The sequence below is a fragment of the Lissotriton helveticus genome, chromosome 1_1 (genome assembly GCF_964261635.1).
Source record: "Lissotriton helveticus chromosome 1_1, aLisHel1.1, whole genome shotgun sequence".
NCBI lineage: Eukaryota > Metazoa > Chordata > Amphibia > Caudata > Salamandridae > Lissotriton > Lissotriton helveticus.
In genome coordinates, this window is record NC_136057.1 from 1,868,805,338 (window position 1) to 1,869,093,695 (window position 288,358).

At 44.4% G+C, this 288,358-nt stretch overlaps 1 protein-coding gene across 2 annotated transcripts; it reads right to left on the minus strand.

Annotated features, from left to right (window-relative positions):
* Window positions 1-36,291: 36,291 nt before the first annotated feature.
* Window positions 36,292-195,024, minus strand: KIAA0040 (KIAA0040 ortholog). Of its 2 annotated transcripts, none has more exons than XM_078641987.1 (2): window positions 194,596-195,024; window positions 36,292-37,451 (listed from the first exon to the last, which is right to left on the minus strand). In XM_078641987.1, exon 2 carries the CDS (start codon window positions 37,317-37,319, stop codon window positions 37,017-37,019), a length of 303 nt encoding a protein of 100 aa, XP_078498113.1. In that variant the 5' UTR covers window positions 37,320-37,451; window positions 194,596-195,024; the 3' UTR covers window positions 36,292-37,016. The 2 variants fall into 2 exon arrangements, with proteins under 2 accessions (XP_078498113.1, XP_078498118.1); XM_078641992.1 differs by lacking the exon at window positions 194,596-195,024 and adding an exon at window positions 113,304-113,420.
* Window positions 195,025-288,358: the final 93,334 nt, after the last annotated feature.

Below are 288,358 nucleotides of genomic sequence, written 5' to 3' on the forward strand. Positions count from 1 at the left end.
CTTCTTCCTGATTTACACTCTCTCAATGTTACCCACACCCTTCCAGCCTCGACACTGGAGTGGGAATATGATCATTTTTAATTATTGCACAGGGGAAAACTATTTAATAATCATATCTTGAAATGAAACTTAATTCAGCTTTTTAGGTCTGACTACTGATTGATGTGGCTGATTGAACAGACCTCTTGGGACTACTAAACACCCCACACAATATACAACAAATAACTCCCAAAAAGCACATACACATATAAGTAACATATACATGGAGACATTGACTATTGTTAAGCCACCTTCAGTCGCTCACTAGTTTTGGCAAGCCCCTTTTTAACAATATTTACAAAATCCCCAACAACCTCTCGGCTTGCATCAGCCAATGTGATTCTGAACTTTCTGTTAGCAGGTGTAAAAATGTGGTCTTCAAAAGATGGTCTTGTTTTACAATTTGTGGATGCAACTCTGTCGCAATATCAGGAAGTGAACAAAGGTTTCCTTATTTTAAAATGGCTGTGCAAGACCTTGGGCCCACCTAACCAGTTATCTGCAGTATCAATGGTCTTGATAGCAGCTTGAGAGGTAAAAGGGAGAAAACAATCACAGTTAAATCTCAATACAGTGTAACCAATTTGGTCACACAATAATCCACCCATCAACTAAATCGGAGATTAGTAGGGTTTAATTATGAGTTTAGAAACAATAGAACAGTCTCAACATTATCATCTAGAAATACAGAACAAGCAAAATGAGTCCAAATCTCCTGAAGAGATTCACCATATATAATACAAAGCAGACGACTAACTCTATGATGACAATGCAAATAATCAGGAAAAAGAATTGACTATTAAACTGCATCAAATGATTCTCCAAGGTAAGCATGAGCAAACTACGTATCCCTACACTACTTAAAGGGGAAACCCTAAACTAAAAGCATTCAGAAAAGGTGAAATTAGAAAGGTGTCAGCTGTTGGAGTATCCAGTAGGAGCAATCCAACCATGGGTCATGTGGTATAAAGCCACACCTGCAGATGCATTGATCTGCTCCCTGTGAAGCCCTAACATGTCTTTCCTGTCCCTCACTGAATTACAGCATAAAATATCAATTGTATTCCAGGTAGACAATCCTAGTATTTATCCAGGACTCTGACACAAATGGTTGCTTGCACCACCTTTCCCATATTGATAAGTTGAAACTTCATTCATCCTTGATCATTCTTCCCCTCCTCTTTGAGAACTTGCCTCCCTTCTCGTTACCCTGTTTATCCTTGCCTTCACCTTCTCATACCTTGCATCTAACAAAACAAAACCCTCTATGCTAACTAACGAGACGTTGTCCACACCTGCAGTGGAAACAAAATACAAGCAAATACATTCTACGTTGAAGGTTAAATATAAATTACATGTTGGACTTTAAACATGAGCTTGAACTGAACAGTTTCTCAAGGCCTACTCTTGTCAACTTAGCAGTGCACACGGTTACAGAATGCGTGCACATTTGTACACAATAATAAATGCAGCTTCTTAATACATGTATAAATTGTAAAGGATTAAAAAAAATTCATTTCAAATGCATCTGCATGAAAAAAAGTTATCGCTACACGCATAAATGTTTAAACATTAGTCCACACATACACATTCTAATTTATTAATCTCACAATGGAAACCTTTTACATTAACTTCTCCTGTCACATTAATATGTAAATATTACATAGACCTTCATTAGTCATGTTCTATACACATACATCTTCCCATGGAATACTTTATGTGCAATACTCCATTTCTTTAGTAGCATTAATCACACAGAATGTATTCGAGTGCTGACTATGCATAATTATGATGCACTCCGACAGTATCACAGATGGGATCAAAATTACACTTCTCCATCTCTCATTATCAGCTATGCTCTACCTCTTAATTAGAATCTATTATGCTGCTTGTGGAGTTTTCTCAATTCAGCCAGCTGTGCCTCGATGCACGACACACAGTGATTTTGGAGAAAGGCCGGCTGTGGTGTCTGAATGTAGGGACAGCTACATACCTCTAAAATTGCAACACCCAGCAGGGTATTCTCAGGAATCTGATGTTCGAGGAGGTTGGCATCATGGCTGCTAAATCGAAAACCTGACTCTGCCGAAAACACCATAGATGGTCTTTTTTTGCAGCAGTCACAAGGAGTTACCTGAAAGTTGACATTGATTTTCTTTGCTCCAGTGCAAACATAGATTCGGACACAGGACTTCATTTCTACTTATAATTATAGGATATGTCTTGTGGGAGTTCCAGGCACAGCATCCTCCCCCTCTTTGCTGCTCGCGCTCTAACCATCCTGTCCTCCCTTCACACGTCTCTCCTTAACTCACGCAGAACAGGAAATACGTCTGCCGGAAAAAGAAGATGATGCGACGGAAGACAGGGAAGAACAAGACACTACAGATGATAAGTCATCTACAAGAAGTCAGCTCCCCACTGAATGTGCAATTGTGGTGCTGTTTGGGGGAAAGCTATCCTTTACTGTTGCTAACGCGGGATTACTGGTTACTAATTATCTTACCAAATCCCATTTCCTGTCGACTGAATCGTTGGTACCTGTCTTGAGTAAAAGGTAATCTCGCAGTAAACAATCAATTTAAGAACTTACACCACTCTAAATGACCACTGACCAAAATTAAGTTTTAAAGATTTAATATAAAGTCAAGGATAACTGAAGATACAAACTTCTCAAAATGAGATTCAAAAGGTATATCGGTATCACTATGAACATGAACTTTTTGAATAATCTGAGTCTAAAGAACAGAATAATAAGTACAAGTTCGAAAACCATCAGGGTTGCTAAAATGGATACAAGTTGCAACCTCAAAGTCATTACAGAAAAGAAAATTAAGGTTAGTCTGTCCCTACACTATACTAAATGACATCCCTACTTAGCAAGATCTTAACCCTCTAGGTGTCAGCCGTGGTGACTTCCTAAGAAGATCACGCACTTCTCTTTGTCTCTTCTCTGATAATGGGTCTCTCCTGATCAGCCTATCTGCCTACCCATCCGCTTCCTTAGGCTCCCAAAATCATCTGCTCTCCTCTCCTCCCGGGTCACTTTCCCTAATACCAAATCACATTTCCAATAGAAACGCCCCTTGGGACGCCCCTCACGTGGTACATCTTTCCGCGGCAAACTCCATGATGGTACTCTTGAAGACCCTCGTTAAAGTTGGCCTTGGTTCCCAGGCGGCTTCTTCAGTGCGCTGATACCCCCTGAAATTCCTGGAAACTCCTACAGGCCTGCGCAAGGCGCCACTGAACAAAGTCCCTTTCATTCGAGCTGATTAGGACCCTCGCACCTGCATACAGCTCGTCCTGCAGTGGGCCTCAAATTCCAGACTTCACCATATCTTAGGCCATAAAACACTCTCAGAGCTCCATACTGGACACCTCACGACCTCTCCTCTAACGAGCACATGACGATTTAAACTACATGACATTATCTGTTCTGGCCTACTTGATTTACATGCAGCAGGTTCCTGTACTCTTAAAACGTTAACTTGATTTAAACAGCAAACATTCTTAACTAGCATACGTTTCTAAAATAACACATCTATAAAGCATATACTTTTAACCCTAAGTTCAATAGTACATTTTGAAAGAACCATGTCAACTTTATCTCACATTAGTTTAGCAGCACGTTCAGGTTTGCTGTGAATTGCCCTAAGGCCTACACATAATACTGGATTTTCAAAGTTACATTCAACTCTTACATTATTCCTTTAACATGAGAACGTGAGGTTTTCATATTCATCCCAAACATTTCTACATTAGTCTCACACAGTTATGATTATTGTTACTCTACTTAAACATTCTATGCATTTCACCACTGAATATAAAACACTCGTGTGCAAAACATGTTTAACTAACTACGTGCTTGTAAATATGGCGTACTTATACATTTTTTCCAAATTTGTGCTCTCTCAGTCCCCCCTTTGATGACCTTCAGGGGTCATCATCACCATGACACTAAAATGTAGAACCTTTAAAGTGAAGACAGGGTAGTACCACTTCTTTTCATACTCTCTAATGCTTTCAGACTCTTATATTGAGTGTCCTGCATCGCTGTCAACTCTTCTTCCTGTTTCTTCATAGCTCTCTGTAACCTATTTGCTCTATACCATTGATACAAACGCACCAATCCCCACAAAGTGATTACACAAATCACTACTATGATGATGGGTTTCAATATGTACCAAACGATACCCTTTCCTAAGTTGGCAAACCAACTTCCAACTTTACCCATTCCATGGCCTACTTTTTCCCACACATTTACCTTTGCCAGGTCCTCAATTTCGTAGTGTATGGCAGTGATGTTTTGTATATACTTCTCTAGAGGCTTTGAATTGTCTGGAATGTAAGTACAGCATTCCTGTACCTTCAAGGCCCTACAGACTCCTCCCTCTTTTGCTAACAGAACATCTAAAGCAAGTCGGTTCTGAAGAACCATTGCCCTAATCGATTGCATCTCCCCCTCTATCAGCATCAAGGATCTTGCAGTACTGGCAGACAGTCTATCTACGACTGTAGCTAACCTCCTGATCTTAATGTCATTCATTATCAATCCTAAGAAAGGGAATGCAGCACCTATTACATCTCCAACTACTTCTGCTGCACCCAGCCCTCGCTTCCATCTAGTTGATATTTCTTTCTTAGGCGTGTCTAAATTCTCAACATGATATATTTTAGGGAAGACAACAGCCAGATAGCATGATCCGTACCAATTATCTGGTAACTTCACATAGGCATATCTTCCACATACAAAATATACATTTGGTATTGCTTGCATCCCTTTCATGAAGTTCTTAGAGTAGTACTCCAATTGAAAGGCATGTTCACAATTTACTTGTCCTACATAAACGTTTTCATAATAGGAGTAACTCCTGTGAATGCACAGTTTCCCCCGTTTCTCCTTATCCAAAGCAATTGGACCAATACTACCTTTTCGTTGTTGTGCCCTTTCCTCCTTGGTCCAATCTGTTTCCCCTTGTCCTGATGCCTTCAATATCTTCTGCTTCCTGTATCTAGTATCTACCTGTGCTATAAACTTTTTCTCAACTTCTGATATTTGACAAGTCAGATTGTTTATTCGAGCATGTGAAGTATCTAACGTTCTCCATGGAATAAACCATTTGTGTAATCTGTCTTCGCTTTTGTAGTAGTCCCATTTGTTCAAATGCTTGAAATTCGGAACCTCTGGCAATGTCGAGTCGAAATTCGAGAAGTAATACTCAAATCCGTCTCGTCCATAAAACATACTTAACAATAAACTGCACGTTATTCCATATGTCAACGGGAGATGATGGTATTTGATACCCTCCTCCACCGAAATTGGTAATTGCATACAGACATAACAATCCTTTACCTCCATGGCATCAACATATTCATAAAGCAATTTAGCATAAGCATTTGACTTGTAATTCCCCTGCGACTCATCCATGTGTAACCTTTTTACTTCTGCATCTAACAACGCTTTGTCTTTCTCATTGATGTTTCCCTTCTCCTTAATAATGGTAGTTCTCGGTGTTGACACTCCCTTATCCTCCTTAACTGTGGTTCCATCCCCTTCGTGTCCCGCTAGGAATGAAACAGTTACCACTAAAATTATAAGAGAAACCACTACTCCTAAAAATGTAACAGCTATACATTTTGCCCTGCGGTTCGGGTTGCCAGCCTCCATGTTCTCAAACAGTGTAGTTTTCGACTATCTTCCAGCATTCACTTCCTCTTCTTTTCAAACAAAGTCTTTCTCTCTTGCAATGTCTTTCTTGGAACACTTGGAAGCTTGACAATTTATTTCCGCAAAACAGTTCAAAGTCCAGTAATATAGACAACCCTAGCCCTTCTCCATCCGCTAAAAGGAAACCCCTATCACTTTTCTTCTTCCACTCGGCGCTAGGTTATCTTGCAACAAGTTTTTACAATTTCTTTTCAACAGTCTTATTTTCGTCTGAAGTTATGTATGGTTCAAGGAGTGATACTACGTCTTCATAAATGTCCATTCGAAGTATCATTCCCTCAGGTTCTGGACAGTTCGTACCACACCATGGAAAGTCAACTTTTTCTAGGATTATTCTCCTTATTTCGCTCAAGACAAGTGGACGGACAAAATTGAGAGTTAGCGTTTTTTCAATTTCCAATCCTGGTACTATCAGTTCTATATCCACAATTACAAAGGGGTCCGTTCTAATCAAGATCACTTTCTTCACTTTTCCAGATCTGCACCCCCTTGAAGACATTCGCAATATGATATTAGTCCACAACAATAAGTGCTCCTAGCATTTCTACTACTCGCTCAAGCATTTCCAAACGAAGAAGAGTTCCCTCCAATATTGGATATCGTGAACAGCAAACTGGAAACTCAACTGTCTCTAAAAGCAATTTTCTTATTCCACTCAGGAGAGCAGGATGAACGATGTTGAGTGTCAGCAACCTTTCGGTCTCCGCTCCTGGCAGTAGAAACTTTATTTGTACTGTGATGATCGGGTCAGTTCTGATCAGTTCCACTTCCCTGATCCTCCCTGTTCTGTGTCTCCCAGACATCTGCAACGAGGTAGGTCCAATCGGGAGTAGAGTATCTTCTGCTAGGCACTCGCACCCTACTTGATCTTCTAAGACCCTCCTCGGCTTGATCCTGGATATCTTCTTCTGGATCTGAGTCTTCGGATATAGGAGTAAGCGTTTCTTCCTGGGCCGACCTCAAACTTAGCCTTCTTCTCCTTGTTGGCCAAGTGGCAGCTCCAAGCCTTATTCTCCTATTCCTTGTCCTCCCACTTGGTTCTTGGTCGCTCCGATACGGATCTGAGTCTGAGTCGTATTCACTTCTGCTCTCTCCTTCAGTTGCGTCTTCTGTCTCACTGCCGTCCTGCCTTCGGTCTTCTTCTGAATCCGATGCGTTCCCAACCTCTCCCGACACCTCCTCAGCTGCCTCAATCCCTTCTTGCGACTCTCCTTCCACTTCCGGGCTTTCGTCTGGGATGGGAGCTGTTCCTTCTAGAGGTGCTGGAACTCTTCTAGTATGGGATGCATGGATCCAATTTGGCAGCCCCCCGCACTTCACCGCGGTGTTCGTTATCAGGATTACCTGAAAGGGCCCACGCCAGCGAACATCTAGGCAGTTCTTCCGGACGTGTTTTTTAACCAGGACCCAGTCCCCTGGGTTCAGGTCATGACACAGGTTCCTCGCTGCTGGAACTTCAGCCGCATGCACCTGAAGGGACACAGAATGGATGGCGTCAGACAGTCCTTTACAATAATCCAAGATCAGATCATCTGTAATATTCAATAGAGCAGTAGTTGGAACTGTAGGAAGTCTCATGGCCCTCCCCATCAGGATCTCGTGGGGAGAGAGACCTGTCCTCCTATCAGGTGTGCTGCGCATGCTCATGAGCACCAATGGAAGAGCATCTGGCCAACTCAAGGATGTGGATGCCACTACTTTAGCCAATCTATTCTTCAAAGTGCCATTCACTTGTTCCACAATTCCTGAAGCTTCTGGTCGATAACTACAATGCAGCTTTTGATCGATATTCAGTGTGGAGCACAACATCTTCACTATTTCGCTGTTAAAATGTTTTCCTCTGTCCGATTCCAAAGAGGCAGGCACCCCGAAGCGCGGTATCAACTCCCTGAGCAACAATTTAGCCACTGTGAGTGTATCGCACCTACGTGTAGGGTACGCTTCAACCCATCTGGAAAATACGCATACAATCACCAACACATACCGAAGGCGATTGACTCTTGGCATTTCAATGAAATCTAGTTGCATTCTATTGAAAGGCCCCCCCGACCTCCCAATGTGACTCAGTGTGACTGGTGTTCGTTTGCCTACGTTCAGTTGTTGGCAGTTAACACATCGCTTACATACTGATTCTGCTGCTATTCTGAATTTCGGGCAATACCAAGTCTGCCTAAAAACTCTCATCATAGCATCCCTTCCTAAATGTACTGGACCATGTATTTCTCTCGCCATGGGATTAGCTAATTCTTCAGGTAACACAGCTCTCCCATCTGCTGAAACCCAAAAATCCATTTCACTTCGCACACAGCCTGCTATTTCCCATGCCTTTTTCTCTGTTTCAGGTGCGTTCTCCTGCATTATTCTTAAATCCTCCCAAGTGTCTACAGTTTCTAACATCATACTTAATTCAGTCTTTTCTTCTGCACCTTCTATTTCCACCTTTGAGAACGAATAACTTTGTTCCGCACAATAGCGTGCGACTTCATCAGCATATCTATTACCTTGTGACACAAAATCTGTATTCTTAGTATGAGCTACACACTTCACTACTGCAATGTCAACAGGACCTTGTAATGCTTCTATCAGCAATCACACAAATTCTCCATTTCGAATGGGCGAACCAGAGGAAGTCATGTAACCCCTCTGAGACCACAACTGCCCGAAATCATGAACCACACCGAAACCATATTGGCTGTCCGTGTAGATGGTGACTCTCTTTCCGTTTCCTGCTATGCAGGCACGAGTTAGGGCAATAATCTCTGCTACCTGTGCGGAATGTACTCCTTCCAGGCAAGCGGCTTCCACAACTCCAGTAATGGTACAAACAGCATAAGCTGCTCTCAACCGACCAGTATCGTCTCTTAAACATGAGCCATCAACAAAATAAATTTCATCGGGGTCAGACAATGGCTCATCCACAATATCTGGTCTGGGTTTCGTGCATAGTTCAGTCACATCAAGGCAATCGTGGTCTTCACATCCTTCGCCTTCTATTACGGTAGGTAATGGCATCAAAGTAGCAGGATTCAAGACAGAGCATCTCCTGAGAGTCACGTTTTCTGCGGCAAGTATAACTTGCTCGTAGCGCGTGAGCCTACTATTGGTCAGATGCTGCGTCTTCGTCCTGGTCATTAACAATTCAACTGAATGCGGTACATACACCACCACTGGATGTCCCATTACAATACTTTCGCTCCTTTCAATGCTGACACCCGTTGCAGCAACGGATTTGAGACATCCGGGCAACGCTGCGGCTACTGGATCTAATGTAGCCGAAAAGTATGCAACTGGTCTACGGGCATTACCGTGGGTCTGTGCCAAGACTGACAAAGCACATCCCTCTCTCTCACAGCAATAGAGTGAAAATGACTTTTCGTAATCTGGCATTCCCAGAGCCGGAGCCCGACATAAATCGTCTCTCAGCTGTAAAAACGCCACCAGACATTCTTCATCCCATGGTACCGGATCACTCACCTCCTTGTGCGTCAGTTTCTGTAAGGGCTTTGCTTTCAGTGAAAAGTTAACTATCCACTGTCGGCAGTAACCCACCATTCCTAGGAACATTCTAACTTCTCTCTGTGTTGTAGGCGCATTCATTTTCATTATTGCCTCAATCCTCTCTGGGGACACCTTACGTTTCCCTTTTTCTAACCTGTGCCCTAGATACTGTACTTCTGTCAGACAATACTGTAACTTGCTCGGAGATACCTTATGTCCATTTTCAGCTAAATGATTCAGTAAGGCAATTGAATCTACTTTACAAGCTTCCTCTGTTTCTGACGCAACAAGTAGGTCATCTATGTACTGTACCAGAACCGAGTTCTGTGGCAGTACTAGATTCTCAAGATTCTTTTTCAGCAACTGATTAAAGATGGATGGACTGTCTGTGAATCCTTGTGGAATTCGACACCATGTTAAAACGCGATCTTCCATTTTAAACGCAAAAAGGTACCTGCTCTCTTCATCCAATGGGATTGAAAAGAAAGCCTGGCAAAGATCTATCACTGTGAACCATTCTGCTTGACATGGTATTTGAAACAATATTACTGATGGATTCGGTACCACGGGACAACATGAAACGACTATGTTGTTAATCTTTCGTAAATCCTGAACTATCCTAAACTTCCCACTAGGTTTCTGCAAACCCATAATCGGGGAGTTACAAGGACTGCCCACGATTTCCTTCAGTATTCCCTGCTGTATCATTGACTCGATCACAGGCTTTATTCCCGCAATCGTTTCCTGGGACAATTTGTATTGAGGCGTTCTTGGAAACTCAACATTGGGTTTTACCAGAATTTTTACCGGTTCTACCCCTTTAATCAATCCTATATCTTCTCCTGTGAAATCCCACACCTCTGACGCCACTGCATCTCTTAAGTCTTGTGGAAGATCTTCTACAGTCAGAGTAGGATATAGTTCTACACAGAATTTTGAATTGGCCACCTTAAAGGTAGCATCATCGTCGGTAGTCTGTACCTCCACTCCTTGTGGGGTGCAGTATATGGTGCAATTCAATTTGCATAACAAATCCCTACCTAACAGACATACCGGACTCGAGTCACAAACCACAAACTGATGTTCGTTCATGTGGTTTCCAATTTTCACAGACACTGGTTCTGTCAAGGGACTAGTCATTCTTTTATTTGCGACTCCTACCACTTGAATTGTTTCCCCTGACATTGGCAAGTCTGGAACTACCGCTGATCTCAGAGTCGAACGAGTAGCCCCAGTGTCCACTAAGAACGTAGTGGGACACCCTGCCACTTCTGCCTCAACAAATGGCCCTCTCTGATCCACTTCTAGAACTGCCCCGAGGGTACAGTCTTCTTCACTGCTCACCCGTTGTCCTGTCAATGGATCAATGTAATAACATTTTTCTTCCTCAATAAACAGAGGCATTTGTTTAAAGACCTTTCCTCCAGCTGCTATCTTCGGTGGCTGTGGGAATTGGGCCCGTGGAGCCGAAGTCCCCCCTTTGGCCACCTTATTACTTGGGACTGTCACCTTTTGCACTGAGTCTTCTTGGACCTGCTCTTCTACTTCTAGCTCTCCATTTTCAGGGTTAAAGGGACACTCGCGTCGCCAATGCCCCACCTGATGACACAGATGACACTTTGTCGTTTTCTTTAAAGTGGCAAAGTCTATCCTAGGTCTCTGCCCTTCTTCATTATCCTTATTCTGACCATTTGGTTTTCGTCCCATCCCCTGCTTCTGCTGGCCACCCTTCCCAGCGGACTGCATTTGCACCACCATCAATTTCTCCTTTAGATTCTTGGCTTTAGAATCTATCTCGTCACTGCAGTACCTCGCATATCGTAAAATCTCATCTAGTGGTTTGTTCTGCCAACAGATTAAATGTTGCTGTATCATCAAACAAATATCAGGTCTCAACCCCAAGACAAACTTTGACACGAACTGCCCTATGTCTTTAGGATCCATTACATCTAGTCCACTGTATTGCTTGAATGTTTTCAACAATCTTTCATAAAACTCGTGAACTGTCTCCTTGGGTTCCTGCCTTGTTCGGTCTATTTTTACCCAATCTATATCCTGTGGTGGTACCTTATCTTTCAGCCATGCTATTACCCTTTCATACTTTCGCATGACTATCTCAGATGGTCCATTAGTTCGAACATCCCTCAATGGTTCAGCATTTGGCCATTCGACACTAGTCTTGCACGGGGTCCACAAATCAGATGGGACCACGATGTCAAACAACGTGTTCAAATCTATCCACAATACTTTCGAAATTTTAACAAACCTCTCTACCTGCTTATACCACTCGACTGGATTGTCCCGCAACTTCGGAAATGAGTTGGTAAATGCGGCTAAGTCTCCTCTACTCCAGGGCACATGTACATAATTTCCATTTGATATTTCTCGCAAAGGGAATGCCTCCATCTGCATTACCCTTCCCTCAGGGGTCATCACATTTGTACTTCGCCTAACTGTGCCCTTTTTCGACCACCTTTCTTCCCATTTATCCAGTTCTCTCCACACTCTTATCCCTGTTACCAACTCTCTTATGTGTGTTTTTAATCCAGTAGTTCTCTTCTCATCTAGATCTTGGTCTGCGTACTGTAATCTGTGGTTACTCTGCAATGCCCTTGTCCTAGACAAATCCACGGCATACTTGTCTGCCAAATCAGTCAGTTTTTCATGAAACGCTCTAGCTTTCCTAGTAATATCCTTTGCCATGAACAATAACTCATCCTGTTCATACAATTCTATCCTTTCCAAAGGCAATGTTCCATCTATTATCTCATCAACATCTGATTTTAAACTGGTAACATCAAGCCTTTTTGCCTTTATTTCAGCTTTCAAGACACTCAATTTAGCTCCTCCATCCGCATCTCTCCCATCCCAGCTCCGAGATCTACGTTTAGGTATGGGTGAATTATAAGGAGTCCTCCCCTGTTCCCATCTCTCTAGATCCCATGCCTTTCCGTCTTCTCGGGGTGGGTGGTGAAACACTCCTTCATGCCTCATAGCCCCTCTCTCCCCCTCCGGGCTAGTTTCACGGGATGCAGGGTAAGATGTTCCCTTACTCCCTCTTTCTTCCCTACTTCCCTGTGATTCTTGATTACTTGAAGCATGACGGGACCTGTCACTATTCTCCTTCCTCCAATGTTGGACATCTTCCCCGAGTGTATGGTGAAGGCACCTAAACCTATTTTGAAAAGCCCGTACCGCCTCATCTCCTCCTTTCCCCCAGAGACGGGACATTTCCTCACATTCTACAATCCTAGTATTTTGTTCCGGCTGTTCTCTCTGATTTGTAGGACATGCATCCCCTCTATTCTCTTGACTTTGGCCTTCCCGGCCCTGACTACTCTCGCTGGCCCCACAATGAGATACAGTCCCGTTACCCCTGCTTTCCCACTCTGGTTCCGTTCTTGTCCTGTTACTCGGAGATACTATGGACCCGTCCCATTCCCTCAAATCAGCTCTTAACTCTGAAAAAGATCTTGGCCGCGGTCCCCTTAGATCCATTGGTCCTCTCGGACCTCCCTGTTCTGAATTGGGACCGACAGTTGTGTCTAATGGGGTGTTCCACGTTACCGAACCTGGTAATTGTTTCCATGCATTCGTCACATTATTCCTCCTTTCCATCTCAATCCTTTCCCTATCCAATTGCCTTTGTTGTTCCCCTCTATCTCTCTCAGAATTATAGATCGAAACTATGGGTCCTATGGTAACAGGCACTTGAAGAGCGTCTGGCAATCCCACAGACTCAACCCTTTCTGTGGTTGGCGTTTTCTGCACCACAAACCTTCCCACTACACTCTGTACAGTGTTGTTTGGAGGTGTTTCTCCGCCTTTGCTAGGTGTCCATTCCGATATAGGGAGTGGTGTATATCCCTCTATCTCATTCCCATCTTCCCTTGCGAGCCCTCTATCTTCTATCAATCCCACTCTCGGAGGTGGTCTATCCATTAACAATCTGTTTATCAGATTGTCCTCCGACTCGCTTTCCTCGTCTTCTTCCATGAGGTTTCCTCCTCCTGACACCTCCCTCATCGGATACATTTTCTCCACCTCAATAGTCTGTACCCTCCAACGCTTTTCCTCCTCATCCCATTTGGAATCTCGCACTGCCCTTACCGATCGCGTCAGCCTTTGTTGACGCCTGTTCAAATTTCGGTCGTGTGCAGCCTTAATCCATGCATTAAGAGCCTCAAACTGTGTTGGTCTAGGTGAGGGTTTCAATGAGGACATGGTTGCTTTTAGCCGATGTAACACCTCTAACTTAAACGTTCCATACTTCGGGAACTGCATTTCCTCATTTCCTTCCGTAAGCTTATTCCAAGCCCCAATCCACAATATCGTATGCAGCCCCACATTCGTTGCCATATAATGAGCTGGAGTACCCTCTGGGGGAGCCTCTTCCCCGTAATAATGTTCACTTCGTTTACGTTTAAATATCCCTTTCAAACACTTAAAACACTTCATGATTTCTCTTTTCTCCGCGTTTGTTTACTTCCTGATGATATTCCACCAATCTCAGCGCCGTTCTCACTAACTGGCCTATCCGTACGCGGCTTTCCTCCGACGTCACTCTAGCCGCCCAACCAGAGCGCGGCTCTAGCTAACGTCACACCAACCGCTCAATCACAGCGCGGCTCTAGCCGACGTCACCCGTCCCCCTTCGCAGCAGTTCCCCTCCTTTCTCAGCTCGTCTCCTCGGTCATGCACGCATCCCATTCATACTCTGAAAAATGATTACTTCCGTCCAAGCGATCACCTTTCTTTGACTGTACGCCCACAGTCTTTCTGTAGTTGTCACCCTAACTTGGCAAAATGTCTTTCCGTTTACTTCCAGACAATCGCCTTCTCCGATAGGTTACTCGCACGCAGTAACTTTCGACCAGCGTCCGTTACTCATACACTCACTCTTACACTCCCCCTATCTTGGATCCACGGCGGTCAATGGTACCTCGTGACCTCCGTACTATGGTCGACAACTACTCTGGATGTTCGATACACCCAAAACCACTTAAGCTCTGGCCTGAACTTAAGATTTCACCAGTTCACCCGTTTACCAGGTTACCAGTTTACCAGGTTGCGCGCGCTCACAACCGTCTCTCATTCACACTACAGGCATTCAACTCCGCAAGACATTACAATACAAATACAACACAAAACACCGCAATCTGTTCACGCATGACCCTTTTTATACTCACTCTCCGATACTGCTGCTTTTCTCGCACCGTCTGCACCTTTCGGCACACGATTCTTCCGCTGCTCGTCTCTCGACGTCTCGGGCCTTGGGGTAAACTAACCTCTCTAGATTACCTTCCTCAAGAAGATAACCATCCTCACTCTGCTACCAACTGCTAACGCGGGATTACTGGTTACTAATTATCTTACCAAATCCCATTTCCTGTCGACTGAATCGTTGGTACCTGTCTTGAGTAAAAGGTAATCTCGCAGTAAACAATCAATTTAAGAACTTACACCACTCTAAATGACCACTGACCAAAATTAAGTTTTAAAGATTTAATATAAAGTCAAGGATAACTGAAGATACAAACTTCTCAAAATGAGATTCAAAAGGTATATCGGTATCACTATGAACATGAACTTTTTGAATAATCTGAGTCTAAAGAACAGAATAATAAGTACAAGTTCGAAAACCATCAGGGTTGCTAAAATGGATACAAGTTGCAACCTCAAAGTCATTACAGAAAAGAAAATTAAGGTTAGTCTGTCCCTACACTATACTAAATGACATCCCTACTTAGCAAGATCTTAACCCTCTAGGTGTCAGCCGTGGTGACTTCCTAAGAAGATCACGCACTTCTCTTTGTCTCTTCTCTGATAATGGGTCTCTCCTGATCAGCCTATCTGCCTACCCATCCGCTTCCTTAGGCTCCCAAAATCATCTGCTCTCCTCTCCTCCCGGGTCACTTTCCCTAATACCAAATCACATTTCCAATAGAAACACCCCTTGGGACGCCCCTCACGTGGTACATCTTTCCGCGGCAAACTCCATGATGGTACTCTTGAAGACCCTCGTTAAAGTTGGCCTTGGTTCCCAGGCGGCTTCTTCAGTGCGCTGATACCTCCTGAAATTCCTGGAAACTCCTACAGGCCTGCGCAAGGCGCCACTGAACAAAGTCCCTTTCATTCGAGCTGATTAGGACCCTCGCACCTGCATACAGCTCGTCCTGCAGTGGGCCTCAAATTCCAGACTTCACCATATCTTAGGCCATAAAACACTCTCAGAGCTCCATACTGGACACCTCACGACCTCTCCTCTAACGAGCACATGACGATTTAAACTACATGACATTATCTGTTCTGGCCTACTTGATTTACATGCAGCAGGTTCCTGTACTCTTAAAACGTTAACTTGATTTAAACAGCAAACATTCTTAACTAGCATACGTTTCTAAAATAACACATCTATAAAGCATATACTTTTAACCCTAAGTTCAATAGTACATTTTGAAAGAACCATGTCAACTTTATCTCACATTAGTTTAGCAGCACGTTCAGGTTTGCTGTGAATTGCCCTAAGGCCTACACATAATACTGGATTTTCAAAGTTACATTCAACTCTTACATTATTCCTTTAACATGAGAACGTGAGGTTTTCATATTCATCCCAAACATTTCTACATTAGTCTCACACAGTTATGATTATTGTTACTCTACTTAAACATTCTATGCATTTCACCACTGAATATAAAACACTCGTGTGCAAAACATGTTTAACTAACTGCAAGGAGAAGACTTTAATTACGCGTGTTTTACATGAAAGTGACAACTCTGTTCACAGCTCTGCAATGACCTGCTTCATACCTCTTTTGCATTATTTTGCACATTAGACATAAGCTAGAGTGGGAGCCAAGGCTGTAATGTCAGTAGCTTTGATAAACAAACATTGGCAAAACCAAGAGGTATTGCCTTTATAATGAGATTGTAAAGCTGTTGGCTTTGCCAGTGCTTGTTTGTAAAGTATTTTTTTAAGTAAAAGAAAACAAATCCAAAATATTTGAGCAAAAGCAAACATACATCTTATTCATTGATTTTAATTTTTATAAATTCTGTGGTTTATTTTTCAAATACTTTTCAATCAGGAAACTGAACAGAATTAAAAAAGAATAAATATTGTTTAAAAAAAGTACAAGAAAAACAACAAAAAAATATTTGAGCAAAAGCAAACACATCTTATTCTATTTCAAAAGTGTCCATTGAATTCATAGTTTTTATTCTTTATAAATGTATTGGTTTATTTTTCAAATACTTTTCAAGCATTTGAGGGAACAGAATTAAAAAAGAATAAGGAAGTGTCAGAATTTAGTGAGAAACTCTTGCCAAGGCTTAATTTACATTTCACAGGGTTCAGCCATTTGATCTTCTGCAGTAGCCTAAGAGCACATTTATGGCCCTCCAGGAGAAGTGTCATGGTAAGTACTTACCTCAGGTACAAACTGAGTGAGTGCATCAGATGGACCTTCCCTCTGCACAGTAAAAGCCTCTGTGTGCCAAAGCCTGTGCTTTCAGGTAATATGTGGAATACAGAAGATCAAACAAAAACAATCCTTCAAGTATGCTTATCAGCCATATCCCAGCAAACATATCCCTGTTGCTGTACGTTTACAGTCAAGCTGGCATGGGTGAGGAGTAACACTGCACAGTGGAGGTGGGCCGATATTTGACGGGGTGAAGCAGCACACAAGGGGGAGAGCTAGAAAACACATACACTTTTTTGAAATTCTGAATGAAAGTTAAAAAAATTTACCCTAAATGTGATAAGTGGAAGGTTACAAGTCAGCTGTTCAAAAGGACCGCAAAGAGACTATGCTCCAGGGACAAGCAGAAGAAAATCAAGCCAAGTCACTGACTAAGAAGCTAGCAAATGAGAGTGACTGCAAGAGTAACCAATGGGCAGGATGTAAGCCCCTGTAAGTTTACAATAGGTTTATAACAACCAGACAGCTGGTGCTGTGTGGTAGCTGAGACCTAATGATCCCAATGACAATAATTAAATCTCAAAGTTGTGGATGGCTGTGGTGGGACTTGAGGATATAATGAATATGTATGTATGAGGTACATTTGACTAGGGAAAAGGGAAGGTTAAGAGACAGTACATTGTGAATACATTATGTCACATTTCCTCCCCATAAACTGCCATGCATTCATTTAACATTTGCAAGCATACTGTGAACAGAACTATTCAGCAATATTTCTGTCTACAAACTTTAACACGGTGTAATGGCAATATGCCTCTAAAGGCCTATTGGGTTTAACATATGCTTTTAATTATAAATATTTCAAGCCTAATGCCTTTGATATAACCTTTCATAATAAACAGATCTGGCCCATAGCCTTGATCGATGGCTTGGCTCCATAACCAGCTCAGTCCTGCTGTATGAACCTATCTTTGCCACAAGGCAAAAAGTGAAATACACACACTCTTTTCAGTAGAAACACATCACTTGTGTGGATCAAAGTGTGAGTGCAAGAGAATCAACCTTTTGTGTTGAGCTAAACCCCCTTTTCAGTAGAGGTTGTTAAACCTCTTTTTATGTTGATCACATACGATCTGTGAACAGCAGTACTGTCAGGATGGACCTTAAAAGCCACAGGACGCCCTCAGAGACAGCTGCTTGCACTTTAAAAATCAGACCATTCATTCATGCATTCATTCAAAAGCAAGCCTCATACGTGGATAAGATAGCTGTGTTGAACTCACTTATATTATTTTTGTGCTGATATTTAAAGCTCTGAGTTTCCTTACTATGGTAGTTGTATTTGTCCAGTATTTAAGTATTTTTGTCTGCATGGGTGCGCTTGCATCTGTATGTGTGTCTGTGTGTGTGGCACCCTTTATAACTGGTATCCTCTTTGAGCAGAGAGCTGGCGTTTCCTTTCCAGCTCGTTAACAGTATACTGTTAAGGCTGATTTGTATTGGCATTTTGATCTGATCGCTACAATCTGCTCTTTTACCTGAGTGGGTGTAGGAACTGGGGTCACCAGTTCCCCCAGGGGTAGCCTGACACGAGCAGGTAGGCACCCGAAAGCTTAGGTGTCAAGTGAGTACACAACACACACAACCACTGAGACAGGGAATGCACACAATGACTGAGGCCACACCAGTGAGCTTAATTAAAACACTAGCTTTTATCTGGAACACGTTCTGTAAATCATCTAGAGCAAATCAATAATCACAGTAGCATTAACTAATTTCATTAGAACCATAAACGCTGCATCACTCAGCAATAAACATTTCCTGGCTGCAGGAATCAGCAGGTCATCAAATGAGAGAGAAACATTTCATTAATCAGAAGGAAACCTTGCAGCAATTACTTTGCATAGAACTATACACCTCCTTTATCAAGAGTAAACAGTTCCTCACAGGTCAGGCAATATCTCCTTAGGTAGGGCAACCAGTACATTAGGTCAGATTAATCAGTGCATAAGGCGGAGATAAACATTTCATAGAAACAGGTCATTAAGCAGGCTTAGTCAGCGGGGGTAACAATTGCATACAACCGGGCCACTTTAATAGGAAACACCATCAGGCCCTCTGGGGCTAGCCTCAACGTGGCCTAATCTGGAGCAAATGTGGCCAACGTGGCAGGTAAGCCCGGAATACCCAGCTCCTGCTTTGGCCCGGTTCAAACACAGGGGCCAACGGGGCCCAGTCACCAGTTTTCCCCAGGGAGGGGTGAGTCATGGCCTCCCAGGGCCTTCCGCCCTCCTCCCTGGGGGTTTGCTGACTCTTCGGCCAATAGTTAGAGCCAATGGGGCCCAGCAACAGTTCCCCCCCGAGGGGAGGGGTGATGTCGAGGCCTCCCTCCTCCCCCGGGGGTTACCTTTAATCTTCGTCCCTCCTGGGCCCTTGCGTAGGTGTGCAGCCATGTTGGAAGGGCTCCGGCCCTCAGGTAGGCCTCACGCGCTCTGGGGTTTCTCCCTTGGTCCCTTCGGGGCTTGGGCCGGCTGGTGGGGACTCTCACTCTTGACGAGCACTGACGCTGTAGTCTCCCTCGGTCCCGGGCCTCCCACTCGCTCCGGGGCCCAATCAGAATACGGCAATGGGAGGGCACACCCGTGGCCGCCAATGGCAACGCAGCCCGCGGGGCATGCCGGCCTCCCTTCTAATCTCAGGCCGCAATGACGGGGGCGTGGCCGGTGACGCGGCGGCGTTCCCCGTCACGTGATGGGGGATCTTCTCAGCCTCAGAGGCCTAGCGCGGCCTACACACCGTCGCGGCGGCCTACCTCAGGCTCCAGGGGCCGACGCGGGGATTCTTTGCTCTTGGGCCGGGCTGCGGCGGTGATATCGGCAGCGGCCCTCTCCTGCTACCGGGGGCCGCCGAGGGGGTTCCTCTCACTCTTAGGCCGGTCGCGGCCCTCAACGACATGGCGGCGGCCCTCTCCTGCTACCGGGGGCCGCCGAGGGGGTTCAGCAGTGCTGTGGTGAAGGGCGGCGCTCCCAGGACGCTCGCAACGCGTGGTGACACAACAAGGGGCTCTGGAGCCACCACAGGCCGCCGATTGGCAGTGCAGGTGAGCGCTTGGGGGGCACGTTAGGCAGTTTCACAGGTCGGCAGGCTACAGCGCTGTGGCAGGCAGCAATGTTCGGGGGCCCCGGGCTTAACACGGGCACCACAGTTCTGGGGATAACAACGCTTCTGGCAGTCCAGTAGGAGAGCGCTGGGGTGACAGGGTAGGTAGTCCAACCATTCAAGCAAGGCAGGACAGGTCACACGACCGTGGCAGGATAGCAAGGGATGATGCAGGACAGCACAGGGCCCAGGTTGAGGCAAAGGGGCGCAGAGTGGACACAGCCCTGTACCTGGTTGATCCCTAGTAGTCCTTGGGGGCACAGAAAGGGGGTCTTCTCGGCGCTTGTTGGTTCCTGCGCCCTTGTAAAGTAGATTAGTGGTTTCTTGAGGAGGGGGGTTTGAGTTGAAGGCTTGTCAGCAGATCACTTCAGGTGGTCCCTGGGTTCCCCTCCCGCCAGGCCACATCAGCGGGCTAGTTCAGGGTTCCTCACTCTACTTGGAAGGCAGCACCTAAGCCCTGTCACTCCCAGTGGCATAGGCCCCTGACTAGGCCCTACCGCCTAAGTCTCCTGCGTGGGTCCCCCAAGTCAGTGATGCCCCAACTGACTGGAAAGTTTCCCTCCCTTTCTTTATATAGGCCCAGGTCAGGTGACCACCCTCTAAGGCAGAAAAAATAGGCTCCGCCCCTATTCTAGAAGGTGCCACGAGCTTCCCTACTCTTACTGTGGGCAGGCAAGGCAGGCTGGAATGGCAACAATGTTTGGGGTCCCAGCCAGCTCCTGGCAACTAGAGTGCGCCTAGAAAGACCACGCCGCAGTAGCAGGGGCCAGTGGCAGCCATGTTTGAAGTAGAGAGCACCTGCACCTTAGCATTGATTAGCAATGGGAAGGTGCCCGGAGACTTATGGCCAACAAAAAATAAGGTGGGAAAAAATGAGGCAAAGGCGGGAAAAAAAATAGGGAAAGACCACCCTAGGGCTGACAGGTCTAACAGTGGGTTACTTTCCTGTCATTCTTTAAAGCAGTCCAAACAACAAATCTTCACATTCACTCTACACAAAATGTACACAGGCTGAGAAAGTAATGGCTTTGCTAAAATCGTTAGCATATTTCAAACTTGTACAGCTTGTCTTACCTACGCCTGGGAGTAATTTTAGTTCTGAGAGACTAGTTTTGATAAGTCTGTGTTACAGTCTGATGTGGAATTGTTGATAATAACATGATTACTCCTGCTCACATAGATAAGAGTTTGTGGATAAAAATCCTACCACAAGAGCACATTTAGCGAGCATGAGCGGCTGCACATGCTCCTGCTGCTTATGTTCTGTTGCATTTAGCGCTATTTTCTTAGCACAAAATGCATCCTCATGTTCATTTGTGCCAAGAAATTAGCTCAAAATGCTGGGAGTAAGTTGGGGAAAAGTCCTAGCCTGAGTGCACATTTATTGAATGAGAATGGCTGCTCCCACTCTCTATTCATGTTCTATTGCAATAGAGCTATTTCTTGGTGCAAAAAATGCATCCTCGCATCCATTTTAGAAGCGAGGAGGCATTTTTGTACCAAGAAAATAGCATTAAAAGTAGAATTACTCTTCTTGTGTAATAAAGCGCACTCTTGTAGTATTTTGAGGTCATTCTGCATGATTACACTACATGGAATTACATGAGTTACGCTCACCCGTAGCCTAATCGTGTGAGTTCATTGTGCAGTTGCACACACTGTAAGAGCAAACCATCTCTACCGAACGCAGCCCGGAAGATGCATCTAGCAGCAGACATTAACGTGATACAGCATCCATCGACTCTCTATAATTTATTTTCTATCTGATAACATTCACACACAAGTCCAGCTTGTGATACTACTGCAAATATTCCGCACTTCACAGTCGCAAGGTGAGCGTAACTGACTACAACACTTCAAAGCAAAAGGAACCTTTCAAACATGGCTTCTCAACTTCATTGTGACCCCTCTCTACAGATATAAAAGAAAGGAATAAATGGCCTATGTGTTCATCTGAAGGCACAGCAGCAGCAAAGGCAATGAAGAACAGTTCAGGAGAGAGTGGGACAGAAAGGTTTACACAAAATAATCAACAATAAAGGCCTCTGAAGAGATGATACAAGTGTGCTCTTAATGTTAGTGTCTGGAGCAGCAGCAGGGTCTAACTTTAATGTACTAGCACCTGCAGCCACAGGCAAGAACAAATGAGCACAACGTGTTACACGTGTCAATGCAAAGTGCCTTTCTCTACCTAAAAGGTCTGTCATGTTTTTTATTTCCCTAAGTATTCAGAGCTGTATTGTAACAACGTCACATGCTTTGGGAATAGAAAACAGTTGCTAAGAGACACAAGATAAGTAGACTGTGCGAATATGTGCATGCCTGGGTTTGTTTTCATTAGCACATTAAAGTGAGGCCTATTGGCTTGGTCAGTGCATGTTATTTTCTACTTGTCATGGGGCCCATACTCACAAAGCATACTGGCATCAAAGCACTGAAGTCCTGCCAACCCAGGGCCCGATTCACAAATGTAAACTGAGACGAAATTCTAACTTTATGACTTTCCTCTTCCTATGTGTGCTGCATTTCGCCGCTATCGCTGGATATTTTATCACAGTGGAGATACACGTTGCTAATAGCATGTTTTCTCCACTAAAATATTCAGCAATAGGCAGCGATAAAATTTCTTGCTAATATGCCCTTAAGGCTTTCTACCATCGAAATTCACGGAAATAAGGACAGTTAGCATTGGCCATCCATTACATTAATAAATGTTCCATGTGAAGCATCAACATAAAAGCACTGTGTAACTGACACATGTTTTCAGTATTACAGAAGAACAAGTCATTCACTGGCCTGTGATGCCTGTTTTTGTCAGTAGTGAAGTCTAGTCAATAAACTTTATTCTGCACTAAGCCCTAAAACAACACAATCATTTAAATAATAACATATTAAAATGCAAGAGTTAACATAAAAATCGATAACAAATAAAACCATCAAAAATCATTAACAAATAGATCGTGTATATGTTTTGTCAATACAATTTCTGAATACTAGAGCCATCCTGTTATACGTTTAAAACTATTTGACAAATTCTCTGATATTGGGGAAATCTACAAGAATTACAGTCTAAACTGGTGTTGCCTGACTTTAGGTGTTGTCTGACATTAGGCCTATACATAACAAGGACCCGGAAAATATACCTGGTATAAGAAGCAAAGTTATATGAAGTGGCTTGCGCTTTATTTTTGAGAAATTATAACAGTGACACAAAGGTAATTCAGACCTCCAGTCTTTTTACATAGGTTTAAACTGCTGCAAGGAAAAAAAAAACAATCTTCAGATGTATATCTGTACAATATTCAGATGTATATCTTTTTGTAGCGTTTCCTAATTGTTGACGCCATTTTAATGAAATTTACAACTGCATAGCAAATCTCTAATGTAGAAAGTCTCTGCAAAAAATCCAATCCGAATTGGTCAGTGGTGTTTGGGTGGGGGACGTCTTTTTGGAGGCGACAGACGTGAGCATGTCGTGTCTGTTGACTACCACCATTGCCTGCCCCTTGAGAACAAGTTGCCCATCAGCCTCCGACCCCACTCCCCAATCCCAGAACGTCATAAGCCGGCCGCCACCCCTCAACCCTCCCCCGCTCTTACCTGCACCTTGCGCAAATTTAGGGGATGCCCCCGGTGGCAGTAGGTCTAGCTACGCCACTGTAACCGATGCTCTCTGGTCTACGACCTGCACAATACAGGAACCAGGAAAGAGGAACGTGGCACCGAATATAATGGGCAAAACAATATAACGTGGCAAGTGCTTTGTTTTGAAACATTGTTGCAACGGCATGGAGGTAGTTCATATTGGCAACATTTTTGCATTGGGAAGGCCACTTTAAAAAGCACAGTGTTAAACCTAAAATGAGTAAAATCAAATCAATGGAATGGGTCAGCTAACCATGACATGGTTCGAAGCTCCTCGTAGTTAACACCAGTGAGTAGATCACAACTGTTAGTAGATCCTGCACCTTCCCTAAACTTACTTCCAAACAGAGCTCAAGAGAAACATTTTCTACAAACTCTTTTCATTAAATTTTAGCTTTGGTAGAGTAGCATATACTTCTGCCATGCCTAGTTTATCTAAAGTGCTCTTCAAATATACAAGTCAAGTGATTTGGTTGGCACCATCTAAGGCTAGACAATCAGCCATGCAGGATATAACTAAGGCTGCCTCCGGTTTCCCCAGCACTTAATCCACAATAATAGCGGTGCCAGCCCGATTTGGTCCTCAATATACGCGAATCCTAATTCTTCATGGGATGTGAAAGTGGCGGTGTTTCTTGGCACTGCCACCAGTCTGCGGGCAAAGCCATTTTCAATCCGCGGAAGGTGCCCCGCATTACAGTAGCCCCACAAACCCACATCGTATAATCCTGCTGAGAGGCTTTTACTTTTATATAAGTTGATCATCTTCTTAATGGGTTTGTGCTTTATTTTCTGATCAAATCTAAAGATGGCCTCCGTATTCCTTTCAAATTAATGCACTCTTGCAAAAAGGAGCGCTTTTCAGGAAAGTGATGACCTAAAAATGATGCCTAAATAATTAAACTATTTTACCTTCTCCAATCGAGTACCCTATTTTGAGAAGAGCTTTGTTTTCATATTAGGGTTCCCACATGACATAATGTATGTTTTGTAAAAATTTACTTTTAAATCTAAGTCTTCCATATAAGACAAAAATGTGTCCAGTGGCACCAGTAAACCATTTGCAGTGTGCGAGATCAAGAATGCGTCAGCGGCATACAGGAGAATGGGTATGCATTGTTTCCCCATCCTTGGCATATCCTTTCCTGCCCCTATTAAGTACATGCTGATCCCATTTAGGTAGAGCAGAAAAAGAAAGGGGACTAGGATGCGCCCCTGTTGCACACCCTGTAAGGATCTAATCTGTGAAGTCTTCTCCCCATGCAGGCCATATCGGACTGTCACTGCTAAGCCATGGTGGAGACGCTTTGTAAGGGGTCAGCAGCTCAATGTCAACTCCCATATTCTCCATTATCATCCATAGCTTTGCCCGGTTAACTAGATCGAAGCCATATGTAAAGATCCCTTTGCAGCCATGACATACTTCCTGCAATAAGATAGAGATTCAAAGATTGTTCCACTGTGCCAATACTTGGTCACTACATGCCAAAGATGGTGTGCCGGGAGGAAGGGAACCACAAACCACCCATGCAGGAGCTGAGGTAAACCATAGAGTGAGATGTCCTGACCACTCGATCGACAGCAACTGAAATTTCAAAGACGCCAAAGCAGCGCCGCAGCGTGCACACAGATCGAACTGGTTCCCGTGACACTGCACAAATTGTAGGAATTGGGGCTTCGCTGGTCCAGGCAACAGTTGTGAAAGATCACAGATAAACATACTGAATAGTCAACACACAATCCGAATTCGATCGCCAGCATCTTGCACACTTACTCCTATTACAAGAAAGAGTTCGACCGAGTCCTGATGAGAACCCTCCAATGACAATAGGGTTCTGAAACGCGTCGACCATCACAGCTAGACTAAATAATTAACATTGCACTGATTGATACAGTGGGCAAACAAGGGAGCACGCCTGTTTTACTCTCCTTATCGACTATCTGTATGTAGCAGGTGGCAGTAATGTAAATTGTAAATAATTCTGCACCATTACATTTCTTTTCTCAACTTGTCTGACTGGTCATTTTTGGTCATTTGTTGTTATTAATGTTCTTTGTCATGTAACCATCAAACGTTAAGTATCTTGTATTTATTCTTTGATGTATTGTTGAATGTACATGTCTGTCCTTTTCATACGGCATGAATTCAATGCCTTTTTGTATGTTAAAAACTAACAGTGAAAGTAAAAAGGTGAAATAAATACACCAAACCCTGCTTATTTGTCTAAAAGAAGGGTTTTTTCAGCAGGACATGGCTGGTCCCTGTGTCTGATCCACGCTCCATCGCAGTCAGCCTGAGCTTTTGGATTTACCTCAGTCAAGCGTAACCACATGTCCCAGGTTGTTTCTGTATGCTTTTCAGCACTATATTTCAAAATATTTGAAAATTCTGAACTCCGGTTCTGCTTATTGGTATTTTGTCATTTTGGTCTTGTTTTGTTCATTAAATTAAGCTCAATTTTCCTAAGATGGTGGTGATTCTTTTTGTGTGGTGTTTTCACTGTTTTACTGTTTCAAGTGTTGCACATGTGCTTTACACATTGCCTCTGAAGTTAAACCTGACTGCTCTGTGACAAGCTACCAGAGGGTGCGCACAGGCTAGTTTAGTTTGTGCACCCTACTTACCCAGATAAGGACTGTGGTCCCTACATGGACAGGGTGCATACCTCTGCCATCCAGAGACCCAATTTCTAACAATACTATTTATCCTACAAAAAGCAATGAATAAACATATGACTACCCATCATTTTGTGTGTAACAGCAGGTTAAAAGCCATTCGTATGTGTCTACAAGAACTATTTGTATTCTAGTTATAAAACAAATAAACATATTTTTTTCTATGAAGTCATGGGTTAGTCTCCAGAGCTTCCTCTCCACAGTCTACTATGTGCCAGATGTACATAGCAGTAGTCACACAGTGGCAGATTTACTATTACTGGCGCATCCCTGCATATCAGCAGGGATGCGCCAGTAATTGTGCCCCGCAGCTCCGCCACCCATGATGCACCGCATTTATAATGCGGTGCACCATGGGGCAAAAACTGCACAGATGCGTGACGCATCTATGCCGTAAAGGCGGCGCACTGCTGGAGTTGCGTCGCAAGCGCGAGGCAGCTCCAGCAATGCTCTGGGGTGCTTATTCTTCCAATGCTGTGTCAAGCCTTATGCCTGCTTCAAGCAGGCGCCGGGTTTTGATGCAGCACTGGCCTAAAAGTGACTGAGTGAAATCTTGTAGATTTCCCTCAGCCACTTTTAGGAGGCATTTCTGTGCCGGAACGCCCCCCCCCCCCGCACAGGAACGCCTATATGTGGCGCAGGGCTTTACAGCGTGACGCATCTCCCAGATGCGTCACATTGTAAGTACCCCGCACCATGGCGCAGGATTTGTGCCGCCGCTGCATCACAAAAGTGACGCGGCGTAAATGAGGCACAAGGAGCTTTTAAATCTGCCCCCCAGTGTTTTTGCAACTAAGGTGGTAAATTGTGAACAGACCTATGTGCTAATTGGTTGGTTCGCAAATTATCGATTCCTAATGGTCACAATTCGACCTTCCTCATGAGGTAGGTAGGCCATAGGTACCCACCATCATGAGGTAAGTAGGTTACTGAGGTAGGTCGCAAATTGCGACCCACTAGGAATTGCAGCCATGACAGGAATGATCACCTGCTGAGATCAGCAGACCACCGTGTCTGTGAATGCTTTCAAATAAAGTCTTTTTATTTATTTAAATGCAACAAGTTTTCGTTAAAGGACCATGGGACCGCTGCCCACTCTTAAAAAATGTTTTTGTCAGCATTCATCAGGAGAGAGGGGTCCCTTTGACATTTTTGACAAACACGTAAAAGTGATAAAGTTAGTGCTGTATAAAAATACATTGGCATTATTATTAGAAAGGATTATCTCATCTATCTTCCTTTTATTAATCAAATGTGCCTTTCTGCTCATTGGGCTCACTCCTTCTCACCCTAGAAAGAGTATAATCTCCTTAGTAGGTTAGCCGTCATGATCAAATCTTCTTTATTGCTTATGTTAACTTTTACTGTATTTTATATTACGTTTCTTTGTTTCTCACACTGTGCGCTGCTCGTCGACAGCGCGTTGCTTTCATCAAGAGGGGTTCGCCGCCGACGAATCTCAGACACCATGGTTTGGAAAACTTCTATTCACCTGTATCTAACACTGTTGGAAACATTTGAGCTTTTTTGTTTATTTTTTATAATCTTTTGCTTACGCAAGTATTACTATTGGCTATAAAGGCAGCTTCTTTAATCCAGGTGCATAGTACCTGAAAGAAATTAATTTAAAAAATGAAAACTGTGCCAAATCAAAGGACCACGGAATATTGCCCTGAAAATGGGGTTCACCAAATCCTAATTTCGTTATAAATCTCATGATATTATCATATCAAACAATATGTCTCATTGTCAAGTATGTTTCCTAATTGTATTGCAAGTTTCCATGCAGGCTCCAAATTTCCTTGTGATGTGTTTGATATCAGTGTTTTCATGCTTTTGTGGGCCCACTGTGTCCAGTGATTTAATCAAGTGCATCCTTAGTATAATCTAGTTACCACTTTGCTGTGTCTGAAATAAATCCCCAGGTAGGTGGTTAGTGATTCTGTTATGTTCCTGGCAGTTCGATCTGTAAACTGCTAAAGCCTCAGGGGTTTATGTTGAGATTTACAGGATGCCAAAAATCATCTACCAGAGAAGAATACAGTTATCCATACTGGAGAGTAATGCCTAGTATCAGACATCCCAGAGTTTGTAAGATTTTGTTTTTCTTTTCTTATAGTTTTGTAAGGAATTGAAAGCACTAAACTTAGTTATTGTACTGACAGCTTTCCACCTGATACACATCTGGCCTACATTTCAGCATGCACCTCTCATTTTCTGCGATGCAATCAAATTTATTAAGACCTGATGGCCTAGCACAAGGTTTTGTGTTACCTTGGGTCAGTGCCGGGATTGGTAAATATTGCACTCCTGGGCACCATAAAGTTGTGGTCAAGTTGTAGCAGAGGAAAGGGATGGAGTCATTGGAGGCAGAACTTGAAAAGCCGAGTCAGACACTCAACTTTTACATTTATTTTTAAAAAAAATAAAAAAAAACAAATCAGCTACAATGAAATTTGCAACAGACATATGAGACAGTAAATGTGGTCTAGCGTACTTAATTGGTCACAAAGAGTTGCATTTTAAAATATCTTAAGAAGTTAAGGGCACGTATAGATAATTGTGTGCCCAGCAATTTTGAGCAGATTATAATAGCAGTAAGATAACTCTAGAGGTTACCACAGTTCTGGGACAGTGACTATGGTTTACACAGTCACATGATTGACTCATAAAGTAGCATAGAGAGAGATCCTTATAGTTTTTTTTCTAAATCTCTTGTTATTCTAAGATTGCGAAGAAGGGTTCCTTTGAGGAGTAATAAAGTCTAATTAGTACAGACAATCACAATCACTGCTTTAAATTTTATATCCTAACATTGTGTTTTTCTTGACAATTGCTCTTAAAATGAAGGGGCTTATTACAATTTCGGTCAGAGATTCCACAGACCGACATTGTGGAGGAAACGGGACCTGATCCCCTAATTACGTTGCGACCGCACATGGTGCGGTCACATTCCCACATTTCCCCATGGGAGCAAATGTTACGACCATAGCACAGGCTCCCATAGGGTAATGGAAAGTCCAACATAGAAAGTCTGTCAGAAACCGAGCATCATAATCCAGAAGGCGGAAACGCCTTTCTATGGGATTTAGGGCCTGTTTCCGACTGGCCGGCGAAGAGAACCGGAATGACCAGTCGGTTTCAATTCTGACCGGCTGTATTGTAATCAGCCATTCAGAATTGAAACTGTTGATATCGGTCGTAAAGCTTCTGACCTCCAGTCGAAGGCTTTAAGACCGAGATCGTAATAGGCCCCATAACGTCTACAAGTATGGACAATATGTGAGTCTTATACCTTATAACTAGTGGTGGGTGTAATTCTCTCTAAAGTAATTACAGAACAAATTGCTCAATTATGCGCAATTGTGTGAGGAACATAATCCAGTATTTAGCACTATTTCCTTAGTGAAAAATACACCTGTGCGTCAAAATGGGCCAGAGGATGCATTTTGCAGTACAAAAATAGCATTAAATGCTCAAGAACATGAACAGCAGTGGACAGCAGCCGCTTACTCTCTCTTAGTCTGTTGTTCCTGTGCTCCTGTGGTAGTTTTGTTTGCTCCAAATTACTGCTAATTACTCAAACTGGAGTAAGAACACTATTTTGGTAATTTTGCATCATAATTAAAATGTTTACTACTTATAACATTCATTATCTTATGGAATATTTACTGTACATTGGTTTACATACTTGTATAATTTACTGTGCCTTTGTGTATGATTTAAAGCATTCTGACACCCTACACTGGGAAGAGTAAGGTTATAAAATAATGAAATTAAAAAAATGAGTAGGTGTCAATTAAACAATATTTGTGTAATTACTCATATAGATTACCGTGCATGCAAATCTTTTACCTATGGGGTTAAACAAAGTTAAAAACCTGCCTGTGAGTTTTCTAACGCACATGTGAAGTGATAACCTGTGCACTTTTGTTTCCTTCCATTGCATTGGCTTCGAGGTGTTAGGCTCAAGATGGATCCTACCTAAGTTAACACTCGAACAAAAGAAGGGCTGACGGACTTTAAATCAGCCTTTTGTTTTAGTAGTGGCTGGAAGTGAAAATAAGAAAGCGCTCCTTGCTGCCTGCAGGTTTCTGCTGAAAGTGGAATGCAGACAACGTGCTGGTGTCCCGGGGTCAGCTAGAAAAAGCTGTGCAAACCGGGAACCAGTGGGATACACCTACTTTCTAGCATTACCTTGGGTATAAAACTTAGGGGCATATTACCAACAACTAGCGATAATTTTTGTCTCTAACTAGTTTAGAGACAAAAATTATAGCCGCACATCGGCGATTTTTATCGCAGATAAACCTTGCTATTAGCAAGGTTTATCGCAAATGCGATAAAAAACGGCCGCAATGCATGAATATCGCTGAAAAGTCAGCGATATTCATGCATTATCGAGCAAATGCTCTTAGCCAAGTTATCCACCTCCCATTGGATAACATGGTGAAGAACTGCTCAGGGCAGGTGTTAGCTTTTGGAGATATTCGCGCTTAGCGCGAATATCTCCAAAAGTTGGTAATAGGAGATAGCGATGTTAGCGACTGTTTCCAGTCGCTAACATCTTGGCACGCCCACTTTGCATGTCATTAGTGATAAATATCACTGACATGCAAAGCGGGGCCCAAGATGGTCGCTATCTCCTATTAGCTGTCACTAACTGGTGTTAGCGACAGCTTGGTAATAGGGAGATAATTTTATCTCCGCTTTCTTGGCTTTTAAAGCCAAAAAAGCGGAGATAAACCCCCTTGATAATATACCCCTTAGAGAGATATTTCTATCTAATTGTGAAATGCATACTGGGCAGATGATTTTAATTGTTTTAGTGTATTATTTCATCCTGGATATTTTACCCTTTAATACTCTTCTGCACACAAATCCCATCCTCCAATTATCTTCTGCATATTATCACTGTCCCCAGCATCTTTTTTCATTAGCACATCTCCACAAAGCTGTTGGGGGTCCCACTGTCATGTGGTTCTCTGACTTTTTTTTTATCATCCTAAGTATGGTCTTAAGATCCAATTATACAAAGTGTTCTTGCCTAAGAAGCAAGGACTGGATGAAGGTGTTGCACATTGCATCAGGCCACTTGTCAGCCTTGGCTTTGTCACTGCCACCTCCATCTTCTCAGTTTTTTGCAGCAATTCCTTATTGCACCTCAAACCCATCCCCAGGCATTTTCCAAAATGCCTGACTGCACATGTTATGTCTCCCCACATCCAGACCTAAACATAAAGATTGTCATAGTCAATAAAAGCATGACCTCCTCTCTCCAATGTCCGAGAGTTGCTCAATGGCCCGGCCTTGTAGAGCTAGACCCGGCTATTTTAGTCGATTACACTTGAAACAGTAGGACTGGAAGTTTTGACTTACCCATGTTGGGTATGGACCAAACTGCACCAGCATGGCTAAGGAAGGGTGAGTGAAAATGACCCCTAGGAAAAAGGGGTTAGTTACCTATTTCTAGGCTCATTGATGCATGAACTCTTGCACTAAGCTGGTGAATGACAACATCTTTCACTGCAGTGCTTACACTAAACTCACACTTTAAGCAAGTCAGACCTACTGGCTTTGCCAATGCCCCTTACGTTTGAAGCTGCACTAATGTAAAAAATTGTTTAGATCACATCGATTAACTGTTGTTACTAGGTAAATGTAAAACTGTATGACAAACAGTTTACCCACCAGTATTTTCTCCAGTTTTAAAAAATATATCATTTTGTTGATCGTGCACAGGACCAGTTGTGTGAAATATATTTCCTGTGCCTGTGTACACCAGATACCTCTTTGCTTGTCAAGCTACATATTTACTAACAAATAAATGAACCGTGTGCCGATTCTCCAAAACCAGTAGAGGGCGCCATTTAACAAAAAACATTTTTCTAAAATAAACGACTCGCTTTAGTTTGTTCTCTGATCTCACTTAAAAAATATTCGTTCAAAATAGAAACAATTTATTGGGCATTGCATTTTCCACCGCACGCGTCTGTTCTGCAGAAACATATGTTGTCATTTCGGAGAAGTAATAAATAATTCCGTGTTGTTCTCTTTCTAAACGTGTAAAACAGCAAAATACGCCATAAGGCGCCATTCCTATAACAGAACATCATCTCTCAACAAAAGTTTTTTAAAAACATTTTATTGAAGAAAGCAGTTACAGCTCTGGCGTGTTTCCTGAATTCACTTGTGGAATTATTGAGAAATTAAAAACAATTACGCTGTTGGTATTTGAAACTGTAGAGAGCCATTGTACATATCCATGTTTAAGAAGATGCTCTGCGTAGTCCTGGAACGGATATATAGCGCCATCTTTTTTTCTCTATGAATTAAAAAAATATATGACAATCTTCAGCAGATTGAAATCTTTTTCGGAGTGGCAGTGCTGCAAACAACCGTTAACAAATATGATTCTATAACGTGTAATTATGCTTTATGACCAGTAGAGGATACTATTGCACAACAAAAAAATCGTTATTAAAGAAAACCACACCATCTAGTTTGCTGGGTCTCTATTGCGAAGCATTGTTGGAGCGAGAAAAGAATACGAATTTATGGCTTTTGGCATTGCACAGATCTCTGGTACAAACAAACCTGTGTGGTTCTGAAAACTAATATTTAAAAAAAATCTACCTTTTAAAAAAAAAAAATGTTTTGCCTGGTAGACGTTATCATGCCCTACGACATAAAGAATTAGAGCAATGGTGCCTGTGTTATGGTCAGGATAGTTTTCAAGCAGGCAGGCGTATTTACCTGTACAAAAAATATCCCTTGAGGATTTTTCCTCTTTGAATATGTGCTTGAACATACACGCACAAAGAGTAAACAACTAGGAGAAATAAAGATATTTCTTATTGTTACGCCAACCTCAGACAGGTGCACCATTTTGGCGCAAAAACATGTCTACAACTCTTTGGGGCAGATTACAATAACTGGCGCATCCCTGCATATCAGCAGGGATGCGCCAGTTATTGTGCGCCGCAGCTCCGCCACTCTGGATGCGCCGCATTTACAATGCGGCGCACCATTGGGTAAAAACGGCATAGATGCGGCGCTCATCTGTGCCGTAAAAGCGGCGCATTGCTGGAGTTGCGTCGCAAGCGTGACGCAGCTCCAGCAATGCTCTGGGGGGCCCTATCTCCACAATGCTGCGTCAATCCTTACGCCTGCTTCAAGCAGGCGCAGGGTTTTGACGCAGCATGGGCCCAAAAGTGACTGAGTGAAATCTTGTAGATTTCACTCAGCCACCCTTGTGATGGAACGCCTCCTTCTGGCGCAGGGCTTTACAACGTAACGAATCTGGGAGATGCATAACGTTGTAAATACCCCGCACCATGGCGCATCTTTTGCGCCACCGCTGCATCACAAAAGTGATGCAACGGCGGCGTAAAAGAGGCTCAGGGGTCTTGTAAATCTGCGCCTTTGTATGGGATCATGTAAAAATGAAGGATTGAAACACAATGTCCACGCAACATCCATGGAACGCCTCCCTGTCGCCAAGTAACTGCAAGGCAGTGCAATGCACTATATTATGTTACTTTTTTTTCATTTTTACAAAAATCGCAAATTGATATTTGAGTTGCATTGTAAATACCAAAATGGATTTTGTGTTGAGTTTGCATCAAAAACATGATGCAAACCAGACACAAAACTTTTGTAATCTGGACCCAAGAGTAAAACATTTAAACATGCAACTCCAGCTCTCCCTTTGCCTCAGACCCACATGGGACAACTTGTCCTGCATTTTGTGCACCCATTCGCTTAATTATGTTAGGAATTAAGGCAGTGCATTGTTTGTTCCTTTTCTACCCTTCTGAAGTGTGTTGAAAAAGTGACAGGGTCAGGGGAACGGAAAGGATAGTCATGAGGAAAGAGACAAGAGGCGAGCACTGGCGTCAGCAGTATGTAGAGACATTGGGGTACATTTACAAGTGCCACCAGAGCGTCACTTTTTAGGACGCTCCGGTAGCGCAATGCTCTGTTCCATATTAACAAAGCGCTGTTAAGACACTTTGCATGGCTTAACTCCGCTTTGTAGACATTGTACCCTTTCACGTAGGTATCTGCGTTAAAGGGGCGTGCAATGGGTGTTCTTGTGGGTGTTCCACCGCAACACCCATTGCTTTTTGATGCTGCCGCAGATTTACAAGGATGTGTGAATCTGAGGCAGCACCGAAAACTAATGCCACTGAATAACAGGCGTTAGGTTGGTGCAACAAGGAGAAATGCTATTATTTCTCCTAATTCTTTGCTCTTTCTATGTGAGCTGAATTCTGCAGCACACTTAGAAGGAGCAAATCATATTCAGAGATAGTTTATGTGCAGGTAGGTGTCCCTTCCTTCACATAAACAATCATCCCTGTAATACAGTCACCCTTACACCATAATACAAGGGTGAAGGCGTTGTTGGGATGACACAGGCACGCTTTCACCAGGGCGCAAAGGTGTCTGTGTCAGCACTAGGCAGCTTTTTTTAGCGTCAGCGCAAGGGAAAACACAGGGGATGCACTGTATTCTTGTAAATGCGGTGCATCCCTGCATTTTTAAATGACGCAGCACAGCTAAATTGCTAGCAGTGCTATTTCTTTGTAAATATACCCAAGTGTTTCTAAAAGCTTTTCATTGGAGGGAGACTTCTGTATGACTTGTATGCCAGTATCTCCTATCCCCTCTAAAGATCGGCACCCGGGGCATGGGCCCAGCTAACCCATGATTAGGATACGACCTGCCAGGCTACAAACTTTCTTCTATAAATAATTGGTTGAAAATGTGAGATTGTGCTCTATTACTACTCAGGGGCATCATTGCGCAACAAAGGCTCTTTATTAGAAATCAAATATATCTTTAGCTTGCACCGTGATGTCTCGATCAAAAATACTGATGTAAAAAAAAAGCAAAGAAAAATATATTATTGCACATTACTTTTAGGCACCTCACAGACCACATTTACAGATGTTCATTCACATCAGTTGAAACAAACTGCCTAAACTGGTTTGGTATGATGACAACTTATTAGTGCTTACAAAAATACACACCTCTATCTTTTATCAGCAAATAACATTTTAGATACAAATATCAGTAAAAAAGTATAGTTGTGCGTGAGGATCACTGGGGTGCCATTGTGGAGAGAAAGTCCTCAGCAGATACAAAGCATTTGACAGTTTCACAAAAGTGGTAGAGAAGTATGTCCCTTTCCTTCCTCTTGTGGTCCTTGTGTCTGTTGTGGTATGTTCTGAACAGTGGTACTGGAACAATTTTCAGAGTAGGGGTGCTGCCACCAATGTTACATCACAGAAGTTGTGAGGACTGTGAAAAATCCAAGCGTCACACAAAGAACAAGTATAGCAAATGAGCTACGCCCATTCAGCAGGTGTAGTATGTAGCTGGTGGTGCGTTTTGGAGAACACTGTTGAAAATATATCACAAAAGAATGGTGCTGAAGCTCACTGTCATTTACAGACAGCACATTTTGGATTGAAGTGGACACAACATTTGTACAGACATGCAGTTTTACTGATAAAGCTATACAGCACAAACGATTATGTATGGAAATCGGGCTGCAGCTAATTCATACCATTTAGACATGTTGTTTTGATCCTATTAGAATCTTTGTTTCTACCAAACTTCTGAATTACAAGAAAAATTTGCTTCATTTGTGCTTTCCTAAATGCTGATATATTTTGAAATATTTGAACATTTAATTTACAGGAATTTAACTGTTTAGAAAAAAAAATGGGCATCCTACACCCTTTTCTTTCACTCGTGTGACCAAAGCAAAAATATCAGGGGTCTCATTTATGAAAAGTAACGCATCGCTGCGTGAAAACAGCGATGCGTCACTTTTCACTGCGCCCTCCTTGCGAGACCAATGATGCGTCATATTTACACTATGACGCATCATGGCGCAAGGAGTTACAGATACGTCAGTATTTCTGACGTATCTGTAAGCGCAAAAGTCATGCATTGCTGGAATGTGTCACAAAAGTGACGCAACTCCAGCAATGCATCCTTTCACATGGGGCAAGCCCCATGTGAAAGGGCTTGTGTCAGTCTTACGCCTGCTGTGAGGCAGGCGCAAGATTTTGACACAACAGCGTCCTAAAAGTGACGCAGTGAAATCTCATAGATTTCACTGCGTCACTATTACGAGGCTTTTAGCGAGGGAACGCCCCCTTTGCATACATTATACCTGACGCAGGTATAATGTAGCACAGGGGTTTACAATAGATGCGTCACTTTGTAAATAGTGCGCAACAGGATGCATGTTTTACGCCGCCGATGCGTCACAAAAAGTGACGCATCGGAAGTGTAAAACTGACACAAGGCCTCATAAATGAGGCCCCAGCTACTTTACTGTACAAATTCCTCTAGCTTTGCAGTCAGAGAAAGAAAAGTAAATACCAATCTCTATATTAAAAGAATAAGCAGCAATTTGTCAGAAGACATAGCTTTAAGTGTGACCTCTGTAACAAGATAAAAACAACATTTTGCGATATCTTTATTGCTCAATCACCTCCTGAACTCCAGTATAGTTTTTTTGGGGGTGTTGCATCACCCCCACACCTACTTTTGGCAGCTTTGGTTCTGCCTGGTCAGTCAGGTGTTCAGTCATGTTTTTCTGTACCAATGTGAATTGGACATGCTTGAGAGATATGTTATTAATATCCCTTTGCAGTCACCATTGTCAAGGTTGAGCATTCCCATCAAGATTCCCAAACTCAGTAGTATATTATTCAGAAAGGATGACCCCTGCTTTCCCCAGCATGGCTGAGTGGCGAATGGCCTTCAGACAAGTCTCATCTGGTTGTGGGTAATCGCCAACCTCTCTGGCCTCTACACTATACAGGCGGAGGAGGTATCTTCTCCAGCAGCATGGACTTGGGGTGGGCAGAAATCCACAGATCTTCTTCCTCTTTCTTCTTTTTCTTCTTCTTCTTCTCCACCTGGGTATTGGTGGTGCCGGCAGTCTCCGTCTTGTGGCGGCAGCAGCAGCAGTGACAGCAGGTCACAGCAATGACGAGAAGGACGGTGAAGGGCAGAGCAATGATGACCGCCAGACATATGCTCTGGTACACGCCCTCTTGGTGCTTGGTCTCCACCAGGTTCCAGAACCAAGTGAAGAAGCCTGTGATTTTGTCCATGGTGGGGCAGCTTAGAGATGCCGAGTGGTTGGCTCTTTCTGGGAACTTTTATATCAACACGATGGAAATCATTGAAACTCGTCCTCTGGAATCTCTTCCAGCTCCAGTCCGGGTCAAAGCACAGATGGAAGTCTACAGAAAACAAAAACAAGTAAAGTCAGAGATGCTAATGCACATGAACTTTTCTGTATAGACAGAGAAGAAAAGAATGACACATAATGTACAGCAAGACAAAGCAGCATAGAAAGTGGGGCATATTTACGAACAAATGCACCGTATTCACAAGAATGCGGCACACCCTTGTGTTTTCCCAAGCACTGGTGCTAAATTTAGCTGCCTAGTACCAACGCAGGCACCCTTGCACTACTGTGCAAGGGTGCCTCCGTTGCAGGGAATGATTGTTTATGTGCAGGAAGGTGTCCTGGCATTTTGCTCTTTCTATGTGTGCTGAAAAATGCAGCACACATAGAAAAAGCAAAAACAAGAAGAAATAAAAGTATTTCTCCTTGTTTCTCCATTCTAACGCCTCCTCTTGCGCGGAATTAGTTTTTGGCGCTGCCTCAAATTTACACCTCGTTGTAAATCTGGGGCAGCGTCAAAAGCAGTGAATTTTGCAGTGGAATGTCCACAGCAACTCCCATTGCACGCCCCTTTCACGCTAAGTGATACGTGTAAAGTGGCTTAAAGCCTGTTTGTAAATATGGAGAAGGGCATAGAGAAACCAGAATGCCTTTAATAGTTGTAAATATGCCCCAGTCTCTCTTACTATTTCTCTCTAGCTCTTTCGCTCTATATTTATAGATAAAAAATTAGATAGATATAACTTAAAAACACAGTTAAAGACCTGTTATTGTTATGAAATGAAACTGAAAACATCTGAATTTCTTAAGTTATGGTTAGCATTGCAAATCATAGGTCAACACACCCTTCTATCAAACCATAACTCACAGACCAAATGCCATGACTGAAGAGACGCAAAGTCTCGAAAAGATCATGATGCAGCTCCTCTCTCCTCAACAATGGTAAAATAAGGACAGAATGCCGCACACATAGAAAGAGGAAAAACAAGGAGAAATAAAGATATTTTTCCTAGTTGTGCCTCCTTCACGTGACTTTACATGGCCTTATAAATATGCCAGTGGCATATTACGCCACCTAAATGTAAAAAAGTGAATTTGCGGCCACTCAAAAGTGCTGGTAGGGCCTCATGAATGAGGCACTACATTTGCACAAACATGTTGTTTTACTGATACAACTATGCAGCAAACAAATGATGTGTGGAAAATGGGTTTCAGTGAATATTTATCATTTGCACACCACCAAGTAAAGTGTCTTGATTTCTTTTGATCCTATTAACATAGTTTTTTCCATCATACTTCAGAAATACAAAATAAAGTGTCTCATTTGTTCTTTCCTAACTGCTGATATATTTTGAAATACTTGTACAGTTCAAGTTTTATTGTGTTGGGAAAAAATAACATCCTACAGCCATTCCTTTCACACTCAGCAAGCTTGTCACATAGTTCACTTAACAAATCCTTCTACTTTGCAGCCAGAGAAGGAAAAGTAAACAACACTCGGCATGTTAAAAGAATAAGCAGCAGTTTAATAGAAGACAAAACCTATCATTCGACCTCTTGACAAGATACAAACAACTCTTAAAGGTATCATTATTGCTCATTCACCTTCTGAACTCCAGCATGATTATTTTGGGGGTGCTACAGCACACCCCGCAACACTACTTCCCACACCTAAGTCAGAATGGGTGGAGCATGAACTACATGGCCAATCAGTACACAGCTTAGCTTTAATGACACAACGTGATTGCTCATGTTTTTTTGCCCTTCGGCTGGCTGGCCTTACTTCTTCAGACACTGCTGTAGGTGTGTGCAGAAGAGCGTGCGAGATGCCAGTGGGGATTCCTCATGGTGACTGATGACAGACTCAGGCTCTCTCTTGAACTTCTTAATCAATCTATTCTTCCTCTCCTTCTCTCCTCTCTCTTCTTCCTCTCTGACTGCTTTCTCTTTACCTCCCCTCTAACTCCTCCTCTTTCTCTCAAAAATGCCCTCCAAGGGTCCCAGCCCACCGGGGAAATGTCCAGTGGAATAAAAGACCTCTCCGGCCCTGCTTCAAGTTGAAAAAAAGTTGGAAAACTGAAGCCATACTTGCCTGGCAACAGTATTTAAAAATAGTAATTGGAAAATGTGCAGTTATGATCTAGGTCTTGCCATGTTGGGTGGGGTAGAAGAGGCAGTAAGAAACATATAAAAAGCTGCACACCATCTAATGAATAAAGCCTAGTGCCCTGGTATTGGTAATGTGCTTTATAGTGCAGAAAAAGGACAGAGATCCGAGAGTGAAGCGCAATTCCTGTCAGGCCAGAAGGAAAACATAGGTTTCTTTTTAGGGGGCTTATGTGAATTTGGGGACAGATTTATTAATTTTGGCACAGGACAGTGCAGCAAGGCACCTTGCTGCGCTGCCCTGCATCAAAGGGAAAGGGCAGGAAATGGCATGAATGCCCTGTATATATAGCATTTCTGTCCTTTCCCCCTGCACTGGTACTGTTTTGGCATCCTAGTCGCTTCTCAGGCACTCTTTCATCACGAAGCAAGAGTGTCTGCGTTGCATGCATGATTGTTTTTGTAAAGGAATTGGCATCTTCCTGCACAAAAACAATCCTGGGAGGCATGTTCCTCTTTCTATGTATGCTGCACACATAAAAAGGGGAAAGAATAGAGGAGCATATTATCAAGGGGGGTTATCTCCGCTTTTTTGGCTTTAAAAGCCAAGAAAGCGGAGATAAAATTATCTCCCTATTACCTAGCTGTCGCTAACACCAGTTAGCGACAGCTAGTAGGAGATAGCGACCATCTTGGGCCCCACTTTGCATGTCAGTGATATTTATCATTAATGACATGCAAAGTGGGCGTGCCAAGATGTTAGCGACTGGTAACAGTCGCTAACATCGCTATCTCCTATTACCAACTTTTGGAGATATTCGCGCTAAGCTAACACCTGCCCTGAGCAGTTCTTACGAAAAAGGAGGACAAGGGAAACCCTACTCACAACGGAACCGGGGTAATGCGTTTATACAGAAAACAATGGTTCCTGTGGCATATTACTTGTACAATACTCAATTAGTACAAAAGCTCAATGGCATTTCAATTGCTAGAGGGAGGGTGGCAAAAAGAGAAACACACTTGTACCAGTTTATAATAGTTTCTTTGTATTACAAACAAGACAGATAATACTGCAATTATATCTGCGACATACACACAATCTAGAAAAAAGTGCAATGTGTCCGAAGTGATATAGTGAGCGAAACAAAAATAACGTATAACAGTAAGTGATATGTACAAGTTTCAGCTGTGAATATTTACAAAGACAGGAAATTGAGCCAAAACGATATTATAAACAATTATTAATCAGTGGCTATATAGAATCATATAGGTTCATATGGTTCGTTTCCTATGGCGTCGACGGCGTTTCGACCCGTAAAATGGGGGTCTCGTCAGGACTGGACAGTGAGGGACATCTTGTAGTTTGTTATTCCATAACGCAACCCATGCGTGAAGAAGTAAAATGAATTTATTTACAGTGAACCCAGCCGGGCACACTGTGGATGTTAACGATCAGTGGTAGTCCTATATTGAATGTGACGGTCAGTGCCGTCAGCGCGAGAGATAGTCAGGAAGATGCCTGCTCGCCGAGTTTATAAGCTCAATCGTTTTGATATGGACGTCCCTAATAACAAACTACAAGATGTCCGTCACTGTCCAGTCCTGACGAGACCCCCATTTTACGGGTCGAAACGCCGTCGACGCCATAGGAAACGAACCATATGAACACAGTGTCTATGATTCTATATAGCCACTGATTAATAATTGTTTATAATATCGTTTTTGGTCAATTTCCTGTCTTTGTAAATATTCACAGCTGAAACTTGTACATATCACTTACTGTTATACGTTATTTTTGTTTCGCTCACAATATCACTTGGGACACATTGCACTTTTTTCTAGATTGTGTATATGTCGCAGATATAATTGCAGTATTATCTGTCTTGTTTGTAATACAAAGAAACTATTATAATCTGGTACAAGTGTGTTTCTCTTTTCACCTGAGCAGTTCTTAGCCATGTTATCCAATAGGAGGTGGATAACATGGCTAAGAGCATTAGCTCAGTAATGCATGAATATCGCTGACTTTTCAGCGATATTCATGCATTGCGGCCGTTTTTTATCGCATTTGCGATAAACCTTGGTAATACCAAGGTTTATCTGCGATAAAAATCGCCGCAGCTCAGCGGTAAATTTTTGTCTCTAACCAAGCAATAGCGATAATTATCGCTACTGCTTGGTAATATGCCCCAGGGTGAATAGTGATATCTTGCCTCGTTGAGCCTCCTCTGACGAGGCATAAGGTTTTGGCGCATCCCCAGGTTTACAAGGTCTTGTGGGAACACCCAACCTAATGCCCATGCACGCCTATCTTGGGGCAGAGTATGGCAATGCAGAGATTTACGCTTCCTTGCCTTATTCCATATTTATGAGGCGATTCAAAGCCATGCAAAGTGGCTTTGTGTGGCTTCATTAATATGATCTAGTAGTTTGCGCAGCAGTTTCGTCACAACTGGTGACGCAATGGTGGTGCAAGGGCCTCTTAAATATTGGCCATTCTCTTCTGAGAGAAGGTGCTGCATCGCAATCAATTCTTCCACCACCTCATCCACTCCACCTCATTCAACCCAGCATACTCTTCTCGTACCTGTTTCTTTTTCCATGCTAATTGCACAGTGTTTGTAACTGGAGGATTAGTTATGGTGAATGGAGAGTAGATTGAATAGTGGTGCATAAAAAGATGTGCTGCTGAACAGAGTCGTTCGTATACAATTCCCATGTCATAAAACCTGCATCTGTTCTCTGTTTTTGCTCTCCCCCACTCTTCATGTGACAGCTTCAGCAAGCCCGCCTTGATTCCTGACAAAATGCAAAACCTGCTCAAATACCACCATTCTGCTCTTCATTAGAGCGTTCAATCCCTCAGAACAGACATAAATGCACTTGTTATAATAATGATGCCTGCTGTTCATGACTTTTGGCATGATTCACAAATGTTCTGCAGCCTTGGAGTAAGTTTAGCACCACACATGGTCACACACAGGTACTGCAACACATTGCCATAGATAATAATTGTAGCAGGACTTAATATAACACTCAAGTGGAAATGATGTTGGTCATACTGATATATCATATCCCCTGTCTATTACCCTTTGCTGTTAAGGCTTCTTTTATACCCCTGTGTCAGAAATTCTCAGCACCTAGAAACCTTTGGGTAGTAGAGCGCTTTATAAGTGGCAATTTCATTTCATTTCAAATAATTAAATATTTGGACTTCTCAATTATTTTAGTCTTTAAAAGTATGAAAATTAATAATTATATATTTTATTAGTTTGAAAATTAACAGTTTGCATATTGAAAAACAAACTTTACTACATTTTTATTTTAATAAAAAACAAAATTGCTATGTAGTGTTTTTATGTTTTTATGTTATTTTGCTTAACATTCTATATTCATAAGATAACTGAATGTCTAAATTATGTAATTATTTAATAAACTTTTATTTTGTACAGATAATGTTCTCTAACAGCTTATTTTACTAGTTATTGGATATAAATAAGTATTTTAATTTAGTTTACATTTATATTTACCAAGAAATTAATAAAAAAAACATTTTTAATTGTGCTGAATCTGCTTGCACTCCATCCATGTATACTCCCTCGAGCTGTGCTTTATCTGCTTGCGTTGCTCCTCCCTGCGCTACACCATCTGCTTACATGCCTGTTTGTGCACCTACCAATTCACGGCCTGTGTTCGCCATGTGGGGTACAAATAACATGTCTCGAGTGTCAGATTTATCTTCCTTCATCTCTGTAACATGAGCAAAAGGGTATGGAGGCGGTGGGGTGGTTGGAGGACAGGTTCTACGCCTAGCCTTCATATGACTAATTCTGTATGCTATTTTTTCCTGGAACTCCTTAAGATCCCTAATATGGGTTTATGGTGGTACTTGATAGCTTCCTTATGCCAATTCATGAATCCCTGTCATTGACCATATGGTATGCTCCATTTGGGGGTTTCTAATTTCCATTTAATATTGTGTACTTTTTTCATAGCAAAGGTGCCTTCCAGAGTAAAAAACCTGTGCCAGTACTTCTTAGTTTACGTATCCAGTCTAAAAGAGGTAGCAGTGATAAAATGTACTACACAGTTTTCCTGGCGGTGATGAACAGTGAAAACTGACCTGTATGTCTGTCCGTCTAAAGTAGGTGGGCAGAAATCGAAGTCAATCTCTGACGGCTCTTACTCCGTAGGGCCATCAGAAGGGTGTGACCGTGGTGGACGTACAGTAGTCTCCGCGTCGTTACACTAAAGGTCTGCCCACATACAAAGCAGGTGGATCGACCATTATGTGTGCAGTCAGGACACTCAGTCGCCGCTGCAATAACGTATACTAACCTCCAACATATCAATCAGCCTCTTAAACTCGAAATTCGTGCTACACTCTTTCTCTTTCTATGTCAGGTGTCAAAGTCCTCAATTAAGGAAATTTGCAAAAAAGAAACTAAACAAAGAAAATAGAAAAAATAATGAGGCCTCCTCTGCTCTTCCAATATCCCTTTTATATTCTCCATAAGATGAATTAATAATTATATGCATTGAAGTGAAAGAACGTGAGCCAGGTAAAGGGTAAGAATTTAAATAATTGACTTCACTAACACTCAACTTTTAAAAGTAACATGAGCTGCCCAAAGCACAAAAGACCGTAACTATAAAAAAAAGGCAAATGATGCTTCTTGATCTCATTGTAACACCTACCTCTGAGAGTATCAAAAACGTTATCCATGCAGCCATATACTAGATGCTTCCAACATTTGCTATGAGTGTGTGTATTGCCTTTTCTCCGGGATCTCACCTCCTCGGTGGTTGCCAGACGAGACCCCTGCTCAAGCTTTTGTTGCTCTCTGCTTACTTTTAAAAGATACATTTTACTGATTTATCCCAAATGCAGAGTGCCAAAGTTTTCATTTACACATGTATAATGTTTGAAAACATCAAAATAGTAATCGACTGGGTGATGTCACAGTAGGCCTCCAAATCCAAGCAGACAACATCAAACAAATCAACATTGTTGAATGCATACTGTTGGCGATTGCTAGCAATGTGGGGCTAAGGTCAAGATAATTGATTTCTTCTCTACATTGGGAGCCCTTTTAAAAACGACAGAGACAAAGTAGAATATATAAATTCATCAGAGTATTTTAGGGTGAGTTGGTTGACCCAGTTATCGGTTCATTTTAAACTTTGGGCTAAGTGCATTTTGAAGGTGCAACCTCCGTTCAGGTTGAGTAATACTGTGGAAATGTTAAGGGTGTTACTTTGCTCATGTGAGGCCTAATATACTAACATGGGTAAAACCAGTTGCTTGTATTCCCATTAAGAGGGGACTATTATTGGCAATTGGCCTGGTTTATTTCTATTGGAAAAGGGTCCCAGATGATTTGCATAAGGTTGGTCCCTCTCTAAAGTGCCACGAAGAGAAAAGAAACGATGGGAAGGGATGAGTTCCCAAAGTCACTGCTAGCGTCGAGATTAACTCAAACATTCCACACATCACATTTTTCTTTTTCTTAGTGAGATGCCCTGAAATGTGATGGGTTTGTCCAGATGTGCGTCCGATGCTCACTGTTCAACATAACTCATGTTGCACCTCACTGTTGAGGCTGAAATCAGTGTAAGTTGGTTGTCTTCTCATTTAGAGGGGATGTGGTCAAGCAGGTTGGACTGGACTATTATTGTATGAACAGGATCAAAGCTGATTTGCAAATGGTAGATCCCTGTCTGAAGTAGAACTGTGAACAGAAAAATAGTGTGCTGGAATGACTCAAGAATTCCACCCATCAAGTTTTTTTTGCCCTGCATGTGCCTCTCGTTGCAGTGCTATTCGCCATTTTACTTCAGTAATTATAGTATTACCGGTAGTTGTAAGAAATTCAGCTCCTGAAATATTATACACAAAATTCTACTGAGCCTTCTGCAGTAAATGACATGGACATATCAGAAGACATTAATAGAGCTTTTCTGGAGCTGTGAACAATGTTTCTTCTTAGAAACTTGTCTCACCTTCATACAAAAATATTAAATTTCATATATACTAATTCACAATAAACCATCTTACTAAACATGAAAATAACCCTATTGAAAGGATGTTCTTAAATATTCATTGCAATACATTTAAATGCTGAACGCCTCTCTGATGCCTATGACTTCAAACATTACAAATACAGAGAAGGCACTCATTCAGAGTTGGGCAGACTGGGTGAATTGCCATAAATATCAGTTTATGGGGCCTCAGGTACCGCATCAAACTCGCCATTTGCCACCACATTCAGAGGTGGAGAACCGCGGGGCTGGCGAAGCTTCAGCTGGCTCCACAAATGGAAAACTTCGACCTGGCAGACTGACACAACTGGGCTGCCACTTCACAGGGATGATCAACCTGCCCCGTTGAGAGAGGGATGGCTGCTGCTAGATTTCTCTTCCCAGAACCCTGAGCAAAGGCCTGGGCCACAGGATGGATAATCACTCATTTTCACCCAGCTGAGGGGAAAAAGTTCCCTGAACATCAAGACTATTGATTATTTGGTTTTTAAGAATACATTTATGCTTTGGGAGATTTTTCTTGAAAAGCAAACACGTTTGCTGAGTGGGCACAACTAACATGGTGCCCACCAGGCACCCTCTTTAGCCTTGAGAGCAGGCAGGGCCGGCTTTAGCACCGGTGGCGCCCAGCGCGACAGTGTTTTTTGCCCCCACCCCCATGACCACCTGCGCAATGGATTCCCACACTACAACCACCCCTTAACAGTCTCCATAGCCACTCTCACTCAGATGCATTTCATTAGTTTTATAGCGTTACTCATAAAAGTGAAGGGTGTCGGAGCACTTTACATTGCACACACATTACTCAATCATATGTGTGCGAATCAATGTATAGGAAATGTTACATAAGACAGAGGTAGGATTTATATGTCATCCATACTGATAAGCAGTATAGTTTAGAGGGGCTTGGTCTGGAGAAGCACAAACTCAGAATTTAAAATGGATTATCTTTAATAATTGGAATTGATTTTTACCCAAATCAACACTTTGTACAACATTAGGATATTGAAAGTCTGGGGGGAAAATCAATACGCTCTAATCTATACTTGAAGTCTGCATTTCAGTTCTTTGATGACAGGTAATCATCAGTGGTTTTTTTATAGCATTTTAAATTATAAACCTCAAGTAGACAAAAGGAAGTCTCTGATGAAAGCAGTAACCCCCTGATCCATTTACGTTATGTTCACTTCGTGATTTGCATGGTACATATTCTTTGCAGCAGGCATATTAGCCCTCTGCACTACCTTAAGATGAATCAAAACATCCACAAGTGAAAACTTCCACTAGACAAAACTTCCTTCTCTCTCCAGGAAGAGCATCAATCACCTTAGGCTTGACATTTTTATTGTTGGCTGAAAATTGCTGGAGGTCAGGAACGCTGCAGCGGGTGCTTTTAAAAACAATATAAACGAGCAAACAGGTACCCCCATGCAAAGTCAGCACCCGGTGAGGTGGCACCGGTCGCACCGCCCTAGAGCCGGTCCTGAGAGCAGGCACTGCTGCAACACTAATTCTGAAGGTTTACAGATTCCCACCAGGTAGGGAGGGATCACTGAATCTGGCAGGTAGTCCTCTGCTGTGGAAGAAGAGGACCTAGCCCCTGCTAATCGTGTGGGCCACCTGACACACCCTCAGTGAGGGCTTGAGCCTCTTTATCTCTTGATGTTAATTTAAATTCCAGAGAAGAGAACATTACTTGCCTTATAGTTTTCAACAATAATTGTTTATTCGTTTTTTCCTGATGGCGAACCTAAAACTACAGAGATGAGTCAAATTTTCTGCAATCCTGATTTGATACAAACACAACCCTTGTGACTTCCTAAATAAATCACTCCACTAGCATGTTCTATTTATTTATTTGGAACACATTGAAAAAGATGGTTGGGACTTATTTCCTTAAAGGGCTACATTTCATACATCATAAATATTCCTCCTATAACAATGAACTCTTTTTATAGTACAGTTTTAAGGATATATGTTTTCTGAATCCATACCAATCCACCAACTTCACTAGGAAGCATCCTCATGTGTTGCCCATACTCTGTTACTTTGCATAGAATGTTCCTTATCTGCACTTTTGCTTCTCACTCATGCAGCACTGCCACAACAAAGTGTCTCCATAAACCACAACGCAGTAATCCAGTATGGTAGCAGAGTGTCTAGTTTCCTTCATCCCTGTTTTCATTTTTTGGCAGAGGTAGATGAGGATAAAGATAGCGGTGAAAGGATTTGCTGAGCGTGTAGCACCCCTGAAGAGTAACTGATGCTAGGCAAACATAACATGCAGAAATTCGCTCACAAGGACCTTTTGTTTGGCAGAAGTAATAAGGCATGCCATTAGGAGTTTGTGGCCGATGCAAAGAATGGATTGTGGGCGAAAGGTTAATGAGAAAGAATCCCAGGTATTCACTGAAAGGAAGAAGGAATGGAAACCTCAAATCATCAGACAAATCCTAATATGTTCAGGAGTTGTGCTGAACCTTATTGGAACTTAGAAGTATTGTTCAGATGAGTACTTAGAATGGAAACATTTCACAAAAGAATGCAGACAGCCTTTATGGGCAGCCCAGTGATGCTCTGATGAGATGAATTTAACCATTGGTAACCAGTAAAAAGTACCAACGTGATAAAAGACATCGGGTCTTATTTAGAATTTGGCAAATGTGGGGCATCTGCCAAAAAGTGGCAGGTGACCCTTCAGTCCTATTTAAATAGTATAGGGTCTCCATGTACCCTAAATAGAGTGAAAAGAACATCTACTACGAGGTTCTGTGTCCACCAAACTATGATTGATGCCCTTGGTATTTTGATTCAAAGCTCACTTTCTGCTGCATTCTGCATGGCCTTTAACTAAGGAATTAAGGGGGAGATTTACAAGCCCCTTGCGCCACTTTTGCGTCACTTTTCCCATGTTAAAAGTCATCCACTCAGCGGTTTGAATTAAGCTGTCATGGTAACCCTCTGAGCTGGTCACTACCACATGGGAAATATCCTTTACCACAAAACCATTACAACGCAGTATGGTTACATCATGGTTTTAACAACGCAAGTTGTTACATCGACTTGTACTGGAGGGCGCTCCAGACTAAGGAATAGTGTGAATTACTATTTCCAACACCTTCCACCTTACCTACTGTACGTAGACTGGAGTTGGAATAGTAATTCACACTATTCCTAAGTCCAGCGCCCTCCAGCGCAAGTCGATGTAACGACTTGCCTTGTCAAAACCGCAATGTAACATACCGCGTTGTGATGGTACGTGTTGTATCATCATACACCCCTATCAAATGGTCAAGTGAGATAAGAATTTGTCTATTGTTGGCAAAGGACAAACAAACAAAGTTGAAAGATCGGCTAAGGTTAGCAAGGGGGTGATGGAGTCATTGAAAAGCATCAGGCTCAAGTTGGAACCATGTGGGTCTCCACCAGGGAAGGACATGTATGCCAAGCAATAGGGAGGGCTGGACACATCCTGGGTGCATTCCTCTAAGAATGATTCAGACAACGAAGATCATTGCCCATCAACCAGATCTTGACAAGACTTTATAAATTAAAGGTGTGTTGAGGAATTCAAGGAGGACCAGAAGGCTGCAGATGTCAACATCATTAGCCTAGATGAGCATGAAGTGTCTTTCATGAACCGAGAGGAATTCAGCTTGGAGGAATCTGTTACAACAAGGAGAAAACTTCCCATCTGACCAAGTTTCCAATCACCTTGAAAGGAAAGGAGAGCAACGACACGGCTCAGTAGTTAGTGAAAACACCATTATCTACTGAGACGGTGAGTCCATGATGCTTCCTCCCAAGAAGAGGTTACCATAGCGGAAAGAAAACACCTTTTGGAATGTCAGAGCGAATCACAGCAACAATGCTGGTGGTTAGTTTAACAGACGTCCTACAGTTGGATGGTGAGAGGTTTGGACAGGGTGCATGCCATGGAGAGAGCTGAAATGCTCACCTGCTGGGATGGAGAAAGAGGAGACTAATCAGATCTACCTGAAGGGGTGGATGGTGGCATCAGGAATGTTGTGGGGTTGCAGCATGCTTCTTCCTACGGATTCAGCCATCGCCATTGTACACGCCGTGGTACGACGTCTATTACAGGTTGTACACCAGGAACCGTTTGCTGGGATACTACACAGCTCTGGCACCTCTAATATCGAGAATCGATTGCCGTGATTCCAAATAGCTCTGGCGCCGTAATCATCAGACGCTTTTAAAGTACCCTGGACGCTCTCCAAGTAACCTGGACAGCGTACCACAAAAAATTATTCGTACTATCGTACTTGGCACCCTTGAATGCTGCTTTGCATGATCATGCTTGACTTTATAAGGAATAACTCGAGTATGGTTCAAGGCAAGATGTTTTGTTAATAATAACAGAGCTGAATAAAAACGCTATACTCATCTGAATGATAGATTACAGAAATATGCTGATGTTGTCCTGATGAAGACACACTGGTTGTGTCGAAACGCGTCGACAGACAGGCATTGATTTTGATAATCAGCCGGGGAAATCATCAAAATTCACTTCTCCGTGTCAATTTGTAGAGAATACGATAATTAAATACTGCATTCTCTTTTTTATCTTTTTATCATTCGCTATCTGATTGAATGAGTTCATCAATTGTTATTACTGTTATTACATTTTGTGATATCATGGTTAACTAGTTGGTATTTTACTTTGCTTGTGTTTTTTGTGATATGTCTATTTTGTGCCAGTTGTCTACATTGTTGATGCCTGGCTATATTATTTTGCTTTCAATTACTTTGCCCTGATCCAGGATTCCGATCTCATTCAGGGGGTCCCTGTTCTAATGCCATCAGTTGCAGCATGCGGGAGCCATCTTACAAAATGAAGAATACCCTTGAAGGCGTTTGCTCTTTGTAGACCCCTCATCCCTATCTCCCGGCCCTTCCCCTCACTCATTCCGGCCATTTTTGAGCGAAGTTCATATTTTTGCGGTGGGTTGGAGGGGAGGGCTGGAAGGATTTGCCTGGAGAAGTAGGTGAGGGCTCACCTTGGGGTGGACTGAGAGGGGGCTCTGAGATAGTTAATGTTGGCCTCCACTTCTTTTCCTGACAGCTCCGCCTCTGTGGTGCTCACCTCAGATGGATCTGACAATGCATGGGGGAACATCTGGGTGGGGGGTTCAGGGGAACAGAGGGGGTTCAGCTCGGCCACGGTGGCCACTCTCTGATGCTGTGGTGCTTAAAACTGAGATGTGTTTTCTCTATGTCACAGTTTTTGAAATTGTATAAATTGTTTCATTATGTTCTATACATACCGATCTGATGCACAGTATACACCTATTATGTTTTTATTGTGTGCTTATGGTATATGATGAAAAATGTCTACGGTCTGTCTATCCCCATGGACGAGGTCAGCTGTTTATGTAAGTGCTGCATACCCACATGCTCAGTCTATAGTGTGTCTAGGTCAGGGCTTTAAGTGGGGTGAAAAAACAGGGGTGGGTCTCTCAAAGGGGCGTGTACAATCTAATTAAGGGCATGGCTTAAAAACACTTAAGCTAAAAAACTGTGCCTAGAATAGTGTGCCACCCGACTTGTATTTTGCTTCTTCTGTCACTGCATCCAGATATATATAATACAACAACTAACTAACAGTACACCTTCAACAAGTCAGCACTATTGGCTTTGTCAGTGGTTGTTAGTTGCATAAGATAAACAAACAACAACTATAGCTTGTTGTATATAACATTGAAAAAGCTTCCACTTAAAGCCCTGGTGACACCACGACAATGTTGCTGCTCTTGCGTTTCAAAAGGAGAAGGGAAATCCAGAGAGAAAATGACTCTTTAAAGGATTTCCCTTACCATACAATGCTCAACTGGCATGACGTCATGTCATAACTTCTCCACTAGTGAGAGGTGAGCAGTGTTAGCAGCGCACATCGGTGTGCCTGCTGTCACTGCAGTCCGGGGAAAAACTGCACGCCTGTGCCAGGGCACAAAACAGAGCCTGATAGAGACCTGTTTCGAGGTATCCTTCAAAAAACTGCCGGTGCTCAGCACTGGTGAGGCCCGGCCCACTTAAAGCACTGGCCTAGGCAGCAAGGGGCAGATTTACAAGCCCCTTGTGCCTCATTTATGCCGCCGTTGCGTCACTTTTGTGAATCAGCGGCTGCGCAAATCCTTCGTCATGGTGCGGGGTACTTACAACGTGACGCATCTAGGAGATGCGTCACGTTGTAAAGCCCTGCGCCACATGTACACGTTCCTGTGCAGTGGGGGGCGTTCCGGCGCAGGAACGCCTCCCAAAAGTGGCGGAGTGAAATCTACAAGATTTCACTCAGTCACTTTTGGGGCTATGCTGCGTCAAAACCCTGCGCCTGCTTGAAGCAGGCGTAAGGATTGACGCAGCATTAACAAGAAAGGGCCCCCCAGAGCATTGCTGGAGCTGCGTTGCACTTGCGACGCAACTCCAGCAATGCGCCACTTTTACGGCACAGATGCGCGAGGCATCTGTGCCATTTTTGCCCCATGGTGCGCCGCATTGTAAGTTATTGTAAATATGCCCCTAATAGTTTATAAATGGGCTCTATGCCAAGGGCAGGAGACATCTAGACCTGCGCAAAATTGTTTTTATGCTGTCGACATTTTACGTAATTACAGAATTTTACATAATACAAAATGAGCAAAATTGTTGCCAGTGTGCACACAACTCAACATTTTAGGTGGTATTTACCTGTGAGACATAGGTTCAAGTGGAAAATGCCCCTCTGAAAGACACGCCAACCTTTAACGAAACACTTTCTCTTCGGACATGTCTCCTGCCAGTATCTTGTGTTCGTTTTTTGTGAGAGGTGTGTGTACCTTAGCAGAAAAAAAGTTATTCGAGTATGCTTTTGACGGCTTTCCGCAGATATATTAAAGAACTTTCTGTTCTACTCTCAAATCTCCATAGAACGGAAAGCTATTTTTATCCCAGGTGCTTGATTAATTCTGCACAACTCTACACACAAGTCCACCTGTCTTTAATGTATCCAGGCTTGCACACCAGAAGCAGTGCTCCTTGCATTCAGGGGCCATATCATGATGGACTCCACTGGCTCTACACAGGATGGGACCTTGTTTTTTTTTCAATGTGGCTGAACAATGGAAAGTGAATTGATTGAACCAGACATTTCCATGTTTTAAGGCTTTTCTGGCAGTTAAGGTGGGTTGCCTCTTTGCTTTTCTCAGCCGTGCTATCTAAAATAATGCACTAACTCAGAGAAATATTGGGTTAGATTAATTCACTTTGCACACTGCAGGCGCGTAAAAAGATAGGGGCATATTATCAAGGACCGGTGTTAAAATTATCGCTGTTTTATCGGCAGGAAACTGCCGATAAAACGGCGATAATGGACTTGATAATACGTCCTTGTTAATTCCCATAGGAACCCATGTTCTGATGTTAACATGGGCATCTATGGGAATTAACAAGGGCGTATTATCAAGCCCATTATCGCCATTTTATCAGCAGTTTCCTGTCGATAAAACAGCAATAATTTTAACACTGGTCCTTGATAATATGGCCCGTATTGCGCTGAACCAGAGAGCCCATCATCTGTTTCTTTTACACGTGGTGTTTCCAGCAGGGTATGGCACAGGCTTCCTGCTAGAACAAGGAGCGTTTGTCCTCAAGCAGCACCTTATGTTAGGCTGGGTTTGGACCACACCCTTTACCACAACTTGCATAAACTCTTTCCTGAAGGATAAAATTGCTTTTTTTCCAGTTTCCAGGGAAACATCAAGGAACATGTGCATCACTAAACTCAAAATGTCTAGTTTTGGCTGTTGCCCCGGGTATGAAAAAGCACTTTTATTTGACTGTGGGACTGCATTACATAAAGTGCCTTGATGACATAATGCCATGTGCGCCCACTTTCTGCGCCCCCATGGCACCTTGGCATTACAGAAGGGTCTGCAGACACGTGATTGGTCCCTTTGGTGTTAGGGATTGGGCAGTGGGTGGAAATACCTTGCCTCGTCACTTGTGTCGTATTATAGGCGTGGACACAGAGTCAAATTTACCATGAGGCGGCGTGATAACTATGCACCACTGAGAGATGGCACACAGACAGCACTCCCCTGGAGAGCGACCTCTGCCAAGGTGCAGTAACTCACTAACCCACCTGCAGCATGATCTCTGTCCCCCTTTGTAAAACAGCCCAGCTGCTGACTGCTTCAAACTGACCTTCACTAAGGTGTTGACTCCAAGACAGGCGTAAGTCAGGCATAAGTTTGCAGATGCCCTGGCAGCACCACAGTATCTGTAATATGGCACGTATTGTCCCTTTTTTTGGTCTGCAGACCTAGTTAGAGTTGGGTCTTTGCACAATCAGAAGCAGTGCGCTCTTTTGTTATACGGCCTCAGCAGCGGTTAATTTGTGGGGAAAAAAATACATGCCGAGGCTCTCACTAGGAGGCAGCTTGCACCAGCCCATTTCTCCTGTTAAACCCACCTAAAACAGAACCAACTACTAACTGTAAAAGTGGGGAAAGGATGTGGGGTAATGGCAAGAGCTGCCAACTTCGGAGCTGGGAAACCAGGTTTGAGTCTCGGCGTTGGCTCAACATCTGTGATTCTGGGCAAATCACTTAATCTCCCTGTGCTTCTGTAAATTAATGTGTCCTTAACTGGTGCTCATGAAAAGCGCTGGTGTTGATGATTAAGTGCTGGTGCTGAGCACCAGAAACCACCGGCTCAAATTAAGCAATGGGCCCCTGATACCTAAAGATGTAGTTTGACCACCAAACAGCTGCAATGTCATTTGGGGCTTAATCCTAAGATTGGTATGACTGTGTGTTTAACAGTTCAAGAACCAAATTAGCTGAGTCTTAGCTTACCCTGAATACCTTTGCGTGCCACCTGACGTCCTGTCTTAATGGCCCAAAAAGAGTGTATTGCTAGCTCCACGACCATTTTCCAATTTTCTCAAAAGCCATTTTATTTTATAGTTATCTTTTTCAACTTTTATAGCTTATTAACTGCAGTGTCCACAAGAAAAACTTATGGCTTTCTGATAAGTTTCTTGGAGTAATCAATTACATTATCTTAATTCTATGTTGTGTTATCCTTCATGCAGCCCGCTTATGCCACTGAAGAGACCCCTTAGGGCCTCATTATGAGCGCCACAAAATTCCCAATGAGGCTGGTAAGAGAGTTACCTGACCCGGTGGGAATTAAAAGGCCCATGGAGACACTACAAACCCATGATGTTTCCAGTGGAGCTGTGTGGAAGAATGAGCAATTACCAGGGGAATTGGGCCTAGAATGATCAATTCTCTTGGTGATTCCTCATTGCCAGGGGACTCGCAGGAATCAACACAGAGGCGCAGTTAATTCTGCACCTTTGGAGGGAAGGGGAATCCCAGTATCCTTAACTTTGCACGTGAGACAGGAAAACCAGGCAGCACTGGGACACTCCTAATGAGGTGAGCTGAGGACAGGCAGGGTTGCTAGAGCTATGTGCTATAACCGCTCAGATATTTTGTAAACACATCAATTTCAAGGCCAAGTGAATAGGAAATGGCCAGCAGCTCTCTGTTTTTTAGTTGCAGTGTGCTTTCTTCACATGATCTGGATACGTTATTGAAAAGTCCCAAGGACCAGTCAGTGGTCTTAATCATATTGAATGAAGCCAATTTGTTTTGCAGTGGTTCTATATTTGCAGGAATAATGGACATTTTGGAAGTAAATGGCCTTTTGACCCATACACAAAGGCATGAAATGACTCCTCTTCCAGGAGTGCAGTGAGTGAAGGAATGCATGAGCTGTGTCACTGTCTCACCAGGTGGACCCTCATTCTGAGTGTGTGGTAAATCTCCTGGCTAGTCTGGCCCCTCTGCTACTGGAGGATTTCAGGTGGGATCCGGAGGGGCCTCTTAGAAATGAGTAATTCCAAAGGGAATCATTAATTCTGATTTGAATTCCCTCTGTAGTGATAAAGGGTGTAGTACTGTTACTAGTAGTGTCATTACTATTACAACTATCGCTTACGATCAGGGGTTCTCAGTTAATGGCACACCATGCCTTTTGGGTCAGTCACTGCTTTAGGTACAAATGCAAAGAAATATTGGGCCTGATTCACAAAGAAAGTTACGACTTGTAACTTTCCGACTGCGGAGTCCCCGCATTCGCGGCGTAGTCTCCGCTGCGGGGCAGAGTCTTCGTATGGAGTAAATAACATACGGATGCTCTGTCCGGGCTGCAGGGACTCCACCCTGACTGCGGAGGCTCCGCCTCGACTGCGGGGTCTCCGCAGTTGGAAAGGTACGAGTCGAAAGTTTCTTTGTGAATCAGGCCCCTAGTTTACAATAAACCAGGCAGCCTGCAATGAAACACAAGCATTTTTAGGCTTAGTTTTATGAACGCCACTTGCACACTAGCAAAACATGTTCCTGTCAATTCCTTTTGGACATTTAAGGGCATGCCACATGGCAGTCAACTTGGAATGACCACCCTTATGACAGTCAGAGCGCGAGAGGTATGCAAGTATCATGCTTCTCATTTGGAGATTAGCCTGTTCAGTGCCCTCATCCGGCATCAGGTGTGTTCATTGCTTATATTTTTAGAAAGAATCCCACTCTTCCCTGAAATTATTTCATTGGAGGCGTGCAGAGGCTCCAAAAGCTTATTTATTTTAGTGTCACTTCGCCCACTGTCTGCAAGTAACATGTTTGCCTCATTCCCCTTTGAACCTAGTTACCCAGTTACTCATGTTCCAAGGTCGGCACCTCTAGCCAATAAGCCACTTCTCCTCTGCATCAAGAAATACATTTGGCCACGAATCAAAGCACTAAATTAAGTTGCCAGATGTGACCTGGGTGACTTCCGGTGCAGTGGCCTCTTCCGCAGTTGTCCACGATCTTCAAATAAACACTTTCTAGACCCCTCCCACCTTTATCCCCCCACTATCCTTTTCAATCCAACTAACAGACTCACATGTCCACCACTCAAATTAATTTCATATTCCCTATACTAATTCACCGATAATCCTGTTCGGGTTCTGGAGTAGCGTGCTACTCGTCAAAGAGTGCTTTGATGCCTCTTCAGGGGTAGCAAGCGCTATATACATGCAAACCCCTCCCTCTTCTATCCCTCCACTATCCTTTTCAAACCAAATAACAGTCTCACACGCCCACCGCTCATATTAATTTCATATTTTCCTATACTCATTCACCACTAATCATTTAATACAATACAATGTGCACCTGTATGCGAGTCTCATGTGTCAGAAGAACATCCGCGTATTGTCTGCATACATATGTATCTGTATGTGTGCTGCTCTGTGCCTGATTAGAAGTGTGTAATGATCTGTTTGCATGTGTGAAAGCATGTGTCCATTTGTCCTCATATTTTTATCTGCTTTTTGTTTGCTTGCACTACACAAAAAGCACATTTATTGGCTTTCCTAATGCATGTTTCAGTACTGATTACTGCTGGAGGGAAACCGTGATGTGGATAAATGACTTCAGGGTTCAGTCCGATTCAGGAAACACAGTCGTGAACCTCTAGGTAATCTCTTTAGTTCACCTGTCTATCTTCCCTACCTCCATTATTACCTGCCTAACTACTACACTAACTTCCTTCACTCTTCCTTTGCTGCTCTTTCCCATCACCCCTCCTGTATTCCTCCCTCCATTCTTTCCTCATTTATTCCTCTTTTCTTCCTTTCTGTATGATTTTCATATTCTCCTTCATCAGTGTCATCTAAAGGAATTTGGGAGTCGCAGCATGACATGTTTTGGAGGCCCTGTGTTGAATACATTTGAATTTTATTACCCATTTCCTGCTAATTCAAGCCTTCGCGAAGCCAAAAAATACTAAATTATAAATTCAATTTTAACAGGGTTACAAAAAAACAGTTGAAATACATCTTGCTCAGCATACTGGGTAGAGAGGAGTCAGAGTTAGAGGTAGGTAGGGAGGGAGTGTAATTTAGATTGAAAAATAGAATAGACAGAGGTCATCAAATAGAAAGAAAGCTCACTCTCCCAGGGGCCCCGTGGAAGGTGGAGGCCCTAGGCAATTGACAACTTTGCCCATGCCTTAAAACGTCTCTGCCCTTCATCTATGTTTAATATACTCCCTTTTTGCTTTCTCCTCTCCATGTCCATGGCTGAACTAACTTAGATTTCAGGCAGCAGAGCAGGGGCCATATCCCACAAAGTGAGCACTGAAAGTACCAATTTCAAGCATGGATTCTGTCACACTTTTGTGCTGGCTGGTGTCTCAAATAGTTAAAAAGCGAGAGCAGCTGTGTATACGACCTTAGAGAGTAGCATATTTTTGCTTGTCATGGGAACTTCAAGGCTATGGTCTGCTGTCATCTGGAAATGTAACAGCATTTGGTGACACGTCCAAAGTAAACAACAGAACACAATAGCATACACAAAGCAACATAACCAAACATAACAAGGTACAACAACAAAAACTGTCAAAACAGAACACAACACAACAACTTCAGTTTATTTACCAGCTTTACTTCTGTTTTTTCCTGCTGGCTTGAGTTACTATAGCAACCCACCTGTTCATAAAGTGAATTATTTTTCTCGTTTTGAACAGGAGGTGATGCTGGTGTTTGTTCCTTCACCCTTTCTCCTGGGGAGATTCTGCTTTACATCATGAATTTGTGAAGGTGGGCGTTAATTTACTGGTCTCAGACGGCTTTCTTTTGTAATACTGCTTCCATTTTCATACGCTTTGCTGTGCTTATGTATGAGCTGCAGGCTTCCACACCCATTTAAAGTCACTTGGTTTGCTCTCTCATTTTCGTTGCATAGGTTAGGCATAGTTCCTCCCCTCTGGGGGTGCAAGTGCTTCCCACTTGAAGCTTGGCTCCCTCTAGGGTGGAGTCTCAGTGTGCTTTTCTTTAGCTTGTGTAGTCTTCAAAAAGTAATGCCTGGAATGAGAAAGTGGAGGAGGAGGCCATGCTTTATTTACTTAAAGGAATTTCGGGGCATATTATCAAGGACGGGCGATACATTATCGCCGCTTTTATCGGAAGGAAACTGCCGATAAAGCGGCGATAATGGGCTTGATAATATGCTCTATGAATTCCTATCGAAGCCCATGTTAGATGTGAAGACATCTAACATTGGGCTTCGATTGGAATTCATAGAGCATATTATCAAGCCCATTATTGCCGCTTTATCGGCAGTTTCCTGCCGATAAAAGCGGCGATAATGTATCGCCCGTCCTTGATAATATGCCCCTTCATTACTCCGAGTCCATTCTTTCTCGTTCCAGTCATTGCATCCTACCAACACTTCAAGATGGCTGCTGCGTCAGGTGGGTCTGGGGGCTTGGGAATGTTAAAGGCCTCGTGGTCTTTGTACATGCCTACTAGGAGACGTGTCTAATAAATGTTTTTTTTTTTATTTCAGTAATTTTTTATTGAAAATAAAGAGCATATTTACATGGTACTGGGTGGAACACATGGGGAAAAAGAAAGAAAGAAAAAGCGCCGGGGGGGGTTGTCAAGCATTTTATACATTGGCTTTAATTAGTTTGGCTCTTGACAGTCCATTCTACAGTTTGTTTCATCTTCTTCTCTCCTTTCTTGCACGTTCCAGTTTCCCCCCGTGTCCCTTTGCAAACGAGTATGGTTATCTTTCCGCCCCCCTGGTGATGTGAGGAGATAGAAGATCAAAAGAAGAAAGGTGTCCGAGTAGAGAGAGACGTAGGTACATTATGTTGTTGAGTAGGGTGCATGTGTGCGTTTTGTAGTATTGTCTGGTCTGGGTGTTTAGGGTGGCTTGTGAGAGGACAAGTAGTTGTCTAGTGACAGCCATATCTCGCTCTTTTTCCAGCAATGTATCTGTCTAGCGAGGCAGTAATGCAGCACAAAAACACAACAGTGAACAAAACAACAGACCATGTGACTACCACAGCAAATAGCCACACAGCAAATAAGCACAAATATTCTTATTACACACTAGCACTCCAGAAACGTACTTTCGTAATACAGTGGTAAGAGGTGTTGGCACCCAACACTGCCTTGAGTTACTAACAAGAGCACTAAAAAATGGCAAGCAAAAATGTTTTGTGACTTGGGCCAATGTGTTCTGGAAGTGGGCCAGTGCATTGTTTGCGTGGTATGACCACATACAGAGGGGCTGATAGTCACAGGCCCTCTCCATCTTGTACCTTCAATATGGATATTTGAGGAAGAGCTCTGGCCACATGATCGACCAGGTCTGACAACCACCACGTCCTATACTGTTCTTTTTGTATCCGCCTGAGAGCGACAGCTATTCCAGCAGGTTCACAGCACTGTGAGGCCGATAGTGTAAGAACGAATTCCATTGTTAACGTCAGATATCACGTCAAGCATATTCTAAATATCTCAGTTGGCTGACGAGCCTCGTTGTGACTCAGGTCATAGAATCGCTGAACAAAAACATGCTGAACTCGGTTTACTCCTGCGGCCTGCCCCCGCCTCTTCTCACGAGAGAGCCTCTATTTACAGCTGTGAGTGTCAGGAAGTCAAACATTTTCCAGTTCTCGGTATTTGGTAGACAAGAAAGAGCCCAAGGTCGTGACACTTTACTTCGACACTGGATTCAAAGTTTACCCTTGCAGCATGTCATTCTATGGCAAGAGTGTCAAAGAGGCTGGTTGCTCTGGTCTGGTCTCGAGCACGCCCTGTTTATTTATCTGTGTGTTTTTATAAAGCGCAAAGTTTACCCGAAGGTGTCAGAGCACTTTAAAATAGAACCAATTACATTACATAAGGACTTCAGAGTACATGAAAAACATAACAGATACACACAGAGAAACCATAATATCACATAAGAATGGTAGCAAGTACATAAATCTACTACAGATACTAGTGGTTAGAGTTACATGTATACAAGTTGAAAATGCACTCAAGATTACATTTTAATAAGAGTTGAAGCGATTAGGGATGGATTCGAATATATTACATATTTACCAGTGGCGGCCGGCATGGCTCGCAGGTGGCAGGGCAGGCGTGGAGAAGGGGTGGGGGGCGGGGTTCACACAACGGGGCATGGGTTGCAATGTGAAATAAATAAACATTTACCTTGTCGCCAGGTCCTGTGTCTCTGCTCCAGCTCTCCTGCGTCGGATTCCAGGACAGGAAGCACAGCCAGGCTCCCCTGACCAATCACAACGATGCAATGCTGTGTTGTGATTGGTCTAAGCGCAGAGATTCGGGGCTCAGCCAGGGATGGGGGACCTGGGCATGTTCTCCATGCAGGCTGTAATGCAGCCTGCATGGAGAATAGGGAAAGTGCGCATGACTGTTTTGGGCGGTCCGAGAGGGCCGGCCAAACAATCCTTGCACACTTAGGAGGGTTCTACCACTCCTACCCTGCTCTGCACCCCTGCCCCCTCACGCAAAGCTGCCACAGCAGGAGGATGAAATAAAATGATAATAGAATTACGCTATTATCATATAATTTTTTCCTTTCTTTTACTGCTTCAAGGCAGTGGGGCGAAGCTTGTCCGCTTTAGCGGAGAAGCCGCCCCTGATATTTACAGAGCATGATCTTCTTGCCATTGCTGGGGTTCTTGCAGTGCTCATTCAGCCAGGCCTTCAGGGAGCTGTTGCACTCACAGGTGGTGGGCACCAACCTTCACGTCAAACATAGGCGCCTCCTCCATCCCTTCACCTTGAGCTGCCAACACTCAGGGCAGGTAGATCAGTGCTACGAAGTCAGGCCGCCCACTGAGCTCAAACACCCACAGCGCCACTGGGTCCCGACATCCATGACGCATGGTCTGGCCTCGAGGTAACCCTGGGAGGGGCTCTCTCACTACTCAATTGGTCCTGTCACTAGTCTCAGGCTCTGGGCCTCTTTCACCAGCAGGCCTCCGGTGCCTATGGGTCTCGCTTATCCGGTAGTCACAGCCCTCCTCCGCCATCTTGAGAGCCACACGCATGTTTGTGGACATTGGCCAACGACTGCCAGAACCAGTACTGTTAGTTGCTCTGGACACAGCACTTATCGCCTGCAGGATGGCACTGGATGGGGGACTCTGGTGGGAGCTCACCCTGTGAACTTCCCGCTGAAGCGCCGGAAGCGGAAGCGGAATCTGTTTGGTTGTCATGCAACCCATTAGCGAGAAAAAGGAATGTTTTCAAAGAGTTAGTACACGCACCGTTGACTGAGGTATCTCGCACTGTATGAGCTTTGGTGCACTGAAGTAAGTTGCGGCCACTTTGCTTGCATGGCAATCGCTGAGTGATGGCACGGGCAGAGGGGGCATTCTAGGAAGTGCCATCACGGATACAATTTTTTTTGCCAAAAACCCAAATAGAGACAACATAGTCCAGGAGGGGAAAATTAAAACAAAAACAAACAATTCACCACAGTATGTCTATCAGTCTCAGAGTCAATCAGCAGGTTAGTGGCAGACAACAGGACAAACAGTGCAAAGCTTACTTTACGTTGCTTTTGTAGCTTGAGTTTCCAAAGTCTGCCTTTGAGGACTCAAGGTGAATGCAGAATCTGTTATCCTCCAATACAGCAGCACTGAGTCAACCTCTCGATTCTTATACATGTTGCCGCTGAACTGCATGTAAGCTGCATTGGGGCTGCATATGCACGTTTTAAGGCATGGGTAAAGTAGGCTCTGGCCCACGGTCTCTGCCTTTCAGGGGGCACCCTAATAGAGCCGGCTCTGTTCTGCAGAGAGTCTTGCCCTGATGACCTTGAATAATTCTTAAAAAGATTGTTCAAATAGAATTTTCCTTTCATTTATTTTTAATCCGGGTAACGTGTGAGAGTCTATTACAAACATTTTGCAGACAAATGTGTTTTTGTTTCATGCAGCATCCATTATTTATTTTTATTTTAGATCCAAACAGGACCTCAGATATGAGAAATGGGAGGGTCACACAGTGACTATTTGCAGTAGTATTAGTGAGCTTCTACTGTGTTACAGTATTGTAAACACAAATCACTATCCCTGAATATTAACTACAAACACATTTGGAATTCGAACCAGTGTGTCTGTGCACTGTTTGTGATTTGGCCAAAGAGGACATGAGACAGCTGAAATTGGATCATAAATTCAAAGCTGATCCGCACAGGGACCCCCAAAATACTTTTGGTTCAGGGCTTCTAAAATCCTGAAGATGTCCCCGAATATGCACCTTGTGTGCGTGCCATTTGTGGATAGAGGAATGTGTGCTGCACTCCCCCATCTAGCACTAACACAAGGAAAGAACAGGGGGAGCACTGAGCAGGACCTACTGGTCAGGGGTTCATAAAAGACTGGAGGAGCAGCATGGAAGCCCCGAATACTCCTCACCACACCAGGGGTGGCTCATGACGTCCAGCCCCTTGTCACCAGTGAACTGTCTCGGGCTGCGTAGGCTTTGCTGCAGAAAGCCACATACACTTAGGTATGTAGCAACTGGCATGCAGGCACAGGTGCCAAGCTCCCTTTCATTAGAACGTTCACCTGGCATAGTGGCAACTGTGGGGGTAGAAGGATGCTCGTGAGGATGTGTAAGAGACAGTCCTCTGGGAGAGGGGTCTATCCTAGGACGTGTCCTCGTGGACACTACAAAGACCACTCACACAGAAGCAGTGGGCGGCTTTTTAATCACTACTCTGTGTGCGTGCAGGTGGCCCCTGCCAGCTGCGCATGAGAATGCTGAGTATCTCTCCAGTCGCAGACTGCACCCAAGACTGTGGAGTCCTCAAGGCCATGGCAGGAGCTGGGGCAGGGTCTCTTTACACAGATTGGGACAGTGTGGGCAATAAGTGTCTGTGCAGGGAGACCTACAGCCTGCTTGTGGGGGGAGTCTCCTTGTAAAGGGACCCAGATTATCCCTCTGAGTTGCCTGTCACTGGGCAGTCAGGGGTCACACTAAGGGCCTGTTTCTGATGTGGTGAGGAAAGCATTCCCACCTAGGGCCTGATTCTGATGCGGTTAGGAAGGCCTCCTAATGACATTTGCTCTTTCCAAATCGGATCGGGAACATGTCTTCCCGACCCAGTGCCCAATTATGATGCAGTTAGGACATATGTTCCCATTGAAGTCAATGAGAGTTCAACCAAATCGTATCTGGAAGCATCCGGATGCATCGTACTCCTTCGGTCGGACTCTCCCGATCCGAGTGGGTCGGAAACCATTTGCAAACCGATTCGGTCTGGAAGCTTTCCAACCCACATCAGAATCAGGCCTTAAGTGTAACATTAAGCGCCTGATTCTGATGCGGGTTGGAAAGCTTCCCGACTGAATCGGTTTGGAAATGGTTTCCAACCCACTTGGATCGATAGAGCCCGACCGGCGGAGCTTATGCATCCGGATGCTTCCAGATGCAATTTGGTTGGACTCCCATTGACTTCAATGGGAGCATATGTTCCTAACTGCATCATAATTGGGCCCTGGGTCGTTCCCGATCCGATTTGGAAGGAGCAAATGCCATTAGGAAGCCTTCCTAATGGCATCAGAATCAGGCCCTTAGAGTGTCCCCAGGGGATTGTTATGTCTGTGGGCATGTATTAATATCATGCAGCATGCACAGAGGGACATGTATTTCCTTATTTTCTTGGGCCCTCACCACCACCACCATGCAAATAAGAACTCGTCTCTTTATCGTTCTTTGAGCACTATTATTGGTACCAATGCGTAAGCAATTATGGATACCCGAAAGAGTAACACAGACAAAAGGCCCATCCTCTGTAATCCTAAAGTTTTCTGAAATAGCAGAAGTAGAGGGGGAAAAACCCATTGTGCTGAATGAGTATTTTTAAGCTTGCCTAGATGCAACATTAGCTGTTCACCAGCCTTCTGTTTTCAAAAATATTGTGAAAAAAGACGTACTTACATTCACACATACAGGGGCTTTCGGTCAACCCGTTTAATCCAATGGTCTCTTCAAGCACCATTTACATATTGATTCTAAATGCCACACAACTTAGGGCGATGGATGAGCCCACTTCAACCATTAGCCGTCTTACACTCTGAGCGGGGCATTTTTTCTGATAACATGTAAATAGCCTCCAGGAAAGTGCACTTCAGTCACAGTACTAGACTTGGAGTGCCTTCTGACTCCTGCATTAATTTTTATAATTTTTATATGTTTGCAAATTGCATATTTATACTTAGAAAAGAAAGGAAAACTGCAGTACTGAGAAGGCCAGACCTATTGACTTTGCCAACGGTAGTTGTTAATGCAGACCAATATAATGTTCCACCTTAGGCTGTTGGCACTGTAGACTGAAACAAACAAGGTGATGGAAGGAATGCTTGGATTAATCTCACCCACTGGGGATTGCTGTGGGCAGTATTCCAGATCATTGTTTTTCACCTACCATGCCCCTTTAGACAGACATGCTATATGCAAATTGGTCTTGGTCCTGCTTCAATGGGAGCAGACCAAAATGCCAGGCTGGTCCCCTCTATGAAGGTCCACAAGCAACCTCAGCAACCCCTTACTTAGGTCTTGTCAGTGAGATATATCTTAAGTCCTGTGGCTTAGCAGGCACAGACCCATGTCAGGGCATAGCCGTCACACTTAGGGAGTCTCCTGCAACAAACAACAAGGTGATGGAAGGAATGTCTTACTTCATCTCAGCCACTGCAGATTGCTTCGGCTGCATTCCAGACCATTCTTTTTTCACCACCAGTTCCACTCTACATCGAGGCCTGCCTTATGCAAATCAGTTTTATTAAGGAAAGTCCAGCCCTAACTACCAGGCCAGAGTAATCATCAGTGGCTCACGATAATTCAAGAAATCCATCCATCATTTTTTTTTACTTTCCTCAATGCTCTGCACTTAGTGCAGTACCCTTAGTGCAGCAACAGGTATGTCCAGATGTTTATCCAGTGGTCACTGTGTCATAGAATTCAAGTTGCACTCTGATGTTGATATCACCCCAAATAGGCTGAAACTTGTCTGGGTTTGCTTGATTTCTCGTTCATAAGGGAACTGGCCTGGCCTGGAATTTTTTGGCTGGACTGTTCTTATTGGAGCTCAAAATAACATAGTTAGAGAAAAATCCCAGAAGAATACTCTTTTCATTATGAAAATATTTGACCATATTTGGCATGAAGGTTAGCTATGTGGAAAGACTATCCTATCCCTGTAACAAACAGACTAGAGATTGGATACAGGAAGTGTTGAAAGTTCACTCATGGTTCAGACTGAAGAGATGGCCACCTTCAAGAGCAAGGGAATTCAGATCACCACTGTGATTTGTTAAAAAAATAAAGCATTTAGGACCAGAGAGGCCGCATGGTTAGACTCATCAAATGTTGAACAAGATGGCGGCCTGGAGGTTTCCCTTCGGCATATAATGTTTGTTTCATTGTGGTTGTGGGAAGTCTCATACTAGATCATCAGTTCCTTCTTTTCTCCGTTCCAGACTTCGATACTCATAACACTCACACGTTAGAGCCAGCCAAGTGGACCTTCCCCTCATGACATACCAGCTTACAATATATGACCCCACAAAAATATATTTAAGAGTATTTCCACATCAACTAGGGTGATAAAATTAAACGTACGTTTTTTTTTTTAAATGTCCAAAAATGGCATAGAAGGTTTCTGTTATAAGAACTCGTCTGAACACATCATCCAATGATCCAATCAATATTTCCAGTTGCAAAAGACATAAAGGTGGCAAGGAGGTGAATTAATCCAAGCCGGTGCTGTAACCTGTAGATGAAGCGTGCTTCGGCCTGGGACTTTTGCCTCTACTAACTGATAAGAGCAATACGATGGCCTTTTGGGCCATACTGGTCTCTGGTGTTAAATATTCTAAGCTGGCTTATGTCATTCATCATCAGAGCAGGGCTCCATCAGTAGCGGCTGACACAAATTAAAAGTGGAAGGACGGTGGAGGGGTTCAGGGGGGCGTGGGAGGGAGAGCACAGGGCGGGGGAGCGCGACGTTAATAATAAAAATGAAAAAAGAAAGTACTTGAAGCTGCTGACCGCCTAGCACCTCGGAGTTCCTCTTCTTCCGGGTCCAGCTGACACTGGGACACATAAGAGACTCCCTGTGCAATCCTCTTGCTGTTCTCATGCTATGATAGCAGCGCAGGGATTGCCCTGAGCAGGCTGGATTAACGCTCGCTCAGGCACAGGGAGTCTGTGTCGTTTCTCTAACCTGGCTGCACAATACAGCTGTGTTGAAGAAACCTAACTGCGCATGTCTGTTTGGACAGGCTAAGAGGCCGGCCAAACAGACATGCACACTTAAAAGTGCACATGTACACCATTCCTCCTCCCTACTATGGCCCGGATCTCCCTGCACACGCTGGCTGAGCTAGCTGCTGAAAAAGAAAATATTGTTTTCTTTTTCATCTGCTGGCTCTGAGCTAGTGGGGCGTCACTCCTACGCCATTGGATGACCGGCTGCATAAAGCATCACTCTAGGCAGCCGGTGGATAGAGAAGCAGGGCCAGAGGAGACTCGATTACCCTGGACCACGACTGTCTTGGATTGAATGGCAAGAGGAAATTGTGTGTATCTCCCCCCGAAGTCTGACCCTCGCCATCTTTTTATAGGGTGGGTAGGTACCAACCTTGCAAGAACTTTGGGAAGTAGATCCAGAGGTAATTTCACAGTTTTATTATAGATACCAGTGCTGCATGGGATGTGATCTCAATTAAAGCAGACACCTGCACCTGTTTTAATAATAATTCAGAGATAACTATCTCCACGAACCACACTCGTGTGGCATAGAATGCAACGTAATAACACAATATTAGGAAAAACAAACACGTTGAAATAATTTGCATAAGGAAGGCTAGAAAGAGCATTCGGAAACAGTTAATTGTGAGTAATGTGTTTGATTACATTTTCTAAAGCACTTTAAGACTAGACTTGCATTTGGTAATGAATCACACATACAGAAATCCTTCTAAACTTCCACTCCCGCAAGCCAGCCCACAAGCATTCATTAACAAAGTTGCAATATTGCAACACAAGAATCAGCAGAGAGGGGACAGTGGTGTATTACAAATGTGTTTGTAATGCAGTCGAGAAGAACAACAGAAACCTGGTCAAGGTGAGTTACCTCACGGGTTTCTGCTGAAAAAAAGGATTACTTGTGCAAGGGATTTTCTGTTCATTATGCCAACTGAATAAAATATGCTATATTTTGAATCCCATTGAGATGTCTTAGCATATGCTGAAATGGTGTTGGGGCAGGCAGGGGGAAAGGGAATGGTGGGAGACTTCTGGAGATTATTGATGCGCGAGATAAATTGAAGAACCATCATTTCTCTCATCAAAGATGTAATAAAAAGGCAACTTTAGGTTGATCTTTCTTTTATGAGTAGAAGCAGGGATTGAATGGATAATCACCCAGTATCTCTTCTTTTACACTTAAATGCGGAAACTATTAAAAAGCCGGGAGGAAAGGGTCTAAGAGCTTATTACGAAAGAGAAAGAGGCCAAGGGAAACACCTGAGCAAATGCACCCAGTGCAGTTATCAAACCTGAAACACCTTTCCAGAGTTAAGAAGACTCCCCATGGCCCTAGTTGCAGCATCAGGCTCATCAAAAACCAAACCAGGCCTTTTGGATGTGATCAGTTTTAGACTGAGGACCCTTGGCCCTTTTATTGGGTAGAGATGTGCTGCTCGGACTGCCACTGCGCTAAATATACAGAATCACATACATTCAGCAGGAGTTGTGGCATAACAATGAAAGAAGTCAAGGCGTTCCCTTTGTGGGCAACAGTCGCACATGCACATTGCTAAATAAAATAAATAAATACAGGGACGTGGTGGTAAGTGAAGAGGGGGGCAATGGTAAGCCAGACATGAGAGAAATTACAAAAACATTTCAGGGCCACACCAACTTGTTTTTATTGAGCTTGACATTCTCCTCCCCGAGTACTAAAATGAATCAACCCCAAAATTATCCTCAATCTGTTGGCAAGTATTAGAGGCTGTATGCAGCGCTTACTTTCTAAAAGAATTTGGGGCATATTGTCAAGGGATTTATCTCCACTTTTTTGGCTTTAAAAGCCAAGAAAGCGGAGATAACATTATCTCCCTATCAGCAACAGGGTGCTAACACGCAAATTTGCATGTTAGCACTCTTTTTCTCTACGCTTCCCCTTGCATCTCTAATGAGATGCAAAGGGGGCGTTCCAGAGAAAAATAATCGGAGAAATGTTGTTAAGCGACATTTCTCCTATTATCAAGGATGTCGCTAACCCTGATCGTGATAAAAAAAGCAGCGCTAACCGCTGTTAGCGCTGCTTTTTTTACACCTGGTATTTTCCTGACTTAGCCATGATATCCTATGGAAGGTGGATATCATGGCTAAGTTTGTGAGCCCCTATTATCAAGCTAACGTCAAACTTAGAGAGATTATCGTTGGTTTTCCAGCAATAATCTCTCATTTGGCAGTTAGCGCGAGGATTTTTATCACTTCTGAGATAAACCTTGCCAATAGCAAGTTATCTCTGCGATAATTTCCGGCGATGCTTAGCGTTAAAGAATTCGTTGCTAAGCCTTGTTAGAGATAAATATCGCTAATTGTTGGTAATATGCCCCTGAGTCCTGGATTCCAAATTTTTGCTCAGAAGCTTGTGGCCAATACTATTGAATATCCATGAGCTGAATACCACAGCTGCATAGTCTTGATTTCACCCCATGCCTCTTTAAACCATCACCAAACAGTCATCTCTGTTTACTCCCTTTTATCACTGTTTTTGCATTTTTACCCTCCTACTTCTTTCGTCACTCTGTGTTTTTCTCGCTCTTGGATTGGATCAAAGTCTGTTGAGGAAAAATAAATACCGGTCCCCAAAAATGAGTACCGGTGAGCCCCAAATGCAACCACTGAATTTGAATTTGAATTTTAAAATATTTATATAGCGCGCGTTTACCTGGCGGTTTCATGGCGCTGCGGGGACAAAACAGCTATAACAGCTTTAGCAGGGGGAACCAATTTAGTTAGGATGAGAAAGCCTGTGAAAACAAATGAGTTTTCAGTCTCCTGCGGAACTCCATGTAAGATACAGAAGTTCGAATAGGGAGGGGCAGGGAGTTCCAAAAGGACGGGGCTAGGACAGAAAACTTGCGGCCTCCTGTCCTACATTTCTTGTAACGAGGTACAACTAGAAGAGAGAGGGAAGAAGAGCGCAGCTGTCTGCCCGGAATGTAATGATGGATGTTGGCTTTGATGAAGGCAGGGGCTGTCCCAGCGCGGGCCTGAAAAGTCAGGCATCCAAGTTTGAACAAGGCTCTTTCTTTTATCGGAAGCCAATGCAGGGAGCCGAGGGATGGGGTAATGTGCTCAAATCTGGGTAGACTGAGAACCAAGCGGGCAGCTTGATTCTGCACCAGCTGAAGCCGGCAGAGGGCATAGCTGGGAATACCGTTGTACAGTACATTGCCATAGTCAAGGCGGGAAAGAACCATCGCCATGACTATGAGCTTGAGGGCAGAGGTAGAGAAAAAACGAGATATCTTGCGGATAGACCGCAACATAAAAAAACAAGAAGACACCACCGTGCTAATATGTGAATGAAGGGTGAGATGTTGATTAAGCGTGATCCCCAAGGTTTTAACAGAAGAGGAAGGAGAAGGGGAGGGACCAAGTGAGGGGGGCCAAAAAGCAGAGGACCAAGGATTGAGTTTGCCTCCAGTCAGGACAAGTTCGGTTTTATCAGGGTTGAGTTTCAGGTGGTTCGAACTCATCCAATCCCTGATAAAGACCATCACTGACTGGAAGCTATGAATGGAGTGAGAGGAGTTAGACAGAGTGAAAATAAGTACTGCCCCAAGTTAAGCACCGAAAATGGGCAAGAAAAGAGAATAAAGTTGTTTTACGAAGTTTGACATGTGCAGGTTGATATTTTGTACCGCCCCTGAACTTGTTTTTATGCCACCTAAGGTGGAGGTCCTTGAAAACCAATGACCTGCTGAGTGGTATGGTATATTTTCACCACATTGTACTACTGCTTGCACTGGGATACTATTTTACAACATAAGGCTCTTAGGCAATGAACGGTTAAGGAAACAGATTGTGATATTGTTTGCCTGTAGGATCTAATGAAAGTTGAAATATGATGGAATCTGTGTGTGTGTGTGTAGTGCTGTACTTGATGGAAGGAGGGGACATGTAAAGTTTGGCCAGATTTGTCGAAATGGTAGACAAAATTTCAATAAGCACATGGCTGCGCTCCCCTATGCCAAAATTAAAGGGCAGGAATGGACCGTATTTAAGTAATATGGTGCATTCCTGTCCTTTCTGCCTGCACTGGCGTCGGTTGGCAGCCTAGCACCAATGTAGGCACCCTTGCACCACCGTTGCAGGCAAGATTGTTTATGTACAGGAGGAGACACCTTCCTGCACAAAAACAATCCTCCAAACCATTTTCCTCTTTCCTGCAGCACACATGGGAAGAGAAAGAAAAAGAGGAGAAATGAACATATTTCTCTTTGTTACGTCTCACCTCGGGAGGCTTACGGATTTGACGCTTTCCCAGGCTTATATAACTCTATTAATTCTGGTTCTCTTAATTCTGGGGCAGCGTCAAATCTCATGAGTGTTGCATGGGAAAACCCACTACAATGCAATGCTTCTGGCCCACCTACGGGGTGCAGAGTAAGGCGACACAGTGATTTGCGTTGCAGTGCCTTATGCAGGGTGGCTTTGCGCAACTTTATGAGAGCACTGGTCACACACGTACCTCACAAATAAGCCCCTAAGTCTTTAAAGGTAGAGTGAGGAAATCATCAAACATAACAGTTTTATTAACTGTATGATATCTCATCTGGGTATTTTATCACCACTTTCAAAAGGAACAGAGGGGCATATTACCAAGCAATAGCGATAATTATCGCTATTGCTTGGTTAGAGACAAAAATTTGCCGCTGAGCTGCGGCGATTTTTATCGCAAATAAACCTTGGTATTACCAAGGTTTATCGCAAATGCGATAAAAATCGGCCGCAATGCATGAATATCGCTGAAAAGTCAGCGATATTCATGCATTACCGAGCTAATGCTCTTAGCCATGTTATCCACCTCCCATTGGATAACATGGCTAAGAACTGCTCAGGGCAGGTGTTAGCTTTTGGAGATATTCGCGCTTAGCGCGAATATCTCCATAAGTTGGTAATAGGAGATAGCGATGTTAGCGACTGTTTCCAGTCGCTAACATCTTGGCACGCCCACTTTGCATGTCATTAGTGATAAATATCACTGACATGCAAAGTGGGGCCCAAGATGGTCGCTATCTCCTACTAGCTGTCGCTAACTGGTGTTAGCGACTGCTAGGTAATAGGGAGATAATTTTATTTCTGCTTTCTTGGCTTTTAAAGCCAAAAAAGCGGAGATAAACCCCCTTGATAATATGCCCCAGAATTTCTCAATCAGTCACTTTTATGCCTTATTCTTAGTACAATTTACTTTACACAACATAAGATCTGATTCACAAAGCATTTTGCACACCTTAGTAACACTTCGGTGTGTCCAAATGTAAATTTCAGCTTCTGATTCACAGAATTAGAGCTGTCCGCATTTTTACTTTCACAGTGTACATTTGTGAAATTACAAAAGACTGGTGAAATTTCTGGACTCACAAATTTAAGGACAGGAAAGATTATGGACATTCTCCTGTTCAACTCCTGTTCAAGGTGAGAGTTAGTACATTTCTAGGCTTAAAATGGATATATAAGGGAAAGGGAGTCTCCATAGAGAAGAATATGTTCGCCAATGGACAAACAAGAAAGCTAGAAAGAATTGCAAATGGACATTTGGAAAAAAATTATGCCTTACAAGTGTAAGGGAAGAAATTGAGCACACCTAAATGAAAAATCAATTGCAGCTGTATTAATGAATTTCAAATGTCCAAACGTAATGTGACTGAGTATTCAAAGTTTTATTCAGTCTTTGATTGGAGTCATATTACTTCATATGTTCCAAGTTAAATCCAAGAAATACACAAATCCAAAGTAGTTGTACAAATGCATTAATAAGAATTACTGCAGTAGCTTGATGTTCTGAGAGTCACCCGGATGCATTTCGAGACTGGGCTCTTCTTCTGGGGGAAGCGTCTACAGAGAAAATACAAATGGCGGTGTATAAGAACAAGAGCCCGTGAACAGTTCAGAAAAATATATCAAAAATAAAAATTGTCATATGGTGAATAACTACAGTGGTGGACCTAGCGGTTGGAGAACGTGAATTTTGAAAAAAACGGTGAAGCTGCTGATGCTGGCTGAAAGAGGGGTATAGAAGGAGTGCTAACAAATAAAGAATAGTGCTAGTGGTCTAAACAGAACGTGAAATGAATATGATTAAATGGTGCCGGAAAGTTGAGAGTGCGGCGTTAACCGCGAAAACTGAATCAGCATGCAAACCAAGACTTAGTGCGTGCATGGAAAATATGCACCGGTGTAAAGATTATCGTGAAATGGAGCGTGCTGTTAAGCGAAACTTACCATGCCTAAGTGAATCGAAAAACGCCGTAGTCAGCAGCGTGTGGCGTTCGAACTCTCCGGTAAGAAATGTTACCGGTGCGCGAGCATGTGTGTTAAATCTTAAGCTAATGAATATAGAAAGAGGACTACGGAGTGTAAATAAAGTGCAGTGTCGAAAAAAAAATTATGAAGGTTGTGCTCTTCTAGTTGGTGATCAGACACAAACATTAAAAAAATATAAGATGGTATCACATACAGGCATAGCGAGTAATGTAGATGAAATTCGTAACAAAATGAGGATTCAACTGACCAGAAAATGAACATGTGAGTGCGAGGAAACTAACATAGGAATAACAGCTAAACAAAAGCGAGAATCGTGCTAAAATTGAAGCGTGTGAATGCAAGGTAACTAAGCTAAAACCATGGGTCAAGTTCAAACTTATGAACTGCAGTTGTGAAAGAATAAAGCATAGGAAAGGCAGAAATTGGTAGGACAGGTATGTGTATGGTAGGTGGAGAACAAGGAGTAGGGCTAAAAATGTATAGAAAAAAGGAAAAAGAATGAGTGTAAGGATGAAGGATGAAGACAGTGAAACATGGAAAAAGAAGAGACCTAGGGAAATTGCATAAATAACAAAAAGAAAAAAGAAAAAATATTAATAAGAGAGATACAAAGAAGTCAGAGAGAGAGCAATAACGGAGCGATGTCAAATTATTGATATTCAATCAAAGAAAACTGCTGTATTCAAGTCTCTCATTGAGGCCCGTCGGATGAATGGAACGCAGTTTGTGCATCCAGTAAAGTTCTCGTTGCAACAAAAAATTTGGGATCTAATCCTCGTGATGCCTTTACCACCTCCAAGATCTGAAAGCGGATTTGACTTATGTTATGACTGTTGTTCACAAAATGTGCCGCAGTACATGATTTTAAGTTCTTGGTTCTAATGTTGCTGGGGTGTTCTGTGAGTCGGGTTTTCATTTTGCGCTCGGTTTTCCCAACGTATGGTAAACCGCAGGGACATTTCAAGAGATATACAAAGTTTGTTGTGTCACATGTTGCGTTCACTTTAAGATGAATGCGGGTGCCTTGAGTCGGATGTGTCACTACGGTGCATGGAATGATACAGTTACAATTTGCACAGTTGTGACATGGGATCGTTCCTTTATATATTGTCGGTTCAATGGGTCGTGATTTCAGCATCTGTTGTAAATTGCGTGAACGTTGATATGCAAATATAGGTTGAGTTTGAAAAATATGATTGAAATCTGTTTCCAATTGCAAAAGTTGTCAGTGTTTTATGATGGATTGTTTAATGCATTTGCTGTGTGTCGAATATTTGGAAACAAATACACTACGTGTCTCTGAAGAATCTCTTGGGGTTTTTTGATTGAGTAGTGTAGTGCGGTCCATTTCCTCAAATCTGTTTATGGCTGCATTGATGATATGGTTAGGGTAGCCTCTTTGTGTGAATTTGTTAATGATAATTTGGCTGTCAAATTTGTAAGCTGCTTGGGTTGAGGCAATTCGCTTGGCTCGTAGGAGCTGAGAAAATGGTAAATGGCGCTTCAGACTCATTTGGTGAAAACTTGAAAAATGTAAATAATTATTGCGATCGGTTGGCTTGGTGTAAATGGATGTTTCCAACTCAGATTGCACAATCTTGATGTCAACATCTAAGAACGAAATTCTTGATGCGTTGATAGTATAGGTGAACTGTATTCGTTCGTTGACTTCATTAAGGTGGCTGATAGCCGAGATTAATTCCTGTTCAGAGCCTGACCATATCAGAAATATGTCATTGATATATCGGTGGTATGTTTTGAGATGATGTTGCCATTCTGGGTTCATTAAGATGTGTTCTGTTTCGTATTCGTGCATGAATAGATTTGCATATGTCGGAGCGGCACAATTGCCCATCGCTACTCCTGATAATTGGATGAAAAATGTGTCTGAGTATTTGAAGTAACTGTGTAGTAAGGTGAATTGCATCAATTCCATTAGGAACATTTGGAGTTCTGTAGGTTTCTGAGTTTGTAAAAGAGCAGATTCTATGGCCTGAAGGCCAAGATTGTGTGGGATGGAGGTGTATAATGAATTAACATCGATGGTACAGAGAAGGATGGGTGACTGGTCATCAATAAGTGTGTCTTTAATTTTCAGCAGAAAATCAGTGGTATCTCTAACGTAACTGGACATGCTGGTAACACTGGCTTGCAGGTGTCTGTCAAGGTACGTGCCTATTGGCTCATGTATAGAGTTCCGTGTGCTCACAATGGGTCTGAATGGAGGTCTGAACGGGTGCTTATGGATTTTGGGAACCATATACAGATAAGGTATTGGAGGGTGTCCTTTGAGCAGGTATCTTTTGTCTCTTTCTGTGATCGTGCCCAGTTGAATTGCTTTATCAATGAGAGAATGGAGTACTGTGGTATATTCAAGAGTGGGGTCTGAATTAACTTCCATGTGCACGTTGGTGTCTTGTAGATGTGTAATAACACTGTCTTTCTAAAACTTAAGGGCATATTATCAAGGGGGTTTATCTCCGCTTTTTTGGCTTTAAAAGCCAGGAAAGCGGAGATAAAATTATCTCCCTATTACCTAGCTGTCGCTAACACCAGTTAGCGACAGCTAGTAGGAGATAGCGACCATCTTGAGCCCCACTTTGCATGTCAGTGATATTTATCACTAATGACATGCAAAGTGGGCGTGCCAAGATGTTAGCGACTGGAAACAGTCGCTAACATCGCTATCTCCTATTACCAACTTTTGGAGAAATTCACGCTAAGCGCGAATATCTCCAAAAGCTAACACCTGCCCCATAGCAGTTCTTAGCCATGTTATCCAATGGGAGGTGGATAACATGGCTAAGAGCATTAGCTCGATAATGCATGAATATCGCTGACTTTTCAGCGATATTCATGCATTGCGGCCGTTTTTTATCGCATTTGCGATAAACCTTGGTAATACCAAGGTTTATCTGCGATAAAAATCGCCGCAGTTCAGCGGTAACATTTTGTCTCTAACCAAGCAATAGCGATAATTATCGCTATTGCTTGGTAATATGCCCCACAGTGTCCAGGATGATAAGGGCGCCGCCCTTGTCCGCTTTGCAGATGGTGATGTCTTTGTTCATGGCTAAGCTGTGCTAGCGCTTGTCTGTCACTTTTGGTTAAGTTCATTTTCGCTCTGTGTGGAGTCTTAAATATGGTCTGGAGATCCTTTTGTACTAGAGCTTCAAACATGTCAAGTGTTTTATGACTTGTAGGAGCGAGGAAAGTGCTTTTAGGTCTCAAATACATTAAAGTGCTATTGTCTTCTCTTGTTTGCGGTTCACATACATTGGTGAAAAAATGTTTCAGTCTCAAAACTCGCATGAATTTGGAGAAACAGACTTGGGTGTCAAGTTCATTAGCGGTGTAGGTGGGAACAAAAGAGATGCCTTTTTGAAGAACTTTCGTCTGTGCGGTACTGATGGCGGTTTGTGAGATGTTAATAACTAAGTTTTGCGGCTCCGTGTTGATTTGGCGATGGACTGCTGTAGCTCTGTTAAACTTGGTCCTCCTGGATCGCCGGTTTGGGCCGTGCCTGCCCCTAAAAAAGGAATCGATGTTGAGGTTGATGTAGTAGGAATGTTTTCAGCAGAAACATTTGGTTGAAGAACCGATTGGCGGTGAGGTTGACGTTGATCTGGTCTATTCTGCTGGGTGCGAGATGAACCATCAGAAGAAGAGGTTTCACCATCTGTGGATTTGTTAAAGTGAGTGCGTTGTTGTCTCATTGTGGCGCAAATGTCTGCCCAGTTATAAACTTCGCCGAGTTTATAACCCACGGTGCCTCTTTTAAACGTTCTTAATTTACGTTCATTAATTTCTTTAGTATATTGTTCAAGTTGTGATTCAACATCTTCAAGTATTTTACTGAGCTCCTGGGTTATTTTTTTTCGACACTGCACTTTATTTACATACCGTAGTCCTCTTTCTATATTCATTAGCTTAAGATTTAACACGCATGCTCGCGCACCGGTAGCATTTCTTACCGGAACGTTCGAACGCCACACGCTGCTGACTACGGCGTTTTTCGATTCACTTAGGCATGGTAAGTTTTGCTTAACAGCACGCTCCATTTTATGATAATCTTTACACCGGTGCATATTTTCTATGCAAGCACTAAGTCTTGGTTTGCATGCTGATTCAGTTTTCGCGACTAACGCCGCACTCGCATCTATTCCGGCACCAGTTAATCGTATTCATTTCACGTTCCGTTTAGACCACTAGCACTATCCTATATTTGTTAGCACTCCTTCAATACCCCTCTTTCAGCCAGCATCAGCGGCTTCACCGTTTTTTTCAAAATTCACGTTCTCCAACCGCTAGGTCCACCACGGTAGTTATTCACCATGTGACAGTTTTTATTTTTGATACATTTTTCTGAACTGTTCTCGGGCTCCTGTTCTTATACACCGCCATTTGTATTTTCTCTGTAGACGCTTTCCCCCTGAAGAAGAGCCCAGGCTCAAAATGCATCGGGGTGACTCTCATAACGTCATGCTACTGCAGTAATTCTTAATAATGCATTTGTACAACTACTTTGGATTTGTGTATTTCCTGGATTTAACTTAGAACATATGAAGTAATATGACTCCAATCAAAGACTGAATAAAACTCTGAATACTCAGTCACATTACGTTTTGACATTTGAAATTCATTAACACAGCTGCAATTGATTTTGCATTTAGGTGTGCTCAAGTTTCTTCCCTTACACTTGTAAGGCATCATTTTTTTCCTATACATCCCTGTGCCTCCCTGAGCCGAAGGCGACCTTCTTGAGCACCCTCACCTTTGAAGTTTGATACATTTGTTGATTCACCTTCTCACTAAATTGGAGTGCAGCGGTTTTCACTAACTTTGAAATGGACATTTGGGCCACATTTCTGCAGGTGGAAATTATAATGTGGTGGAAATTCTATATATGTAAACATTACACTGTGGAGTACTTACAGAAATATATTTCTTTCATTGATTTCATGTACACTTGAGGAATCTTTTGTGAAACCTATAAACATCACATATTTTCTTCAAATGTAGGAACAGACCTACAGGAACACATTTCTGACTATTTCACTGTGCCCCTTGTGGATTAGGTTCTAAGTGAACGCATTGACAACCAATTTTCACATTTAAATATTGAGTTATTTCATGGTATTTTTGTGTTTGAAGTTTGATGGATTAGACAAACAAGCACATGAGTCTTTATACAACACACCCGCTTGCTCACCCACTAGCAATCGACGCAATTTGGATGTAGTCAGGGGTTGCAGCTGTGACCTCTACCTAGCTCCCTGCTACTACTGGCACTTCCTTTGCGACCCCTGTTTTCAGAGGTGGCAAAACATTTCCCTCTTCTGAGGTCAGGAGTAGCAAAGGAAGTGCCAGGAGTAGCAGAGAGCAAGATAATAAGGGGGTTACGCTTTTGAATGTACATCACACTCACAATAATGACAATTTATCTAAGGACAATAGAACAGTTCTACTCAATCTAAGTAAGAACAACTCGCTCATTGTACGCGAAACTGACAAGGGGGAGTGTTGTTGTGATGAACAGAAGGGATTATGAGAAAGAACAGTGGCGTAGCAAGGAGGGGCGGTCCGCCGCGAGCGGCATTAGATTTGGGGGAGGCGGACTCCCCCCGCTCAGTGCCTCAATCTCAGGAATCGCCAGCAACCCAACCCCCCCACTCTTCCATACAGCCACCGGGCAGCAAAGGCAGGGATCGCCACGGGAGGAAATGTGTCTAGCTATGCCACTGAGAAAGAAATCTTAAGAGACTTGATGATACATTTTGCTATAAGAAATTGAAGCACAACCCTTATACCACTGCTCAACCTTGGATCAATGGAAGACTAGCTCATTGGATGGAGGCTGGTTTGCTATCAAACATAGAGTACATATTTTTGAGAACTGACTGCCCAAGGTTCTCCTGCCTGTATTTATTGCCCAAAGTCCACAAGAAGAGTATATTACCTCGGGGGAGCATATTATTTCAGGGATTGGTTCCCTCACAGAAGATCTGTCACAATATGTTGACATTTTCCTTAAGCCTTTGGTAACAGGCCTTCCTTCTTTCATTAGAGACACCACTGATATCCTCAATAAATCTGAGGATTGGGTTTGGGAAGACTCTATGTGGTTGGTGACTCTGGATGTGGAGTCACTTTATACATTCATTTGGAAGGAATATGGACATAGTGCTGTGGATATTTTCCTCGCAAAAAGGAGAGCTAACTATTCCAAACGTAATGTGATGTTACTGGAGATGGCTGATCTGATTCTCTCCAACAACTACTTCCTCTATGACAATACATGGTACCAACAACTCCAGGGAACAGCCAGGGGTTCCAAAATTGCACCATCCTACACAAACCTCTTTATGGGATGGGTAGAACACATCCATGCATGGGCATCATCAGCGGCAGAATGGACAAAAGTACTCCACTATTTGGGGCAGTACATAGATGACATCATCATTATCTTGTCCAGTACAGAGTTGGACTTTAGGTCCTACTTTCAAGGTGGTGGAATGTTACTATGTAAGAGAATAGATTTGTGAAATGATTATGTTACAAGGGGGTTGGGAGCACACAGAAAGAAGCTGTTAGTGTCATGGCCTGCCAAGCACAGGATTTAATCTGTGAATAAACTTTAAGTGTCTTTACTAATGAAGTCTGCAGTCTTGTGGGGAAGGCGATTGACAACAGGCAGATTAGTGAGAATCACTGTGTATGAAGCGGCTTGGGGGGCAGATCTAGGGTACAGTCTTTGGCCAGCAAATTCAGGGCAGAGCTAGGAGAAGACTGACTGTTATTAACTAACAAAGACAAAGGCTGTAATCCACTAAACTCAGCAGAGTTATTAGTCTGTGGCATAATGGTCTGACCTCTACCTAAGACTCTCTCCCTCTTTCCTTGTTCCAAGAGATTAGGGCCAAGACTGGAACCTCTTAGGTGGCTCCTTGTAGGGGTAGGTACAACAGAACCTTCTGTCAGCACTGAAGCAGCTGATTGACCCCTGAATTGCGCCCCCAGATTACTTTGATTATCCAGGAACTTCTGAACTAGGGATTGCACCGTGGCGACATGCTCCACAGGTTTGTCCAACTGGCTGACAATTCTCCCTTACATGGCTTTTAACATTAATTCTACGTTGGAGGGAAGAGAGAGATTTCCCATTGATGTCATACACAGAATTAGTGCCAGATCCCTTACCGTTTATTAGCACCTTGCGGTTTATTTTAAGCTCATAAAGCATTATTGTGCTTCACAAAGAAGACTAGCATTTACAAAGCCAACACCCCAGCTTATCTTGCAGACAATCTCACCATCTCTGATGATTATTGGTTCACCCACAACCAGGACACCATCAGACTGCAGGGTAAGACGTGTAAAAAAGAAAAAAATAAGACCACAGGCCTTTTTCCATCTATGAACCCAGGATACAACATCACCGTATCCATCAGGTCCACGCTAACGCTACTCCAATTTAGCAAAGAGTTGAAGACTGACCTTTTTAATAAGCATTATATCACAATGCATCTACCGTCCACTACTCTGCTTCCTCCCCTATTACTCTCTGACTTCAAGTTGCTTTTGAACATGTACAGTGCTCTGCTACCTTTTGGCTAGATTTGCGCTTTAGAAATACCATATGCATATATACATACAGAGTTGGGATGGTTCCGTGGAGAAACATATGCAGCATAGATGTCTAATCCTATTATGTGAAGCAGTACACATCAAAACCCCGAAGTATCTGACTGATTTTTTTTCCTTCACTCAGCTTGCCAGACTTCTATGTTCCAAAGTGAGACTACAAATTCCCAACGGATGTCTCTTAGAAGTTGGTTGGAATCATTGAAAGCTTCAGACGCCAAAATATGAAAAAAAACTAGCAATATGTATCAGTCTGACAAAAGACATGGCTGCATTCCAACAATGATAAGCGTAAGGGCCACGGATGGATTTCCCTGCCCAAGACTATAGTACATCACATGACATCCAGGCAGGAAACTCTAATGATGGTTGCCCCACCCTAAATAAGGACGGGTGGCCATCAATGTGACCTGAAAGACCCTAAGGTCAAAGGATTCGGATGACCATGACAGCTGATGCCCTGCCATTGGAAACACTGCATCTTGACAGCTTCTAAATGAGGAAGACAAACCATATGTTTGGTAGCTGGGAGCCTTGATAATTTAAGTTCTAAATGAGCCTCTATACTTATTCAGGTTAGTGATGGATAAGGGGATTTTCAAAATCTGTTTGACTTTCGGGATTAGATAATATTTGATGAGCTATGGACACTATTTAGAGTTTGGCAGACTGGTTACTGCTTCACAAACATGGGAGATGCCCTGCCCAACCTATTACAAATTTATTATGGCCTACAGCACTTGTAATATGGCAGATGAGACATCAGTCACGTTTTGATGGAGTATCCCATCCACACAACTCTAAATAGGGTCCTATGTTTCTTATGTTGATAGTGGTCCTAAGGTCTTAATAACAATGCATTGGTTTTGAGAGTGTTTTTCTTTTTTAAATAATATTAGCAGACATCCTCTGTATCCATCTGGTGGATGGTGGTCTGAACTGAAATTAGAAGGTGGCAAAGGAGTGAACAATTTAATCCCTGCTGCAGACTGACAACTTTTTGCTAAGTGAGAGGGGTTTTGCAAAGCGGCCATCTTCCAATCCAGCCTGCGCCAGGTGTATAGGCCCTCCAAGACAATTGCTTCTCCCTACCTCCTTTCTTAGCTACAGATGCTCCAGTACCTCTTACTCAAGTGTTGCTGCATATGTCTTTTTGGTGCTAGAGGGATCTCACACTGAAAATTTTATTTGGCTCAGAGATGGCCGCAAGCGCAGTCCCTGCTGCCCATAATCTCCAGAGGTGCTCCTCTATGCCTGCAAACAGATCACACCACGTCATATCTGACTGCTGCCAGAGCCCTAAAAAGTTGTGTCACATTTAAAAACCATGGTAAATGTATTCATTGCTGCTTTGTTAATTCAATGCCAGCTCAGGGCTACTAGCCTGTGAAATATTCACGATCTCCTTGGAGATTACTTCTCTACTGCTCTCCCTCTGCTCTGACGAGGCCTACCCTCCTGTCTTTGTTCTCCTCAGTCAGGTTTTTAGCCTATGTTGCAGGGCCAACGCCGACCTGCCTTCTTTCAGCAGGGGGTAGGTGTTCATAGCCCAGGCCTTGTACTTCTGCCTGGTTGACTTGGCCCAGAGTCTTCTTTCAGAACCCTGCCAGAGCCCTCAAGGCAGGTTACCCTCACTGGCTCCACTCCCTGGGTCCAAAGGAATTGTGGACACTTGCAGGGCTCCTATGGGTCCAGCAGGAGAAAGTGACCCTCACCAGAGGTACCTTCCACAGCACCAATGATAAAAGTTCCAGAGTATTTTCTCCTCCAGTGTAACCATCAAATCACCCACTACTTTCTACTTACCCTCAGCAGGAAAGGGAAGCCAGTGCCACTGGTACTCAAGATAAATTCAAGTCCTTCGGCGCTCGCAGGCACCAGAAGTCCTTGAGCCCTCTCTTCCAGCGGCTTTCAGAAGTCCATGATTCTTTTTCATCCGCAGGCGTCTTTTTTCTCTAGGCAGACCTACTTTTTCTGGTGTAGTTTCTCCATGTTCCAAAACGATCTCAAAGTCTCATACAGTGTTTTTAAGTGGGTGTGGGAAGTTCCAGGATGGGGCAACCCAAAGATGACACATCACCACTTCAACCCTGTTCAATCTCTCCTTCAGAACATCTTGCGCTTTTCAAGAAGAAAATTTCAGGTGGACGGTGGTCCCAGCTCTCTAAGACCCTCAAGCCTGCCCCTCACTTCCACTGCTAAACTAGTTCCTTTCAATCAACACTCCAGAAGGGCCTCCTGGAGAGAATGGAAACAGATGTCTGGCTGTTCCCATATTATTCGTCTGGGAAATGCATGCTCATGCCAGCCAGTCAGCGTAAATGTAGTTAACCTATTCAGATTCTGCCTCCACCATCTTCCTTTCCCAGAAACAGGCTTAAGCCCCTGATTTACCTGACCTACCTGCTGGCCAGCAGAGTAAATAACTAGGCCCAGAAGGGTTGTTCAAAGCCTGAATTTATTTAGGAGTTGACTCACATAAATATCATCAAAACCCAGAGTATGGGAAGAGTGCAAATATGCTCAAATTAATATCTTAGGCCCAGATGCATCAAACAAAAATCCTCCAATTTGCGAGTCTCAATTAAGGAATTTTAAGAAATCGCAATTTTTTTAGCAATTTCTTGATGCATTGCATTTTGCGATTCCTTATTTGCGATTCCTTATTTTTCTCAAATAAGGAATCGCAAAATGTATGCTTGATGAATCTGGGGGTTAGTTGGCTCAGGACCTCGTCTAACCTAGACCACCGTATGTTAAACTTTACTCTAGGTTGGGTCAAAGCAAGGAGCACAGGACATTATCAATGAATTAAAGGTCCCATCTGCAACAGGCTACCTGTGTGCAGATACTGGGCGGAGTTAAGCAGTAGGCCCGCTCACTCAGTCCGGCAAGCAGGTGCAGACACATCTGCACATGTGATCAAATGTAAGCATCTGAGCCTCTTTTACCAGCTGCACAGTAGCTGACCTCAGTTGAAAAGGCACGCACTGATGGCGAGTAGCATTCAAAATCATTTCACCAGAGCTTTCAATATGTGCGACCCTGTGAGACTCACTCATAGCAGAGATGCAAAATCTTGGGGCTCCAAAGGCATAACATCTATGAGGATTAATTTGGGTCAGAACCCAAGTCATCACACACTAGACTCTGCACCTTTTAAAAATTGTTTCATTCATAGGCTCCCGACTTGACTATTGTAATGCGCTGTACGCAGGACTCAATAGGGGGTTGCTGCAGCGCCTACAAATGGTCCAAAACGCGGCGGCCAAGTTTGTGTTGGGTCTACCCAAACGTGCGTCAGCCACTTCCGCAAGGAAAGCGTTTCATTGGCTCCCCATTGAGGACAGGATTTCTTTTAAAATCTTGTGCCTGACCTTTGGCGCTTTAGCGAGAAATAGGTCAGCAGGTATTGGGGCTCTTTTGGCCCCCTACAGCCCTTCTAGGAATCTGCGCTCTGCCAACAAATCTCTACTATCTGTACCACGCATTCGCAGAGCTAAATGGGGTGGCAGAGCTTTTTCCACCATAGCACCAAAAATGTGGAATGCTCTTCCTGTGGAAACTAAGGTCCTTCCCACTCCGCAGTTCTTTAGGAAAGCCCTGAAGACACGGCTATTTGCCAAAGCATACCTGTAGGTTTGCTTCTGCCTCTTGTGATTCACTTTGATAGGCGCCTTGATGCCTTCGGGTTTTAGCCGCGCAATATAAATTTTCTTTCATTTCATTCATTTCACACAGTGAGATTCCATCTGGAGGAAATTGGTGGAAAACCTCTGTCAAGGAAATGATAAACATTCATTTTTGTGCTGCTCACTCTGGGCAAACATTATTTTTTAAGGAAATTGTTTCTGGGCTGGGCCCAGAATGATATTGTTCCAGGTAGCATAGGAAAAATAATTCAGTCTGGTGTAGAATTGCATAGGATATCTCCCTCACCCCCTATACAGGAATGTGACGTTCCCACCTATATTAAATCCACCATCCATATCCGTGTCCATAACACTTCCTCAAATATAATTGGTTAAGACTCTAAAATAGTAGAGCCAATCATGAAGTGGAATATTCTCTCCCTGTTTCACTACAGCTGTGCAAATTAAAGCTGTGCAAATTCCACCCACAGGATGGCTCAGTTTCCTGCCGCATATTTTGCACTTCGAATGCACAGATGGGAGGAGCTGCGTTCTTCCCTAAACATGTTGCCTCCTTTGTAATTTCAGAATACATATGTCTATATGCAACATTTGAATATCAGTTTGTTTTCTTTCTACCACACTAAGCACACTGCTCCAGGGTATGCTATGCTCAGATCCATCACAAACCTCTCCAGCTCTGAGAACCTCAGATATCCTGACTCTGTATGTCTGCTTATTTTTCCATGGATGGAAATGTTGCCCATCTAAATTGTTAACGGTCAGTGCCTCATTTAATCCTGTAACTTGTAATGCTTTGGGCAGCGTTTTCTGTAATTGTTCCACTCGATGGTTCTTTTAATCTTATTGCACGCTCTTTGTGCAGCGCTCTTAAATTGTACCTCCATATGCTTTCTCTGTTCGTGTTATTATTACCCTCAGTAGGTGCCCTGAAAGCAGCAGAGTGCGGTCCACTTGAAGAAAACATTAAAGGCATTTTTAAAAAATCACACAATGTGCTAAGCAGGAAGTGGGAGGAGGGCGGCCACATCTCACCATAGATTGTGAAACTACCTCTGTGATGGTTTTAGATTAGCATCTTGTAAACATAGAAACGAATGGCACTCTATTCCTAAATAAGCACTTTACTTATGGTGTCTTCTCTGAAATCGTCATCTCTGCTAGTGGGCATGGGGGAAGAGGCCTTCACTGTGTGCAAACTTGCATATGGCTGTGCAAAGTTTGCTTTTCATGCTAGCCTTCTATGGTGGAATATTACATTAGGTCTAACGTCGCCATGCGGCCTTCTGGCTGTGAGGGTGGCGGAGGCCATCTCCTCTGCCAACCCGGATGGACTGCCGCCCTCCAAGTGAATGGATCCTCTGTGGACTTGCAGGGGTCTCTGTGCTTTCACACCAGCTGCTTCCACGGCGACTCCCATGAAGGTGCAACAACGTTTGTTGCACGCCCGCCATGTTTCTGCATCCATGTTCCTGCACCAAACTTTTTTGTGTTTCTGAGGCAAGCTACTCAAGTGGAAATTTGTTTTTGAAAAACAAAAAATAATGCCCCCACACCGTGGAAGATTCTCAGCAAACAAGTACTGCAAGGCGGCGCAAATCACCTCACCCATTGTTTGGCTCTGTACGTCTTATTTAAGCCTTTGCGCATGCCTTGCGTCACCTTCCGCAAAACAGGGACAACGAAAAGGCTTAGGGGCATATCATCTAGGAAACATGATAAATATCGCATTTCCCGCTTTTAGCGATACTGTTTAACGCCGCGGATCGCTGGATTTAATTTCCGAGATATCGCTCTATTACCAAGGCATATCTCCACGGCGATTAAATCCTGCGATAGCGCCGTGAAACAGAATCGCGGAAAGTGGGAAATGTGATATGTATCACGTTTCCTATATGATATGCCCCTAAGACTTCAGTCGCACAATCCACCTGCCATAATAAGTATGGCTAAGTCAGTTAAAATGCAGGCGTAGCAAATCCGCGATAACCGCGGTTAGCGCCGTTTATTTTATTTTAACGTGGGTTTCCTCGTGGCTTGTTATTATTGCGCTGCTGTGTCTGCGCTGATTTCCTCGAAGAAATGTTAGGGAACGCCTACATTGCATGTCATTAGCGATATTCATCGCTGACATGCATAGTGGCGTTTAAAGGGCTGCTTGCTCAAGGTAACACGCGTTAGCGTGCCCTTGATGATTGAGCGTTAACAAAATCGCCACTTTTCGGCCGAAAAAGGCCGCTAAAGCGGCTGTATTCGGCTTGATGATATGCCCCTATGTAAGTCTGGAGCAGAGTGCCTAGTTCAAGCAGTCCCAGCAAACACCAATCACAGCCAATCAAAACGAGTACACATTTAACAGAAAGAGGGGCAGATAGAGGAGCGTTACAATAGTGGATCGGGCTGATTTGGTGAATGTGGCTACATTGAAGGAAGTTTTTGCAGTGATGGATGTGCAGTGAGGATGGTGGTTGCACTGGCAGTGGAGGCTGCAGTGTTAGAGGGGTTGCAGAGATGGAGCATGCTTCAGTAATGAATGGGGATGCAGTGATGGGTGGGCTGCATTGTACAATGGAGCTGTACTGGTGGAGGCGGCTGCAATGAGGAAGAGGTTGCGGTACGGAAGGGGCTACATTGATGGAGGCTAGCCAGCCATGGAGGGGGCTACACTGCCTGATGGTGGTAGAGTAATGGTGCTGCAGTGATGGTGAAGGATGCATTAGTTGAGGGGGCTGCATTGATTGGCGCACAGCAATGATGGCTGAACTGCATTGGAGGAAGAAAGTGCGGTGATGGTGGCGCAGTAAAGGAAGGGGTTGCATTGGTTAAACAGGGTACATTCCTGAGGAGTCGACTGTCATCAATATCATCTTTTGTTTTCCCCTTTTAGGGCCTGAATTCCTTTCCTGTCAGCATGCACTAGTTGATTCATCGAAAGTGAATGCGTGTAATGAAATCAAATGCATATAATTTTTCACATTGTTCTGTTCCAGAAAATATGATTATCAAGCGTAAATGAATATGTGTGGTATTTAATCACTGCTTTTGATCATCTTTATGTTTCAACATATACTGAAATGATAGAGTTTCTAAAAGTTTTACGTGTCACATTTGGTGTCTTTCCAAGACAACTCTGTCTAATAGAGTAGAAATAGTTGAAAGAGCACTGCACTATTCTTTGTTGAATATTTATTCGAAAATACTTCAACAAAGCCTGGAATAACCTATAAAAAACGGACATAAAGTGCTAAAAGCCTGAGAGGACTTCACCCCAGGTGACAGAAGGACAGAGACACAGTCAAGTTTTATCAAGTTTTATTGTTTGATTAGTTAAAATCATTACAAAACCCCCCTAGAAAAATAGAATAAATCTGCACAGCATTAACTGGTACAGAGACACAATCATGCACCCGCCTTAACTGAAACTGTGAAGTATTGTGCCCTCAATGGTTACTTGCCAATAAGCACTGTAGACTATGCTATTCACAATCACACAGGGGCACAGTGCGAGATGGCTTTGTGAGCTGAAAATAGAATGTTCACGTACCTAAAAACTCTACCAGATTCCGTGAGTGGGGGAATTGTGATCTGTCGCGCTGATTTTTTGTGCCGGGAGCTTGTCCTCTGCTGTAACATCAGAATGAACGGCACTATACAGTGCGTCTGAGGGTGCTAGTTCTTTCTGCCTCGAGTAGATTTTCTACTACATTGGCAGCTTTTGAAATACGAGTGGCAAATTTCTCAACCTGAGTGGTAGCGACCTACCGCTTCCGCCTGCATTGATAAATTTGCTGGACGGCTCCATCGCTCTTTTTTTCTTGCACGCTCGCCAACTTAGCGTTGACGAGCTGCGTGCAATTAAAACTCCACCACACAGCGGTTGGCAGAGTTTTTTGTAGAACTGATGCTCCAGGAGGAGTGTGGAGTGGGCAAAACTCTACAAACTCCATTGGTGGAGCAGAGTTTACCGCCCACCCCTAGTTTCTGATTTCGGTAGAATATTGACTGAGTCCTTAGTGCAGAGGGGTCAGATATCAGAACCTTCGGCTCTAGAAAGCTCTGGAGAACGAAGCATTATATTGATAGATGGGAATGTAGCACTAGTGGAAGGCACTGCACTTGTTGAAGGTGCTGCAGTAATGGTGGTGCAGCGATGCAGTAGGTCGCATTGGTGGTTGGGTCTGCAGTGTCTATAGAGGAGTTGAATTGATGGAATGTGCTCAAGCTATAGGGGCATGCAGTGATGGGGAACCTCATTGAAAGACTAGGATACTGTGATGAAAGGGCTGCTCTGGTAGAGGAGGTTGCATTACCGGAGGATGCTTCAGTAATGGGATGCAGTGATGCCTAGGGTTGCGCCAGTGGTGGTAGCTGCTTTGAAAGAGGAGGTGCTTGGTGTATTGGAAGTGCTGCAATGATGAGGGAATGCAGTGACTGAGTGGGTCACAACCAAGAAATAAGGATACATTTGTGCCAGGGGTTGCCTTAATGCATGGACTGCATTGTTATGAGAGCATGCAGCAGTGAAGGAATGTAGGTGGCTGCATTACTTGAGAAGAATCTATTGATGCACATGGCTGAACTGGCGGAGGGAGTGTTTTGTTGGAGGGCACTGCAGTGATGAGGTGTACAGTGATAAATAGGGCTGCATCAGTGCAGGTGGCTATTGTGATAGGGGAGGAGTTTCATCAATAGAGTGTGCTACAGTGCTGACAAGATGCAGTGATTGCGAGGGCTGCATTCTTGGAAGAGGATGTACTTCTGCAGGAGGCTACCTTGAGGGAGGCACCATATTGTTATGCGAGCATGCAGCGATGAAGGGAGATGAAGGAATGGAGGTGGCTAGGTTATTTAAGTAGGCTGTAGTAATGCACTTGGCGGTATTAACAGTGGGGCTGCAGTAACAGACCTTGTGGCAGTGATGGGGCAGGCAGTGATAGTGACTGAGGACTGCACCAATGAAGTACATTAAACTCATGGAGGCACAGTGATGGTTGGACCTGCACTGGTGCAGGCACACTGAGCCACTGGAACTAAGGGGCGTGCCTCCATACCAAAGGACAGAATCAAGAGCCTGGGTATCTGGCTGGATAAATCTCTCAACTTTAATTCCCAAGCAGCCAAACTGTCAGAGACCTGCTTTGGCCTACTTAGGCTTTTGCGGAAGATTCTTCCCCTACTGCCTTTTCGAGCCAGGCAGATTGGTTCAGGGGCTTGTTCTATCCCGGTTGGATTTTGGGAATGCCTTGTATTTGGGGGCCCCCCAAACCACTCTGAACAAGCTTCAGATCATACAAAATTGTGCGGCACGAACACTCCTTCAAATTCCCCACCGACTCTCTGTGAAATCTGGTTTGAAGAGCCTTCATTGGCTCCCTATCAGAGAAAGAATTGATTTTAAGACCCTTTGCATTACTCATCGAGCATATTGGAAAACTGGGGCTGTCATCAATCACTCACTCATCACTCCCTACAACCCTACCAGACAGCTTAGATCATCATCCTCTCTCCTGGTGACAGTACCCAGGATTAAGAGAGTCAGATGTGGGGGTCGGTCGTTTTCATATAATGCCTCATTACTCTGGAATTCCCTTCCTTATCATCTACGATCAGAGCTCAATCTACTCTCCTTTCGTAAACAATTAAAAACCCTGCTTTTTAATAAAATGGATTAATCTCCTAAATTGCTCTCCTGCCCGCGCAGTCTGCAGCGCTAGGGCGCCTCAGGGTAGCTATCGCGCTCTATAAATGGTCTTTTCATTTCATATTTACAAGGAGCTAGCACTGCCACAGTGTTATTTATTTAATGCAGAAGAGGCGCAATCACTGCTCCAAATTCACAAACCAACGAATTGGGCCCATTGCATCAGTTTGTAGAGGCCTGCATCACTTTATACCTTCACCTGGTATAATGTATGCAGGATAGGCATTCCCACGTTAAATGCATGTAAAAATTTACAACTATTCACTGCATCTCGCTACGACTGGACTGTGTCAAAATTCCTACGCCTCCTCAAACCAGGCGTAAGAATTGATGCAGGATTTTTAACATGGGACTCGCCTCTGTGTTATAACGCATTGCTGGAGTTGCATCAGTCTTACGACCAACTCCAGCAGTGTGTTACTTCAGCGTCAAAAGATGCATCAGAATTTCTGGCGCATCCTTGAATCCTTGTGGCATGGAACCTGGTATTGTATATACAGCACATCCATGGTGTTGTCAGGGCATTTGGAACAGGCGCAAGAATCTGATCGATGCCGATGCGTCAGTTTTTGTAAATATGCCCCCAAGTTTTACCCAACTGATGACCCCTGATAAGGGCAAAACCGGTCTTTGGTTGCTTGTGTTCTGGTTCAGAGAGGACCTGGCCTGGTAGTTCTGGCTGTACTGTTCCTATTATAGCAGGGTCAAGATTGCTTTGTTTATAGCTGGGTCCCGGGCCGGACTGGGAACGCAAACCGGCCCTGGCAATTGAGGGCTTGGAACCCAGGAAATAGAGGCACAAAGTCGTCAATGCCAAGTGGTATAATGAGTCATGTAAATCTGCACGCCAATACCTGAGTGTGGAATTAAGGACAACGAATCCCACCAGAGTGAGAGAGGCTAGAGATCTATATAGACATGCCCAGAAGGTGGCAAAAAGACAGTGGGATGAGGATAGGTGGCAGGACTTGAAACATGCTTGTGAGGCGAATGATTCCAAGCAATTTTGGAACATTATCAAATGGGATAGGGAAGGATTAGCAGAACCTCCACAAAATAATGTTGCTCAGTCCCAGTGGGTAGAATTTTTTAAGCCCCAATATGCTCGAAGTTTAGTAGAGGAGGAGTGCCCTCTACCTCCTGCCATCTTTTACCAAAGCTAGATTTTTACCACTAAAGATGTTAGTACAGCATTAGATTGTGTGTCCGGCGGTAGAGCTCCAGGCATGGATGGTATCCCGGCCGACGTCTTTTTAAGTGACAGATCGTCCTGGTGCCAGTATTTCGCGCTTTTAGCGAACTCAGTGGCCTGGGGTGCTCCCATTCCAGCTTCGTGGAAGGGAGCAGAAATCATTCCTGTTTTTAAGAAGGGTGATAAATCCCTCCCAAGTAATTACAGGCCCATTAGTCTTATTGACTTAGCACAAAAACTTATTGGGCAACTAGTACAAAACAAAGTCCAGACCTGGATAGAGGAATATAATATTTTATCCCCTTTTCAAGCCGGCTTCCGCCCCTGCACTAGCACTATAGACCAAGTCTTCTATTTTATTACACTATATTGGAGGAACGTGATCTTGACTGAAGGGTCACTTTACGCAGTTTTTGTCGACTTGAAATCGGCTTTCGATTTGATCCCTCGCTGTAAACTTTGGAAAGTTCTTGCTGAGTTGGGAATGGCCCTGGAGCTACTGACCATCCTCGTCCGCTTACATGAGAGCAACTTTGCAAGAATCAGATGGGGGGCACAGGGTGAGGTCACTGACACATTCCCAGGATAGCGTGGTGTTCGGCAGGGTTGTGTCTTGGCCCCTACCCTGTTTTCGCTATACACTAACGGAATAGTTGACCATCTTTATAGTTCCCCCACTGATGCCCCTGTAATAGCTGGGGTTCACGTTCCTGTTCTCATGTTCTCGGACGACACGCTGATAATCTCACGGACTCCGAGTGGGCTACAGAAGGCTGTTAACGCCTTTGGGGACTTTGCCAACTGCGTGGACTTGTGATTAATACAACAAAAACCAAGTTCATGTCCCTTAATCAGCATAAATCTTTTAAAGGTAGAATTTGTCTGAACAACACACCCCTAGAGCAGGTGGAGGCTTTCACCTACCTAGGTATTCTACTCCAGAATAACATGCATTGGAAACGTCACCCGGACATGGCCACTTTAAAATTTCACCAGCTTGCAGGTGCCCCATTGTCTAAACACAAATCCTCTCTCACAAAGCCAATCACACCAGCTTTGGAGATATACAACATGAAAGTGTTAAGTGCTACCCTGTATGGATCAGAGCTATGGGGTCTAACCAACCTGAGTCAATTAGCAAAAGCAGAGAATAAAACTTTACGTAGTTTAGTCGGTGTTCCCCAAAGCACCCCGACCGTTCCGCTTTTGCTTGACTTAGGCAGGAAAAATGTTGTAGACATAGCAAGGTTACGCCCACTTTTGTACTGGAGGCGAATCTGGACCACCCCTGAACTCACACACTATGTCCAGGCCCTGAAGGATGTGATCTCGGTAGATCATTTCCACAAAATCCACTGGCTCAAAGAGCTCAGGAAGCTTTTGATAAAGCTAGATCTAACCCCTTTATGGGATGAACCGGACACATCAACCTTCCCCTCAAAAGATCAATTGAAAGTCATATACTGGGAAACGGGTCTGACCTCATTCCATAGAGCTTGCATGAACACTAACTTAACTGGCCGTTTTCTAAACTATAAATTACGGCCTTTTTGTGAAGCTTACTGGGATATTATCGAGAGCCCACTAGATCGTAAACTGTTTTTTCAGTTTAGGGGAAGGATCACTTCCAGTTAAAGCTTTTACTTATAAATGGGCGCATCCCCCTGATGACAAATGTCATAAGTGTTTAGACATGGTTGAGACAACAGTCCACCTTTTCTTTGTATGCCCCCTATATGTTGTTCCACGACGTAAATGGCTGAAACCCACTTGCTCAAACCTGGGCACCCGGCGGCACATAGAAGCCTTAAGGATATTAGAGTCAGATTGTACCCCTTGCATAGTTGTTGCTGTAGCCAAATTTTTAAGGTGGGCCTGGATTATCTGTACACGTTCTTTACTGCCACCCGCTGCTTGCTAGTACGATGAATGATGCTAATAATGTTGTTCCTTTATTATGAATAATTTTTATTGGATCTTATATGTATTTTAACTTGATTTTTCTCAACAGTAATCATTGGAATTTAATAACTTTTTATCTTGTGTATGGTTATGTACTATTTATTCTGTTTTGTGACATATGTAGTGTGCGTGCTTTTATGACATACTGTCGAATAAAGATGTTGAAATTGAGGCGGACTCGCCGCGACGTGGGGGGGGGGGGACACTGCAGCTGCTTTTGTTATAAGGAGGCGATATACCGCAAAACCTGCCCCTGAGTAATAACCACTGACTGAGATTAATCCAAGCATTCCATCTATCATATTTTTGCATACTTCAGTGCGCTGGCGGAGGGGTTGCAGTGGCGGAGGGGGCTGCAGTGAAGGAGGGGGCTGCAGTGAAGGAGGGCGCTGCATTGATGGAGCGGCTCCAGCGGTGGACCTTGATAAAGTAATGATGACGCGTGGTGATCTAGAAGGCTGAATGAGTGACGGAGGGACACAGTGCTGCTAGAATATAGTCACTGCCACTGTGCAGTGAAGCCCATGGCGCATCTTGTTCCCAAGGTCTGATGTTTAGGTTATTAGCTTCCTTGTTCTTCTTCTCACAATTAAACAATTATCAACGGAGGCATTCACATGTCCTGGGGCCAGTTCCAATCCGTGCCCGGGCCTGAATCAAAGTAACAGAACGACTTTCCCATATTTCATCATGGCGTGCTCCTTTGTGCCCCGGTGAGGCTCCGTACACAGAGGTGGGCTTGAGAGATGTGTCAGCTTCCCAAGGCAAGTCTGAGCAGAGCCTGCTGCTTTGATATGGTGCGGAGGAAGAGGCCTTATGAGAGAGACGCCATAGACAGCGATATAGAGAGGGACAGAGGAGGGGTCAGGGGGCGAGGGACAGAGAGGCAGAGAGAAAGACCCCAGCAAGAGAGAGAGGTTAGAGCGATAGTGTGAGAGAGAGAGAGAGAGAATGGAAGTGAAAGGGGAGGAAATAATGGGAAAGGGTGCAAGAGTAAGTCAGAGGTAAGAGAGAAAGATAGAAAGAAATCTAGAGAAAGGCATAAGCTGAGAGAGGGAGGGAGGAGGAGGTTATGATGAAAGGATACAGAGAAGGAGAGAGAAAAAGGAAAGCCCAGGACAGGAATAAAGGAGAAGACAGAATGAAAGATGAAAATAAGGGAGAGAATTGGAGACGACAGTCTACAGGAGGGGAGGATTCAAAGAAGGGAGATAAAAAGGAGAGTGGGGTGGAGACAGAGAAGTGCATACAAAGGAACAGGAAGAAAGCGGTTAAGAAGAAGAAACGAATGGGAGGAATGATAGAGAAAGTGAAAGATGGTGAAAGTGACATTGAAAGAGAAATGGATGGGGAATATACATAAATACGAGAGGATAGCTAGAGGATGGATGAACGGAGACAGAAAGTCTAGATAGATAGAAAATGGATCGATGGAAAGTGCAGGTGGATGGATGAATGGACGGATGGATGGAAGTACTGTGCGTATTTTATTCCATGTGGCAATCCCTTGGCAATCCAATCCCTCAATGTAACTATTACAATATGTGGCGTCTCATTAAAACTATGGAATACAGAACAGTGATTGGAAATAATAGTACAACAAATTTGAAATGACAGTGATTGATACAATAAAGAAGAATTCATTCTTTTGAATCGAATCTACTGCCTAAGGACTGGTTTTTGGAAGATTATCTACATTTGATTGATATATGAATTGATATACTTTTTTGGTGCTCCTCCTGTTTGTATATATTGTTAACTATTACAATCGTCAATGTGTTGATCGTATAGACAATCAACACATTTTTTGGGGTAGGTTTGATGGCAAACAATTATTCTTATAATTTAATTTAGTCTATTAAAAAATAGTTAATTGAACTTAGAATGTTGTCCAAAAAAACAGAAAACATTATCCATACATTCCAGATTCACAAATGATAAAAAAAAAAATCGCAACAGTAGGATTAGACATTCAATATAACACATCCATTGACTGTGCAACCTTTCAATACATTATCGTTTTTTTTAAACCTGTTTTTTCTAAAATTGAAACAATGGACAGATCAAATAATAAAGAAGTGTGAGATTCCTAAACTGTATGATACAACCACATGCATAATGATGAATAGGATTCAGTTAAACACCCCAGGAAACGTTATGACAGATATAGAAAACCTACCATTTGGCCACATAACTCGAAATACTTGTTTGCTACTAAAGGCTCGATCACATTCATGATGGCCCCACATAAATCTAGTTCAAAATGAACACCCACAAATTTAGTGGCCGCTGCTACAGAATAGGGGTGATGGGGTGGAGTGCGGGATACCATGTTTTTAAAAAGAAACGTACCTGATAACGGCTGCAGCTTCTCCTCTGTCCTCTTCTTTTCCTGGCTCCTGGCAGCACACAGGTACCCCTAAGCCAATCTTGATGCTGCTGTCACCAGCATCACAGCAGCTTCGTGATTGGTCTGATCAGCCTGTATGGCCTCTCAGACAGTGCCCGGGAGCCTTGGGACTGTTCTCCACCTGTCTGTGAAACACAGCCAGGTGGGGAAATGCTAAGTGTGCCTGATTGTCTGGCCAGCCCAAGACGGCCGGCCAAATTGTCATGCGCACTTATGGTGCACAACCACTCCTCCTCCCTGTGACCCCAGTCCGCCCTTACTTAGCCCCATAGCTGGTACAAAAAAAAAATGATAATAACAGTGTTATTATCATTTTATTGTTCCTGTTCCACTGCTCTGAGAGCAGTGGGGCAACGCTCCTTCGCCTTAGCTAAAAAAACAATAAAGCAATGGGCGCAAATCTCAACTTCAGCCCATACTCTTTAATATATGATCTGGCCTACAAGTATTTCACAATTTGATAGCTTTTTTTAGGGCTACAAATGTTTGTAAGGTAATCACTACTATTTTCAGCCACAATCGTCCAACTTATTCTGGCATTCAGTAGCCTTTTCTTAAATTACTGTTGCCCTTCTGCTACCATAAACGTATTAGGCCTAGTGCCTTTTCTATAGTAGGTACATGCAAACACTTGTGCGGGGCAATTTTTCAATAGCGCAAAGCAATTTTGCACTGCTCTTGACATTTGCAAAGAACGTTATAAAATATGTTTTTTGCACTGGTCAGTAGGCACAAATGTTCTTTTACCACTTTCATCGGTGCAAACCCCACTACAAATTGGCCAGAAACTGGAGCAAAATTGCCAGATGCATTCCGCAATTTCCCAAACAAGTGCAATATATGAGATGTGGGCCCGGCTGGGATATCACAGAATCATCTACATCAGGCTCCAGTGCAACAAAGTAACCGATCTCTGTAAGGAAATTGCTTGGGATAGCATTCCAATCTATTGTTCCTTGCCCACGTGCCCTCCAGGTAGAGGCCACTCCTGACAGAGACCCTCCTTATGTGAATCAGTACTAACCCAGCTCCTCATGGGAACAGTCCATCCCAAATTGCCAGTCGAGGCACTATCCAGAATGCAGCACAAACAACCCCAGACCGGTTTCTTTTTTTTGCCTTTGAACCTCTCTCTAAAGTAGCACAGTGGGCAAAAAATGATGGATTGGAATACTACCCTGAGTTATTGACAGTTGTGAGACTGTTTGTAAACATTCCTTCCTTCACCTTTTTGGTAACGCCCTACGTGACCAAATGTATGCCGTGACATGGGTGCCTTGCTCTTTGTGTCACAGGATCCAAGCAATATTTCACCGATGAGGCCATAACTGGTCTGGGGTTGCTTTTCCTCTATTCTGGAGGGGGCCGTGCGTAGCACTTCAAGATGGACTGTTCCCAAGAGGAACGGGGTCAGTACTGATTTGCATAATGAGGGCCTATGCCTAGAGTGACACAGTGGGCAAAAAATTATGAGGGAGTGGTTGCCAATCGGTAGGCTATTTCCAATCATTCCTTCCATTGCCTTTTGTGTGTTTGAGGCTACACAGCATGTCAAGCAGACCAGTAATATGTGTACTGCCAATTTTTCCTCAATTTGGTGTTGCATTCCCAGTCTTCACATATGCTAGTGGTAACGCCACCATTAGCCGTATGCATGCTGCTATTTATGCCATTAGATTCTCTCCAAAATGTCCCACCATGGTGGAGGCAATCACCTATGTTTAGTAATATACACCGAGGGAGGCAGGTGTATGTAGTGGAGATTTCTGTTCCTTTTTATTACATTATTTGGGTGGTGGTGTATTTCTGAGGAGCACTACTGCTTTTTTCTTCTCAGAGCTATTTCTGATGTTGCCCTCTCTATATATAGTACATACTAGATTGTCGCAGCTCAACCATCACAGCAACTACTGCATCCACTGCTGAGTCAAATATAGCCTAAAGCACAGCTATTTCCTACATAATTTACCCTCTGCATTCCAACTACTGGTGAATCCAGTGTATCTCAGTAGCCACACCATAATTTGACCTCATATACCAGGGATCTTACAAGGCAGCTGGGAGTCCATCACAGACCAAACCTCCGGGGCCCCACCAATCACAGGGGCACTTTCACGTTTGGTGAATCACGCATGATGACAAGACTTTACAATCCTGCACTATCACAATATTAGTACACTTAATTCTGGGAGCTAATTGCTTCATGGCCTCACAACCTTTGTTGAATTGTAGGTCTGAACCGAAATACTGCCTACACATACCAGATCCTATACACACACGTACTCATCAGGCTGTGGGGAAATGCTCAACAGCGCATAGAGCAATGCACTACTTCCTTAACTATTTCTCAATATCCTAAAGCCGATTGTAAAGTGACTACATAACATGGCCTTCACGTCTCCTTAACCAGCAATACAGAATCCAGAGACAAAGAAACAAAGAAGACTAAAATGGGTCAAAAGAGGCCCAAACAAGACCCTCAATACCCGAATCATCATCAGAAGGAGAAACTGAAGGAGGCTCATTATTAGATATCATCATACAAAAACACAACTCCTTACACGACCTGGCCCAATCAACAGAAACAGGCACATATATCATGCAAATTCATTTTGCCAGTATAATGAAAGACTTATTTGATCTGGGGGGAAGAATGACTGAAGCTGAATCTCATGTAAGTGACTAGGAGATAATAAAAACAAAATGAATAACATGAACTCCAATCTCACAACTAGGATTACAACCCAAGAAAACATTGAATATGAAGCTCATAAGAGGAGGGGAAATCTTCAACTATTCAGGATCCCCGAAACAACAGAAGGCTCGGCTCGCACCTTCACAAAATTCTTGAAAACATGGATATCTCAAACACTTGGTATAAAATTTGAGAAAAACTTTGAAATAACAAGAGCCCACAGATTTCTCAGCTTCAAAGTGAAAAATCAGACGACCCCAAGTGCCATTATTTTCAGCCTACTGATGTGTCCATTCAGAATTAATTATTGCCTACACTAAAAAAGCATCAGTTCAACTGGAATGGACATAAAATCGTCATTTCTCAAGAATATTCAAAAGAAACAGTTAAAACAAGGAAGATGTTCTAATCTAATAGAAAGGTTCTCAAGGACCACTCCATCCAACTCACATTCATCGGTCCAGCGCGGGTAGAGATTAGACACAATGGAAAACAACATATCCTTGAAAATCCTGTAGATCTGGATGCATGCATAAACAACCTTAATGACCTTCAAATGATTACTTAACACATCAGAACTGTATGACCTCACACCACAAGGTACTAATATTAAGCTTATTATCACTCCCTACCTTACTATCGATGCTAATTGTCATCATATTGCACCTGCTTCTAGACCCTGCCTACACACGCTCTAAATGATCAGATGCCCTTTTCATTGATGTACATCACTCACATGCAAACTCATATCTTCAAAGGGTGCATTTGATATACATCTTAACTCCACTACAATCTACATACCTGCTATGTCCCAACATGGCACATCAAGACTCTCTGAATTTTCTCCAAGCGATTATCTGTTTGATTCTTTCACTGTCTCGGCTTGCACAGTTACACAAAGATTCATTAAACAGCTAACTATCTTACGCATACTTAAATGTTGCTATTTCCAACAGTTGCTCGCTGAGTAATACTTAATACTTACATGTTATTCACTGCATGTTGCTGGGTTTTACAAGATACTCATTATATCAGCAACCTCTTCAAGTGATCCTTAAAATCTGATATTTGTTATGACTCATTTAGTAAGCATTGTGAAATTTGGTAATTACCAACTGACATTATAACCTGTTATTACTTGTTGACAAAATGAAGTTGTTTATCTCAATGCATTTATGGTAATTTCTACCAGAGGCAGTGCCTCATCCATGGGAGAAACCGCTTCCTGTGGATCCCATTGCCTTTCTATGACTGTTGTGGTGGGAGGGTGGTATTGGGGTGAGGTTTTGGCTTTTTATGGGTGGGCCTTTGTTTATTTCTCTAATCTCTCTTCCTCTAATCTTTTACTTATCTCTCCCACACAGTCATCCAAGTTCAAGAAGTCTTTATTCGATTAGTTCATCATAAAAGACATTAAAATACAATATATACATATAAAAACAGTTAAAACAAATATTAAATCATTGACAAGCTAATCAGCTTCTTGTACAAATATACAAACTTTACAAATGGACACGTGGACAACCATACATCAACAGGTTACAGGATACTAGGCAGTCACCATTTAATTGTTTTTGATGAACCTGCTTCTAAGCACCCATGCCCACCCGAGAAATTTAGCAACCCCCACAACAATGAGGGGATCCAAGTTGGTTTTTAGCAGTCTAGTTGCTTCTACAGCCAATCTGGCTCCTAGCTGTCTACATACAGGTTTAAGCCATTTGGCTCTGGGGGCAGAGTATAAAGGGCACGCATACAACAAATGGTCCAGGCTTTCCCTAATACCTTGGCAGTTGGGACAAAAACCCGACCTTTCTATTCCCCATTTTTTAGTAAACTCACCGATGGGAAGTGAACCGCATCTAAATTGGAAAAATAGTTTGCGGTCTAAGGGTTTAGTTATAGTGTCCCAAAACCCCTCTAACTTTGGTATGTCCTTGTGTACAATGAATAGTCCAGTAAGGCTGCTCGGGTTTGTTTCCATATACATATTGTGGGCCACCCAGTCCCAATAACATTTTTTAAGATCCTTTTTGGAGGGAAAATTGGCTGACTCAGGCGAGGACCACAGATCACCATACCCCAAGGCTAATAGGGTAGTCTTGAGGTCTCTGAACCATCCAATATTTGAGGCTCCAGGGCTATTTTTAACCTCCAGACAGGCTTCTGCATAGTAATGGAGTTCTGGCGTTGTCCCCAGACGGCGCCAGAAGGTAAGAGGACGAAGTCTTGCTTGGTCTTCCACCGGGTGACACCCTAGGTCATAAAGGAGGGGAATTGTTGGAGTCGACTGTGGGAGACCTGTGGACAATCTTAGAAATTTGTTTTGGGCATGTTTTAATGAATCCAAATTACTGCCACCCCATAGTTCCGCACCATATAGGATCGCTGAAAGAACCTTACCACCATAGATCTTAATAAGCGGAGACATTGGCCTCGTAAATGACCCTTTGTGTTCTTTGATCAGTGCTCCGCCCAGCTGTTTCTGTTTCATGGTCATAAGCTCAATCTGGTGGGTCCAACTCAAGGTGTCGCTGAAGGTGACACCCAGGTAGGTGAAATGTTTTGTTTGCTCCAGGGGGATATCCCCCATGGTGACCCTGGCATTTATTTGCTTACGCCCCCTTAAAACCATACATTTGGTTTTGGAGACATTCACCTCCAGCTCATGATCGCTGCAGAAACTCTCGAACCTTGACAGTGCATTCTGCAAACCCTGCCTGGTTCGTGAAATCAGGAGAGTATCATCAGCGAACATGAGCAGGGGATTCTCATTCCAGCCAAACTTGGGGCATCCGTGGAAAAGTTGTCATAATACTTGGTAACTCTATTGATATATAGAGAAAACAAGGTAGGTGCCAAGACACAACCTTGCCTGACACCTTTTGCCACTGGAAAATTCTCTGTCACCTCACCCGGTTTGCCCCATCGCACAAATGCAAATGTCTGAGCATGAAGGTTCACTATAAGACGCACCAAAATGGGAGGCATGCCCATATCTAATAGGCAATTCCAAAGCCCGGCCCTCGGGACAAGGTCGAACGCAGACCGAAGATCCACGAAGGCGGCATATAAATTGCCTTTGCCCAAGGTAACCGCTGGGATGCAATCCGGACCGGGCGCTTTGCCCCTAGGGATGGCATTCAGGACAGACTCTACTTCTTTGGCCGAGAACACAAGTGTATCAGTAGTAATTGGCCAATTAATAGAGTCTTGCGTGCTGCCATGACAACTAAATTGTTCCTCAAAATATGACACCCATTTCTGTTGTTCAATGGATGCGGGACTAGGGCGGTCAACCTGAGACTGACCCCACCTAAGGAGGTGCCAAAAGTGTTGAAAATTCCTGGAGCCACAGGCCTTAGCTAAGAGGCACCAACGCTCGTCGTCCCATGCAGCTTTTGCCCGAAGTTTGGCTACTTTATACGCCTTCCTACAGGTTGTAATTAAGGCTGGGTTCTTTAATTTCAAGGCCTTAAACAGAGACGAATGGGACTCTCGACAAGCATCGTTAAACCAGTTTGCTGGTTTCTTACCCTTCCCCCTACCCTTGTTAACAACAAATTTAACAAACATAGTTTTTAGAGATATGAACAGGCTAGCGTGGATATCTGTGATTTTTAAGATCGTCATTTCCTGGTTTTCACATTTGTCTATTTCCGTTATGGAATTTGATACCAGGGTTCTGATCTTAGCACGTGCTTCCATATCTACAGAAACCTTTGGCCAACGCACCCTCCTCATGTCGTTAGTTAAAACCACAGCCTCTTGTACAGGATTAGGCTGGCGATCAATCGGCCCTGCAAAGCTGAGGTCCTTCAATTCCGCTAAGAGTGGTTCATGGTCGCTTTCTGGACGTGGCTTGACTAACATGTCCAGAACTAAGTGCCACATTTTAATATCAACTAAGATATAATCAATGCGGCTACTATGTCTGCCATTAAAGAAAGTGTAGTTACCCACCCTGTCAGAGCTTACGCGTCCATTTAGGGCACGCAGCCCCCAATTTAAGCAGAGACCTTTAATAAATGTGGCTGCTTGAGACCACTTAGTGATCGGGGGTAACTCGAGTTGGGGAATCCCCCAGGTCAAATCCTCATCCTCGGTTAATAATCCATCCTCATTACCTAGGGGTTCAAAACAAGTATTAAAGTCCCCCATAACGACCACATGACCAGTTAGCTGAGTGGAACCCAGGAAGTCATCCAAACAGGTAAGGGTGGATGACACACGGCCACCCGCAATACCTCTTGCATATACATTGATAAGCAGTATGTTCAGCCCACTACTTGTTTTCATACTGATTATCAATATATCGGGGCAGTCAATAAAGACTTCCTTCACAGAAACACCTGCTGCCTGGCGAACCCAAATAGTAAGACCACCCATGGCCCTACCTCTTTGGCCTCTAACTGCTAGTTTGTTAAAATTCAGGAAGCCTGGAAAATAAACTGATTGGGTCGCCCAGGTCTCCTGGAACGACCAGACATCACCTTGTCGAATAAAATCAGCCCAATCAGGAATACATACGCAAGAGTCAATTCCTGCAACGTTCCAACATCCCAAAGTGGTGCCCTTTCCATATGATTGATCACACATTTTTGTTACAACATTTGGATAGGGTTCATTAGACAGGAGAAAGGATTCAACATGCCCCACAGCATCTATAGCCGGACCATCCGTAATCAAACACATTGACCCAGCCAGACTAGCTGACCCGGAGCTTGCGCCTATAATATTAACATCATTGATAGACAGGGGGGTGGGTACCAAAGTTGGTATGTCTGACTCTCCTCTACAAACAATACAGCCCTCCACAGATTGATAAAATTGATCTTCCGGACTTTCAGCAACATTCGGAAGGATACCCAGGACATCTCCCCCCCTCAGACACTCAGAGTTAGGAACATCAACCCTAGATGAAAGTGCTGGTCAATCATTAGTCGACAGCCATGATAGTGGGTCATATAGATTTCTCAAAGGGATATTCCAAGGCTCTTGGGACTGAGTAGACCTGTTTGGAAAAGGGAGTGCTGGGAAGAAACCTGGGTACTGTTGTGTCTGTGTAAAGGCAGGTGTTATAGGAACCGATGGATACATGGGCTTGTTGGGGAATAATGGATCAAGTAAAACTGGAGGACCCTTGGGCTGGGTATTGATCTTAGCCCAACCTGGCGTCTGTACGGGACAAATATAGTTAGATTGAGTGTAGGAACGATACTGCGCCTCAGGATTGAACTGGAATCCATGAAAGTTAGGAGTAAAATTAGTCCATTTAAGGAGGCTTTTGGTATTTTTATTATTATTAGCAGGAGGTTGATCTGATGGATTGATCAGGGTCTCGGGGTAAAAATATGTAAGATTCCTCGTTGAGATCCCTCCCTCATTACTTCCTACATACCAATCAGAGAGATGGGATACTACTTTGTAGTCCCTAAAGTTAATAATAACTATATCCCCCTCTATGTCCTTAGGACAAACCCCTACCCACCGACATCTTCTGACTGTAACAATATCCCCATTAAGATGTGAGGGAAGGGGCCTATTTGTTTTCAGCCAAAAGATGACTTTGTTTTTTAAACTTTCGTTATTTTCCCTATCCCCTTCCGCAACTGGTGGCACACCCGTCATAACAATAACATAATTCGTAGAATCCGGGGGCAAATCAACATTTTTCTTGTGTGGAAGGGGTCTGTTAGTTTTGCCAGTGGGGTTAGCAGTTTTAGCCATCCCATTCCTTATCTGTGGCACAACACCCTTTTCAGATGGTTTATTGACTACCACCCTAGGATTTGCTTTAGCAGTACTTGCCGCTAAAGGGGGTTTGGCAGCTAGGACCAATGCTTTATTAGTTATAGTAACAGTATCTGTGTTGGCTACACTTTTGGTAGGTTTACTAATAGAACTAGTTGTAATGCCAACTCCCTGGGATGGACCGGAAGGTATGTTAGGTGGACCCTTGGCCTTGTCTACGCTAGGGGCATGTGTAGGCTCAATGTTCGCCAGCAGGCGGTCCAGTTTATCACCCAGTGTCCTAACACGCTCCAGCACAGGTAGCATGTATGATTTAATAAGCTTCTCTATGTTAGCATAGGACACCTCCTGAACCCCTTCACTAGGTAACTCAGGGGTTACCAACCCCTGTATATCTGAAACCAGTGGCGCTACAACAGATGGTAACACCAACTCGGTGTTTGGTTTGGATGGAGTTGGTATAGGTAGCCGGCCACTGTGACCTTTCCTTTTTACCCCCCCCCTTCCTCCTTCTTTTCCTCGGTGGGGAATGCACAACCCTTTTAGCCTCATCTGGCTTAGCTCTACTGTTACATTTACTCTTTGATGGTATACACTCGCCTGGGACTATACCAACCAAAGAGAGGTTGGGCAACATGGAACAGGGGTCCAAGTCAATAAGATTGTTAGAGGGGATATTTATTTCCACAAAACTAGAGTGATCAACCGGCGGGCAAACCAAGTGATCACCGCTAGTGGCATTAACACAAAGCGGGGAAATAATTGGAAATCTAAATATTCTTGGGGTTTGATTAATGTCAGTAGCATCGGCCTCAATTGAGCTCAACCCTTGGGCAGCCAAATCATGGGTAGAGTTTAAAACTGTTTGTGACTGCAGTGAGATTTTCTTTATCTGCTCAATTGATCGTCGACGCTCTGCTCTTCTCTCTGCTAGGAGTAGGTCCATATCTACCTCCTTGGTAGATTTTTAAAAAAATGTATCTAATGGACCTAGAACAGAGGTGCCTACACCAGGCAGGGCGGAATGGCTCAAGACAAAATCTGACCGGTTAGATTTTCACAACCCAATAACAAGAAAAAAAACAATAGGGTGATCAGAAACACAAAATGCCAGCATAAGATGTAAATAACCTGGCCCAGCCCGGCCTCCTTCGGCCCCGGACGGCCACAGACGGTCCCGCCCTTGTCCCGGGATTCTCCCGGCGCCCTCCCGCGCGCTCCCGCGAAGCGGGAACTATGATCAGTTTTAATCACTGTCAGTGCCTGGCATTGATTGGTGGACAGGGGGGCGTGGCCAGCGGGGAGAGCAGCCCAGGTGTGTGAAATGGGCGCGCAGGGGCTCCTGGAGACTGGAGTCCCTGCCTATGCTCGCAGCCCCGCCGGCTATGCTACCTGCCCGCTCCTCGATGCAAGCTCCCTGTGAATATGCAGATGCAGCCTCAAAGGACAAGAGGCGCTGCGGGACCCGCGAAGCGGGTCTGGCGAGGTAGGCAAAGTCCTGGGTCCTTGGCAGTAAAGAAAGGGTTCACAAATCCCTCAAGGGTGGTCGCCTCAGTTCGAAGAGTGTTGGCGTCAGGAAATAAATTAAAAATGGTCCGTCGATTCCTCGGAAACAGCCGGCTTAACACCAGTGAAGCGGGGGGCGTGGCCAGCGGGGAGAGCAGCCCAGGTGTGTGAAATGGGCGCGCAGGGGCTCCTGGAGACTGGAGTCCCTGCCTATGCTCGCAGCCCCGCCGGCTATGCTACCTGCCCGCTCCTCGATGCAAGCTCCCTGTGAATATGCAGATGCAGCCTCAAAGGACAAGAGGCGCTGCGGGACCCGCGAAGCGGGTCCGGCGAGGTAGGCAAAGTCCTGGGTCCTTGGCAGTAATGAAAGGGTTCACAAATCCCTCAAGGGTGGTCGCCTCAGTTCGAAGAGTGTTGGCGGCAGGAAATAAATTAAAAATGGTCCGTCGATTCCTCGGAAACAGCCGGCTTAACACCAGTGAAGCGGGGGGCGTGGCCAGCGGGGAGAGCAGCCCAGGTGTGTGAAATGGGCGCGCAGGGGCTCCTGGAGACTGGAGTCCCTGCCTATGCTCGCAGCCCTGCCGGCTATGCTACCTGCCCGCTCCTCGATGCAAGCTCCCTGTGAATATGCAGATGCAGCCTCAAAGGACAAGAGGCGCTGCGGGACCCGCGAAGCGGGTCCGGCGAGGTAGGCAAAGTCCTGGGTCCTTGGCAGTAAAGAAAGGGTTCACAAATCCCTCAAGGGTGGTCGCCTCAGTTCGAAGAGTGTTGGCGGCAGGAAATAAATTAAAAATGGTCCGTCGATTCCTCGGAAACAGCCGGCTTAACACCAGTGAAGCGGGGGGCGTGGCCAGCGGGGAGAGCAGCCCAGGTGTGTGAAATGGGCGCGCAGGGGCTCCTGGAGACTGGAGTCCCTGCCTATGCTCGCAGCCCCGCCGGCTATGCTACCTGCCCGCTCCTCGATGCAAGCTCCCTGTGAATATGCAGATGCAGCCTCAAAGGACAAGAGGCGCTGCGGGACCCGCGAAGCGGGTCCGGCGAGGTAGGCAAAGTCCTGGGTCCTTGGCAGTAAAGAAAGGGTTCACAAATCCCTCAAGGGTGGTCGCCTCAGTTCGAAGAGTGTTGGCGGCAGGAAATAAATTAAAAATGGTCCGTCGATTCCTCGGAAACAGCCGGCTTAACACCAGTGAAGCGGGGGGCGTGGCCAGCGGGGAGAGCAGCCCAGGTGTGTGAAATGGGCGCGCAGGGGCTCCTGGAGACTGGAGTCCCTGCCTATGCTCGCAGCCCCGCCGGCTATGCTACCTGCCCGCTCCTCGATGCAAGCTCCCTGTGAATATGCAGATGCAGCCTCAAAGGACAAGAGGCGCTGCGGGACCCGCGAAGCGGGTCCGGCGAGGTAGGCAAAGTCCTGGGTCCTTGGCAGTAAACAAAGGGTTCACAAATCCCTCAAGGGTGGTCGCCTCAGTTCGAAGAGTGTTGGCGGCAGGAAATAAATTAAAAATGGTCCGTCGATTCCTCGGAAACAGCCGGCTTAACACCAGTGAAGCGGGGGGCGTGGCCAGCGCGGAGAGCAGCCCAGGTGTGTGAAATGGGCGCGCAGGGGCTCCTGGAGACTGGAGTCCCTGCCTATGCTCGCAGCCCCGCCGGCTATGCTACCTGCCCGCTCCTCGATGCAAGCTCCCTGTGAATATGCAGATGCAGCCTCAAAGGACAAGAGGCGCTGCGGGACCCGCGAAGCGGGTCCGGCGAGGTAGGCAAAGTCCTGGCAGTAAAGAAAGGGTTCACAAATCCCTCAAGGGTGGTCGCCTCAGTTCGAAGAGTGTTGGCGGCAGGAAATAAATTAAAAATGGTCCCATCCTCACTTCCCTACTTTACGTCTGGGTAGGTCCATCTACAATTCCAAAGAAAACCATGTCACTTGCTTATTTTATTTACCTTTAACCCTAAACACTTTTGTCATACATTATTCCATTCTGTACACAAGAAAATATCCACCAAACGTAGGCCAAACATAATACCTCCACTACAGTTTCACAATGACTGATATTAAAATTGTATCTCTATTTACCAAAGGGATAAACCACACAGTGACGCGTTATTGGCTACTGTTATGAACCTAAAAGGGATGTAATCCTTTTACAAGAAACAAAAATTGGGTTTAATAAAGCTTTCCTACTTACTATACAAAGTCTGGATCGTAGACTTTGCCTGCTGCCCTCCTGTGAAAAAGAGAAAACGTCTTGTAAAACTAATTTAAAAACTATCAGGTCTTAAACTTTTGACAGTGGAATCTGACAGCATGGGGAGGTGGCTCATTACGAGACTCCAAAAATGAGACACTGAGCTATACATTATTACCATCTAAGCTCCTACCAGTAATGATCCAGAGTTTTAGATCAATCTCAACAAAACATTTGCACAACTCCCCCCAAAAGCTAGACTAACACTAGGAGGTGATTTCAACCTCCCATGGGATAGCTTCTTAGACAGTATCTCCAACCGGTCCTTAAAACCAAATAAATCACACAAACAAATGCCAAATAATTTCTCTGCACACAAACTCAAGGACAAATGGAGGCTAGCCAATCCTACGGGCAAAGAATACATGTTCTATTCGCTCCCTCACCACACTTTCTCAAGAATTGATTATATACTACTGGACGATTCACAAGTTTGTAAAGTCTCTTAAGTCTCCAACTAACCAGTACACTTCTTGGATCATGCATGCATTTTCATCGCATACAATATCTCAACCACTCCTACCAACCAAAAAGTATGGAGAATTAATGATTTCCTCACTAAAAAAGGAATCGCTGTCCAAAGTTATTAAAACTCAGATCAAAGGATATTTAGAGCATTACACACCCTCATACTCCAATCCACAAATATTACGGGACACTCTTAAAACAATGATAGAGGGTCAATGATTGATCATTTGGCATATAAAAATAAAAATGATAAGTTAAAACTAGAGACCCTAGAAAAGGACATCAGGAAGCTTCAGAAAAATCTTGTTACCAACCAACTTAAATGTATATTGACTGAAATAGAGAAACTAAAATGGAACATAAGAAAATCCTTTCCCAAAAAGCTCATCTCATTATTAATAAATATAAAGGAATAAACATTTGTGGTAGGCATTTTGCATCCCACCTAAAAAAAAAACTTAAAACTTGCCCCAAAATGCCATCTTTCACAAATGCAAAAGGATCCTCAATGATACCATATCGCAACCCCAAAAAATGTATATCTTTTCTCTAAAATTAGGGAATGCACCAGGCCCTGATGGCTTTCCAGTCTCAACAGCTGCCAGTACAACTACATTCAACGACCTTTAGAATCCTTATTTCAGCACTACACAGGTACTGGTGAAATCTCAGGAACCACATCAAATGCATTACTGTATTACCAATAAAAGGTAAAGACCCACAATATCATAAAAATAAACGTTCCACATCCTTAATCAATACAGACTGCATAATCTATGCAAAAATACTAGCCAATTGATCGGATGCCCTGCTCAAATTGTCATCCCTCCATCCCAAAATAGCTTTCTCAAGGGCAGGTTAGCTTCTGACAACAACCGACTGTTCCGTTATGTGATCGAAAAAAAGCACGCATTCTTTCAAACCCATCAATCAAGGAGGTCTTAGACACTGAAAAAGACTTTCACAGGGTGTCTTGGAACTTTCTAAAGGCAATATTAAACAGATTTAAGCTAGGCATCCACTTCATAAACATGTTCCTTGCTCTTTATAGCAACCCTTCCGCAAGAATCAAAATCAATGGACACTTTTTGAGCAATTTTAATCTCCAAAAAGACAATAGACAAGGTCCCGATTCTCACGTCAATTATTCCTGTTAACAATAGAACCACTTCTCATAGCAATAGGAAATAATAATGATATTCAGGGATTCCATTCAAGTCAGGCTTTCAGATAGTAGAAGCAGACAAGGCCATTACAGCCATACTAAATACAGGCCTAAAATGGGGATATAACATAATTAAATATCTTGGAATATGATTTGAACACAATTTCACTGATTCTATTAAATTCAGTGAAACCAGTCTTATCAAACATATAATGATCTTCTTGACAGTTGGTCACCAGTTGGTCACCAAAATACATCATGTGGTGGGTTCATATTGAAGCATCAAAATGATGATTTCATCTCTCATAAATATTCTCATTAGTATCGCGTCCCGGAGGCGCTCGGGCTAGGCCCCATAAATGGATCACCAGTAGGAATGCTTGACGGCACGCATAAATATGACTCTAATTTTTTACATAGCTTAAGGGGACTTATCGGGTGTGATTGCCCTGTGTTCCCTAATAACCACCCGGATGTCTTAAGCTGCACATGTTGCGGCTGGACAACTCAGAATACATCCGTTAGTAATGACACTGCGGGTGTGGTAGATTCTTTAGATCTGGCACCAATTAGGGAAATTGATCAGAACAACTATTCCTGCATGCTACTTAACACTCGGTCCCTGGGCAAACATGCCCTTGATCTTTTCAATCTCCTAACCGAGTATAAGGCGGCATGCCTTTTTCTGACAGAGACCTGGCTTGGTGACTCTTCAAGCCCGGATATTTCTACTGCTCTTCCCCTAAGCTATTATATAGTGAGGAAAGATCGAGCTTTAGGTAGGGGAGGGGGAGTCGCTATTGTGGTGGATAGGCGTTACTCCTGTTCAGTGGTTCTGACGGAGGATATCTCGGGGGTGGAGTCACTTGGTTTTTGTCTGTCTTTTTCCCCCCATCACTCGTGTGCTGGTCTGCTGCTCTACAGACCGCCTGGCCATTCTGGTTCCTTTTATGATGAACTACATTTAGCCATTTCCCCATTAATTATGAAATTTAAGCACTGTTTACTCTTAGGGGATTTTAACATCCATATGGATGTTACAGACGCAGCCGATACCCTGAAACTTCAGGATGTAACTAGTACATTTGGTTTGGCTCCTTATATTTCTTCTGCTACTCACAATAAAGGCCATACCCTTGATCTAGTTTTTTCTTCATTTCCTATTATTTCCTTCCCTACCCTACCCCTGATTTGGACCGATCACTTTTTGCTGAACTTTGATATTTTGGGAATTTCTAAAGCAGCCAGTGTTGGCATAGGCTCACAGTTGACGGCCTCTCGCCCTTATCATCGTGTCACGGCCGATATGCTTGAGAAATCTCATGCAACGCACCCCTGCCAGCTTACGGGTGAGTTGGCAATTGACTTAGCTCTTTTCAATCTTGGCTTATGCAGCGTCTTGACGAGATAGCGCCCCTCTCCACTCAGTCAAAAAAAGATCCGCGTGCCTCGGCCCCCTGGTTTACACCAGCGCTTCATGAGACCAGAAGGCGCTGTAAGAAAGCCAAAAGAGTGTGACGCAAAAACTATGATGCTCCATCAAAAGAGATATTCAAGGCTCTCATTAAAGGTTATCATAGGGCTATTGTTATAAAGAAAAAATCACACTTCTCTAAAAGAATAGAATCAGCTGCTAATATTAGCAAATAAATTTTTAAGATAGTCAAGGAATTCACCTCCCCTACCTCTTTAATGTCTAAATTCTCTCCTACATGCTACTGTTCCCAGTGCATGGAAAATGGCGCACATTCTTCCGTTATTAAAAAAAACCAATTTGGACCCCTTAGTCCATTCCAACTATAGACCGATCTCACTGCTCCCTGCCTTTGCCAAAATTGTGGTAAAGCATGTCCACTCCACCCTTTCAAACTTCCTTGAAACCCGAGACATTCTCCATCATACCCAATCCGGTTTTCGCTCAAACTTGAGCACAGAGACCGTATTATTGGAAGTCACGGAGTCAATAAAGGAGGTTTTGGACAGTGGAGGGAAGGCAATGTTGGTTCTACTTGATTTATCGGCGGCCTTTGATACCGTCCCTCACAGACGTCTTCTTTCAAGACTCCAGGAGATTGGACTGAGAGGGACGGTATTCAACTGGTTTGAGTCTTTCCTGTCTGGTCGCCAACAATCGATATGGGCCCCCCCTTTCTCGGCTACTGATCCCCCGCTGGATGTGGGAGTTCCACAGGGGTCGGTGTTGAGTCCCACTCTTTTTAATATTTATTTGTCTCCTTTGGCTGAATTGGTGGAATCTCATGGAGCCAGGATTGTGTCCTATGCCGACGATACGCAGCTTCTCTTTACCTGCGATAAGAACACAGATTTCGTCGGCAACACCATCCGGAGCTGCCTTGAAGCCGTTTTCTCCTGGTTTCAACTGAATCAGCTAAGATGCAACTCGGATAAGTCTGAGATTCTTTTCTTTGGACGCCCCCCTGATGCCCATTGGAAATCTTGGTGGCCTACTGATATCTACCCTCCATCATCAGCCACCTCTCTGGCAAAGAATCTGGGTGTAAAAATCGATAATGGTTTCACCCTAAACCCCAGATTCTAAACGTAGTCGGCCAGTGTTTTGGCCTGTTACGAACCCTCAGGAAATTTCTTCCCTTTCTCTCCCATGGCCACAGGAGGATTACGGTTCAGGCGTTGATCGGTTCCAGGTTGGATTACGCCAATGTACTTTATTTGGGCCTCCCGGAATATCGCCTCCAATCGGTACAGGATTCAGCGGCAAGGGCCCTTTTTGGCCTCAGCTGCAGGGCTCATACTTCGGCTCTTCTGAATTTGCTTCATTGGCTGCCTGTGCGCAAACGTATTCTTTTTAAGACTCTTATCATGGCCTTCAAATCCTTGCATGGTATTGGTGCGGTTTATTTAAGGAAAAGAGTGCGGTTCTATTTTCCCTCTTGATCTCTTCGTTCCACCTCTCAAGCTCTGGCCATCGTCCTCGCAACTAAACGAGCGCGCATTGGTGGGCGCTCATACAGACAGCTGGCCCCCCAAATCTGGAACAAACTGCCCCTTTCCCTCAGGAAATTAGACAACCTGTTGTCCTTTAGGAAGGGGCTTAAGACTTGGCTTTATGGACAATAGTTTGCTTGTGTTTTTTTGGTCATTCCTCGACAGATCTGTATAGCGCCGGGACACTCTGCCCGAGTAGCCGAGCGCTCTATTAGACCCCAATAACATAACATAACAGTATGTCTCCTATCTGATACAAAACTCGGCAAAATTGACACCCTCCTTTCAACCTTCATATGGTCATAAAAAAAATGTAAACAACTCCTCCTAAAAAAAATAAGACTACAAACTTCGAAAACATTTCTAGACATTAATCTCATAGATACCAAACTTCAGTTTTGCAAAGTAAGGGCTACAATGGATTCCGGAACCTCACAGTAACCCTCTGATATGACTTGGAACACATTCATCTGTTCAAAATACTGCTTTGATAACTATGAAAAACATTATTCAGAACACTCAAAGGCCTATCCTTATGGAAAAAGTACAAGCCACATGACAAGAACACAATGAACTTACAAACAAAATGAAAAACACTCCAATCTAGCCTCATTTTGGCACAATCCTAGCCTAAGATCAGACGGCAAAATTCTTCTACCAAAACTAGGCAAACAAAGAAATACATTTAGAAAACCACATTTTCTAACATTAAATCTGACCACAATCTCACAGATCTGAAGTTTTTTAACTTTTTGAAAATTAAAAGCACCATGTCAAAATCTAAATCCCCTCATAAAACCGACCTCCCTTGCATGCTTGAAAAATAGAAAAAGGAGACCATTGTGCATGTGAAATCTGCACTCTTCTCACATCATCCTACTCCAGGCATCTAAACCTACTCCAATCCAAATCACTAGACTAGGAGGAAATTTGGTCAAGACTTACCACAGCCAAAATTTCCGCTCCTTGCTACAATGTAGATTCTGGACAGCACACCTGGTTCATTGGACTCCTCTTAAACTATTCGAACTAGGTCTCCTCGAGTCAGGCAATTCTGGTCCTGCAAGATGAATCAAGGGAGCTTCAAACACCTGCTACTCAACAGTCTCTTCATTAAAACTTTCTAGATCAATATCTGCTCCTACTTACACAATATCTTCAACTTAAGCTGCTACCTGGTCCTAGCCTCTATAACTCTTGGGTCCTTCACACAAAACACCACTCAGGCCTTAAATTAAACAGACATTCTATTTTAAGACCTAATATTAACTAAATGAATTAAATCTATCCTTTCAGAATGAAAGGGCTTTTTACAACTATCCATACATACATGGAGGACGTGGACACAAATCTTAAGAAATACAGACACTTACCTAAACACTTCCTAATCTACAACTAAATCCTAATTTAACATCTGGGCTAAATTACATACATTTGTCACCCCAAAATCCATAATACCTATCCAACCTCCAAATTCATTTATCACTTTGAAATTGAGTAATCTCCCTGGAGGCCCTTCCCAAATGGATAATAATATTCCCACCATTCCCTCCCTCGCCTTCCACTCATACCCACACCCCTACTATTATCACTCCTTTCCTTTCTCCTTACCTCTTATCACTATGCATAAACTCTGCTTGTAATCTCTTCCATCACCCTTGAGCATCATTACACTTCGATACTCTCAACCATGTGACTTGGTTAACCCATTTCTTCATATCATCATGTATAAAAATACCCCATTCAGTATTCATTGCACTCATAGACTATGTTTATGTATACTACATTACTGTGAGTATTATTTCTGTATTTATTATTTTTGGTTATCTCTCTTTATGTTCTGTTACAGTCAATAAAAATGTATTGAATTTAAAAATACTTATTTATGTCATTCACATCTTTCTTTCACCCACCACAGCATGAGTCAATGGGTCAGCCCGCTTCAGCCATGCCTAACGTCAGTGTTAGCCACAGCTTTCTCCTCTTTCACAAGAACACATCCACACATAAAATAGTTCCCTTTATTGCCAGGGAGTACTAGGGCAAAGTGAGTTTTCTTGAACCAAAACCTATTTTTGCTTTTAGCCAATTCTTTTTTTTAGATTGGCAATAGCACAACAGCTTCCCAAACAATAAAGTTTTGCATAAATCTTGACAAAACAAACATTGACAAAGACAAAAGGCTGTCAGTGTCAGCCAATGTCATACCAAGGGGCTTTGCCAAAGCTTGTTTCTGATGGCTACACATTTTCTGCTGAATGTAGTATCGACTTGCTTTTTCTGTTGTTGCTCTCTTTCTCGTCGGTACTATTATGCTGTTCCTCTGTTTCTCATAGGCACTATTTTTGCTTGCGTTTTCTTTATGGACCCGGCAAATCTTTGGTGTTTTTCAGGGTTACAACAAGCACTATTTCTTTTTCTGCTGTATATCTTATAGGCTCAATATGTGATGCTGCTGTGTCTTTGATTACAAAGTTTGATTGACACAATTTCTGCTAGTACTATTCTTCTGATGACACTACTTATATGTTTGCTCTATTTCCATTGGGTCCTATTTCTAGTCCTTCTTTGTTTCAAGTAAATTCTAGTTCTTTTGTTGCACTGCATCTCGGGGGCCATATGTCCCTGATGTGCACTTTTTCTGTTGTTGCTCTCTGTTATGATATGTGCTATTTCTACTGGGGCTGTCTGTTGCTCCTGTATTCTGATCGCCGCAGTTTCTGGTGTTTCTCTCCCCTGATGGTCACTATCATTCTCTCTCTGGTGGGTTCTTTGCTGCTATTGCATTATATATACTGGGTCCGATTTTTAAAGTTTCTTGCTGAACGGAGTTGTTTTTGCTGTTGCTTAAAATTCTGGTGAGTGCCATTTCAGCAGCTTTTCAGTTTCGGATGAATATTTGTCTGAGGTCTCTTTATGTTCTGATGTACACTATTTCTGGGGATTCTGCCTTTCTAGTAGGCTCTTCTTTATTAGTTGCCTCTTTGATTTTAAGAAACATTATTTCGGGTGCGTATAGGTGTTCTCACGAGCACCATTTCTGCTTTAGCTGTGCTTTCAATGAGAAATTATTTCTCTGCTGCTGTTTTTCTAATGAACACTTTTTGATTTTATTCTGACCCTGCAGGCTTTGTTTCATGATGTTTCAAATATAACAAATCCTAGGCAACTTGAGGGTCCTGAAGGTTATCAGGTACATCAACACATGTATAACAAATGTGACAGTGTACTGAACAAATAACAGCAATTGAATTTAAAAAGTATATTGGTCATTTATTTAAAAAACACAAGAATACACATGAAGGATAAAAACCGCATAGGGTGGCAATAATACAGTGAATAACAATTATGTCAAAATAATATAAGACATAAAATAATGTGAATACAATACATATACAATAAACAGTTAATACAAAATTTAATTAAAAAACAGTGGGTTAAATGGTAATCTCTAAGCTCGTTTCGGCTTTACACACGCCTTCTTCTGGAGAACCACTTGAAGATTCTAAGAGAAAACAATTTAAACATTATGATTACAAAAAACATATTGCACACTCCAGTACACTGTCATTGATGAAAGAAACTACTTGTAGGTAGAGGCATTGAGTGGAAAAAGCTGGCTTAAGTTCACAAAAGGAAGATGTATTTATTAAAGGTGAAATACATAATCAAACCACCAGACGAAAATATTGTGCAAGGGATGAAATTGTGCAGAAAAAAGGAAGAGGGAGAAATGAAAGGATGAAGCAGCATAAGATATAGATCCACTTAGGCATCCCCATGTGGCAAGAACCTTCAGTGAACATGTTTAAAGGTGAAGAAAGAAAACTATGATTCCTTACCTAAAGGAACAGTTAAGAATGGGCGCAAGATGACGCAAGTGAAGTTATTCGTAAGGGTGGATAAAACTCGAGACTGGAAAGGAAATAACAGGGAAGTGCTTTATTGAGGTAGTAGCAAGTAATGCGCCTAGGTGAAAAACCAAATGATAAGTCGTGATGGGTCTATTTACCTACAAATGAACAATTTATTGAGGAAGCCAATGGTAGATGGCGACTTCAGTTGATAAGGATTTAAATCACAATCTTCATTTGTAAGAACTATTGGGGAACAGAGATTGAAATATATCAATTCCACAAAAAAACACTATGGGAAAGGTTTATTTTTTGGATGTTATACTACCTGATGAAGTAAAAGATCAAAGTCTACAAATAAATAGACTTTGAACAAAGGCCCAAAGATGGGGCACTTCAGGATTAAGCAGGTTTGATGCACTGCTAGTTACAAGTCACCACTCGGGACACCAAGCGACCTGTAGGGTGACAAAGGGAAAACATAGAAGGCCCAATATGAGACATATTAAAAGGCTAAGCTATGACATAAGGTCGAGCATACAGGGTAAAAATAAATACCTTGAATAAATGTTAAGAACCGGATAATCTTGATATATCATCGACTAGGTTTGCCAGTTGGGTCAGATATAGATGAACTAAAAATGAAAAGAGCAGAAAGTATATATAATACATCTAACTCTATCTTCTGTCCTACAGCTAGATGTTCATGTATTTGATCGTTATGCAGGAATCTAAATGAAAATCTGTCAATGGTTTGATTAAAAAACGACAAATACAGCCTGCAAGTAAATGGTTATGTTGTTAACGGAAGCGCCTTCATTCCAAACAGTAAACGGATAGCTAAAGTATATGCAGACGATGAAAACATGCTCTCTAACATGAATATTATTTTACCCGCATGCCGACTACTATGCAGCCCGGGTGGAGTTTTGACCCCCCAAGCTATCCTGACAATAGGCATCGTCTGCATATACTATATCTATCAGTTTACTGTTTGGAATGAAGGCGCTTCCGTTAACGACATGACCATTTACTTGCAGGCTGTATTTGTCATTTTTTAATCAAACCATTGACAGATTTTCATTTAGATTCCTGCCTAACGATCAAATACATGAACATCTAGCTGTAGGACAGTAGATAGAGTTAGATGTATTATATATACTGTCTGCTCTTTTAATTTTTAGTTCATCTATATCTGACCCAACTGGCAAACATAGTCGATGATATATCAAGATTATCCAGTTCTTAACATTTATTCAAGGTATTTATTTTTACCCTGCATGCTCGACCTTATGTCATAGCTTAGCCTTTTAATATGTCTCATATTGGGGCTTCTATGCTTTCCCTTTGTCACCCTACAGGTCGCTTGGTGTCCCGAGTCGTGACTTGTAACTAGCAGTGCATCAAACCTGCTTAATCCTGAAGTGCCCCATCATTGGGCCTTTGTTCAAAGTCTATTTATTTGTAGACTTTGATCTTTTACTTCATCAGGTAGTATAACATCCAAAAAATAATACCATTTCTGGTACCTTTCCCATAGTGTTTTTTTTGTGAAATTGATATATTTCAATCCCTGTTCCCCAATAGTTCTTACAAATGAAGATTGTGATTTAAATCCATATCAACTGAATTCGCCATCTACCATTGGCTTCCTCAATAAATTGTTCATTTGTAGGTAAATAGACCCCTCACGACTTATCATTTGCTTTTGCACCTAGGTGCATTACTTGCTACTACCTCAATAAAGCACTTCCCTGTTATTTCCTTTCCAGTCTCGAGTTTTAGCCACCCTTATGAATAACTTCCCTTGCGTCATCTTGCGCCCATTCTTAATTGTTCCTTTAGGTAAAGACTCATAGTTTTCTTTCTTCAACTTTAAACATGTTCACTGAAGGTTCTTGTCACATGGGGATGCCTAAGTGGATCTATATCTTATGCTGCTTCATCCTTTCATTTCTCCCTCTTTTTTTTCTGCACAATTTCATCCCTTGCACGATATTTTCGTCTGGTGGTTTGATTATGTATTTCACCTTTAATAAATACATCTTCCTTTCGTGAACTTAAGCCAGCTTTTTCAACTCAATGCCTCTACCTACAAGTAGTTTCTTTCATCAATGACAGTGTACTGGAGTGTGCAATATGTTTTTTGTAATCATAATGTTTAAATTGTTTTCTCTTAGAATCTTCAAGTGGTTCTCCAGAAGAAGGCGTGTGTAACGCCGAAACGCGCGTAGAGATTACCATTTAACCCACTGTTTTTTAATTAAATTTTGTATTAACTGTTCATTGTATATGTATTGTATTCACATTATTTTATGTCGTATATTATTTTGACATAATTGTTATTCACTGTATTATTGCCACCCTATGTGGTTTTTATCCTTCATGTGTATTCTTGTGTTTTTTAAAATAAATTATCAATATACTTTTTAAATTCAATTGCTGTTATTTGTTCAGTACACTGTCACATTTGTTATACATGTGTTGATGTACCTGATAACCTTCAGGACCCTCAAGTTGCCTAGGATTTGTTATATTTGAAATATCATTGCCCTGACCTAGGAACTTGTTACTAGTTACAGGGGGTCCCTTTTTCTATTTATATTTGTTTCATGATGTGCCTGAGTGTAAGATTTAGGCAGTTGTTCTGTATTTTATAGTGTTACCATTTTGTTCTTAATCAAATATTTATTGACATGTTACATATAGTGATGAATATAATTATAACAAACCACATATGGATTTACATCATAGAAGCATAAAAGAGCATACACATCCAGAGCAGATCAGCCGAACAATAACATGACATTGTACATTCCATATCACAACCCTAAATCGCCCCATCATTACAAAATATCGAACACAGTCCCTTAACCACACACAAGACCTCCATGCTGACGCTAGTCTCCGCATAGTTTGTGATGTTTCTGGGGCATCCTCTGGTCGTGTAGATCGGAATCTCAAGGGCCATATAGTGATCCATCCCTCAAGCCCAGGTGTCCAGGACGGTTGGCTCAACCTCTAGCCCCCTCCATGCTGTGTGATCTTTAGCAATGATGAGGTCTGTTTGCAAAAGGACTAATGTAGATCTATTGCAGAGTCAGCTTCAGATTGTCCTCAACCTAACCCCTGCAGAGACAGAGTCACCTCCTCACAAAGGGCTGGATCATAGGATATGACCAGACTGTGTGCATGAAATCTCCCGTAGGACACCAATATTGCAAGTATTCTGGAGAACTCTCCCGTCAGAACTACCAAAGCATCGCTCACAGTATATCCTGCATAGGTTTTCAACCAGCCTGCCATTCTTCCTCTGCAAGTAATCCCAGGCCCACCTCCCAGGCTAGTCTGAGAGCAGGGAATGCATCAGGCGTGTGGATCATTAGTGAGCAGTAGACATTAGAAATGTGATGTCGCCCATTGGTAGCTTGGCTTCCAGTGGATTCAAACTTGGGATGTCCAGTGAGTCAGAGTATGTAGGAGCTGCGCTTATTTAAATAATTGGCTTTTATGCAGATCAAAGTCAGATTGGAGTTCAGAAACCAAGTTGAGGGTGTCTAGGGACATGACAACATCAAGTTTCGATATTCTGATGTTGTCAGACCACTTGAAGACCTGCAGGGCGTGTACCTGGCCCAGCATGGCACAGATCCATAAAGGGGTTTTCCCTCATATGGGAAGTGTGAGGGATGAGTCTCTCCTATTGCCAATCTTTTACCTGCGAAAGCTAGATCTGAATACAGGCCAGTCACCCATTTATGCACCACTATTACGTGTGACGAATGAAGTCCAGGGCTATATTGGCGGCTCCCTGACACCACCAAAATAAGATCTGAAGCACTAGGCCACTGTCACTATAGAGGAGTCCATTTCAGAGAAACCCCTACTAAAAAGAATAGACATTGACAAAAAAGATCACAAGATCTTCTAGAGATAATTTTGAAGTGGTACAGCACTCTCCAGAGGGAGGGAGGTTATTTTGCCTGGATAAGGCGATATCTGCTGTTACATAAACGCCTACAGTTGCTATATGAAGGCAGGCAGCCCATGTAAGGTTGGAAGAAGAAGGCCCGATTGGGTAGTAGACCAATTTAGATAAGCTGACCTTAAGGCCAGAACAATTTCCAAAAATGTCAAACATTTTCAAGGCCTCGGGGTTCAAGCAGTTCGGTAATCTGAGGAAGAGCAATAGGTGCTCCGCTTACAGGGAAACTTTCTTCAGTCCAAAGCAGCCACTAAGATCCCTGAATTGGGCATCTATCCTAAACCACTTTCCCAATGGCAAGGGCGTTTGTGCGAAACTGAACTGGACCCCTGCCTAGCTCCCCTTGTTATCGGAAATGCATCTTTTGGTATTCCATGGAGCTGAGCTCTAGCTTCTATAGGTGTATATAGAAGGAAGGCATATTTTGGAAAGTTTGGGTCAATATTTAGTTTTTTCAACACTGCACCGCCTAGAATTCGATCTTATACAACAGAAATTAGAAGGGTTGGCTGCCCTGGTAAAATATTTCTATCTGGCAACTGCGGCCGCAGAAAATTCCATGAAGGAACTTATAAAAACTATTCTCAGTAAACCGCACAACCCCTGGCCTGTAAAACTCACCGCAGCAAAGGTATCCTTGCTATTGGCCACAGAGAACTGGGATCTGAACATCATTGACTATTTAATTGTCAAGACAGTAATAAACAGACATCTGCGACTATGATCTTGCATTTTAACCTCTGTGATGTGTCGAACGGCCCCCGTTCATCCGACGTCACAGTGGGCATGTGCAAAGGACGGCCGGGGGCCTTGTGACCCACGCACGCGTCAATTTTTTTCAGGCCGCGGAAAAGAGGTTAGACTTGGAAATTCTCCACACAAGGGACCTCCACGAAACCATGAAACTGCCGCTCTTACTGCCATCAACAAAGCCCCACCTCAATCAGTCCGTGGGGAGATGGGCCTTAAATCTGATCTTAGTAGCAAGGCTTTTCCTGCTCCCCCTAAGAGAAAGACATCCAACTTGGGAGCTGCTCACAGGCTTCACTGAGTGCAGACTGTGCAAGCATAAAAAGGAATCACAGGCACATATACTCACTCTTCTGATGCATGGCTCTGTGAGAGGCCCGTCGAATCCATCTTAGCCTATCTTACTCCACCGTGGCAGTCACACAACAAACAAAGCTGTCAGCTTTACACCTTGGTGACTGTGAAAGACATGGCCAATTTCGGCAAATGTATGCCGCTTGCCCACTCCCTTCTGAAACACAAAATGGCACTGCTGGGGAGCGATCAACATCCAGACGAGTTTAACGCCACCAGGGACCCTGTCTGCACATGATCTTCCGAAGCTGACAAGTCCTACACCCATCATGGACTCCTCAATCTTGCACATTCTAAGTATGGCTGTACAGTCATATTTTCAACAAATACTCCTTGCCTCTCTGCAGCACGATGAGTCTAAAAAACACTGCCACTTTGCTAAAGACTTAGAATTGACCATACTTAAATACTTGTAGCAGCCCTGTCTTAAATTTACCAGAGGAGAAATATGCAACTATAAATTTGAATTTGAATTTAAAAACTTTTCTATAGCGCACTTTTACCATGCGGTTTCATGGCGCTGTTGGATTGAGAGAAGCGGGCAGGAGCAGAGGGGGATTAAGCATTGTAGGCTCGAGAGAAAAGAAAAGTTTTGAGACCCTTCCGGAATTCCATGTAGGAAGATGACATGCGGAGTTCCGAAGGAAGGGAGTTCCAAAACGAAGGAGCAAGTACTGCAAATTTCGTACCACCAGTCTTTTTCTTACTGAAGCGGGGGATAGTTAGCAGAGCCTGATGAGTGGACCTAAGCTCTCGTCCAGGAATGTAGGGGGTGATGGCAGAACAAATGAATTCCGGGGCGGTGCCTGTTTTAGCCTGGAAGGTGGTGCAACCAAGTTTAAACAAGGCACGCTCTTTCACCGGCAGCCAGTGCAATGCCTGCAGTAAGGGAGTGGCTCGGTGGTATTTAGGCAGGCCATGAATCAGGCGGGCAGCCTGGTTCTGCACTAGCTGCAGACGGCGAATGGCGTGAGAGGTAATTTATTACAAACCACGTTTCCAGTAGGATTTTACTAAGTACTTTTTATTAGAATTGTTTTAACTTGATTGTTTCTTCTACGTTTTTTTTGTAATGAGTTTAAGTAATCACACAAATACATTCCTTGAGTCATTCATTCATTCAACAATGCACATAGGTAGTTTCATCTGACAGTCAAATGCTTCCTCAAAGCCAACCATTCGAAGGCCTTTGGGGGCATCCATTTGACTGGCTTGTGCGAGAGTCTAGGCGCCTGATATTATGTCAAGTCGATCACTGCAAATCCACCAATGGTCAGCGATACCTTGAGCATTGGCCACATATGGAGTAGAGTCTTTTGCTAAGTTGCTTGAGAAATGTAATGGCCCTACGTTTAACCAATTTGAAGCCGACTCACTGTCACTGAAAGCTCTACATCTGGGATTTCCCTGGTATGGATTCCCTTGACACCTGCAGTAGGCATTGCATGGGACGGTCTTTAATAAAATTGTCTCGATTCTGTATGGCAGAGGTTTCTCTCATTGCATGTACGGTTCTATAATACGTTGCGAAAGCCTTGGCTATGGAACGTCATTCTAGTACTTGATTCATAAAGGGGGTGGTGATGGACAGAGCATCTGAATTAAGCAGAACACTCCTACCCAGTCAAGAGATCAGGGTTTGATCCATCACCGTTTTTTAGCTCACTGCACCATCCCAGTTCAGAACCTGGCTACATGCAAATTAGTCTGTCCCTGGCCCAGTGCATCATGGGAACAGGGCAGACCAAACTACCAAGCCAATTCTTTACTGGAAAGGAAACAAGCTTCCGGGGGCCGGTTTCTGGCATTACAGCCGTCTTCGGCCCGGCTTGCTTGAATCCTGATGGTGCAGTGAGCAAGGGACTCATGTCTGAGCATACCCTTCCACTCCTATAGTGGCCAAAACGATTCATAAAGGGGGTGGTGATGGACAGAGCATCTGAATTAAGCAGAACACTCCTACCCAGTCAAGAGATCATGGTTTGATCCATCACCGTTTTTTAGCTCACTGCACCATCCCAGTTCAGAACCTGGCTACATGCAAATTAGTCTGTCCCTGGCCCAGTGCATCATGGGAACAGGGCAGACCAAACTACCAAGCCAATTCTTTACTGGAAAGGAAACAAGCTTCCGGGGACCGGTTTCTGGCATTATAGCCGTCTTCGGCCCGGCTTGCTTGAATCCTGATGGTGCAGTGAGCAAGGGACTCATGTCTGAGCATACCCTTCCACTCCTATAGTGGCCAAAACGATTCATAAAGGGGGTGGTGATGGACAAAGCATCTGAATTAAGCAGAACACTCCTACCCAGTCAAGAGATCAGGGTTTGATCCATCACCATTTTTTAGCTCACTGCACCATCCCAGTTCACAACCTGGCTACATGCAAATTAGTCTGTCCGTGGCCCAGTGCATCATGGGAACAGGGCAGACCAAACTACCAAGCCAATTCGTTATTGGAAAGTAAACAAGCTTCCGGGGACCGGTTTCTGGCATTACAGCCATCTTCGGCCCGGCTTGCTTGAATCCTGATGGTGCAGTGAGCAAGGGACTCATGTCTGAGCATACCCTTCCACTCCTATAGTGGCCAAAACGATTCATAAAGGGGGTGGTGATGGACAGAGCATCTGAATTAAGCAGAACACTCCTACCCAGTCAAGAGATCAGGGTTTGATCCATCACCGTTTTTTAGCTCACTGCACCATCCCAGTTCAGAACCTGGCTACATGCAAATTAGTCTGTCCCTGGCCCAGTGCATCATGGGAACAGGGCAGACCAAACTACCAAGCCAATTCTTTACTGGAAAGGAAACAAGCTTCCGGGGACCGGTTTCTGGCATTACAGCCGTCTTCAGCCCGGCTTGCTTGAATCCTGATGGTGCAGTGAGCAAGGGACTCATGTCTGAGCATACCCTTCCACTCCTATAGTGGCCAAAACGATTCATAAAGGGGGTGGTGATGGACAGAGCATCTGAATTAAGCAGAACACTCCTACCCAGTCAAGAGATCAGGGTTTGATCCATCACCGTTTTTAGCTCACTGCACCATCCCAGTTCAGAACCTGGCTACATGCAAATTAGTCTGTCCCTGGCCCAGTGCATCATGGGAACAGGGCAGACCAAACTACCAAGCCAATTCTTTACTGGAAAGGAAACAAGCTTCCGGGGACCGGTTTCTGGCATTACAGCCGTCTTCGGCCCGGCTTGCTTGAATCCTGATGGTGCAGTGAGCAAGGGACTCATGTCTGAGCATACCCTTCCACTCCTATAGTGGCCAAAACGATTCATAAAGGGGGTGGTGATGGACAGAGCATCTGAATTAGGCAGAACACTCCTACCCAGTCAAGAGATCAGGGTTTGATCCATCACCGTTTTTTAGCTCACTGCACCATCCCAGTTCAGAACCTGGCTGCATGCAAATTAGTCTGTCCCTGGCCCAGTGCTTCATGGGAACAGGGCAGACCAAACTACCAAGCCAATTCTTTACTGGAAAGGAAACAAGCTTCCAGGGACCGGTTTCTGGCATTACAGCCGTCTTCGGCCCGGCTTGCTTGAATCCTGATGGTGCAGTGAGCAAGGGACTCATGTCTGAGCATACCCTTTCACTCCTATAGTGGCCAAAACGATTCATAAAGGGGGTGGTGATGGACAGAGCATCTGAATTAAGCAGAACACTCCTACCCAGTCAAGAGATCAGGGTTTGATCCATCACCGTTTTTTAGCTCACTGCACCATCCCAGTTCAGAACCTGGCTACATGCAAATTAGTCTGTCCCTGGCCCAGTGCATCATGGGAACAGGGCAGACCAAACTACCAAGCCAATTCTTTACTGGAAAGGAAACAAGCTTCCGGGACCGGTTTCTGGCATTACAGCCGTCTTCGGCCCGGCTTGCTTGAATCCTGATGGTGCAGTGAGCAAGGGACTCATGTCTGAGCATACCCTTCCACTCCTATAGTGGCCAAAACGATTCATAAAGGGGGTGGTGATGGACAGAGCATCTGAATTAAGCAGAACACTCCTACCCAGTCAAGAGATCAGGGTTTGATCCATCACCGTTTTTTAGCTCACTGCACCATCCCAGTTCAGAACCTGGCTACATGCAAATTAGTCTGTCCCTGGCCCAGTGCATCATGGGAACAGGGCAGACCAAACTACCAAGCCAATTCTTTACTGGAAAGGAAACAAGCTTCCGGGGACCGGTTTCTGGCAATACAGCCGTCTTCGGCCCGGCTTGCTTGAATCCTGATGGTGCAGTGAGCAAGGGACTCATGTCTGAGCATACCCTTCCACTCCTATAGTGGCCAAAACGATTCATAAAGGGGGTGGTGATGGACAGAGCATCTGAATTAAGCAGAACACTCCTACCCAGTCAAGAGATCAGGGTTTGATCCATCACCGTTTTTTTAGCTCACTGCACCATCCCAGTTCAGAACCTGGCTACATGCAAATTAGTCTGTCCCTGGCCCAGTGCATCATGGGAACAGGGCAGACCAAACTACCAAGCCAATTCTTTACTGGAAAGGAAACAAGCTTCCGGGGACCGGTTTCTGGCATTACAGCCGTCTTCGGCCCGGCTTGCTTGAATCCTGATGGTGCAGTGAGCAAGGGACTCATGTCTGAGCATACCCTTCCACTCCTATAGTGGCCAAAACGATTCATAAAGGGGGTGGTGATGGACAGAGCATCTGAATTAAGCAGAACACTCCTACCCAGTCAAGAGATCAGGGTTTGATCCATCACCGTTTTTTAGCTCACTGCACCATCCCAGTTCAGAACCTGGCTACATGCAAATTAGTCTGTCCCTGGCCCAGTGCATCATGGGAACAGGGCACACCAAACTACCAAGCCAATTCTTTACTGGAAAGGAAACAAGCTTCCGGGGACCGGTTTCTGGCATTGCACCATCAGGATTCAAGCAAGCCGGGCCGACGACGGCTGAAATGCCAGAAACCGGTCCCCGGAAGCTTGTTTCCTTCCCAGTGTAAGAATTGGCTTGGTAGTTTGGTTTGCCCTGTTCCCATCATGCACTGGGACAGGAACAGACTAATTTGCATATAGCCAGGTTCTGAACTGGGATGGTGCAGTGAGCTAAAAAAACGGTGTTGGATCTAGCCCTGATCTCTTGACTGGGTGAGAGTATTCTGCTTAATTCAGAAACTCTGTCCATCACCACCTCTTGTTGTTAAATATTCTAGTACTTGAGGCCCGTTTAAGTCGAGCACGAAATGAATAGGTTGTTAGTTCAATACTGTTTGCACACCAGGTATAGAAATGTACTCACTTTTTGCAACACTGTTACTCCACAATTAAGCGAGGCAAGCCAGGTCACCTTGGCCTCCTCCAGGAGGGTTTGCCTGAACACTTTTTTTTATTATACTCCAGCCGTCTCAGTATACTCCCATGATTTGAAAGAGAAATATCTAGATTTCAGATCTAAGAGTAGGGCTTCTAAGTGCAGCTCTCATTCTTGCTGGCACCTATTATGTCCCACAATATAACTTATTATCTGACCCCAAATGAAGTCCTTGAAGGCTGCCCATAATATAGTGGGTGAGATCACAGAGACTTTGTTCATCTCAAAGTAGAGATTGTCATCCTTTTCCAGGTATGACTCTAAATCACTGTAAGTTAACCACCACGCATTTAGCCACATCAGCCTCATCCTGCCTCTCTCCGTTGTTCCAGGGTAAGTTAAATCGGTGAGTGATGCAAAAGGCCTCAGGACAAAATCATGGCCCTATGGACCAGCCCAATATCAACTCTTGGATCAATAAATGATGGATCCTCAAGAAAGATCTGTGTGCATTGGAATAGAAAGAGAATTCCCGCTTGTCGAGGTGAAGGATTCACCACACAAGCTTAAGATCCATGGAATCACATGGAGGAAGTGAACAGGTGCTGGACCTATCGAGGGACACCTCTATCACTCCATTAAAATCTCCACCCAGCACAAGAACGCCACAAAGGCGCTGCTACTCAAGGGAGCTAATAGTTTCTAAAAAGGCCCATTCAGCTGAGGTGGGGCATGCACATTAACCAATGATAGTGGTGTCACATGCAGTTGGCCAAAGACTGCAATATAGCATCTCAATGGAACCCCCCCACATGTATAACAACTGAAAGAGCAAGCACCTATTGATCACTATCGCTTCCCCACATGACCCTCTCGCAAGACCTACATAAACTATAGTAGAAAACACATAATGGGCCAAGAAATTAGATTGCGTCTACATCAAGTGCATGTCAGGTGAAAGGAGGATACCTGAATCATATCTCTTGCCCACTTTCAGAACCATCCCTTGTGCAACCTTAATTAGCAGACCATCAATACTCCAGGTAAGAATAGGGACTGAACTTGGTGAAGTTATGGTGATGTTGCTAGAGATATCATGAATGTGAACAGTTAGGGCAATCAACACTTTTGTTTTCTTGATAAACTCAATGCCAGTAGAGTGAAACTGTAGAACAGCACCTACAATAAGTGTTAATTTCTCCAAAACACTTAGAAAAAGGCTGATCCTATCAATCAAATGGATGTATAAATCCTCAAACCCAAGCAGGAAAAGACACAATATCCAATAACCCATAGAATCCCACCCCGTATTCCAACACTGCAATACATAACATATGCAGAGAAGAGAGGAGGTAAGTCAGAAAAATAGTAAAATAAGGGAAGACACATGGGCGGAGAAGAAAGTGAAAGAAAGGATGAGTGGAACATGCAACTTGCAAGAAGGCCCATTTATGGATACAACTGCAACCATCATACGTTCCTTGTGTGCCATTGTGGGTACTAGAGTAATTAGTAAGTGGCATAGGACACCAGACCTATGGGACCTGGTGTGATGATCAGTGTCATATCTTCCCTTGCCTCTGGGCCAGTCTCTTCTGGTCAGATGTGAACCTGTGACTGGGTTGGAGGGCAGCTCTTTACCTGCTTGGAGCTGCCTTACGCTGAGTCCGAGTCTGGCTCTTGGCGGAGCTGCTTTTCAGTCCCACCTACCCCAGAATGGGCTGTTCTCTGCCATCTACCAGGTCAATACCTTTCTCTGGGTCTGGCACCCAGCAGTCTAGCTGGTTTACAAAGACCTCTTTTGGAATGCAATTTTTGTCTATGACTCGCTCGTCAGCCACCCAGTGCCAGGCTGCCTCAGGGGTATCGAACAAGTGCGCTTTGGCCTCCAGGAGTCCCATGAGTTTTGCAGGATAAAGGTAGGTATGTAGTCACGTTTAATTTTTCTCAGTTTTTAGTTCAATTCTCTCAAAGGACTTTTTTTTCTGTCCCACAAGCCTCACTTAGGCAGGGAAGGTAAGGATTCTGTTAGAGCCATAGTGGATGGTTCCTGTTTTTTACATACTGCCAGAAGAATGGTGTCCGGGTGCTCATCTTTTGGCACCTTCATGATGCGAGGATGATGTAGGGTTCGCAGGGGAGAGGGAGCCTGTGAGCTAAGGCCAGATGAGCCCTCTTCATTTATGAAACAGAGAGAGAGCTTGGATTCCCCCACCAAGACTAAACTATGGGTGTCAAAGACTTGGTCTGGTCAAGATCCCCCTCTTCCTTTTTAAAGCCCATCAGACATCTGAAGCAGCAGCGGGCCCAGCCCTCTTCATCCTCTCCCTATTCTGAGAGAGCCCGTGGGAGCCTAGAAAGGCTATGTATGCGCTGCTGTCTCGAGACCCTGAACTACACGTTCTAACTTGGAAATTTGCTCCTCCACCTCAGTGGCTCTGTCGACCTTGTTTCTCAAGCCAGGTAATGCCGTCCCTCTCTCGGCAAGCGGACAAGGACAAGCATTGGCAATGCCAACAATTCCAGCTTGTTGAACAATCTTCAAAATATGAGACTATCCGACTAGATCGAGTGGCCATTCTCAGGACAAAAACCATAACTCTCCAAGCCACAAAAACTGAAGAACTTGACCTTCTTCAAGGAATAGTAAATAGTGAAGACAACCCAAAAGTCCCATATTTAGAAGACTGTTGGTACTGCTGGGTCTTAAAGCCAGCAGAACATTACTGTTATTAATGCCACAAGGCCACCCAGAAATTGGACTCAAAGCGTTCCCAATTGTGAAGCTTTCTTCCTGGCGATATACCACCCTCAAGAAAGGGTAGGGTAACGCAATACTCATTTTAACTGAAGAAATACCTCGGCGAGTTTTGCACCTGCTGCCGTGGTTTGCGTGTAATCCTCCAGCCACACGTTAAAGTCCTGGACAGGACACATAAGCGCCCCCTCCTTTGGGGGGGGGGGGGCTAAAAACCATACCAAAGGGTTGGGTTATAATATTGTTAGGCGGGTAGAGCTTCGAAACTAAAGTCCAAGACAGCAAGCGCTGTATATACGATATAGTATTGTAACCAAGAGACACTTTGCATAGATAATGATATGACAAGCTTTGACTAGCAACGGCACGTGCTGTAATGAAATCTCTGCTAACAACAAACAGATCAGTGCTTGTTTTCCAAGGTCTGCGACTCAGGAGGATCAGATTATGTACTTTCGATATTTCCTTAACTGTGTTAGATTCAGTTTTGTATCAGGTACCTGCATTCTTCCATATTCAGAACACAGGCTGAGGGTCCCCTTTAAATGCAATAGATCATTATGCAGGATAGCTTACCTTGACAATTGGTAAACAGAGATATATTTCGCCATTCATGTAGACACTCACTTTATTTATTTATTTATTTATTTTTAAAATTTCTAGAGCGCACAAATACCTTCCGGTGTCTCGGCGCTAGTGCATACAGATTACATGGTTGTTAAAGGATGTTACTGGTTAAAAAGCCATGTTTTAAGGTGTTTTCGAAAGGAAAACAGCGAGGTATGTTCCTTGATCTGAGATGGAATCTGGTTCCACAGTTTGGATGCAGCCACTACAAATCGTCTATCTCCCCAAGTTGCCTTTTTTGTTGGGGGGATTTGGAGCTGTTGGACTGTAGATGACCGTAGAGTTCGACTGGGCTTATAAATTTTGAAAGCGTTTTTGAAGAAGTCAGGACCGTTATTGTTCAAGGCCTTGTAGGTTATACACATGGCCTTGAACTTTATCCTGCTTCTTATGGGTAGCCAGTGAAGCTCTCTTATTATAGGGGAGATAGAGGCGTATTTTGGTATCCCCAGAAGGACCCTCGCGGCAGCATTTTGAACAAGCTGTAACTTATTCACAACTTGCTCCTGTGCATTAAGCAGTAAGCCATTACAATAATCCACCTTGGATAGTACCAAGGAGGACATCAGCGTTTTGCCAGCGGTAGGAGGAAGAAACGGAAGCAGTTTCTTCACCATTCTCAAGGTGAAAAACGAAGCCGATACCACGGCATTAGCATGGCCAAGGAACGTCAGCCTACTGTCAAAAAGCACACCCAAGTTTTTAACCTTGGTAACTGTGGGGGAAATTTTAAAGCTGTATCCCTAAATTGACGCCTTTAATATTCGTTTTTTTGATTTATATAGACAGTTTATCACCTATGAGGGTATCCAGGCCTGTCCGTGGGCACGGGGAGATTAAGTGATTTGCACAGGATGTTGCACCGACGCAGAGACTCCAACTGGGATCGCCAGCTTACGAGTGGGCAGCTCTGGCCACTGCGCCACGCACTCTCTCCCACTTTAGGACGTCTTTATGTAATGTTCACACTAAAACATTGAGATGGCTGATCTTGTGAAACTATGACTTCCTCTAAAGCGAACTTCAAGTAATCAACGAGCGCTGGCAAAGCCAGTTGGGATAGCCCTAGCAAACATGCAATTCATTTTTGCAAACATATGCAATAGATATTACAAGTTTCAAAGTAATACAAATTAAAATTGCCACAGTTTAAACGGGGTGTGTACGTTTGGAAAAGAAACAAGTAACACATACCATCACAAATATAAAATATATAAAATATTAAAAATAAAAGTATATAAATACAATATATATATTTATACTAATATACAAATAAAAACTATAGAAAATAAGTAACATCACAAATATAAATAAAAAGTAAAACCCATAAAATGAAAACAGATATAAAATCAGAGAAGGGCCTGCTAGCCTTGGTAGGAAACCTTGGCATACTTGTCCACGAAAAGGGCCATGGAACCCAACAAAGAGAGACAGTGGGCGAAGTGGGCGGATCCACTGCCTTATGCTGTATGACGTGGTGGGAGTGAGGCAAAATTGAAGGACACGTGACCAGATCTAAGGATGAAGATGTTTGACCGAAAGCAACGGAATCGATATTTCTACATGCTTCACGTTTAAACGAGGGTCGAATACGCATTTGCACTTTATTAAAAAAAGGGCTCTTCTTTCTCCCCCTCCCCCCCCCCCACCCCCTCTTTCACAAAACGCCATGGTCTAGAAAGGCAGAGATGTTTTAGACCTGCTGGCTTGCCTTTGTTCCAGATTTTCATTTCATGTTTCCATGTAATTACCCTAAAAATAATGAGGTTGTTACCTTCGGATGATCTTATGTTAGTCTGTTTTATTTGTTTTACACCAAATCGCAGTTCTACTTCTACCTTCGATTACTGTTGGATGTCCCGGTGAATAACAGGTTTGAAAGTCTGGCCAGCTTTGCCATCCCTTCTGCTTGTGATTGTGTTCCGAAGCTCCAAGCAGCAGCGCACACACATCGAGCTTCGCCAAAGATGCACAAACCGTCCTTATATTTATTCGCTACCGGTTACATCCCAAACGTTTATGGCAACAATTCAGTAGGCGGGGCCACTGGGGCGGTTGCCCCGGGCGCAACATTCTTAGGGGTATTCTTATGGGCGCAACGTGTTAATAAGGGCGGCAAACTTTAAAAGAAAGGTGAAGGATACGTGCCTTGCCCCGGGCGCTGGCAACGCACACTCGGTGCTGCAACAATGGGTAAAACTTCCCAGAGCCGCTGCTCACAAACAGCAGTGTGTACAGATGTCTTCAGTGTTACACATTTGTCATTGAGGCAGGGTACGGAGGCAAACCACATGTGACCATGTGACCGGCTTCAAGAATGCATTTAATTGCTTATTGCATAAACTGTAGCGAAAGAAATGCATTTCCTCCTGGTATGCATGCCAGCAGTTGACTGTGAACTTGTGATGAGGGACTCTGTTACCAGGGGCAACCGAGAGACAGACAGACATAGTTCCAGAGTGCAGGCCTGCAGGGCTGTGGGGATTAGACAGGAACGCGTCTATAAACTGAGTCAGGTCTCGAGCACTACCTTGAATTGGACAACCTGCGTGCACTTGAAGGATACTTGCAAGCCAACATGGGGGATGTTACAAGAAGGGATAATAGAGTGACACGAAGACCCACATTTAATATTTTTTGGCGCAAGGGAGCACAGCAACGAAAGTTGCCGCGCAGAGTTGTGCAAGGAGGAAAATACAGCACACTGTCATCTTTATTAAAAAACATTGGCAAATGGCAATGTCTTTTAGCCATGAGATATTCACGTCCTTTAAAGTGCAAAATGGAAGATAAAAAGCAGTGTACAAGCATTAAAGTTTTGAATATAAAATTTGCACAAATAAACAACCTCGTGTTGTGCAGAGCAATCAATGCGTTTAAAGCATAAGATAGCGCAAGCTTGTAGCATAATATTAAGATTCAGAAAGCTGAAGCCATAACGTTTTAGCATTCATATTGAGACAAATGCTAGTAACAGACCATACCCATTAATTCCATAAGATGGTCTGATCTTGTTTGAAATCTTTATCTAAGTGACAATTTACAAAGATTCAGAGATTCATGAGTAAAAACTAATGGCCCAACAGTGACATTGATGCATCTACATGGTATACCCAGAAAGGGAAGCTAAATTGCTCTGGACATGTTAAAAAGCCAAAGGCACTGAATATTTGAACACCAATTTATCACTGAAATTACTGTGAAAATTACATTTTTAACTAATTAACAAGAATTGGAAGGATAGGTAGTGTCTCTTGCAGATCCAAATCTTTATCACGTGTCGACTCAGATTGAATTATCTGTGATTGGGTAGCAGCCTCCATTTTATCCCAGTTCATTATTCAGGATTTTACTGTACAATGAGCGAAGTGACCTGACAGTGTTTATTCATCTTTAAGAAGTCCAGAAGGGCACTCGCAATTAACACTACTCAGGAGACCAAAAGTTATGATGCCAAACAATGGAGAGTCTTTATCAATAATGTTCCTTTTTGCTGGCACACAAGTTATGTTGCTATTTTAAGTGCGCGGCTGAAAGTTGGAATCCCACTGTGATAACCATGTGGAGTTATAAGTCCACTCTTTGCTGCTTATCTCTGTTTTTATTTGTGTACGGGCACTTTATAGTGAAGCAGCCACTGTCAAGGGGCCTAGAACCAAGGCCGAGGTCCTGAGTTTTTTGTATTCTATGTCCATGAATTTTATGAGGCAAGCAATTGCTTGAGAATCAGCTTTGTTCAATAGAAATTTGACAGCAGCAAATATTGACAGTGTTTCTTGTTTGATTAAGAGGGGGCTGTAGATCGCTAATTGATTTTATATTTGTTTCAGTATCATTATACTTGGATATTTCTAATTATGACATTATTTTTAGCCTTTTCAGTGACTCCAACCCATTATCCTTAACTTTGGATATTACAATGTTCCTGAAACCACAATTAAGGTGGGCTCTAACGAGGATATCTGCTTTTGACTAGGGGAGCAGGTTGAAATGGTTTCAGGTTGACCCTCAGCACCTCCATGCCTTCCTCTTTGTAACTTGTCTGCGTGAAATTAATGTTTCTATTGATAGTGATGCAGGGGTGGGGGAGGTATTGAAAGGTTTCAAAGGCATAGCCCTGAGGGTTGGTAAACAAATGTCTGTTACAGCCTCTAGTGCCCAGGTGTCACAAAACCCTAAATTGTTTGATAGGGACTGTTTGAAAACCTTGTGTCTGCCGAAGGCCGCCTTTCAATCTATCACTGAGGGATGGGCACTTGATCAAAGATTGTAGGCGGGCTTACAAGCAGGCTTAATTGACGTGCACACATAACCTACAGGAATCAGCCTGGGAGGAGCTCCCGCAAGCTTGTGAGATGGGGACAGCTCTCTTTTTTGGAGAATAATTAACAGGCCTTGCTTTGCTGATGTCTCTGGCCCGCTCCTATGCCATCACATTTCAGAACAACAGTGGGTGGATCATTTTGAAGGAATTTATAATCAAGGTGTGGGAGGGGGTGTTAAAACCCCCAATGCACCTGTTACAGTTGGTAATCGAGTGATCTTCACCCTAGATAAAGTCATACAAGGGATTCCTGCCGTGTCTAGTAATAAGGTTCCGGACCCTGATAATATACAGCCAGATCTGTTCAAAGCAAATACAGAAGTCTGGACCCCAACTCTAACACAGGTCTTGAACACAGCTGCACAGGAAGGGTTGTTACCCTCATGGTCCACTGCCGTGAGTGTTTCCATTTTTAAGAAGGGGGACAAAGAGAACCCACAATGTTATTGACCAATATCCTTATTGGATGCAAAGGTTAAGGTCTTAGGAAGGGAGATTTTAAATAGGTTTGTGACTGGGCAGAAGAAAATCATATTTTGAGGGATGTTCAATATAGCTTTAGGACGGAGAAGTTGACTTCAGACCAGTGTTTCAATTTTCATCTAATTATTAATGAATAGATAGTAGCCAGGTCTAAATCTTTACATTTAGCATTTATCCACTTGACGTCCTCATTTGACAGGGTGAACAAGTGAAACTTTGGGCTTTGCTCAGTAAGATGGGGGTTGATCCTAGTATTGTGGCCCTTTTAGCTGATCTCCGTTCATAGACCTCAGTCCCGGTGCATTTTTCTCAGGGTGCAGAGTGTACTCGTTCATGCTTCACGAGTTGTAGGGTTTGTCAGGGATGCATTCTTGCCCCTTTCTTGTTCACCTTGTATGTGAACGGGCAAGAGTCGGTGCTCTTAGCAGTTTTGTCCGAATGCCCTATGGTTGGCAACAGATTTCTCCCGGTTTCATTATATGTGGATGACGTGGTCCTTATAGCTCGGCCAGGACATGGGTTGGATTTGCTGTTGGCTAGGTATATGTATTTTATGGGGCTTCTTGAATTGTCGGTTAACTTTCCGAAGTCATATGTAATGATAGTGGGCCCTAAATCGACAAGTACGAAGACTTTTAAAATATCCAACTTTACCCTCAGCAAAGTTTAGGCGTTCCCCTGTATGGGTGTTTTATTTGATGTTCATAATTGTTGGAAACCATTGGTTGAGACAAAAAGATCAGAGTCTGTAAAAACAATGGGGGCAGTTTTTAGTTTTGCACATAGACTTAGCTCCAAGGCTCCAAGGCTTCTCCTAAAAATCTATCAGGCCAAGTGCATTGCACAGCTTCGTTATGGCAGTGAGGTCTGGGGTATGTCATGTTGGATCGTATCCAAATGCTGAAGAATCATTTTTTACGTAAGTTGGTCCAGATCCCTCAGTATACCCCAGCCTTTTCCGAGTATGCAGAGCTCAGGCTTGAACAAGTCTCAGACTTGATATCATTAAGGCCACTTCTGCGCTGGTTTAAGATCTGGAGCAGGGTGGAACTGAAGCTAAGCCAGTTGATCCTTGAGGACTGTTTGGCCCTGGATGGGGTAAATAGCATACTGTGGATAGCTTATGTTAAGGCAGCCTTTTATTCCATAGATAGGTCTCAAATTTTTATGGACAGTACCTCTCTCTCCGTCTGTGACCAGGGGAGTGCTAAAAGGTTGTTTTTGGAGCACTCGCATTTGGAGAGAGAACGCTTAGAACTTCAGAAGTCATCAGTTCGAGGTCACATGCTCTTATAAACTGTGCAGGCAATGGAGCCATATCTGGTCATGGTTCGCTCACAGCATGGCATGTTCTTATTGGCCAGGTTTAGGTTCAAGCCACTGCACCTTTTTTTGGCAACTCCATGTGGTTGGGTACGGCCTGAGGTTAGGGCCCCCTGCAGCAGAGAGAATTTGTCTCCGTAGGATATGCTGCATTTTACAATGCTATTTAAGCTGACTGAGAAAGCGTTTTTTAATTTCCTAGTTGAAATCTCTGAATTTGACACAAGTTAGTCTTACCCTGATATGTTTTCAGATGCTCCGCACTAAGCATGTGACTTTTACTGTTGTATCCTTTTTACGAGCTGTCTGGGTGACTAAGAGGACGAGACCTGATTCATTGTCTTAACGTTTCAAAGTTGTATAAGCAATTATACTGTTTGTTTTGATCAACTATAAATGTGATATTATTTTATTTTGATCTGTATTATTTTATGGTGATTTTATTTATCAAATAAAAATTTATGCAGAAAGGAGGCCTAACAATCTTTTGCGCTCGTCTAACAGGGAGGGGCAAATGCAAACCAAGTGAGGTAGTGATTCCTGGAAATGGCCACATAAGCAGCACATATTGATGTCGGGTTGACCTAACCAGAGAGGTAGCAAATCCAGTGACGAATAACAACCCAGACAAAGTTGGCAAAACTTTACTTTATAATACACACAAAATGTTTCAGTGAGAAAGGATCAATGGTCGGTTAAAAAGGTTTCATATGGACCTTTTATTTAGGGCTGCTTTGAACTGCTGATGAGGCAGATTTTAATCCCACAAGGCTGCTGCACCTTTAAACTCTAAGGCATCCTGAAGAGCTTTTGACCAAACAGACCAAGGCCTGAAACTATATGCAAGTGAAATTTGTAGCCAAATAAGGTTTTTCAAGGATCCTTTTTTGCCGGCCTGTGCAGAGTGCATGTATTTCAGGAAACTGGCTCTCTGCATGAGATCCATCATCCTGACCTCGCACGCCTAACGAACGCACGGATCGGGTGCGCTCCTCATGACCAAGGCACCTCCATGAAGATCGGGACACACACCTCTTTGAGTTCAGCTCCTAACAGATGAGCGGAGGTTTAATGATTCCTTTTCACTCTTAGTGCCGTACGCACGTGGCTGGCGTTCCACCAGTTCTGCTACCACGATCCTTGACACTACCGTAGCCTATCAGCCCTGATGAGTCACATCTCTTTCATGGTGTGACGAAACACGTGTCGGCTGGCTACTATTTCTGTACTGAACAACAATTGACTTATAAATATTTTTCACCCACCTGAACCTTTGTATTTGGCATCTTTGAAACCTTCACGAAAACCATTTCTCTCAGCATATCCGCAGGTCCTGACTCCAGGACTAAAGACTACACTTGCGTGTGCACAGGATCTGTTCTTCTCTCTGCATGAGTAGTTGGTCGCTCAGCTTAAATTCCATCCTGATCTGGGAAGGTGAGGAGTTATGCAGGTGTTTGAAGAGTGACCTAAAAATGGCACACTGGGCATCGTTCAAAAAGACGCCAAGTTTGCCTGGAAATGTTTCAGCCCCTTACGCCAAAGTCGGTATCAGTTTGGCATTAATTATTTTCAGCAATGGTTCTAGGGTGGTCTGATTTATACTTTTGATTATGGGTCGAAAGGCAAATAGTAGTGAGGTAGATTTTGGTTTTAATTACGTATGGTGCTTTAAGTGACCTCCCTTATCATCCACCCAGCATCCCAGGTATTTATATTTATTTGAAACAGTCAGAAGATGTTTGTTTAAAAACCAGGCACAGTTTTTTTTCTTTTTGCTGCCAAATATCACAAAATGTGTTTTTTCATTGTTTATTGTCATTCCATTTAAGTTAACAGTGGCTATATAAGACAGTGATCAGATTGTTGAGCCCCCTCTGCATTTGACTGAAGAGAATGACATTGTCTGCGTAAAGGAGACACGGGATATGTTGATTTGCCAGTTTTGGTGCATGGCAGGTGACTGAGGTCAAAGCTGGTACCAAATCACAAATCAGCAAATTAAAAAGAGCTGTGGCTAATACACAGCCTTGCTTTACACCTTGTGCAGTATTTATCCTATCTGAGACTACAGTATTATTATCCAGTTTCACTCTGGCCCATGTGTCTGAGTAAAGCAGCTGGATACTGGGTAGTAGTTAAGGGTGGGCGGAGCTGGCGTAGTGCCTTTATGCGTAGCTCCATGGAATATGAAAGAAACTCTGTGGAGCTACGCATAGCTCCGCTCCGCCTCCTCCCCGCCCCCCCCTCAAATGCTTTAAAAAGAATAAAAAGAAGGCACTTACCTGGGTTTTTGGCTCCTCCTCTGGCTGTCCGCTCTCCTTCCTGCTCCTCACCACCTCATGTCTTTCTTGATTGAAAAAAAACACTACTTTGTACATCTTGCGCATGCGCACTCGGAAGACGTACAACGTAGTGGTTTTTTTATAAAAAAGGACGCAAGATGAGCAGGAAGGAGAGCGGCCAGGCAGGGGATGCAGCAGAAACACAGGTAAGTACCTTCTTTTTTATTATTTTAAAATATTTGGAAGGGGGGAGGGAGCGGCGAACTCTGCTCCTCCCCAGAGGTGGAGTTTTGGCCATCTCCGCGTTCGCCACGGAGCGCAGAGTAGGCAAATCTCTGCAACCTCCGGTGGTGGAGCGGAGTTACCTGCCCAGGGTTAGTAGTAGTGCCTCTGGGATTTGCCAGGCATTAATCTTAGACCAAAGGCGTTGACGGTTCATATGGTGAAAGGCCTTGCTATGGTCTATGAAACAGCAGTATAATGACTCATTCTTGCTTATCTGGTTTGTAACAAGCATCCTTAAGACCACAAGGTTGTCAATGGTGCCTGAAAAAAGTGTAAAGCCAGTTTGATTGAAAGAAATCAATATTCTAAGTTCTCCAATAACCATGATGTGAAGTATTTTGCCTCAACATTGACTAGGGTTATAAGACGATAGCTATCTGGTAGTGCCACTGGTCCCTTTTTAGGGCGAGCTGACGTTAGCATTCATGCGAAGCATGAATGCTGTCAGCTCGCCAACTAATGCTATCCGTATTTGGGAGAGTGGACACCAAAGTGTCACGAGCTTTCCCAGTGTCGGATTTGACCGCGGGAGCGCGCGTCTCACCCGCGCATGCGCAGAGTAACTCAGCATTTTTTTTTTTTATTTCCCAGCCCCGAACCGAATCAGGTATCAGAGCGCTTCACATATAGGCAGCCCCCACCCCCCACCCCTCTGCATGCGCACACACAGGCGAGCGCAGGCACACGGCAGACACTCGCTCACACACACCCCCCTCCCCCACAGTCACACACACGCACTCCAGACACATACACACGCGCGTGACCCCCATCCCCACCACTTACCGGGCTCTTTCGGCGTGTTCAGTGTCTCATCGCTCCACTTCTTCCTCGGCGGCGGCGGCTGTGGCGGCGGGCGGGACTTCCTGCTGGATTGCAGGCCCCGCCCCCGTCTCAGGCAAAAGTGCCTGACTTCCGTTTTTGTTATTGCTGTTGGGGGACACGGTAACCCGGGACCGGACCCGACCGCACCGGCCGAGGCTGATCTTTTTTATTGTGTTTTAGTTTGCAACTCTTTAACATCTTGGCCTTTGTGAAGCATCAAATGTTGTATTAGTGTACAATCCTTCATGTATGCACTGCGCACTTTTCATACCATGGAGGTACAGTAGAGTGCAGCCTGGCCACCTGAACCTCGCTCCTGCCGACACTTCTCACACCGCATCCCGGAGCCGCCGCGTGACGCTGTCCTGAGCGCCAACATGAAAGGTAAGTGTCCCTGGATGCTTTGTACTCACCGCGCGCGCTGGCTGCAGCGAGCTGTGCGCGTGCCATCCCACCTGCGCCTGAGTGCAAAACTTCACAGCGCGAGCTGTGAGGGTTCTGCGCACAACTTCCTTCCTGGAAACATCTAGACTGCACGAACACATCAGAGGGAGAGGAGACACATCATGTGGCTGATGAGAAAGAAAGAGAGTGAGAGAGAGTGCCCTGCTGTTGTATTACAAATATCCAGCCTCTTACCATGGTGAATGTTCTTGGTGGGCAATCTCTATAGCGCTTAACTGCCAGGTGTCCAGGAGCCTGCCTGAGGTTTATCCAGGGTGTCATATTTAAGATGTGCTGCTTGTGGGGCTGGCCTGTGTTTATTTTTGCTCTTTCTTATGTCTGTAAATGTTTAATATATGCTGATTGTGGGACTGGCTTCGTTTATTTTTGCATTACCTTAAGTGTGTAAGTGTTTAAGATGTGCTGATTGTGGAGCTCGTTGGCGTTTATTTTTGTTAGGGTCTCTTGTGATTTCCCGAAGATGTGCATTTTAAGCCCTTTTCTTTAAAACCTGTGACTTGTGTGTTACGTCCCATGTGCTGGACCACTCTGTACGTCTCTGAATCACTGTAACTTGCACGCATTCATCTTTCGGCAGCAAAAACAGAATACAAGCCATCATTTCGCATTTTGACCTCCTGCGGCACACATTTCCCCTCGACCACCTATAAGCTTTCTTTGTTTGGTTTTCTTTTCTCTCTCTCCTTTCCTTTGCTGTTTTTGAAAACAGCCTCTTCCGCCAAGGTTTTCTGATGTCCTCAGCTCTGCTCCTCAACATCTGGCAACCATTAGGTGCCAGTGGAGGCTTAACTGGCTTGTGAAATTTGTTTGGCATCCTTCTCTCCTCGAGATCCACTGGCTGGAAAATATTTGTTCTTTACATCTGCTGCAGCTGAAAGAAGGGAAAACAAGCATTTGCAATGCAATAGGTCTCGCATTAGGAAAGTTTGAGCTATTGGTATTGTAAATGACAAATTTTTAATTTATGTGTTGGTTTTGAAAATAGCGAAATTAATAGCTTTGTCATTTACAATGCCAATATGTTCAACTTTCTCAAATGTGACACGTATAGCATTTGTAATGCAATATGTGTTGTATTTACGTGACTTAGGTGTATTGATCTTACAAATAACAATGGCTTTTATTTTTTTTTAAATAATTAATACTTAAATGAAAGTTATTGTAATTTATAATGGCAAGAGCTTAAACTTTTGTAAATAAGTTTTGTGAAGTGAGGGCGATAGATAGAGTGAGGGCGATAGATAGGGCGAGGGCGATAGATAGAGCGAGGGCGATAGATAGGGCGAGGGCGATAGATAGGGCGAGGGCGATAGAGCGAGGGCGATAGATAAAGCGAGGGCGATAGATAGGGCGATAGATAGGGCGAGGGCGATAGATAGGGCGAGGGCGATAGATAGGGCGAGGGCGATAGATAGGGCGAGGGCGATAGATAGGGCGAGGGCGATAGATAGGGCGAGGGCGATAGATAGGGCGAGGGCGATAGATAGGGCGATAGCTAGAGTGAGGACGATAGATAGGGCGAGGACGATAGATAGGGCGAGGACGATAGATAGGGCGAGGACGATAGATAGGGCGATAGATAGGGCGAGGACGATAGATAGGGCGAGGACGATAGGGCGAGGACGATAGATAGGGCGATTGATAGAGCGAGGGCGATAATTAGGGCGAGGGCGATAATTAGGGCGAGGGCGATAGATAGGGCGAGGGCGATAGATAGGGCGATAGCTAGAGTGAGGACGATAGATAGGGCGAGGACGATAGGGCGAGGACGATAGATAGGGCGAGGACGATAGATAGGGCGAGGACGATAGATAGGGCGAGGACGATAGATAGGGCGAGGACGATAGATAGGGCGATAGCTAGAGTGAGGACGATAGATAGGGCAAGGACGATAGATAGGGCGAGGACGATAGATAGGGCGAGGACGATAGATAGGGCAAGGACGATAGATAGGGCGAGGACGATAGATAGGGCGAGGACGATAGATAGGGCGAGGGCGATAGATAGGGCGAGGGCGATAGCTAGAGCGAGGGCGATAGCTAGAGCGAGCGCGATAGCCAGAGCGAGGACGGTAGATGGAGCGAGGACGGTAGATGGAGCGAGGACGGTAGATGGAGCGAGGACGGTAGATGGAGCGAGGACGGTAGATGGAGCGAGGACGGTAGATGGAGCGAGGACGGTAGATGGAGCGAGGACGGTAGATGGAGCGAGGACGGTAGATGGAGTGAGGACGGTAGATGGAGTGAGGACGGTAGATGGAGTGAGGACGGTAGATGGAGTGAGTGATGGAGTGAGGACGGTAGATGAAGTGAGGACGGTAGATGGAGTGAGGACGGTAGATGGAGTGAGGACGGTAGATGGAGTGAGGACGGTAGATGGAGTGAGGACGGTAGATGGAGTGAGGACGGTAGATGGAGTGAGGACGGTAGATGGAGTGAGGACGGTAGATGGAGTGAGGACGGTAGATGGAGTGAGGACGGTAGATGGATAGATGGAGTGAGGGCGGTAGATGGATAGATGGAGTGAGGGCGGTAGATGGATAGATGGAGTCAGGGCGGTAGATGGATAGATGGAGTCAGGGCGGTAGATGGATAGATGGAGTGAGGGCGGTAGATGGATAGATGGAGTGAGGGAGGTAGATGGATAGATGGAGTGAGGGAGGTAGATGGATAGATGGAGTGAGGGAGGTAGATGGATAGATGGAGTGAGGGAGGTAGATGGATAGATGGAGTGAGGGAGGTAGATGGATAGATGGAGTGAGGGAGGTAGATGGATAGATGGAGTGAGGGCGGTAGATAGATAGAGTGAATCTGTTTGTCACAAATTAAGCACTAGGAAAGCAGCACCAATTCCAAAGGCCACACAAGAAATTCTGTAAAGACACAAACCGTGAGCAAAAGGCAGGACTAAGAAAATAAAAGTCACATTGAGCGAACAAATGTACCTGTTTCCCCCCCGCCTCCCCAACACCACCTTAGGAAGGATGCTGTAGGCGGTTATATGTAGATGGCAGCACTATTGCCTTATATTTCCACAGCATAAGCCTGTGTGGGCACCACAGAGAAGCACCGCAAACCGCGGATACAACTGTGTTCTGTTAGTGGCATGGTGAGCGTTAAAACGGGTGTGTTCATACAGCGAGAGTAACGCTTGCCCAAAAGGATATAGTTTTAAAAACAGAAATTGATAATTTGGTGGGGGAACTGGGTCACTAGCACCACTGCAGTCCTTTATTAACTACTACACATGCCTGTCTTCATAAACATATTACTTACCTGTAACCTGCCCCATAAATCTATATTTACATTCACATGTAAATCTATGTGGCATTGTGTGTCCGGAGAGCACCCAAAAATGTTGCTGGGTTGACGAAATTATGTGCCCCAAAAAGTCAAATTTACTGAAAACAGCTGCCGCTAAAATCTTATTAAAGTTTAGTCCATATACTCTTCTTTCAGGTACATTCCCCCCCCCCAAAAAAAAAATCATATTGTGAAGCTGCTGCCTCATGAAACACCGCCACTTCATTATTTGCAAATTAAGCATTACGAAGGCAGCAGTAGCTACGTGTTTACTGAGCAATGTAACTAAAAGGTTTACGAAACTAAAAGCCACATATCAAGTTTAAAGGGCACGCCTAAAACATTAAAAGCAGATATCGTGAACAAAGGCACAATACACAGTGAAGTGTAAAAGCCAAACGTTACGTCCAAAAGACTCGTATATAGGTAAAGAAGGTTTGTGTGGCCTGAAAAGGACACATTCGGATTCCAAAGAATGCACAAGAAGCACTTTAAAAGCACAAATGGTGAGCATAAAGCACATATAAGACAAAAAAAACTCACATATAGCAAAGAAAAGTACATGTTTGGCCTCCCCACTTTAGGATGCAGTAGGCTGTTAGGTGTACATGGCAAGCCCTATTACCCTTGTATCTCCACAGCATAAGCCCTGTGGGCACCACAAGGAAGCACAAAGTACAGCCGCTGAATAGAAAGCAAATACAAGGACTGTGGTCTGTTTCTGGGATGGCGAGCTTTAGGCAGGGTGTGTACATACAGCACGACTAGCATCTGACCAAAAGGTTGTTGGAGAAAACTCTGTACACGGTTAATGCGGTGGGGGGACCGGGTCACTAGCACCATTGCACTCCTCCTTCATTAACTACTCCACATGCCTGTCTTCAAAAGCACATTACTTACCTGTAACAGTAGCTTTGCAACATAAATCCTGATGTCCATTTGTGTATATTCCAAACATCAATATATCTGTAAAGCCACTGAAATTATATGGCTGACGACCACCCAAATATATGGTCGGGTTGACTAAATTATGCACATTAAAAATGACAAATTTACGGTGCCTTGTCTGTATGCTAAAGATCGCAATGCAAAACCCGTAAACACATATCGTTTTCAAAGTATAAGTTGTGCATAAACCATTCACAAGCACTAACAGGGCGGCAATAGCTAATTATTCCCATCTACATACAAAATAATTTCATAGCATAGCACCACTTGCGTTCAAATGTATTTATTACATGTATCAAAATTAACAGTACTTCGTCCACAATAAAAGATGAATAACTACAACTAAACAATAAAAAATATTTGCCAAACTCGTACGGTGCCACTTTGACCCTTTAACAACATCCCACCCTTATTTCTACAGTTTATATGCTTTATGTTGTGCAAGCTAAACAGAAAACACCCTGTGTGAAGCTACCGCATAATTAAAACGCATGCATCTCTTCTCTTAGAAATTAAAGTGTTAAAGCTGCAGTAGCGGAGGCCCTATTAAAATTCAGATGATCAACTCTGTGTAACGCAAGTTACAAATTAACCAGTACCAAAACGGCTATACCTACATGTTTGCAGCTACACACCAACAATGTTTGTAGCTTTAAATTGAAACAGAATCAATTTGTTAAATTAAACTTAAAACTTCGTTTTTTTTGGTTTACAAAATTGCTTTCACGAGGTTTGTAACTGTGTTAATTACATAAAATACATAAACATATGTTATGGGGAAGAGAGCAGGCTCAAAGTCTGCTGTAGTGTAAGTTTTGGTGTAAAATTCTACACTTCAGAAAGGATTCCAGCACACGTTAATGAAGCGTAAACAAGCCGAGCAAGACATTGTGAAAGTAAAGATAAGAGAAAACTAGCCAGAGTCCACGAAAGTCTCTTGTTACAGACACAGGCTACAGCGTGGGAAACAAGCACCGTTTGTGAAGCATCACCATACAAAACCTGACGGCGATAATGCATTCCATTCAGACTTGCATAATCACGGTTTCACTCCCTCAGTCCTAAACGCCAAACGGATTGCAATAAGCCTTCGGTGACATTTACTCAAACACACGCAGTTAGCAGGGGCGGAGCGGGGAGAGGGTGTTAAGCAGCAGGGGCCTTTGAAGTGAAGCTAAGCTTCACTTCAAAGCTGTGGGAGGAGTGCGGCAGAGGGAACAGACGGCGATTTGGTGATGTGCACGCGCATTTTAGGTCAATGCGCAAGCGCATTGACCTAAAAGCCACGGGCACAGCACCAAATCGCCAAGTTGGGTAAAGTCTATTTAGGCCCCTATAGAGCTTCGCCAGCTAGGCGCATGCGCCCAGCAGGCGAGCCCTAAAAAACGCAAAGTTCCGTTTGAAACATGCTGCTTTCAGTTTAGGAAACCCGGCCTCTAGTAGCACAGATGGGGGAAGAAAGCCGTCCACAGGGGTGATGTGGACACGGGCTGTGAAGAGGGTGCTGGCCACCTATAGTTCAGAACTCCAAGTGACTGTGTAAAATGTTAACGCTCTTTGGTGAAAGCCTCGTGCTGGTATACGTACATCATACATGCCAGCGCAATTTTGCACCAACCTTTCTGGGTTACATGGACAGCCTTAGGATGGGTACAATTTTACACCAATATTTATCAATTACGTAGATTCTGTCAGTATCTAAAGTGTTAACATTCTTTGGTGAAGGCCTCGTGCTGGATTACGTAGCTCACACACATACCAATGCAATTTGGCACCAACATTTCTGGGTGGCATCTATAACATCAGAGCGGGAGGAGTTTGGCGGTAACTTCTCGGGGTGACTTAGGTTGCCTCAGTGCGCCTGCCATTTTACTTCAACATTTCCGGATTGGATGGATGACATATTCATGCATGCTTTTACAACACGCGCAATACAACGAACGTGCCGTTACCACGCGTTCCATTACAACGCACGTCGTTAAAACAACTTGCCCTAGGGAAGTGCTGGAGTTTGGAATAGTATATTTTACTATTCCAACGCCAGGTGGGTCAACAGTAGGGAAGGTGCTGGGTTTAAAATCCAACAATGAGATCCCTAAAGAAAGTCGTTATAATGACTTTCGCTGTAATGGAACGCGTGGTAACAACGTGTTGTAGTTCCTGTGTTGTAATGACACTGCGTAGTTCTGTCTACATTGTAAACGCTGTTTCCGTTCCGGATTGCATAGATTATGTCAGTGCATTTTTTGTCCAACATTGACAGACTTCATAGATTGCACTCCCTCAATTTTTCCACATCCTGACAATGGAGAAAGAACAATGCACTGGCTGACCAGTGAAAAAACAACATTGTGCCCAGACAGAGCAGAATAACAACGATGAACTGAGCATGTAATTCGGTCCGGGGCAGACCTTGAGATGCCCTTTGTTAAAGTTTAACAACTCAACCCAGCGGTGTGATTTTGTACTTCTTGGAAATTGTAGTCCTATATGTAAAGAGTGATAAAGCAATACTTCAAGTACCAGAAGGCAAACAAAACAAGCATTTGCAATGCAATAGGTCTCGCATTTGCGAGAGTTTGAGCTATTGGCATTGTAAATGACAATGCCTTTTATTTATGCGTTTGAAAACCTACAAGCTGTGCGTAAACAAGCACTTTGTACTTGTAGTCCTTGCTTATGAGTAGCAAGGCTGGTAGTCTCCTTTACTGCAAGCTTTGCTTCTCGTAAGCAAGGACTATACGTACAAAGTGTGTGTTTATCAAGGTTTTCAAAACAAATGAATAAAAGGCAGTGTCATGTACAATGCCAATAGCTCCAACTCTCGCAAATGCGAGACCTATTGCATTGCAAATGCTTGTTATAAATGGGATGTAAAATCAAGCCTTGCCACAATGAAGGGACGGAATTTGAAGTCATACACACTTTAAATACATATGCCATGGAACTGGAGCAAACCTTGGGATCTTGTTTGAAAACTGATGCTGGAATCGCAATGGGCACAGGAGCTCTTTCAGCTCTACTTTTCTGAATCAGGTTTGCTATTCTCGTGATTGTGAAAGTTGTCACGTATTGACGGAGTTGCTCTTCTGAGGCCTTGGCCGTTTGTTGCGCAGGATTTTGCCTGCTGGGACAACTGGGACAAGGGGGCATATCAAGAAGGGGGCGTTAAAAAATTATCGCCGCTTTTGCGGCCGTTTTCGGCCGAAAAGCGGCGATAATTCTAATGCCCCATTAGCAAGGACACGCTAACGCGTGAATCCATGCTTCTTCGCCCTTTCCCTCAACGTCCAGCTGTGCATCTCTAATGAGATGCAAAGTGGGCGTTCCTCCCCAGGATAACGGGAGAAACGTCGCTAATTTCTCCTATTATCAAGCCTCACGCAAGGAAGCATAGCGACAAGAAAAGTAGCGATAACCTCTGTTATCGCTACTTTCCTTACGCCTGCTTTGAAACCGACTTAGCCATGATATCCTATGGACGATGGATATCATGGCTAAGTAAGTGAGGCCCTATCAGCAAGCTATCGCCAATAGTTGTGTGATTATTGCTGGATTTCCAGCGATAATTACACAGTTAGGCAGCTTGCACTCTGAATTTTATCGCTGTGGAGATAAGCTTTGCTGATAACACGCTATCTCCGCGATGAAATTCAGAGTTGGGTGGCGATAATTATCCTAGCGCTAAGTGCGCTTAGCGATAATTATCGCTCCCTCTTGATGATATGCCCCAAGGTTCTTTATTATGGTGTTTAGTTGGTGCCCTATACAAAGAGCCATTATAAGCAATCAAGTTTTCAGAGGTGACATTATTCCCGTTTATGTTGAATGGTTCTAACCCCCTACTAAAATGGTTAATTATGATACAAAAGTCCTTGGCGCTTTTGTTCCGACAAGAGAGAAAAAGTTTCATTTGGAGCCCTACCTCATACTTTTGTTTTGCATGCCTAATTTGCTTTTTCTACTGACGGCGTAGGATGTTGATTTCTGCGAGTGTGGATGGACATGACCAAGATTTAAATGATTTTAACTCCCTGCTGAGCAATCTTTTCTAGCATCTGAGTTCTTTTGTGAACCATGGCTGTGAGAAGGTGGGTCTGGGGAGACTTGTTCTTATTGTAATTGTCTTGTATGTTTTCTCCCTTTTAGATTGTCTCTGTGTGGTCTTTTTGTATTTTATAAGAGATTTGTGTTTAGCGCTTTTATGCAATGAAATTTTAATTTGTGAGAGGTCGTAATGATATACTGATTGACTTTTTTATTTAAAATGTTGACATACTAAGTTTAAGCTAAGTTGGTGGCATCTGACTCATTCAAGATTGGAGTTATGCGTGCCTGTGGTATGGGTGCCGGTGTGTAGAGTTGATATAAGAACAGTGGTTGCCAAAGGGAATTATTTACGACTGAAAGGTGGAAGCGAGCCATCTCCAGTACTCCCGAGATATTTTTGCCTTCAGAATAATGAGCTTGCATTGTCTGTCTGCCTGTATGCGTGTGGAAACGACTAGTGGTTGAAAGTTGTCAGACCTTAGGGGTCCTGCTGCATTTTCAATAGTGACCTTTGTTTTTTAGGTTGATCCGTGCCAGGTTCAAAGTTAGCTCTAACTTGATTGCATACATCTATACTTAGGGGCCTATTAGGATGGCGGTCGGACTTTGCCCGCCCGCCATCCATGCGGTAGTAGGGACCGCCCGCCATAAGGGCAGGGGTTCCGTCGGCAGCATTAGGATGCTCCCGCCACTGTGGCGGGCGCATCCCGCATTCCTACCATTGTGGCGGGCGGTGCACTTAGCACCGCCCGCCACAATGGCAGGAAAGCATGCTGTGTACTTCCATGCACAGCATGGCAGGCACCGCGCGGTGCCTGCCATGCTGTGCATGGAACTACTGGCGGGGTACCATAGGTACCCCCCATGTGCACCCCCCACGCCCCCGGAGTCCCTGGGAACCCGCAACGGGCCCCCGCAGGGATTCTCCGCATGCCTTTCCGTGGCAGCATTGCCGCCACAGAAAGGCATCCACAATTGCCCATCATAATATGGCTGGCAGTGTCTGATAGACACTGCCACCATATTATTCCTTTTCCGCCCCGGCCGCAAGGCGACCGGGCGGAAAAGCGGCGGACGGTTTTTCCGTCCGCCGAGGTCCCTCTCGCCATACTAATATGGCAGGGGGAAAACAAATGCGGACGTCGGGCGAATTTCCCCCGCCAGGCTGGCGGTGGCTACCGCCAGCCTGGCGGGGGCAATCCGTCCGACATCATAATGGGCCCCTAAGAGTTTGATCTGGTTATTTTTTTAAGAAAGCTTGTGGGGATCGAGGCCGTTTAGGGAGAGTCATCCAAATTCCTTGACCTGCTAAGGTTTTCTGATTTTCACAGATTGTGTTGAAAACATATTTATTGGGTTGGCCATGTCATGGCAGTTGCTTCTTTGTGCAGAAAAATAATTGAAGGTATGAACTGAATAGCAGTAATTTTATTGATATTCAGATGAGAAAGGTGTCGATGTGAGGCCAGAAGTAGAGTGGTGTTTCTCTGATTCCGAATATCACTGATCCCTTGTGATTTGTATTCGGGATGCCAGATTGTCGTTGAGGCTGATACATCTTGAGGTGCCTTGATGTGCTGGATATCCACTGTAGGAGAAAGCAAGGTTTAAACCGGGCCCTATGGATTTACATTAAAATTCCCTACTCCTGGATAAGAAAGGACAGTAGGTCCAGAGACACTATTAATTGGGTTCCATTCTGAGGAAACTGAAGTATTTTAGAGGGGGGCTGAAGACATTGAGGAGCCCAGCAAGTTTGTTACTGGTGTTTCGCCCAGCTTGGGCTGATTTGACATTATTATTGGGGCAGAGGAGTTGGACGATAGTTCGGCTTTAAAGTCATTTGGGCAGTCAATATTCAATGGTGCATTGTAGTGGACTTGTGCCACGTCTTCTTGAGGGATATCAGCATTGTGTTGATGTATTTTTGTTTTTGTTGCTGGGTTTGTTTGTAAAATGGAGGTTCTGATATAGTTTGTATACCTAGTGTGTCTGAGTCGATAGATGTTAATTCTTGTTTGGGTTTGTAAAGTGAAATGTCTGTATTGTTGTGCCTGCTAGACAATGGTATGAAATCAGAAGGCAGGTGTTTCCCAGTTTACCCGTCAATAGATAAGGGTGAATAGGATCTAAGTTTGATTGTGCTACTTGTATTACAGGTGACGGCTAAGTGATTTCTAATAAGTTTAGTTGCCCCAATTTCTGGAGGCTTGGATGCTGATAGATTGTTGTGGGTCTGACAGAGTTGTTAAGGCCTGGGAGGGTAACTTAAGGCCTGATTCCTCAGTTTCTGCACTATGATCGCAAATTCTGAGCACCGGGGGCTCTTTTTTTGCAATGTGAAAACATCTTCCGATTGTGACTGCCTGTTTTGTTGCTCTCAGGATCCTGTCCTGTTTTGTATACTGTTTCCTAAACCATTTCCTTTTGTGTCTCTATAGCTGTACAGGAGATGTGCTACTGGTGGCAGAGATTGTCGGAGGATTTGTTGGAATATGAGAATGCCTGGAGGTATCGACCTTAGTTATGACTGTGTTGTTGCTGCCTGTGGATACAAGTTTGGAGAGCGTGGGGTGTACTTCCCCGCTGGGATTCGTGGTTTTGTTCAAAGGGTGAGTTTATTAAGGGGCACCACGATTGTACTGATGATAGTAATTGCCCAGATGAATCCGGTAGGACTGGTGGTAGCAGTGTAGTTTGAGGACTTTTTGCCAATTTTACCTCCTGTAATAAATAGCCCAATATAGTAGTTAGGGCAAACAACGTGTCCATCAGAGTAGCACAAACGCACTCTTGAGTATCAGAGACAGGGCAAGGAGCGGCCTTTTGATTAGAAGGGCTGTGAGCATTCGAAAGTAAGCTGCTAATTGTAGCATTGAGACGTTCGAAATGTGAATCAATGGTTGATGTGTATTGAGCAAGCATCTCTAGTAGAGATATTTGGAGGTCAAACTTGTTGGACTGGTATTCTAAGGCTTTGGCAGTAATGTCTTGTTTGTTGATTACTTGTTGCCAGGTCTTGATATCTAGCAGTGAAATAATTGTGTAATCTTGAGTGGGAGAAGCAGCTTGAAAATAGCTGATGAATGTTGATTCATGGGAGTCTGTGGTATTGATAGTAATGATGGTAGACGGAGAGGTAGGATGTTTGCCTCTACCAGATTTATTATTCATCGCTGACTCAGTGCCCATGTGCCAGCCCGAGGTTGTTGGTAAGAGCGTTAATGAGGTTTCCTGCTCAGACTGTGAGAAATATTGCTGCAGGAGTGCTTCATCACTAGTTGTAGTGTGTTTTTTATTGAGCAATGGTTGCATTTGAGCGGCACACCTAGGCTGTGGGACCACCTCGAGGTTTACAGAAGGGGTAACCTGCTGGTAATTTTCTTTTTGTGTCTGGAGAGTTAGTCTAGGGGAAGCCAATTGCTGCTCAACAGAGGGGGTCGTCTTTTATATTAGTGGTGTTTGAGGGATTAAGTCTTGCAGACTGGTCCTTCTATTGAAATACTTGATTAACCGCTTCTACTTTTCCTTGCAGACTTGAGTGGGGCATTTGTCGGGATTGTAAGATTGGAAACATTCTGTTTACTTCCTCAATCTTTGAATAAAGGACTGCGTAATCTTTCAAAAAAGAGTACTCTGACGAGTATTTTTGAAGTCAGGGCCATGAAGCAAATGCATTAGTTGAGGAAGGGGTGCACAGCAAGACTGGGGCTCTGACCGTTGATGGAGAGCTTTGCATGGATTTAGCTGTTCGTGAATACCAGTTGACTGACTTTCCACCCTTCATTTTGCGCAGGACCAAATGAGGGTCGACCCTGGGCCTGCCTGACCTCATTGAGAAGTTATTGTCTCAGCAGAGTATTGAAGACAGTGTTTTAGTACTGAATAAAGCAGTCTAGGCAATGCAGGCTACTCAGACCTGGATTTTGTTTATGAAAGTACAGCACTGTTGAGGCAATGGCCGTTGCAAGTGAGCAAATTGAGGCAATTGGGGCGAGGAGGGCGCTCTTCAGCACAATTTATTGGAGAGTACTTAGGGGAATTTGAAGAGTGGCGTTTGAAGGGTTTTTCTGGAGGTCAACAGAAAAGAGAGCTACCTCGTCACAGTGGCATGGGGAGTTCGGGCAGCAAAGGCTGGGGTGCGCTCCCCTGGCCACAAGCTGCACCCAGTCCTAGCCGGGCCGCTTCTAGGTTCAGAGGGCTCAACCTGGTAAGATGGAACTAACCGCCTTCTCTCCCCCATCTTTCCCCCTAGCGCCTGCACTTTCTCTTTTTCTTGTGGCCCTAGTGACCACCCCTCACCTCTGCTCCTGGTGTGCTAATGGTGTGCCCCTAAGGTGCACCTGACTGTTGTACTTGCCTCCGCTCAGCGCTGATTCAGACACAGCACTGGCTCCTGTACTGGTGCCTGCGCTTTGTTATCTGTTGAGGTGCTGAAGTCCTGCCCCCGGGCCTCCCTGGAGCCAGGAGGCCAAGAAGGATGACTCGGGTACAGAGCAATTGGGTCTTCCTGCAACAGCTCTGTGGTATGATGGTGTAGAGCCAGGAGACAAGAAAAAGCAGAGTTTCTGGAGCCTGCTGAAGTCCCAGCGTACCTGGTTTCACTTTCTGCCCGAAGCTCCGAAGAACACAGCACAGGCCACCGCACTACAGCCCAAGCTGCAGCAGCGACTGGTACAGGCGAGGAAACACCACAGAGGCAAGGGGCAGAGTACAGACACGCTCCTTTTTTTACCCCTTTCTGGCTTATTGAGCCCTTTCTGAAGACTCCCCAGGCCTGCCCGAGGACTCCTCTCTCCGGTAAGAAGCCTCTCTGTTCATGAGCAATATCCTGCAGTGTTACATCTCCCCCAGAAGACTCACAGCACAGGCCTCGGGTGCATTATCCTGCCGCGCTACATCTTCGCAGAAGACTCACAGCACAGGACTCAGGTCAGTTTCAGGTAGGCAGCGGGCCTTCAGTTCCCCAAGAGGGAGTGCAGGGGAGGTGTAGGGGTGCAGAAAGATTGTCCAGAAGGGATGCAGGAGTGTAGTGGATGAGGGCATGTGAGAGGTGTGGGAGAGTGTGTGTTGGCAGGTGAGGGGTGCTGACAGAATGTGAAGTAGCTGAAGTGGGGTGCAGTGAGGGGTCTAGGAGGATAACTGTGGGCGCTTAGAGAACCCAGAAGGGAGGTGGAGCAGCAAGGCGCCAAGGGAGATATGAAGAGTGAAAACCTGAAGTGTGAGCATATAGGGGGTGGTGGTGAGAGTCCTCTAGGGGACTTGGGGTACTGAGTGGGACGAGTATTTTTTTTCAAATTTAAAATAAATAAAAATGTGACGAGTAATATGCGAGAGTTCCGTGATGGGTTAGGAGAGTATGTGGGAGGAAGTGAGGGATTAGGGGGCAGGTTGGAATACAGTGACAAACTTTTTTTGAGAGCAGCTGTGGATCTCGGTGTCTCTTGTTTACAAGTGTCATGCTGAAGTCTAGATGCCCCCTTCTCATCCATAGCCAAACTACGCAGACTTGGCAGATACCCTACAAAACGATTTAACTAGTTTCCCACACTGCAGAATAGAAAACTGCACCATTTGGCATCGGACCCCCTATCTTGTGGAATTGAACTGACAAGATATTTCGGTGAGACAAAGTGCCTAGAAGGAATTGGTTTTGAAGGGTTTGAGCTTAATACATTTTCACTAAAGTAAGATAAGAGCAACCTATAAAAATGCCCTACTCCAAGATTGTTATTGTGAGTTTTGTATAGCACTGCGTTCAGCACAGGGCTGCTTCGGGGTGCTTGAGCTTCTTGGCTTTGATATTGATGCAATGTTTGGCTCAGTGTCTGTGTACCAAACCTTTCAACTTAACACCTTCAATGTTTACACAGCTAAAGAAAGGGGCGCCCAGTTCGGACTGGATAGCTCAGTGGATTAGTGTACATGCGGCAGAGATCTGCGTGTAAATCTTTCAGTTTGTGTTTGTGCTATGTTAGGAGTCGATTATTGTTTTGTTACTTGGGATCTTGATGGGGAATCGAATTGTACTTTCTTAAGAAAGAAGAATTGAGCCAAGTAGCTTACTGAAAAGAGACCAGTATAGTTTGCATATAAAATGAAGCAGGGTTGTTTGTCAGTGTCATGACAGATCCTTGTATAGCTGAATCTTTCCAGAGGGTGTATGCATTTCTGGTGCCCAGGGGTTGCAATACCCCTCCTTTTTTTCACTGGTATTGTATCAGCAAAAGGACCCCAAGACACTCCAGTCCAGTCCAGAAATTGAACTGAGGGACAGAGTAAAGACATTTCCCTGGAGGCTGCTCCTTGCCTGCTGTCCATTGATGTGGGCGGCCGGCATTTCTTTAATAATGGGCCACGAGCGAAGGAGAGACGAGGGCTTTAGTGGGGCCAGAGAGGGAGTCTGTCTGCTCGCTGTTACCTCAGCCTGCCCTGCTCAGATGCTTCTGAATAATACGTGCGGGAGCGTCTATATAGTACTTTATAGCTGGACAGGGCGCTCTGAGTTTTGACACCTAGACTGTTTTATAGCATAGACAGCCAGTGGCTTCTTAAGACAGGGGAGAGAGTGATGGTAGTAAAAGGGGTGGGGGTCATTTTTCAATTCTCGCTTAGGGCGGCAAAACACCTAGAAACGGCCCTGCAAGTGGGAGCTCGCTGGGTTGCCCGCAGGCTGGGCTCACTTCTCTGGGGCAGCTGACTACAGTCGCTGCACTCAGACATGCACAACCGTCAACTCCTCAGCGCCTGTCTCGTCGGTTGCAGACCCCCTCAGACTGGGCGTAGGGTTACAGGGCACCAGGCACGTCATCTTATTGACTCAACATGCTCCCGTGCTCCCAGCCCCCTGCTCCGGCTCGTAGCATAGCGTGGCGTAGCAACCTCCGCACAACAGCCCGTCTTGTTGTAGAGCTGGGCACCATCCTTCTCCGGAGGTAAACAGAATTGAGCTGGCCTGGAATTCCAGTGTGGAGTGACCTCAACAGTGTTAGCAACATGCTCCACTGACTACACAAAGGTGTGATGTCGTTTATATTATAAACTTCATCCATTTTGCCACGCTGAAGTCCCAGTAAGACTGTTATTATTGATTCTATCCTGACAAAGAATAACAAACAACATTTTGCACAGTGAACTTTAGCTTTAGTACAGAATTTTCAAGTCTCTGGTAATATGCTTTTGAAGATGTGTAAATGTAAGCAAAGTTATTTCATGGAACATTATCCCATATTAGCATGCAACAAATGTGTGTCAAATGTGAACATTCAAGAAAAGATACCAACTTAAAACGTGAGCATCTAAAATGGCGGTGTTCTTGCCCCGGCCTAATGTGACCATATAACAGTGTAGAGCGTATTGGTGTAAAGTGCAGTGGCATAGAGTGCAGCAGTATAAAATTGAGTGGTGAAGCGTGGAGTGGAATAGAGTGGATAACCACAGAGTGGAATAGAGTGATGGCAACTGCAGTGGCATAGAGGAGATTGCTTCCGAGTACAGTGCAGTGGGATAGAGTAAAATGCAGTTGTGCAGAGTAGATTAGAGTGGCTTAGAGTGGATTGACGTAGTGTACAGTGGCGCAGAGTGGAGCAATGCAGAGTAGAGTGGTGTAGAGTACAGTGACGGAGAGAGCAGTGTTGAAGAGTAGAGTGAGGTAGAGTGAAGTGGTATAGAGTCGAGTAGTGCAGACTGGCATTAGTGTGGATACAGAGCAGAAAGATGTAGAGAGCATTGGCATGGAGTAGAGTGGTACAGTAGCGTGGAGTGCAGTGGCATAGAGTGCAGTGGTGTAGAGTGCAGTCATGCAGAGTAGAGTGTTACAGAGTGCAGTGTCATAGAGTGCACTGTTGCAAAGTGCAGTAGCATAGAGTGGTGCAGAGTAGAGTGGTGCAAAGAGCAGTGACGTAGAGTACAGTGGTGCAGAGTAAAATAGAGTTGTGTACCATGCAGTGACATAGAGTGCTTCAGAAAAGGGGGTGGTGATGAACAGAGTGCCTGAATTAAGCAGACCACTCTTACCCAGTCCAAAGATCAGGGCTTGATCCATCACCGTTTTTTAGCTCACTGCACCATCCCAGCTCAGAACTTGGCTATATGCAAATTAGTCTGTTCCTGTCCCAGTGCATGATGGGAACAGGGCAAACCAAACTACCAAGCCAATTCTTATACTGGGAAGGAAACAAGCTTCCGGGGACCAGTTTCTGCCATTTCAGGCGTCGTCGGCCCGGCTTGCTTGAATCCTGATGGTGCAATGAGCAAGGGACTCACATCTGAGTATACCCTTCCACGCTTATGGTGGACAAAATGATTCAGAAAAGGGGGTGGTGATGAACAGAGTGCCTGAATTAAGCAGACCACTCTTACCCAGTCCAAAGATCAGGGCTTGATCCATCACCGTTTTTTAGCTCACTGCACCATCCCAGCTCAGAACTTGACTATATGCAAATTAGTCTGTTCCTGTCCCAGTGCATGATGGGAACAGGGCAAACCAAACTACCAAGCCAATTCTTATACTGGGAAGGAAACAAGCTTCCGGGGACCGGTTTCTGCCATTTCAGGCGTCGTCGGCCCGGCTTGCTTGAATCCTGATGGTGCAATGAGCAAGGGACTCACATCTGAGTATACCCTTCCACGCTTATGGTGGACAAAATGATTCAGAAAAGGGGGTGGTGATGAACAGAGTGCCTGAATTAAGCAGACCACTCTTACCCAGTCCAAAGATCAGGGCTTGATCCATCACCGTTTTTTAGCTCACTGCACCATCCCAGCTCAGAACTTGGCTATATGCAAATTAGTCTGTTCCTGTCCCAGTGCATGATGGGAACAGGGCAAACCAAACTACCAAGCCAATTCTTATACTGGGAAGGAAACAAGCTTCCGGGGACCGGTTTCTGCCATTTCAGGCGTCGTCGGCCCGGCTTGCTTGAATCCTGATGGTGCAATGAGCAAGGGACTCACATCTGAGTATACCCTTCCACGCTTATGGTGGACAAAATGATTCAGAAAAGGGGGTGGTGATGAACAGAGTGCCTGAATTAAGCAGACCACTCTTACCCAGTCCAAAGATCAGGGCTTGATCCATCACCGTTTTTTAGCTCACTGCACCATCCCAGCTCAGAACTTGGCTATATGCAAATTAGTCTGTTCCTGTCCCAGTGCATGATGGGAACAGGGCAAACCAAACTACCAAGCCAATTCTTATACTGGGAAGGAAACAAGCTTCCGGGGACCGGTTTCTGCCATTTCAGGCGTCGTCGGCCCGGCTTGCTTGAATCCTGATGGTGCAATGAGCAAGGGACTCACATCTGAGTATACCCTTCCACGCTTATGGTGGACAAAATGATTCAGAAAAGGGGGTGGTGATGAACAGAGTGCCTGAATTAAGCAGACCACTCTTACCCAGTCCAAAGATCAAGGCTTGATCCATCACCGTTTTTTAGCTCACTGCACCATCCCAGCTCAGAACTTGGCTATATGCAAATTAGTCTGTTCCTGTCCCAGGAACAGACTAAGCTGGGATGGGGCAGTGAGCTAAATAACGGTGATGGATCAAGCCCTGATCTTTGGACTGGGTAAGAGTGGTCTGCTTAATTCAGACAATTTGTTCATCACCACCCCCTCTTCTGAATCGTTTTTGGCCACTAGAGGTGTGGCAGGGTATACTCAGACATGAGTCCCTTGCTCACTGCTCCATCAGGATTCAAGCAAGCCGGGCTGACGAGGCTGAAATGCCAGAAACTGGTCCCCGGTAGCTTGCATCCTTTCTGGTGAAGAATTGGCTTGGTAGTTTGGTCTGCCCTGTTCCCATGATGCACTGGGCCAGGGACAGACAAATTTGCATATAGCCAGGTTCTGAGCTGGGATGGGGCAGTGAGCTAAATAACGGTGATGGAACAAGCCCTGATCTTTGGACTGGGTAAGAGTGGTCTGCTTAATTCAGACACTCTGTTCATCACCACCCCCTCTTCTGAATCGTTTTTGGCCACTATAGGTGTGGCAGGGTGTACTCAGACATGAGTCCCTTGCTCACTGCTCCATCAGGATTCAAGCAAGCCGGGCCGACGAGGCTGAAATGCCAGAAACCGGTCCTCGGTAGCTTGTATCCTTTCTGGTGAAGAATTGGCTTGGTAGTTTGGTCTGCCCTGTTCCCATGATGCCCTGGGCCAGGGACAGACTAATTTGCATATAGCCAGGTTCTGAGCTGGGATGGGGCAGTGAGCTAAATAAGGGTGATGGATCAAGCCCTGATCTTTGGACTGGGTAAGAGTGGTCTGCTTAATTCAGACACTCTGTTCATCACCACCCCCTCTTCTGAATCGTTTTTGGCCACTATAGGTGTGGCAGGGTATACTCAGACATGAGTCCCTTGCTCACTGCTCCATCAGGATTCAAGCAAGCCGGGCCGACGAGGCTGAAATGCCAGAAACCGGTCCCCGGTAGCTTGTATCCTTTCTGGTGAAGAATTGGCTTGGTAGTTTGGTCTGCCCTGTTCCCATGATGCACTGGGCTAGGGACAGACTAATTTGCATATAGCCAGGTTCTGAGCTGGGATGGGGCAGTGAGCTAAATAACGGTGATGGATCAAGCCCTGATCTTTGGACTGGGTAAGAGTGGTCTGCTTAATTCAGACACTCTGTTCATCACCACCCCCTCTTCTGAATCGTTTTTGGCCACTATAGGTGTGGCAGGGTATACTCAGACATGAGTCCCTTGCTCACTGCTCCATCAGGATTCAAGCAAGCCGGGCCGACGAGGCTGAAATGCCAGAAACCGGTCCCCGGTAGCTTGTATCCTTTCTGGTGAAGAATTGGCTTGGTAGTTTGGTCTGCCCTGTTCCCATGATGCACTGGGCCAGGGACAGACTAATTTGCATATAGCCAGGTTCTGAGCTGGGATGGGGCAGTGAGCTAAATAACGGTGATGGATCAAGCCCTGATCTTTGGACTGGGTAAGAGTGGTCTGCTTAATTCAGACACTCTGTTCATCACCACCCCCTCTTCTGAATCGTTTTTGGCCACTATAGGTGTGGCAGGGTATACTCAGACATGAGTCCCTTGCTCACTGCTCCATCAGGATTCAAGCAAGCCGGGCCGACGAGGCTGAAATGCCAGAAACCGGTCCCCGGTAGCATTGTATCCTTTCTGGTGAAGAATTGGCTTGGTAGTTTGGTCTGCCCTGTTCCCATGATGCACTGGGCCAGGGACAGACTAATTTGCATATAGCCAGGTTCTGAGCTGGGATGGGGCAGTGAGCTAAATAACGGTGATGGATCAAGCCCTGATCTTTGGACTGGGTAAGAGTGGTCTGCTTAATTCAGACACTCTGTTCATCACCACCCCCTCTTCTGAATCGTTGTTGGCCACTATAGGTGTGGCAGGGTATACTCAGACATGAGTCCCTTGCTCACTGCTCCATCAGGATTCAAGCAAGCCGGGCCGACAAGGCTGAAATGCCAGAAACCGGTCCCCGGTAGCTTGTATCCTTTCTGGTGAAGAATTGGCTTGGTAGTTTGGTCTGCCCTGTTCCCATGATGCACTGGGCCAGGGACAGACTAATTTGCATATAGCCAGGTTCTGAGCTGGGATGGGGCAGTGAGCTAAATAACGGTGATGGATCAAGCCCTGATCTTTGGACTGGGTAAGAGTGGTCTGCTTAATTCAGACACTCTGTTCATCACCACCCCCTCTTCTGAATCGTTTTTGGCCACTATAGGTGTGGCAGGGTATACTCAGACATGAGTCCCTTGCTCACTGCTCCATCAGGATTCAAGCAAGCCGGGCCGACGAGGCTGAAATGCCAGAAACCGGTCCCCGGTAGCTTGTATCCTTTCTGGTGAAGAATTGGCTTGGTAGTTTGGTCTGCCCTGTTCCCATGATGCACTGGGCCAGGGACAGACTAATTTGCATATAGCCAGGTTCTGAGCTGGGATGGGGCAGTGAGCTAAATAACGGTGATGGATCAAGCCCTGATCTTTGGACTGGGTAAGAGTGGTCTGCTTAATTCAGACACTCTGTTCATCACCACCCCCTCTTCTGAATCGTTTTTGGCCACTATAGGTGTGGCAGGGTATACTCAGACATGAGTCCCTTGCTCACTGCTCCATCAGGATTCAAGCAAGCCGGGCCGACGAGGCTGAAATGCCAGAAACCGGTCCCCGGTAGCTTGTATCCTTTCTGGTGAAGAATTGGCTTGGTAGTTTGGTCTGCCCTGTTCCCATGATGCACTGGGCCAGGGACAGACTAATTTGCATATAGCCAGGTTCTGAGCTGGGATGGGGCAGTGAGCTAAATAACGGTGATGGATCAAGCCCTGATCTTTGGACTGGGTAAGAGTGGTCTGCTTAATTCAGACACTCTGTTCATCACCACCCCCTCTTCTGAATCGTTTTTGGCCACTATAGGTGTGGCAGGGTATACTCAGACATGAGTCCCTTGCTCACTGCTCCATCAGGATTCAAGCAAGCCGGGCCGACGAGGCTGAAATGCCAGAAACCGGTTCCCGGTAGCTTGTATCCTTTCTGGTGAAGAATTGGCTTGGTAGTTTGGTCTGCCCTGTTCCCATGATGCACTGGGCCAGGGACAGACTAATTTGCATATAGCCAGGTTCTGAGCTGGGATGGGGCAGTGAGCTAAATAACGGTGATGGATCAAGCCCTGATCTTTGGACTGGGTAAGAGTGGTCTGCTTAATTCAGACACTCTGTTCATCACCACCCCCTCTTCTGAATCGTGACATAGAGTGCAGCACCATCAAGTAGAATGTTGTAGAGTATAATGGTGTAAAGCGCAGTGGTGCAAAGTTGTTGATATACGTGTACAGTGGCATATGGTGCATTGGGTTTGAGTAAAGTGGTGTAGAGTGAATTGGTGTTGAGTGCAGTGTTTAAGAGTAGAGAGACATAGCATAGAGTGAAGTGGCATAGAGTGGTTCAGCGTATAGTGCAGTGGCATCGAGTTGAGGGCCGCAGACTGGCATAGAGTGCAGTGGCAAAGAATAGATTGTTCCAGAGTGGATTGGAGTGGTGCAGGGTAGAGCATAGTGGTGCAGGGTAGAGTGAAGTGACATAGAGTAGTGGTGTAGAGCACAGTGAGATAGAGTAGAGTGTTGTTGAATAGAGTAGCGCAGTGTTGATTGCAGTGGCACAGAGTGGAGTGGTGCAGAGTTGAATAGAGTGGCGGAAAGTGCAGTGGCATAGAGCAGATTGTTTCAGAGTATAGTGAAATGGCACAGAGTGGAGCGGTGAAGGGTTGAGTGGAGTGGTATAGAGTAGTGGCATAGAGTGCATTGGCGTAGAGTGCAGTGTTGCAGAGTGGAGTGGCATGTTGAGTGCCGGGGCGAAGAGCTACGGTGCATAGTAGAGTGGTGTAGTAGAGTTGTGTAGAGTAGAGAGGCATAGGGTTAAGTGGTGTAGAGTGCAATGTCAGAGAGCAATGGTGCTCATTAGATTAGAGTGGCGAGAGAGCATTGGCGTAGAGTGTAGAAGAGTGGTATAGAGTGGTGCAGTGGCATAGATTTCAGTAGCAAAGATGTAGTGCTGCAGAGTAGAGTGTTGTAGAGTGCAGTAGTGTAGAGTAGAATGGCATAGATTGTATTGATGTAGAGTGAAGTGGTGTAGAATGACGTAGAGTGCAGTGGCGTAGAGTATAGTGGCATACAGTGCAGCGGTGCCGAATAGATTGGAATAAGGTGCAGTGGCTTAGAGTGTATTGGTTTTGAGTAAAGTGGTGTAGGGTGCATTGGCATAGAGTACAGTAGTGTAGAGTGCAGTGGCGTGGTGTGGAGTGGCATAGTGTGGAGTGGCGAAGTGTGGAGTGGTGCAGAGTGCAATAGAGTGGTGTATACTGCAGTGGCAGAGTACATTGTTTCATAGTAAAGTTAAGTGCTGGAGAGTGCAGTGGTAGAGAGTAAATTAGAGTGACATAGAGTGGATTGATGTGGAGTGCAGTGGCATAGCATGCAGTGGCGTAGTGTTCAGTGGCTCACAGTACAGTGATGTAGAGTTCAGTGGCATAGAGTTAAGTTCCATAGAGTGGCATATAATAGAGTGGCAGAGAATGCATTGTAGCAGAGTATGCTGTCCCAGAATGCAGTCACGTATAGTAGAGCGCCATGGAGTGCTTTGGTGTAGGGTGCAGAGGCGCAGAGAGAGTGTCGTAGAGTGCTCTTGAGCAGAGTAGAGTAGAGTGGCCTAGAGAGAAGTAGCATTGAGAGCAATTGTGCAGAGTAAAATAGAGTGGCATAGAGTGCAGTGACACAGAGTAGGATATAGTGGCTTATAGGCACATGCATCAAAGGATTTTGCGATCGCAAACGGTGCGAATCGCAAAAATCGGCCGTCTGTGATCGCAAAATCTGCTCTTTTGGAATGCATGAAGGGTGAAGGCCCTCGCAATTTGAGAATTCGCAAATATTTGCGAATTCTCAAATTGCGATTGCATTTAAGGAATCGCATTTTGCGATTCCTTAAATGCAATGCATGAAACTTTAAAAAAATTGCGATTGGGCAATTAGGGGGAGCAAATTACCATGAGGTTGAACCTCATGGTAATTTGCGAAAACTTTGAAAAAGGAACTTTTGTGCATTTTTCAAAGTTTCATGTTGTGCACACACATGCCCTTAGGGCATGTGTGTGCACAACATATGTGCACAGATTGATTTCAGGGGTGCAACAGGGTGTCCTTTGGACACCCCTGCACCCTTGAAATCGCATTCTCAATTTGCGATTCACTAATTGCTAATCGCAAATTGAGAATGTCTCCCATTCATTCCTATGGGCCTCTAATCGCAATTAAGGAATATTAAGAAATCGCAATTTATTTAGCGATTTCTTGATGCATTGCATTTTGCAATTCCTTAATTGCGGTTCCTTATTTTTCGCAAATAAGGAATGGCAAAAAGCAATATTAATGCATGTGCCTGTACGAGTGCAGTGGCATAGAGTAAGTGGCTTTGAGTGATTTGGTGCAGAGTAGATTGGTATAGAGTGCATTGGGTTTGAGTAAAGTGGTGTAGAGTGCATTGGTGTAGAGTGCAGTGGTGCATAATAGAATATTGCAAGGTAAAGTGCATTGACATGGAGTAGAGTGAAGTGGTGTAGAGTAGAGTGGTGTACAGTGGGCTGCTGTAGAGAACAATAGCATCTATTGAGGACAAAAAAATAAATGTCCCAATAGTAGACACAAATAAGTAGGACGGGAAGAGTTAAATTTGAAAAAAACTTTTCCTATGCGAGGTGACTGTATTTTTATTGTGTTTGATTGTAAAGACATGTGTTTGTTCATGTGAAAGAATGTCTATTGTGTTGTCAATGTTTTCATATATGTAAGCAATGTAAATATTGTAGATTCTGCTTTTTGCTTTAAGAAAACACCAAGGGTATGTTTAAAAATAATCGGTGATAGGAATCCTGAATGTGAAAAGTATACAAAAAAGACAAAAAGAATAGTGAACCCAGAGTTAATTAGAAGGACGTCTATGGTAAAAAGAAAAATCCAATTTATGGTGTCTGAGGCATCTTTTTGTTTGAAAAGAGAAGAGTGCAGTGATATAGTGTGGGGTAAAGGACCATAGTGTGGAGTGGTGCAGAGTAGAGTGCAGTGGCTTGGAGTGGTGCAGAGTAGAGTGGAGTTGGGTAACGTGGAGTATGCATGTTATTGTAGCATACTGCCATTACAGACAACGCATCTACAATTTAAATGACCATTACATTTGCACTCACATACAGTTTTACAGATAAAATATACGGCGCACAAACGATAATGTGTGAAAATGTTATCACCCAATGTATTGACTTGATTGTCAGCAAAGTTCATTTACAGACATTGAAATTGTGTTGTGTGATAGAAAAAAAAACATCTGTACAGATTTCCTCAAGCAGACCCCTACTAGCAAGCATGAATGTCACATAAATCTTCTCGCTTTGAAGTCAGAGAAAGAAATAAACACCAAGCTCCCCGGGAAGACACAGACCTCTGTCTTTGTCACACAGCAAATGTGACAAGAGCAAGATTTAAAGCCCTGTTTACAGAAAGTGAGTTAGTGGAAGAATACAGTAAACAAGGTTTGAGCAACAGGCTGGACAGCAGGGCCGGACTGGGGACCGAAATCGGCCCTGGCAAAGTGCTCAGCCGGCCCCCCTCTCCCCTGGGGGTGCGACCGCACTCTTTGCGAGGGCCGGTTTTCAGCCGATTTTGTTACAGGGCCGTTTTTGCAAGCTATGCTGCAGAAAACGGCCCTGTAACAAAAACGGCCGCCTGGGGCCCAAAACCGGCCCCCACCCATGCGGCCGACCGGGGGATTGCCCGGTGCCCGCAACGGCCAGTCCGGGCCTGCTGGACAGCCTAAAGAAAATAAAGCAAACAAATAGAAAGTCGGAAAATGTGAGTTACAAAGCAATGGTAAACAACGGGCGGAATGCATTCCTAGATCAGCAACTTTCTGAATGTCCCCAAGATGTCTCTAGCAAACCAGAGAGATGCACTGTCTGGTAGGCTGCAACCTAAAAAAAGTACCTCAAACACAGGGCGAACGGCAGAACAACACTAATTAAAATGCAAATCAGTACTTGGTGCATGCTGCACATGAAAGAAGAAGAAGAGAAGTGGCACGTACTATTTAGCTAGGAAGCAGCAAATAAGAGTGACAATGAAGCCAGCCAATGTGAAGCAATTCGCGGGCTTCAAGCCCCTGGTGCACAATATCTCTTGCAAGATACAATTCATGCACCCTGACTTAGGCGAGACTTAAAAATGTACTGCTCCTGTTATATCCGGTGCTGGTGCACTAAAACCGCTGTCTTGCATAATGCACAGCCAAGAAACAAGGTGCAGAGGTGAGTGTGTGCTATCTAGCATAGGATTTGTAGGGAACTTGTGCTGTGCTCTTCAGCACACCTGCATGTGTGGGTTGTTTTGGAGAAATTAAAGCATTTACTCTTTTTAACACCTGCGTTAAGGAGAGTTTTTTTTTATGCAAAGCATGGTCTGCGTATCTCAATCAAACAGGCTCTTTGCCTCAGAAACTATGGCTGTTGTCACTGATCCACCTAAATGACACACCAGTAACAAACAATTGATGCAAAATACACAAAGTAGTACAAAGCCCAATTTGTACATTTCCAGAGAAAAATAACCTTGGCACTGGAAAATTAAAACCCTTGAGAAACATTGCATGGGTTTGCTTCTCTTTGCTCCAGCACAACATCTTTAACAAGTCTGGGCTGAAGTGCATGTATCTGTATTTATTGTATTGTATTTCATAATAATATTTGTATAGAGTTTGTTAACCGTACGAGTGACACTGAAGCACTTGTATACGTGGATAGCAAACAACGCTGTGTTAGTGTATGGTTGCCAGAGTGTTCCAACCATAATAGCCTATGTGGGAAATGTTTACATGTTATGCGTGAGAACCACTGATGTGCTTATCTTGTTGTGGGACATGGTGCTTAGCAGTGTGATGGATGAGGAGGTGTGAGATATAGACCCACATTTTTACAGTCTGTGTTATACGGGCAGCCAACTGTGCAGGCTCCTTTATTGTGTTGGTAGTTTATCTTTATTGTTCTCAATCACATCTCCTATTCTGGCTGTGGCAGAAGGCCAACCACATGTTATGGGTCAGGGGTTGCAACAACTGAAGGGAAAGGGGGCTTCAGAAATCTGCCCGGATAGACTGTGTTATAGTTCTCCTTTATGCCATTACCATTATAGATGTTCATTGAAAAGATTTGCCAAGCTGAACTGTGCTATTTTCCAGTGGAAGCCACCAGAAACTCCAGTGAGGGTGCGAGGGTCCTAATGAACATATAATTTTTTTTAAAAGATACCTGTCCTGCCACTGACGCATCATTGCTCCTCGTCTTTCCTGATGGTGTCCCAGCAGTCCCTGGGAGACCAGCACAGGCTCCCTAACCAATCCTGACGCTGCTCTCATAGCATGAGAGCAGCACCAGGATTGGTCTAAGCGGCCTTGTTTGCCACTCAGACAGTGCCTTAGTGCCTGTGAGATTTATCCAACCTGGCTGTGCAACACAGCTGGGATGGAGAAGCCTAAGTGCGTATGTCTATGTGGCCAGCCTCGTAGGGCCGGCCAACGACATGCGCACTTTACAGTGCACACTACCCCCTCCTCCCTGCCCTAGCTCTGCCCAAAACTTCCTGGCTTAGCCAGTCAGTGCAAAAAAAAATGATGATATAGTTATATTATCATTACATTTTCTACTGACTGACTCAGTAGGGCGAAGGTACTCCTCCATTATGAAGGAGCCGCCACCGCTATTTTTATTGTTTTAGTCATTAAAGGCATGCAGGGTGGACTATGTTAGAGTCCTTCAGTTACCAGCAAATTGTGGCACATCTCTTTGTTTATAGCAGGCCTATCAGCTTTGCCAAGGGAAATAAGCGCTTTTATGGCTGCTGTATTTTCAGCATAATTATGGATTTGCCGCATTAGCCACATTGTCCACCATCTGCTGCATAATCTGCAGTTTCAGCAAAAACTTTTTTTCCCAAACTCAAATGTATAAAAAGTTACTAAAAAGTGGCAATACGAGTTGCTGGAAGACCCTTCCCAAAGGCTGAATGGTCACTTTCTGTTGCCTATTTCTGTATATGGGTGTCAAAGTGTTACATCTAAGGTGAAACTGTTGCTGAGATAATGTTAACAAGAGTAAAAATGGCAAAAGAATGAGGTAATACTAACATAACATGTGCTGCATTAAGCCACATAATTTGCCTTTTCTTGCTGTATAATTTAGCCATCCCTGTGACAAAATGTAGCCTGTCCCTGCCACATAAGTCCAGATGCCCGGCCTATATGGTTAGTAGTGTGTGATTATTTAGGCCGGCTGATGCAGGCTGTATCTGCACTATCCAGTTGCCTGGAAAGTTCCATAGGTCTTTTCATATATTCTAGGCCTGTACTGTTGACGAGGACTGATCAAGTAATGATTTAATATATGACATCATATGCTCACATGGATTATACCAAATTGATACTGGGAGAACCGGCATAAAGACTAGAGTAACTGTCTTCCATCTTGAGGCTAAATGTAGGGTTGGCGTAGTTTGCTAAGTCGGCGAAGTGCGGGAGGCTACCTGTTAGAGTACCATAAGTCATTAGCACGTTGTGAGTCTTCGGGTGCAGAGTGATAGCAGGTACTTTTTGTATTGCCAAGAGAGAAGTATTGTATGATCGTGATGATGCAGTTATATTACATCCATGTGTCGAGGTTATATTAAACCTATTTTGCGTGGAGCACCCAATTTGCGTTGGGTGCCTGTGTCTGTTTTGTTCCCATAGTGTGCTGTCAGCACTGTTCTATATATCCGACTATGCTTAAACTGGTAGAAGGGTGATAGTCTTTGTTCTATTCAGCGGTTGATGGAATTATCTAGGGAACAACCATGTCTCCACCTTTCTTCTGAACTTAAAATGCTTTTGGATGTTCAAATCATGGCAGATAGTTCCAGAGCGTGGCGACTTGTACTGAGAAAGCAGAGCCTCCTATAGACTTTGGTTCTGGACGGCGGTATGATATGTGGTGCTAACCTAGTGCACAGTGCCCTGTTTTGTTTGTACAGGTAAGTAGTGAAGTATTTGCAGGAATGGCATTGTGTGTTCTCTGGGGTGAAGAAGCATGCATCTGTGCTTGAGAAAATGCTGTGGTAGAGAGAAAACAGTATGAACCCTTGAGAAAGAAATAGGAGGGGTAGAGAAGTAAGTGTGATGAGAGCGAGTGAAAGGGAATGTGTAACAGAAGAGTGGGATTAATTGAGAAAGAGAATAAATAAAGGGACAGAAAGTGGGAGTATATGTTAGATTCAGAGCGAAAGATATGGAAAGAGAAATAGAGAACAAAAAGAGCGACAAACATGGGAGAGGGAAGAGAGGTAAGAAAGTGAAAGTAAAGGAGCAACAGTGAGTGAGAGAACAAGAGAGGGAAAGAGTGCGCCTGTCTTTGTGCATGCATGTTTATGTCTTTTCCTTCTTGTGTGTGTGTCCGTGAACGAGAGACAAAACTAATCAGGAAAGAGTGAAATAGGAAAAGTGTATATGAGGAAAAATGAACAAGAGATCAAGGAAATGGTGGGAAAGAGTGCAAGATGGACCTGGAAAAGGCTTTGAACCTGAAGGTTTCAAGGAGAATGGGAATTGCTTCGAGGTCAGCATTCTTGGAGGGTAGGGGAACCCTGCTATAATTCAAGCTTCAAGAAAAAATATCAGTTTGGGGTGTGCTATATAAATGGAGAATGTATACATTGTTCTTGGCAAATCCCACTGCACATTCTCTTAGCTGTGCGTGTAGAATTTCGGTCAATTGTGTCCTATCTCTTGTGTCCAGATGCAACATAACCAGTAACAGCTCGTGTCCTAGGACGTGCTGTCACCTTGTCCAGCAAACGGCGGAAGAGAAGGCGACTAGTGTCAAAATAACTCACTTGCCGCTAGGAAACCGCCATCCTAACCCTAGTTCCACTTGCCTCATTCCAACATTATATTGTGTGATCCTCGGCAAATCACTGTGTCTCCCTGGTCCCGTATGTGACACTGTTGAGCGTGCTTACAATCGTTTTATATGGCACCACGAACCGCTATTCAGATATAGATATCTGGTTTGTAGAAAGGTTGGAGCGCCGATGGGTCGGCAGAACAGTGATTAGTGTTTTATTCATTTGTTGGTTTTTGCTTTTTATGTCACAGATTTCAGACACTGTGCTTTTGGGAGAAGTCTGAGGGGGAGATTTACTAAAATTCTGCCCGTGTTGGCGTCACAGAAGTGACGCAAATCGGCAATCGGTGCAAAATCTTTTTTTCCCAATTTACTTTTTAGCGTTGTAAATAATGGGAAAGTAATGTGAAGCAGAGCATTACTTTGCGTCAAGGGTGGAGCATGGGCATTCCCATGCAACCTCCCAAGGTTTTTCACGCTAAACCCAATTTACCAAATAAAGTAGATTGGGTTTAGCGTGAGAAAACTGCGCCCTTTTCAAGAAGGCGCAAGGACGGAGAAATTCTTTCATTTCTCCTCCCTTTTCTGACTTTGCATGTGTGCTGCACTTTACAGCACACATACAAAGTGGGAACATAGTTAAAGTTGAGTCTGTGCATAGTATTTTGTACTGGAAACCTATGCTAGACTCAGGGAGACACCCTTGCGCCATGGTGCAAAGGTGACCCCGTGGTGTACAGCAGCTGATTTCAGCGCCAGCGCAAGTGAGAGGGGAGGAGAGTGCCTTATTTTACTAAATAGGGTGCCCTCCTCCTCTCTCCTTTTCACTATTCAAATATTAAATCTTCGCCTCAAAAGCTGTGAGGCTGGTATTATGCAGCGCTAATGAAGGGGGCATTGAGGTCTGTTAAAGTTATACCATATTTAGCCAGTTGGCATTCTCTCCGGTGAAGGGGGTGGCAAAGGTCCAGCTGCTGCTCCAGTGTTGTAAGTTTAACACAGCATGGCACCGTGCCAGTAAATAAGAGGCCTCCTTTAGCCTCAGTGATTTAGAGTTCCCTGTTAACTCCATGGGGAGATACTGGGGGCATATTTACAAGGCCCCTGCGCCACCAGAGCATCATTTTTTGAGACACTCCGGTGATGCTGTGCACTGCTGCATATTTACAAGTCTGCATTAAGCCACTTTGTGTGACTTAACGCTGCCTTCTAAATATAGTTGTGTTTGACACCGTTTTCTTCGTCAAAGGGGCATGCAATGGGTGCAGCTGTGGGCGTTCCCAGCAAAACCCTTGCCTTTATGATAATGCCCCATATTTACTTGGAATCAAAAATCTGAGGCAGCGCCAACAACTTACGGCTCACCAGGGGAGGCACAAGGGTGGCACAACGAGGGGAAGTACTTTTATTTCCCCTCGTTTATTTCTCTCTCTATGTGTGCTGCAGAATGCAGCACGCGTAGAAGGAGCAAAACTCCATTAATGATTCTTTTTGTGCAGGAAGGTATCCTTTTCTGCACAAAAACAAGCACACCTACAAAGCAGGCACCCTTGCACCATGGAATAGGGTGACTGCGTTCGCGCATGGCAGCCCATTGTGCACCAGCGCAGGGGAAAAGGACAAGAATGCGCCGTATCTCATAGATAAGGCACAATTAATCCTTTTCTTTTGATGCAGGACAGCACAGCAAGATTCCTTGCGGTGCTGCCCAGTGCCAAAACCTCGTAAATGAGGCCCTATGTTTGCAATTAACGATTCTGGCCTTACCTTCCTGTGGATTAACAGGGGTCACGAGTTGAACTCCACAGCAGGGGGAATAACATGCTTGTCCTGTAATTACCAGGTACTTTAGTGCAAGTTTTGCCAAATTCTAGGAAGTGTTTTGCTCACTTTAATCCCCAGCTCTTAGCAGGCTGTAAATGGCAGCATGAGACCAGTGCAGACCAGGGGGTGGGAGCAGGTGGTGGAAAGGTCATCCGTCGTCATGCCAGACTATGGCCTAGCTAGATGGAGCATTATCTACTCCCCCTCCTGGTGCTGGAAGGAGCAGGCTGTACGTCTGCTGCAGACCCAGCCCTCTCCAGCCGTAGTTTTTCCAGATACAGATTACCACCTGCCACCTTACAAATCTGCATATGGTGGTTCCAAACCCGGTCATTTGGGGTCTGGAAACACAGTGGTTCTGGTGCGCACCGTGGATATTGACCCTAGAATATCGATGGAAACAAAAGAAGGTTCTGCACTCAAGTGCTTCGGTAAACTGCTAATTAATGGAAATTGGTATCCAAAATTAATTCCCAGGTTTTTATATTACAGAACATGAATGTAAATGTCAAAAATTAGATGTAAATAACATTAACACTGCGTCTCCCAAATAAATCATGTTGCCAGTCAAGTTACTGGAAAGGTGTTCTCCTTTTATTCTTTATTCCTTTATTCAAGTTTTCTTTCATAAAAAATACAGCACAGAATTGATAGCCTTGTGCTTTTGTATCTAGAGTATCGATGGGACAAACTATCAAATACAAATATTGACAGGTAAGTAAGTCTAGGAACATTTCTATTGAAAGACATGAGGCCAGTGTCATTTTGAGCATTTTAAAGGCCCATGGCAAGACACATATTGGGGCCCCTGTTTGGAATTACTTCAAATTTCATTACCCTTTTTTTTTGCTAATTCAAGTCCTTTGTTGCCTAACAATATTGAATTACAGATAAAAGATTAAGATAGAAAAAATATACAGAAGTGAGCTAGAGAGAAATTTCCCTTTACCAAGAGGCCCATTGAAAGGGGGATCCCTATATTTCACTTTGTCCATGCCGTAAAACGTCTCTGGATGTGGGCCAGGCAAAGAGTGTTAAAAATGGCTCTTTTAGAGACCGGGACCAATGTTAATTCCTACAAAAAATAAGCATTCAACCATAGATGAGCAGATTCAGTATTGGTCTGGCAGCAAATAGTGTATCCTTTGCAAATGCTCTATTTCTCAGCAAGATGCCAAGATACAAAGTATTGCTGTAGTCAGCCTAGAAATGATAAGCATTTATTCTTTTATTCAAGTTTTCTTTCATAAAAAATACAGCACAGAATTGATAGCCTTGTGCTTTTGTATCTAGAGTATCGATGGGACAAACTATCAAATACAAATATTGACAGGTAAGTAAGTCTAGATTTTCTATACCAAACTCCACATACATGTACCTAAGCAGTACATATATCTTTTAGGGTATGTAGATGTGGAGTTAGGAATAGTATATCTATACTTCCTCATATGCACTAACATTCTGATATTTCACCCCTCGATATTCTTGTCCTAGGATATTCTGGGGGTCAATATGCAGTAGTACAATCCAGTGGTTCTAGACTCTAGAACTTTGCGTCCGGAAACACTGACTAGACCACTCGTAGTAGCCACCCCAGGGATATCACTCCGAGCAACCGGTAAACGGCCCTTAGGGAGTGAGAACTACAGTTGAGGAGATGTAAGCAGGATGGACAGGAAGGGCTTCAGGGCGGGGTGACTGTGCGGCTGCACTGGGCGCCGACCTGGAAGGGGGGGGGGCACTGTGTTTAGCAATAGTGTAGGATTTAAAAGCACCTGCTGCAGAGTTCCTTGTGCGTCCAGCTTTTAGGCAGCAATAAAAATGTCACAATAACTCTTTTCTGCTGGAGAGAGAGACTGAACTTTTGTCTAGTGGCAGTATTGACTCGCCATAAATTAGCACAGAGGGTTAACATGCCTGCTGCAAAGAACATGTATTTTATGTGGATAGCTGAGTGGATTAGTAAAGCCAGCCTTTACCAGCGCTTCAAAACAAATGAAATGCATTTGAGAGAGGGTCAGTGGAGAGATGGGGGGCACTTGTGCTGGGTGGCAGTGAGAGAATCCGAGGAGGCGTTCATATTGGGGGCGCCAAAAAAGACCGTCTCAGCGCTAAAGCTGGTCCTGAGGCCAGGTATGTGGGTTAACTCGCTTCTTGTATAGTTCAGTGTGTTACAAACACGTCACAACTGTATAGCCCCTCGGGCGCCGTGAACCTAGCTGGCTCCTGGCAGTCTCGACTGCGGATGTATGGTCGCCACGTCATACTTTCCAGGTGTTTTATTAATGCCTCTCTGTTCTCTCCGAGGGCAGGGCTGGTCTGGGCTCATGCAGAGAGCGAGCTCTCACTTCTGCTTTTCAAAGGTGTTTCTCACACGCCCTTTTGTGAGCCTATATTTGTGTTTTCTCATTTCCTCTGTGTGATGGACTGTGAGTGGACAAGCTGGGTCCAGGCCCTGCTGGGGAAATAAAAATGTCAGCGATGAGCACCCGACAGATGTCCCTCCGACTTCAGAGAAACATAACTCTATTTCTCTTGCCTGACTGCCTCGTCCTCCCTTTCTCCTTCCCCGTCATGTTAAGGCTTCCTGGCCGTCCCAGACATCAGATATTATTATTATTATTATTTTTGTATTTCTTACCCCCAGGCAACGCACATTCACTTTAACCTCTGTTTACTTTATAGCTCTCTCTTCCACTATCTTTCTCTTTCCCTCTCGCGTCCTTCTCTCTCTCATTCTCCCCTCTCTTCTCTCTTTCATTCTCTTTCTCTCTCCTCTGTCATTCTCCCCCTCACCCGTTCCTTCCATTTTCTCTCTTCTCTCACTCATTGTCTCTCTCCTCTCTCTCTTTCTCTCTCCCTCTCTCTGTATCACATTATTTCTTTCTCCTCTCTCATTCTGCCCCTCTCCTCTCTTTCATTTTCTCTTTCTCTCGCCCCTCTCTCATTGTCTCTCTCATCTATCTCTCCCGCTCTCACATTCTTTCTTTCTCCTGTCTTGTCATTCTCTCTCTCATTCTCCCCCCTCCTCTTTCATTCTCTCTTTCTCTCTACTTTCCTTCTTATTCTTTCTCAACTTTCTCTCAGTCATTCTCCCCCTCACCTCTTCTTTGCATTCTCTCTCTCCTCTCGCTCTCTCTCTCTCTCTCTCGCATTCTTTCTGTCTCCTCTCTCTTTCGTTCTCTCATTCTCTCTCCTTCCTTCCTCATTCTCTCTCTACTTTCTCTCTGTCATTCTCCCCCTCACCTCTTCCTTCCATTCTCTCTCTCATTCTCTCTCCTCTCTCATTGTCTCTCTCCTCTCTCTCTCTCACACACATTCTTTCTTTCTCCTCTCTTCTCCCTCTGTCACTCATTCTTTCCCTCTGCTCTTTCATTCTGTCTCCCTCCTTTCCTTCGTATTCTTTCTCTATTTTCTCTCAGTCATTCTCCCCCTCACCTCTTCCTTCCATTCTCTCTCTCATTCTCTCTCCTCTCTCATTGTCTCTCTCCTCTCTCTCTCTCACACACATTCTTTCTTTCTCCTCTCTTCTCCCTCTGTCACTCATTCTTTCCCTCTGCTCTTTCATTCTGTCTCCCTCCTTTCCTTCGTATTCTTTCTCTATTTTCTCTCAGTCATTCTCCCCCTCACCTCTTCCTTCCATTCTCTCCCTCTCCTATCTCTCTCTCTGGCCCTCTCCTTTCTCTTCCTCAAGTGCTGATTACGAGGTGCTCGTCCGCACCTGATATACTTGTTATTGGGGATATCACTCTGCATATCGTCCAACTTGAACAAAAATCTCACTCTGCGGAGGGTACGGGACGGGGCCTTAAAGGTGGTGGAATATCGTGCCGAGAAGTACATAAGAGGCACTTTTGAACCCAACTCTGCCCCCAGGCTCCCCCCCCCCCCCAAAAAAAAGCATGCTGAGGCTGGTGTCAATGTCCTGGGGTGTTTTCACACCCCTTAGACGTCGGCAGTTCAGAGCCTCAGAAAACGAGCTGGAAAACCACTGTTTACAGTAGTTTTCAGCTCATTATCCCTGCCACCGTGTGGTATCGGCTCCTCACCCAGAATTGGGCCGTAAATCTCCCCTTTGTCTCTCCCAGCCACGGGGCAGATTACTTCTAGGAAGCCCCATATCCCGAAATAAAATATCAGCTCAGAATCATTTCTTTGTGGAAAGTTTGGCAAGCATATACAGTTTCCATCTCAGCCATGTCTTTCAGCTTTACCTTCGAGGGAGATGAAAAAAATCCCCATCACGCAGTGAGTGTTTGGGGTGTGCCTGAGTTGGCAAATACTGCAATGTACTGCATAAAGGTGCCCAGCCTGGGGTCATCGAACAGCTTGCCATCACACAAGTTTCTCTTAGAAAAGAAAACGTGAGAAAAATCCCACAAAATGTATTTTAGGGCATTTTTTTCACACTTTTTTCAAAACCTGCACAAAATTCAGATGCATTGTGCAAAGTATTTGAGTTTTGAGCTAGACACAAAGGGCCTCATTTATGAAAAGTGACGCATCGCTGCGTGAAAACAGCGATGCGTCACTTTTCACTGCACCCTCCTTGCGAGACCAATGATGCGTCATATTTACAGTATGACGCATCATGGCGCAAGGAGTTACAGATACGTCAGTATTTCTGACGTATCTGTAAGCACAAAAGTCACGCATTGCTGGAGTGTGTCACAAAAGTGACGCAACTCCAGCAATGCGTCCTTTCACATGGGGAAAGCCCCATGTGAAAGGGCTTGCGTCAGTCTTACGCCTGCTGTGAGGCAGGCGCAAGATTTTGACGCAACAGTGTCCTAAAAGTGACGCAATGAAATCTCATAGATTTCACTGCGTCACTATTACGAGGCTTTTTGTGGTGGAACTCCCCCTCTGCATACATTATACCTGACGCAGGTATAATGTAGCGCAGGGGTTTACAAAGTGACGCATCTGCTTAGATGCGTCACTTTGTAAATAGTGCGCAACAGGAGGCATGTTTTACGCCGCCGATGTGTCACAAAAAGTGACGCATCGGAAGCGCAAAACTGACGCAAGGCCTCATAAATGAGGGCCAAAATGTGAAAGGGTGCGCAAGTGTTTAACATATGAGTGTAAACTTGAATAGTTCCAATTATTGGTATGCTTGTAGTTCGCAGCGCTTCACACTTTTCCTGTATCTAGTGTCACTCGCATTGATTTTTATTACAAGCTGGCTACATTTGCCTACGATTGCTAATTATGGGTGCATCTTCATACCTTTAGGCGTTCCATATCAGTCCACATATAATGAAACGCATACTAGCTCGCGATATCAATCTAACTAATAGACTCACATGGTCACTGCTCAAATGAACTCAATTTTCCCTATACTTATCCACCACTAATCCTTTTTGGGTTCCGGAGTAGCGTGCTACTTGCCGAAAAGCGTTTTGGCGACTCGTCAGGGGTAGTAAGCGCTATATAAATAAAATTACAATTACAATACAATATGACTGAATCCAAAACAGTCATGAAATCCAGCAATAGATCCTACTCTGGAATATTGAGTACAAGAATATTGTGGCGCACTAATATTGTAGTCAAAATATAGAGGGACAAATTATCGAAAGGCAAGTGCATATCATTAAGTATACATTTACTATTCTTGTACATGTATATATCATCAAGGTACATTTATATAGAGATAGGTATAGAAAATCTACGCATGCTTACACGTTCGATATTTTGTCCCTTGATATTTTGTCAACGATACTAGTTACCCGCGATATTCTGTACTCAATATTCAGGATTCGCATCGTGTACCTCATTCCTTCTAGCTCAGCCAGCTGTACTTTGGAGGCTTTCTCTTTCCCCCTGAAGAGCAGCCCTTGCAAAGTGCTGAGCTGTTGTCAAGCCAAGTGGAGAAGTGTGGCTCAATGGTTAGAGCGGCAGACCCTGATGCTGAGGTCTAGCCCGGGACCAGGGTTCAATTCCCGCCTCGGCGGGTCTTGGGCTCAACTTCCTCGGCCCTGATAATTCTCGCCTAGATGCCTATTCTAATCATGGGTCCCACTCTGCAACTCTGGGCAATAGCTTGCTTAATCTCCACAACAGTGCTGGATGCCTGGCTTCACCTTGGGGGTGCCCAGGAGTGGGCACTTCACAGGGAAAGGCCAGGAAGGGTTTCTCAGTGGTATTCGTACAAGTGCCGAGATGCCTCATGGGTGATTCGTGCGCTACACAAGTACCACTACATTTACATTACATTTACAAGTGCTTTGTTATATCATACCTTATAAAGAGCGCTGCTCCCCGGAGAAGGGCACTCTGGTGCAGAACTACAGAGGTCAGAGAAAGGCTGAGGAGAGGCAAGTAGCCATGTCTTTTTTTTTTGGGGGGGGGGTTCCTGAAATTTGGATTACAGGTAGATGATTACAGGTAGACTCCCTAGGGGCAAGATGAGAAAAGAGTCATCCTCCCGACCTTCTCTTGCAGATGCCGCAAATGGCCAGGAGATAGCAGAGGAGGAATTTAGAGGCCTTTTAGAGCCGTCGGTTCAGTGCGCGCCTACAAAATACATAGGAATATTTCTATTGAAAGACATGTGGCCAGTGTCATTTTGAGCAAGACATATTTTGGGGGCCCTGTTTGGAATGACTTCGAATTGTATTACCTTTTTTTGCTAATTCAAGCCCTTTGTTGCCTAACAGTATTGAATTACAGTTTAAAGATTAAGATAGAAAAATATACAGAAGTGAGATAGAGAGAAATTTCATTTTCCCATGAGGCACATTGAAAGGGGGGATCCCTATATTTCACTTTGTCCATGCCTTAAAACGTCTCTGGATGTGGCCCAGTCAAAGAGTTTTAAAAATGTCTCTTTTAGCGGCCGGGACCAATGTTAATTTCTACAAAAACTAAGACATTCGACCAAAGATGAGCAGATTCAGTATTGTTCTGGCGGCAAATTGTGTATCCTTTGCAATTTCTCAGCAAGATGCCAAGATACAAAGTATTGCTGTAGTCAGCCTAGAAATGAGTGCAAAATGGGCATAGAAATTGAATGCATAATGAGATGAAGTTGCACCTGCACTATTTCACAGCGTGGCCTCTAATTGTTCTGATTATGTCAATAAAATGAAAGCAGGCCTAATTTGACACGGTGGTTGCAGGTGGAGCCCATTGGCCAGTACTTAATTTGAGCCAGGATATTTGGTGCTTAGCACTGGCAGACGCTTCGGGGCAGATTTACAAGCCCCTTGCGCCTCTTTTACGCTGCCGTTGCGTCACAAATCCAGCACCATAGTGTGGGGTACTTACAACGTGATGCATCTGGGATATGCGTCACGTTGTAAAGCCCTGCACCACAAGAAGGCGTTCCTGCGCAGGGGGGCGGCGTCCCGGTGCAGAACGCCTCCTAAAAGTGGCTGAGTGAAATCTACAAGATTTCACTCAGTCACTTTTAGACCCATGCTGCGTCAAAACCCTGCGCCTGCTTGAAGCAGGCATAAGGATTGACGCAGCATTACCTAGATAGGGCCCCCAGAGCATTCCTGGAGCTGCGTCGCGCTTGCGATGCAACTCCAGCAATGCGCCGCATTGCCGCAGGGGATGCGTCACGCATCTGCCCATCCGAGCCCCACGGTGCGCCGCATTGCGGCGCATCAGTGATGGCGCACGGGTGGGCAGATGCATCGGAACTCTTCTGGCGCATCTCTGCTGATTAGCAGAGATGCGCCAGAAGTCGTAAATCTGCCCCTTCATTCTTTACACTGGCTCTTATGACAGTCTGCCACATTGTGGCCCTGTTTGTCTAATTTTCATATGAGCACAACAACAATCGTTTAATCGTTCAATATACATTAAAAATGAATATTACCTGTCGCCCACACCATTCTTAAACCTTTGGGTGGCCAGGAATAGTATGAATTGTCACACTTGTAGGAGAGTGGTTTTTAGTAGTTGTGTTGATACTGTTAATAGCAGTGCTGGCGGGGGCAATGGGTCGTTCAAGCTGCAGTGGCCACCTGAGAAGGGCCCTGGCACTTTTTTACCAATTAAACACTGCTACAGGTACTCATTTTTGGCGACTGGCACTTGTTTTTCCTCATCAGACCCAAAGCAAGAAAAAATGCAAAAGGGGGAAAGAAGGGTGAAAAGAAAGACAGAATAATTAGCAAAAAGTGTCTAGTGGTGGATGAAAGAGGCGTGAGGTGGAATCAAGACTATGCAGCCTCCAAATTTTGAACCCCAACTTTCATCTACACTGGCCACATGCTTCTGAACAAAACAGTCGGACCCGCCCCTTATTCTTTTACAAATTAAGCACTGCAAGCGCATAGGTGTGCAGGTGCAACTGAATAATTGAAGGCATACAAAAGATTGCAAATATATATATATATATATATATATATATATATATATATATATATATATATAAATATAATATATAAATTATACGTTCTGTCTTGCCGCCTGCCACTGTGCCCCAAACCAAAGGGTACGCCGTCTTGCTCGGACTCATCAATAGTCTGTAATTTCTCATAAAAAACCCTCGTGAAATACAAAAATGATGATGCTTCTCGGAACGTGTTTCCGCTGCCCTGTAGCTTTGGTCAACCATGGCGATGAGATATTTTACACCAATGATTTTATTGTTCACCATATGACGTGAACACAAACAGTGAAAACAGACTTGCTTTGGTTGGAGTCAATAACTGAACATTCTAACTGATATTAAATATACATTAAATTTGTAGTTTTTCCATGTAATGCATTACTGGAAATACGGTTCACATTTTTAAAGCATTAAAATCACAGCAATTACAGTTGACCTGAATTTTGGTGAAAATTAAAAATTACAGCATGTTAAGCAAATGGCTGCATTGCAGTTTCTACTGTTACATTGTTACTCGTTACCTGCTAGCCTCAGTGTGCGGTGTTTGCTTTCTATTTTACTATTACATCGTAACAGTATATGTAAAACCCAAATTAAGCACGCCAGGACAAAGTCTAGCTAGTCATTCATACTCAATGTAGGTTTGCGCTGCAGTAAGGTTACTGCTACCTGCCTGACAATACGGTACATTCAGATTTCACCATACATTTACTGTTGCGCTATCGGAATATTAAACATGTCTGAATGCATTGATTCATCAAACGCCTACAGGGTGCTCAATTAACGGTTCATTGTGCTTAGCATGCTCACATAGTAGGATGTAAACTGCACGGTATCAATCAATATAGCCCATGATGGGCTGGGACTACCATTGTCAGGGATGAACTTGTATTTTATTGCATTCTATGCTACATTGTAATTTATTGTACTGCATGGCTTTGAATATCACTCCCTAAAGTGAAATAGTGTGTGTTTGTGAAAATATGTGTGTGCAGGCTGGCTAAAAATCACAACTGTAAAATCACAGTGGATGCAGAGGGAATTCCTAACCGCCATTTCTATTTCTTACAGCTGAGGGTACAAATCCTCCTCCATGTTGAAAACCTCTGGGATTTTGGTATTCAATTCTATTATGTACCTGGAGTCCAGTTGTCTCCATAGACTCTCTCTATCCCCTAAACGAATGTTGAGGGCAATTGCGTCCACCAAATAATCAATCAATTAATCAATCTATTTGTAGAGCGCACTACTTACCCATCAGGGTCTAAAGGCACTGGGGAGCGGGGGGGGGGGCAGGGGTGCTGCTGCTGCCCGAACAGCCAGGTCTTGAGGAGTCTCCTGAACGCCAGCAGGTCTGGGGTCTGTCATAGGCGGATGGGTAGGGTGTTCCAGGTTTTAATGGCGAGGTGGGAGAATGATCTGCCACCGGCGGTTGTTCGGCGGATGCAGGGGACGGTGGCGAGGACGAGGACAGCGGAGCGAAGCTGGCAGTTCGGAGTGTAGAAGGTGAGTCGTTCGTTGAGGTACGCTGGTCCAGTGTTGTGAAGAGCTTTGTGAGTGTGGATGAGGAGCTTGAAGGTGATCCTTTTGTTGACGGGGAGCCAGTGCAGGTTTTTCAGGTGAGCTGAGATGTGGCTTTGAATGTCAAGGATGAGGCCTGCAGAAGCGTTCTGTATGCGTTGTAGTTGTTTCTGGAGTTTGGCTGAGGTTCCTGCGTAAAGAGCGTTGCTGTAGTCCAGTCTGCTGCTGATGAGGGCCTGGGTGACTGTCTTTCTGGTACCGGTGGGGATCCATCTGTAGATCTTGCGGAGCATGCGGAGGGTGTTGAAGCAGTAGGAGGAGGAGATAGCGTTTACTTGCTGAGTCATTGACAACGTGGAGTCCAGGATGACTCCCAGGTTGCGGGCATGGTTAGTGGGCGTCGGTGCTGCTCCTATAATAGATCAAACCAGTTACTGCCCTTCCATGACTTCCCGAACTGTCGAGCAACCCGGTAACCTCTGTCCCGATTTCTTTTTGCCTGTAAGTGCTGGATAATTCTCCTATGTATGGGAAGTGTGGTACTGCCCACGTACATCAATCCACATGGGCATTGGAGGATGCAAGCTGCGTAATCTGTTTTACAGTTGCATTGGCCTCAGATGCTCTTAATGGATGATGTCAAGGGTGATGTGTATGCAGTCACATTCCTGCCATGCTGGAACGCATTGCACAGGCCACATTTGATCACGCCAGGAGGCTTCCTACTCTCAGGGCTTCCCTGGACCAAGCCTTCCCTCCTTGCTCTAGCTCTTCTGAACGTGACGCCCGGCATGCATGGTACCACTTTGCCTAATACGGGATCATGCCTGATTAAATACCAATACTTCTGAATTATGGAGCGTACTGCCGCTTCTTGTCTATTATAGGTTTTACAGAATTGCTTTCTATTTAAATGATCCCCCTTTTACAAATTGCTATGCACATGAACTAATGATAATCAGGTTTGTTTAATAAAATCATCATAAGGAGTCCTGTGTATTACACAAAAGTTGTTTTAAATAGATTGATGTATGTATTTTCCGCTGAAAGAGTATGTAATTGAATAGATAGTAATAAAGTACACTTTGTTTATGCTGAATACTGCCAGGATGATGGAAGGTTGAGATTAAATGAATATCAAGAAAAGAATGATTAGTGAAAGCATACCTCAGGGCTTTGATTGAGTAATTGACTCTAAGTAGACTCTATGATTGCATCCCCAGAAGGAAGTCTTTACACAGAGAGTTATTTCTTTCTTTACATTGGCATGACATCTCCTGTAGACACTCAACAAATAATGTCGAAGGCAAAGGTTGAAGTGCTCTGCGGTGCGTCTCCTCCACGCACAATGCTCTGAACTATTAAATAACTATGTATATATACTGTATGTTTTGCCAGTTAAATAAATGTGGCTCGATGAAATACTTTACTTCAAGTAAGTTTACCAAAAACAGTGCATATAAACATGAACTCCTGCCTTGCCACGGTCATATTCCACACTACTACCATAGTAGGGCTTGACTAATGTGGTACATATCTGCTTTACATGTCACAATGGCTTTACAGAGACAAACAACTGGCTCCATACTCACAAGGCCTGTATAATTCGAGTTTGCCTCGCTGCAGTCTTTTAATCCCTTATGTTCTGACTAAATGCCTTTGTTTATACGTTTCGCACATGATAGAGCAGCAGGCTGTAAACTATTTATGCACATCAGCCCAGAGTGATGTTCTACTTATTAACATCGCTGAAGGGGGATGGGAGCATTCTGACTCACTCCAGGATCTGCCTTTCGTGAATCATGAATGTACCTCCTTTTTTTCCCTATTATTCTATTTTGCTTTTTCTCTTCCCATTAGCCCTAGGAAGGCTCAGAACACTGTGGCTCTTTTAGAATCTGACTGTTCTATACACAAAATCTTATCTGTGACTAATTCTTCGCGTATTCCTAGCTTACCTCTGAAATAAGGACTAGCGGGCAGATCTATCATAGTGTAGTGTTGCCCTTGTGTCACGCAAGGTAATGCAAGGGCAACGCAACACGAAAGTCAGATTTGCCAAGCAACGCAAGTCACTTTGCATGGCCTTGCAGTGCTTTGTGCATCTTGAGGAAAGTGGAGAAGTGTGGCTCACTGGTTAGAGGAGGCAGACCTGTAAGCAGAGGTCAGCCTGGGACCAGGGTTCAATTCCCGGCTCGGCGGGGTCTTGAGTCCAAAAATGTCCATGGACTCGACAATTCTCGCTCTGGTGCCTACTCGATTCACGGGTTCACACTCTGCAACTCTGGGCAATAGCTTGCTTAATCTCCACAACGGCCCCTCGCGGCGGGATGCCTGGCTTTCACCTTGCGGATACCCTGCCGGGGTTATCTCACAGGGGAATACCAGGACGGGTTCCCTAAGCAAGCGCTTAGAAACCGCTTGGTGATTTGCGCTATATAAATTCCTGTACATTTACAAGGCAGTGCATGTTGCTGCCTTGCGTCACTAAAAACCTAGGGGGGCGCTCCCACGCATCCACCCATGGATTTTGACACTTTCCCAGATTTACCATTAGTATGGGAATGCGCCAAAATGCTGCACCTTCCCATGGGAGGATTAAAGGCGAGAAATATCTTTATTTCTCCTTGTATTTTCCTCTTTCCACATGTGATGCACTTTGCAGCACACATAGAAGAAGGAAAAAGCCTCAGAGGCTCCTTCCTGCACAAAAATAATCCCGCCTGCAATGCAGGCACCATTGCGGCGCGCCATGGTGCAAGGGTGCCTGCATTGGGGCAAGCCAGCACATCCCAGCTCAGGGAAATGGCAGGAATGCGCGATATAATGTTAAATATGGCGCATTCCTGGACACTACCTTTCATGCAGCGTAGTGCAGCAAGGTGTCTTGCAGCTTTGCAATCTGCGAAAGTTTGATAAATTTGGGTGCACACGAGGAGCACTGCAAGAGAAGGTCACACCTACTCATAAGAAGATCCTTATGATCACAGCCCCGTAAGTTCTACCACTGCTGTTGTTCTTGTGCACCTCTGGCTTTGCGGGGGAGTTGGGGGTGGCGGGCATTAAGACACTGAGGAGGGGCATGTCATTTGCTGTCAGGCTCTGCTGTAACCAGAGTACTGATATGCAACAAGTGTTAGAAAAGAGTGGGAATCTTTAGCATTCTTATTCCAGCAGCTACTCTTGACCGGAAATGGGCCCTGTGTGCTAGTCCCAGTGACTCTTCCTCTGGGTCCAGCATGCTATGTGCTGGTGCAAGACGCATTCAATTTTCTCATATAGGCCCAATTTGCTTTGCTTTGTGGTGCTAAAGCCTGCAGGAGGCGAGAACCAGAGAAGTCTGGCAAGGATCGGGGTGGTGGGTCAGGGTGTGTTAAAAAAAAAGAAAAAACATACCTGATTGATGCGTCTCTCCTCCCTCGTGTCGTCCGGCCAGAACAGTAAGCACCAGGCTCCCCTTAGCCAATCACTTGACTGCAATGCAGCATTGTAATTGGTCTGAGTGCTGTAGTTCAGTGCTCAGACAGACAGTGGGAGCCTGGGCATGTTCTCCACCCAGGCTGTAATGCAGCCAGGGTGGAGAACATGCAAAGTGCGCATGACTGTTTGGCTGGCCCGAGATGGCCGGCCAAACATTCATGCGCACTTGGAGTGGGCAAACCTCTCCTCCTCCTGCTCCTAGGTGAGAAGCCCAGCCCCACCCCGCCTGTAAATCTGCTGCAGCAGGAAAACATAAAATGATATTAACATTGAGTTACTAACATTTTACATTTCCTATATTTCCCTGTTGCGAGGCAGAGAAGCTGTCACTGTCCAAGGACTCCAAATGCTCCTTCCCAGGGCAGGAAACAGCTCACTTCATGGGCAGGCATTAATGAATCCCTTTTGTCTGGATTGCATTTGATGTCCTATTGGGAGCGGTTACGACTGAAATGGTGCATCACGACTGGAACTGTGCTTTCAATTCAGCAGCAAAGATACACTCAGGTGTCATTTCACTAATTTCCAAGAGATAAAGTGAGATTGAAAAGCGTTTTTCACGCAAGCCCACTGAATATAAAAAAATGCGTGTTTTGAAAAAATATCTGGCAAGTCGGTGTGTGTAATTGCACTAATAACCATGGGCCATATTATCAAGAAAGGGCGATACATTATCGCCGCTTTTATCGGCAGGAAACTGCCGCTAAAGCGGCGATAATGGACTTGATAGTATGCCCTTGTGAATTCCCATAGAAGCCCAGGTTCTGGTGTTAACCTGGGCGGCCTCTATGGGAATTCACGAGGGCATATTATCAAGCTCATTATCGCCGCTTTATCGGCAGGATCCAGCCGATAAAAGCTGCAATAATGTATCGCCATGTTTATAATCCAGAAGAAAAATTAAATGTTTTCAATACTTATAAATAATTTGTTTTTATATAGCACTTCATACTGCACGTCTACCATTTGCAAGCACTGCAAATAACAGATGTTAAAATTACCCACTCATGATACTCAATTTATCGACCTTCAATAGAAACGATGACTCGGCCTTGCAGTGATTCAAAGTCATACCTGCCAATCGCCACTTTATTTTTTGCAGTTTTATATAGTGCAAACTCGATCCGAGCATTTTACATGAGCACCAGTTCCGTTACACAAGGATACATTTACTTTTTGGTAGGCATGTGGAGATATAAATGATTCTCCCAGAATCACAGGATGTTGAGCCGACGCTGAGACTCAAACCTGGGGGCATATTAGCAAGAACCCTGTGTAAAATTATCGCCATTTTATCGGCAGGAAACTGCCGATAAAATGGCGATAATGGGCTTGCTAATATGCGTTATAGAATTCCAATAGAAGCCCAGGTTAGATGTGCAGGACATCTTACCTGGGCTTCTATTGGAATTCTATAACACATATTAGCAAGCCCATTATCGCCGCTTTAGCGGCAGCTTCCTGCTGATAAAACTGCGATAATTTTACGCAGGGTTCTTGCTAATATGCCCCCAGGTTTCCCAGTTCCAAAGTGGGCAGCTATGGCCGTTACGCCACATCATCTCCCCCTCATTGCAGCAGCGACTGTATGGGTTCATTGAGTTGTCCCTGTAAGAGTGAGCTATCTATACATTTATCTCTAGTAATCCTAGCACGTCTTATCAACCGGCAAGAATTCAAAGTGATACCTTGCAAAGTTATTTGCTTGATACACAACTCACTCAATTCGATGTGATTGTAACATACGACCTGAAAGTCAATAAGGATCTCTGCAAGAGAAGCAATAACCCGCTGAGCTATCTTACACAAAATAGAAATCTGCTGTCTACTGATTACAAGTAATTTACTGTAAAAGACACATCAGCCATGTCAGCTACTTAATGATTCAAACCTAATTCCAGACAGATCTCTTCAGCAAGTTCCTTAACTGCCTGGGTAAGCTTATCCAAAACCTATACATTGCAATATAGATTTATTCAGCAGGCGCCTGGGGCCCCTAAGTTATATTGAAATTGATTCTCTTTGTAACCAATTATGTGAAACAGAATAAATAGCTTTTTAACATTTTTGTCCATACTTACATTTTTTTTGAGGTTGCAGTTTGTATCACATAATGCACAGAATAGTTATCTTTGTACAGTTTCTACACCTCTGCCCCTCATGGCATGCCCCAGGGACATTTTAAGGGTTTTGGGGGCTCTGGGCCAAACATGTTTTGGGGCGCCGGTTCGGAACAGCTTTATATTTATGATCCAGTTTCAGCATTTTCATGCCCTCTTAGGCCAGGTCATTGACAGTGCACAGGCAGTACACCTAATATTCAGGGGCAGTGATATGTTCAATATTGTAACACAGCAGCTCACTAATATTACTACAAATAATCTCTCTGACACCCTCCCATTTCACATTTGTGAGGTCCTGTCTTGATCTAAAAGAAACTTTATTAATTGATGTTGCGTAAAACTCCACATTTCTCTGCAAAATGCCTGTAATAGACTCTCACACATAACCTAAACTACAAATAAATTAAAGAAAATGGTATTTAAAACAATATGTTTAAGATGTATTCAAGGTCATCAGGGCGAGACTCTGCAGAACAGAGGTGGCTCTGTCAGGGGGCCACTGAAAGGCTGGGACCCTGGCCAGAGCCCACTTTGCCAAGGCCAGAAAATGTCTTTGACCTGCCCTTCCTGCCCAGTTTGAGATTTACTGTGTAACGTTTGCTAATTCCACCATTGTGGGTCAAGTTTCCACAACAAACTGTCATAGTACCAGCCCTGAATATCAAACATTGGGCCTGTACAGATGCAACATTCCATCTGTGGCCCCCAGTGTAAGGTAACAGCCACTCCATAGGCCATTATGAACACTGTGTACCACCCAGGATTTTCAACTGCATTCTTGGTGTTGGGGTCTTGTTTTGCTCCATTGACCTAATTAGGCTAACACACCTGAAATTAACTATATATAGGGGGAAAGTCCAGGACAGGAGATAGTGTCCCTAATGAGCAGAAGTGAGTGGGTCTCCCCACACCTGTGTGAGGTTTCATATCTCCGCAGAGCGCATTTGTAATTTTTGTCAAAGGATATCACTCCACAGCTTCCTGATGAAAGGGGGACTTTGTCAACCCTTTTCAGATACTGCACCCCACATTTGGAAGGCAAATCAGCGTCTCTGCTTTGCACATGACCTATAGTCCTTTTATGTATAGTCAGCGTACCATATAGCCTTAGAGTCTGCCGTGGCGGGCTCTACCAGCCAATAAAGGCTTGCTCCAGTGTTAAAGGCCCAAAGCAAAGGCCTTTAACAGCCGGGAGAGCCCGATACAGCGGGCTCTAAGGCTATTAGAACATTATGCCCCCAGAGGACATAATGTTCTAATTTGTATAACAAAGGTCTCACTAAGCCTTAGCGGATTGAAATCCCCTCAGGCTCCATGAGGCCTTTTGTTCACAGCAACAGCTGTAAATAAACATTGGAATGTTGGATCTCCGGGCTACTACCAGCCATTAGAAGCCCGGAGCACTCCATTGTCTTCAACTGAACTCCCAACATTCCAATGTTTTAATAAGTATTTGACTCACTGACATTTTTAAGTTGCTTTCTTCACTCCTTAAAAGGATCGTGAATCAAAGTCCCTAGAAACAATTCAGCTCATTGTAAGTGCTTCATAGGTATGTTATAGAACTTATGCACCCTAGCTGCACAGCGTGATAACGTCAGAACAGTGTTAAAGACTTTTGGCGTCCTGGGCAAGACATAATTTGAGCGACCCTGTTGGGAACAACTTTGAATTGTAATACCTATTTTCTGTCAATTAAAGCCCATAAGATACTAAAATCAGGCCACTCAAAAATAGTTAAAATATGCCTTGCATGTATAAGGATGACAATGCTTACTGTTTCTGCTGCCAATAATATACAAACAAAAAAGATTTTTTGGAAACCACAAGAAATATGCTTTGCTTGTGGCTCCAACAATTCTTAAGAAGACCCTAGGTAAAGAGTTGGGAGTAAAGGTAGGCAGCGAGGAGAAGGGTTGACGCATAGAAATAGACAGAGGTGAGACAGAGAGAAAGTTCATTTTCCAAAAAGGGCTCATAGTAGGTTGGGTCCCTGGGCAATTGCCCTCTTTGCTCTCCTCATTCCATAAAACTTCTCTGCATCAGAATACTATTTAAAGATTGCATAAATAAAACTGAGGGATGTCTGCAATGGCTCCCTACCGATTCCTTGGGGCCCATGCTGGGGCTTTACCTATCTAATATAGCATAGCACAGCAGACAGCATGCAGCAGAGCACAATACCACATTCCATAAGATACCATAACAGAGGTCTGGATAGCAAAGTATAGCATAACAATACATATAACATTAGTATAGCACAGCATACCATACAATCTCACAGCAGACAAACCTTGAGATAACATTTAACATAGTACAGCATAGCATGGCATAACACAGTGTAGCAGAACAGGGTTACATACTACATATAATATGAATAACATAAAGAACATAATATCCATACTAATATTATAAAGAGAGAGCCCAAACCTTTGAGGCGGGTAATCTCAGTAATCACAGCACCAATCGCAACACCCAATACAGCGTTGGAAAGGGTAGTTGAAGCAGAAGGACATAGGCTATGCAGACGGCCACCATTTTTTTTTGCAGAGATTTATATAGCGCGAACTTGACCCGAACTGAGTCAGGTATAAGAGCGCTTTACATAGCACCAGATACATTACATGAGGACACACATTCATTTTTGTTAGGCACGGGGAGATTAAGGGCCGGATGTAGGTCGGTCGGTAACGGCCGAAAATCGGTATTTTCGTCCGTTACCGACCGAGATTCACAAAATGGTATGTAGGGCCACATATTTTACAGATTCGGTAAATTTACCGATCGGTAAATTTACCGAATCTGTAAAATACCGAATCGGTATTTTTACCGATTCGGTAACATTGAGATGTAGGTGGGACTCTTCTGAGTCCCACAAGCCTTACAGAATCGTTATTTTACCATGAAATCCAACTTCATGGTAAAAAACCGATTCCGGTGTGCATGCACATGTGTGCATGCACACCTGTGCCATATGACAGGCAGACCTGCCCTTAGGGCAGGTATGCCTGCCACATGGCCCCCGAATCTTTTTTGGGGGTGCTAGAGGGTGTCAAAGTGACACCCCCTGCACCCTTGTCAAAATCTGTATTTACCGAATCGGTAAATACCGACCGGTAATGCCCCATTCATTCCTATGGGCTTCAAAGCCCATAGGAATGAATGGGGCATTACCGGTCGGTATTTACCGAATCGGTAAATACAGATATTTACCGATTCCGTAAAAGGAACATCTGGATGTTCCTACATATCCACCCCTTAGATTTACCGATTTTTAATTACCGAATCGGTAGGATTCGGTAATTAAAAATCGGTAAATCTATTTTACCTACATCTGGGCCTAAGTGATTTGCCCAGAATCACAGGATGTTTGGCGTCGTTACCAAGACTCGAACCCAGATCCCCAGGTCCGAGGTCGAGCGCCTTAGCAGTTAGGCCAACTCCTCTATACATTTAAAAGGTAAAAGAACCGTGCCAGCAAAGTAGTCCCTTGTGGGCGTGTCTGCGTTGTGCTGTGGGCGTGGGCTGGGGGCGTGACTAATGCTGGGGGCGTGTGGTACGGCCATCACATCGTGGGCTGTGGGCGTGTGCTGTGGGCATGACAAATGATGGGGGCGTGACAAACGCTGGGGGCGTGTGTCTGCCCTTCACGCCAGGTGAGTCGTACATACAAGCACCAATTACGTTGCTGCGCAGCATCAAGGGGCTCCTGGGGGCGTGAGAAACGCTGGGGGCGTGTGTCCGGCCTTCATGCCATGTGAACGCAATTGCGCCGCATCAAGGGGCACGCTGGGGGCGTGAGAAACACTGGGGGTGTGTGCTACGTTACGCCCTTCATGCCATGTGGGTCGTACATTAATCAGAAGATCGTCTGCTGTGGCCGTGTGCTGGGGGCTTGACAAACGCGTTCACCTGGAGGGCTGGTAAGTAACGTTACTGCAGCCTCTCCTGCGCGCTGTTACTGAACTCTCTCATTCAAGGAAATTACAGGTGCCTGCTACCATCAACGAGGGCTCTAGCTGGGCTCAGGCGGCGGATCAGTACACTAATTACACGCGCCTGATAACATCAACCAGGGCTGCAGCTGGGCCTCAAGCGGGGGAACACGCGCCTGCTAACATCAAACAGGCCTGCATCTGGGCCTCTAGTGGGGGAACACGCAAATGAGCGTGTCTGCGGGGACAATAACTGCAGCCTCTCCTACTCGCTATCACTCAACTCTCTCGTTAAACGTATTTACCCGCGGCTGATAACTCTCTCATTCAACAACATTACACGCGCCTGCTAACATCAACCAGGGCTGTAGCCTGGCTCAGGCGGCGGATCACTACACCAATTACACGCACCTGCTAACATCAACCAGGGCTGCAGCTGGGCCTTCTCTGTCCCTATTCTAATGAAACAAAAAATGTTGTCTACTGCGAGATTTTAAAATAAATTGCCCTGGCCAAATACACACATTACACACATTCTATTTCATACCCGGACAACGTCGGGACGGGCTGCTAGTAGTATATAACACGTGACACAACAAAAAGGGCAGCATTGTTGCTAAATGCACCTGCTGCACAGGCCAGAGGCTTCGGTTCTGGCAGAATCTGCAGGTCATAGGATCCAATTCTGGAAGGTCCTACTCACCCTTTCTTCACATTTTTGGTTCAAGAAACATGAACACAATTTGATTTGGTAACTATATAAAGTGCTCTGGAACCTCATGAGTGTGGTGAAAAACTCTATTCATAAATTAATGTCCATATTGTATCCGAACTTTTGATGCATGGCTGGAAGCTTTAATAAATGCCTAAGTCACAGTAAAATAAAGAAACTCTGCTCTTGCTTGTTCTCACTTTTTTATGGTCCATTGTGACAGTGTGTTGCCAGACAATTATGTGAGCATTATTAGAGAGGGGTTTTAGCTTTGCCCCTTTGTTGGGAGCCACAAGTACATGTTTTCTTTGGGCATGAGTTGTGTGCTTCCACATAAAAAGTGCTTGCCCTCCACACAGCTGTGGTTATTTGGTTTCTTTATCCAACTGTCTGAGCTTGAACTTTCTGGGGCACACACATAGTAACACTGTAGTGCTACTAAAGTGTCTGACATAACTAGATAATTTATGGTGTGTTTCTCTGACAGTAGAATAGATGGGAAGGATGTTTAAGTCTGGCTTCACATTGTAACTGTCACCTAACCTTGTAACCTACACATATTATTCTACAGTTCTTTGCTTCCACACAAACACATATTCATTCCCATGCTATTTGCTTGTAGTGCTTTATATTACCATACAAAATTACTTTCAAAGCCAGACCTATTGGCATTGCCAATGCTTGCTGATTTCTAGTTTGCTTACTTAGCACAACAGTAGTGGCCAAATTTATGCTGATTCAGTGTCACCAAAAGTGACACAAACTGGCGCAAAATGTTAATTTGATATTTAGTTTCCAGCACAACACTTGATTTACTTTGTAATTTAGCCTTATAGTATGCACTGATTTTCTCATTGGGGTGTCCCATGAGCGGAATTTGGGTGTTCCAACATAACCACCCATGGGTTTTGATGCAAAGCTGGGTCTGCTAACATTTGTAGACAGGAAACTGCGCAAAAATAATAGTTGCATACAATTAACGAATGGGTGACATTCTTCCAAGTTTTACACCTTTTTATGTGTTCTATACTGAACGGCACATATGCACGGTTGGATTAGTTGCAAACTCTAAGTATAGTTTTTGTACTGGAAGTGTACCTGCCATTAGAAAACCTGTGCTAGATATCATGCACTCACCCGTGCACTAAAGTGTAACAATGTATGCGTGATGCAAGTCACCCCCAAGTGCCAAAGCACTGTGGGAGAGAGATGCATCATTATGTCTGAGTCAGAGGCAAACCTAGCATTGGTGGAGCAGGTGCAGAGAGGCCCAGAGTCTTATAGGCCCATTGAACCCTGGTAATTCTATATTTTAGTACCCCAAAAGCAGGCAAAGAGGACAGTTTGCTTGCTAGCACTAGGGCCCTTGGGATCCTTGCAGCACTACTGATCTTAGTAGAAATGGCCCTGTTTTCCTCTCACCCTTTCAGGCAATGCAGCTCCGTGACTGGCTGCTGTGATGCATTGCATGACTTCTAAGTGAATTTGTTCTCTCCGAATGGTTCATTTGTAGAAAAAGAAGTGCCGGGGCTCTCGTTAGGTGGCAGCTTCGGCCAGCCTCCTGTCTCCTGTTAGTGCTGCCTAACACAGAACCAACAAGTGGGGAGGAGATGTGGCACAATGGCCAGAGCTGCCAACGTCGGAGCAGGGGAACCAGGTTTGAGTCTCTGCGTCAGCTCAACATCGAGTGATTCTGGGTGAATCATCTAATCTCCCCGTGCCCACCAAAAATGAATGTGTCCTTAATTGGTGCTCATGTGCCGGTGTTGATGATTAAGAACCGGTGCTGAACACCGGAAACCACCAGCCCAAATTAGGCACTGTCTTCTCCACAGCAAAACCTAACTACTTCTCAAAACAGATGAAATTACATAATCTAACCAGTGTTTCGTTCTTATTTTTGGACTACCATAAAAACACCACTTAATTCCACAGAATGAATCAACAGAAAAGAAGTCCCAATAAAATACACACAGAAAGAATTGACAACAGAAACAAGCGTATGTTACTTCATGTGCACAGTATTTGTGTATCCTCTACAGTCGGACAGCCTGAAACTGCCTTTCACCTTTACTCACTGACTGATGTCAGAATTCACAGATATGATTGTGTCTGGCCTCTGTAACTAAGGGGCTTATCTATAAGAGCCCTGTGCCACTTTTGCACCAGGTAAAGTGGCACTTGCATGATGAAGGGCTCTCATGAAGACTTATGAAGCCACGCAAAGCCACCCTTTGTGGCTTTGACAGGCCTCATAAATCATGAGAGAAGGCGAGGAAGCGCAAATGACTGTGTCACCTAACTCTGTGCCTGGGAAGTGCTCCATGGGTGTTGGCGTGGATTTTATCTTGCAACATCCATGGAATTTGACGCTTCCCCAGATTTACAAAGTGATGTAAACCTGGGAAAGCGTCATATCCATACACCTCCTGAGGTGAGGTGCAATTTGGAGAAATATGTTAATTTCTCCTTGTTTTTCCCTCAAAACACACATAGAAAGATGAAAATGCCTCATAGGATTGTTTTTGTGCAGGAGGGTGCTCCTTCCTGTACAAAAACAGTCCTGCCTGCAACGGAGGCACTCTTACACCATGGTGCAATGGTGCCTACGTTGGCACGAGGCTGCCGAAATGGTTCGAGCACATGCCGCAAGGACTGGACTTCACTGTATTGCTCAAATATGGTGCATTCCTGCCCTTTCACTTTGGCGTAGGGCAGCACAGTCTACATCAACATGTCATAAATTAGACCCTAAGGGCCTTATTTATGAGTCCCTGTGATACTTTTGCAACACTTTTGCGCCGCAGTTGCGTCACTTTTTGTGATGCATTGGTGGTGTAAAAAAAGGTGCCATGTTGCATCTAGGGAGATGCGCCTCTTGTAGACCCCTGGCCACATATAATGTATGCAGGGTGGGCGTTACCCCGCAAAATGCGTTGTAGAAATGGCGCATTGAAATCTATATGATTTCAGTGCGCCACTTCTAGGACACTACTTCGTCAATATCTTACGCCTGGTTCACAGCAGGTGTAAGACTGACACAGGTCCACATTGCTGAAGTTTCATCTATTTTGAGACACACTCCAGCAATGCGCCACTTTTGCACCAACAGGTACATCAGAAATACTGACGTATCTGTAACTCTTGCGACATGGAGCGCCATACATTAAATACAGTGCATCCATCCTGTTTTAAGGAGGGCACACTGGAAACTGTTGCATTGCTGGTTTCACGCAGCGATGCTTGCTACAGTTTTCATAACTGACGTCCTAAAAGTCTCTTCTGGTTATGCGTTGCAGTGGTGCCTTTCGTTTTGGAGAAGGACAGTATGAGTTTAAATGTGTTTGTACAATTTCGTGTATATGAGGAATAACAGTGAAACAAGCTGGCTCTTAAAATACAGCATTCATTAGCAGCTCAGCGGTTAGCATTTTCTTGACCTTTAAAGGATACAAATGGCTAAATCCGCCCCCCCCCCACCTCCTATCCCCACCATACCAGAACCTGTCTCCGTTTCGAACTTCTCCCGCGCGCGCATTATCCCACTGAGCATCTTACATAAAGGGAGTCACTGGACGAACAGGGGAGTAAACACCTAGACATCATTTCCATAGTTCACAATACAAAAGCATTTATTTAGCGCACATCACAAATTCAAGTGCATCTGTGCGCCCCAAATGTTAGGTGGAAAAGATGAGCAAGTGGGCCGGCAGTGCCAGGGTTGGACTGCGCGACGAGCAGGACGAACGCATTTGTCCTCAGGAGACACTTGCTCCACTGAGCTCTCTTGTCAGTTCTGGCTAGGTACGGGATGGCAATGGCCTTGGACGCGTCGCTGTGCCACGCGCCTCGAGGCAAATATTACGGATGCAGCACTGGGAGAGGCGCGTAGACACAGCCACCCCTCGCCGCGGGCCCTCGAAGCATTCACTCACCTCTGCGAACAGTTCAGTCCTCTCCGCCAAAGTCAAAGACGCGGGGACTTCGATCTCTGTGGTTTCAAAGTTGAAGGTCGGCGGGTGGGGGACATACGCCTCTGTCCGCACTTTTGGGATACTGTGCTTGGCCCCGGAGCCCACCACACCTGGGCGTGGCCCTCCGTCACACGCCGACGTCACCGTTAAATGAAGAAACCGAAGCCCGCACCTTCCCTGCTCGCCGCCGCTGCTGCTCTTTCTTCCGCCGTGTCTTACTTGGTTTGCTTCATGTTGGCTCACGCCTCGCATTCTTGAGGGCTGCGCAGACTGATGTCAGAGGCTCGACTTCCTGAGGCGGCTCAGGCTCTGGCAAGGGGCACTCAGTGAGTGATGTTTGGGCAGCGCGTTACGGTGAACGGATTCACGTCTAGGCGCTTCCCACGCAGGAAGTGGTTGTAGAAGGGCAGAGATTCTAGTGTTCACGCAGAGGTTACGGACGCACGTGCCGCGCACACCTGGCATCAGAGTGACATTTTTGTTTGTTCCATGACCTTGGAGGGGCACCTCGCTCATGTATGTTGAAATCTTATGGTGTGTGTGCCACAAATCGTTGCACCACTGCATGCGTCATTTGTGTGCACGTCCGAAGTCTGTGTGGGCTGGTTAAATGTGAGGCTGCGAGTGTGCAAACAACACCAAGGAGAGACAGTACTAAGGGCGGTGAGGTTCACTGCTTTGTGGGCGTAACTCCTCTGCCCCCCCCCCCATTTCCCCCCAATAAAGAATCTCAGGTGTTATTTAGGGGTTCCTTTCCATAATTACGCCAAATGTCAGAAAAATTACGTCGTATTATAGAAAATGAGGCAAAATGCAGAGCTTGCATTTAGCGCTATATTTTAGTGCAAATCAGGGGCAAATTTACTATTTTTTCACGTAGCGTACTGCAGCAGCTGCAAATGCTGTGCTGCGCTACGTAGAAAGGAGAGAGGAGGAGAGCGCCCTATTTACTAGAATAAGGCACTCTCCTCTCCCTAGCGCCGGTGCTGAAATCAGCTGCCATGGGTCACGGAGACATCTTTGCACCATGGTGCAAGGGTGTCACAGTGACTCTGCATAGGTTTTGTACTAGAAGGAATCCTTCCAATACAAACTACTATGCACAGACTGAGGGGCAGATTTACAAACCCCTTTCAACACTTTTACGCCGCAGTTGTGTCACTTTTGTGATGCAGCGGCGTCGTAAACAATGCGCCACTTTGCGACACATTTACAACGTGACGCATCTCCCTAGATGCTGTAAGGACCTGCAGCAGGTATAATGTATGCAGGGTGGGCGTTCGGACTCAAGAAAGCCTCGTAAAAGTGAAGCAGTGAAATCTACAAGATTTCAAAGAGTCACTTTTAAGATGCCACTGCGTCAAAACCTTACACTTGCTTAAAGCAGGCGTAAGGAGTGATGCAGAAAAATAGAAATAGGCATTCTGAAGCATTGCTGGAGTTACATAGTGCTTGCGACACGACTCCAGCAATGCGTTGCCTTTACGCCAATGGATGCGTCACACATCTATTAATCCTTCCGCCACGGTGTGCCACATTGTAAACGCGACGCATCCATGGTGGCGCAAGGATTTTTTTGCGTGAAGCAAATTAACTGGTGCATCTCTGCTGATATCCAGAATTGTGTCAGTTTCTTGTAAATCTGCCCCTTAATTTGAACCATTTTCCCACTTTGTATGTGTCCTGTAAAGTGCAGCACACATGCAAAGTTGGAAAAGGAAGGAGAAATGGAAGCATTTCTCCTTCCTTGCACCTAGTTGAAAAGGGCACAGTTTTCCCACACTAAACCCAATCTACTTTATTTAGTAAATTGGGTTTTGCATGAAAAACCTTGGGTGGTTGCATGGGAACCCTGATGCACCACCCTTGGTACTCTCCCATGGAACAAAGTAATACAAAGCAGTGATATGCGCTGCTTCGCATTACTTTCCCATTATTTCCAGCACTAAACAAATTTAGAGCTGGAAAGTAACTTGGGAAAAAAAGATTTTGTGCACGGCACAAAATATAAGTAAATCTCCCCCTCAGTCTATTTTAGATACAAGAGCACATTTAACGCTAAAAAGTCCAAAAATATAAATCAAGTTCTGAAAACAGTTGCTTTCATTCTGTTATTCACATTAGTCCCTTGTGATATAATTGTTGCCCGAACATGGTGTAATGGGCCAGTGTAGCAAATGATCAAAAACTTTTCAGTGCGGTTGGATGGAGATGGATGATGGTAGTCTGGGCCATTTTTGGGAAAATGTGGGCCATTAGTGCACTGTGATGCAATGCTCTTCTACATTGATAAATTGTGTCCATATTAATATAAAAATGGAGGTATGTAAAGAAGACAACTCGCTGTTGGAATGTTTTTCACCTTGTTTTGAAACTTGCCTGTCACAACATTCAACAATTAAAAGGCCTAAATTAGTGTAATTTTTAATATTTGGAAACCTTAAAAAGGAGCTAATGTTTACATTATTGCCTTTCACTTGCCTCATTCTTTCATTCACCATAGGACCCGATCATGAGAGAACGTTTTTTGTAAGCAAATTCCATCTCTCCGAAGCCACATAATTCAAACTTAGCAGTGGTATAACATTAGCCCCCACAGCCCCTGCGGAGCAAGGAGGGCACCAATCTCCAGGTGGCCCCCTTCAGCACTGTGCATGGGCCCCTGGCCTGGGAGCTCCTGACTGCGTCCAGAGCATGGGATGCGCCCTCCATGTCCTTTGCAGGGTGGCCTCCTCAAGTATTGTTACACCACTGAAACTTAGATATGCATTACCAGCAAAAGAACCGTGGTTTGTTAAAAGTTTTCTTGGATGTGACCTTCCACTGCTTTTGAACAAGCAGCTAATGCTGTATTGAAAAGAAAAATGGTAGTCAGACAAAATATCGAAATTAAAATATCGATATACAATAATATCGATGTTTTAATATCGATGGTATAGTATATCGATGTGCCATAATATCGACAGACAGAATATCGAGATTAAGGTATGTATGTTAGTAATATCGAAATTTTGTTGTTTAGTGTTATGTATTTTATTATGTTGTTTATATGTTTGCTAAATATGTTTAGAAATGTATGTTTGAAAATTAGTAATTATGTTAACATTTTGCGTTTTAGTATTAGAGCGGGTTGTGGGTTTATAGGGGAATAGGGTGGGAAGTAATTTAATAATAATTAAATAATTAATATATGTTTTTAAATATTTTTTAATTAATAATTAATTTGTAATTAATTGAAACTAATTAGTTAATTACATTAATTAGATTTAATGTGGTAATATATTTAATTTAGTGTTATTGTTAATTAATAATTAATTGGTAATTACTTAATATTAATTAGTTAATTAAATTAATTAGATTTAATGTGCTAAGATATATAATTTATTGTTATTGTTAATTAATAATTAATTGGTAATTAATTAATGTTAATTAGTTAATTACATTAATTAGATTTATTGTGCTAATATATTTAATTTAGTGTTATTGTTAATTAATAATTACTTTGTAATGAAATAATATTAAGTAGTAAATTAAATTAATTAGAGTTAATGTGTTAATATTTTTAATTTATTAATTTTTGATATTGTTAATTAATAATTAATTGGTAATTAATAATTATTAAGTGATTAAATGATTTCATTTATTTATGTGTAGTGGGTTGTGTGTTTATAGGGAAACAACCATTACAACGCAACTTTTACAACGCACTACCATTACAACGAAACTTTTACAACGCAAAAACTATTACAACGCATGCATTTACAACGCATGTTTTTACAACGCAGATACCTTTACAACGCATACCATTACAACGCAAGTATTGGTAAGTATATAATTATATTTAAAATGTTATAGTTTTGGGTTTTTGGGTCAAGGGGTATTTTTAGGGTTCAGGGTCAGTTTTTAGTTTTGGGGTAAAGGGGTATTTTTAGGATTCAGGGTCAGTTTTTAGTTTTTGGGTAAAGGGGTATTTTTAGGGTTCAGGGTCAGTTTTTAGTTTTTGGGTAAAGGGGTATTTTTAGGGTTCAGGGTCAGTTTTTAGTTTTTGGGTAAAGGGGTATTTTTAGGGTTCAGGGTCAGTTTTTAGTTTTTGGGTAAAGGGGTATTGTTAGGGTTCAGGGTCAGTTTTTGGTTTTTGGGTAAAGGGGTATTTTTAGGGTTCAGGGTCAGTTTTTAGTTTTTGGGTAAAGGGGTATTTTTAGGGTTCAGGGTCAGTTTTTGGTTTTTGGGTAAAGGGGTATTTTTAGGGTTCAGGGTCAGTTTTTAGTTTTTGGGTAAAGGGGTATTTTTAGGGTTCAGGTCAGTTTTTAGTTTTTGGGTAAAGGGGTATTTTTAGGGTTCAGGGTCAGTTTTTAGTTTTTTGGTAAAGGGGTATTTTTAGGGTTCAGGGTCAGTTTTGGGTTTTCGGGGTGCAGGGGTACAGTTTAAAAATTAAAGTAAAATTAAATTTAAATTACATTAATTAAATTAAATTAAATTAAATTATATTATATTAATTTTAATTAATTTACATAAAAAAATTATTATATACTTACCAATACTTACGTTGTAATGGTATGCGTTGTAAAAGTATCTGCGTTGTAAAAACATGCGTTAATATTTGTAAAATTATATGTATTTTTAAATTAATTTTAAATTATTATTAATACATTTAAAAAAACGATATTTTTAATTTCGATATTTTTGTACAACGATATTATTTTTTCGATATTTTTGTACTTACCATTATGTAGATATAATTTCGATATTTTTGATTTCGATATTTTTGTGTCGATATTTTTGTATGTAGATATTCTGTCTGTCGATATTATGTCATCCATTCAAGAAAAATGAATGAAAGAGTTCATTGTTTTCCCTTATATTGAGGCCTGGGTGGAGTTAGTGGTGTTGTGCTATGCAGAACTCTGCGAAATGACCAAAAACTCTGCTGCGCTACACGGAGTTCAACAAGCGGCAGAGTGCGTTAGGTCATGCTGTTCGTGCTGATTTTTAGTGCCGGCTGTCCGTCGTACACTGGAAAAGCAGCTCAAACGGCACCACATGCAGAGCAAGAGGGTGCTGCTTCTTTCTGCCGCTCAAGTAGATGTTGTACTTGAGCTCCAGCTTCCTCAATGCAAACAAAGGTTTCTCAATGCAAGCGGTAGTGGCCATCTGCGACCCCCGTGTTGAAAAAATCTCGCAGGGAGGTGGTATGGAGTATGATTTTCCTCACTAGCACTTGTCAACTTAACGTTGGCGATTGAGGAAAAAACTTTGCTCTGCTATGCAGAGTGGAGTTTTCCAGAATTGGCAAGCAACACAGAGTGCAGAGTGGGAAAAACTCTGCTAGCGGAGCGGAATTTCATGCCCAGGTCTACTTATATTTCTGAACTGCCTCTAAGCCTGGGAATGCTGCAGCACCTATCGCACTCCTAGTTCGAGTATCCCCGCTTTGCTCCATAGTATATGTGGCTATTGATTTCAAATATTGTCAGCAAAGGAAAACGTGAGCGGAGCTATCATTTTTTAAATTCAAAGTTTTTATTACGTTTTCAGCTAAAGGAGGCAGAAGAGAAAGTTTAAACATAAGTAAAAGGAACAAATATTTTCTGCATTCACAGTATAAATAAGTGTGACACAAGGTAATTACATACTTAGCATAGTGCAGATCACACAGTATGATATCTGAAACATTGTAATCTAAGCCAACCGCTATTAGGGGGGACCAAATAAAATAGGAAATAGGAAAAAAAGGGAATAATAAGAAAAAGTTTCTAAATTAACATGGCTAGATCATGCGTACACGCTTGTAATGAGTTTTAAGCTCAAGCAAGTGAAGGCAAAGTCAGACTCACCTACTCTAATAGCAATAAGCAAATATAGTGAGTGAAAAATAATACAGTAGAAAAAGAAAGTTATTAATCTCATATAGCGCCGCGGAAGAGGATCTGAGGAGCAACAATTGATTAAAAAAAATCCTTTTATTGACATTTCATACTAAACAATAACATCAGCGTAATATCAGCATATACAATAAAACCACAGTAGAGACCGTTTGTTATTGGTACTATAAGACCAACAAACGAATAGAATCAGAATGGCATGCAAGAGAAAATCAAAGGGTATACATTGGAGGGTCACATGTCTTCAACAATAGCAACCTGGGTAGACCCATGTGGTATGTGTAGTGCAGATGATCCGCGTGTTATGTTGCAGATTTGAACACTGGGAGTAGGGTTCAACAAAAAGAGGACAAAGTAAGTCAATAGAGTGGAGGGGTTAACAGCCAGTGACCTGTTGCTGTGGTCTACTACATCGGAGAACTATCTGAATGTATCAGTTGTTGAATATCTAAGAGCTAACTAGCTAACCAGGTATAGTAGAACTCAACCTTATATATGCTACCAAGGACATACATATCGAGAAGCGTTCACAAATTGTGATGTTGGAACAGCCTAGTCTCTCATCCTCCCTTGAGAGTCCCCAGAGGGTGTATGTAGTCTCTGCAGATCGGCCACAATAGCCCCTCAACCACTGGCCAGGGGAAATTCGCGAAACCCCAACAGGTCCTCCCTGTGCGGGGCTACGCCTCCCCCCTGGCCCAATTAAGTAAAGAAAGGCTCCAGGCCATTGCAAGTGGGGACACTGGCATTTTCCACTGCTTCGTGATTAGCGTTTCGCTGTAACTAGGCCAATGTCTAGGATTCAGGAGATGACCCTAGTCTTCCAGCCCAGTAATCCCCCAGGGAGGGGCAATACCATAGCATGTGCAGTAGATCAGCATTGGGTAAATGACACCTAGAGCAGACTGAGTCCGTGCGGTGAAAGTACTTATTAATCTGGGCTGGGATGAGGTATGCCCGGTGTAGGATAAAAAACCGAATCTGGTGAAAATGTTTATTACGAGGGACGCGCGTTGTGCCCTCCAACACGGCTGTCCATTTCTTGTCAGAGAGGGCTCGACCCAGATCGTCCTCCCAATGTAGTTTTAAAGGGGCTAGTGAGATTGCCGCATGCTGACGGAGGGATGATGCAAACCAATGGATCAAGTGACCCCGTTCCCCCATTATATGTAAGTACTGAATGATATGGTGTGTAGGAGGTTCCGTGGTCAGATTGCCCCATCTGGATGAGAGTGTGGCCATTAGCGCTCAGTGTAGTAAGAAGCACCCAGGGTGGAGACCCTCCTCCGAAATGAGCTCTGTGGATGGGATAAGGGTACCATCGCGAAAGAGGTCCCCTGTGTCACGAATACCTGCCATGTCCCAATTGCATAGTTCAGTTGCCTTGGTAGGTTAACATCCCCTGTGTGTCCCTGTGTGTCCCTAATAGGGGGATAGCAGGGGCGTATGGTGTGAGAGTAGCAATGAATCTATGCTCCTGGGTTTCACACATGGATGGAAGATGTGAAGCAGAGTGTGATGTGACGAGGGAGATTGTAGAGTGGCTGTTTCTGACAAGTGACGGGAAGCTAGCTACCTGGCTATCCATTGTAACTGAGCGGCTAAGTAATAGTGTTCAAAGTTAGGCACCACAAGGCTGCCCTGCCCCACCCCTCCGGTAGATAAAGCTTCTTAATGGAAACCCTATGTCTGGACGCCCTCCAGATAAAGTATCTAATTATCTTTTCAAATTTACGGAAGAAGGATGGAGAGATATAGAGGGGTAGGGAAATGAAGTAGTAAAGAAGGCGAGGAAGGATCACCATTTTCGTGAGGGCCACTGTTCCAGAGACAGACAATGGAAGCGATTCACTGAAGTCCATTTGTGACTGAATAGCAGTGGAGGCTCTGGAGATATTGCCCTCAAATAGATCGGTTTTGTTCCGATATATGCGGACACCCAAGTATCGGAAGGTGACGACACACCATAGCACTAGGACACTGCCAAGGGAGTGTCCCGGGTCTAGGGTTGCCAAGGAGAAAGGAAAAAGAATGGATTTCCCTGACATATAGCCCTGATGCAGTGGCAAATAATGAGAGCGCCAGATCAAGAGAGGAAGTGATGGAGGGAAGATCTCTCACATATAGCAGAATGTCATCTGCATACAGAGAGATTGTGTGTATGCCATCTCCCAGGGGAATACCCATGCTCACTTGCGAGTGAATACACACAGCCAGCGGCTCTACTGCTAAGGAGAAAAGGGGGGGGATAACGGACAGCCCTGCCGGGTCCCAAGACCCACGTTTAAGGAGTCCGATATATAGGGCAAAGTTTTAGCATGAATAGTCGGGTGCTTATACAGCAGCTTGACCATCCTAATAAGGAAGGAGCCTATGCCGAACCTGTGTAAGACTGCAAAGAGATAGTCCCTTTCGAGAGACCCGAAGGCACTCTCAAGGTCTAGCACCAGGCAGCGTGAGCGGGGCCAGATCAGAGAGTGGCATATTTCACCACCCTGAAGTAACGCTGGAGGTTAAGAGAGGTGTTTCGGGTCGGGACAAACCCATTCTGGTCAGAGTGCACCAAGGAGGGGATGTAGGGCGCAAAACGATTTGCGAGGATCTTCGTCAGTATTTTATAGTCTGTGATTAAAATCACCAGGGATATATAGGACCCCAGGTCTGTGGGATCCTTGCCTGGTTTCAATAAGGAGACTACATTGGCCTTGCATAAAGAAGGTGGCAGGGCAGAGCTGTCCACCCGCGAGAATTGAAGAGTGCGTGCCGGGGTGGAACAAGGACTTCTGCGTATGTCTTAACAAACTCAGCAGGGAGTCAGTCCGGTCTAGGTGTTTTCCTCGATGCCAGTGATGAGAGTGCCTCCTGAAATTCATCGACTGATATGGGGGAATCCAACGCTGGATGTTGGTCAAGGGGCAGTGTGGGCAAATCAACAGAGTCCAGGAAAGCGCCTATTTGCTGGGAATCCCCATGCGAGCTAGATGTTTAAAGTATGGAGTAGTCGATAGTCATGGAGGCATGAATGTCCTGTTGTGTATATCTCATATGCCCCAGATCGTCTCTAATAGAATGTAAGGGATGGTGTGGGTGCTCCTGTGTTATTAGGTATGCAAGTAGTCTACCTGCCTTATCCGACAAAGCATGGGTACACACTGAGTGAGATAAGTAGTTGTGACAATGCAACTTGTCTAGGAGTTCTAACTGGTCCGCTTGCGTAGCACCCAATTGTGTTTTGACTTCAGGGTGATTGACTGACAATTATTCACAGTGAAGGAGTTTCCACTTAATAGAGGCCAGAGAGGTATCTAGTTGTTTGCCAATGCTCCAAGGGAGGCCCAGGCAGTGTCCCCTAGTCGCGACTTTATAGGCCTCTCATTCTACCGAGAGGGAGCCCGTGGAGCTGGCATTGTGTTCAAAGTATTCGATCAATGCCGTTTCGAGGGAGTTCCGGAAGGCTTGATCCTCCAGCACTGCCATCTGCAGCTGCAAGGTGGGGATTGGGGAGGCCTTTCTCCCCAACTAAGCAGGATGGGCTGTGGGTTATGATCTGAATGTGTGCGGCCAAGATACACGGTGTCTTGGATTAGGGGGAGCAGCACGGCTGAGGCCAGTGTGCGGTCTAGCCTTACATGCAGGTTTTGACCAGGCGAGTAGAAGGAATATATCAGTGAGTCATGATTGCCTGTGCGCCAAACACCTGTCAATCCCCAACCCCAACCAGCTGCATAGTGCTTGTGCATTTGAAGAAGCTGTAGTGCGAGTGAGGGGTGGGAAGGAGCGATCTAGTGAGATGCCTAGGACTGAATTGAAATCCCCACCTAAGAACCACGGGACATCCCTCCAGCGAGAAAATAATGTAGAGAGGCCACGACGGAAAGTGTTCTGCGCTATCTTAGGAGCATAGATTGAACCCAGTAAAAGGGATTGTCCGTTAAGTTTAACCTTTAGGAAAACATAGCACCCTGTGGGTCAATTACCACCTCTTCTTCTTCCCAAGGAATCCCTGCCTTTACCCAGATCAAAACACCACTAGCCTGGGAGGAGAACTTTGTGCTGCACACATGTCTGCACCACCCCGTTGCGCTGCCTGCCACTGACCCAGGTCTCCCGTGACTGGTAGGAGTTTGAGGCCCCCTTCACTAACTGCACCCTTGCCTGTCTGTGTCACATTTGTTCATCATTTGTTCCTGTTGTTGCCTGTTTTGCGCCCTTCTTCCCTCCCTGCCACTGCTGCCCCTGTGGCCCCTCCCCCCTGTCAGCTCCTGCTACATCCCCCAGCAGCACTTCCCTATTTAATGGCGGCCACTGGCATGCCGAAGGCAAGCCTGTCTGCGCGCGACCCGGCAGCGACCAGCGGCAAGCACCATGGATCTCCGACCATCCACCGCTGCGACTCAGCTTCCCTCCTTGCACTCAACCCCGGAAGAAACAACAACTGCCAGCTGTCCACGCCGACCACTACCCACAGACAGTTCTCCTGCTGTCACTGCCACCAGACTTTTATCACTGCCTGCACCTCCACGGCCATGACGCAGCATGCCAACACCTCCGAAGCCCGAGTTGCATCCTCCTCAACATGCGCTCCCTGCACTGATATGCCATAGAGATCTAGGACCTCCTCAACACCCTCTCACCTGATGTCACCTGCCTTACAGAAACTTGGGCCAATGCCTCCTCCGCCCCGACATCGCCACCGACATACCTGACGGATACATGATCCAGAGGAAGGACCGCCCCAAACGCCCAGGAGGTGGATTCACCATCGCACACAAGAGCTCCCTCCGACTATCCACCTACATCACGAGTGACTCCTTCTCCACCACCGAACACCTTCACTTCTGGGTCCAGACCAGCCCTAGAATCACACTTCGCGGCATCCCGGACCTCACGCTTCGTTCACCACTTCCATCACTGACCTCATCGCACCGCACGCCATTGCCTCCATGGATTACATACTTATCGGAGACCTGAACTGCCACCTCAACAACTCCAGAGACCCCAACTCTACCACCCTCCTGGACAACCTCGCAATATTGGACTGATCCAGCTCGTCACCACGCCTACACACAAAGCAGGACACACCCTCGACCCCATCTTTGCAGGTGGGCACAAAATCCGCTTCAGCCACACCACGCAGCCCCCATGGACAGATAACCACTGCATATACTTCTTTGTCAACAAACTCACACCGTCCAAACCAGAACCCCACCCTCCAAGAAGAAACTGGAGCAAAGTCACTGAGGAGTAGCTTGACTCCACCCTCAACCATGACACCCCCACCACCTCGACCAACGGCAACCTTGCAGCCAAAGGATGCCACAGATGGATCTCCAACTGTGCAGACAAGCTTGCACCCCTATGTAACCCCGTTAGACAGTTCCCCAGAAAGGCCACCTTGCTCACCGTCGACCTCCAAAAATCCAGACGCTCCTGCAGACGTCTCGAGAAGAACTGGAGAAACAGCAAAATACCAGAAGATCGCACCACCTACAAGGATGCCATGACAGATTACCACCAACGCATCAGATCCGCCAAAAGGACCTTCATCCGAAACAAGATTTTTGCCAACTCCAGCAACTCCAAGGAACTCTTCAGCGTCATCCAGGAATTCACCAAGCCCCCCAGCAAAACCACGGACATCACCCCTTCCTAGGACCTCTGCAACAAGCTTAGATCCTACTTCCATCTGAAAATCAAGGGCCACTATGACATTTCAACGACCAGACACCTGACTTTGAATGCACTCCCCTCTCCAGCAACGCCAGCAAGCCAACCATCTTCTCCTGGACCCCAGTCAGCACTGAAGACACTGCTTTGACCATGAAAGGCATCCACTTAGGAGCCCCCATGGACCCCTGCCCACCACACCTTTTCCACAGAGCCGCCATCCTCCCAGAAATACCACACACCGTCAATGCCACATTCAAGACTGGCATCTTTCACGATGACTGGAAATGTGCAGAAGTCAGACCCCTGCTCAAGAAGTCCTCAGCATGTCCCACAGATCTCAAGAACTACCTCCTCCCTCCTACCCCCTTCACAGCCAAAGTCACCGAGAAGCCCACCTAACAAAATTCATTGGAGAAAATTCCACCCTCAAACCCTCCCAATCTGGATTCCGCAGCAACCACAGCACCTAGACCACTCTACTCGCCGCCACTGACGACATCCGCACCTTCCTCGATCAAGGACACACCGCAGCCCTGATCCTACTCAATCTCTCTGCAGCATTCAACACAGTTTCCCACTGCACACTCACCGCCAGACTCCATGATGCCTGCATACAGGGAACCGTCCTCACCTGGATCCGCTCCTTCCTCACCGGCAGAACCCAAAGAATCAGAATGCCACCCTTCCTCCCTGAACCCAAGGAGGTAAACTGCGGAGTGCCCCAAGGATTGTCTCTCAGTCACACGCTCTTCAACATCTACATGGCCCCCCTCGCCGCCATCAACAGACAGCACGGACTCAGCATAGTATCCTACCCCGACAACACCCCGCTCATCCTCTCCCTCAGCAAGGATTCCATTACCTCCAGACTCAACTTACAGGAAGCGATGAAGGATGTTGCATTCTGGATGAGCAGAAGCTGCCTGAAGCTCACCTTGGAGAAGACGGAGGAACTTGTCCTCGGACCCTCCCTATCTGCTTGGAACAATACCTGGTGGCCCACCGCTCTTGGCAGCCCTCCCTCCCCCAAGGACCACACCCGAAACCTAGGCATCGTGTTTGATTCCTCCCACTCCATGACCCAACAGGTCAACACCGTCGCCTCCAGCTTCTTCAACACCCTCTGCACCCTCCAAAAGACCTTCAAATGGACCCCACCTCCCGAATCAAGGAAGACCATCACCCATGCACTTATAACTAGGGGTGGGCGTAGTGTGCGGAGTGGGGCTACGCGAAGCTTCGTGAAGTGGGGAGGAAGCTACGCCCACCCACACACTTCCCGTAGCCCCACTACGCGCTGCCCGCCTCCCTCCCGCCCTCTTCTACATGCCTAATTTAATTTAAAATAAAGTAAAAGTAAATTAAAAAGGACTTACCTGAGATGCGGTGTCCCGGGGCTCCCTCTTCTGCTGTCGCTCCGACTTCTTCCAGCAAATGCGCAGGCATGTAGAAAAGGGCAGAAGGGAGGCGGGTGGCGGGCAACTTCGCTCCATCCACAGATGTGCGTAGTGTTGCCTACTACGCCTACTTTGCGAATCATGAAGTAGGCAACACTCCGTGGACGGAGCGAAGCACTGCTCCCAGGGTTACTTATAACCAGCAGACTGGACTACAGAACACCCTCTACGCCGGGATCAACAAGTCTCTGCTCCGCAAACTCCAGACCGTACAGAACACCGTAGTCAGATCATTCTCGGCACCCCCCAAAGTGAACACATCACCCAACACCTGCGGAACATCCACTGGCTCCCCATTGAGAAGATAGTTACTTTCAAGATACTCACCCACGCGTATAAAAGCCTCCACAATACCAGACTCAAATACCTAAATGAGAGAATGTCCTTCTACACACCCAGGAGAAACCTCCAATCCACCAACCTCGCCCTCGCCAAAACCCCGCTCATTCTCACAGCCAGAACAAGGGGAAGAGCCTTCTCTCAACATCAGACGCGCCCCCTCCCTGATTATCTTCAGAAAGACACTAAAGACCTGGCTGAACGGAGCTGCTAAACTCCTGAGCGCTTTGAGACCCTCACAGGTGAGTAGCGCACTTACAATTCCCCTGATTGATTGATTGATTGAGCAGTGCCGCAGCTGAGTAGCCTCTAGGCTTGTCAAGTGTGTCTCCTGGAGTAAAACAATACCGGCAGGTCTACACTGTAAATATGCATAAATAGGATACCTACGCATAGAAGTATGTATCCCTCTTACGTTCCAAGTGATGACATTAACGTTGTCATGGGAATGGATAAGAACAGTAGGGCTCAGTCAGCAAAGCAGATATGCAGTGTAAGTGCATACAGTATGGCATCAGGTCTCTTACGGGGAAAACCAAAAGTACTATAGCTAAGTCGTGAAACTACATAGGATCGAATCCCTAATGGGAGTTGACCCAAACAGGTGTGCCCAGCCATGGCAACTAACACTTAGTCAGGTGTTGACTCTGAGAGAGGGCGGGCAAGTAAGGAAAGGGACCAAGTAACCCAGTACAACAACAAAAGAAACTACTGGTCTAAAAAACAAACATCAGGACAGGAAAGAAACTAGTATGTTTGGTCAGACAGAATCGCCTTTTGGAAAAGAACTTTTAAAGGAAAGGAAGAATCCCATCAGCCCACCGTGGTGGTAACTCTCTTCATTTGGGATCACCTCTCAGTTGCAAATCTTGGTACAACCAAGAGCTGTGCTCTTATTAACATAAGAAAGGAGCTCAAGGTGATTTATCTATGATCAAAAATAAAATAAAGATCACTTTGATCCCAACAAAAGATGAAATCGATTTCTAATTTACAAAGGGGTGCTGATGATGATTGCAGTGCAAGTGGGTGGTGTGAAAAACCAGTGAATTTGTAAAATTGGCTACCAGGATACTAATCCATTTTAATAAGCGCTATCCTGGTGTCAAACATAAAAACAGTTTGTATACAGTTTAAATGAATAACTGTAAGAAAGTCCATAAGGATGTCAGGTCTACATGTTTCTGCCCTTGGATTCTCTATTCGGAGCTCTCATCAGGACCTCAATTGATCGCTACTGCAATATAGTGCATCAAACAAAATAAATTAAAAGTCTCAAAAAGAAAAAGTGGTTGGTTCATTCCAACCTACAATCACCTGTGTATCTTTAAACTGGTCAAATATCACAGGAGTATTGGACCCATTCCTAAAAAACAAGCAAAAAAGAACATGTTCAACTATAAAAGACCAAACAAGCAAATCCTGTCCAGATTTTACATCATCATGGCATTATGCTTTTGAAGATATTGATATTTTTCAAATATATCAAATACTTCTCAGTGTACACAACACATAAAATATATTACAAATTGTTTTCGCACTCACCCGTCTTTATGCGGGAGAATACCTCACCTCACCTGGCAACCGCTCAGGGAATGAGGCACCGATCTGTGTAACAGGTAGAAAAACATAAAAAAACACAATCAGAGTGCAAATCCGCTAGAAAATGGTTACCTGTCATATCTAAAGAACACTAACACGCAAAACTCTGACCAAATGGCAAAATACAGGGGCCCTTATTTATTCAGATGTACAAATGTATCATGGTAGGCAACACAGAAAGTATGTAATAATATCTGGTGTAGCCAAACCTCAATCCAAGTCTTTGTTGTGTATTTACTTGTACCTCTATATGGTATAATGTACTATCTAATTTAACCAACAACCGCACTGTTGATGTTATTCATAGGAAAACACTCTTTGAAGAAAGTCTCCTTTTATGGTGTGAACTAACTAGCTGATTAATAGTAAATCATTTATATCTACTGTTTTATAAAAAGAAGACAACAGTCCTGTCTCTTTAGCTCACAGGTCTCACAAAGCTTGTTAATATTTCTTGTTTAATATCCATGTAGTGACGTGTCAGGTTCTGTTGGGGATTATCAGTGCCTAGTGGCATATCTGGCTAAACGATCCTCTATGCTTAAGACTCCGTCCATCACAAAGTTATTTTAACCAACAGGATATTTCTCAAGAAAACAGTGCTTGGTCTAGAGAACACTCTATCCTTAACTGGCTTCTAATGAAGAACTCTCACCACAGCTAACAAAGAGACACACATGCTCGCACCCTGCTTACCTGTCTGTCGGAACCCCTGGCTGTACTGAGCCAGAAGGGAAGGTGACCAGGTGGAGAGGTATATCTGTATAAATACCGTTGTGTCTCCTCACCTCCTCACCTTTGCAGGTGTGCCTGCACCGTCTCCTTTAAGGAGCCGTAGCAGGTTAGTAGACATGCCGAACAATCAAAGGAGAAAGCTCTTGGGCCGCGTCATATCTTGATTCACCCGCGTGTATCAGCTCGGCAGCCTCATCCTGCCACAGATCTGTAACTGGGGGTGCCTGGGAAATGTAGTGCAAATAGCGGACACACGTAACTTTGACAACCTTCCTGAATCGTGGCTACGGGTGCCAGGGAAATGTAGTCTTACTTGCGGCCCCGCTCCAAACACAAACGTGTTTGAGATAACTTTTTGTGCGACTCAGCAAGCATTAAAAAAAAAAAACCTTAAATAAAATATTAATGGGCGCCTGGTAGCTGACTGACCTAAAGAATACAGGTGCTTCTGAAGCATCGTTCGGACTAATATTCTTAACCTTATCAATAGATGTATAAGCGCTGTTAAAAAGTGTGGTTTCCCTACCGGACTCACTGTGTGAACAGACATATTTTGAAAACGTATTTTGAAAACCCTTTGTTGCCCTACTTAGCCAGCTTGCTTTAAAGTCATGCCATCGCCTTCCTAGAAAAATAACTAGGAGTGACTGGCAAACATAATTATAACCATGCAGAATTATACAATCTGGTGTTTACACATGCTCTGAAAAGCCTAAGAGTCTCAGTTATAATTATGTTTGCCAGTCACTCCTAGTTATCTTTCTAGGAAGGCAGATGGCAGGACTTTAAAGCAAGTTCGCTATGTAGGGCACCGACTTGATCCTCCGCCTCTACTCCTCCAACAACTTTGCCTGCCCCTCTTGTGCACGAGAGGTCCTCAAGTGGTCTAGATGAAGCGGTCAATCCATTTTTTTCCAGGCAGTCCCAAGCATCAGAGGGGGAGTCGCAAAAATGGGCAGAGCAATTCCGAATCACCCCGAGGCGGGTGGGAAAGAGCAAGTCGAGATCCCACAACTGGCGCTTCACTGCCCCAAAGGAGCCTTGCCTCATCTGCACTTGGGTGGTGTAGTCCGGGAAGAATGAGACTGTGGCGTTCTGGATCTTGGCCTCTGGGTGCCTCCCCACCTCTCTCAGTAATGCGTCTCTATCTCAAAAATTGAATACACGAAATAGGAAGGGTTGAGGGTTGCGGGTTAGCCCCGGGAGGTAGTCCGTGGGCGGGAACCCTCTGTGCGCGTTCCACCACAAATTGGGGGGAAAGTGTTCCTGGAGGAAGCAACTCCTTCATCCAGTTCTCCATATAACTGATTGGGTCCTGCCCCTCTGTCCCATCAGGTAGGCCAATTACACCCTTGTTATTGCGACGTGTACAACCCTCTGCATCGTCTAGCTTCTCTTCCAGGGTGCGAAACGCGGAGTTCTGCAAACAGCGGAGTATGTTACGTTGCGATGTGCGCGCTGATTTTTAGCGCCGGGTGCTTGTTACACGCTGTAAAATCAGCGTAAATGGCACCACACGCAGCTCAAGAGGGCACTGCTTCTTTTGGCCACTCAAGTAGATATTCTACTTGAGTAACAGCTTCCTCAACACAAACAGAATGTTTCTCAACGCAAGATCATCCGCGACCGCCCGCGTTGAGAAATCTCGCCAGGAGGTCATCTGGAGTACGAACCTTCCTTGCTCATGTGTGCCAACTTAACATTGGTGAGCACAAGCGAGGAAAAATCTCCAATCTGCTGAGTTTTTCAGAACTCTGCATGCTGCGCGGAGTGGTAAATGCTCGGCAAACTCTGCCAGCAAAGTCGAATTTCACGCTCAGGCCTACTGAACGGTGAAATTCCATTGCTCAAATAAAATAATCTACAGCCCAATTCTGCTTACTAGCCTGCACCTGTTAGCATTTCTGGAAAAGAGTAAGACGTCAGCCTGCTAGATGAAGACGGAGAGTGGGAGACAAATCTTCAGGGTCTTTTGATTTCAATCACCACTTCCAGATTAAAATATAAGATGGTCCCTTTTGCAGGGACTTTCGAAGAATACACTGACACTCACTATGACTCAACTGCAAACTGCAATTTTTTTTATACAAACCCACTTTGTTCTGAAATTTATTACAGACACTTATGTAACAAAAACACAGCCTAGCAGATCCCAGTTAAGCCTGAAAAATGTGCTCTATCTTTATTCAATGTATCTCTTTATCCAGAATTTCTGTAAGTGTTTCCATCTTTGTTGCGGGACAATTCTTTAAGGGGGCAGGATTTAGGGCCAGATGTACCAAACCTCGCGTTTGCAATTTCCTAATAGAGAATTTTAGTAATTCGCTATTAGGAATTTGCAAACCACGATGTACAACAGTGTGTTAATGATTCGTAATAGGTCACAGATGGACCTGCCTCATCAATATTCATGAGGCAGGCCACAATTTGCGACCCATTGTGAATGGCTACATGGCTACAATCACAAGGATGGTGTCCTGCTGGGGTCAGCAGACCAACATGTCTGTGATTTTTTTTCAAATAAAGCAATATATATATTTTTTGTAATGTGGGACCACTTCCTGCTCTTAAAAATATTGGCGCCCACATTCACAAAGGGGAAGCGGTCCCTTTGAAACACCTTCCCATTTGCGAATGGGTCTCCACCAACTTGAAATTGGTGGTAACTGTATATTTTTTGCAACAGCAATCCCGGTCGCGAAACATTCATACATACCAGTGTTATTCGGTATTAGGAAGGGACGCCCTAAACACTCCCGTTCCTAATACCAAATCACAAAAGCAAAATGCGATTTGGTATCAAGATAAAAGAGTTGCATTTTGCCTTCTGTACATGGCAAAATGCATTTTACCTATAGCAAACAAACCGATGGACCGTTTGCGACCTGTAAAATGCTTCGTACATCTGGCCCTTAGTATTTAAGGTGAGGTTTTGGCTAATGTAAAATTCGCCTTTTAAAAGTACTTTTTATAAGATTGAATGATAGTGCATTGTGACATCATCACACTGCTGCAAACATTACACATTTTTATTGTAATGTGGAGCTGCAAAGTGAACCCTCCCAAGCACCCCTTTGTTGTGGTCACTTGCTACGTGCAGTATAGAGTCTGGTAAGGAAACATTTGCCTGGGCTACTCATGAGCAGACCTGGGAAAATTGAGAGCTCTGCATACATTCACCTTTCCTCTCCCTCAGACCCATAAAGACCTGGGTAAAACTGGAAAGTTGAAAAGCGCATGCAGTATTGTAGCAGCACGTAATCCTTTCATGAGTTAATCCAAATGCAATGCAACTCACTTTAAATGTGAATTTATTATCTAACAAGAGGAGCTTATTTTACCATGTTTGGGGAGCGCGATTACTATCCTTCAAAAATGGCAATATGGTGGCGGGTAAATAAAACAGCAAATCCGCACCGATACCTGAGGCCTCTTTCATAAATCCACAACACTTCACAAGCCGAAACGGGTGCTTCCTCATTTTCTGTCATAATTATGAAGTTAAGAGTCACAGCTGGAAGAGCGCTGCCTGCTGAAGAGGCTGAACTGGCATAAAATCACTAGGAAGCAAGGGACCAAAGAAACAGCCACCTTATATCTTCTATGATACTGTAAAGTCGTGGGCCCTAGGCCCATATACTTAGTGAATGATGACACACACACATTAGTTACTCTACTGAACTGGCCATGAGCATGTGCGCCCGGGCCCTTTTATTAGCAGGATTACCTGACCGATGACGCCTGTGTGTGGATGGGTGTGGGTGTATGGCCAACCCTCAAAGGAGTGACTGGTGAAACGAGTTGCTTGCTGAGATATCAGAACATGTCCAGCAGGACACTACAGCTACCAATAAAAAGTCACAAACTGCAGCAAGGCCATTCCCTATGTGACAATTCTCAAGCAAAACCGAGCCTCCCTTTTTGGTTGGACTTGGATGAGTAGGTTTAGTTCTGAGAAGGTTTGCATAGATGTTATGAACACAAATGTCTCACTTTCCCACGAGGAAGAATAAATAGGACTGATAGGGTGTGACCGGTACGAAAAATAGAACCGGGTACCAAAATAGAAGTGTCCCCCTCATTTGCAAATTATGTAGTAAAAAAGTAGCCAACATTTGCTGAGCCGCCACTGTGGCTTCTCCAGTTTGCCTGCTGTGTGTGTGGGACTCAAAGACCAAAGACATAAACCCTCTACCCATTAAATTAACCACAGCCCATGTTCCGTGGGCATTTGGCAATTGGCATTCATTGGTTGTGCATATAGTGCTCACGCGACTAGAGCAAGAATAGGTTTGGAGTGTGGCTCACTTGGGAACAGGTGGCAGTTGATTTATTTTCAAATTAGGATTACAGCACCTGCTAAAGCACACCTTGTAGGAAATGATACAGCTACTTCCGTACCACTTGAGTCACTACCATATACTGTTTTGTAGGCGCAGTGCAGCCCACCATTGCCTGAACAGCATCCCACATACAGCTACACATCTGGGCCTCCATCACATAACTGGCCCACAGACAGCAACAAAACCAGCCAGCCCACACACTGACCTGTCAGACTGGCCCTTCCAGCACACCCAGATTGCCCTTTAAGCCAGTCTGGCTCTGTTGGATGGTTTGCTCAGTGAGTTCTAGACACCACATTTTAGTTGACCAAATTCTTCTTGTACGCCACTCGGTAACATCCTGGATTAGATTGAAAATCTGGACAAGGCAATCTTGTTTGCCTATTTTAATCTCTTGGTTTACCCCAACTGCTTCTATCTCAATCTATCCAGCTTTTTCCAGCTTCTGTAGAGAATATATTTACTTTTAAGGGTAACCCCCACTTGTATTAGAACTACTCAAACAAAAAAAACAGCGATGGGATACGAAACGCACAATCAAACCTGCACTGTGACCTCAAGGGGAATTCTAAAACGTTCTTATTTTTTTTTTTTTATTGAAATTGTTTGTTCAATGAAATCTATCCCCTTCCTCCACACCACTTGTGAAGATAGGAGGCTACTGCTTCAATGCCCTACATTAATGTGTGAGGTTAGAACATTTCAAACTATTTAAAAGTGTATTATTGTACCCTATTTCTGTAAAACACAATCTGGATATTATATAGTAATGTTAATTCCTATATAATCCTTCTCATTAATACTATAATATCCAGTGCTTCTGCAACCAATTGTAGTTCAAATATGTTTCATATTCTCCTAAAACTGGGTTTGTAATTTGTTTGTGTCAAACTCCTACAACTAAGGGGCACATTATGATGGAGGATTTTCCGCATCCTCCGGGCCGGCGGAAGCCACCGCCGGCCCGGCGGATGCGGAAAATCCTCTGCGGACCCACCAAAGACTCACCGCCACATTAGGATGGCTGGTGGGTCCTGGTTTAAGTCCGCTGCTTTTCTGCCGCGGTTGGCTTACAACCGCGGCGGAAAAGGCCTAATATGGTGGCGGTGTCTCTCAAAAGGCCTAATATGGTGGCGGTGTCTCTCAGACACCGCCAGCCATATTAGGATGTCTGAATTTCAATGCCTTTACACGGCGGCATGTCCGCCGTGCAAAGGCATACGGATTCTTGTTTGGGGGCCCGTTGCGGGCCCCCAGGGGTGAAGTGGGGGTGGGGGTGCACATGGGGGGTACCTATTGTACCCCCCTGCATTTGCGTGCACAGAGCGTCAGGCACCACGCGGTGCCTGCCGCTTTGTGCATGCAAATGCACAGCTTTCATTTTTAACATTGCGGCGGGTGCTGCTTGAAGTAGCACCCGCCGCGATGTTAAAAATAGAGGATGTGATCGCCAGGGTGGCGGTCACATCCTAACTGCACCGGAGGGAACGCCGCAGCACACGCGGATGTTCCCTCCTACTTGCGTCCGTCCGCGATCCTAATGGGCACCTAAGTCTGGACCTTCCACTGCTTTGACAATGGACTTGATAAATTCAGAATTGTGAGGGTTAAAACTCTAATTTTTAAATACATCAACCTGTTGAACTGGGTTCTAATTTTGTTTCTGGAAATAATTCTCATTTGCTCTGAGCAACTTATTTACATTAATTTTATCATTTTCCATTTTTTGTGGAACCATCTGTGCTTGAAAAACTCTTGCCATTGGTTCCTGTTTCTGAACTGACATTTGCATTTGCTTAACTGGAATATTTTGCACCTGCATTTCTCTCTGTGTTTGTGCGTTTCCACTTGCTGCATCATGTTTAAATTTACATTTCTTCTTCCAGTGCTCAAATCTATTATGGCAAAAGAATACTTTTTCCAACATCTGTACCTGAATTTGCACGAACCAAAACACCTTTACTTCCATCCTGTGTTCTTTTAATGTGTACCCAATCAACATCCTTTGCTGGCAGTCTGCCCTTCAGGAAAGTTATCACTGCTACGTTTTTCTCTATAACAACAGAAAATGATGGTGCATGGCTGCCACCCCTTTTCATTGTCTCCTCACCTGGCCTTTGCACAACAACTTTAGATTCAAACCACAATTCAGTCTGCATGGCAATGTCAAAGACCTTTCCAAATTTATGCACAACTCCTTAAAATTTTCAACAAATCCATCAGCTTTTGGGTACTACAGCATAGGTTTGTCTCTCAATTGTGGGAATGTGTTTAGAAATGCTGCAAGTTCACCTTTGTTCCGTGGCACATTAACATGCACTTCTCCGACCTTTTCTCTCAATGAGTAAGCAAAAGCTTCTCCCTCATCCTGTTTATAATGTTTCCTAACAAGGTCTGGTGGTTTCTTTTTCTTCTCATGTCTTCTTGCCCATTTGTCTCATAATTTCTCAAACCCATTGCATTTGAAAATATATTTTATTATTTCTGCAATGTGCAATTGCATTCCTGAAGAACACATTTTCTCATTTGCTTCATCATCCATATGTACCCTGAAACTTTTCTGAAATGGAAAACTTCCTGAAACATCAATTTCATAATTTTGAGCCAAATCTGTCAGCCCTTTCTGTGTAGTTACTGCACATGCAGTTGTTTCCTCACTCAGGGAAATTCATTATTTTTCCTGACACTGGTTCACATTTTCATGATTCAAATAGCAAGGACTCTTAATTTCTTCATGTTCAAATGTTGAATTTAAAACACTAAACTGTTTCTCTTTTTCAGGGTCTAGGTTAATTTGTTTCCCCCATGCTCTATATCTTTTTAATCACTGCTGCTTCCTCAAAGCAGGTTTGAAAAATCCCATCTTCAAATATATTCATTTTATCCTGGGCTGCAGGTGTTGTAAAGACCATTCCCCCCCTCCCCACCTTTCAGTGCTTGGACTGTCTGGGGTAATTTCTGTTCAATAATCTGTGAATTCTGAGTTTCTGAAATAAACCCTGACATATTCACTCTTTCTGCAGCTCTTTGACGCTTTTGAGTAGGGACTATCAGGTAGATTCATCAATCATTTTTGCGAGCGCAAACGGTGCGAATCGCAAAAATCGGCCGTTTGCGCCCGCACAAATGACATTTGGAATTCATCAATGGCTCATGAACTCGCAATTAGAAAAATTACAAATAATTGCGATTTCTCAAATTGCGATCGCATTTAAGGAATCTCAATATGAGATTCCTTAAATGCTATTCATGAACCTTTTAAATTTTGCGATTTTGCAATTTCTGGCCGCTATTTACCGCGAAGTCTGACTTCGTGGTAAATAGCGAAAACTTAGAAAAATGCACTAAAGTGCATTTTTCTAAGTGGTATGGTACACACACACGTCCTTTGGACATGTGTGTGCACAACATCAGGCTACATTTCCATTTCAGGGGTGCTACAGGGTGTCCTTTTGACACACCTGGCACCCTTGAAATCGCATTGACTCCCCATTCATTCCTATGGGCCTTTAGGCCCATAGGAATGAATGTGGCGTTATTCCTTATTTGCGATTAGCAATTTGCTAATCGCAAATAAGGAGGCTGTAGGAATCGCAATTTATTTTGCAATTTCCACATGAATCCCGATTTGCGAGTCCTTAATAGCGATTCCTTAATAATCGCTATTAAGGACTCGCAAATCGGGACAATGATGAATCTGGGGGTATATTAATTGGGACAGTCACCATTTTTCTAGACATTGCCTGTGCATCTGGAGTTTGTAATTTTTGGACTGAATCAGTCACATTTGAAGCATTAACACCTGGAGATGTCATTGTCAGTGCTGAATCAACAGATTGTGGGTCTATCTGGATTGTCTACACAGTTCTCTCAATATGTGTTTCTCTCCGTTTAACAGAAGCAGTAGCCACTAGAGTACTTATTGGTACACTATTTTCAGTATTTTTCATGGGAACCACATAAGTTGGTGGACACTTAGTTAACAATGCATCCATTATTTCATCTCCTAAATCATTATTTATTCGAAGCTTTTTGTCATTATTAATTACCTTCTCCTTTATCCTCGCATGCTTTGTCTCTTGCTGTCTTTTCCCACATGCTTAAAGCCTCAAATTGTGCAGCTCTAGATGGTGTCTTTATTTCACCTAACACTTCCCTTAATTTGTCAATAATTTGCTCTTCAAAAGTACCATCTTTTGGAAACCTTAAAGGACCCTCTTTTTCAGTAATCGTGCCCCATTGGTGAACCCACATACATGAATTTTGCCCCAAATTGGTAGACATAAAATGCATGGATGTTCCTTCAGGAGCATCACCAATTAAAAACGATGTTTTCACTTTACCTTCCAACAGTTTATTTAAACCTTCAAACAATTTCATTTCAGCAATAGTTCAATGCAATTTCTTTTCTCCAATGCTGTCAGTTTCAATTTTAGTCAGTTTAACTCCTACTACTGACCCTCTGAAACAAAATCTTACTGCAAGAGTTTTCCTAATAAAAATTCTGTTAGTAACAACATAAAAACATTTGCTACTCTGCCTGTTCTGCTAAATAAAGGATAGATTTCTTTTCACTGTGAGTAACACATTCGGCTTACTCTTCACAAAGTAAGAACTTCCGTTTACTCTTCAAACACTGCGAATAAATCCCTTCCGCTTACCCTTCACTCAAGCTCAGAAGAACCTGCTACTCCTTCAGTGTTACCCTTTCTAGGTGATATAACACCAAAGTTTCACCAGCGAACTCTTTGCTATCAATCACTCTCACTTTGACACAGAAAAATAGTCCCTACTTTAACACGGCTAGCCCTGCATAGCTTCTCAGTGCTATTCCAACAGACGAGTAACCTCACTGTAGTGTGGCTTACATTTACCACCCGCTATTCCTTCCCGGGATTTCCAGACATCATAAAACAACTAACTATTCATGTTAAGAAATTATAATCAATAATCAAAAAATTATGTCCTATGAAATCAATAAAACCATCAATTCAAAATGAGCAAAATTTCACCAACGGCCCGTTTAAAACGTTCTAAGGAAGATGCCCTCTGGATTCAACTGAGGGAAGCTTCTTATAATCGCCAAACTAAGACCTTTTGGTCCTTAATTGGCAAAGGCTGTGGTACTAGAGCCAGTCCTACGCCTATTGCCATTGAGGAACAGGTGTGGGTTCACTATATCGAGAAGTTGTACAGTAATAATAATTCTTTTGAGTTTAAAATTGAATCTGAGAATGTTTCACCTACTTTAGACTGTCCAACAGTAAAGGAAATTGAATGTGCCATTAAGAATATGCGCTCCTCTGGTGCGATGGGTCCTGACAAAATCCCAATTTCAGTATTAAAAAACCAGAGTGAACTTTGGAGTAAAATACTCTTTCCAGTGTTTGAATTCTGCTTTTTTAGCGGAACAGTCCCCCCCTCCTGGAAAGGAAGCATCATTGTCCCTTTATATAAAAAAGGGGCAAGAGATCTACCACAAAATTATCGTCAAATTGCCCTGCTTGACGCTATTGGTAAGGTGTTTGCAAAATGTGTGCTTTCTTTAATTAATGATTGGGTATCTGAACATAAAATCCTTCCCTTGGAGCAAACTGGTTTCAGACAAAATCATGGAACTTTAGATAACCTGACTGCATTACAAGTTATCAATGAAAAATATGTGAAAGTTCGGGGTGGTCAGGTATATGGCGCTTTTATTGACTTTTCCACCGCTTTTGACAAAGTTGACAGAAATTTGCTGTGGAGAAAGTTATTTAACCTAGGTATGCCTGCATCACTTATTAAGTTAATTCGCGCCTTGTACTCTGACACTTGGTGCAGAGTATTACTTGGAGGTGATCGCGGCGTATCGAGATTAATTTCAACATCTAATGGGTTGAAGCAAGGTTGCCTTTTGGCTCCGTTGCTATTTTCCTTATATACTGTTGACTTACCCATCGCCCTTTCGGCTTCCGCCGGTATTGCTCCGTCCCTGGGGGGTGTTCCAATTGCATGCCTAATGTATGCAGACGACATCCTAATTTTGGATCTCACCCCAAAGGGCCTAAATAATCGGTTGCACGCACTTTCTGAATTTGCTGAAAGTCATTTTTTATCTATAAATACGGCAAAAAGCAAGGTGATTTGTTTTTCTGGTAGAAAGAAGCCTAAATGTTTTAACTTTTCATGGGTTGTGGGGGGGGAAAAACTAGAATGTGTGAACTCTTATACCTTTTTAGGTAAAATTGTCTCTCATACTTTAAGTGACAAACCACACATAGACAATAACTCTCGGAAGGCCATTTCTCAGGGAAAGAGCTTAGTTTCGCTGTATAAAGCCACAGGTAGACGACATTTTTCTATTCTTTTAGATGTCTTCAGAGCGAAAGTTCCTGCCTCCCTGTTATATGGAATTGAGTTAGTTGATCCAAAAAAATGGAGTTTTTTAAACTCTGCAGAAGGAAAAATTCTTCGGAGTTTAATGTGTGTAGGCACAGCAAATTCGACTGCCTCCTTGAGACTGGAATTGGGATTACGTAGCAGCAGGGTACAAGGTCTGGCTAGTATCATACGCTGGGTAGTAGCATTATCTAAAGGTGAACCCAATACCTTAAGAAACCTCATAAAAAATGAATTATTAGGATCTTTTAATGACTTCTCATCGATTGTAAAAAACTTCAGATTTGCTGTGTTACAATTGAAATTAGATGAGGAGACTCTATTTCTATTGTCCCCTCATCAATTAAAAAATGTTTTGAAGTCAGTTTCCTGGGAATTGGGGTTTAGTCTAGATAGAGACTTTTGCCTAGCGAAAAAAGGTTGTACGCCTGTGATTGAATCTTATACCTTGCGGAAAGCTCAACCGTATATGTACTGGAATATTTTCCATGGTGTGAGACGACTGGTGTACTTATTAAGACACAATTTGCTTCCGCTAAAAGTTTTACATGCCAGCTGGTTTGGTTGTTCGGCACGCTGTGATCTTTGCCAATTGTATGATCAAGATCTAGATCACGTCATGTTTGTTTGCCCTGCACTGATGCCTGGCAGGCGTAGATGGTTAAGACCAACTTGCTTACAACTTAACATATTATCTGCATCTTTGTTTAAGGCAGCCTTGATTAACCCTCCTAATGAAATGTTTGCTTTTAAACTGTACAACTTCTTCAAATGTTTTTTGGACCTGTATTAAGTTATTACAAGTGTTTGTGATGGAAACTTTTTTATACATTTGTTGCTTTGTATGTATATGTTGTTTTATGTGGACCTCAATAGAGTTCCTTATCATAATAAATAAAACTTAAAAAAAACTTAAACTTAAACTCACCAACAGTCAAAATCCTTACTATTTTCAGCACTTCAAAAATGCATCCTAGCACATTAACAACATTTCACAATCCTATTGATACTCACACCACTCCAGCAATCGCCTTCTTGCATCACCTTCCAGTACTGCTTTGCCAGTGTTCAGGTTCTGAGCATTGGAGTCAGGAATCAGTACTTGGACATTTATCTAACTTGGTCAATTATTTTCTAGCACTATTTAGGCTTTTAAACTAAACTATGCTCTATTTGGTGATGGTGTTAACCTTACCTCTGCTACCAGAAACTGATCCAGCGGTAATTTCACGGTAATTTCTCAATGCAAAATCTTATTTACCTCTAATTTACAGCTTTCAAGGTGATGGACCTTTGCCACCATGTATCATCTTCAGGACACTTTACATAAACATGAAAAATCTAAATGCAATTAATATTTAAGCCAATAAAGAGAGTTGTGAATATTTTAAAGGGTTTTATTTTCTAGTTAAAAGTTAAGGTTCTCTGACCCTTTATTCATTAGTCAAATATCAATCAGGTTAGAGAATTGAAAATAGGAAAAATAGAATTAATACAGAACATATTACAGATTGAATACAAGGCATTCCATAAAGGAAGGGAATGAGGCATCAAATGTCAGTCAGACTTCTTTAAAGAGTTCAGGAAAATAATTAATAATTGTCAAAAATCTCCCATAAAGAGAAATAAATGCATAAGACAAATACACCTTTTTAAAAACTTGCCCCCACATGCATCAATGTAGGATTTTGAATTTCTTAAATAGCGAAAATTAAGGAATCGCTATTTAGGAAATGCAAAATCCTATGCATCAAGAAATCCTAAAAGTTTTTAGGATTTCTTAATTTTCGGAAATTGCGATTCCTTAATTGCGAATCGCAATTAAGGAATGGCATTACAATTTGTTGATGCATTGCAAGGGTGCAGAGGGGGGTCCAAAGGACCCCCCCCTGCACCCCTGTAATGTATTTTCAAGTGCATGTTTCAAACACACATGTCCTAAGGACATGTGTGTCTGTAACATGCAAGTTTAAAAAATGCATTTTTTTGCTTTTTTTAAAAATTTCGCAAATTAACACGAGGGTCAACCTCGTGTTCATTTGCACTTCCAATTTTAAAATTCGCTATTTTTTACAAATTGATGCATTGCATTTAAGGAATCGCACAAATGCGATTCCTTAATTGCATTTGCATTTTTAAGAAATGCAAAAAATAGCGAATTGTTTAATGCATCCCAAAAACGTATTTAGGAAGTGCAAACGACCGAATTTACCGATTCGCACCGTTTGCACTTCCTAAATAGGTTGATGCATGTGGGGGTTCGAGTTTTAGCATCTAAATCTAAACCTGTTCTATCAGCTGTTCTCTCTGCCCTGGCCTGTTCATATGTCTCTCTGTCTCTCACACAGAGAGAGAGGTTGTCCTCCCTTCACAAGACCACAGAGGAATGTGATCTGCCTTGCCAAAAATATGACGTACAAGGCTAGCCAATACCTCTCTGAAATAAAACATGAGCAAGTCATCCTCTTCCCTCTGTGTCTCCTCGGACGCAGTCTCCTCCCTGGCTGCACCCGCGACATTCATATACCTAACCCAAATGATATATGGTCTCATCTGCTCCCTCTCCTCTCTCCTCCTATCTCTTCTAGTCTGACACACCCCCTAAGGGGTCATTATTTATACTCTAATTCTTGGCTGACTACACTAATAATGTTCCAGTTTCAGTAGAAACTTGCAGTATGATTGGTTAGCATAGGTGACATGAGGGTCTCACCATCCTGTTCTCATTGCAAATCCAACTCATACCGGTTTTAACAAAGGAAGCGTTAATACTTAATACAGTAATATGTTTCACCATCAATAATTATACGAATACTGCAACATTTAATAGGAAAAAATGTATCAGTCTAGTTCCTTCTCACATTCAAATCGCACCCAGGGATGTCACACTCTCCCACAAACACTGGTACATTGGCACGATGACAGGAGTGTACAGTTTACTGTGGCCTTGACCCATGTGTCTTCACTTGAGGCACTCAGTTCATGCAGCTGGCATAATCTTCTGTGCATGCGTCTCTCATTCAGCACACTGCTAACAATTCTCAGCCATGCAGGGTTCTTAGGCATCCATTTTATTTTGGGCCCAAAAACAAAACAAACACAAAAGAATGTTAATTTATGAAATAAAACCCATTATGTTTACCTCCCCCATACTACTACCCTGAATTAATTATTACCTAGTGAAAGCCATTAATTTAAAGCAGCTTTTCTATTATTTGTGCACTACATACAACAAATGTGCAATGTACAACGTAGCATAAACATGCACCAGTGCAAATTTTCAAAGCGTAAACAGTCAATACATACTCATGTCATCATGCTCTAATGTTTTAGATAGCTTTTCATGCAAAATGCATTTGCCCCACATGTAGTGTTGGTGCATGGTTGATTAATGAATACACATTATAAGAAAGATCTTTTATGAACTGAATATGTATTGTCTAATTGTGCAACAAAGTCAAAGTCTCTTGAGACGGGAACAGGGTGTGTAGATCTTATCTTCAAAGCTAAAGAGAAAACTGAAATCACGAGTTTTTCTACACTGCAAAAACACATGTTAATTCAGCACAATTATGTGCTACTTTAAAAGTTAAAAAAAAATCGATAAATTAAATATACATTCTATAGTGAGGTTAAATCTAAACTAGACTCCTTAAACATCCATGATTAATTAATTAAGCATGGTTTTAAATGAAAGCATTCAGACTGAAAGCATTTTGACCATGCCTCATTTCATGTCTTTCACTTAGCATGCACCAAAAGTGTCACTTTTAAAAAGCATTTGACTAGGCCTCATTTCATGTTTCATGTGCCATGTGTTTTCACTTGCACCAAAATCTGCGTCCCATTTTAAATGCAGTCTGTCTGAAACACAAAACAGAGCAATGCTTAATCTTGATGAAAGCTAGCTCTATCAACACTACCCATGAAGACTAAAAGAGAATCTTGAATCTGGTCTTACGGAATTATATAACCTGTAAACCTAAGGTATGGCACAGATAGGGCACACAGACAGGGTACACACCTGCATGTTCAGAAACACATATTTAACAGTGCAGAATATGAATTATGGAAACACAGATGATACAAACTTTGAATAATGGAAACACATTGTACACACCTGGGCATAAAGGATAACTCACAGCACAATTGAATTGATCAAAACATGGAATGAAGAAGCCAGGACATAATGAATGAGGTACTGTACACACCTAAACTTACAGAAACACATAATTAACCACATAAAATTATGGAAACAGAGCGTACAGACTGGACAAAGAAACAAATATTGCGCCTTGGGACACATATTGATACAGGTAAGTTACACACCCAAAATAATCAAAATGAGGTGGACCAAGTGGAGATGTGGGATGTGATTGGGAGAGGCAATCTCACCATAGATTTCCTGCAGGGGAGTTGCTGCCTGCACTGATGGTGTGGGGCGCTGCTTTGACCCACTCTCAGACAGCCTTCCTGGGGGCAGCGTCAGCTCCTCTGCTATGGTGGAGGAGCATTGCCCCCCCCCTTCCTGCAGCAAAAAATGAAAAAAAAAATTAAAAGATAATAAACCGTGGTTTATTATCGTATTATTTAGTGTCTTAGGGGCGGGGCCAGGGGGAATAACAAGCACCCACGAGGAGTGGTATGCACTGTTATCAGTGTGCATGACTGTTTCGTCAGCCGTCTCAGGCCGGCCAAACAGTCATGCACACTTTGCAGGTTCTCCACCTAGGCTGTAGTACAGCCTGGATGGAGAACATGCCCAGGCCCCCACTCCCTTTCTGCGCGCCGAACAATGGCGCTCAGACCAATCACAACGCTGCAATTATGATTGGCTCAGGAGACCCTGGGTGCTTACCAATCACAATGCTGCATTGCAGCATTGTGATTGGCTATAGGGACCTGGGTGCTTCCTGACAGAGCCAATGGATGACAAGGAGGAACAACGAGAGACGCAGTGATGAGGCAAGTTTTTTTTATTTTACTACACCCTGCCCCCTAGTCCCCAGCCCTCACCCCCCCACCCCGATCTGTGCCAGTCGCCACTGCCTGGGGGTGAGGCCCTTGAGTCAGATCTTTCACAAGAAGCAGTGACATGAGCCCAAGGTATGTCTGGCTCAACATATTTACGGCTGCAGTATTCAGAAGTTTCTATTGCTACAATAAATGAGCCTGAATACTATGTGTGACAAAATGTGGAAGAAAAGAGGACGTTCCAGTGGAACTGCGAGCAGAAGCAGCAATAAATCAATGCCTTGCCAAAAACTCACTTTTATGAAAAAAGAAAAGAATTTCATTTTTACTGTTACCAGCACAAAGGAAAAATATGTGATTCACAAACAACTAAACAGTCCCATTTGTTTGGGCCTCTAGTATTCTTTAGGCTGTTACCTGGGTCCCACTTCCTCTGCGCTCCTAGCAATAGTAGCTATTCCCCATTCACTTTCGGCAATATTCAGGGTAAGCCCCACTAGCAGTCCGAGTCTCGAGAGTCCACTTTGACTCTACTTTAAGGACAACAATGTTTTAGCACCGTAGCACTAACTAGAAAGGAACCAAGTTCCCCGCAGGGCCGACTGGTCTGAAATGTGTCTTATCCACAGCTGTAGGCTTGAAGTGTCGGAGTTGCAGAGTGGGTCCCATTTGCGGCGCTTGGAATGGCAGCAGCTGAATCAGGGGAGTTTGCTGCATGCGGCATTGGCGGTCTGCAGTCCAGTGGGGGGCAGAGTTCCTCACACGCTGTCGAGCCACTGAGACAACTGGAGGTTAATTGCACCTCCTCCTTGCAGGGTAAGTATCTAACCTACCCATGATGGGGAGGGGTTACGCGACCACCCTGGAACGGGTCTCTTGACTTAGTGACAACTTTTCACAGCAGCCTCACTTCTACAGCAGGGGGTTGTAGATCAGGTCGCACATCATGATACACCCATTGACCCCCCCGGCATACAGGGTTACTTTATCTTACATGGGCTCTGTCCCGTTTGGGACAGCAAAGTCTTTAATGATGGTCCCTCCTGGCATACGAGGTCTCCACTCAACTCGGCTCAAGAGCTACGGCCCTCACTGCACAGCTATCTTCGTGCAGCAGACTTGTCTGGCATCCAGAGTTGTGGCTCCTCACCACCCATGGACTCCTGCCTAACTGGTTCAGAAATTCATATGGTTCAATTGACGGCGGCCCTCCTCTGGCATATGAGGTTCGCAGACTTTGTCCTGCACAGGGCAATGACCTGTTCTGTGCAGCAGATATCTCCTTAAACCTCACTAAGGAAGTCCATTTGACAGGGCTCCCCACTGGATCTCTCTCCCTGCAATGTTCCCCTCTTCCTCACAGGGCACACTTTGCTTGGCAAGCAGGCATGTGCTGGTGCTCGAGGTTCCAGGGCAGGCGGTCTTGGATTTTCCAAGGTGATGTCCCCTCTCCCAGCGGGGAGACCAGCAGACCTTTGCCCCTGGTCCTGGTCACAGGTAGAAGTCTTGCAGAGCTTCAACTCTTCACTCAGACTTTCCGCAATGCTTGGCAGATGACAATTTATGGGGGCTCACACTCCCCATCCTATAGTCAATTTCCAGACACCAAATGTGATTTAGGGTCTGAGTCCTTAAAGTTTATGTTGGGGGTTCCCTCTACCGGGATACAGTTTATACTGTGACTCAAATCATGCTGTGCCTTACCAACGTGGTTCGAGCCACAGATGCGTCTGTACAATGCATTCCTTTACCATACAAGAGGTTACAATGACTTGCCTTAAGGGAATCATTGTTGGATTGAGGTTGGACTTTAAGTCCAACATTTTCCCTACCGTTGCACAGACTGGAGTTGGAATAGTACATTTTATATTCCAACTCCAGCGTTTTACCTAAGGCAAATCATTGTAACGACTTGTGTGGTAAAGGAACACGTTGTAAAGCTGCAGTCATGGTTTGGACATGTTGTAATGACATGCATGAAAAGGACTCCGTGGTTCCGACATGCAACCCCTTGACCTCTTTAACACAGTCTGAAACAGCAGAGGTGACTCCAAAGCTGAAAGCCCTGCTGCACAGTTCATGGGAGAGACTAGAGTTCACACTTGAATGTTAGCCACAGTGATGTGTGCATCAAAAGGTTCTCCCATGGCCCATCCCTACTCTTTATGATTCTATTATCAACCCCATTTCCTTTCTGAGATGTGTCCAGGCCCCTTCCTTGTGACCCCTCACTGAAGCCCGGCTCTCCCCTCTCCAGTGTGTATCCCAACAAGCTTACAGGAATGCAGCAAAACATAAATCTGACTGGGTGGATTACTTTACCCCCTCTCCTCATGCTTCACCTTGCAGACCTGGGTCTCCCAAATTGGAACCCAGGTTCCTTCATGTAGGTCCTCCATGTATTGTAATCCTCCCTTTACTGTACTAGTCATAAGCACACATATCCCCAGTGTATGCATACATCGTACATGCCAGACACAAAACTGTATCTTTCCTCTACTGTGCCACTCATAGGCTCACAAACCCCCAGCACATACATTTAATATGTACTCACTGCATAGCACTATATCCTTCATGCACTGTACCACTCACATGCACGCATACATACACTACATGCATTCAATATGCACACACTGCACTGTACTGCATCCTTCATGTATTGTGCCTCTCATAGGCACACATACATCCAGTACATTAATTTAACATGCATGCACTGCAAAGTACTACGTTATCCCTGTATTGTACCTTTCCTAGGCACACATACACCTAGCGCCGATGCACCAATCATTGCCTTTGCAGCACTACAAACCAAACCGATGTAGGCCAAGGGTGAGTTAAGCATACAGCAGCAGAACTTTAGAATGAGTGAGCCTGAATGCATCACTCCAGTGAGGCAGGGTAAAAAGGACATGTTCACTCCTACTGATCACTACACTTTATTTCGGCACCGTTGCGCTCGTGCTGTTTACCTCCTGGTGAAGGAGGTAGCCTTTCACCACTATGAGGGTAGCGCTTTGGGCGCCACTCCCAGTCCAACAGACCACAATCCGTGAGACAGGCCTATGTCATGGTGCGCATTCATAAACTGTGTTTGTATATGACAATAAATATCAGCATTAGGGATCCAGTCTTCCGTACAGTTTTGCACTTAGGCCAGATGTGCATGTCCATTGCCAAGCAGAGGACTTTTCCATTCCAACAGCATCTGTTTAACGACCCTTGTGCTTGCTGTTGGCGGATTATCCTCAAGTGCCTTAGCATTATCATGATATCTTTATTAGTTCACCTCAGGGTCAATAAATCAATATAACAGCCATATCCCTACTTTACCAGCCTGAAATGGTACAGAGATAGAGGGAGGTTCTTCCAGATATGTCTGCCGTGCTCGATGAGTAGTAAGTCAGGAAGCTACTGTCTCCTTGTACATTTGGCAGTAGTTGTAATTCACCTTTTAGGTTTAGAGCTACTCAGTGTTGACCCTCTGGACTCTCCTATAACTTCAGGCAATACATATACTCTTTTGTCATGGTGGTCCATGCTACAAGCACCATTAGATGTCTCTTTGAGGTGCACTGCTGCTGCTATGGTAGTCAAAAAACATGTTAGGTTCTTGCCTTAATTTGTGGTCCACAACAGAATGATCTACAATAGAGGAAATACATTTATGCACGTCTGCTTACCCACTCTATCAATGGCCTCCTCATATATACAAAGTAGAAGGCAACGCAAGAACCGTAGCAATAGTGTGGAGGGGTATTCACTGAGTTTAAGGGCAACATTTATTCATTACACACATAAGAGTGATTCCACCATAAATGAACCCTTAGTTGTTGCTAGGAGATTGAGGAAGTTTGGAATCTCAAGTACAGCAGTCCCTGTGCTCTGGAGGAGAAATAGAGTAGTCCCTATGTTGTTCCTTAAGACAACCAGTGATATCAACTACGTGTTTGCCACGAAAGACACGAAGGAGTGTTCCATGTGAATCGGTTAAGACTCAGCCATCAAAAGGTAAAAATGTCAGCAATCCTTATGGCTTCGGACAATGAGAACAGTGAGGTCCAGCAATGATAGCGAAATGAAGGGAATTAACCTCTTGATTCATGTAATCTTTGTTTTTTATAAATTTTTTTTGTTGATATTTTGTATTACAGGACACACTTGTCTCCATTATAAAGTGACATATCGTGGTCACCTTAAGCACCCAATGTTCATATTCATTACAATCTTGAATATAATGTACCACTGTATTTCTGTAACAAAGTAACTTCCCCCAACAACCCTCCCTTCTCACTCATCTGGATGGGGGAGTCAGGTGTCCAGAAATGTAATTATTTGCGGATGGTATTAGCAGTAGTGGCCATAATTTGTTCTACTTCTTATGGGTAATCTCCAATTGCGTTTATCATAGTCCGAAATCTTGGGAGGGCAGGTGGCCTCCCTACAATCCTTATTCATATTTGCGGCATCACTTGCCACAATGACATAAAACCGTCCTTTTCTTTCATTGGACACGCCCCTTTGAGAAAACCCCCATCTTTTTCATCCCCCTTAAAGCCCTGTGCATTGGGATTATAACAGGCGATGTCGAACAGTGGAGAGGGAGAAGCACTTGAAGAGTTTTCCAACTGTGCCATCCAGTTTTCTAATTGACCAATTCAGGGCTTAAGGTCTAACCTCGGGTGCCCTACATGCGTGGGATATTACCTCAGACCATGGAGGTAGTGTGTGAATTACTTTATTACTTATAGTATTACATCTAAACCCTCACTCCTTCAATGGACGAAATACCATTAACTCCTTTATAGGGGAGCTATCTTGGTCAGGGGCACACCTGTATTGAATATAGGATTACAAAAAGGGGCATAGTTGATACACTCTCATCCCACATACACCCAACCAGAGGTATTCTGGGCCCTTAATCTGTGTTGCATTCATCCATTTTGGATTCAAGAATTTCTTGGTTGCCTTCTGGATGAAAGGATGCGTGCACCATAAAGCTCTCCTATTGGGACACGCTTTGTCTTGTGTAGAGGAATGAAAAGATAACATGTTGAAAAGGATACTAAAGAAAAAATGCCTAGTGAGCCCCAATCTCTTGACTTTTTCAGTATTTCTAAGTCCTTAGGCTAGGTGAGATCGCATATTATGCTATTAACAATTGGAAATCCTATTGCGCTATGCCCTGGAATTGACTGGGGCAGCCCCCCGCCCCCCACCCACCCCAGGGTGGCTGTAGAGGTTGCAGCTGCAATCCTGAAGGAATGGGGACTAAAAACATCTAGGGAACACTCACAACTTGTACAACACCCTTTGGCATACTTTCATGAACTGAACTTAGTAACTGGTGGCTCTTCTCCATGAAGCAATAGTTTACTATGTGCTACCTGGCAAAAAAGTTTCCTGCCAAGCCTACTGGGCAACCTTCGAAACCTGGTGTGGTATCCAGGTGCCCACATTTCCCATCCCCTCCCTGTGAGTCTTACATATTATGATCTTTACAGGCAAAGTGTGTTCCTGAAAGGAAACATCTGTGGATTTGATCCCCTGAGAGAGGCCAAGTGTTGCCAATGCCTCAAGTTCAGAGATCATGAAAGCTCAATGCAAATGCCAGCTTTAATAGGGTTGTTGCACAATTTGATCTGCAAACAATGGGCTCCACACTCAACAGGCTACCCAGTCTGTCCGTGACTATAAGACGTCTATTGACATCTATTGTCAGGGGTACCTGGAAATAGTTTTTCCCTGCTCTTGTAGTACTTAAAATTCTGGACCCGTGTTATAAACATCATCGTATCATGACGATTTTGATATCAGCAGACCGAGAATGGCTAGTATACTATGCACAAGCATTTTCGTCATATTCGAGTGACGAAATCACCCTAAAATAGTCTCTTTCGTCCTGAACCTTCGGGTTCCATTTTGTGTACGGCAGCCATTTTGTGAGTTGTCCTCACATAGGCCAATGACTAAGGCCAAACCCGATTCTGAAGGACACGTACACCTTTGCTGACTTCTCTGCGACCTGGGCAAGCTGGCTCCACTGCCCAAGGCCAAACCTGTTCGGTCAGTTCCTCTCCCAGTGGCCGAACGAGATAGTATCAAGGCACAACATGCCATAAACCTTTCATCGCACACAAACCACGCCTAATCTTGCACACACCTGTCCCTGTTTCCTACTTTATGAGTTGCTTTATGGGGAGGAGGTGCCCGTTTTTATTGGGGGGTCCGTCGATATCTGATGAAAATACTGGGCCTTGCCGGATAATTGATTGGGAGCTGGACAAACTGAAATATGGGCTTGTCATCATGAGTCTGCTTTTTCTTTGTAGTGAAAATATGTGAATGATCAACTGTAAAACAAAGAATGTTTGCCTAAAGCGTAATATTTTGTATAAAAAGAGAAGGCTGGCTTTGTAAGATTGAGCAGTCGCCTGAGAATATACACCGTGTTGTACTTCTAGGACACCTGTTACTTGGTTGCAGCCAATAAATTCTATCTTTGACTTCACCTAGAAGACTCTGAGTTTCTGTAGTCTAAACAGGAAGGACCCGAAGTCTTAGGGTGTACCCCTGGCACCGCTGGGTTCCAAAAAACCCAGTACTTCATCTGGCGCCCAACGTGGGGCGATATCAGCGGTACCGGTCCAAGCCAGAGGTTCGTGAGGAGCTTCGTGTGAAAATTCTGGAGGAAGGCCGCCACTTCATCGACCCCTGCATGTCGACGTGGTCCGAAAGTCTTTGCTGCGAGGTTCCCCGCTTCCCGATGGCTACGAAGGACTGCTGCCCTGACTATCGCCCTGATTTGGACCTTTGATGTTTGGTAGAGCGAAACGATAGACGAGTCTTCTGGTGACGTCATCGATACCTCAGTTAAGTATAAGTGGAGCGTCTCCCAGTCCTTAGTTTGGTTCTTAGTTTGGGTATCCCCTTGGGATCTTTGATTTGGAACTTGCAAGTACCAAAGCCGAAGGACTCGTGTATTCACGAGACTATCGTATTCGATAATCCTTTGAAGTTTGAAGCTAGACTAGAGAGCGAAGATGCCTGGTCTTAGCAGACTTGGAAATTTGTTATGTTTTGGTTGTAATAATAGGGATTCCCGATTGGAGGACTCGTGTCCGGTTCCTCCGATTGGAACTCCAACTTATGAACTGTATGTGAAACATGGAGTAGGCCCCATCACATATAATGAAGTGTGGATTCGATACACCAGAAAGGATGGTGTTTTAAAATGGCCCCAATATGGTAGCTTTGACACGGAAATCTTAGATAACCTCGAAGTTAAACTTTTCAAGAAGAAAGCCCGGCCGGCGATGTTTGACTCTTTCCGCCTGTGGCGTAAGGAAGCCAAACAGAAGGAAATTAAACTAGCGAAGAAAAATAAGAGAGAAAGGGGTATCTCAATAATGCAAGCTGCTATGCAGTTCAAAGATAACGAAGAAGAACAGATGAGCGAGCAGTTGCACAGGCAACGTAAAATGGTAATCGATAAATGCTATCCAGTTTTGCCGCCTCTTCAGCAGGATGCAGCAAAAGACCTTGAAAAAGACCCCCTCATGTCGCATTTATTGAGTTCGCCACCCCCTTATGCGCAGAGTGCTATGGCACCTCCGCAACCTTTAGCTGCGCAACCTTTGGTTGTATTGCCTCCTGCTCCTCCACAATCAACAGCTGCTCTTCAGTTGGTTCCTATTCCTCCGGTGCAGCCTCCTCAAGGGCCATCGACTTTGACATCTGCTCTGCCTTTACTTCCTACGACTTTGACCACTATATCGACTACCACTCCTGGTATTCCTCCTGACACTGCCTCTGCGTCTGCCTTGCCTCACTCTGCTTTTCCGCCTGTCCTTTCATCGACTTCTCCCTCTGTTCGCCAGAGAATGACTAGCACTGTTGCTAGCCTTCTATATCCTCTCTTTGGAGCAACAAGTGTAACCCCTGTCTCAGAGCGTAAACAGTTACGTAGCCAACTGCCTGATTCTAGGGAGAAGGAAACATTGAATTATTTGGCACATAAATGGGTTACCGACTCAATAAGATATGAGCTAGAGTCTGTTATGGATGTCTTCCATCAGTGGGAAGCACCGAAACAGAGGTACGTTTTCGAGAAAATGTGTACTTTTCTTTGTGAGGATTTAGAGGAGAATGATTTGGAGCCCAATCCGCCTGAGTTGCGTCGTGTACGGTTCGAGTTTGGGAAAGGCGCAAATGTGGGTTCAGATGTTAAGAAAGCAGTTGCGACATTCTTGTCGTTCAGGAGTGAAGGTGTTTCTCGGTCATTGTTTGAGTCTGATTCCTCTGTCAAGAAGAAGGTAAGACAATATCCCATGAGAGAAGTTCCTCCAGTATGGAAGGAAGAAGTAGCGGCTGGTCCAAATAAAGTTCCCCCAGCTATACCAGCACATTTTCAGCGTGTCTGGGTACATGTTCCTTGGAAGCGAGCTGAAGTTTTGGCCCTTAAGCAGACATTGCCTGATCCCCGTAAAAATCCTGCAGGGTATTACAAGGAATTGTCACAGACTGCAGGCTCATGCATTATGAATTTAGCCGATATAGACATGTTGTTTGGAAATGTTGTTCAACAGCCTTTATGGGGAAAGATTTGTCATGCGGATCATGATCAAGAGTTAGGTGACTCATGGGCTAATATTAGTGCTGCAGATGGCCGACAAGATGGTGGCGCTAAACCCGAGCCTTTAGTAACAGACCTTCCTGGTAGGATCATTAAATACATGAAAACCTTAATGCCTGCTATGCGTGTGAATTGGGATAAATTGTCTGCGTGTAAGCAGAAGAAAGATGAAACGGTGTCGGATTTCTTCACCAGGTTTGAAGAAACGTTTATCGACCACAGTGGTCAAGATATGAGTACAGAAGGTGGTCAACGGTTGTTCGTTGACAAGTTCGTGCACAATTTGTTACCCGAGTTGTGTAAAAAATTAAAAGATTCAGAAAGTTCTTGGGCAGTTTCCTCTTCAGCACAGATATTGGCTACTGCACAGTACTACGAAAATAGGGACAAAGACGAGAAAGATAGAGCAGACAAGAAAACTAAAGAGTTAAAAATGAAGGTTCTTTTACAGCAAGCATATCCGCCACGTGGTGGTCAGAGTAACTATCAGCAACCTCAACAGTTTCAGAGGAACTCGCAAAGGTTCGAGTATCCTCAACAGCGTGTCCCTGTAGGTCCCAATCAGTGTTCATATTGTAAAGAGGAGGGTCATTTCAAGTATAGTTGTCCTATTTTGTTACAGCGTATGAATGGTGCTTCTGGTGCAAGAGGTCGAGGTGTTCAACAAGCTCCTAGAGGTAGAGGACGTGGAAATTTCCCCCAGAACACACGTTCCCTTCCGCCTCAAAATTCAATGAATAGTTTTGATCAGCAGAATAACGCGTCTGGTAGGAAAGCTCAGTACTATGCTGATGACTACTATGCAGAAGATGAGCATATGGAAGGTAATGATTGCTAGGACAGCCGTAGACAAAGAGAGGGAGTTGTTTCAGTTCCAGTAGATCAGAGTGGACCTTACGTTGAGGTGATTACATCAGGTGTGTCAGAGCCTTTTCTGTTGGATACTGGTGCTACAAAGAATTCTATTATGCACTCTAAACTCCCTGGCGCACCTTTGTCTGGCGAAACGAATGTTTCAGTAGGTTTTTCTGGCGCCTCAGTTAGAAACCCGATTTCTGACCCTTTGTCCCTTTCTGTTGGACCGTGCGAATTCGAAGCACCCCTTATTTTAACGACAGGTTGTGGTGAAAACTTGTTGGGATTGGATCTTTTGAAAAGATTGTATGCGACTTTGTACTGTTCTCCTTCGGGAGTACAACTTACACTGGATAAGAAAGTGTTCTCCCCAATGTATTTGTGAAAGGATAAACGTCCGACAGAATTGTCGTTTCTTCCTGATATTCTTTGGGCTACTGGTCCTAATGATGTAGGTCTTTTGGAAATACCGCCATATGTTGTGAAATTGAAAGCCAATGTTAAAATGCCACGCATTCCCCAATATAAAATTTCTAGTGAAGGTGAAAAAGCGTTGCTAGCGATCATTTACGATTTGATTGAAAAAGATGTAATTGAAGAGACAAGAGGCAACATTTGCAATAGTCCTGTTCTGCCTGTTTTGAAGCGTACTGACCCTTCTCAGCCACCTGTTTCCAGATTTGTGATTGATCTTAGAGAGGTCAATAAAATCGTTGTGCCACAATTTCCAGTTGTTCCTGATATCACTGCCCTATTAACTATGATTCCAGCTTCCGCAACTTGGTTTTCGGTGATTGACTTGAAGAATGCTTTCTTCAGCATCCCGATAGCTGAGGAGAGTAGGGATATTTTTGGCTTCAGTTTAGGAGGCCGAAGCTTCCGCTTCAAACGCGCTCCCCAGGGCTACTGTGAAAGTCTATCGATATATAGTCAGGCTTTAAAAACACAGCTTGATACGATTGTTTTACCTGATGGCGCTACCCTTATTCTGTATGTTGATGATTTGCTTGTTGCTGCAGATACTGAGGAAATCTGTAAAGAAGCCACGTTGTCATTGTTGCGTCATTTGTCTGAATTACACCACAAAGTGTCTCTTTCAAAATTGCAATATTGTCGACAAGAAGTGACCTACCTAGGTCATCTCTTATCGAAGGAGGGAAGGAAACTGACCCCAGAAAGAATTCAGGCAATAGCAAAATTGAGTGTGCCAAGGACACAGAGAGAAGTGCGTGCTTTCTTGGGTATTACATCATACTGCAGACAATGGAAACCGAATTTGTCTTTGTTGGCCAAACCTTTGGTGGCATTAACTTGTAAAGATACACCGAATCCCCTTCCATGGTCTGAAGAGTGTCAGAAAAGTTTTTCCGAATTGCGCAATGCATTATGTTCGGCTCCTATGTTGGGTACCCCCGACTACAGTAAGCCCTTTACATTGTATGTCCATGAGAAAGAAGGTTGTGCATTATCAGTGTTGACACAGTTGTTCGGAGACAAGCAGCGTCCATGCGCGTATTTTTCGTCGACTTTGGATCCGGTAGCTAAAGCATTGCCAAGTTGTTTAAGAGCCACAGCAGCAGCAGCTGTTTCTATTCGACAGTCTGCTGGTTTAGTGACGAATAATACATTGATTGTGATGGTTCCACATGCAGTGGATACATTGTTAAACAGGACCAAGACACAGCACTTAACTAGTGCTCGATTGTCAGGTTAGGAGTTGACACTGTTAGCGAGTCATGTGCACATAAAGAGATGCAACACGTTGAATCCAGCTACGTTGTTGCCTATTGTAGCAGAGACAGATGCTTCTGAACAGCATGATTGTTTTCTCAGAACAGAAAAAGAAATGAAAGGAAGAATAGACCTTCAGGACACTCCTCTTGTAAAGTGTGATGGTACCTTATGGGTGGATGGTTCATGCTTCAAGCTTCCGAATGGTGATACGACTGCAGCATATGCTGTCACGACTTTACATACGATTGTTGAAGCTGCACGTATCCCACATAATTCAGCTCAAGCAGCAGAGTTGATTGCACTTACACGAGCATGTGTGTTGTCAAAAGGAATGAGAGTGACTATATATACCGACAGCCAGTATGCATTTGGTGTGGCTCACAGTTTTGGACGATTGTGGAAAGAACTTGGGTTTCTGACTTCGCATGGAGCTAAGATTCAGCATTGTCAGTTGGTGAATGAGCTTCTTGAATCACTTACTTTGCCCTTGCAAGTTGCGATTGTGAAATGCAGTGCACACAAGAAGGTGACTGATGATGTTGGTTGTGGAAATGCATTTGCTGACGAAGTCGCAAAAGAAACAGCGAGGGATGTGATGAGCCGAATGTATGTTGCAGGCCCAGCAAGATGGATTGGTGACGTTGGAATGTGTGAAGACACGATAGAGAGTGTGAAATCTATTCAAGCTGAAGCTACAGAGAAAGAATTGAGTGTGTGGAGAGAAAGTACGGGTAAAATGGATGCCAATGGTTGTTGGGTTGAATTGTCAGAGCATCAGCGATGGTTGTTACCCGATGCGCATGTGCTTGCAGTGGTTACAATGGCCCATGGAATGGCTCACATCAGTGTGAAAGGGATTTGTAAGTTGTTGGCTCCGGTATGGCAAAATGCTGGAATTCCTAAGTGTGCAGAGAATGTGGTCAAGAATTGCATGGTGTGTCTGAAATACAACCCTGGTAGGGGAACCCCAACTCCAGCTGGTCATTTTGCACCTCCAACGTATCCGTTCGAGGTTTTGCAGCTAGATTTCATCCACATGGAAAGGGGCAACAATTTGAAATACGTACTCGTTGTTGTTTGTGCCTTTTCGAGATGGGTAGAAGCATACCCCCTGAAAGACAACACTGCCTTATCCACAGCTAAAGCCCTTGTGAAAGAGTTTTTCCCTAGATTTGGAATGCCGAGAATGGTCTGGAGTGACAATGGGAGTGAATTTGTGGGTCGAGTGATGAAGAAAGTATGTGAAGGGCTAGGCATCCAACAGAAATTCCATGCTGCAAATCACCCCCAATCAGCTGGACTAGTAGAATGCTATAATGGCACACTAAAACTAAAACTGGCCAAAATCCAAGCGAGCTCTGGTCTTAAATGGCCTGACGCTCTGCCCTTAGCACTCCTATCAACAAGAATGACTGTGCATTCGCGAGTGGGACTTAGTCCCTATGAAATAGTGTTTTTGCCGTCCGGCCAACATATGGGGAGTGCCAAGGCCGACAAAATTCAGTGAGATCGAACACCCTGTACTGCTCGACTATTTGTATGAATTGACAGCTAAATTGCGTGTTTTACACCAACAGGTTCACGATACTCTGCCTCAGGTCTCTGAAGCTCCAGGTCATCACATCGATCCTGGATCCTGGGTGCTGGTGAAGAATTTCCAGCGAACAAAGAATGACCAGCCCCGGTGGACCGGCCCTCATCTAGTTCTTCTCTCAACGAGATCAGCCTTTCGAGTGGAAGGAAAGAAGCACTGGATCCACGGTGTACACTGCAAGAGGGTACCTTTGCCTCTGCCGTACGACCGATGGGTCCAGGAGGGTGTCGCTGACTCAGAGACTGAAACTGTGCCTCGTTTTCTGCATTTCAGTGATGCACGTGTAAAAGGAACAATTTCTGAACAAGAAAGTGACAATCTCTTGCAAGAAGCTGTGCCGTCGTCAATTCGATTGGACACTGCAGAGCCTGAACTCCTGTTTCAGGATCAAACAGTACCTGGGAAGAAACGCTATAATCTGAGGCCGAGAACTATGGACAAATACAATTTTTCCTTTTCATTGCTAGATTTTGAAAGTGCAGCTCTCTCATCTGAGAAACTTTTTTATTTTTGTTTTTTGAACCACCATCCGGGTTCAGCTGTAGGGTCGCGGTTGCCCAAGTCTTTGGGGTGCAGCTGAAGACGTTAGGTCGACAGTTCTGGTTGGTCTAAGGGAGTTGCCCTGGACTGACAGAACACCCTACCATCGCGAGCAGCATTTAGAGAGGATGGAGTTTTTCGAGATGGCGAGATCTGCCAAAACAATGAACTTTAAAGCCAGAATATGTAAAATGATGACCAAGAAACGCTTTTTGATATTATGCATTTTTATGTTGTTCAGTGTAATGATGTTTTTAAATAGGATATGTTTTATTCTCTTTTCAAGTGACATTTGCACCCACTACATCGCCCATACCTCCTCCTTCTACTGTTTCCTCACATTCTTTTCAACCTCTCCCTGAACATGAATCCGCTAGGAGATTAGAGTTTATTAATAACTCCTTCATTCAGCTTTTGCACCAACACCAACTAGTAATGAACACGACTAACTGTTGGGTGTGTGGTCTTATGCCTCACACAACGGATAAAGCTATCCCTTATCTGGTCCTGCCATTCAGCCACAATGGTTCTGTGTGGGCATACAGAACAATTTTCATCTACGCACATGAAGTCTACCCCCTACGTTCTGTAAAAGACAATCCTAAGAATAGTGCTCTAGTTAAGGGTATAGTAGATATGATTAAGGAAGATATTTCCTATGAGACTATCCCGAGAGATGAGACACTAGTATATATAGGATGGAACGTGACCGGATATGGAGCTACTCTGAGTGAGAAACAGCAAGCTAAGAGATCTTCCCCGATCTGGATTGTACCCCATCAGGGTCACTTATGTCTGCAAAGAACTGGCAAGAATCCCAGAGCTCAGTTAGGGAAGAGTATCTGCACTGAAACGTATGTTTTTGCGTCCCAGACTTCCCCTTCGTTCTTAGCAGCTAAGGGTACCTATTTCATCTGCCATGATCGAGCCTACACATGGTTGCCCCCTGACCTTTCGGGCACATGCTTTGTTTCGTTCCTGTTGCCTCCCACCTACACAGCTGCGGCAGATTACCATAAGACAAGGCTAGTTAGAGGTGTCTTCAGTAAAGAAGACACTGCAGGACAAGAATTTGGAGACTTCGTAAAGGGTGTTCTGCCGTTCTGGGGACCCATGGTTAACAGCAGGAACATAAGGCAATTGACAAGGGTGGTTGAATCCACCATAGTTGAAACTGCCGGTGCCCTTATTAACTTGACTGCTGAGCTCCAGTCGGATCGTCTTATGACCCTTCAGAACAGGGTCGCGTTAGACGTCATACTTGCAGACCGAGGTGGGGTATGTCGAGTGATCCAATCGAGTTGCTGTGTTTTCATTCCAGATAACGCTCCAACAGTGTACCAGGCCATCTCCAAACTACATAAGATCTCTGAATCTATTCATGTGGATAAAGGAGATTGGTCGTTGATGGGGTGGTTCTGGGAACTGTTATCCGCCTGGGGATGGAAAATTCTGATGGTCATTGGGATGATCTTAGCCATTCTTTTCCTGTTGTGTCTGTGCGTACAGTGTGCTCCTGCAATATGTGGCCTCTGTGCTACATCGTGTGTAAGGAAACCTGTATCAAGGGACGAGCTAAGTAATAGGATGATGCTACAGCAACATCTCAATGACTTTATGAATATAGACCTGGACTCAGATTAGCATGAGTATAGGTTATTGCCTATGTAAGGGCAAAAGGAGGGTCTGTAGTACTTAAAATTCTGGACCCGTGTTATAAACATCATCGTATCATGACGATTTTGATATCAGCAGACCGAGAATGGCTAGTATACTATGCACAAGCATTTTCGTCATATTCGAGTGACGAAATCACCCTGAAATCGTCACTTTCGTCCTGAACCCTCGGGTTCCATTTTGTGTACGGCAGCCATTTTGTGAGTTGCCCTCACATAGGCCAATGACTAAGGCCAAACCCGATTCTGAAGGACACGTACACCTTTGCTGACTTCTCTGCGACCTGGGCAAGCTGGCTCCACTGCCCAAGGCCAAACCTGTTCGGTCAGTTCCTCTCCCAGTGGCCGAACGAGATAGTATCAAGGCACAACATGCCATAAACCTTTCATCGCACACAAACCACGCCTAATCTTGCACACACCTGTCCCCGTTTCCTACTTTATGACTTGCTTTACGAGGAGGAGGAGCCCGTTTTTATTGGTGGTCCGTCGATATCTGATGAAAATACTGGGCCTTGCCGGATAATTGATTGTGGGCTGGACAAACTGAAATATGGGCTTGTCATCATGACTCTGCTTTTTCTTTGTAGTGAAAATATGTGAATGATCAACTGTAAAACAAAGAATGTTTGCCTAAAGCGTAATATTTTGTATAAAAAGAGAAGGCTGGCTTTGTAAGATTGAGCAGTCTCCTGAGAATATACACCGTGTTTTACTTCTAGGACACCTGTTACTTGGTTGCAGCCAATAAATTCGATCTTTGACTTCACCTAGAAGACTCTGAGTTTCTGTAGTCTAAACAGGAAGGACCCGAAGTCTTAGGGTGTACCCCTGGCACCGCTGGGTTCCGAAAAACCCAGTACTTCACTCTGCATATCTTTTGCACTAGGATAGGTTTACCAGAGTCATGTCACAAAAAGGTTGCTGGCTCCTGTTTCCTGACAACCGTTGGGAATTTTCCACAGATCTCTTGCCCCGAGATAAACCTCAATATATTCCATGGGGTGAAGGGTGACCGACTTTCCTCTGCCCTCAGACCTGAGAGCGGGCACTATACTGCCCTCTGATAGGCCTTCTTTGTCCATGGGCCAACAGCTACAGGGAGCAGATCTGGGAGCATGGGGCACCACATCTCCATAGATCCAGTGGAATAGGAATCTTCAACTTGTCTGCTTCTGGGAGTAGAGCCCTGAACTCTGCCATCTTAAAGTGAGACAAGGCATCCACCTTGGTATTATCTACCCCTGAGACATGTCTTGTTAAAAAGTAAATGTTGTGAAATATGCAAACTAGCCCCAAAGACTTTAACAGCCCAAATACGACAGGGCACAGGGACGGAAAAGTATCTTGCATGGTGCGGGACATGAACCCCTGCCCTGAGTTCCACAGTTGCAACGATATCTGTACCCCTTATGCTGGTTTTTAGACATGGGCGAAAACGGATCATATGTGTGTGCCATAACCTAGACCTGTCTCACTGATTGCAGTTTAGTTGAATCAGTGGGGGGTGCCCAAAGTGCTACCCTCACAAGTGGTAAAGGGCTACTGCCCTCAACAATGAGTTAAGTAGCACGAGAACGGTGGTGGCTGCATACTGTCTTTTAGTAATGACGATCAATGGTATGAACAGGCATTTTTACCAGTGTCACTGGAGTCACATGCTCTCGGGCGATGTTTCTGCCACCTTAAGCGGTCAGCTACACATACCACATAGCATATATCAACTTCGGCGACCAGTAAAGGCTTCCTTCAGGAAGTGGTAGTTAGTTTGCAATTCACACACAGAATGACTCAGTAAGAACACACAATAACATCAACTCTCACTCAGAGCTATGGCTTTAAAACAAAACAAATGGTGAGTGGTTTAGCGTTTGAAATTCTGATTCTCCCGTTATATCAAACTCAGTTACAATAGGTGAGGTGCTGATTGATCGCTGGTGAAGCCCCTACCAGTTCTGATGATTAATCAAAGGCAGGTTCTTACATAGGGGTACAACCTTTCATGCATTGGGAAGTGAACCCTATTTAGAACGCTCTTTCCCTACCCGGGTCAAAAGTGGCAAATATGGTGATCCCAGGTATGAAAAACAAAACATTTGTACATTTTGCTCTTGAGAAGTAAATTTCTGATTTGGGGGTTTGATTCTGAAAGCAAAATAGAATAGCATGCGGGCTTCATCAAGGTAGCCGCTCAGCGACACAAAGAATGTGGGGGAACATGGTGGCCACGAGGTAAACAGTCGGGGACCGCCAGAGAGACGAGGAGGATGGGTGCATAGGTGCGCGGCCTCCCCGCCCCTGCCGCCGCACCTAGGGGCAGATTTACATGGCCCTTGCGCCACTTTTGCGTCACTTTTCCCTTGTTAAAAATGGCGCAAAAGTGGCGCAAGGGCCTTGTAAATAAGCCCCCTAGTCAGATAGTGGCGAAATAACTCACCGCACATCGGTGGCATTAAATTAATGCAGTTATACTCAGGGAACGGTGAAGGTCCGTGGAGCCACCCGGAGGCAGGGAGAACAGCTCTGATATGAGAGAGGGCTGTGGTGCAACTGTGCCACTAGTGGGTTGCGTGACCCCTCTCGTATAGTGGCAGAGGCAGCACAAGCTGCTTGGAGGATGAAAGAGGTGGAAAAGGCAGCACAAAGGGAGCGCTGGATGTTACCTTTGTCGCAGTCTCTCAACATGTGAATATAGGCCAGTAAAAGAGGCCATGGAGGTTTAAAAGCACAACAGAGTGCTCCTATGGAGGAGAGTGCACCGCCATTGGAGAATACAGGTGCCATCCCAGATAAGATATCCAGGTACACCTTGTGCACTCAGGCTGTTGGGAAATCGGTTGGGGTAAGTTTAGAGCTACAATTACCCTTAGCCTCAGAGGCCCCCAGTGACAGAGGTGTCAATAAACGAGGGGGCTTAGCCCCAATGAGGCTGGTGAGAGCAGGGAAGTCAGCGAGGCAATTGGGGAAGAGTCTTCGTGGAAGGGGAAAAAAATCTCACCCCCTCCCTCAAAACATTCTATAGGGTTTTGACCCATATAACAACTTCAGGGACAGAGGGTGGGAGACCAGCAACTATGTCCCAAAAGGAGTCTTAGATGGGGGATGTTAATGCCACCCCAGCAGAGGTTAATGCAGCCCGGGAGGTCATAGGGGGTATTGGACTCAAGACCATATCGCCTTCAGGAGACAACTCAAGATCTGGCTGTTCGAGCAATAGCAGACCCCTTCCCCCAAGCGCCTTGAGACCCTTCCGGGTGAGTAGCGCGCTATACATATGGTATGATTGATTGATTGATTGATTGAGAAGACTAGTGGATGTGGAGTAGTAGCTGGGGGCACATTCCAATTATCAACACAGAATAGGTTCAGCTTTCTGGAAGTAAGAGATGAGGTATACGGTGAGGGAAGGCCAAGACACAAAAACCATCCTGTAGCGGAGTCAGGGAGACTGAATCTGCACCCCAAAACCCTGTTGGCCTCCATTCTTCTGGACTTAAAAGAGATCAAAAGTAGGTTCAAAACAGTGGAAGCCAACCAAGCAGACATACAAGCCTCCTGTGCGCCTCTAGCACAGAAACTGGATGATGTAGCAGCGCGGACAGGTGCATTGGAGGAAGAAGCAGGAATGATGAGGAAGGACATCACCAAAAATACCGATGTGCTGGGAGCGCTGGTCAAGGAAAATATAGGACTCAGGGAAGATTTGGAAAGAATTGAGAACCATTCCAGGAGAAAGGAATTGAGAGTCTTAAATATTCCAGAAGCTGAAGAAGGCACCAAAATTAAGGCTTTTATAATTAAATTGGTAAAGGAGACCATCTTGAAAGATAGGACAGACTTCAATTTGGATTATGAGATACAACGAGTTTATCGGGACCCTTTCAAATGTAATATGTAAAGACAAAAGCAGATAAAAAACCCTGTAAACTTTCTCTCATATACGGTCAAAGAAACAATTTTAACAGCGTCTCTGAAGAACAGACCATTAACAGCACAAAATGTCACTTTCTCTATCAGGTCAGATGTGTGCTGCTCCACAAATCAGAAACAGTGAGAGCTAGGCAGAAGGATGGAGGAGTTAAATAAACTTGGAGCCAGAGCCCAACTGAAAATTCTGGTGGTGCTTTGTGTCATGTGGGACAACCAAATGCATAATTTCTGGGCAGTTGAAGAAGAAGACAGCGTAATTGACATTATAAAGAAGAGTGAAGTATCTAGAGGGGTACAGTTCTCGAACTAACAAATGAAGATATAAGTCATAGGTTAAGGAATCACAGGAACATAGGGATGTCGGGTGAGTGGTGGGGGCTGAGGGCAGAAATGGAAGCACTGTTATTGTTATAATTTAGGGAGATTTCTCCTCCTCTCTGGTAGTCTCATAGGTATGTATATGCCTGAGAGTCAAGGGAGGGTTCCCATGGGTGGGAGAGGGTGGGCAGAGGTGGGAGGTAGGGCACAGGGTGGGGAGCAGGGGGAAAGAAAACTATTAAGTCCTCAGTATTTGTATTAATATCTTTTTGGACTTGGACCATTACTGGAAAAAAGTACTATAGATATGGGAGATGATGACAATAAGTTACAAGTTCTGACTTGGAATGTAAATGGTCTTAGATCAAAAAGCTGACAGAGGTTGGCGATGAAATATCTAGATGTTTCTAAAGCCCAGGTAGTCATCCGACAAGAAACCCATTTAACTGCAAGTGAAAGCAGAGAACTCTATACAAAATGAAGATGGGTCGAGAGTTACGTTTCCTCCAATCAAGTAGAATTCTGTAAAGGGGTGGCGGTTCTTATTAGAAGGGGAGCAGGAGTCGAGCTGATCTCTTCTAAAACAGATAGCTCTGGGAGGTGGGTCTTTGCGATTCTTAGGTGTTCCGGTACAGAGTTTGTCTGTGTGGCTTTTTATGGCCCCAATATGGACGACCCGAAGTACATTGTAGATTTACAATTGACACTTGTAGGGGTAACCACCCCCATAGTTATTGGGGGAGATTTCAACACCTTATTAAATCCAACTGTAGATAGATATACTAGTAGGGGGGAAGGCCAAGTTAATGCACCAAGGGCAAGGCAGGCTTTGAAACTTATGTTATATGAAATGGGCTTTGTCGGCACATGGAGATAACTAAGGGGGCAAAAGCGGGGATACGCCTTTCACACCAAAAAATATAACTATTTTTCAAGGCTAGATCACCTATTATTGGATAGAGCTTGTGCCGTGAGATTAAAAGAGGTTAATAACCCTGCAATCTCCTGAGGCGGAAGCCGGGAGATGACCGATTTTTAAAAAAATTGTATTTTCTTGTGTCACCAATTTCACAAACTGTATTTTTAAAGCGCACTCACCCGTCTGGCACCTCCGTAGCGGGCTCGAGATACGCCTAAACAGCGACCCCTTCGCTGCACCGAACCAAGCAAAAACAAACATTTTTGCCGCCATTGACGGCGAGGAATCGAGGCCACGCCTACCTTCAGGCCACGCCCACCCGCCACAGTATAAAACGCTGCCGACAGCGCAAACAAATCAGAACTCTGCAATCTCCTGAGGCGGAAGCCGGGAGACGACCGATTTTTTAAAAAATTGTATTTTCTTGTGTCACCAATTTCACAAACTGTATTTTTAAAGCGCACTCACCCGTCTGGCACCTCCGTAGCGGGCTCGAGATACGCCTAAACAGCGACCCCTTCGCTGCACCGAACCAAGCAAAAACAAACATTTTTGCCGCCATTGACGGCGAGGAATCGAGGCCATGCCTACCTTCAGGCCACGCCCACCCGCCACAGTATAAAACGCTGCCGACAGCGCAAACAAATCAGAACCCTGCAATCTCCTGAGGCGGAAGCCGGGAGACGACCGATTTTTAAAAAAATTGTATTTTCTTGTGTCACCAATTTCACAAACTGTATTTTTAAAGCGCACTCACCCGTCTGGCACCTCCGTAGCGGGCTCGAGATACGCCTAAACAGCGACCCCTTCGCTGCACCGAACCAATCAAAAACAAACATTTTTGCCGCCATTGACGGCGAGGAATCGAGGCCACGCCTACCTTCAGGCCACGCCCACCCGCCCCCTTTTCTACCTATAAGGATGTGCAATCACCGGACGCGCAGCGGACGGGCGCAGCGGGCGCGCCGTCAGCGCGCCAAAGGCAAGCCCGTCTGGGCCCGTCCGGGCCCAGCCGGCCTTAGGCCCAGCCACTCTGCCCTTGTCAGACTGGACTTACACCCGTGAGGAACTATTAGCCTTAAACATCAAAAAACATCCCTCCTGCACGCACATCTTGAAGGGTGATATGCAATTCTCCGGATGCAACCTCTGCTATCCTGCTGAACAAACCTCGGCACCCAAGGGCTTGCTCCTAGGCCTACTTAACTGCAGGTCGCTCGTGAAACACTCGCACGAAGTGAACCTCTTAATCACTAACTACGCCCTAGATATTCTGGGGTATATTATCAAGGGGTTTTATCTCCGCTTTTTTGGCTTTAAAAGCCAAGAAAGCGGAGATAAAATTATCTCCCTATTACCAAGCTGTCGCTAACACCAGTTAGCGACAGCTAATAGGAGATAGCGACCATCATGGGCCCCACTTTGCATGTCAGTGATATTTATCACTAATGATATGCAAAGTGGGCGTGCCAAGATGTTAGCGACTGGAAACAGTCGCTAACATCGCTATCTCCTATTACCAACTTTTGGAGATATTTGCGCTAAGGGCGAATATCTCCAAAAGCTAACACCTGCCCTGAGCAGTTCTTAGCCATGTTATCCAATGGGAGGTGGATAACATGGCTAAGAGCATTTGCTCGATAATGCATGAATATCGCTGACTTTTCAGCGATATTCATGCATTGCGGGCGTTTTTTATCGCATTTGCGATAAACCTTGCTAATAGCAAGGTTTATCTGCGATAAAAATCGCCGATGTGCGGCGATAATTTTTGTCTCTAAAGAAGTTAGAGACAAAAATTATCGCTAGTTGTTGATAATATACCCCTCTGTTCCTCACAGAAACGTGGCTCACTCCGAGCAGTGGCCCCGACACCGTCCTAGCACTCCCCCCCGGGTACTTCATGTGCTCATTGAATAGACCTGAGGGCAGGGGAGGTGGACTAGCCATAATCCTTAAGGACGGCCTCACCTGTAGAACATCTGATGGTAACATCAAGGGATACGAAAGCTGCCACTTCACGATACAAATCTCTCCAGTTACCTCACTGTTAGGAACACTGGTATACCGCCCGCCGGGCAATCTAGCAGACTTTCCAAATAAAATCACGGAGCAGACCTCCATTAAATGTACGTCAACCACCAATTACGTATTATTGGGAGACTTTAATGTACACTTCCTGGACCCGGCTGACAAACAGGCCAGTGAACTACTTCAAGACTTCGCCTCAATGGGCCTTGACCTTAAAAACCCACAGGCCACTCACGAAAGAGGGCAACTGCTTGATCCCATCCTCTCCAATATCCCCGATCTGAAAATCCTTGATCATATCCCCCTTCCTTGGACAGACCACTTCCTGGTCCCCCTCATATGGGACATTATTACTCCGCCCCCTCAACCCCCCAAAATAAGAACGTATACCAGGCGATGGCAGACACTGGAACCAGACAAATGGGCAGCTAAACTCAGGGAAAATGTCCCTGACCCCTCTCATGACACCGTAGCAGGGGACAAAGAATTTAACACCTGGATCACCCAATCGCTCGACGCCATTCTGCCTAAAACTCACTCTCTGAAACACACCAAGAGAGTGAACCCCTCACCCTGGTATACCCCGGAACTCAACCTCCTGCGCAAAGCTTGTAAAAAGAACGAACGCCTCTGGAGGAAGGAAAAAACAGAAGGGAAAAAAGAAATGTTCCGTACCTCTGTAAAATCCTACAAAAAAGAGCTCCGTAGCACTAAAATCTTCTTTTACGAGAATAGAATTAGAAACGCGGCTTGCTCGGCTCATGAAACCTACTCCGTTCTCAAAGAACTCCTTCACGCCCCCGATCCCCCACTTAAATCTCTCGACCCCAAAGAAGCTGAAGCCAAATGTAACAACTTGGCCACCTTCTTTGACGAGAAGATTCAAAAAATTATTCTTGCTATTCCCTCCCCCGAACTGGCTCACTTGGACCAGGATCTAACCATCATCATCTCTAATCCACCCCTGCCACCGGCCAGCCCTCAACCCTCCCTGGACATCTTTGGCCCTGTAACAACGGAAGAGGTAGGGGCAACCTTGGCCTCAATCAAAAGTGGTTCCCCCCTCGACCCTGCACCCCTCCGCTTCCTGAAAAAGGTATCGAGTACCATCATCCCCCCCCTCACGGCCTTAATCAACTCCTCCCTTTCGGAAGGTATAGTTCCCCTTAGCTGGAAAGCGGCAGCAGTTAAAGGCCTTTTAAAAAAACCCTCCCTAGACTCACAGGACTTCTCCAACTATAGGCCCATTTCCCTTCTCCCAGGAAATAGTAAAGTCGCGGAGAAGCTGGTTAACAAGCAATTGTCATTCTACTTGGAGAGCAATAATCTATTAGGGATCTCCCAGACAGGGTTTCGTCCAGGCCAGGGCACGGACATCGCCCTCCTGGCAGCAGTGGAGAAGGCCAGAAGCATTTTGGATACGGGAGGATCAGTGGCAGTGATCCTCCTGGACCTCAGTGCGGCCTTCGACACTGTAGACCACCGTACCCTAATCCACCGACTGGGAGAAATTGGATTGAAGGGTATGGCTTTGAAGTGGCTAAAATCCTTCCTATCCGGACGTTCCTTTCAGGTACGGGAAAATGATAGCCACTCACCCTTTATCCCGCTCCGATGTGGAGTACCGCAGGGCTCTTCCCTGAGCCCTACGTTATTCAACATTTACATGGCCCCATTGGAGAAGAGGGTCAGCTCGTTCGGCGTATCAGTTATTAATTACGCCGACGACACCCAGTTGGTCGTAACCCTCTCACACCCCCACCAAACCCCCTCCGACCTTCACAGCTGCCTCTCCGAAGTCTACCGATGGATGAATCTTTCTTCGCTAAAATTAAATGGGTCCAAGACAGAGATACTGCTGATGGGACACAAGGGGCCCTCCCTGTCACCTAACCTTTGTCCCAGCTGCCTAGGTAACCCTCCCGCACCCAAGGATGAGGTCAAAAGCCTAGGTGTATGGATCGAGAAGGACATGAGCTTTAAAACTCAAGCAAAAAGGACGGCAGGGACATGCTTTGGCTTACTTAGAGCCTGCAGGAAGATCTTCCCCTTGCTCCCCGAAACCGCAAGGAGGCTCCTCATCCAGGGTCTAATTCTGGCAAGATTGGACTACTGTAACGCCATCTACCTGGGAGCTCCCGAAACCACCCTTAACACTCTTCAGAAAGTCCAAAATGCCGCTGCCCGTCTACTTACGGACACACCGGCAAGATCCTCTGCTAGGCCAGCGCTGAAGTCCCTCCACTGGCTCCCAGTCAGAGAAAGGGTGGTCTTCAAGGCCCTCTGTTTGGCCCATAAAACCCTTAACAACAATGCCCCCCCCCCCTCCTGAAAGAACTCCTAATTCCCTACAAAGCGGAGAGAGATCTCCGCTCTAGTGGAGAAAATCTGATCTCGGTCCCAAGAGTCAAAAAGGCCAGGACCGGTGGCCGTCGTTTTTCGGTCCACACGGCCAAACATTGGAACCAACTACCACGGAGACTAAGGACAGAACTGAACTACCTCCAGTTCAGAAAAACTTTAAAAACTCTTCTTTTCCCGCAAATATAATCCCGTCAGATGGCAGAAACCTTTGGAGAAGCAGGTTTTAGCGCTGGGATGCTCTTCGAGTTACTACGCGCTTTATAAAACCATTAAATAAATAAATAATAAATAAATAAATATACTGCGGGGGCATATTGTAGATCACGCTGTGGTCTGTGTAACATTAGCAGGGGTAAGAGCAAGCCATAACATGAGATGGACTCTGAAAGGTCTATGTTATCAGACCTAGATGTGTCTACCCTCCTGAAAAAAAGAATAAAGGATTTATTGCTTGATAATGCCCACTCATCCCCCATTTGAGTAATCTGGGATACCTTCAAGACATTTACACTAGGGGTTTTACAAAGCCAGGTCACTCATAAGAACATGCTTGATAGAGCTGAATTAAGGAGTTTGGAGGAAAAAGTGGGGATGTAAGAGGTCAAATTACAGCAAATTACAGGATCTGCCCTGGAAATAGAGAATATAATGAAACAGCTGGAGGAAGCAAGATTAAATTACAAGATCAATTTAGAGGCAAAATGCTTTGAGAGGTGGTCAGTGGGACGCATGCAACAATTTGAATATGGAGAAAAGGATGGAGCTTTGTTAGCATGGAAGTTGAGGTCTGAGAGGTCACAAAATTATATTGGGGAATTGCTCATCAACCCTCAGGGAGAAATTTCGAATAAGGAATAGGAGATGCAGTCTCGCCTAGTCTAACTTTTCTCTGAATCATATATGGAGGAAGTGCGATCAGATGAGGGGAGCTTAAAGCTGTGGTTAGATAACCCAGGACTCCCAGTGCTTACAACAGAGGGTAGGAATATAATGGATGCTCCAATCACCGAGGGAGAAATAAGAGAGCAGCTTTTGCATCTAAAGAATGGCAAGGCAGTGGGCCAGGACTCACTACCGGTTGAGGTATATAAATTAATTACTGACAATAGTTTCGGAAATGAAGTTGTTGTTCAATTCAGTTTACAAGGAGGAAGAGCAGAATCATAGTTCATGGGGGGAGGCCACAATAGCGCTGATTTTAAAACCCGCAAAGGGCCTGAGGAGAGCCGACTCATATTGGCCTATCTCCCTGTGAAATGTAGATTATAAAATCTATACTGGCAGTTTGGCAGGGAGAATGGCAAAGGTGGCCCCTCAATTAATACATACAGACCAGAAGGGGTTTGTCCCGAAGAGACAAATTCAAGAACTAACACTATCATTGATTGGGACTATAGACTTAGCAATTGCGCACTCGATCCCCTTGGCAGTGATTACCATTGACGCCTCCAAAGCATTCGATCGTGTTAGTTGGGCATTCCTCTGGGCAGCTTTGGAATCAATGGGTTTTGCCACAGGTTATAGCCGGGCTGAACACCTCTCTTCAGCCCGGCTAGCTTGATTCCAGTGGTGTGGAGTGCCTGGGACTCACGTCTGGGAAGGACATGGCTTTTGTAGTTCGGACTGGACTGTTCCCATGGGGCACAGGGTCAGCGCTGATTTGCATATCGCCATTGTCTAACCCAGGGTGGTGTGGAGTGGAAAAACGATGGATTTGGGCCCAGATCTTTGGACTGGGGTGAATGTGTGACATTGATCCACATTCTGTCCATCATTGTTGTGTTTGCAGTTACCGCTCTAAGTGTACTTGGGATGCTCAGACGTGAGTCCCAGGCACTCCACACCACTGGAATCAAGCTAGCCGGGCTGAAGAGAGGTGTTACCTCGAAACCGGGCCGGTCCTCGGATGCTTGTTTCCGTTCTGGGAAGGACATGGCTTTTGTAGTTCGGACTGGACTGTTCCCATGGGGCACAGGGTCAGCGCTGATTTGCATATCGCCATTGTCTAACCCAGGGTGGTGTGGAGTGGAAAAACGATGGATTTGGGCCCAGATCTTTGGACTGGGGTGAATGTGTGACATTGATCCACATTCTGTCCATCATTGTTGTGTTTACAGGTTATATTATGGCACTTGAAAAATTATATGAATGCCATTTGCTAAAATCCTCCTAAATGGCTTTCGGACAAAGAGTTTTAATATCTATAGAGGTATGAGACAGAGTTGTCCTTTGTCTCTCCTCCTGTTTGACATTTATATAGAACCTGTGGCACATCTTCTGATGAAAGACGATCAGATAATCCCTGTCCATTCACTCCCCTCTCACAGTACAATAGCATGATATGCAGATGATTTGATAATCTACACCTCAGATCCGACCGGAACACTACCAAGGGTGGAGCAGCTAACGAAAGAATTGGGTAGATATCGGAATATTCAGTGACTATCTCCAAGACAGAGGTGATGAGTTGGAATCTGGAGAGGTGGGAAGGCAGAGTGTGTGCCGAGATAAAATATCTAGGTATTATCATAGACAACCAAATTGACGAGATTCCATTGCGAAACCTGAAGAGGGTGGCCAAGGAGGTTGATTGGTCATTATCCAGGTGGAAGAACCTTCCATTAACCATCTACAGGAGGGTTAATTTAGTAAAAATGTCTATTCTCCCTAAGCTAACATATTTATCCAGCTGATGTCATGGTTTTCAACAACCTTCCAGGAGACAGGTGGGCTATGGGACTTTGAGGTTATCCTCCCAGATGTTAGTGTGAAAAAGTAAAGTAGTTTCAAAGTGGTATGGGCAATTCCTGGAAGCAGAGGAAAAGAAACTGGAAACTCCTCATGCGATCTGGCGGGACACATTCCAGGAAGAGAATCTAAGCCTGCTTTTGACTGACTCATTAAAATTATTATACTCAATAGTTACACCTGCAAACTTTAAAGACATCATTGTTTTGTAATAAATAGGTTGTATTGGACTCCTCAAAGAGTGCCTTAGTTCGTGTTACAGTCAGTCCCCAGATGTAACAGATGCAATCTTCCAAAAAACAATAATGTACACATGTTTTTTATGTGCCCCGCAATAAAAGAATACTGGAAGGTTGTAAAAACTTCTATAAGAGATATTTTAGGGGAACCCATAATCTTGACAGTGGCCTTAGTACTCCTAGGGGTGGATAATAATTTATATAATACTTTGAACAGTAAGCAAAGGGGCCTGATATTTTATCTATTGCTTCTAGCCAGACACGAGATATGTAAACATTAGACAGACCCTGTACCCCATCCCACAGAATGGTTAAAAGTGGTTAAGTGGACTAGCAAAATGGATACTGAATGCAATCCACGCAGGTCGGGGGAAATTTGGGAGACTTTATAAAGTGGGCAAGGTAGCACTGTGGTACAAAGTAAGTTGTGTCGGAACATAACAATATCTTCCATAGTCCTATGATTACACCAGATCATGGTAGCTTGGGAGGGTATTCCCCCCTGGATACGCTAAGAGATTTGGAAGTTCGAGCGAGCGAATGCAACAGACCATGAGACAAATAAGGGCACCAAAAATGGTCCAAGACTTGCAGAATGCCATGGTGATATGAGACTTAAAAAAAAAATAGGTAGCTGCGCAGCATTAAGCTATGGAAAAAGAGCAACCACAGCACTGGTGGATAAACTTTCATTACAGAGATCTCACCCAGCAAGCAGGTATTTCTGTACAGAATGGGTGGTTCTCCACTGGTACCATCATGTGTGATTTGAGTGAATCTTCGGTGCCTCAAAATGCTTTCAAATTAAAGACATATTTCGATGTTATTGTCTGTTCCAATGTATTTTGATCACATGACCATTTTTTAAAAAAATCATTCACTTTTCCCTCTGCAACTCTTCTTTTTCCTATGATTCACTTGCCCCTGGCACCCAACGATGTCCATGGATGCCTAAATTTGACGCATTAGGCCATTTCTGTCTTTGTGATGGTAGACACGCCATGAAGTGGAAATCTTAACTATGGTTAACTTGAGGTGCAAGACACCCAAAAATAAAATAAAGGAAGAGTACAGCGAAAATAAAATCTCTTTAATACTACAGACAGCTAACATAAAATGAAAAAAAAATATTGATGGGTCTATGAAGTCACGGTGTGTCAAGTCTCTTATCGTACTAAACTATTTATTCTGCCGCCAATCAAGTATGGTTGCCAAGCCTCGCTGTAGTTCTGGATCTTGAGCAGCGAGGTCGGTGGCTACAGAACCAGGGCAGTCTTGGTTGGACGTCCACATGGGTTGCCACTTGGCAGATCTTCTTGCACAAGGCCTCTGGCCTCGACTCATAGGAGTCTATTGGTCTCTTGGCCACAGCGGCAGGATGGGACAGGGTAGGCAGTGCTTTCTGGGGTGGGGGTTTTGGCTTTGAATGCTTTGTTGCAACTCCTTTCTAGAACTCCAGTTCAATCCTGCTCCTAGACAGCAGGGTCCATTTGGTTGTTCAATGCGTCATATCTAAGTGAACATTTCCGCAGTTTTGAGGAAGTGCATTATTTTTGTGGCAACATGCATCCCTTATTACAATTCAGGACCAAATTACTGATACTGGGGGCATTACGGCTAACGATTACAGGGGAATTATGATGTATCCACCTATAGGATCATTTTCTACATTTCGTATTGTTTTCTGGGCATAAAGTCTAAGAAAATTGTAATTCCTGTGTTAGCAAAAAACAAGAGTTTTCGGCTGGTTAGGAATATTAGCCTGTTGGACTTGGCCCTTATGGTAGGTTCACCCCTAGACTTTTTGCTTGTAATGGTGACCTGCTGATGGTGATTTTTGGGTCTCGGCGCACTTTTCCCTGTGTCCCAGAGTAAAAGTGCGTGCGTGTAGTATGGCTGGCCTGCCCTCCCATAGGAATGCATGGGGAATGTGTGTGTCCATGTTAGTTCCTGATGTGTGGGGAGTGCAGGCTCGAGTTTGGTATGTGTGAACTCGTGTGATTGAATGCTGCGAGATGGTGTATGCGGCATGTATGTGTCTAGTGGGGAAGTGCCACTTCTAGACATGGCTATGTGTGTGCTGTGAAGGTGCTGGCGTGTGATTGGCTGGAGCTGGCTGGTGAGCCTGGCTCCAGGAAGGCTGGATGGGTCTGCCCGGTGGTGAGTGGGAGATTAGCATGCTGATGGCTGGGGAGGAGTGTACCTGTGTCCTGAATGTGGCTGGGTTTTCCCCTGACAATGCTGGCTCCGCCCCCCTGTGGTGCGTCTAACGACCCTCGCCCTGCCAGTGAATAGAGAGGGTGGTTGAGCCCATCAACAGTGCTCTCAGACAAGCTGCGACTAGTTCTGCCCCCACCCTGCACCTACAGACAAAGGATTTACTAGTATAAGAAGGGGCTGTGTCCCCACACAAACTGTTCTGTTCCTGGATCCTACTTGAGGGGGGCTGCTGCTGCTGGTGCCAGGAGGAACCGCCACTTGGGACTGCCTTCCTGCCTGGAGGGCCCAGTGAGCTGGCCCCTGGCCCAGCCTTGCCCCCCCCTTGCCTTGCTCTGCAGAGGGACCTTCTCCTGGACTTGGGCTGGCCCCTAGCGCCTGGGAGCACTTTTGATTGCCTTTTGACGCTTGAGAGCGCTTTGTTGTGACCCAGCGCTTAATAGCGCTTTATTTGCCATTTTAGCGCAGGGAGCGCTTTAAATTTCATTTAGCGCTTGGGAGCGCTCTGGGTGCTTTGGCCGGTGCCCACCCGGCATCTTTTGCCGGCGTTCTGTGTTGCTGCCCCAATCGAGTGCCCACCTCGATTCCTTGATAATTGCCAAGCCGGTGCCACCCGGCATCTGCCCCAGATTCCTGCATTGAAGCCTTCCCACGGGCCGCCGCTCTGCCCACGGCGACCCGGAAGCAGCTGACAGGCCGGCCAATCACTGCGCAGCCTGCCCGGAAGTCCCGCCCCTGCAGCCCGAAGAGAGGAGGTCATCCGAGGGTGCAGGCAGGGCTCCGGTGCTTTGGAGAGAGAGCCCCGCCCGCCGCCTTTAGCAGTACCTGGCCCCCAGGAGCGGGACCGGGTGACCAGAGAGGGGACGCCACCTCCAGAGACCGGTGAGTGGGGCATGGGTTCCTGTCCAAGGAGGGGGGCGTCGGGGCACATTGCCGGTGCCCGCCCCCTCCCAGTCGTACCCTTCTCACTTTTTGGCACACCCTGCTGGCATTGGTGAACGTTCTTGGGCCCATCCGCCTGAAGGTACGAGTCGCACAGGCTTAGTACGACTCGTACCCCTTCCCTTGTCTGGACCGGCTGCGGTGTACGCATCTCACGCCAGATGCGTGAGATTTGGTAGGGTCCATTGCCGGTAATCGTACGGAGCGCACAGGAGCGTTCCAGAGGGCCCAGACTTCGAAAACACAGTACCTGGGCCCTAAAGATAGTGCCTAAACATCAGAGAAGGGGTCATTGCATTTTTGAGTCCCCAGGAGGGGGACACCAGCAAAGAGAGGCTCCTACATTTCAAGGGGCATTTATTGATTTTGAGTCCCCCGAGGGGGGACTCCAACGTTTGTGCCACATTTCTCTTGAGTGCCCCCATTGTTGGTTAAGAGCCCAGAGAGGCTCTTGGGTGACATTGCATTTGTTTAGGGCCACGAGGCCCCCAGCCCACAGTTTGCCAGAGCCTGAGAGGCTCCAACGTTGTCCCCACCAGCATTGCTTTACAACTGCCCAGCACTTTGTGGGCAGTTGCCACGTTTAGGCCCCCTGACACTGGGACACAGGGTGTCTTAGCCCTAGAGAGGCCAGTTGGCCTAGGGACAGTCACAGGTGGTGACTTAAGTGAGTTTGGCGCAATTGTTCATTTTCTGCACCTCTGAATGTGTTTTTATGCGTCATGTGCCTTGTTCTTACACCTCTGAATGTATTGTTGATGCATCATGTGTTTTCCTTCCTTACACCGCTGAATGTATGTTTATGCATCATGTGTCATGTTCTTACACCCCTACAGGTATTGTGATACTTAGGTGGTTGTTTTTCTCCTAGTACAGGTGCTGCTAGTGAAGTCCTGGTTACCAGTGATTACTGGTTGTGTGCTATTTTGTGCTACAGTGATTTTACATTCTACATTCTATGTGCTATGTTCTAAAAGTGTTACTTCTAAAAGTACTGATTCCTGACAGTGGTCCAGGTGGCCTTGTCTTGTACATATCCCCTGTAAATTCTGCCCGTGCCTGCTGGCACATTGTAAAGTGTGTGTTTTTATCTAATGTGTTTTGGTGTAATACAAAGGCTATTTTTATATAACCTTGTGTGGAGTTTCCTTTGTGGTGGGTCCTGGGCGTTGTTGCTGGGGTGCGTGCGCAAATACTTAACTCACATCGCCTCCAAGTTTAGCCTTGCTGCTCGCGCCACGTTACCTAGAGGGTGAGCAGGGGTTATCTTGGCGTGTAACTCCCTTGCCCTGACTTAGGAGTGGTGGTCTCTGACTGACTTTGGCGCAAGCCCTGGCCAGCCAGGGATCCCATTTCTAACACAGCCAATACGAAATGAAGGCCTCTGTGGTGAACCTGTGGGCTCCCGGTCCATGTAGTGTCTGTGATGAGATAATGCAGCCTTTTTTTTAGCTCAGGACCTCTTCACTTCACATTCGGCCATGGGAAGGGATGTTATATATGATGTGTGGGACCTATTTCTGCTAGGCCATTACGATCATGTATAGCTAATGCAAGCTCTAAGATGCAGGATGGTGAGCTTCCATTGCTTCTCCTTATGCTTTTATCCCTTAGGATTGTCTGGTTTGAGTGGATCTTTGACAACACATGCATGCCAGGCCAATAATACTCATTAAACAACCCAAAGACGCCTGTAAAACATGCTTTGTGTTTACAAATTGTTTTACCTCCTCTAGACAGGTAGTGATGATTCCAAAACCTCAGGGCTGCACTCTTGTTGCTAGCCATGACTATCATACTTCTCTCCCATGTGACTGAGTTATCACCGCCCTGGAGGCCTTGCTTCTCTTCACACATGCCAACAAAGCACCTCCAGTCTGTTTAGAGAAAAGCATCACCCAACCCAATTCATACATTTTTACAAATCACGGCGATGTAGTCAGTCCTTTTCACAAATACCCAATGCTTCCTAAGTCCCATAAGTTGAGTTTTCATGGATATTCAACATCAATCTCCTCTCAAAAATATCATCACATAATATTGTTTGAGGCACACCACAAACGGCCATCCTCAGACAGCACACACCAGACAGAAGTGTAAGACCCTCATGCGTATATAACACCAAAGCCATGCACTTGTCAAAGTGCTGCCAACCAAGAGCAGTCACATACCACACAAAAAAAACCCAGAGATCACTCTGATAAACTCAACATAAACACACTACACTCCTAAGCACCCAATATTGCATCTTAATTGCCTACCTGCATAGTGTGGAGTCTAGAAAATAGTGCTTTGTTTCACCTGAGCAACAAGAAAAACGCCATCCAGAGCAAAGAAAAGGGAAAAAAAACTTCATCTTCATTACATCCATTCATTCACCTACGACATTATAAAGATTTTTCAAGATGTAACTCATTTTCCTCCCAGTCTGCTCCACAAAACACGTATACAATGAGCATTGAGCAGATCTCTCTACCAACCTCACACAAGCATCAATAAACAACAGTCTCAATATTTTAAAGCACTCGTAGGCCCACACGAAAGGGCGTCCAGATTGCAAGCGTGCTGAGATGAAATAATAATGATATTATGCCCTCTACAAATGTCAATGACTTAGCATGACCCCTGTACTCGACATCACCCTGTCCTCCCTTTTATTTAACAAGAACCACAGTCGTCTTACCTTTCTGTATACTGCAGGTATCATTGTATAGTGACTGGGTAACAACCAAAAATGTTGACCTTGCTGAAACACACCTACTTATTCTCAAACCTGTCTTCTGAAAAATACTGAGACTTGGAGCCACGCCAATACCTACTCATTGGGTTCTATTCACAAAGGTGAATTTTGTCTAAATGTATGTTTATTGCTGAATTTACATTAATTACACCTGCCAGGAGTTCACAAAGGGATTCCTGGCTTGCATAAGTGCAATTAAATGTGTGGAGATCTTCGCCTGGAATGCTGAGTTGTCTAAACCTATAAGACCTATGCAAGGAGTGGCAAAGCAGTTGTTCCAATCCATGGTTATCCTAAGACGTTTGTAAATGTCCACAAACATGGCTGTTTTATGGCACTCAAAAACTCTTCTCAGCAGTGGCAGCCGGTACGGTACCGGGGTGGTAGGTGAGGTGAGGTGGAGAGGTTGGGGGGAGGTTAAAAAGGAAATTCACTTACCTGATTGCCGCATCTCTCCTCGGTCTCACCCACGTCATCCCGTCGCTCCGGCCAGAAGCAGGAAGCACCCAAGCTCCCCAGAGCCAATCACAACACTGGAATGCCGCATTCAGATTGACCTGAGTGCTGCAGTCCGGAGCTCAGACGGAATGGCAGCCTGGGCATATTCTCCACCCAGGCGTTACAGCAGCCTGGATGGAGAACAAGCAAACCGCGTATGATGGTTTGGCCAGGCCAAGATGGCTGGCCAAACCATCATGCACACTTTAGAGTGCAGCCACCATTACACCAACCCTCGTCACAGGAGCACAGCCTGCTCGCCCGATATAAAAAATAAATGGGATAACTACTTATGTTATTATCATAAGGCATTGACCTAACGGCTAGGGCGCTCGACCTCGGACCTAGGGATCTGGGTTCGAGTCTCGGTAACGACGCCAAAAACCTCCTGTGATTCTGGGCAAATCACTTGTCTCACCGTGCCAAAAAAATGAATATGTGTCTGTCCTCATGTAACGTAACTGGTGCTATGTAAAGTGCTCTGATACCTGATTCGGTTCGGGTCTAGTTCGCGCTATATAAAACTCTGCAAAAAAAAACAACAAAAATAATAATAATTTTATTTTCTCTTTTATGCTGCTCTGTGAGCAGAGGGGCAACACTCCTCCACCTTAGCGGAGGAGCCACCACTGCTTCTCAGTCCAATTCAGAACCTGGGAAGGTTTGGATTTCCACTTCAGCCAAGGGCTGGCATAAATCGTTTTCCAGGATGGAAGGGGGAATCCCAGATTTTGGAAGGGCGGAAGAACCAAGGTGTGCATTTGCATATGGGATATTATTTGTCCTGTGCTGAGTTCTCAGCCATGAAGAACTCTGCCAACAGTAATGGGCTCTCACTGGAAATGTCACATTACCTCCTGAGTCATAGGCATGGAAACCTGCGCGTGGGGCAGCTCTCCGTGTGTATTCTTGCGAATGTTTATGAATCCCAGAAAAGGGTAAATCTACACTCACACCGTGGTACAAATCTGCAACTGCTAATTTAATATTTTCTTTGTAAATTGAGCTCTTAGTTATTGCTGACAGTACATGTTCAGGTAAAGGAACTCAAAAATTGAATATTATGGTTTATGTGAGAGCTGGAAAACGTCTCAATCATTCATTTTTAACACTGGTTGTTTACCAAGCAAGCTTGTCAGATCTAGAGTTGGTAGCTGTATGTCAAAACCTTTAGGATTAAAAATGATTTGGTCCCAGTCAAGGGAATGGGCTCACTTTCTGTTCTAGGATATATATCCATAGATGATATACTCTTTAGTTAGCGAAGAGTGGGTGGTGCACAACAATGTTGTATGTCAATGTTTGAAAAGGTTCCTTAGTTCTGGGTGCTCTCGTGGGTGGAGTTTCCGTCAGAAAACGCCGAGAGTATAAGAGACAAGTAGTGTATGCATAGATATGCTAATACATCCCCACAGGAGGCACACCTTAAGTGCTCAAGAAATGAGTTCAATAGGTATGAGTTCAAATTCGTTTTATTCTTGTATTTTGAAATCTTCACGTTGGGTTATTTTCCCAATGATATTATTTTCCCAATGATATTAATGGCATATCATTCCATGGTTTGGTAATTCATCAATATTACGTTTATGAACGCGAACTTCTCCAATGCATTTCGGGCTGTACCCTTTGTCAAGGAGCGCTGAAAGGAAGAAAGGTCTGCGTAAGGATCGTGGAACAGTAAAATGCGTATGACTGGGGAGGGGGGTTGTCATGTATAAACCGTGCCTATGGGGCGAAGTGCATTCAATCAGGGTGATCAAAATCTAGATGGGGGACGTGTAGCGTAAAAACGAGTGCAGTGCGTCCATGAGGTGGGTTATGGTGACAATACCCAACAGTCACCATAACCCACCTCATGGACGCCCGCGACACCACTGCCGTAGCGAGCCCCGCTACCGTCGATATGAAGTAAGACTCCAGTTTACCTCTTTCCAACTTAGACCCCTTTGTATTCCCCGGTTATCTTTTTCTCCTCCACCTTCGAGGATCACTGCACTCATTTTTACGCTACACGTCCCCCATCTAGATTTTGATCACCCTGATTGAATGCACTTCGCCCCATAGGCACGGTTTATACATGACACCCCCCCTCCCCAGTCATACGCATTTTACTGTTCCACGATCCTTACGCAGACCTTTCTTCCTTTCAGCGCTCCTTGACAAAGGGCACAGCCCGAAATGCATTGGAGAAGTTCGCGTTCATAAACGTAATATTGATGAATTACCAAACCATGGAATGATATGCCATTAATATCATTGGGAAAATAATATCATTGGGAAAATAACCCAACGTGAAGATTTCAAAATACAAGAATAAAACGAATTTGAACTCATACCTATTGAACTCATTTCTTGAGCACTTAAGGTGTGCCTCCTGTGGGGATGTATTAGCATATCTATGCATACACTACTTGTCTCTTATACTCTTTAGTTAGCCATTGACCTATTATGCATCTTGCTTTTCTATATTTCAGTCAGATCATATGCATTTCTATCTTTAGGTCTTACTAGTGTGACAACGTAACAGGTTTACTATTATGGCCAGGATCATGAGGCTGCCCAACACCTCGGAGGTGATGATGTGGATGTAGTTTGTAGTCTACTTCAAATATTCCTGAAGTTGAAGTAAAAGGTGACAGGATTCATTAGACTAAATTTCCATTTTATGTTTAACTGAGTTAAAGTTGATAATAAACAAAAGAACATTGGCCACCCAGAAAAAAAATGGTTTATATAATTATTTGTCTATTATCCAGCAATACAGTTCAAGTGGGTTATTCCTATACTAATAAAAATTCCTATTTGTTAAAGTACGACCACATCATCACCTTAAGCGGTTCAAGCCGCTGGGAGCCGTCTGGGAAATTGAGTGAACTATTGTCCAGAGTTAGATGATGCTGAGCTGAACTGAACTGCCGCCGGCGATCGAACTGTAAGCCCCTCTCTCCAGATTCAGTTGCTCTGGCCGCTGCGCCACACCTCTCTATTCCTATTTAACAAGAAAAAAAAGCTCTGGGCAGATAAAAAAGTAATTAAAAGTATGAACTGGGATTTGATTTATCAGACATACAGAGGGATAGGATACTTAGTTGGCAGTTGAGGGGTTTGGTCCTGGTCCAGTGACTAACCCCTACTGTGTATGGCCAAGGCCTGTGAGCAGCACTGCTTGGCCACCCTAGTGTCTGGCCAAAGGCCTTTGGCCGTTGCAGTGGCAGTTCAGCACCTGCTAGTATGGGTGAATGGAGTAGTCGAAGCCCAGGGCCTGACTAACCCTTGCTGCTCATGTCCTTTCGCTCCACACAGCAAGGTTTGTCTCATGGTAGGTTGGGTTGAGCAGGTGTCCTGTGATCCAGCTGGCTACCAACCTTCGGATATCTATCACTCATCTGGGCCATTAACCACACTCACTCATATAGGTCAGTGAACACCGCTGGGGATCAATTAATAGGGCTAAAATTGTAGATTCATTTGTTTATCAACTTTCTATATTACTGATCCGAAGCTCTTTCTATAACTAATGGATCTATTTTAGTTGAATCGGATTTGATGATTATACCATAGGTCCATTTACCTGATTATCTGATTGAATAATCATAGACTCGGGTAAGTTTTAAATGTTTATCAAATTAATTATAAGAGCACAACAAATTACAGTGTTAACTCCATCTTTTGGAGGAAGTAAGATCGGTTTATCTAAATTTAAAATAAGATTTACAACAAGAAGTACCTCAGGAAAGAGAGGAACGAGAGAGAAAGGACATTGACACAATACACAGATTTATATTTACCTAGGATGGTGCGAACATCAGACCCCTCTGGCCAAGAGTTATTGGGCCCCTTGGAAAGTTCAGGTGACAGGTACTTCAGGACAGGTTAGGACAGGACAGATGACCTCTTCTGGATTCGACACCTGCGCCTCACCCCTCTCAGATACAAACTTACTTCTCGATTCTTCTGCAATCTTCTTCTAATTCTATTACCTCCTCTATTCTTCCCCGATCTTCTTCTAATTCTAATTGCTTTGAAATTCTAAGTCTGCTTCTTCAGGTAGTCGATCAGCATTGGGAAAGCATCTCGGTCTTCCAACGTTCTGGCTGCAACTGCTCTAACTAATCTAACTAACTACTTTCTACTTTCTTAATGGCATGTGCCACCCCTAAATGTTTCAACTTTATGAAACTACTATTTCCAGCGTTTTGAAGGAAGTGGGGTGGAAGGGGAAAACAGCTGCAACAGTAAAGCACAAGAATGTTCAGGGTCTGGGCAAGAAAGGAATTCGTCTCCTTCAGTACCACACACTGAGAGGGCAGTTTTCATCATTAGACAGTCATTTTGCGGCCATGTTAGGGGGCATCCTTGATCCGGCGGCTAGTTATTTTATAGGGATTTCATGTACCTTATTTAAGCACCTCCTTTATTCGCTATTTATCTCCACACACACAAGTGTGAGAGGAGAACAGACGCCCCTTTAGAGTTCTGTTCTCATCGAGCGTCACAAACAGGTTATTTCAGGTCATCAGTGGCAGCTGTCACCAGGTGCTAAAGCCTATTGGGCTCAAAGGGGCAAGGAAGAGGGGGTCGCTGCCTGGAACGGACTGACATCGGGACTCGGACTCCGCAAGCCCATCTATGACAGCGGGAGCTGGTAACAGCCCTGCAACAGAGCCCTAGAGGAGAGCTAGGTGGCGGCATGATGAGGTGAACGGACTCCGTAGGCCGTGCCGCCTTGCAGACTATTAATGTGATGCAGACTGAGATCCTCATCAGCATTGCTGCTACTGTCTGTCGGGGCCTGAGATTACGATGTCCCAAGGAGAGGGTGCACCAGGCCCTTCCTCGCTTACGGGGGGAAACAGAGACCCCAGCGCCTTGCTGTAACCACAGTCATCTGCCTGTAGAGAACCTGTGTGCGCCGACGGGCAGCACGTGGCAGTGCAAATAGTGCTATGAGTGGGATGACAATGACAGACATGACTTGGCCCACAGGGTGAGGTAAGGCCCAGAAATAAGCTCATCATTGTGTGGCTGCCACTTGCCATCTACTGCCCTTATGGGTCAGTGCTCTCCGTTCCATCTACCTGCTCAGTGCCGCGCAGGTCACGGAGTGGGTACAGCGGCCTGGTGAGTGGCGTTACACCATGCATGCCAACTGCTAGTAGTCAACTATGGCAACCTGCCAGGAGGTGAGGAGAGCGGGGTCCGGGCCCAAGTTCGCACCTACGTCTGCTGCATCTGTGTGGGCAGAGATGCCCGCAGCATCAGGGAGTTATCTTATCGATCACTGCACCCTGGAGATAGTGCAAGTTAACTTAGCTTTACGGTTTAATTTCTAATTCGGCAGGAAAATAATTGTTTTTGGGGGCAGGGTCTGCTCATTTAGTTGCTGTATAAGCTCCTCTTGAAGTGAAGCTAGAAGTGGAGGCAAGGGGAGGCTGCCAGTAAGACGTGTCACTGAGAGTGCTCCTTCTGTGGCAGTGTTTGTGAGTGACTGGCATGTTGCTGGCAGTTGAGTGGAGATATGTTGAGAATATTTCTACATTATCACTCTGATTTTATATGTGATCAGCTGGCCGCAGTTGTAAGGTGTTTATAGTGATATTGGGATTCCTTGGCTGCTGGCGTTGCTTGCGCTGCTAGATTTATTTTTGAATTGTGCTCCCCAGGTGCCTCACAATGGTTACCACTGGTTAATTCAGTAATTGCAGGTCAAGTTGGCACTAGTGTTGATCTGACCCTTGAGGCACTCTTGCACTGTTATATGGGCAGGTCTGAAAGTGCCAGTGTACGAGATATTCCTTTAATCCCATTATTGTGTCCAAAAACGATATACACATTGGGGCAGATTTTTGAGGCCCTTGCGCCACGTTTACGCCGCTATTGCATCACTCAAGGCGGCGTAAACGTGGCACATCCCTACAAGGCATTTACAACGTGACGCATCTATGGAGATGCGTCACGGTGTAAGGCCCTGCGCCACATGAAACCTGCGTCAGGTTTCATGTAGGCGTTACGGTGCAGGGGGGGGGCGTTCCGTCGCAGGAACGCCCCTGGAAAGTGACCAAGTGAAATCTACAAGATTTCACTGAGTCACTTTCTACGTCAATTCCTTATGCCTGCTTGAAGCAGGCGTAAGGGTGATGCACCATGCAATGTAGGGGTGGCCCCTGTGCATTGCAGGAGTCATGTCGCACTTCGACATGACTCCAGCAATGCGCCGCCCGTACGCCGAAAGATGCGTCACGCATCTTCTCTGCCTTGCACCATGGCGCGCCGCATTGTAAATGCGGCGCACCATGGTTGGCGGAGCTGTGGCTCACTGTGGCGCACATTAACTGGCGCATCCCTGGGGATGCGCCAGTTAACGTAAATCTGCCCCATTGTCTTTTTCAAGCTGGTCCTTCTAGCAGTGCCAGAGTACCTGATAGACCATTCCAATACTACAGGTTAGGCAGATTGTCCCGGTCATCATAGGAAAGTATAGTGGAGTGGGGTCAGTATTGTATTGTAATTGCATGGAATATGAACTCTGCAGCCAATTGCAATTGTCCTTTTGTGGAGAGAGTAATGAGTGCTTGGTCGTTTGCTAATCCACTGTAATTTGTTTACTTTTCTTCTTTGTGTTCTATTTAAGGGGCTTCTTGAACGTGGCCCCCGTTCAAGAATGCCCTTCACATTGATACTTTCACCATTGCTTCTGTACTTGAAATTAAGGGAGGGTTGATGGGCGTTTCAAAGGATCCCTTTTATTGTGAAAGGAAATGAGTATAAGTGCTGCTTAGAGAATTGTCTGGCCTTTGTTCCTGGTTGAAAGGTTTGGCAGTGCATGCACCTGCCTTTTTTGTGCCATAAATCACTGGGGCATGTGTCAATGTGTGCATGATAATATTCTTGTTTTAGGCACAAACCTTACACCCAATACTATGTTGGTTTCTTTTTGCGCGCCTAGGATGACAGCAGAACAAGCGATAGACAGTTTTGCCAGTCATTGTCTTTGTTAGAACAGATTCACAATTGCGTTATTAACCATCCTGCTTTCTGAAATTTGCTTGAAAATGCACCATTTGCCCATTTTTTTTTCATAATTTTCTTTGGGGAGAACCCCTAAACCCGCCGAAGGTGGTTCGGGCTCATTCGTTACTCTCTCTCGCTACAGTGCTGTACGACAATTGGTTTATGACTACCACTTTCAAATGTCACCAGCCGCCACTACTAAAACTAAATGCTTAAGTGATGCATAGACTCACTTTGGTGATTCCAGTGTGCACTTATTGGAACTTTGATAAAGAAAAACACACAAGACCTGCAGGTCTCTTTCAGAAGCCCGCAGAATCCCAGCAGAAAGTTCTTCGACTTCCTTCAAGTTCATGAAAAATGTACAGACATTCGAGACTTTCCTCTTTGAGCCCACAGATCTAAAAGATCTATATTGGCCACCTGGAAATCATGTAAACAAAACCCTTTCATACATAACACATTAATTGTATATCAAAACACATGCATAGGGAATGCGTAGGCTTATCGCAGTATTTACAAAGTGCATTTATTATAAGTTCATATAAAAAAAAATGCATGAGGTCTGTTGCCCCGGAACAGAAAGCCAGGGGACCCGGAACAGAAAGTCCCATCTCCAAATAAAAGAAAAAAAACTGCATATGCTAAAGTGCTCAAGAAGTCCACAGCTGGCAACCTAAATCCAGCCCTAAAACATCACTGGTAGTGGGGAAGGGTGAGGGATGGGGACTCTTGCTTGCAGTAACACAGAAATCTGAAACTGACTTGCTGACTTAACTCGTAGAGTGGGCTGTAAGCATTGCTTAATTTGAGCAGGTGCTTTCAGGTGCTCAGGACCGGCACTTCTTTCACAGGGCCAGGGCTACAATGTCTGACCCCGCAGGTGGAGGTCTCAATATTATTTGTTCAGATTCTAAATAAAAAGAATAACATACATTGCATGGTGACTGGCTGGTAAATGTTCATAGACAGGCCTGCATACGCCTGTCCAGGTAGGCATGAATGTGTTTCACCGTGTTAGTGATGATGTCATCACGCCGATCACAAATCCAAGAAGTCATCGACAAACTATATATTGCATTCTATTCCTGAGTCTGCTGCACCCAGCCACTGCCTGAGCCTAAGCCTCCGATTGGATAATTGTAGCTGGGGGCTGGCTCATGACGGAGTTGAGTCTAGGAAGCGGCAAGAGCGCATTTGGAACTTGGGAGTGAGGGCTCTTGAGGAAGAATAAGCAAAAGTAAGTGTGGACTTTCCACTTGCTGTGTAGCCAAAGGAGCATATCCTGCAGCCCTGCATTGCTGCTATCCTCAACGTACTCGATGCGGCTGTGGCCCAACACAACTTTTGTGCGCCATGGCTCACCTGTAGAATCTGTGCGCTGCACCCCAGCATGCTAATTGCTGAGCGTGCATGCGTCCAGTAGGCACCACAGCCATACTTACTGGCATTGGCAGCATTATGGCTGGGGACAATGCCTGTGCTGTAGAAGGCAGGGTCACAGCAAGCTGAGCAGTGGATGCCGATGCCGTCACCATCCCTGGACCTACTAATTACAGGCAGCACTAGTAGTGACATCACCTGCTGTGCTCGAGCAGCTACCTGTTCTGAAAATAACGCAGTTATACTGCACTGATTAATATATGCAGAAAAAGCATTTTCATTTGGTGTACATTTTGTTTCTGAACTCGGTGTAGGTAAGAAAGTAAAACACATGTCATCTTCCTCTTCTTTAGGAAAGACAACAGGAAAACACAGATCTCAAAGTAGCAGGGACATGTACAGGCTGACAACAGGGGTCACAGGCAACAGCAGTGTTATAGATGAGAGAGAGAGCAGGAGTAAAGAGGAGAAAGAAACAACAGGAGAAGAGCGAGATAAGACGGAGCTAAGTAGAAGAAAAGGAGAGCAAATCATATACAAAAAGAAAGCAGCCATAATGTGAAGAAGAGAGCATTAAGAAGAGAGAAGATAGAATGAAAGGGTGTAGAGGACAGGACAGAAGAAAAAAAACAGACAAATGATAAAACGGAGACACAGCTAATCACTGCTAGAAGAGTGATAGTAAAGAGCCAAGATGGAGGGGAGAGAGAGCAAAGCATGGATAAAAGTGAAGAGGAAAAAGGGCAGGGTAGAATGAATAGAAGGCAAATCAGAAATGCAGTTAATAAGGTAACACACCAGTGACAAAGCTGATAGAAAACAATTAGAGAGGTGTGAGGATAGACTCTTAGAGCAAAGACTTAGGGGACAGACAACAGATTAAGGTTAGAAGATAGAGACTGAGGCAGTAAGAGTGTTGAAAGTGGGGTTCACCGGGGGAAGAAGTGAGCTGTGGCCTCCTTGGCAAAATTTATAGCACCTGCACTTCTTTGTTTTTTACAAATTAAGCACTGGCTGTAAGTCTGTAATACCTAGCAATGACTTCATTTAGCCTTTTAAAATGTAGAGATATAATGCCTCTTTAATGGGTTCATTCATAGTGAAGTGGGAGCAAAAAAACACACACGTGGTCTGTGGGCCTATGAAAGGCAGTCCCCTCTCCAAATCTAGAAAAAGTATTGTTACTGGGACTTTTTGGAGCAGGTCCCAGACTTACACGAACCTTGCAGTCGTGGGCGAATGAGAGGCATGGGCAATTAATTTCATCAGAATACTTCAACTTCTAAAATAGTCCATGTTTCATGAAAAAAGACCCCGTCTTTATGCATTGTGATTGGTCTGCCTTAAAGAAGTGAGAACTACAAAGCCTCACTGGTTAGTTCCCTGAAATTGCTTGGTATGAGGAAGTGGCTTCAGGCATGTCCAAGACCTCAGTGTCACTGATGGAGCAAGGTGGCAAAACAAAATTTTGTGTAACCCTTGTAAAGTCGATGTTCCATAACGTTAACATTTACTAATGGTGTGTTGTGGGGAAATAATCAACGATAGTATAAGATGCACACAAATGCACACGTGGGAATACTAATTTTGCCTGCATGAAGCAATATAATTAACTAATTTGTATTGTTATTGTGATGTGAACTAATGCACAGCTTAAATATAAATAAACGCAGCATGAATGTGCTTATTGTACACGTTGTTGTGCTAGAAAATCGTCGGGGATGTAAGTATGAAATGCATTTATTTGGCTTACTTGCTAGGTAATAACTATTGGGGAAACATTAGTATGGTGGGAGGTAAACAGAAGGGCTTTAGTTCCATATTTAACATTAATTTGTATTTGTTTCTGTGATAGTTCCAAAAGTGGCCTCTGAGGCCTAGTGAAAACATGGCTGTTCTGGTTAACTGCGAGCAAGTGCTGGACTGCGCATGCGCGCCCAAAGCCTGCAAGTGAGAGTGAACTGCCTGTGCTGGGATGGGAGGTTCAAGGCTACATTGCCCTGGAAGTCAGGATGATTGCCAAAACATGGACATTCGAGTGTTCTGAACGTGAGAAAGAATAGTAAAGTTGCCAGTCGAGGATGTGACTAGGCCAAAGACTGTCCTGAACAATACTCTTTTATTAAATTGCTGATTCACCATGAATATGATGCTGTAATGATGAGGAAATGCTCATCTACCCCAAATTTGTCCAATCAGAACCAGAGTTGGTGTTGTTAGATACTTTTTAGATAGATTAAGTTAGGAAACTAGTGTATAAAAACTCTTGATTTTGCTTAGAAGCATTCGCTCCTTTCGATTTCATCTCGAAGTGCTGTCGAATTGCAGATCGAATCCTGGATGTAAGACTCTTTGAATTATTTCTTGTTTTCTTTGCAGGATTGAAGCATAAGATGAGGGCGCTAGTTAGGGATGTTAGGTGAGAATGAATTTGGAACTATCTGTTCTTTGCTAAACTTTCCACTGACTTCTAAAATAAATGTCTATTTTCCGAGCTTTAAAATAAAATGATCATTCTGAAATAAAGTTTAAGATTTTACTGAATAAATAATTAATTAATGCTTAAATGTCAGACATACTAAAAGTTTGCTTTTAATAAAAATTAGGAAAATGGAAAATTAAAAGCTGGTCTTGTAATTTTTCCTACGCCTATTTTTCTTTCTAGCAGATCCATTGCCAATATGGTGGCGTGTCTGAATAAAATTCATGTTTGTTGAAAACCATGGTGATCGTTTAAAATTATAAGCGTAAATAATGACTAATTAAATAGGTTTAGACACTCCACCAATGTTGCAGCATTACTCCTTTTTGTTTCACCAATCCCTGAAGTGGAGTGAAGTGAGTTGAGGAAGTGTGCAGTGTTATGGGCCCCACTGGTGAATGAATGTGTGTCCGGATATTTCAGGGAAATGGCGATGCTGATTTAGAAATTATTTTTGGAGTACCGCTGTAGCATCACAGCAGAGACACTTTAACCCATTGGCTGCTTCCGCTTTTTTGCGGCAGTGCGGCCGTTTTAAAAAACGGGCGCGGTCGCATCGGCCATTGGCCGACGGCAGCACCAGCGAGGTAGTGCTGCCGTCGGCCAATGGCCGACGGCAGCAGCCAAAGGGTTAAGATATCAAATTAGAGAGCACTCTGATGAAGCAGAGACAACCAAGGAGAGAGATGTGTGGGAATTATATTATTACCAAACCCACCAAAAGAAAAATATGTCAGCAATTTAACTTTCAAGCTTTGCAAGGTAGGCCATAGTCTGAGACAATCTGTCCTGCATTGTTTTGGGACATGAACCAAGCCCCAAGCTGTGTGTCTACAGCAGGAAGGCAGAAAAAAGGGAAGAGAAAGAACACCAGCCAGGAACATCTGGAGGCTGAAGATGCAACAAGCCTTCCTGAAATGAATCATTTAGAAAAACTACCGGAACCTGTTTCTGGGTGAAGAGGCTATCACTCAATTGTACTGAATATCATTGGCGATGGCATGTCTGGTTGCATTAGTGAAGTAATCAATTATGTCACAAAATATGTCATCAGTGATGTCATTGATGACATAATTTGAGATGTGATTTGTGATATCAGGTGTGAGATCATGAGCAGTGCATGGCGATGACCTGAATTATGGTTTCAGTAGCTAAGCATAACTTGCTAATTTCAGGATTTTTTAGGTTTTGCTTCGTACTTATAACACCCCTTGCACTCAAGAGAAGCCCGTGCAAGTAAGAGCGGTGGTACGGTGGGGTCGGTGGGGGGGATTTCGACAGCCACTGACGAGGGGAAATTAATTAATGATTTAATTTTCCCTTGTGCTCGTCTGTCGAATCCCACCCCAACCCAGCCCCACTGCTCTTACCTGCACGGGCCGCTCCTGCTTTAATTGTATCTTTTTACAGAACACTTAAAAGCTTCGAAGGACAATTAGAAAAGACTCAGGCCCTCATCAAGAGTATACTGGTATTTGGGGGGAGGAGACTCTAGTTCTGGATGGTATCCTTGCACCAAATTCCAGTGATTACAACTTTTCCCCCTAGAATTGGGAATAACTGCAAAGGCCCGGTATTACCGGATCCTTTTCCATGCAGTTCTCCCCGATATGGGATGCAGGGATCCGTGGGGGTCAAATGGTTTGGTGTCTCTAGGCTCGGAATTATCAGGAAATACCAGGAGTGGAATTTGCAGACCGGCTAATTTCAGCCCTGGAGACATATTGATTTGCAAGTGGCAAACTTTCACTTGGAGATATCACTCAAGATGAAAATCTACCACTCATACTGAGGATCTAAGAGTCAGTATGGAGTAGTATGAATAAAGAGGTCAAATGTAAAGAGTAGAAAGGATATAGTGAAAAGACTTCAAGAGAATTGTGTGCGCTAATATTTGAATGTTGAATAGAAGTTATTTGATCTGTTTTTCTAGAAACCAAGTTGGCATTCTGTGACTGCAAGAAGTCCAAATACAAATGTTATATGGAGGTATTTATTGTGAGTGATGTCATTAACATGTAAAAACGTATTATCCTAGTTCTTTATATTAGTCAATTTGCTTGCATGCCCTTTATGGAAATTATGTTGAAATGCAATTTGTATGCATAATGTTTCTGACGATGTGAGAAAGCACAAAAATGCAGAGTGTAATATACAAGCATCAAACTTTGATGAAACTGAACTGAGACTGAGAGATGTAAGGAAATTGAAATAAGACTTGCATGAAAGTTATGCAAACAATATTTAATTGAACACTAGAATAAGACTTGAGATACAAGGGTGGAGATCTAGTTGGTTTGTGAAGCAGGAGCTAACACAATGATCCCCTTAGCAAATTACTGGAATGCTAAAAAGTGAGTTGTCTGCCACCCAGTGGGGGCCAGCTGCAATTAACAGAGGTGAACGCCAGGCACACCGAAGGGCTCTAATTAAAAAAAACACAGCAGGGCACTTAGATTCAAAGTTCTGAATCGTGGTCCGATTTAAACTGTATTTACAATGGGCCACGATTGAGAGCCCTGAAGTTGAGACTGAAGGCACTGAGCGTTTCTCACAGTGCCTGTCAGGAACTTAATATAAAAAAAAATTCAAAAGATTTACTTACCTGTTACCTCATGCTGAGGTCTCTTCTTCATCTCTTGCCAGGATGAGAGGCGGTTCATGTCTCTCCAAAGGAGGCCAACATGGATCGGAGGTAGGTGGGGGTAGATGTCCTCTCGCGTCTCTCCCCCGTCTTCCTAGTCAGGAACATGAGGCACATTTAGGCTCCCTTTACCAATCACGTTGTGATTGGTCTGAGCACCGTGGTTCAGCGCTCAGCCATTGAATGGAGGCCTGGGCATGATCTCCACCCCGGCTGTAAAGTAGCGTGGGCGGAGAACATGCAAAGTGCACATGATTGTTTGGCCAGCCGAGAGGGCCGGCCAATCAGTCATTGCACACTTACAGTGTTTCCACCACTCCTCACTCCTGTTCTGAGTGCATGGGATCCCCGCCCCACAAAGATACTCGCAGCAGGATCAAATAAAATGATAACAACAAGTTATTATCATTTTATTTTTCCTTTATTTCCACTGCTGAAAGCAGTGAGGCGACGCTCCTCCGCCTTAGCGGAGAAGCCGCCACTGTGTCTCTCTCATCAGTCCTGAGCTGACAAACATCTCCAGAGATATTGGGTTCACAGAGGATGATGAGATCACAGTGCAGCCACCGCCTCACTGCTGTTGACAGGAAGCACTGAAAGGAAGGGTTGACACATTCTGAAAGTGAAGGAAGACACAGTTTTCGCACCACTGGTTTCTCGCAGTTCTGTCTCCTCTGCTCTTTCCAGTCTATTCAAGTCTTAGAATTCTCAATTGCTCCCTTCTGGGTTTTCCGAATGGTTGTTCGAGGAAGTGTGGGAGAGGCAGAAAATGGCGTGCTGGAGAAAAGACGAGGAGCTAGAAAAAAGAGGAGGAAACGAGAAGTGAAATCTGGATAAAATGTAGGGGTGTAGAAATAATTGAACTGATGGGACAGACGGCACGAGGGATCACTGGGAGAATGATAGCAGTAGTCACACATGTGCTTATTTACATCGCCCCCAAAAATATAGACTCAGGGTTTGATCTTCAAAAGTGCCCATAGCTTGTTATTTTTTTTAAAGCATCACACGTGCAGATAAAACACCACAACAAATGGAAAGGTTGAGCAAGGACTATTTCAAACAAATGTAGGAACAGCATGAAAGGAGCAGAGAAGTGATACAAAACCCTTTTTTTGGTAAATAGTAATGAACTTAATAGAGTGTGTAAGACAATTCTCTTGGCAATCTTGGAGCAATTTAGCAAAGTCAATAGAAGACAGCCTGATATGTAGTCAAGAGAAGACCAGTCTGATATGTACATTTTTCAAGATACAATAATTTATTGGCAAATCCTTTCATATGTATAACGAGAGATTTAGATGAAAATGACTCAAAGCATTTGGGGGCCAGAAATCCGTGGCCAAGCCCGAACACACCTCACCAACAGAAAAATAGTTCTGATATGACCAACCCCACAGTAGGGCTAGAGAGCCAGGCTGCATTTAGGCTAGCCTAACCCACCAACCAGTCATGGGTTCAAATCATATCTAAGTGTGTGAGACACAGGTTATATAGCAATATGGAGTGTCTCTTGTGCTTACCCCTCATGAATACTGGTCAACAATCTGAAACAGGGTGTGGGAGGTTTTCAGTGAGAATGCCCTCCTCCCTGCTTAAGTTCTAGTTGGCATGCTCATATGGCATCTTAAACTGATCCTAAAAGCAGGCAGATTTCTTTGTCAGATAAATGTAAGCCATCTTCTGCAAATACTTTGCTACATTGGGATTGTAACATGCCATGCCTAACAGTGGAAAAGAAGTAGCACTAGAAGAGTTTTTTTCAATCATCTTATTCAGTTTTGTAATTGACCGATTTAGGATTTTCGTGCTCACCTCAGGTCTGTAACATGCCTGGGGGAATATTTAAACTACAGAATAGTTGCATGGGAAAGTCTATTTCTTACATTATCCAGTGCATATAGTATTGCATCTAAGGCCTCTGGGGAAACCATATCATTACCTCGTGTGTAGACGATCAAAATATCTGGTTCAGCTACAGACTTTGCTCAATAGAGGATTGCAAAAGGAGGAATAGTTGATGCACTCTCACCAATAAAAGAATGTATGCACCCCAAAACCCTCATGGGGGGGGGGGCATGCCTTTTCTTCTGTAGATGGAAACGAGATCTCATATATATTTAAAGGGACTTGTATAAAACCCTTTGGAATACTTTCATGGACTTAGGACGCGTAAGGGGCATCATAAGCTCTAGTTCGCATGCTGAAATGGCACCTACAACTTTCTCTTTAAACCGGTCCTTTCCATCATCAGGTACATGTTCTCATCTTCTGCATACATTTTATTGTGGTGGAATTGCAGCAGGCGACGCCCAACAGCGGAGATAGGGTAGTGCTTGAAAAGTTTTTCAGATGTAATGTTCTGTTTTCTAATTGACGGCTTCAGGGCTCCATCATGCAAGCAGTGCCGTCTTAACACATGGGCACGCTGGGCAGTTACCCGGGGGCTCCACGAGGATAGGGACCCCATGCAGGTTAGAATTTAATGCTAATTTTCCGTCAAACATTTTTATTCCTGTGAGTGGTTGTGTAGGCAGGGCCCAGTGCACTGCTTTGCTAGGGGTCTTATAATGGTGGTAAGAAGGCCTTGCATGCACGAGCAGTTATCTCTTACTCTTAGTACAGCAAAAACGTACCTTCTTCCAAGATACAGCATATTATAACCTCCTAAGTGGGTGATTAAGATATCTTGCCAGGGAGACACCCTTGCATAATACAGAATTGCTGATTGACTCTCACTCAGCCTACACCCAACCAGTGGTGTTCTGTGTCCATGGTCTATGTTGCATTCATCTACTTTGGATTTAGGCATCTCTCGGTTGCCCAGCAGATGAAGGAATATCGGTGCCATAAAACGCTCATGGGGACTAGACTTTTCTTCTAAAGAGGAATGACAAGATCACATACATGTTGAAAATGGCACTGAAGAACAAATTATCGAGGTCAAATACACATTGAAAGGGACACTGAAGAACAAATGCATGGTGACTCCTGCCCCCAAACCCCAAAATCCCACTCCCCATTGTTGTGCCTTTAGACTAGGTGAGGTGACACATTGATGTAAGGTGCAGACTGTGCAAGTCAGAATCTATCCTGCCTGTATTGTGTGCATGTCCAGACCTCATGAACAGAATATGCAGCAAAGGCCCCTTTTCATTTCTATGAACATTCATACCTATGGAACCTTCAGCTCAGTGGAAGGTATATCCAATGTATGTCTGCAACAGAAAAATACTGAAATATTGGGAGACAAAACAATATAATAATAAATAAAATAAAAAATAAAAATTTACAGCAAATACGGAAAGCTTGAGTTTGTAAATATGTATTCGTGCATGTACATATGGGACTTCATCCAGTACAATTTTATATCTCCTGATGTTTTTTCCATGTGAGTATCATGTTAACATCTCTATATATGTCTACCTCTTGTTGTAAAAGTATCTAGGACCCTAATTAAATATTCCCGATTCATGCCCTTATGTGGTTATAACAAATAATATCCTTATAAAGGCATAAGAATCACATCCATATTTAGTCACAGCCAATGCAGTCCAAATACGGCAAGGCTACTCCCATAGACTCCTAGAAAGTACAACGCGTTCTTTAAACAAACCAAGCCTTCAGCAGCCCGGGAAATCCCCCTACTTTTGTTTTGATTTGAACAAGAACTCCTGGAGTCCAGAAAGAACTGTACGTTCTTAGTGACGTCTTATGTCCAACCTTACGTCAAACTCGGCACCTTCCAGATATACATATACCAACGTTGTCTTAAGCAAAGACACGGTGGTTTGGAGCAGAGCGGCTATCTACTTGCCCGAAGCCCAGCTGATGCGAGAGCCGAAGGAAGCCAACCCTCCCATTTGACGCACTGAGAGAGACGCTGTCTTTTCTCCTGCCGAGAAATCCAGCTCCAGTGTTTCCAGTCACTCTTGCGGATTTCTGGGAGATCGAGTCCTGAGAAACGAGATACAAGACCTCCTTCATTCTATAACCAAGGTACGGAGCTGATTAAATCCTTAGAGAATTCTTGATTCAGATTCTTGGCAAAAACTAACTTAACTTAAACTGCAGCTCACTTACTCCTTCCCACGTACTAGGCTTAGGTTAGGTACACCGGGGTAGGCGTATCCTAGAAGCACCAGTTGAGTACGTTTAGTTGATGATTTTATGTATGTATATATTTTATCCGTTTTAAGTATCATATGGCTTAGAAACCATAAAAATGCTTTTACAGTATTATTTCATAATACTCCTTTTACTGTACGCACTTTACTTTATAACAAGTATTGCACTTGTGGCAATTCACTTCTCTTGCACGAGAAAGAGGACTGCTCAATAAATATCAACTTTTATTGAAAACGCCCGACTCTCTATTTCTCTGCAATCTGGTGAAACTAAGTATGCATGATTGACTGAGTAAAATAGGTGTCTATTGTTTTCACATGACTCTGGAGATATACTCCTTGTTCTGGAGGGAGCAAAGTTGTCATGTTAATGCGGTTGTCAGAAGCTAATCCCTTCTTGTCTATTCAGGGAAGTTAACACCTCCTTGTTTACTCGAGAAAGTTTCTAGTGACCTCTGAGCTAGCTGGCATTCATAATTAAGTCTAACATATTCAATAGAGACCTAGTCGACCTCAGTCCTACGTCTAAACTATCGTTTATGTTATTCCAATGCGCAGAGCCTATTGGGAATATAGTGGGAGAAGTTGGCCTGGTATATGATGCTCACTAGTTCTAGTAATCACCTTGTACCATGCCAAGCAACCCTTATGATGATTGTTTCTAAGTCAACCTTATAGACAAGCTATCCTAGGGGTAGCATGGACTAAGCAGTCTTAGGCTAAACTCTGTAAAGGCATGTGAAGCAAGCTGTTTTACCATACACAATCCCCTTGAATACCAAATGAAAGGACACCACACAGATATATATTGAAAATATATATAGATTTATTTCTACAAATACCCCCTGTACTCTTTATGAGCACAGAAGCAAATGCGTTAAAACAAAACACAGTTTAAATATACAAAAGTTGCACAATATGGATGAGCCCTAGGGGCCACCTAAACCATATACTAAAATAGTGGTATAAGAACCACTATGGGGAAAGGAAAGAGGCCTAGAGCCTGGGGAATTGCTGGAGCTGTTCGGGACTAGCAGTGATGAAGTCGGGAAAGGCCCGCGGGACTCGGGTGCAGCGCTTAAAGCGCCCGCATGCACCAATGCAATGTCAATGGTGCCTAAAAGTTACAAAGTTAGTGTTTAAGGAACCTTCCGATGGACCTACAAGGATAAATCTTTAGACACAGGCACTAGAGGTGTATACTAGTGTGGGAACACCGGCGTTACCTCACCCACAGGAAGCGGGTGCACAGGTGCGAAGTAGTGTCGGGTTTCGTCACGCAGGTCGATGGTGCTTGGAGCTGAAGATGCTGCAGGCGGGTCGTCGAGGAGAGTTCCGGTGGATCCAAGGGTGGATCTGAAGAGGTGAAGACCTGAAAGCAGAGGGGACAATGTTCAAAGTCACTAGCCAGTGACTACCGTGGAACCAGGATGGAACCAGGCAATGTCGGGTGCAAACAGGTGAAGAAGTGAAGATTGTCTCTGCAGCCACGTGGACACGAAGAGGTCAAGGACGTCCAGGCATTGGTCACGAGCTGTCCCACAAAGGCTCTAGCTTTTGGCGGTGTTGGCTTCTTGATCGGATCAAACAGGCCTTGGCTAATGCAAGCCACGCAGGAATCGATGCAAGCTTCTCACTCAGACCAGCAAGGTCAGAGCGGGTGTTCCTTTTCAGGGGAGCAAGGGCGAGTCTGGAGCAACCAGACCAGTGGTGTAAGTTGTAGTTTTCGGTGCCAAGATGGCCGCTAGCCACGTGGCAAGTGGCCGGGATGGTGCGTTGAGTGGCAAAGTGCAAAAGGGCCCCATGCAGATCGTGGAGATGCTGGGGGGCTGATCTTTGGTGTAAATGCTGCTCGGTGTTGGGGCTTCTCAAACCCCAAAGCACAGCCTCGAGGGTGCCTCGGGTGCTGCACAGTCAGCTTCTCGGGGGTCTTCCAAGATGTCCGTTCCCACGTCTCTCGGTGCCTCCACGGGTCTCTTCTTTTCAGGGACTGTGGATCGGGCTCTGAGATGTCTGGGAGTCTGGGTCTTGTCAGGCTCTGGGCTTGGGCTCTGGCGGGAGGCGGCAGCAAAGCAGACGTCGAGTTGATGGCTGGTGCCTGTATTCACAGGGTGGTCACTCCTTGGCCACAAGGGAGATTCTCTTCAGTCTTCTGTGCAGCAGAATGTCGAAGTACAGTTTTCTTCTTAGTTTTAAGTCGAGTTCAGGATGATCTGAAGTCTTGGGACACAGCTCCTACTCTTATTCCAAATCTAGGGGCCGGATTACCTGCTAGGTCCCTCCTCTGGGTGGGACCAGGAAGGGGGGTGGTTACACCCCCTTTCCTTTGTCCAGCTTCGCACCAAGACTGGGGCTGGAGAGCCCCAGCACCGGTTTGAACTGGCATATGCACAGGGACACCTTGTGTGCCCCAGGCATGTCTCATTCTATTCAGCCCTGTCCTACCCAATACACAAAACCCTGTCTGGGGTGGTGCTAGCACCTCCCAAGGCAGGAAACCCATTGTCCAAACCTCCCTCGCTGGAAGGACTCCCAGCAGCAGGAGGTCAGACTTGTGTCTGTGGTGGCAGCATCCATTTTGTGATGCTGAGGCTCATGTTTAACTTTACCCGGGTTTCAGGTTATGTACATGTCGTGTCCCTCTAGAAGGGTGGAATGCTACCCCCGTCACCAGAACTGGCGAGGGGGTAGTATTCCAATTCGTATGACACCTTACTTGACATGTTTTGATAAAGCCAAACCAAAGATAGCATTTAACCGCGAGGTTCATAATGCACTTAAGAGTATATGGTATGGCAGTATCATGAAACAGCTAAAGGACTTGGTTCCGAAAGCTGCAGACAGGCTCAGCTCATGCCAGAGCACCATCTCACATATTTCCAAGCACTCTGCCTCCAGGATTGATGAGGCCTTCCATAGGAGTGGCTGATAGGAACATATGTGTCCATTTTAGGTTAGATATAGGCATACTATACCTAAGTAAGGGGTGGTTACACCGACTTACCCCAGCTGAGTGATCAGCCAGTTGTGTCAAATATGGAGGCCAGGGGTGGCACAATACGTGCTGCAGCCCCTGGTAGACCTTGGAAGCACCTATGCCCTGGGTACCTGGGGTACACTGTTACAGGGGCCAATAAGGTGAACCAGTTCCAATTTCGTAATGCACCTAATGTGCATTGCCATTAATTTAGAGAGAGAACAGCAGGCTGTGGGTCTGATTAGCAGGCCCACAGCCACATTAAGTCATAAACCAGTGAAGCAAAAAGCAAAAATTTGGGGTGACCATAGGATAGCAGACCCTACTCTCCTACATATAGGAGCTACACTACATGGCGCCCAACGTTTGGTAAGGCGGTAATCTAACGCTAGATGCTAGAGTAACTCAGCCGTGCTTTTCACACAGACCCCTTTTCCCGTAAAAACTCCAATAGACGTCTGGAGTGGGTAAAAGGTTAATATCCGCCGGAACTTAGTAGGATGAGAATCCTATGTATTAGTTTTTGGTTTAGTCAACGTCGAAGGATACAGTGTTCCAAAATATTGTGCACCTAATCCTTGTTTCCTTGAAACTTGCTCTGCAAACAAAAACTTTCTGTCATAAAAATGGGGTAAAGTAACGATGAAAGAGCTAGAATAGCAGCTCAACTTTTAGCGGATGACACAAGTCTCCAAAATGATGACCCGGATGCTATACTCATCCCAGTCAATGTAAGAAAAACTATAACTATTAAACTTATAGAAAATGGACTATCACCAAGAGGTGGTACAGTCATATTTGTGGTAGAGGCCCATGAATATCGACAGACAGAGGTATTCTATTCCTGGATACATTTTCCAGCAGCACACGCTGTAACACACGATTTCCACTACTACAAAGTAGGGGAATCTCCAGAGGAATACGCTCCTTTCGAGGACGTTGAAATTCCACTAACATTCCAAGAGCACCTGCTCTGGTTTAAAGGCGCCCTAAAACATCAAAATCACATCACCAGGCTCGGTCCACTAGGTAGACCAGGGGCCACATGGCCGGTTCTAGCCAGCTACACACCACATCCTGACATTGAAAAAATGTCAGACCGGGAACTTTTAGCTCAGCTAAAACTACTCATTAAAATACATAGACAATTTGTCCAATATGTCATGCGGACCTCAACAGTCCAACCAGCAATAAGAATTCCACAACACACCCCTCAACAGGGGAACACAAATAAAATCACACCACAGAATATACAATCAGCCATTGGCAAAATAGCCGCAAAACGGGAACAAATTCCATTCTGGTTAGCTCAAAAAATAACTCAAATAGAGGCAGTATTTCCTGATACTACACCTCATGATAAACACAGAATTCTGACTATCTGTCTTCCAATGGGGATCGCACCACACGTGGAGGACTGTGACACTTGGGGCACAGTCTTTGCTTCAATATACACAAAAACACATGGTGTTCCATCTATGGCGGTTATACCTGACGTACTAAGACAGATTCAAAATGAATACGGTCCAGAACCTGCCTTAACTCTAGGTATGAAATTACTGAAAGACTTTAAGCAGGTCTCAGCTATATTACTAGCAAACATAAAGGGAGAAGCAGCATCTGTGGCAATTTGCCAAAAATTGAAAGAAACAGATATAGCAGAAAAATCCTATGAAGAATTAGGTAGAGATAGTTTGGGTGGGAAACCACTAAAACCCCAACTAACTGAAAATCCTGAAAAAACATTTATTAAAAATAATCTCATTACTTCAAAAAAGAAGTGGGAGGGTAACAAACAAACCAATCCCATAGAAAAACAGTTTCAGTCCAGAGGAAAGTCTCCTCAACGTAGAAATAGATCTCCGGAACAGGGAGGCAGGTCTCCTCACAGGGAGCCCTCTGAGAAAAGATACAACCTTAGAGATAGGGATAAAGAAAGAAAACCTGACAGATATCAAGATATTGATACACATTCCTCTCGATCTTTTCAGACTTCATCACAGAAATCGGAAAGAAGAGGACGGTCAGAACACAAGGAAGAGCACGTCAAGTCCAAAGACAAGGAACTTGCTCATCAAAGTAAAAAATTACAATTTCCAAAAAAAGAAGGTAGCTAGTATTAAAATAAAACATGCCGAGGATTCTGAGGACACAACTGAAAAACGGAGAGTGGGCCCAGACAATGCTAGACAGCGCAGCAGAAGTGACCATAGCTCGCAAGATCCTGATGAATCTTCTGGAGACAGTGGACACGAATGAATACATTCAAGTGGAAACTGCAGACACCAGAGTTAGCATACCCCATAAATTATATGAAATAACATTACGTATAGAGAGGGACAAAACTAGGAAAATAAGAGGTCTCTTTTGTCAGAACCTATCTAAAGGCTATGATATCCTTCTAGCAGAAAAAGACTGGCCACCAGAGTTTGTCAGGGAGTGCCCACATGGCAAAGAAATGATTATGCCTACCTTCTCAAATCAGATTCCAATTCATAAAAAATACACATTTGTTAGAAAATGGGCAGTCGCCCAAGCCCCTGCCTTATATAAAAATCATGTAAGATGGGATGAGGATTCTCCTCACCACAAAATTCAGTTAAAAAATCAACCTACTGCACAAAGGCAGTATCCTCTTAAGCAAGAAGCTAAAAAACAAGTCAGGGAGATCTTAGATCAACTTGAATATCAGGTGGTGATTGAAACATGCACCTCACAAATGAACAATCCTTTGTTTCCTGTCTCCAAGCCAGGCGATTCATATCATCTAGTTTTGGACTACAGACACCTGAACTCATGCTGCAAAACATTTGCAGTACAAAACTCACATAGTGCCGCACTAATGAATACCATTGTGCGCAAAAAATATAAAACGACATTAGATATTTCAAATGGTTTCTTTGGTCAAAACATTGCACCAGAAAGCAGGTATTTGACTGCTTTCTCCTGTATGGGAGTCAAGCTATCCAGGCAGATGAAGGCTGATAGCCAGAAACCGGTCCTTGGATGCTTGATTCTGGTCTGGGAAAGACATGGCTTGGTAGTTCGGACTGGACTGTTCCCATGAGGCACAGGGTCAGAGCTGATTTGCATATAGCCAGTGTCTAACCCAGGGTGGTGTGGAGTGCAAAAAAATGATGGATTTAGGCCAAGATCCTTGTACTGGGGTGAATGTATGACATTGTTCTACATTCTGTCCATCAACTGTGTTTTTTGCAATTTTCACCCCGAGTGGGCTGGGTATGCTCAGACGTGAGTCCCAGGCTCTCCACACCACTGGAGTCAAGCTATCCAGGCTGATGAAGGCTGATAGCCAGAAACCGGTCCTTGGATGCTTGATTCTGGTCTGGGAAAGACATGGCTTGGTAGTTCGGACTGGACTGTTCCCATGAGGCACAGGGTCAGAGCTGATTTGCATATAGCCAGTGTCTAACCCAGGGTGGTGTGGAGTGCAAAAAAACGATGGATTTAGGCCCAGATCCTTGTACTGGGGTGAATGTATGACATTGTTCTACATTCTGTCCATCAACTGTGTTTTTTGCAATGTTTACACCGAGTGGGCTGGGTATGCTCAGACGTGAGTCCCAGGCTCTCCACACCACTGGAGTCAAGCTATCCAGGCTGATGAAGGCTTATAGCCAGAAACCGGTCCTTGGATGCTTGATTCTGGTCTGGGAAAGACATGGCTTGGTAGTTCGGACTGGACTGTTCCCATGAGGCACAGGGTCAGAGCTGATTTGCATATAGCCAGTGTCTAACCCAGGGTGGTGTGGAGTGCAAAAATACGATGGATTTAGGCCCAGATCCTTGTACTGGGGTGAATGTATGACATTGTTCTACATTCTGTCCATCAACTGTGTTTTTTGCAATTTTCACCCCAAGTGGGCTGGGTATGCTCAGACGTGAGTCCCAGGCTCTCCACACCACTGGAGTCAAGCTATCCAGGCTGATGAAGGCTGACAGCCATAAACCGGTCCTTGGATGCTTGATTCTGGTCTGGGAAAGACATGGCTTGGTAGTTCGGACTGGACTGTTCCCATGAGGCACAGGGTCAGAGCTGATTTGCATATAGCCAGTGTCTAACCCAGGGTGGTGTGGAGTGCAAAAAAACGATGGATTTAGGCCCAGATCCTTGTACTGGGGTGAATGTATGACATTGTTCTACATTCTGTCCATCAACTGTGTTTTTTGCAATTTTCACCCCGAGTGGGCTGGGTATGCTCAGACGTGAGTCCCAGGCTCTCCACACCACTGGAGTCAAGCTATCCAGGCTGATGAAGGCTGATAGCCAGAAACCGGTCCTTGGATGCTTGATTCTGGTCTGAGAAAGACATGGCTTGGTAGTTCGGACTGGACTGTTCCCATGAGGCACAGGGTCAGAGCCGATTTGCATATAGCCAGTGTCTAACCCAGGGTGGTGTGGAGTGCAACAAAAACCATGGATTTAGGCCCAGATCCTTGTACTGGGGTGAATGTATGACATTGTTCTACATTCTGTCCATCAACTGTGTTTTTTGCAATTTTCACCCCGAGTGGGCTGGGTATGCTCAGACGTGAGTCCCAGGCTCTCCACACCACTGGAGTCAAGCTATCCAGGCTGATGAAGGCTGATAGCCAGAAACCGGTCCTTGGATGCTTGATTCTGGTCTGGGAAAGACATGGCTTGGTAGTTCGGACTGGACTGTTCCCATGAGGCACAGGGTCAGAGCTGATTTGCATATAGCCAGTGTCTAACCCAGGGTGGTGTGGAGTGCAAAAAAACGATGGATTTAGGCCCAGATCCTTGTACTGGGGTGAATGTATGACATTGTTCTACATTCTGTCCATCAACTGTGTTTTTTGCAATTTTCACCCCGAGTGGGCTGGGTATGCTCAGACGTGAGCCCCAGGCTCTCCACACCACTGGAGTCAAGCTATCCAGGCTGATGAAGGCTGATAGCCAGAAACCGGTCCTTGGATGCTTGATTCTGGTCTGGGAAAGACATGGCTTGGTAGTTCGGACTGGACGGTTCCCATGAGGCACAGGGTCAGAGCTGATTTGCATATAGCCAGTGTCTAACCCAGGGTGGTGTGGAGTGCAAAGAAACGATGGATTTAGGCCCAGATCCTTGTACTGGGGTGAATGTATGACATTGTTCTACATTCTGTCCATCAACTGTGTTTTTTGCAATTTTCACCCCGAGTGGGCTGGGTATGCTCAGACGTGAGTCCCAGGCTCTCAACACCACTGGAGTCAAGCTATCCAGGCTGATGAAGGCTGATAGCCAGAAACCGGTCCTTGGATGCTTGATTCTGGTCTGGGAAAGACATGGCTTGGTAGTTCGGACTGGATTGTTCCCATGATGCACAGGGTCAGAGCTGATTTGCATATAGCCAGTGTCTAACCCAGGGTGGTGTGGGATGCAAAAAAACGATGGATTTAGGCCCAGATCCTTGTACTGGGGTGAATGTATGACATTGTTCTACATTCTGTCCATCAACTGTGTTTTTTGCAATTTTCACCCCGAGTGGGCTGGGTATGCTCAGACGTGAGTCCCAGGCTCTCCACACCACTGGAGTCAAGCTATCCAGGCTGATGAAGGCTGATAGCCAGAAACCGGTCCTTGGATGCTTGATTCTGGTCTGGGAAAGACATGGCTTGGTAGTTCGGACTGGACTGTTCACATGAGGCACAGGGTCAGAGCTGATTTGCATATAGCCAGTGTCTAACCCAGGGTGGTGTGGAGTGCAAACAAAACGATGGATTTAGGCCCAGATCCTTGTACTGGGGTGAATGTATGACATTGTTCTACATTCTGTCCATCAACTGTGTTTTTTGCAATTTTCACCCCGAGTGGGCTGGGTATGCTCAGACGTGAGTCCCAGGCTCTCCACACCACTGGAGTCAAGCTATCCAGGCTGATGAAGGCTGATAGCCAGAAACCGGTCCTTGGATGCTTGATTCTGGTCTGGGAAAGACATGGCTTGGTAGTTCGGACTGGACTGTTCCCATGAGGTACAGGGTCAGAGCTGATTTGCATATAGCCAGTGTCTAACCCAGGGTGGTGTGGAGTGCAAAAAAACAATGGATTTAGGCCCAGATCCTTGTACTGGGGTGAATGTAAGACATTGTTCTACATTCTGTCCATCAACTGTGTGTTTTGCAATTCTCCTGTATGGTGGCACAAATTTGTATTTGTATTTGTGAGTATTTATTAAGCGCAGCCTATCGCTCCGGAAGGAGCATCTTGGCGCTGAGAAATTGTGTGTGGATGGGATTGGATGAAGGAAGCTCTAGATAGCGGCCATAACATAAGCATCAGATTGCTGATAGACCCAGGTCTTCAGTTGTTTCCTGAAAAGACTCTCAGTCTCAACCAGTCTGAGATTTAAAGGCAAGTTGTTCCAGGCCCTAGCTGCTAGGACTGTGAACGTTTTTCCGCCCCTGGTTTTATATTTATACCTCGGAATCCTGGTAAGGTTACCACCGGAGGATCTCAAACTTCGTACGGGGTCATAGTGAACAAAGCGGTTGATAAGGTATTTTGGACCGATGTTTTTTAGTGCTTTGAAAACTGTTAGTAGAAGTTTGAAGAGGATCCTCTTGTGCAGGGGCAACCAATGAAGACGATTTAATGCTGCTGAGGCTGAGGATTTCCTGGGAAGTTTTAACACTAATCTTGCAGCTGCGTGCTGTACACTTTGCAACTTCTTCAGTGTGGACTTTTTCACTCCAGCCATCAACCCATTGCAGTAGTCGAGTCGGGAGAGTATTAATGCGACCACGACCGATTTCCTGGATGCAATGGGGAGGAAGTCAAAGAATTTTTTTAAAGATTTGATAAGTCCGAAACAGCAGCCTGCCGTGATCCTGACGTGATCATCAAAGGATAGGGCTGTATCAAATTGCACGCCAAGATTACGTGCAGAGGTCACTGCACTAGGCGGGGCCTCTGAGTCTTTGGGCCACCAATCCTTAGGACAGAAGGGCAGATCTTTACCTAATGGTATGATTTCAGTTTTCCCACTGTTGCATTTCAAGTGGTTTTTGTTCAACCACTGAAATACATCCGTGAGACAATTCTGGAAACGCAGCTCTGTGTCCGTGCAGTTTTTGTCGATAGAGACGACAAGTTGTGTGTCGTCAGCGTAAGACGTGACTAGGATCCCATGGGACTCTATCACAGCTAGGAGGGGTGCCATGTAGATGTTAAACAATAATGGACTTAATATGGACCCCTGCGGTACTCCCGATGTAATGGTTTTTACGCTGGATAGATGGGGGCCCAGTGACACAGATTGGGACCTATTGGTCAGGAAAGATGTTACCCATGCCAAAGCTGTGTCTGTCACGCCAATCTCACGCATCCTGTCAATCAGGATGGCATGAGAAATTGTATCGAACGCTGCTGTGAGATCAAGCAGGATGAGGACGGCTTTCCTCCCCTCATCCTGCAGGAACTTGATGGAGTCGGAGAGTTCTATGAGGGCTGTTTCAGTGGAGTGGCTGGGGCGAAAGCCAGATTGCTGTGGATGCAGAATGTTATGGTCCTCCACAAAGGCTTTCAGCTCCCAGTACACTATCTGCTCTGTGATCTTTCCTAGGGCAGGCAGGAGTGAGATAGGGCGCATGTTGGTTAGGTCTGTGGGGGATTTATTTTGTTTTTTCATCAAGGGTTTCACGATGGCCTTCTTCCATTCGTTGGGCACTACCCCTGAGTCTAAAGAAGCATTTATGATAGCGTTGACGTTTGGATTGAC

Excerpts from the sequence above, each read along its gene's own strand:
- KIAA0040 (XM_078641987.1), bottom strand. The coding sequence starts at position 37,319 with ATGGACAAAATCACAGGCTTCTTCACTTGGTTCTGGAACCTGGTGGAG.